This window comes from Ornithorhynchus anatinus, chromosome 5, assembly GCF_004115215.2.
Source record: "Ornithorhynchus anatinus isolate Pmale09 chromosome 5, mOrnAna1.pri.v4, whole genome shotgun sequence".
In the NCBI taxonomy this organism is placed as follows: domain Eukaryota; kingdom Metazoa; phylum Chordata; class Mammalia; order Monotremata; family Ornithorhynchidae; genus Ornithorhynchus; species Ornithorhynchus anatinus.
In genome coordinates, this window is record NC_041732.1 from 100500691 (window position 1) to 100709545 (window position 208855).

At 47.9% G+C, this 208855-nt stretch overlaps 2 protein-coding genes across 4 annotated transcripts; one reads left to right on the forward strand and one right to left on the reverse strand.

Annotated features, from left to right (window-relative positions):
- Nucleotides 1-6245: 6245 nt before the first annotated feature.
- Nucleotides 6246-117389, forward strand: LPIN2 (lipin 2). 3 transcript variants are annotated; one of them, XM_007667152.4, is made up of 20 exons: nucleotides 6246-6338; nucleotides 52223-52423; nucleotides 56739-56834; nucleotides 67098-67402; nucleotides 84752-84853; nucleotides 85226-85349; nucleotides 89063-89411; nucleotides 90604-90703; nucleotides 95487-95674; nucleotides 97907-98000; nucleotides 98359-98428; nucleotides 100208-100297; nucleotides 101196-101278; nucleotides 102687-102834; nucleotides 104882-105030; nucleotides 108092-108178; nucleotides 109603-109755; nucleotides 114382-114496; nucleotides 115136-115239; nucleotides 116461-117389. In XM_007667152.4, exons 1-20 carry the CDS (start codon nucleotides 6321-6323, stop codon nucleotides 116603-116605), a joined length of 2721 nt encoding a protein of 906 aa, XP_007665342.1. In that variant the 5' UTR covers nucleotides 6246-6320; the 3' UTR covers nucleotides 116606-117389. The 3 variants fall into 3 exon arrangements, with proteins under 3 accessions (XP_007665342.1, XP_028920747.1, XP_007665340.1); XM_029064914.2 differs by lacking the exon at nucleotides 6246-6338 and adding an exon at nucleotides 13458-13477; XM_007667150.4 differs by lacking the exon at nucleotides 6246-6338 and adding an exon at nucleotides 25226-25561.
- A 15476-nt stretch (nucleotides 117390-132865) lies between these two features.
- Nucleotides 132866-189935, reverse strand: EMILIN2 (elastin microfibril interfacer 2). Its single transcript, XM_029065989.1, has 8 exons — nucleotides 189826-189935; nucleotides 188757-188882; nucleotides 154803-154975; nucleotides 149104-151026; nucleotides 139507-139890; nucleotides 138702-138737; nucleotides 136309-136437; nucleotides 132866-133762 (listed from the first exon to the last, which is right to left on the reverse strand). Exons 1-8 carry the CDS (start codon nucleotides 189933-189935, stop codon nucleotides 133422-133424), a joined length of 3222 nt encoding a protein of 1073 aa, XP_028921822.1. The 3' UTR covers nucleotides 132866-133421.
- Nucleotides 189936-208855: the final 18920 nt, after the last annotated feature.

Below are 208855 nucleotides of genomic sequence, written 5' to 3' on the forward strand. Positions count from 1 at the left end.
GAGAGCAGTCGGTGAGCTGGCGGGGGCGGCAAAGGGAAGGGGACACTGTTGGAGGGAAAGGGAGGAGGGACGACGGTCACGTGGCGCCGCCGGCGGCAACCAGCCCGAGCGGGAGCCCGAGCTCCCGCCGAAGCCCGAGTCCGAGCCGAAGCCCCCCTCGGAGCCCGAGCCGGAGCCCGAATCGCAGCCCGAGCGGGAGCCGAAGTCCCAGTCGGAGCCCGAGCCGGAGCCCGAGCGGGAGCCGAAGCCCCAGTCGGAGCCCGAGCCGGAGCCCGAGCGGGAGCCGAAGCCCCAGTCGGAGCCCGAATCGGAGCCGAAGCCCCAATCGGAACCCGAGCGGGAGCCGAAGCCCGACTCGGAGCCCGACTCGGAGCCCGAATCGGAGCCGAAGCCCGAATCGGAGCCCGAGCCGGAGCCGAAGCCCCAGTCGGAGTCCGAGGCGGAGCCGAAGTTGGAGGAGGCGGGGCTCCGGAGGGCGGTGAGCGGGTGGGTGCGGGTCTGGCGCGGGGCAGGCGGCGGGTTGCCGTTGGTTTGGTGTCGCCGCCCGGCGCTGCTCCCGCCCGGCCCCGACCCCGGCCCCGACCCCGACCCCGACCCCGACCCCGACCCCGGCCCCGGCGCTAGCGGAGGTAAGCGGGTTTGGCGGGGCGCCGGGGGGCTCCTTTCCGGGGGCTCCTTTGCGGGGGCTCCTTTGCGGGGGCTCCTTTGCGGGGGCTGCGGGGGCGGGAGGAAGGAGACAGAAAGAAAGCCCCCCCCTCCCCAAACACGCGCGCACACACACACACACACACACACACTCATACAGGCGCTGCCGCCGCCGTTGTCTTGGGGGCCAGGAGACTTTTCCCCCGCAACCTTCCCCCCGCAGCCAGACCTGTCGCAGACTCCAGAGCCCCTCGCAATCCTCTCCCAGCCCTCCAGTCCTCTCCCAGTCCCCCACCATCTCCTCCCAGTCATCTCCTCCCAGCCCCTCCAATCCTCTCCCAGCCCCTCCAATCCTCTCCCAACACCCCCAACCCTTTCCCAGCCCCTCAAGCCTCTTCCAGCGCCCCCCATCCTCTCCCAGCCCCCCCATCCTCTCCCAGCCCCCCCAATCCTCTCCCAGCCCCCTCAATCCTCTCCCAGCCCCCCATCCTCTCCCAGCCCCCCCAATTCTCTCCCAGCCCCCCAATTCTCTCCCAGCCCCCCAATTCTCTCCCAGCCCCCCAATTCTCTCCCAGCCCCCCATTCTCTCCCAGCCCCTCCAATGCTCTCCCAGCCCCCCCAATGCTCTCCCAGCCCCCCAATGCTCTCCCAGCCCCCCCAATGCTCTCCCAGCCCCCCCAATGCTCTCCCAGCCCCCCCAATCCTCTCCCAGCTCCCCCAATCCTCTCCCAGCTCCCCCAATCCTCTCCCAGTCTCCCCAACCCTATCCCACCACCCCCAATCCTCTTCCAGCCCCCCCAATCCTCTTACAGTCGCCCAATCCTCTTACACCCCCCCAAGCCTCTCCCAGCTCCCCCATCCCTCTCCCAGCTCCCCCATCCTTCTCCCAGCCCCCTCCATCCTCTCCCATTCCCCCCATCCTCTCCCATCCCCCCCACAATCCTCTCCCAGGCACCTATCTTCTCCCAGCCCCCAATCCTCTCCCAGCCCCCCAACAGTCCTCAGCCCCCCCACGACCCTCTCCCAGTCCTCTCCCAGTCCCCCCAGTCCCCCCAATCCTCTCCCAGCCCTCCCAGCACTCCTCCCCCCCAGCTCCCGCCATTCCGCTCAGCCCCCACAGTCCTCTCACAGCCCCCGCAGTCCTCTCACAATAATAATACTAATAATAATCACAGTGGTATTTGGTAAGAGCTTACTATGTGCCTGGCACTGTTCTAAGCACTAGAGTAGATCCAAGGTCATCAGGTTGTCCCACATGGGGCGCACAGTCTTCATCCCCATTTTACAGATGAGGTCACTGAGTCCCAGAGAAGTGAAGTGGTTTTGCCCAGGGTCACCCAGCAGACAAGTGGCGGGGCCGGGAGTCTTCTGACTCCTAAGCCCCGTGCTCTTTCCAATAAGCCACGCTGCTTCTCTGTTTCACAACCCCCAGAGCCTCCTACAATCCCCCCACAGCCCTCTCCCAGCCCCCCAGTCCTCTCCCAGCCTCTCACAACCCCCTCCCAGTCCCCCAAAATCATCTCCCAGCCCCCCGCAACCCTCTCCCAGCCCCCCACAATCCTCTCCCAGCCTCTCACAATCCTCCTAGCCCCTCACAATCCTCTCCCAGCCCCTCAATCCTCTCCCAGTCCCCTACAATCCTCTTCCAGCCCCCCAACAATCCTCCCAGCCCCCCCCAATCCTCTCCCAGACCTGTCCTCTCCCAGCCCCCCAAAATATCCTCAGCCCCCCCCCCACCATCCTCTCCCAGCGCCCCCCAATCCTCTCCCAGGCACGGGGGAGGGCGTGTGGGTCCAGGGGGGCGGGAGCACATGCGGGGTGACCCCGGAACCTGCTGGCAGATCTGGTTGATGCCTGCATGGATCCCCCTCACCCCAGAAAACTGCCCTCCCGCCCTCAGCTTCCAAACCGCTCCCTGCTCACCGACGACGGCCGCAGCGGCAGCATTGCCCCCGACCCCAAACAGGGTGGGACGGGGGACACCCCCCGACCCGGCCCTCTTCTCCTCCTCCCGTCCTCCTCTCCCCCTCCCTGGCCGCTTCCCCTTGCTTCTTCGGCCGGCCCCTCTCCCTACCTCGTGCTTGGCAGAAGGGGAAGGGAGGGAAAGAAGGGTGCGATGATACATAGGAGTCGAAGCGGTTGTCCGAAAAGTCGTTGCCTTCCGGTCGGTAGTTCTCCCGGGGGGCTCAGTGACCGCAAGCCCCCTCGCCCGGGACAGGAGAGAAGAAGGCTGCATCGTTCTCTCCGACCGAGAGAACTGAACTCACCAATGCTCAACTGCCGGGAGCCCTAAAAAAGCTGCTTTGGAGCTATCTTAGCCCCCCCTCTTTTCTTGCCTCCCCTTTGCAGTAGGACCGTGACTTCAGAGCTGGCCCACCCTAGCTTGGAGCAGCGTGGCCTAGTGGCTAGCGTCCGGGCCCGGGCGTCAGAAGGTCACGGGTTCTAATCCCGGCTCCTCCACCTGCCTGCCGCGTGACCTGGGGCGTGTCACTCTGGGCCTCGGTTCCCTCATCTGGAAAATGGGGATGAAGAGCGTGAGCCCTCTGTGGGACAGGGACCGTGTCCAACCCGATTTACCGGTATCTACCCCAACACTTGGGACGGTGCCCGGCACCTAGTAAACGCCTAACAGATACCGTCGTTACTGTTGTTCTTATTTTAGTGAAATGTAATCAAGGATAGCGGTTGAAGGAGTAGCGATGAAACCCAAGACCAAAACGATCAACTTCCTTTGTTGTTGGAAATCTGAACGCTAGCCACCTCTGGAGGATAAGCCAATAATAATAATGAGTAATTATGGTATCTGTTAAGCGCTTAATCTGCCAGGCACTAAGCACTGGAGTGGATACAAGCAAATTGAGTTGGACACGGTCTCTGTCCCGCAGAGGGCTCCCAGTCTCGATCCCCATTTTACAGAGGGGGTAACTGAGGCACAGAGAAGTGAAGCGACTTGCCCAAGGCCACACAGCAGACAAGTGGAGGAGCCGGGATGCGAACCTATGACCTTCTGACTCCCAGGCCCCTGCTCTATCCACTGAGCCGTGCTGTTTCTTTTAGGGCCAGTGCGTAATTTGTTTTCAGTGCCATAATAGTAGAAACCGTCCAGGAGTAGCGCTTCCCGAAGCACACTACTGATGGGAAGATGGAAAGGTTTTTTTTGTTTGGTTTGGTTTTTTTTATTATTTTAAATGGTATTTGTTAAATGCTTACTATGTGCCAGGCACCGTACTAAGCCCTGGGATAGATATAAGCTAATCAGGTTGGACGCAGTCCCAGTCCCACAAGGGGCTCACAATCCTCATCCCCATTTTACAGATGAGGTTCCCGAGGCCCAGAGAAGTGAAGCGACTTGCCCAAGGTCACCCAGCAGACAAGTGGCGGAGCCGGGATTAGAACCCAGTTTCTTCTGAGACTCAGGCCTGTGCTGTATCCACTGGGCCACACTGCCTCTCCACGATGCAAGCTTTACAGCTAAAATAGGAATAGCAACCTATTTGACTATTCCTCTATCACTGGAAATATTTGTTTTAAAATAACTGTAATTATGTGGAAAGCTTGAATTTTAGATTGTCTTCCCGTGATTTTGTGATGACCTGGATTTCTCCCAAAGGTTACCAAAGCAGACCCCCAAAGTGTAAAGCACATAAGAGAAGGTACAAGCCTTTGCCCACATCATCACCCAAAGTTAATGACATTAGATTTGAACATTTTTTCTTCTCTCATTTGTATTTTGATTGGAAAGTTTTAGTCTTTTACACATCCCCCGTCCCACTCACTGTTTTGCTTCCCACTTTATGCCAAAGGGTTCAGCGTGGCTCAGTGGCAAGAACCCGGGCTGGGGAGTCAGAGGTCATGAGTTCTAATCCCTGCTCTGCCACTTGTCAGCTGTGTGACTTTGGGCAAGTCACCTAACTTCTCTGAGCCTCAGTTATCTCATCTGTAAAATGGGGATTAAGACCGTGAGCTCCACATGGGACAACCTGATCCCCTTGTATCCCCCCCCCAGTGCTTAGAACAGTGCTTGGCACATAGTAAGCGCTTAACAAATGCCATCATTATTATTATTATTCTACAGTGGAATGAGTAGGAAAACTTCCATAATCAATAGTATTTATTGAGCTCTTACTGTTTGCACACACTGTACTAAGCGTTTGGGAGAGTTGGTAAATATGTTCGCTACCCACATCAAGCTTACAGTATGAGCGGGATAGAGACATTAATATAAATAAATTATGGGTATCTATGTAAATTATGTGTGTCTGAGGGGTGAATAAAAGGTGCAAATCCAAGACAAGTGTGACGCAGAGCAGAGTGAGAGAAGAGGGAAGGATGGTTTAGTCAGGGAAGGCCTATTGGAGGAGATGCGCTTTTAATAAGCAGCATGGCCTAGTGGCAAGAACACGGGCCTGAGTCTCAGAAGGACCTGGGTTCTAATCCCGGCTCTGCCACTTGTCTGCTGTGTGACCTTGGGCAAGTCACTTCACTTCTCTGGGCCTGAGTTACCTCCTTTGTAAAATGGGGATTAAGACTGTGAGCCCCATGTGGGGCAGAGACTGTCCAACCAGCTTATCTTGTATCTACCCTAGCACTTGGAACAGTGTTTGGCACAAAGTACTTAACAAATGCCATAATTACTATTATTATTAATAAGGTTTTGAAGGCAGGGAGAGCAAATGTCTCAGATATGAAGAGGGAGGACACTCGTGTGAATCGTCCACATAGAGTTGTTAGTTGAAGCCATGTTAGTTGAAGCCTTGGGAGCGAACGAGTTCTCCAAGGGAGTGCAGGTGGAGAATAGAAGGGGACCCGGAAATTAACTCTGAGGGACCCCCCCCCAATTAGGGGGTGGGAGGCAGAGGAGCTGCCAGTGAAAGAGACTGAGAATGAGGGGCCAGAGAGATAGAAGGAGAACCAGGAGAGGACAATTGTCAGTGAAGCCAAGGTTGGATAATGTTTCCAGGAGAGGGGGTGGGCCACAGTTTCGAGGGCACCTGAGAGGGTGAGGAGGATTAGGGTGGAGTAGAGGCCGTTGGATTTGGCGAGAAGGAGATCAATCGGCGACCTCTGAAAAGGGTGGTTTGGGTGGAGTTCGGGGGGGGGGGGTGGGAGCCAGATTGGAGGGGGTCGAGGAGAGAATTGGAGGGGAGAAAGTGGAAATGGTGAACGAAGGCCACTCGCTCAGAGATTTTGGAGAGGAAAGGTAGGAGGTGAGGCTGTAGCTGGAGGGAGCTGGAGGGTCAAGGGAGGGTTTTTTCAGGATAGAGGAAGCCGGAGCACGTTTGAAAGCAGTGGGAGGAAAAGCCCTAAGAAGGTGTGTTTTCGAATCCAGATACGCAGGTGTGTCCAATAAGTGTGCCACCTTATTAGCGATTGTTTTCTCACCTGGGGTTTTCTGGGACCCAACAAGTTATTCGTCACCTAAGATGATTAAGCCGATAAATATACAGCGCCTCAAGGATGTTTCGAAGGCCCGGGAACCTGCCGGGGCCGACGTTCCGGAACCAAACCCTCGCCCGGCTTCCCTGGCAGCGTCAGGGAGAAGGCGTTGTGCTCTCACAATGGCACCGGCCCTCTGGTCAGCCGTCGGGGTCGAAGAAGCGGGGACGGCCCGGGGTTGTCGTTTAGCCGAGACTAATGCCGTGCATCACGCCTTGACTCCGGGCTCCCCCAATCGCATGGATTTAAGTCTTTATGTAGGTACTCTACCGATTAATCGAAACGATGGGCCAAATTGGCGGGGGGAGAAAATATTCTCCTCACTTGCAAAAGATAGGCTAGCCCGACTTCTAGGCCTCGCCGGTTAGTTAAGCAGTCATTTAAGCGTTTAAAGGAGTTATTTAAGCTGTGGGAAGAGGAAGGGAGGAGGAGGTAGAACAACAGGAACTTCTATTAGGGAACCATGATTTAATGTTTTTCAGTAATGGCAAAGGTTCGTGGATGTGAAGTCATTTAAGACTATGCAGCGTGAAACTTCAGCCTGTGGCCACGTATGACTTGTGACCGAGAAAGCCAGTCTGCCGTGGACCTTTTCAGCCTCACCTGGAAATCTGGATGAAGTCAGGGATGTGCGTGCATGCTCTTTCTCTGCCATTTATTTATTTCTACATATAGAATTATTCACAGGCACACCATTCCTTGCGGGAAGACAGACATTCCCTTGCCTTCTGCGCCTTAAAGGATGATCTCAAAAGACAAACGATATCTGTCCTCCCACCCGTTTCTAAATCACCCTTTCAGTTAGCGGTCAAATGAAGAAGTGTCGGTCAAAAATACTTAGTTCGGCAAGTTATGATGAGGATCTGCAACTGAAAGTGTCAGGAAGGGAAATTTGCGGGCCCTAAGAGGCTTAGAAGTCTGAAATTCTTTGGAGCTACTGGTTTAAAATGCCCGACTCAATCCATCAATCAATACTAAATACTGAGTGCTTAGTGTGGGCAGAGCACTGTACTAAACGCTTGGGAGAGTTCATTACAGTAGCGTTGGTAGGCATGGTCCCAGCCCTCAAGGAGCTTACCGTTTAATCGGAGACACCCGTTAAAGTAAATTATAGATAGGGGAAAAAGGCAGAGTATAAGGATAAGTAGATAAGTTCGGTGGGGCCGGAGGTGGGCTGAATATCATAGTGAGTGAGAAGCGGCGTTGGCTTAGTGGAGAGAGCACAGGCCTGGAAGTCAGAGGACGTGGTTCTAATCCCAGCTCCGCCACTTGTCTGCTGTGTGGCCTCGGGCAAGCCACTTCACTTCTCTGGGCCTCAGTTCCCTCATCTGGAAAATGGAGATTAAGACTGTGAGCCCCACGTGGGACAACCTGATACCTTATATCTATAACAGTGCTCGGCAAATAATAAGCACTTAACAAATACCGTAGTTATTATTGTTATGTGGGAATGACTTTTATGACGTAGTGGATAGGGCACGGGTCTGGGAGTCCGAAGGTTATGGTTTCTAATCCTGGCTCTGCCACTTGCCTGCAGAGTGGCCGTGGGCAAGTCATTTTACTTCTCTGGGCCTCTGTAAAATGAGGATTGAGACCGTGAGCCCCACATGGGACAGGGACTGTGTCCAACCCGATTTCCTTGTATCTACCCCAGCGCCTAGTGCAGTGCCCAGGACATAGTAAGTGCTTAACAAATGCCATAATTATTATTATTATTATTACTACCCTCCTCCCGGTGCACACAGAACTGGCCAGAACCCACCATGTAGGTTAGGAAGGCAGCGGTTACCAAGGTGGTTTCATAACTGCGGTGGAAGAGCCCCAGAGCGGTGAAGATAGAGGTTACTTTTTAAAAAGGAATTACTGTAATTGACAAAGTTTCTTTTTTGAGGAGTGCACACCCTTTGAGGAGTGCACACCCTTCCTTTTCAGCCTTGCCTAACCATGTCCCTTCCCTCTTCCAAAAGACTGGTAAAAATCAATTCCATAAAGCAGTTAGTGTGGATATAATTGTGGTGTTTATTAAGCGCTGGGGTAGAATACACCTTTGGGTGTTATTTCATTCTTTTATTCATTTATCTCACTGTATCTATCTTTTCCTCTCTAACTGGGGTATGTATGTCAAGGCAGGGATTGTCTCTATCTGTTGCCGAATTGTAAATTCCAAGGACTTAGTACAGTGCTCTGCACGTAGTAAGTGCTCAAAAAATACGATTGAATGAATGAATGAATTTTCCGTCACCCATCGTCCCTATAAAGGATAAGGCGTTTGAGGGCCAGAGTCTGAATTTCTTTTTCAGACCATCCCTCCAGTATGATGATGATGATGGCATTTGTTAAGCACTGACTATGTGCCAAGCACTGTTCTAAGCTCTGGCATCTGTTGCAGGACCTCTCGAAGAGCCGAAAACCCACCGGAGCCAGGAGGTGCGGAAATAATAATAATAATAATAATGTTGGTATTTGTTAAGCACTTACTATGTGCAGAGAACTGTTCTAAGCGCTGGGGTAGATAGAGGGTAATCAGGTTGTCCCACGTGAGGCTCACAGTCTTCATCCCCATTTTACAGATGAGGTAACTGAGGCCCAGAGAAGTGAAGTGACTCGCCCACAGTCACACAGCTGACAATGGCAGAGCCTGGATTCGAACCCATGACCTCCGACTCCCAAGCCCGGGCTCTTTCCACTGAGCCACACTGCTTCCCGATGGAAATGAAAACGGCCAGTGGGCGTTCCGGGAGGGAGGCGGAGAGCAGGCCTTCCTGGGGGCAGGGAGAGTGGCCGGAGCTGGTGGCCCAGGATACCAAAGCTCGCCGTGGGCGGGAAATGCCTCTATTATATTGTCACAGCGTTCTCTCCCAACCGCTCAGTACAGTGCTCTGCACACCGTAAGCGCTCAATAAATACGATTGCCTGACTGCATGTGAGAGTTGCCTGCCAGGTGGAGAAAAGTCCCGCGTCGGGCTCCCTGACCCATTTGGCTTCTCCGCAGTCTGGCCTTGATATTATCCTGCTGGTACCAGCTAACATGGAAAGGATCACCCTTCCCTTTGGAAGGTCCTGGATATCAGCAGCATGGCTTAGTGGATGGAGCCCGCGCCTGGGAGTCAGAAGGTGGTGGGTTCTAATCCAGGCCCCATCACTTGTCTGCTGTATGACCTTGAGTAAGTCACTTCACTTCTCTCTCCCACAATTATCTCATCTGTGAAATGGAGACTGAGACTGTGAGCCCCACATGGGCACAGGGACTGTGCCCAACCCGATTTGCTTATATCCACCCCAGTGCTTAGTGTAGTGCCTGGCACATAGTAAGCACTTAACAAATACCATTATTATTATTATTATTAAAGTTCTATTCTGAACAATCAGTCCACATTGCTACTTTTTGAGCGCTTACTCTGTTGAGCTCTGTACAGTAAGGGCCTGAGAATAATAATAATGATTGTGGCATTATTCATTTATTCAGTAGTATTTATTGAGTGCTTACTATGTGCAGAGCACTGTACTAAGCGCTTGGAACGTACAATTCGGCAACAGATAGAGACAATCCCTGCCCAGTGGCAGGCTCACAGTGTAAACGGGGGAGACAGACAGCAAAACAAAACAAAACAACATCATCAAGATAATAGAATCATAGAGATATACACATCATTAACAAAATAAATAGGGTAATAAATAATATATACAAATATGCACAGTGCTGAGGGGAGGGGAAGGGGGAAGAGCAGAGGGAGGGAGGGGGAAATGGGGAGGGGAGGAGGAGCAGAGGGAAAGGGGGGCTCAGTCTGGGAAGGCCTCCTGGAGGAGGTGAGCTCTCAGTAGGGCTTTGAAGAGGGGAAGAGAGTAAGTTTGGCGGAGGTGAGCACTTACTAAGTCCCAAGCACTGTTCTAAGTGCTTGGGTAGATACAAATTAATCAGTCCTTGACCCACTTGGAGCTCACTGTCTTGATCCCCGTTTTACAGGTGAGGTAACCGAGGTATGGAGAAGTGAAGTCCTAAGCGTTTAGTACAGTGCTTTGAACACAGTAAGCACTCAATAAATGCGATTGTATGAATGAATGAAGTGACTCGCCCAAGGTCACAGCAGACATGTAGGCAGAGCCGGGATTAGAACCCACATCCTCTGACTCCCAGACCCGGGCTCTGTCAGTGAAGCCACGCTGGAGTTGGGAGGCATTATCCCTGCTCACAAGGAATTTCCAGTCTAGTGGGGTGAAACAGAAGACATAAAATCAGCTCACCGTGGGCAGGGAATGTGTCTGTTTATTGTTATATTGTACTCTCCCAACCACTTAGTACAGTGCTCTGCATACAGTAAGTGCTCAATAAGAATGAATGGAATAAATGAATGAATGGAAGCAGCAGAGTATGGAGATATTATGGTGTTGAGATTACTATTTGCCAAGCACTGTGCTAAGCGCTGGAGTAGATACAAGGTTGGACACAGTCTCAATCCCCATTTGACAGATGAGGTAACTGAGGCACAAAGAAGTGAATCAACTCGCCCAAGGTCACCCAGCAGACAAGTGGCGGAGCAGGGATTAGAACATGACCTTCTGACCCCCTGGCCCGGGCTCTAGCCACTATACCATGTGTAAATAATTGCTCTAGGGGTGGGGTGAGTATTAAAATGCTTAGAGTGAATGGACTCCAGTGCATAGGCGTTGCAGAAAGGAGGGAGAATAGAATGGTGAAGCGAGAGGTTAGGTAGGGAAGGCCTCCTGGAGGAGATGAGCTTTTGGTCGGGCTTTGCAGATGGGGATACCTGAAAGCTGTGGAAATTTGGGGTTTCATTAAAAAAAAATACATATATATATACATATATATATATACACACACATTTAACAATCATAGCCAGACTGCCATGAGCGTTCTGTTTGGTTTATTACTAAATGTTTACTGTTTTATCGTTCATGGCCAATCAGCCAGGCTCGTATCATCATTCGGCTACCTCTTGTCATGTGTTTCCTGTAATAGAGCTGCATAAATTAATACTCCAGACTTAATAAATTCCTTCTGAGTAGCATAACCCCAGAAGTCACAGAACAGTACATCCCTCGCCTTCCAGGGTGTCAATCTAAATCATTGAAGCCTGTTAAAATTCTAGGGAAGCAAATTCCAGAATCACCATCACTAAATCCTCCTACTCTTTTGCAAAACAAGAAGCCCATCTTTATAGTTCACCTAAATTCTTCCTGCTGCAGATTCAACCGATTTGTTATTTACCAGTTGTCAGTGGAATTAAGAGACTCAATCCATCAGTGGTTATTTATTGGACCTGGGTTCTAATCCTGGTTCTGCCGCTTGTCTGCCATGTGATCTTGGACAGGTCACTTCGCTTCTCTGTGCCTGTTAACTCATCTGTAAAGTGGGGATTATGACTCTGAGCCCCTTGTGGGACAGAGACTGTGTCCAACCTGATTATCTTGCATCTACTCTAGCGCTTAGTACGGTGCCTGGCAAAATGCTTAACAAATTCCATAAAAAAAAAGAGAGTCTCTGGTGGGGAAGGGGATCCTGACGAGTGAGCAAAGTCACTAGTGGATAGAGCAGGGGTCTGGGAGTCAGAAGGACCTGGGTTCTAATGCCGGTTCCTCCCCTTGGCCTGCTGTGGGACCTTGGGCAAGGCACTTCACTTCTCTGGGCCTCACTTCCCTCATCTGTACAATGGGGATTAAGACGGTGAGCCCCACGTGGGACAGGGACTACGTCCAACCTGCTTATCTTGTATCTACTCCAGCGCTTAGTACAGTGCTTGGCGCATTGTAAGCACTTAATAAGTACCATAATTATTATTTTTAAGAGTGGTGGTCGGGGGGCTGAGGAGCTGAGGGGAGATCCTCCTACTTCATCCCCTTCCCAAGCTCCCTCAGCCTGGTTCTCTCCGGTCGTCACCTAGCCACCACATGCTCTGCACACCGTGAGCGCTCGATAAATACAATTGAATAAATCCACTCCTCCTGCCGGCACTCCAGCTCCTGAAGTACCCACCCCGGCTTTAGCCCCCTGTTCCCAGACGACTCCTAACCCTCTCACGCAAGATCCAGTTGAGACGAGAGAGGTGGAAGGAAGTGGCTGTTTTCTTCCTTTAATTGGATTCCCTGCCCAGAACGGGGATTCCGCCCAAACGTTTGATGGGCACGCGGGGAGCGTCGAAGCTCGTTTATTTTCAAACGGCCGCCGAAAGGGGAGGGGGATGGAAGGAGAAAGTCCAGAGCTCCCGAACGGAAAGAACTCGAGCAGCTGCCTTGGCAAGGCAGTTACATCATCAGTGCTTTTTTCTTGGCTTTATTTTTAGATACGGTACAGTCTGAAAGCTTTGGAACCGCACATAAATTATTAAAGCTATAAGAGGCGATCTTCTAAGGTGCTGGGTTCTAGAACGTGTAGGGCTGCATTGGCATAAAGGGGCACATATATGTCTTTAGTGCCTGAAAACTGTCTCCCTTGGAATTCATAGCATTATGGAAAATACCTTTTGGTGTTTTTTCTAGCAGGGTGTTCCCTTGGGTGCAGACAGCTGAGGAAGCTAAGTATTTCAAACTGCTCCGGGCCTTTAGCGTGTGTCCTGGTTCTCCTTCTCTCCGTCTCCGTGCCCTCCATTTGGAACTGCTCTCCTAATTGTCCCCTTTTTCAGATTTGCCTTGCTCTTTCATGCGCACTTGAGAAGCAGCACCGCGTACGGGATAGAGCACGGGGCTGGGAATCAGAAGGTCATGGGTTCTAATCCCAGCTCGGCCACTTGTCCGTTCTTTGACCTTGAACAAGTCACTTCACTTCTCTGGGCCTCAGTTCCCTCATCTATAAAATGGGGATTGAGACTGTGAGCCCTACACAGGACAGGGACGTGTCCAACCCAACTAGCTAATGTCTACCCCAGTCTTTAGTACGGTGCGTGGCTCATAGTAAGTGCTTAATAAATACCATGATCATTATTGTCAATATTATTATTATAGGGCCAGTGGTTGGGGAGGAGGAGCTTTAGGTTCGGATGGAGAGTCTGATGGATGAGAAGTAGCTGGGGGGACGGTGAGTGTGTAGCAAATCTGTTCTGATTAGCATTTTAATCATGGCTTCACCACTTATCTGCTGTTTGGCCCTGGGCAAGTCACTTCTTGACTTCTCTGTGCCTCAGTTACCTCATCCGTAAAATGGGAATCGAGACTGAGCCCTACATGGGACAGGGGACTGTGTCCAACCCGATGTGCTTGCGTCCACCCCAGTGCTTAGTACAGTGCCTGGCACACAGTAAGTGCTTAACAAATACTACAGTTATCATTATTATTATTACTTCCACCTCAGAGTTCCAGCCGGTGATGGATTGGGAGATTCCAGGAGGCGTGTGACATATGAAGGGGGATGGAGAACTCCTGCTGTGCTCCGCTTGCATGACGGGTAGCCCAGTCCACCCCGATCCCATCAATCAGTCAGTTGGGGGTGGGTGTGGTTCAGTGGACAGAGTACGGGCTTGGGAGTCAGAGGTCATGAGTTCGAATCCTGGCTCTGCCACTTGTCAGCTGTGTGACTGTGGGCAAGTCATTTAACTTGTCTGTGCCTGTTACCTCATCTGTAAAATGGGGATTAACTGTGAGCCTCACGTGGGACAACCTGATTACCCTTTATCTACCCCAGCGCTTAAAACAGTACTCGGCACATAGTAAGCGCTTAACAAATACCAACATTATTATTATTACCGAGCACTTATCGTGTACCGAAGCCCTGAGAAGTGAAGTGAGTTGCCCAAGGTCACACAGCAGACGAGCAGAGGAGCCGGGATTAGAACCCACATCCTCCGAGTCCCAGGTCTGTGCTCTCGCCACTAGGCCATGCTGCTTCCCATGTCCACTGGGACTGGTCTTTTTATCCATGAAGATATTTGGGGTGTGACCCCATCTCTCTTTTCTTTACATTGTGTTCCCTCTTCTGTCCATCTGCTCACTTGTGCTGCAAACCCGCACAACCTGTAGGTATGTCGGCTTAATTCTGTAGAAAGCACGAGGTAACAAACCGGAGAGTAGCTCCCTTTGCAAATGCCAGCGAATAAACAAAAACAGGAATAGGAGAGGTGAGGGTGATCCTTATCTCTGCAATCTCCTGTGACATTTCTCGCTCCTGGCAAGATAAAAATTTTCCACTTGTTACCAGACACTTGCTTTTTCCTCACGGCAAGAGGTCTTCTGTTAACTTGAGGAGACAGCACTGGTGCACAAATGCAGAATCTATTAAGTCTGCTTTAAAATTAGATTTACCACCGTGCTTTTAGACCGTGTGCCTAAAGTGGAAAAAAAAAATTGATCGCTCGCATAGCAGAACACCACTTAAGTGGGTTGCTGTGTGAGCCGTTATTAAATTTTCAGACAGTGTAATATGTAGACATCACCACCTCGGCTTTACAGCCCAGAGAGCGTGATGGGTTTCAGGGCGTCGTCATTTATAGGCTAGGATAATAATAATAAATGTGGTATTTATTAAGCACTTACTATGTGCTAAGCACTGTTCTAAGTTCTGGGGTGGATACAAGGCAATCAGATTATCCGACGAGGGGCTCACAGTCTTAATCCCCATTTTACAGATGAGGTAACTGAGGCACAAAGAAGTTAAGTGACTTTCCCAAGGTCACGTCACAGACAAGTGGAGGTGCTGGGATTAGAATCCAGGTCCTTCCGACTCCCGGGCCCGGGCTCTATCCACTAGGCCATGCTGCTTCTCAGCCATCCGTTGACCACAAAGGGCTTTTTCAACTTTCCCGTCTTTGCCTGCGTCCCATTTTCACGACTTCACATGGAATGAATTAGGAATTTCTTCTCTCCGGGCGAGCCTCCCAAACTGCTTAGGCTTGCTTTGCGGGGAGAGGGGAGAGGGGACTGTATCTGCATTTCCAGAGATACAGTCTCTGGATCAGCATGGAGACTGAAGGGAAAACAGTCGACCCATCGTATTTATTGGGCTCTTACTGGGTGCAGGGCACTGTACTAAACATTTGGGAGAGTACGGTATAAGTCATTCATTCAATCGTATTTATTGAGTGCTTCCTGTGGGCAGAACATTGTTGTAAGCGCTTGGGAGAGTGCAGTAGAATTGGTCATCCAAGCATTTACCATAGACCACCTTGACTACTGCATCGCAGGGTGGATCAATGGAAAGACCTCGGGTTTGGGAGTCAGAGGTCTTGGGTTCTAATCCCGGCTCTGCCACTTGTCAGCAGTGTGACTTTGGGCAAGTCAATTAACTTCTCTGTGCCTCAGTCCCCTCGTCTGTAAAATGGGGATAAAGACTGTGAGCCCCACGTGGGATAACCTGATTACCTTGTATCCCCCTCAGTGCTTAGAACAGTGCTTGGCACATAGCCCTTAACAAATACCTTCATTATTATTATTATTAGCAGCAGCCTTCTCGCTGACCTCCCTGCACCCAATCAACCATTAGTTGTATTTACTGAGCTGTGAGCAGAGACTGTACTAAGCGCTTGGGATAGGACATAGCAGAGGTGGTTCTCTCCAGTTCCTGTTTCCCGCTTATCTTCACGGGATAATTAGAGCAGGAGTGGTTAGCACGCCCGTGTTTGTGTGTGTGTAGGTCTGTATGCATCCTGTAATGTTTATTATGCATCAGAAAGTTTAATTCATTCAGTAGTATTTATTGAGCGCTTAACTATGTGCAGAGCACTGTACTAAGCGCTTGGAATGTACAATTCGGCAACAGAAAGAGACAATCCCTGCCCAGTGACTGGCTCACAGTCTAAACTGGGGAGACAGACAGCAAAGCACAACAGAACAAAAAACAAGACAACATCATCAAGATAAATAGAATCAAGGAGTTATACACCGCATTAACAAAAGAAATAGGGTAATAAATAATATATACAAATGAATGTAGGTCTTTACCATTTTTCCATTGCATAAAGGTGTGCATTATTGAACACAACATACTTGGGTGTTTTAGTGCTGTCCTATATTTGATACAATGGTTCACTCCTCTCTTCTTCCCCCTTTAGTTCATTACTTAATATAACCATCTAATGTGCTGATCGAGGTCACTCTTCTCGCTTCCAATTACATGTAAGAAAACTTTTAACCAGCTGCTCCGTAGAAAAAACCTCCCAAGAGGAATTAGAAATTTAGTGCGGCTGATGAGATTAGTGTAGCAAGAGGGGGTGATATTTGCTACCCATGAGGTTAATTAATAAACATTCCAATATCCTAGGGCTGGAAGAAAAAATTCTCCACTCTATTTCCCAGAGGCAACCCATGAGCCGTCTTTAAGCTATTAATAAGATGACAAGTGCAATATTTTTATCCTTAATAGAAACTCTGTTGACCCCCAAAGTCAATGATATCAAATTCTTGCAGGCTAATAATGCAAACAAATGGGTACAGAAAAAATATCTGGTGCTTAATTTGTATTTCTAAAGGAGTTAGTGTGGACAACTCGGACTGTTTATATTCTCCATTTGAGAGAAGTGATCATGTATGGAGCAGTTGTTGGATATTAATTCCCTTGGTTTATTTGGTATTAAAATAAATTTGGAATTATAAAGGGGCCTGCTCCAGTTTTTTATTGATTTTTTTTGATGGTGGATCTATTTGTTCTACACGGCTTGCATTATGTAATGTTTAATACTCCGCCACTGGTCAGCTGTGTTACTTTGGGCAGGTCACAACTTCTCTGTGCCTCAGTGACCTCATCTGTAAAATGGGCATGAAGACTGTGAGCCCTACCTGGGACATCCTGATGACCTTGTATCTACCCCAGCACTTAGAACAGTGCTTGGCACAGAGTAAACGTTTAACAAATGCCATCATTATTATTATTATTATACTTAGGTGCTTTAAATGCAGCTTCACTCTTTGTAACTATGACAAAAATTTCATGAGGGAATTTGTCAGGGAAGCAAATAGAGTACGTACATTTTAGCAAATAAGACACAGGGATTTCAGAAACTCTAGAAACCATCAATTTGGAGTCGATTTCCGGCGACAGTTGCGTGTGGTGCCCCTCTGTCTAAGATTTTTGGTGTCCATGAATTAATTGATCGTATTTATGGAACCCTTACCGTGCTCTGCACATAATAAATGCTCAGTAAATACAATTGGTGAGTATACTGTGTACAGAGCACTGTTCTAAGTGCTTGGATGAGAAGCAACAAGGTCTAGCGGATAGAGCACGGGCCTGGAAGTCCAAAGGATCTGGGTCCTGATCCTGACTGCACCACTTGTCTGCTGTGTGACCTTGGACAAGTCAAGTCTCTTCTCTGTGCCTGTTAACTCATCTGTAAAATGAGGATTAAGACTGAGTCCCATGTGGGACAGGGACTGTGTCCAACTTTATTAGTTTGTATCTACCCCAGAGCTTAGTACAATGTTCGGCAGGTTGTTGTATTGTATTCTCCCAAGTGCTTAGTACAGTGCTTTTGACACAGTAAGTGCTTACTAAATGCAATTGAATGAATGAGTAGTAAGCGCTTAACAAATACCATAAAATTTATGTGTGTGTGTGTACATGTGCATATATACATATACATATATATATATATATACACACACACATAAAAGAGGGAAAGAGCGTGGCCTAGGAATCAGCAGACCTGGGTTCCAGTGCTGGCTCTGCCACTTTTCTGCTGTGTGACCTTAGGCAAGTCACTTGACTTCCTCTGTGCCTCAGTTCCCTCATCTGTAAAACGGGGATTAAGACTGTGAGCCCCATACGGGACAGAGACTGTGTCCAATCTCCGATGAGCTCATATCCGCCTCAGCACATGCACACGTAGTAAGCGCTTAACCAATACCATAAAAACCCAAACCAAAAGGAAACAGGCTCGGAAGACACTTTCCCGGCCCCCGAGGGGGCTTACGGTCTAGAGGGGGAGACGGACATTGAAACGAATGACGAACCGGTACAGAAGTGCTCGGTGGCCATGGGCGTGAGCATCAAGCACCAAAAAAAGATTTGGTTGGCGGTCTTGACAGTGGGAAAATCGTATCGCCACAACCACACCCAGAATTGGTCTGGTCTGCTTCCTGCCCAACGTCAGGGACTTGGGGGTGGAGGGGGATGCGTGTAAAAGAAAAGAAAGAAGAGAGCGATAGAGTTCTGGAGTTAGTTTGTATGTGTTGGAGGGTGGGAGGAGGTGTTCTGGTATTCAGTCATATTTATGGAGCGATTACACTGTGCAAAGCACTGTACTAAGCACCTGGGAGAGGACAGTACAACATCGGACATATTCCCCGCCCACAAGGAGCTCACCGTCTAGGGCAACGCTTGTGGTGGGGTCTCCGTCGTTCCAGAGCCATTCTGGGCCTGACCTGGACCCAGATCCCATGTGGGACAGGGACTGTGTCCACCCTGATGAGTTTGTATCTACCCCTGTGCTTAGAGAAGCAGCATAGTTTAGTGGAAAGAGCTCGGGCTTGGGAGTCAGAGGTCCTGGGTTCTAATCCCAGCCCTGCCACTTGTCTGCTGTCACCTTGGGCAAGTCACTTAACTTCTCTATGCCGCAGTTACCTCATCTGTAAAATGGGGATGAAGACTGTGAGCCCCATGTGGGACAACCTGATTTCCTTGTATCTCCCCCAGCGCTTAGAACAGTGCTTGACACATAGTAAGCGCTTAACAAATACCAACATTATTATTATTATTATTACAATACCTGCCACATAGCGCCTGACAGATACCATTAAAAAAATGCCAGATGAAGATGGAAAGGATTGTTGTATTTAAGCACTTTCTATGTGTTGTACTAAGGACTGAAGTGTATATACAAGATAATCAGGGCCTACGGGATAAGAGCACGGACCTGGGAGTCAGAGGGACCTGGGTTCTAATTCCGGCTCTGCCACGTGTCTGTTGTGTGACCTTGGGCAAGTCACTTCACTTTCTTGGGGCCTCCGATCCCTCATCTGCAAAATGGGGATTAAACCTGTGAGTCCCATGTGAGACAGGGACTGTGTCCAACCTCATTTGCTTATATCCACCTCAGTGCTTAGAATAGTGTCTAGCACATAGTAAGCGCTTAAATGCTATTTATTATCATTATTATTATTACATTGGGCTCCCAGTCTATAAGGATGAGGGAGAGCAGGGATGGAATTGCCATTTGGCAGAAATGCACAGCGAACATGTCTACCAACTCTATTCTATTGCACTCTTCCAAGTGCTTAGTACAGTGCTCTGCACATGTCTGCGCTCAGTAAATACAGCAAATTGATTGAGGGAACTGAGGTGCAGAGAAGTGACTTGTCCTAGGTCGTACAGCAGGTATGTGGCAGAGCCAGGATTAGAACCCAGGTGCTATCCAATCAGTCAATCGATGAAATGGATTTATAGAGTGCTTACTCTGTGCAGAGGACTGTACTAAGTGCTGGGGAGAGTACAACACGATACAAGAGACACATTCCCAGCCCATAACCAGCTGACAGTCTAGAGGACTAGGCCATTAAGGCATGGTGCTTCTCAGTGTGTTGTGCACAAAATTGTCTGGGACTGGATAATTCAAAAACTGTATCATCAGCCTCTGGGGAAAAGACTCGGTTGTATTGTTTTCCCTCTGAGGAGTTTTACTCTTTCTGTTTTTTTAGTAACCTAAAGAGGTGGATGGGAGAACTAGAAAGAAGAGGCTCGAGGCAGACAGCATCCTTACTGAATTCATAATTTAATATTGTGAATAATATTGCTTTTTCCCGAAATTGGGAGAAAGATGCTTCACCAATTTCTCTCGTTCTATAAATGGAAATTTTTTGCTAGCTTATTTGAAAAAGAATACATATTTGAAAATAAGCAAATGCATTCTGCCTGAATTCATTTGATTTGAGCCCAGGAGAACTTTTATTTATTTTATTTTCTTCTGGTGAGCCCGTCCAAAAGTAAAGTGAAATGCAGCTCTAGCCTTCTGTCGAAGAGTTGTTAATGTGAGGTAATGAAAACCTAATGAAAACCAGGCTGGTGGAAAAAGTTCATTCGTCTCTTCTTAACTTAGATGTAGGGCTCAGAAATGTCACCGTAGATGAGCTGTTAAAAAACAAAGTTGTATTTGTATTTTTAGCTTGTACATTTCTTCAGGTTTTAGGTTTCACTAACATTATTGTAAGTTTCCATTATAATCCAGGTGACCAACTTTTGCCACACAGATTTGAGTCAGTTTTAGCCCAGTTATACGATAGCAGGTTGAATATCTGCAAACATCTAACATTGTTTTTATTCGGCTTAACAAATGTAAATTTGAACATCAGCTACAGAGAGAGGACCACATTTTTCCAAGCTGAAGTCTGCTTTTGCCCAAGGAACTGGGGTTTAGAAAGAGTGGAGTCTGAGAGGCTTATTGAGAGGCCTTGTCTTTTCATTTGCTAATGTTATGTCTCTTAGGCAATAGAAACATTTCTCCAAGTATTTCAAAGGGCTATTTCTTCTTTGAGGATGAAAATTCTGACTAGCTCAAAATTAGACACAAGAACAATTTGATCTCTGAAAAAGAAACAAACAAAAAAACTTTGCTATTTCCCCTTTTGTCTGAAAAGGAAAAACAACTTGACTATTTTCCCCCGGTCCTAAATTAACAAAAGGCCTTTTATTTAAAGAGGAAATTTGAAGGGGCTTCTCTTCTGACACCCAAATGCAACCTTTGAATATCGAAATCACCTACGTCCTCATTTATTACATAATCTCTTTGCTTCCTTTTTAATGTTTTACTCTGGAAAAAGATGACTTAGAAGTTAGTGTCAGAGGCAGTAATTTTCCCAAAAAAGAATCATGTAAGCTCTACAGAAATAAAATCTAGTGGTTTCGTTTCTAGTGGCAGACAAGGAGAAAGCATCTAAGTCCTCTGACCTTTACTCATTGTAAACTCTGATGCTTTTTTGGGTAATTAAACTCAGCTGTGTTTAGGCTGTAAGCTTGTCGCGGGCAAGGAATGTGTCTACTAACTCTGTTGCATTGTACTCTCCCAAGCTGTGCATACAGTAAGAGCTCAACAGTTACCAATGCTGAAATGTAATTGTGTACAAGACGTGGGAAATACTGACAGTCCCAAAGGAAGACTTCACGGCAGTTTTATAAACATTATAAATATTGATGGGAAAAAATGGATTGTCATCTATTTAAGAATCCTATTAATAATGACGATGATATTTGTTGAGGGCTTGAGATAGATTCAAGATAATCACATCTGGCACAGTACATATCCCACACAGCCTGGTGGAGAAAGACCAAGTTTATCATCCCTATTATACAGGTGCGGCAACTGAGGTGCAGAGAAGTTTAGGGACTTACCCAAGGTCACACAGTTGGCAAGAGGCAGAGCTTAGAGTAGCACTCAGATCTCCCGACTCCCAGGCCCGTTCCCTTCCCACTAGGCCGTGCGTGCTACCGAACAGACTTATCTAAGCGCCCTTCCCATCCCGGGATACGCCACGGAAACAAAAGTTTCCGAAAGAAGATGTGGAAAGAGGCAGGAAAATAAGTTGCTCTGAAAAACTCATTCAATCAGCAGCATTTATCGAGCACCGTACTAAGCGTGAGGGAGAGAATAATGCAAAAGAGTTGGAAGGCACGTTCTCTGCCCACCGTGAGCTTACAGTCTGCAGTGGGAGACAGACATTACTATTTATTAAAATAAATTCCGGCTATGTACGTAAGTGCTGTGGGTCAGATATCAGAGGATGAAAGGGTACAGATCCAAGTGCACGGGTGGCTCAGAAGGGAGACCGAGAAGCAGCGTGGCTTAGTGGAAAGAGCCTGGGCTTGGGAGTCAGAGGTCGTGGGTTCTAATCCCGGCTCCGCCACCTATCAGCTGTGTGACTCCGGGCAAGTCACTTCACTTCTCTGTGCCTCAGTTACCTCATCTGTAAAACGGAGATTAAGCCATTGAGTCCCACATGGGACAAGCTGATTACCTTCTATTTACCCCATTGTTTAGAACAGTGCTTGGCACATAGTAAGCGCTTAACAAATGCCAACATCATCATCAAAAAGGAAAGAGGGAAGTCCTGCTCTGTGAGAAGAGCAGAGGGGGAAACTTGTCCCTAACTCTTGCCTCAGAGAGAGCAGTGAAGTGGAAGCCTTTGCCCCACACAAGCTCTTTGAAGCCGCATTCCTTTCTGCTGTCCTAACGGTGAACTTCTAATGCAGGCACAGCTAAAACCAGGAGGCCCTTTTCCTTTTCCTGCGGAAGGTGGAGTTTTCTGAGCACTCTGTGAAAGACAAGAGAGCTCTTGAGGGAAGTGCTAATCCAGAGTTTATTTGGGTTTGAGAAACTACGAAGTTTTCGCCCCGAGTCTGTTTGGGGGTGGAGCCACGAAACCTATTTTTGGAAGAAAAGGAACCTCATATTTGAAATGGCTTTAGAGATCTTCTTGGATTTGTTTGGTCCTTTTTTGACCGACTCCTTTCTACAGTCCTCGTTGCCGAGGCTCGTTCCCTCCTCCTCCCTGATTGCGTTCGTGAACTGAGGAACAGATTCATCAGTCCCCTACAAGTGGCCCAAAACACCTATTCACAGGGTGGTCTGGTGACAAGACCACAGGTCTGGGTGGAGGAGAACCAGGTTCTAATCTCGGCTCTGCCACTGGCCTGCTGTGTATAATAATAATAATGATGGCATTTGTTAAGTGCTTACTGTGTGCCAAGCACTGTTCCAATCGCTGGGGTAGATACAAGGTGATCAGGTTGTCCCACGTGAGGCTCACAGTCTTCATCCCCATTTTAAAGATGAGGTAACTGAAGCACAGAGAAATTTAGTGGCTTGCTCAAAGTCACGCAGCCGACTAGTGGTGGAGCCGGGGTTGGAACCCATGTCCTGTGACTCCCAAGCCCGCGCTCTTTCCACTAAGCCATAAAATAACATTATTATTATCATTATTATTCATTTCCTCACCTGGCAATTAGGGACAAGATACCTAGGCTTCCTCCCACTTAGATTGTAACACTGTATGGATCGGAGACTGTCCTGATTACCTTGTAATCTGCCCCAGTGTTTAGCCCACAGTAAGTGCTTAATAAATGCCACTGTTAAGCAAGTGGAAGAGATATCATCTCGAAAAAGAAGGATATGCGGTCTCTAAATGTGGCACTCTTCTAGAAAGGGTGGCGTCCTCTTCCTCTTCTGGGTGGCTCGGCAAATATCTGGTCAACCAACTGTTCTTTCTTGAATATTTGCTGCCTGTAGACTGTAAGCTTCCTGTAACCAAGTCCCCTTATCCTGTGCTGCATCGTGTCTTCGAATTGTGTTGTACTTTTCCAAGCATTTCCCTTATCTTGTGCTGCATCGTGTCTTCAAATTGTGTTGTACTTTTCCAAGCGTTTAGCGTTATGCTCTGCACACGGTAAGCGCTCACTAAATGTCGTTGATTAATTCATGGAACGGCTCATTGCTGTGAAATAGCCACTGCGGACATAAGATCACTATTCCAGCTTGCTTTATGTTTTTAGGAAACTAATCAGATTGAAACAACAGAGTTGGTGGCTTCAAATTCTTAACTAGATTCGGAGCAACACTTCGGATAATCTTAGAGCCCTTGTCGAACGATGGGGAAGCAGCAGGCTCTAAGAGAGAGAGGTTCAGTATTTTTCTATTGTCAATCATGAAAGGATTTAAAAAAACCCAGATTCTAGCAATCGGGCTAAGAGCTACAGTAACAAGACTGGAATGATGAAGTGAAGTGGCAAGTTAGCCGCAGAGTTTCTCTTTTGATAACCTACTTGTATTTAGGTAATAAAAGACTCCACCTGCAGAACCCTGGAGAGAGCAGGGACCTGGGAGCCGTCAGAAGGTCCGGGGTTCTAATCCCGCCTCTGCCATGTGTGACCTTGGGCAAGTCACTTCACTCTTCTGGACCTCAGTGACCTCATCTGTACAATGGGGATCGAGACTGTGAGCCCCTCGTGGGACAGGGACCATGTCCATCCCGATTTGCTTGTATCCACCCGGGGCTAGGTACACTGCCTGCCTGGCACATAGTAAGAGCTTAACAAATACCAATATAATTAATATTATTATTATGGGACCAGTGTTTGGGGAGGAGGAGCTCTAGGTGTAGACGGGAAATCTACTGGGCTAGAAGTAACTTGGTGGGTGGGTTTGTGTGTGCCTGCAGCAAATCTGTTCTGATTAGCATTTTAAAGTGTACTTTGGATCATCTAGCAGTGGACTGAATGAGGGATTCCCCACATCCGTCCTGTCATAATATCATCAGTAAAGGATCGGGTTCCAGCGTGGGAATTTGAAGCACACAGCCCAACGGACCCGGGCAGGGCCTTTGAGCAACTTCCGAGAAGACCGCTGAGGGTGTCACAAGCCCTGGCTCTCCCCGGCCCTAGAGTTTCTCATCATCAGTGGTATTTCTTGAGCACTTACTGTGTGCCGAGCACTGTACTAAGCTCTCGGGAGGATCCAGTACATAAGAGTTGGTAGGCAGGTCCTCAGTGAACTTCCAATCTCATTTACGTTCCCCCGAGCCATCACTCCCAAGCCCCCAGCGGCCCCCAGGCCCTTGCAAACTCTGGCCCTCAGGGTGGGTTTATCACCCTTTTCCTCCTCTTAATAAAAATTATGGTATTTGTTAAGCGCTTACTATGTACCAGGCATTGTACTAAGCGCTGGGGTAGAGTCAAGCTAGGCGGGTTGGACACAGCTCCTGTCTCACGAGGGGCTCACAGTCTCAATCCCCATTTTACGGATGCGGGAACTGAGGCACAGAGAGGTAAAGTGACTTACCCAAGGTCACTCGGCAGACAAGTGGCGGAGCTGGGATTAGAACCCATGAATTTCTGACTCCCAGGCCCGGGCTTTAGCCACTACACCGTGCTGCTTCCTCTTTTCCTTGTCGCCCATGCCTCTGCTGCCTGCCATGTGATAGACTCTTTCACCCCACATATTATAATGGCTTCAGGTAATTATTGCGGCCAGGAGTCTTCGGTAATCCCAGACCCTCTCGGAAAAGGGCCGCCGGTAGTCTTTTTCGCTTGTTAAATTTTGAGGCATTTCTTTTTTTCTTTTAAGGGTTAGGTGATAAAATTCAAAGAATCATTAACTCAATCCCTGTTATTTTCGTGGCAGGACCAGTGAATGTCATGTGATTGCGTCGGGCAGAAGCTAAGGCCCTATCAGTACAAACATATGGCAAAGTCTATCCCTGCCACAGTTTATCTCCCGCACAGGGAGAAGGGGGTTGAGTCAGTTCAAGCAAATCTTATTGGTGAAGAAGTGTCGTGTATTTGACTACTTTCTTTTTTTAAAGAACCATTTCCTTTGCGTTCAACTCACATCACTGTGCCTTCAAGGCGACTGAGTGTCAAGGACAAAACTGCAGGTTTCTGTTTGACTGTTGAGGAGAAGTGGGCCTTCCACCACAGAGGACATGTTTGAACACTCGGCTTTTCATCCAATATAAAATGCTTTCCTTGGGGGAGGAGGAGGAGCAGAAAATCGATGGAGGTCCGTTGACCCAGGGCGTAGGGGTTTCTCAAGAGAAGAGCCCTTCTGGTATCCTGGTGAGTTTCTTTCCTTACTCCTTCTGAAAAAGATGATCTCATTAGGCGGTATGCAAAGGCAGGTATGGCTCTCTCTCGGGATTTTGAAGATTTAAGAGTCTTGAAGTGGAGGCTTCCTTTTGTTTTCCGGGTCATGATCGCCCCAGTCTGGTGAACCTATTTTATTTGGCTGTAAAGGGCTTATTTTAGATTGAAGCTTAAGGAATTTGTGTGGTTTGAGGGATTGTTTTGCTTGAAGTGCGACAATTACCATGGTACTGTTTGCCTGCAGGTTGGGTCTTTTACTACCTAAATCAAGTAGGTTCTCAAAAGAGAAACTCTGTGGCTAACTTGCCACTTCACTTCATCATTCCAGTCTTGTTACTGTAGCTCTTAGCCCGATTGCTAGAATCTGGATTTTTTTTTTTAGTCCTTTCATGATTGACAATAGAAAAATACTGACACTTAAATTAAGAGGGTAGGATTACAAAATCAGTGTCTGAATCGTTTTCTCTAGGTCTTCTTTTCTAAAACTTCAGAGGACAGCAGTCCTTCAGGCCATTGTTTAATTGGCAATTTGTTTTTAATGCTAGTGTTAATAATAATAATGGTAATAATAATAATTATGGTATTTGTTAAGTGCTTACTCTGTGCCAGGCACTGTACTAAGCGCTGGGGTGGATACAAGCAAATTGTGTGGGACACAATCCCTGTCCCTCATGGGGCTCACGGTCTCCATCCCCATTTTACAGATGAGGGAAGTGAGGCCCGGAGAAGTGAAGTGACTTGCCCAAGGTCACAAAGACAAGTGGCAGAGCCAGAATTAGAACCCAGGTCCTCCTGACTATTGCCTATTAAATATTTAATTACCATTATGAAAGTATCACCACAAGGATAGCTATGATTAGAGAAGCAGCGTGGCTCAGTGGAAAGAGCACGGGCTTTGGAGTCAGAGGTCATGTGTTCAAATCCCTGCTCCGCCACTTGTCAGCTGTGTGACTGTGGACAAGTCACTTCACTTCTCTGTGCCTCATTTACCTCATCTGTAAAATGGGGATTAAGACTGTGAGCCCCACCTGGGACAACCTGATTTCCTTGTGTCTACCCCAGCGCTTAGAACAGTGCTGTGCACATACTAAGCGCTTAACAAATACCAACATTATTATTATTATTATGATCTGATACCGTCTTCTGACCCTTTGGCAACCAAAGGTGTAATTACATATATATATATATATATATATAATGTATATATATTAAATGCTGCATTTGCTGATACCCACTCTTGGAGCGTTAAGCCTGGAGGAATTGAAGAGAAGGGTTTAGATACCAGAATTTCTCCTTGACAGTGAAAACAAACATGATGTGTTGGGAGAATGAAATTCGAAGAAGTTGGTTAAATGGAATTCACCATAATTATCCAGATTGACTCTCCTCCTTCATAGACAACAATCCCATCCCCCGCCTCCAAAAAATTAGACATACACACGTACACACACACACACATATACACGGTCCAAGGGAAGCTGATCTTCCTCTTCCTGTGGGTTTCAAGGTGATCAGGTGATCTGTGATCAGGCTCCACTGAACCAAAATTTCTCAGAGACAGAAAATGGTATTTTTGCCCTCCGAGTGCTTGCTATTTGCAATGCAGATGTTGTTTTTGCTTGCTGATCCGTCTTGTTGGGAGCCCTTCTTGTTGTCTATGGATGGAAAAGTTGGAAGGGGCTTCTTGGACCATCTTGACTTTCACCCATCCTCTGTCACTCAAGGCTGCTAGTATTAGGGGCTGAAATCTCCCTGTCACAGTACACTTGGTTACACTCGGTTAGAGAAGCAGCGTGGCTCGGTGGAAAGAGCCTGGGCTTGGGAGTCAGAAGCCATGAGTTCGAATCCCAGCAAGTCACTTCACTCCTCTGTGCCTCAGTTCCCTCATCTGTAAAAGGGGGATGAAGACTCTGAGCCTCATGTGGGACAACCTGATTACCCCATACCTATCCCAGCGCTTAGAACAGTGCTCTGCACATAGTAAGCGCTTAACAAATACCAACATTATTATGCCACCCCCGGAGACTGACCGGGGGGACCGCATTTTGGCCGCCTCTTGGAGGACGGGTCTGAGGAGGTTGACCCATAAGTGAATCATAGTTTCAGTTAGCCAGCCAACTTCTTTTTTGCATGACGCAGTGGCAGGAGAACCTAAACTGGGAAGACATCCTATAGAGTTCTTGTTAAAAGAGGTTTGCGGTTGCTCAAATGTAAAGAAAATGGTGGGTAGCGATTTGTCTTTTGAAAATATGCAGGATAAACAAATCAGTCCTGGCTCTCTCACCTCTGAAACTGAGCTCAAGCTAATTACAGTGCCCTGCACATAGTAAGCACTCAATAAATCCGATTGAATGAATGAATGAATGAACTGGCCTCAGGGCGAGTAATTTTGTAGTATGTATTTACTGGAAGTCCTAAATTGCTTTGTGTCCTGGACCTTCTTGGACCTTGGGTTTTTTGAAAATATTTTTCTCTTGAAGAAAGATCTGTGGAACTTTCCAACCACTTTTGTCCCCACCAAAAAATTCCACACTTAGCAGCAGCATCTCCAGATCTGAATGAAAGCAATTATTCCTTTGCACATTTGGTGTTATTTGTCACTGTCAGGACGAGTTTAGCCTCCCTGCTAGAAGAACTTTTGAGGGAACGGTTTTAAGACATGGAATCGGAGGAGAAGGTAACTATTTCTCATGAGAACATTGACTTCATTTTTGTTCTGTTGGCTTTTTTTTTTAGAGGCTAAATTGATTCTTTTCCCTTTTTGTAACATCCAAAAAGTTGGCAAAATTTCCTTGGAAATACTTGTAATTTTATGGTTCCTATTTTCTGGAATCGTAAGTCTCTTTGTCCCCACTTCATAAATTCCACAGCGTTTCATTTTTCATTTGATACATCCTGTGATTCTAACAACCAGTCCTATTTATTAAGCGCTTACTTTGTGCAGTCTGTAGGCTGTAAACTCGTTTCTAGACCGTAAGCTCGTCGAGGGCAGGAATGCGTCCTCTAACTCTGTCGTTCCATACACTCCCAAGTGCTTAGTACACTGTCCTACACATAGTAAACGCTCTCTAAATACCAGGGGTTGCAGAACACTGTACTAAGTGGGGGACTCCAATAATATAGATTTGATGGACATGTTCCCCGCCTATAGAGAAATATGGGATCTACTGGACGAAAAATCAGAAACACACAAATATCTGAGATAAGAAAGTACCTTCCTCTTTCTCAAAATGAGAAAAGGTACTTTCATTTTCTATCTTGTAGTCAGCTCACTTGCAGAGTGTAATAGGCTATCCCTAATGAATGCATTTTCTTCTTCATTTGAATAGTAATAACAATTGCAGCTTTTGTTAAGCATTTACTATGTTCCAGGCACTGTACTAAGCGCCGGGGTGGACACAGTCCCTGTCCCACATGGGGCTCATCGTCTCAAACCCCGTGTTACAGATGAAGTAGGTGAGGCCCAGAAAAGTGAAGTGATTCTTCCCAGGGTCATACGGCAGACAAGTGACGGATCCGGGATTAGAACCCAGGTCTTTCCGACTCCCAGGCCCGTGCTGTATCCTCTATGCCATGCTGCTTCTCTGAAAAGAATACTGAAAATGCAGCAAAGTCCTGACATCTCCAATATACAGCCTTCTGCCCGGAACACCAACTTTGGTGAAAAGTTGAAAATAATCAGGGCCTCCACTGTCCTTTTAAATATGTATGAAGAATTTATGACGTTAAAGTGTTTTTTCCTGTGTAGAGGTCAAATCTGGAGACTTGTGATGTGCCAAACCAATGTTTTAGCGTACGTCTAAAGGGAGAGCGTTCCAAACAACCAATCATTCAATCATTGATATTTACTGAGTGTTCATAATAATGTTGGTATTTGTTAAGCGCTTACTATGTGCAGAGCACTGTTCTAAGCGCTGGGGTAGATACAGGGTCATCAGGTTGTCCCACGTGAGACTCACAGTTGATCCCCATTTTACAGAGGAGGGAACTGAGGCACAGAGAAGTGAAGTGACTTGCCCACAGTCACACAGCTGACAAGTGGCAGAGCCGGGATTCGAACCATGAACTCTGACTCCCAAGCCCGGGCTCTTTCCACCGAGCCACACTGTTTCTCTTTGCTTATGGCATGCAGAGCACTGTACTAGGCTGTTGGGAGAGTAAAGGGTAGCAGAGCCGATATGTGCATCGTGGTTGTCAAGTGCTGACTCTGTGCCAGGCACTGTACTGGACGCTCGCGTAGATATAAGATAATGAGACCGCGAGCTCCTTGTGAGTCGGCAATGTGTCTCTTGTACTGTTAATGTAATAATAATAATAATGTTGGTATCTGTTAAGCGCTTACTATGTGCCGAGCACTGTTCTAAGCGCTGGGGTAGACATAGGGGAATCAGGTTGTCCCACGTGGGGCTCACAGTCTTAATCCCCATTTTACAGATGAGGGAACTGAGGCACAGAGAAGTGAAGTGACTTGCCCACAGTCACACAGCCGACAAGTGGCAGAGCTGGGATTCGAACTCATGAGCCCTGACTCCAAAGCCCGTGCTCTTTCCACTGAGCCACGCTGCTTCTTAATGTACTAATGTACTCTCCCAAGTGCTTAGTACAGCGCTCTGCGCAAAGTGAGCGCTGAATAAATACGATTGGTTGAAGTCCCCCCTTCTAGACTGTGAGCCCATTGTGGGCAGGGGTTAATAATAAATAATGTTGGTATTTGTTAAGCGCTTACTATGTGCAGAGCACTGTTTTAAGTGCTGGGGTAGATACAGGGTAATCAGATTGTCCCACCTGAGGCTCACAGTCTTAATCCCCATTTTCCAGAGGAGGTAACCGAGGCCCAGAGAAGCGAAGTGACTCGCCCACAGTCACACAGCTGACAAGTGGCAGAGCTGGGATACGAACCCATGACCTCCGACTCCCAAGTCCATGCTCTTTCCACTGAGCCCCGGCTGCTTCTCTAAGAGAGGGTTGTCTCTCTTTGTGGCCGAGTTGTACTTTCCAAGCGCCCAGTACAGTGCTCTGCACACAGTAAGTGCTCACTAAAGACGATGGAATGAGTGAATGAATTTATGACTGGTTCCCTGCCCACCACGAGCTTGCAGCCCAGAGTCCCCCAGCCAGCGGATGAACTTGGTAGTCGCTCTGTCCAGTGGTTCAGCCACGCAGTGCCCGGGCTGTTATCAAGTCGTGGGATTCCCTCGCTGAACTCTGACCCCCAGATAGAGGTAGCCTATCTTGGGGAGAGGGACGGGGGAGAGGTCAGAGAGGCCATTGATCTTTTGTTATTCCTGCTGATTCTGACTCTGAAGTACCTTTCAATCATTGTTGACGTGGAAGGCTAAATTGGGCCAGGCCAAACGGCAGCCGAAGGCGCCACCCTGGAAGGCCATTCTTCCTGGCCCCGGGACCCCACCCTAGGCTCGCCTCTCGCCCTTTACAGGCTCGCGGTCTGACCTGGGCCAAGTCACTTCACTCCTCGTATGCAAAACAGCGATTCATTAGTTGTATTTATCGAGCTCTTGCTGTGTGCAGAGCACTGTACTGAGCGCTTGGGAGAATACAACACGACAACAGACACATTCCCTGCCTGCAGCGAGCTTCCAGGCTAGTGAGGGATTCGATCCCCGTTCTCCCTCCGACTCAGACTGGGATGCTCACGTGGGGCCTGGTGATCTTCTCTGTCCCCCAGGACTCAGTACAGCGCTTGACACACAGTAAGCTTTTAGCAGGTACCATAATAACAATAAGAATGGTAATCGTCGTCGTCGTTATTGTTGTTGTTATTACACCTCCAGCCAGAAGCACGTTCCTGAAAAGTTCATTCACTCACTCAGTCATATTTACTGAGGGCTTACTGTGTGCAGAACACTCTACTAAGTGCTTGGAAAGTACAGTTCGGCAACAGATAGGAAGCAGTATGGCTCAGTGGAAAGAGCACGGGCTTGGGAGTCAGAGGACATGGGTTCAAATCCCAGTTCAGCCGCTTGTCAGCGGTGTGGCTTTGGGCAAGTCACTTAACCTCTCTGTGCCTCAGTCACCTCATCCGTAAAATGGGGATGAAGACTGTGAGCCTCACGTGGGACAACCTGATCACCTTGTATTCTCCCCAGTGCTTAGAACGGTGCTTTGCACATAGTAAGCGCTTAACAAATGCCATCGTTATTATTATTAGATAGAGACCATCCCTACCCAACAGCGGGCTCACAGTCTAGAAGGGGGGAGACACACAACAGAACAAGTAGACAGGCATCAGTAGCATCAAAATAAATAAATAGAATTATAGATATATATCCACATCACTAACAAAATAAATAGAATAATAAATATGTACCTAAATACACAAGTGCAGTGGGGCAGGGAGGGGGATAGAGCAGAGGGAGGGAGTCGGGGTGATGAGGAAGAGAGGAGGAGCAGAGGAAAAAGGGGGCTCATTCTGAGAAGGCCTGGAGGAGGTGAGCTCTCAGTTTGGCGGAGGTGAGGAGGGAGGGCGTTCCAGGACCGCGGGAGGATGTGGGCCGGGGGTCGACGGCGGGATAGGCGAGAACGGGGGACGGCGAGGAGGTGGGCGGCAGAGGAGCGGAACGGACGGGGTGGGCGGTAGAAAGAGAGAAGGGAGGAGAGGTAGGAGGGGCCAAGGAAAAGTGGCAGGTGGTCTTGGGATGCAACACCACCAAATCCAGGAAGATAATGGAGATAATGGAGATTGGAGATAATGGTATTTGTTAAGCGCTTATTATGTGCCAGGCACCGTACTAGTCACTGGGGTGGATCCCAGCAAATCGGGTAGGACACAGTCCCTGTTCCCCATGAGGCTCACAGTCTCGGTCTCCATTTGACAGATGAGGTAAATGAGGCCCAGAGAAGTGAAGCGACTTGCCCAAGGTCACCCAGCAGATCAGTGGAGGAGTCGGGATTAGAACCGAGCATGTTCTGACTCCCGGGCCCGGCCTCTCTCCACCAATCCAGGCCGCTTCTCCAGCACCTTGCTCTATCTCATCCTTTCAGCCAGTTTCAGCACTTGGGCCTCGATCCGTTCCCTCCTTGGCCATCTATTTTGACTAATCTGGCCAGAGCAGAGTAGGAAGTAGTTTTGTCTCTCTTCCCTTCAGGAGGGTAAGCACCTGGAAGGCAAGGAATGAGTCACTTGGTTATTCTGAACTGCTCCATCACCTAGTACAGTGGACCTTGTCAATCAGTCAATGGTCTTTATTGAGCATGTGCTGTGTGCAGAGCACTGTACTAAGTGCTCGGGAGAGGACAGTGCAACAGAGCCGGCGGACACGCTCCCTGATGAAAGGAGACAGGGAGGCCGAGGGGGAGACGGACAGACGATGACGGACGTGATCGTAAGTGCTGTGGGTTGAGGTTGGGGGTGAGTGAAGGGTACAGATCCAGGAGCAAGGGTGATGGTTCGTTCGTTCGTTCATTCAGTCGTATTTATTGAGCACTTAATGATGCAGAAGGGGAAATGAAGGATTAGTCAGGGAAGGCCTCTTGGAGGAGGTGGGCTTTTCATAAGGTTTTGGAAGAGGGGGAGGCGTGATCACGTGTACATTCCAGGCGCGTAGTACAGTGCTCTGTACATAGTAAGCGCTCAATAAATACTTCTGAATGAGTGTCGGATTTGAAGAGGGAGTTCCAGGGCAGAGGCGGGACACGGGCAAGGGGTCGGCGGTGAGATAGACGAGATGGAGGTACGTTGAGTAGGTTGATGTTAGAGGAGCAGAGTAAGTATGCTGGGCTTTAGTAGATCAGCGAGGTAAGACGGGAGGGGGCGAGCTGATTGTGGACTTGAAATTCATCCATTCATTCAGTGGTATTTATTGAGCGCTTACTGTGTGCAGATCACTATACTAAGTGCTTGGAACGTTCAATTCGGCAACAAATAGAGACAATCCCTGCCCACCAGGGGCTCACAGTCTAGAAGGGGGGCGACAGACATCAAAACAAGGAGATAGCCCTCAATAGCATCAATATAAGTAAATAGAATTATAGATATATGCACAACATTACTAAAAATAGAATTATTCAGTCATTCATTGTCGTATTTATTGAGCGCTTACTGTGTGTAGAGCACTGTACGAAGCAGTTGGAAAGTAAAATTTGGCAACAGAGAGACAGAAACTTCAATGGGATCACAGTTGATGTAAGAGGAGCAAAGTAAGTATGCTGGGCTTTAGTAGATCAGCGAGGTAAGACAGGAGGGGGCGAGCTGCTTGTGGACTTGAAATTCATCCGTTCATTCGGTGGTATTTATTGAGCGCTTACTGTGTGCAGATCACTATACTAAGTGCTTGGAAAGTTCAGTTCGGCAACAGAGACAATCCCTGCCCACCGGGGCTCACAGTCTAGAAGGGGGGAGGCAGACATCGAAACAAGTAAACAGGCATCAATAGCATCAATATAAATAAATAGAATTATATATACATCATTAATAAAAATAAATGTGATCATTCATTCAATCATATTTATTGAACCCTTACTGTGTGCAGAGCACTGCACTAAGCACTTAGAAAGTACAATTCAGCAACAAGGAGAGACAGTCGTTACCCAACAACGGGCTCACAGCTTAGAAGGGGGAAGGCAGACATCAAAACAAGTAAACGGGCATCAATAGCATCAATGTGAGTCAATATTATTATAGATATAGGCACATCATTAATAAAATAAATAGATGATAAATATGTACATATATACACAAGTGATATGGGGCGGGGAGGGGTGGGGTAGAGCAGAGGGAGCGAGTCGGGGCGATGGGGAAGGGAGGGTAGGACGGTAAGGAGTTCCCGTTCGACGCGGCGGTGGATGGGCAACCCCTGGAGGGTCTTGAGGACGGGAGAAGCGGACAACGTATTTTTCAGAAAGATAATCCGGGCGGCAGAGTGAAGCGTGGACTGGAGCGGGGAGAGTCGGGAGGCAGGGAGGTCGACGAGGAGGCCGATGCAGTAGACAGGGCGGGAGAGGAGAAGTGATTGGATCGGTGTGGTGGCAGTTCGGATGGAGAGGAAAGGGTGGACTCCAGCGATGTCGTGAAGGGAGAACCGAGGGCATTTGGTGACATATTGACTAAGTGGGTGGAACGCGAGAGATGAGTCAAGGATAACGCCAAGGTTACGAGCTGGTCAGACAGGGAGGATGGCGGCTGCTCTTTGTTTTCTTCGGTTTGTTTTTACCCTCACTCTGCCCTTCTCAAGAGGAACAAGGTGCCGAGCGGGGAACGGGAAAGATTGGAAGAGGATGGCCGGGGGAAAGCTGGGAGAATCAAGTCAGGGACCGCCCGGGTACCCATTCTAGCAATAATAATAATGTTGGTATTTATTAAGTGCTTACTATGTGCAGAGCACTGTTCTAAGCGCTGGGGGAGATACAGGGTCATCAGGTTGTCCCGCGTGAGGCTCACAGTTAATCCCCATTTTACAGATGAGGTAACTGAGGCCCAGAGAAGTGAAGTGACTTTCCCACAGTCACACAGCTGACAAGTGGCAGAGCTGGGAGTCGAACCCGTGACCTCTGACTCCGAAGCCCGGGCTCTTTCCACTGAGCCACGCTGAAAGAAGCCCCCTCCTTTCAGCCCACCTCCCCTTGCCTTTTCGTTAGTTTTAGCGGCGGAAGGCTGGGAGAGCACATCCCAATCGAAGGCACTACCTTGAAAATCAGATTAGTGGCCACATTGTTTGACCCAGAAAAGACAGACAGATGCGGCAGATAATAATTCCCGTCTCTGTTAACCGCTTACTGTGGGTCAGGCACTTTTCAAAGCGCCCAGGTGGATACAGGCAGATCGGGTTGGACACAGTCCCTGTCCCGCGTGGGGCTCATGGTCTCGGTCCCCATTTTACAGCCGAGGATACTGAGGCCCAGAGGAGTGAAGTGACTGGCCCAAGGTCACACAGCAGACAAATGGGATCAGAACCCACGACCTTTTGACTCTCAGGCCCGGTCTCTAGCCACTACACCAACGTCACTTTGTTCGTTCCTAGTTGAAGAGGGAGCAGACAGCATTAGAGAAGCAGCGTGGCTCAGTGGAAAGAGCGCGGGCTGGGGAGTCAGAGGTCATGGGTTCAAATCCCGGCTCTGCCGCTTGTCAGCTGTGTGACTTTGGGGAAGTCACTTAACCTCTCTGGGCCTCAGTTACCTCATCTGGAAAATGGGGATTAAGACTGTGAGCCCCACGTGGGACAACCTCGTTATCTTGTATCTACCCCAGTGCTTAGAACAGTGTTTGGTACATAGTAAGTGCTTAACAAATACCATCATCATCATTATTATTACTACCATGACGACAAATCCCTCTCCAATTTTAGGTCGGCCACCAACCCCATAATCCTGGCCGGAGCCCGGGCTTGGGAGTCAGAGGTCATGGGTTCTAATGCCTGCTACCCCACTTGTCAGCTGTGTGACTTTGGGCAAGTCACTTCACTTCTCTGTGCCTCAGTTACCTCATCTGGAAAATGGGGATGAGATCTGTGAGCCCCACCTGGAACAACCTGATAGCCTTGTATCTTGCCCAGCACTTAGAACAGGGCTTGGCATGTAGTAAGTGCTTAACAGATTACAGTGCCCCACGTGGGACAACCTGATCACCTTGTATCCCCCAGCGCTTAGAACAGTTCTTTGCACAAAGTAAGCACTTAATAAATACCATTATTATTATTATTATAGTAACCGACGTGGGGTGAATTTATACTTCCAAATGCTGTCGCGCGCTAATTTGGAAAGAGCTTTTTCTTCCAGCCCGCCTGTTTCCACCAGGGGAGACAGAGGAAAGGGACGGAGAAGGATGGAACGGGAAGAAAAGAAATTGTGGAAGGGAGAAGGGAAAGGGCTTTGGAGATGGAGATTCCTACGGATGTCAATCTCCCCCTTTAGATTGTAAGCTTGTTGTGCGCAGGGAACGGGTCTGCCAACTCTGTTGTATTAAGTGATTCATTCAGTCGTATTTATTGAGCGCTTACTGTGTGCAGAGCACTGTATTAAGCATTTGGAAAGTACAGTTTGGCAACAGAGACAATCCCTACCCCATGGGCTCACAGTCTCTAAGGAGGGAGACAATTGTACTCTCCCAAGTGCTTAGTACAGTGCTGTGCACACAGTAAGCACTCAATAAATTGACTGACTGAACCCTGAACTGAATGGTCTCTCGGCAGGATTGACGTACCTTCTGTATTTTTAGAAGTTGGTTATTTTAGTGTGGTGTGGCCACTAGACCCCACATTTTAGAGTTGTCGCAGCGTGGCTTAGTGGAAAGAGCATGGGGTTGGGAGTCAGAGGATGTGGGTTTTAATCCTGGCTCCGTCACTTGACTGCTGTGACCTTGGGCAAGCCACTTCTCTGTGCCTCAGTTACCTCATCTTTAAAATGAGGATGAAGACAGTGAGCCCAACGTGGGGCAACCCGATTACCTTGTATCTACCCCAGCAGTTAGAACAGTGCGTGGCACATAGTAAGCGCTTAAATACCATTATTATTATTAACAAGATCAAATGAACTCTGCTCTATGCACCCACTTGGGGGTTGAACCCTCCGGATTTTTCCCTTGCAGCAACCCCGTGGAAAACGCTTGGGATTCTTTTTTAATAGTGGTCTGCCTGTGCCTTTCCAGAAGGTTCCACAGACCACTCTCCGTGGCTCCCTTCCACACTCGCTTCAGCTCGATTTCCCAGCGTGGTCCGAGGCCAGTTTTTCAGCTGAAACGAGCCCACTCACTTCTTGTAGCTCTCCTCGAGACTGTAGCTTGTACCAGCGCTTAGTACAGTGCCTGGCACCTAATAGGCGCTTAATAAATACCACAATTATTTGTATTGGTATTACTGAAACTCATGGACAGAGAACAGATGTGATATTGTTATACCATCTTCTCCCGAGTGCCCTGCACATAGTAAGTGCTCAATAGATGTGATTGGTAAGCGGAAAGGAAGCTGATTAGAACTTTATTATTTAGACTCCCTGCCCCCGTCTTCCTGTCAGGCACTGAACACGCATGTGGAAATGTTTGTTTATTTGAGCCCGCGTGATGGCTAGTAAATATTGGTCCTTAAATTTCATAATCTCCCAATGTTATTGTGGCCTTTGAACTATTTTGTTGAGCTCTGAAAGAGGCGTTCTACCATCCTTTGCTCGTGTGGTTTTCTTTTTAAAACATTCAGGTGCTAAAGCTGCAGCCAGTTTTTTGTGTGTTTTTTTTTCCGCTTCATAAGCTGCCCTGCAACTTGAAGCGCTGAGAATGACAGGACTTTGAGTTCAGGAGTGGGGTCGATCGATCAGTGGTATGTAGTGAGCACTTACTACGTGCAGAACACCGTACTAAGCTCTTCAGAGAGTATAATCCAACAGAATCAGCAGACTCGTTCCTGCCCATAATGAGCTTGAAGTCTAATGGGGGAGACAGAAGTTAATAGAAATAAATGAAATGACAGCTAAGTTCATAGTGTTGAGGGCTGGGAGGGGGGAAGAGCAAAGGGGGCGAGTCAGGAGGACACGGAAGGGAGTGGGAGATGAGGAAAAATAGGGCTTTCATTCATTGTCATATTTATTGAGCACTTACTGTGTGCAGAGCACTCTACTAAGCGCTTGGAAAGTACAATTTGGCAACAGATAGAGACAATCCCTACCCAACAATGGGCTCACAGTGTAGAAGGGGGAGACAGACAGCAAAACAAAACAAGGAGACAGACATCCCTACCATCAAAATAGATAAATAGAACCATAGATAAATGCATATCATTAATAAAATAAATAGAGCAATAAGTATGTACAAATATATTCAAGTGCTGTGGGGAGGGGAAGGGGGAAGAGCAGAAGGGGAGGGGAGGAGGAGCAGAGGGAAAGGGAGGGCCCAGTCTGGGAAGGCCTCCTGGAGGAGGTGAGCTCTCAGTAGGGCTTTGAAGAGGAGAAGAGCGCATAGACGGCGCACCAGGGAAAGCGAGCCGGGAAAAGAGGCCTCAGTCGGAAAAGGCCTCTTGGAGGAGACGTGCCCTTAATAATGCTTTGAAGGTGGCGAGAGTGGTAATCCGGCAGATGCGGAACAGGGAGGGAATTCCAGGCTAAGGGGAGGACATGGGAAAGGGGTCGGCGGCGAGTAGACGAGTTCGGGGCACGGTGAGTAAGCCGGGTACGGGTAAAGGCAGCTGATAACCAGTTTTCTAAGAAAGAAGAGAAAAAGGAAGAACAGTCCACGATCCTCTAGCCCAACGGGGCCTGCGAGAAGGGTTTAGTCATTGAATCGTATTTATTCAGCGCTTACTGTGTGCAGAGCATTGTACTAACCGCTCGGGAGAGTACGATCCAACAAAATGACAGACACATTCCCTGCCCACAACGAGCTTCCAGTCTAAGGGGTTAGTGGAAAGAGCCCGAGCCTGGGAATCAGGGGACCTGTGTTCTAATCCCAACTCAAGTTGGTTGCTGGTTCACCTTGGGTAAGTCGCTTAACCTCCCCTTACCTCCGTTTCCTCAGCTGGAAAATGAGGATTCGGTACCTGTTCTCCCTTTTCCTTTGAATGTGAGCCCTAGGTGGGACTCGGTCCGAACTGTCTTTTATCTGTCCCAGTGCTTAGTACAGTGCGTTTAATATGCACTTAAATACCACTCCTTATTCTTATGATCATTATTAGTATTATGAGCCTACTGTGTAGCTTATGAACAAAAGCCCTTGTGTTACCCTATCGCAACTAAGGGTACGTATAGAATCCCAGCTTAAACTTCACTTCCATATGAAGGGATTTATTTGTATTTACACTAATATCTGCCTCCCCCTCTAGACGGTGAACTCATAGGCAGCGACTGTGTCTGTTGTTCTTTTGTCCTCTCTCAAGCACTTAGGCCAGTGCTTTGCACAAGGTAAGCACTCTATAAATACGACTGAGTGAATGAAAAGCGAATGCTTGTATTGGCATAAAAAGGTAACTAGTGTGTGTTTCTCTGTCTCCAAAGCCTTCAGGGCTGCCCCTTGCGGAAAATCGCTACTTCCGTAATCTCACCCCACTTTTCTGGCTTGCTCTTTCTTGTGCAGGAGAGCCATTAAATGGTCGTTTGTACAAATTAAATTCTGCCCAGCCATTGGGAGTGAAAACCTCCATCAGGCAGTGTGGGCGAAAGGAACTTGCCACGTAATAGTCATCACCAACTATTGTTAGCCTTCGAGGTCACCAAGTGCCCTGTCAGTATTATGAACCACCCGTTTATGAGAGGGTGCTACTTTATGATCCTTTTCTCTGTGTGTTTCAGTCGTTCACAGTTTCCAGTGCCCAAGATTAGTTAGTATTCCATGTGTGCTAGGAACTGGCAAACAAAATGTGTTACTTTTTTTTTTTTTTGAGCTATTTGCCTGTTTGGTCCTCTGTTTTTGTTGTCTTGTTCAATCTATGAGCATTCATTTGCACATTTTTCTCCTTCAAAGCAGTTCGCATACACGGGCCTAACTCTTCTTGTCCTCCGGTACGAATACCGACATGAGGAATCTGTCGGTAGCTGAATAATCAGGGGCCCAGGAGAGCATATGACATTGGGGAAAGACTTCTCTGCCATTTGTAATCAAGTTATTGCTTACGATAATGGCATTTAGCTGCAGAAATATATGTGTGGTCTAATTTGCAGGCTTTGAAAATTAGACATTTTTTTGTTTTTGAAAAATGTATTGACGACACATACTTAATCTTCTTTGGACAGAAAGATAACCCTTCATTTTATTCCACAGTATTTGTTTAGTTTCCCCTCTATTCAGAACACCACACCGAGAGCTGAGGAGAATTAGAAAAGCAAAATCCATTTTCTTCATTCTTGAGTATCTTATCGACTAAAGAGGCAACAGCCACTCATTTTTGATCGTATTTATTGAGCACTTACTGTGTGCAGAGCACTGAACTAAATGCTTGGAAAGTACAATTCAGTAACAGAGAGAGGCAGTCCCTGCCCACAACGGACTCACAGTCTAGAAGGCAGGGGACAGATTTCAAAACAAGTCAACAGGCATCAGTAGCATCAATATAAATAAAGAGAAATATAGATATGTACACATCATTAATGTAAATAAATAGAATTATAGATATGTACATGTATACACAAGGGTTGTGGGGCGGGGTTGGGGGGCTAGAGCAAAGGGAGCAAGTCAGGGCGTTGGGAAGGGGGAGGGTTGCTGAGGAAAAGGGGGGCTCAGTCTGGGAAGTCTATTACGATTCTTCCTAATAATAACTGCGATGTAGGAGATTGAGGAGAAGCAGCGGGGCCTAGTGGATAGGGCACGGGCCTGGGAGTCAGAAGGACCTGGCTCCGCCACTTGACTGCTGTGTGACCATGGACAAGTCACTTTACTTCTCCGGGCCTCCGCTAACTCGTCTGTAAAATGGGAATTAAGAGTGTGAGCCCCATATGGGACAGGGACTGTGGCCTACCTGGTTAAACTTGTATCTATCTCAGCACTTGGAATGGTGTTTGGCACATAGAAAGTACGGCCCGTACTCTATCCACTAGGCCAAAGTGCCGTGGGGCTGAGGGGGTGATGAAAAGAAGGGAGCAAATCCAAGTGGAAGATCCCTCCCCCTTTTCTCTTACCCTCCTCCCGCAACTGAGGAACCAAATCAAGCTTCCAGCTTAAGTGTAGAGGTTTGCCTTCTCAGTTGTGATTCTCCATTTCCATTCAGATTCTCATTTCATTCAGGCTTAGTGGAAAGACCTCATCCTTGGGAGTCAGAAGACATAGGATCTAATCCCAGCTCCCCCACTTGTCTGCTGTGTGACCTTGGGCAAGTCACTTCACTTCTCTGCGCCTCAGTTCCCTCATCTGTAAAATGGGGATTAAGACTGTGAGCACCACATGGGACAACCTGATGACCTTGTATCTACCCCAGTGCTTAGTACATAGGAGGAACTTATCAAATGCCATTATTATTATTATTGTGCCCGACTCGTCTGTTAAGGAGCCCCTCTTTCATCGCAGCCTTGCCAGCCCCTGCTTGCTCAGAAAGGTTGAAATTACCACCCAGTTACCCAATGCCCATATCCCAAGTGAGATTCCCAAGAATATGTTACTTCAAAGCTCGGTGGGACGACGTGTCATTACCCCTTTAAATCAACCTTGAGATGGCATTTCAAAGCAGTGAATTAAAAACAAAACTTGACCCACGTGTACCTCCCTCATCCGCCTACACCTGGGACTTGGGGCCAGGGTCGAGCGGATGGGAGTACTTGGAAATATACCGGTCGTCGTCGTCGTCATCAACATCACAATAGCAATATTTGTGGTGTTTGTTAAGCTCTTGCTACGTGCCAGGCACTGTACTAAGCTCTGGTACAAGGTAATTGGGTTGGACACAGTCCCTGTCCCACACAGGGCTCACACTCCTAGTCCCCATTTTCGATATGAGGTAATTGAGGCCCAGAGAACTGAAGTGACAGCAGGCAAGTGACAGAGCCGGGGTTAGGATCCAGGATCTTCTGACTCTCAGGCCAGGGCTCTACCCACTACACCACGCCTCATGTCCTGACTCGCAAAAAACTAATCTGTCCCTAAGGAATGATGTTCTAACTGACACTCATCCACACACACAACAGCACACAACACTCACAACACTTGGGTACAGTAATCACACAGAGTTGGCTTAGCAGTGGAAAACAGCACCTCTGGACAAAGGCCCATCCACTTCGGTCATGTCACACCATTAACCGCCCCCTCAACAAATTTGGTTTTTTCCTTCTCTTTATTGGTTTGCTCTTTGCCTGTAGACCTCTCCAGTGAGTTCTCTGCGGACACAGGTCTTTTGTCTCCTACTGTATGCTCCCAAGTGCCTGCACCCTGCAACGACGATGACGAGATGGTATTTGTTAAGCACTTACTATGTGCCAAGCACTATTCTAAGCGCTGGAGTAGATACGAGGTCATCAGGGTCCCACGTGGGGCTCACGGTCTTAATCCCATTTTCCAGGTGAGTAACTGAGGTACAGAGCAGTGAAGTGACTTGCCCAAAGTCACGCAGCTGACAATGGCTCTGCATAGAAAAGGCGCTCAAGAAATACTGATGAGGTTGATGATGATGAGCAGCCAGTGCGCTTAGTATGGTCGGAAGACCCGGGCTCAATCCCGGCTTTGGAACGTGTCCCAGATCGTAACTCCTCTGGGCCTCGGTTACTGCATCTGGAAACTGGGATCAAGCCCGTGAGCCCTGTGTGGGACCGGGACTGTGTCCAACCCGATTTTATTGCTTAGTGCGCCCCAGCAGCACTTAATACAGTGCCTGGCGTATAGTAAGAGCTTAACAAATACCACAATTATTATTATTGCTAATTGAGGGCTTGTTTTCCTAAACACCTGAAGCGCAGAGCTATGGAAGATATTAAGGAGTTCAAAAGTGCGTCCGCAAGGAGATCCGATGAGGTACACACACAGTTCATCCTGTAATGTGGATTGTCACTGCCTCCCACCCTGTAACTGGTGGGGTCGGGGGAGTCCCCTCTAGGCTCAGATTCTGGTCCCTTTCTCTTCTCCACTTACACTCACTCCCTTGGAGAATGCATATGGACCCATATGGTTTCAACTTCCACCTCTGTGCGGATGATTCCCAAATCTCCAGTCTCCAGCCGTGACCTCTCTCCACCTCCGCAGTCTGGCACTTGCTCCTGCTTTCGGGACATCTCTCCCTGGGTGTCCCACCGACGCCTCAGACTCAACCCGTCCAAAACAGAACCTCTCATCTTCCCGCCCCAAATCTAGCCTCGCCTGTCTTTCCCAACACTGTAAACATCACTGTCGTCCCTGTTACCCAAGCCGGTAACCTGGGGAAATATCCTCAAATCTAACCCTTTCGGTTAACCCACATATTCGGTCCGTCACCGGATCCCGTCGGCTCTGCCTTCACAGCGTGACTAAAAGCCACCCTTTCCTCTCCTTCCCAACAGCTCTCCCGTCAATCCAAGCACTTCTCCTATCCGGCCTTGGCTACCCCATCAGCCTCCTCACCGACCTCCCTAACCCACCGCCTCTCCCTTCCCGAATCCGTACTTCCCTCTGCCGCCCGGACCGTTTTTCTTCAAAAACATTCATGGCTTCCAGCGGTTTCCCCTCCACCCCCGCATCAAGCAGAAACTCCTCACCACCGGCTTTAAACCGCTCAATCAGCTCATCCCCTCTCCTATCTTCGCTTGCTGATCTCCTACTGCAGCTCAGCCCACACGCTCGGCTCCTCTACGCCACCCTCCTTTCTACCTCGAGCTCATCTATCCCGTCACCCCTTCCTTGCCCACATCCTCCCTCGGGCCTGGAACTCCTGCCCACTTTTAGACTGTGAGCCCGTTGTTGGGTAGGGATTGTCTCTATCTGTTGCCGAATTGTCCTCCCCAAGCGCTTAGTACAGTGCTCTGTACACAGTAAGTGCTCAGTAAATATGACTGAATGAACGGATCTGATGGTCCACCACACTCCCCTGAAATCACAACTCCAAGGGGTCTCCCGTGACCAAACCCTCACTTGCCCTACCCACCCTCCCCTCGGATCTGCTTAGAGAAGCAGCGTGGCTCAGTGGAAAGAGCACGGGCTTTGGAGTCAGAGGTCATGGGTTCGAATCTCTGCTCCGCCACTTGTCAGCTGTGTGACTGTGGGCAAGTCACTTCGCTTCTCTGTGCCTCAGTTACTTCATCTGTAAAATGGGGATTAAGACTGTGAGCCCCATTTGGGGCAACCTGATTACCTTGTATCTCCTCCAGTGCTTAGAACAGTGCCTGGCACATAACAAATGCCATCATCATTATTATTATTACTAGGCCATGCTGCTTCTCTTCGATTCTTCCCAGCCTCAAGCCCATGGTATTTATGGACATAAACTTAAGCTTTGCCGTTTCCCCTGTTTGTAATTCATTTGAATGATTGTCTTCCCCTCTAGACTGTAAGGGGGATCCGGGATCGGGTCTCCCAATTCTACTGTATTATAAATTAAGTTGTATTTATTGAGCTCTTACAATGGACAGAGCACTGTAAGGAGCACTTGGGAGAGCACAATACAAAATGCATTCGCAGACACAAGGGAGCTTACAGTCTAGGAGGGGAGACAAGCTTAAAAAGAAACTACAGCTATTAACATAAATGCTGTGGGGCTGAGGATGGGGTGATTGAGCCCGGGCCTGGCAGTCAGAAGGTCCTGGGGTCTAATCCCAGCTCTGCCACTTGTCTGCTCTGTGATCTTGGGCAAGTCACCACACTTCTCTGGGCCTCAGTTCCCTCATATGTAAAATGGGGGTTGAGACTGTGAGCTCCATGTGGGACAGGGACTGTGTCCAATCCGATCTGCTTGTATCCACCCCAGCACTTAGTACAGTGCCTGGCAGATATTAAGTGCTTAACAAATATCACCATTTTTATTATTATTATAAATACTAATATCAAATGCTTCAAGGGTACAGATCCATGTGAATAGGTGACAGAAGGGAGAGCAAGTAAGGGAAGGCCTTTGCAGGAGATGTAATTGTAATGGGGCTTTGGGGAGAGTCACTGTCTTCCCATTTAATAAGAATGTTGGTATTTGTTAAGCGCTTACTATGTGCAGAGCACTGTTCTAAGCGCTGGGGTAGATACAGGGGAATCAGATTGTCCCACGTGAGGCTCACAGTCTTAATCCCCATTTTACAGATGAGGTAACTGAGGCACAGAGAAGTTAAATGACTTACCACACAGCTGACAAGTGGCAGAGTCCCTGCACTCAGTATTATCTATCTACCCCAGAGCTCCATACTTCAAATCAATCATATTTTTTGAGTACTTATTGTGCGCAAAGCAGTGTAATAAGCCTCCATTTTCCTCTGCTCCCACTCCCCTTTCCATTGCCCCAACCTGCTCCCTACTCTACCCTCCCTCCCCTCCCCACAGCACTTGTGTATATATGTACATATTCATAATTGTAATTCCATTTATTTTTGTTAATGATGTGCATATATCTATAATTCTATTTATTTATAATGATGCTACTAATGCCAGTTTACTTGTTTTGCTGTCTCTCTCCCCCTCTTTTAGACTGTGAGGCCACTGTGGGCAGAGATTATCTCTATTTGTTGCTGAATTGTACTTCCCAAGCACTTAGTATTGAGCACACAGTGAGTGCTCAATAAATACGATTGGATGAATGAATGAAGCTCTTGGGAGAGTAAAATATAACAATAAACGGACACGTTCCCTGTTCATAACGAGCAATGCTTAGCACATTGTAACTCAGAAGAGGCCACAATTATTGTTTTAGGGTAACTCAAAGTAAGAATCCCAGCAGCAACCAATACAACTTTTAGAGCAAATTGTGGTGCACATATTAAATATCTTCCACCATAAGAGCATCAGCCCACAAAAATGTCATCTATTTCCCCTTGACTCTATTTATTGCCATTGTTCTTGTCTGTCCGTCTCCCCCGATTAGACTCTAAGCCCGTCAAACGGCAGGGACTGTCTCTTTACCTGTTGCCGACTTGTTATTCCAAGCGCTTAGTACAGTGCTCTGCACATAGTAAGCGCTCAATAAATACTATTGAATGAACGAATGAATAATCACTCAATAAATGCCATGATAAGATATTAGGGAACATTCTTTCAGCAGTGTCGATCTCTCTGGATAGACTGTGATGCAGTTTGGGGGAGAAAAAAGAATTTATGTGCAGGCGGATAATAAGAGTACTGAACTTCCAGATTTGAGGAAAACTTGGGTTAGGAGCAATAATAATAATGATAATGTTGGTATTTGTTAAGCGCTTACTATGTGCCGAGCACTGTTCTAAGCGCTGGGGTAGACATAGGGGAATCAGGTTGTCCCACGTGGGGCTCACAGTCTTAATCCCCATTTTACAGATGAGGGAACTGAGGCACAGAGAAGTTAAGTGACTTGCCCACAGTCACACAGCCGACAAGTGGCAGAGCTGGGATTCGAACTCATGAGCCCTGACTCCAAAGCCTGTGCTCTTTCCACTGAGCCACGCTGCTTCTCCTAACTTGCCCATGGTATAGGCAGGCCCAGCCTTGAAAGCAGTAATGACTTGTTTTTGGTTGAGTTGTTGCAAATAAAAAGCAGGTGATTTTCATGCAACTCCCTCCGTAAGAGGAAGCTTTTGAATATTTCCTGCCTTACCCAAGGCGATTAAGCTTTCGCTTCAAAACATGTCCCTGTTAAAGTGTGTATTAGACTCTATCTAGTATAATATCAGTCAATCGATATTTACTGAGCACTCGACTATTCATTCATTCATTCAATAGTATTTATTGAGCGCTTACTATGTGCAGTGCACTGTACTAAGCGCTTGGAATGAACAAGTCGGCAACAGATAGAGACGGTCCCTGCCGTTTGACGGGCTTACGGTCTGATCGGGGGAGACGGCAATAAATTTATTTATGGCAATAAATAGAGTCGAGGGGAAGAACATCTCGTAAAAACAATGGCGACTAAATAGAATCGAGGCGATGTACATCTCATTAACAAAATAAATAGGGTCATGAAAATACATACTGTTGAGCGGACGAGTACGGTGCCGAGGGGAGGGGAAGGGAGAGGGGGAGGAGCAGAGGGAAAGGGGGGGAAAAGAGGGTTTAGCTGCGGAGAGGTGAAGGGGGGGCGGTAGAGGGAGTAGAGGGAGAAGGGGAGCTCAGTGTGGGAAGGCCTCTTGGAGGAGGTGAGTTTTAAGTAGGGTTTTGAAGAGGGGAAGAGAATGAGTCTGGCGGAGGCGAGGAGGGAGGGCGTTCCGGGACCGCGGGAGGACGCGGCCCGGGGGTCGACGGCGGGACGGGCGAGACCGAGGACGCGAGGAGGTGGCGGCGGGAGGAGCGGAGCTGTCTGGGTGGGTGTGGAAAGAGAGAAGGGAGGAGAGGTAGGAAGGGGCAAGGTGACGGAGAGCCTCGAAGCCTAGAGTGAGGAGTTTTGTTTGGGAGCGGAGTCGATAGCAGCCACTGGAGGGCTTAAGAAGGGAGTGACATGCCCCAGATCGTTTCTGCAGGAAATTAGGAGAGATTACGGTTCCTCTCCCTTAGCCAGGGGGTGGGGGGAGGGTGCTCCCAATCCCGAAAATAGGCGAGTATGGGGTAAGTGGAGACTAAAGCCCCCCAAGATTCATAGACCGACTTGTGCAGTGTGACCCCGGACTTCCAAAGATAGCTGATGTTTCCTCCTCCGGAAGAGGGGCTCCTAAATCCAACGCGGTCTGCTGGGCTGGGGAAAAGGGGGTCCCGAAAAGGGGGTCCCTTTGCCCCGACATAGTTCTGCTCGGCAGGGAGCATTTTAACGAATCCTGGGGTCTGACCCTTGGATCGCCCCAGATTCAGCCCGGAGCGGAGAGGGCGGAACGACGACGCCGTGACCGCTGTCTTATTTGGTCTCCTTCTTCTTCAGGGCCTTTGATGGCGAAGGATTATACATCAGCTCCTCTCTCGGGCAGAAAGCAGTTGTGAGCCCTCCCCTCCCAAAAAAATGTTTAATAACTGTTAATTTTCTCTCACTTCAACCCTGTGATGCAAAATACACCCTGAGTGGCTTGTCACTGAGGCTGAGGCCGTTATTTCCATAAATAAAAATAGAACAGTAGTGCAAGTCACCCTCAACCGTGAATTCGAAGTAAGAAATGGTAAAAACTAAGGTGGGTGCCGTCCTATGACCTCGGCAAGTCACTTCCCTTCTCTGTGCCTCAGTTGAAGAAGCAGCGAGGCTCACTTGGAAGGAGCTCGGGCTTCGAGTCAGAGGACGTGGGCAGCGTGGCTCAATGGAAAGCGCACGGCTTTGGAGTCAGAGGTCATGGGTTCGAATCCGGCTCCGCCACTTGTCAGCGGTATGACTGTGGGCAAGTCGCTTAACTTCTCTGCCTCAGTTACCTCATCTGTAAAATGGGGATTAAGACTGTGAGCCCCACGTGGGACAACCTGATGACCCCGTATCTACCCCAGCGCTTAGAACAGTGCTCTGCACTTAGTAAACGCTTAACAAATACCAACATTATTATTCTAATCCCGGCTCCACCACTTGTCTGATGTGTGACCTTGGGCAGGCCATTTAACTCCTCTGTGCTCAGTTACCTCATCTGTAAAATGGAGATTAACCTGTGAGCCTCACATGGGACAACCTGATCACCTTGTATCTACCCCAGTGCTTTGAACAGCGCTTGGCACATAGTAAGTGCTTAACAAATACCATAGTTATTATTATTATTATCTGTAAAATGGGGGTTGAGACTGCGAGCCCCACGTGGGACAGGGACTGTGTCCAACCCATTTTCTTGTATTCATTCATTCGTTCAATAGTATTTATTGAGCACTTACTATGTGCAGAGCACTGTACTAAGCGCTTGGAATGTACAAATCGGTACATTCCACCCCAGCACTTAGTACAGTGGATGGCACAAAGTAAGCACTTAACAAGGACCTCTGTTATTATTATTGTGGAATCTGCCTCTGGACTGACCGACATGCCTCCGTTTGGAGACTTCAGGCCCGCTGGCAAGTTGCCGAACTGTCCTTTCCAAGCGCTCAGTACGGTGCTCTGCACACAGTAAGCGCTCAATACGTAGGATTGAACGAAGGTGCAGAGCGGTCGATTTCAGAACCAGCGGCTGGTTCCGTTCCTCCCACCTCTCCGCTGCCCGGTCCCGTCCCCGCAAGAAATGCGTTGAGCAAGTAGGCAGTCGGACACGCGGCACAAGGAGGCAGAGTTTCGGAAGGGGGTCTTTGGCGTCAGACCCCGTTTTACAGCTGCTCCGATTCCTTTCCGCCACAATCTCCGTCCCACACTGGCCTCATAGTCTAAGGGAGAGGTAGAGGGAGAAGCAGCGTGGCTTAGTGGAAAGACCCCGGGCTTGGGAGTCAAAGGTCGTGGGTTCTAATCCCTCGTCCGCCACTTGTCTGCTGGGTGACTTTGGGCAAGTCACCTCACTTCTCTGGGCCTCAGTTATCTCATTTGGAAAATGGGAATGAAGACTGTGAGCCCCACGTGGGACAACCTGATGACCTTTTATCTCCCCCAGCACTTAGAACAGTGCTTGGCTCCCAGTAAGCCCTTAACCAATGCCATCATTAGTATTAACGGGTATCAAATCCCCATTTTACAGACGAGGAAATGAACTGACTTGACGTAGGCGACACAGCAGGCAAGGGGCCGAGCCGAGATTAGAACCCAGTTCTCCTGGCCTCCGAGCGCCGTGCTCTTTCCGCTTGGCCGTGCCGTCCCCCTCAACGACTGATGTAGCTTAGTTTCCACTTCTTCTAGCCGTGATATTTACTTTCAAACTTCTGAAGAGCCTGGGCTAATCAACTGGCATCGTGTTATTCATCAGGTATTTCCTCCGTGCGTGCAGAGTTGTCTGAAAGGAAGGCAGCTTTTCTGGACTCTTTTTGCATCATAGATGTTATCTGCGGTGCATAATCACATTCGTTTTCTTTATTTTGATGGATTTTCATCTACTTGAGGTCCTCGAACATAATCATTTGGGGGTTACGTCCATCAAGGTATTAATGAGAAGCAGCGTGGCTTAGTGGAAAGGGCCCGGGCTTGGGAGTCAGAGGATATGGGTTCTAATCCCGGCTCTGCCACTCGTCTGCGGTGTGACCTTGGGCAAGCCATTTCAGTTCTCTGTGCTTCCGTCACCTCATCTGTAAAATGGGGATTAAGACTGTGAGCCCATGTGGGACAACCTGATTACCTTGTCTCTACCCCAGCTCTATCTACCCTAAGCACTGATATAATAACAATATATAATTATATAATAATATTATTATTGTAAGATCATTTTGGGCAGGGAACGTGGCCACTAATCCTGTTATATTATCCTCGCCCGAGCACTTAGAACAGTCCTCTGCACATAATAAGTGCTCGGTAAATATCACTGGTTGAATGATTGCTCAGGTTTTTAACTTCTTGACTCAATCCTTGCCCGGAGGTAATCTTGAGATTTCTGGACAAAACCACTGTAGTGAAAATGTTCAGGCTGGTTTCTGCCAACGACATGTGTTTTCACTCTGCGTTTTGGCCGGAGTTTGACGACAGCATTACGGAATGTTCTCCCGACACTACGGCACGACACGATGTTGGAAGAAATTATCGTGTGTGTGCGCGTGTGGTTTCGGGCACGATGAACACTGAAACGTGAGTTCGCCTGAACGCGGTGTTCTCCGGGAAGGCAGGCCCCTGCTCTGGAAATGGGTGTGAATTTGCCTCTCGAGTTGGTTGACAGAAAATGAGTATAAATCTGATGGTGAAAATGTAATCACTTGATGTGACACCCTTGAGATCCGTGTGTGGCGCGGCGTGGCTCAGTGGAAAGAGCCTGGGCTTGGGAGTCAGAGGTCATGGGTTTGAATCCCGGCTCTGCCGCTTGTCAGCTGTGTGACTGTGGGCAAGTCACTTCACTTCTCTGTGCCTCAGTTATCACATCTGTCAAATGGGGATTAAGACTGTGAGCCTCATGTGGGACAACCTCATTACCCGGTATACCCCAGCACTTAGAACAGTGCTCTGCACATAGTAAGCGCTTAACAAATACCAACAATATTATTATTATCATTATATGTTCGAATCCCGGCTCAGCCACTTGTCATCTGTGAGCCTGTGGGCAAGTCTTTTAACTTCTCTGGGCCTCAGTGACCTCATCTGTAAAATGGGGATGAAGACTGGGAGCCTCACGTGGGACAACCTGATGACCCTGTATCTACCCCAGCACTTAGAACAGTGCTCCGCACATAGTAAACGCTTAACAAATACCAACATTATTATTACAGAAAGGTTGTGTTAGCCTCTAGACTGTAAGCTCGTTGTGGGTAGGGAATGGGTCTGTTTATTGTTGTATTGTACTCTCCCAAGCACTTGCATGGCTTAGTGGAAAGAGCACACGCCTGGGAGTCAGAAGGTCATGGATTCTAATCCTGGCTCTGCCACTTGTCTGCTGCGTGGCCTTGGGCAAGTCACTTCACTCCTCTGGGCCTCCGTTACCTCGTCTGTAAAATGGGGATTCAGACTGAGAACCCCCTGCGGGACAGAGACTGTGTCCAACCCAATCTGCTTATATCCATCCCAGTCCTTAGTACAGAACCTGGCATATAGTAAGCACTTAACAGATACCACAATTATTATTACTATTATTAACACAGCGCTCCTCATACAGTAAGCGTTCAATAAATAGGACTGAATGAAGGAATGATTGGCCAATATGTCATTAAGGGGATCGCAGAGAAGCTAATAATAATTATGGGCCTTTTAGAACGTTTATTACGTATCAAGCCCTGATGTAAACGTTGGGGTGGAAGGAAGCAAATCGGGATGGACACAGTCCCCGTCCCACGTGGGGCTCGTGATCTCGACCTCCATTTTCCAGATGAGAGAACTGAGGCCCAGAGAGGAGAAGTGACCGGCCCAAGGTCACACAGCAGATAAGCGGCAGAGCCGGGATTGTGAGCTCGTTGTGGGCGGGGATTGTCACTCTTTACTGTCGTATCGTACTTTCCCAAGCGCTTAGTACAGCGCCCTGCATGCAGTAAGCGCTCAGTAAACGCGACTGACCGAATGAACGGACCCAGGTCCTTCTGACTCCCAGGCCCCTGCCCTACCCACCGAGCCTCGCTGTCCCTCTCGGTTGTGTTTAGTGGAAGGGGCCGAAGAGACCGTCGACTAACGCGGTCTGTTGTGTTCTGTCTGTTGCCCTTTGCAGTCCCAAACCATGAATTACGTGGGGCAGCTGGCCGGGCAGGTCATCGTCACCGTCAAGGAGCTGTACAAGGGCATCAACCAGGCCACGCTGTCCGGGTGCATCGACGTCATCGTGGTCCGCCAGCCGGACGGCACCTACCAGTGCTCCCCCTTCCACGTCCGCTTCGGCAAGCTGGGCGTCCTGCGCTCCAAGGAGAAAGTGGTGAGTGTCAGCGGGGCAGCCGGCCGGCGCTTCCCGCCCGCACGGCGTCGGACGACTAGCGTGGCTCAATGGAAAGAGCCCGGGCTTGGGAGTCAGAGGTCGTAGGTCCTCATCCCCACTCGGCTACTTATCAGTGTGAGTTCGGGCAAGTCACTTCACTTCTCTCGTGGCTCAGTGGAAAGAGCCCGGGCTTAGGAGTCAGAATCCAGGGGTTCGAATCCCGGCTCGGCAACTTGTCGGCTGTGTGACCGTGGGCAAGTCACTTCACCTCTCTGTGCCTCGGTTACCTCGTTTGTAAAATGGGGATTAACTGTGAGCCTCACGTGGGACAACTTGATGACCCTCTATCTACCCCAGTGCTTAGAACAGTGCCCTGCACCTAGTAAGCACTTAACAAATACCAACATTATTATTATTCTCTGGGCCTCAGTTACCTCATCTCTAAAATGGGGGGTGAAGACTGTGAGCCCCAAGTGGGACAACCTCATTACCTTGTATCCTCCCCAGTGCTTAGAACAGCCCTTGGCACATAGTAAGCGCTTAACAAATACCAATATTATAACCGTACCAAGCTCTGGGGAATTAGCTCGCTCGCTTAGCATGCGAGAGGTAGTGGGATCGATGCCCGCGTTCTCCAGTTTCCGTTTAGACTGGGAGCCCGTTATTGGGCAGGGATTGTCTCTATCTGTTGCCGAATTGTACATTCCAAGCGCTTAGTACAGTGCCCTGCATATAGTAAGCATTCACTAAATACTATTGAATGATTGAGCGCTTGGGGGAGGACGACTTAACGGCAAACGGACACGCAGTGAGCTTCCGGTCTAGTCGGGGGAGACGGACATCCTTTCGTTCGGTCGTATCTATTGATGCCCGTTGACTTGTTTTGATGTGTATTGATCTATAATTGTATTTGTTTATATTGATGCTGTTGATTCCCGTCTACTTGTTTTGATGTCTGTCTCCCCCCTTCTAGACTGTGAACCTGTTGTGGGCAGGGATTGTCTCTCTTTACTCCTTAATTGTACTTTCCAAGCACTCAGTACAGTGCTCTGCACAGAGTAAGCGCTCAAATATGATTGAAAGAAAAAGAATCTATTAAGGACTTGCTTGGGAAAGGACGATAGCGCAACAGAGAGACACCTTCCTGCCCACAGTATTTGTTGAGCGCTTACCGTGTACCAAGTGCAGTACTGAGCGCTCGGGAGAGGACGATAGAGCGACAGAGAGACACGTTCCTGCCCACAGTATTTATTGAGCGCTTACCGTGTACCACGTGCTGTACTGAGCGCTCGGAAGAGGACGATAGAGCGACAGAGGGGCACCTTCCCACCCACAGTGAGCTCACAGTCTAAAGGGGGAGGCGGGCATTAATATAAATAGGGAAATAAATAAAATCACAGATGTATACATATGTGCTGTGGGGATGGGAGAGAGGATGAATGAAGGAGCAAGACAGAGTGGGCAGAAGGGAGTGGGAGAAGAGGAGAGGAGGGCTTAAGGGAAGCTTCGATCGTATTTATTGAGCACTTACTGTGTGCAGAGCACTGTACTAAGCACTTGGAAAGTACAGTTCGGCAACAGAGACAATCCCTACCCAACAACAGGCTCACAGTCTAGAAGGGGGGAGACAGACAACAAAACGAAACCAAACAAGTAGACGGGCATCAATAGCATCGATACAAATGGAATTAGAGATATACACACATCATTAATAAAAAATAAATCGAATTATAAGTATAAATAGGTTCATATATACCCAAGTGTTGTGGGGCTGGGGGGCGGTGGGGGTAGAGAGAGGGAGGCAGGGCGATGGGGAGGGGAGGAGGAGCAGAGGAAACGGGGGCGCTCAGTCTGGGAAGCGCTGGAGGAGGTGAGCTTTCAGCTTTTTTGTTGTACTGTACTCTCCCAAGCACTTAGTACGGTGCTCTGCACAAAGTAAGCTCTCAATAAATACGATCGAATGAACTGAATGAATGAATCCCAAGAAGGGTGATCGGAATTCCTGGAGTGAACCCAGCTGACATTATACGTGACATTAAGACAAAAGCAAAAACGTCTTTTGCGACTAAGAGCATAAGGCGTAGTAAGGCATAATGACATGATTTTGCCTGCCATTATGGAAAACCGTCACTCTGGCGTTAACCAATAAAATGAATGTTTTTTAATGACATCGGTGAAGCACTTACTAAGTGCCAGGCACTGTACTAAGCACTGGGGTAGATACCAGGGAACAGGTCGGACGCAGTCCCTGTCCCACTTGGGGCTTCCAGTCTAAATCCCCAAGGTCCAGTTGAGGGACCTGAGGCACAGAACAGTCAAGTGATTTGTCCAAGGTCACACAGCAGACAAGTGGCAGAGCCAGGTTTAGAATCCAGGGCCTTCTGGCTCCCAGGCCCGGACTCTGTCCACCAGATTATCATCTGACCAAGAGTTGTTTAAGATTTTAGGGAGTAAATGTTCCACTGAGAATGTAACCTGGCTGAATTTCCACTGAAGACCACAGCCAAGTCATCACACCCTGTATGAAGGCAGTGTACTGTACTAGCCTCCCCTCTGAGCCATCCCGAATCGACGCCGTTCAGAAAGCGCCTCTGTATAGCCACTCTAGAAATGCTTGTAACTGCAACATTCGAAAGACTGCCTGGAATTTTGATCACTGCTTCTTATGAATGGAATAGAGTTAGGAAACGGCTAGAGCCCAGACCCGGCAGTCAGAAAGACCTGGGTTCTAATTCCGGCTCTGCCATTTTTCTGCTGTGTGGCTTTGGGTGAGTCCCTTTACTTGCCTGTGCCCCTGTTCCCTCATCTGGAAAATGGGGATTAAGACTGTGAGCCCCATGTGTAATTGATGTCTATATCTCTAATGCATTTACTTCTATTAATGTCTGTCTCCCGCTTGAAACTGTGAGCTTGTCGTGGGCAGGGAATGGATGTTCACTGTCAAACTGCACTCTCCCAAGCGCTTAGTACAGGGCTCCACACACGGCAAGCGTTCAATTCAGTAGTATTTATTCAGTAGTATTTATTGAGCCCTTACTATGTGCAGAGCACTGTACTAAGCACTTGGAATGTACAATTCGGCGGCAGATAGAGACAATCCCTGCCCAGTGACGGGCTCACAGTCTAATCGGGGGAGACAGACGGACAGAAACAAGACAACGTAATCACAATAAATAGAATCAATAACTACGACCGATGGAATGACCGTGAACGGTGTCCGACCTGATTAGCTAGTATCTACCCCAGTGCTCAGTACAGTGCCTGACTCCCGGTAAGCCCTTAACCAGTACCATTTAGTAAAATACAACCCAAACCAAGGACAACTTTACAGCAGGCTTCCCTCCCCATTGCCCTCACTGCTGTCCAGAGGGGGTGTCCTCTTCTCGTACTCCCCTCCCCTCTATTTACTCATTCCTCTTCACGTCCACATCCCACCTCTGGCCTGCAACACCCTGTCTCTTCCAATCAGACAGATAATTGCTCTCCCTGGGGTTCTAATCCCGGCTCCTCCTCTTCTCTGCTGTGTGACCTCGGGGAAGTCACTTCACTTCTCTCTGCCTGTTACCTCATCTGGAAAATGGGGATGGAGACATTGAGCCCTGTGCGGAACAGGGACCGTGTCCAACCTGATTTGCTCGTATCCACCCCAGCGCTTAGTACAGTGCCTGGCACCTAGTGAGCGCTTAACAAATCATTATTGTTAAAACCTTATCGAAGGCCCATCTCCTCCAAGAGGACTTCCCTGATTGAGCCCTCGTTTCCTTCTCTCCCTCTCCCTTCTGAGTCACCCTCGCACTGGGATTTTTACCCTTCATTCACCCCTCCCTCAATCCCAGAGCACTTATGTATATCTCTGTAATTTTTTAATTCCTAGTAATGTGTGTGTCCCCCTCTAGAATGGAAGCTCACTGTGGGCAGGAAACGTGTCTACCAACTCTGTTATATCGAATTCTCCCGAGTGTTTAGTACAGTAAGAATTCGATTGATTGTGGGTTTTTTTTTTTGCATGAGAGAGCCTATCACCCAGCTGTGTGGGTTTGACTTTCCATTTTTTAATTTTTTTCTGACTTAATGGTGATGGTCAAATGCTTACTCCTTGCCAGCCACCGTACTAAGCACTTGGAGTAGTTATAAGATAATCAGGTTGGACACAGTCCCCGTCCCACGTGGGGCACACAGTCGTAATGCCCACCGAGGCACAGAGAAGGCAAGCGACGTACCCAGGGTCACTCGGCAGACTTTGCATTCGTTTTGAACACCGAATCCGGCCGGTACGCGCCACCCCTTAAAGCTGTGGCTTTTCTTCCTCCTTCAGATCGACATAGAAATCAACGGCGATGCGGTGGATCTTCACATGAAGCTGGGCGATAATGGAGAAGCTTTCTTTGTGCAGGAGACGGAAGAGGAAGATGTAAGTCCTCGGATGCTGTGGCGATGCCGGCGTCTCTCAGAGTAGCATTCGTGTCGTTCAGCTTACTGCCTTGTGCTCGAGTCAGCCGTTCATTTACGGAAATGAAAAGGCAAATCCCCAACAATTTTCACATCTGGTTAGGAGACTGCTTGTTACCGTTCTAGTCATTGGGGCAGGTCAGTCGGTCAATTTATTGAGCACTTCTGTGTGCAGAGCGCTGTCCTAAGAGCTTGGGAGAGTACAACGTAACAGGTACATTCCTCGCCCATAAGTGCTTGGCGCATAGTAAGCGCTTAATAAATACCATAATAGTAATTGTGGAGTTTGTGAAGCGCTTACTAAGTGCCAGGTACTGTACTAAGAGCTCTTCTAGACTGTGAGCCTGTTGTTGGGTAGGGATTGTCTGTATTTGTTGTCTAATTGTACTTTCCAAGGGCGGCTTAGTACAGTGCTCTGCACACAGTAAGTGCTCATTAAATATGAAAGAATGAATGGGGTGGATGCAAGCAAATCAGGCTGGACACAGTCCCTGTCCCACGTGGAGCTCGTGATCTCAACCCCCATGTTCCAAATGAGGTCACTGAGGCACAGAGAAGTGAAGTGACTTGTCCAAGGCCTCACAGCAGACAAGTGGTGGAAAGGGGAGTGGAACCCACGACCTTCTGACTCCCAGGCCCAAGCTTTTTCCAGTGTGCCATTTTAGTGTAGAGGGGGAGACAGTAATATAGAAAAAAGTTTGTAGGCCATTGTGCCCACCTCCGCTGCCTAGAGGCTTCTCGGTTAGCAGCAGAGGCCACTTGGAAGCTCATTGTGGGCAGGGGAAAGTGTTTATTGTTGTATCGTCCTCTCCCAAGCGCTTAATTCAGTGCTTTGCACACAATAAGCGCTCAATAAATGCGATTGAATAAATGAAAGAAGTACCAGTCATCCCTTATCCTGTCAGGGGAGGCTTTCGGCCCTCCTTTTCTGAATTTCAGTCAGTCAATGGAGTTTATTGAGCGCTTACCGCGCACAGAGCACAGTACTAAGCGTCGGGGAGAGTCCGATATAACGATATAGGAGACATAGTCCCCTCCCACAACAAGTTTACAGTCTAGGAGGGGTTGTCCTTGTTTAGGGGAAATCCCACGTGCACTTGACTGGATCCCACCCCCTTCCCCTCCAACTGTTAGGCCATATCGCCTAGCCGGGTGTTGACCTCTGGACTCGGAAAACATGTTTACCGTTCGGGTTAGGAACGTCAGCTCCTTAACTTTGACCCGACTCAAAGGCTAATTGCTCTCCAACCCAGCCAGCGATGTCAACAGGGTGACGTAGCTGCTCCGCGGACCAGCCTGGGTGGTCGACGGCGACGTCGCCTCGAGATGCCGCTGTGTTCAGCGTGACCTCTGCCTCCTCAGCCCTTGCTGGTCTTTCTTGACAGGTCGCTGAGGGGACCCAACCCCTTCCTCCCTCTTAGAGACAGCTTTTTCATCCCTCCAAGAGGGCCGAGATCGTAGGCGGCAAAGACGGCGGGGTTTCGAAATCGAGGTCCCCAGGTTTTAGCCGTGGGGTTGTGGTTTTGCTTTGCCCGGAGCTAAATAGTTTCAGCCCTACCCACTGAACCGCAGGCAAGTGACAGTTTGGTCGAATTGGTGCAGAGAAAGAGGCTTTATCTCTGCGGAAAAGAAACAGCAGGACGAGGGTGGGAGGGAATGAGGCTGCATTTCTGCCTTCCTGGTGGAGGGGAGCCAGCCCAGTTGGCCCTGATAGCAAAAACAGTTTCAAAAACCAGGACGATTTATGAAAGAACCACCCCGGCCAGGGAGACTCTGAGCATCTTATCCGGTCGTTCGCACTCCGGAACTCCATTTGCTGTTTTACTTGAATTAAATATCACTCCCTGCCCCGCCACCGCTGCTTAGAGGGGACAGGCAGACAAGCACGGGCAAAGATTCAGCCGTCACGACGACGAATCATTCTGGGGATTATCTTTTTTTGAAAACCGTTCACTCATCCCGGGAACGAATTCAGCAGTAGCCTGGCTGAACTTAAGACGGCGGACCTCATCTCAGGAAATCTCAGGATTTCGTTGGATACGTTTGAGTAGAACAGAACTCCTGGCTTGTTCTGTTGCCCTCCGCCCCTCATCTGATTTCGTTCCGCTGTTGAACAGCGCAGGCTCCTCTGAGGAGGAAACGGAACTAGCTTTTAAAATACGGAGACAAGCAGGCATCCCAAAGATGTGGTTTTTAAGGGAGAGTCGAAAGAGCATGGCTCTGTGTCTGTCGTACTGTTCTATTGCACTCTCCCCAGCACTTAGTACAGTGCTCTGCGCACATTAAGCGCTCAATACAATTGACTGATTAAATACTACGATTGACTCCATTAGAAACCAAACTTGCAAGTGATGTTGGTACGTGCATGTCCGTTTTATTTCATTTTCCCTGTTACACCTTAACAGTTCTATAATTATGCCCCACCATCTCCACTTTGCACTGGATTTTTTTGTTTCACTAAGTGTAATCAGGTGTTTCAGTTAGGGTTTTTATGCTTATTTATAATAATAATTATTATTATGGTATTGGTTAAGTGCTTACTTTGTGCTGGGCACCGTATTAAGTTCTGGGGCGGATACTGGCAAATCAGGTTGGACACAGTTCCTGTCTCACGTGGGCTCACGGTCTCAATCCCCATTTTACAGATATGGTAACCGAGACCCAGAGAAGTGAAGTGACTTGCCCCGGGTCACCCAGCGGACAAATGGCTGAGCCGGTGCCAGGCACTCTACTAAGCTCTGGGGTAGATAAAAGCTAATCAGGTTGGACCCAGTCCCCGTCCAACATGGGGCTCACAGTCTTAATCTCCATTTGACAGGTGGGGGAACTGAGGCCCAGAGAAGGGCAGTGACTGGCCCAAGGTCACAAAGCAGACATATGGCCAGAGCTGGGATTAGAGCCCAAGTCTTTCTGACTCTCGGGGCTGTGATCTGCTTGACTGGGCAAACTGCTTTTCTGTAACACGTCCCCTACACAAATGGGTTTTGGTTCTAATGTGAATCCTTCTTCCCAGGCCTCAAGTATTGGCTAAAAAGAGTTCATCTGAGTAGATAAAACTGTCATCCCGCATACACTATGACAGGATATTACTAACTCAGTTCTTAAAAGAATGAAGATATTCTGCTAGGGCCTACATTTACAAAGCACTTTCTGCTACTTTTTAGAAAGGTATTTCCCCCTCCCAAAGAAGAATGTGCTCTAATCTGAGAGGCATTTAATCAGTGAGTCAAATAATTCCCATTCACTTCCAACTGAAAAAATAATGGCTTTGTGAGAAACTCCAGTGGTTTTGCTACATATCTTTCAGAATGAGCCCATGACAGTTGTCTTCCTCATCTGAAACGTCCAATCAAATGGAAGATTTGATTAAAAGCTCAGTTTGTTAAAAGCTCAGTGTTCTGTTGATAATGCTTTTTTCCCCATCAAATGCACTGTAAGCAAACTGCTTCCCAGTCAGGTTTCATCTTCATTTCTAATCTTCAAGCATAAATGACTAGAGTCCTCTAGACCGTAAGCTCCCTCTGGACATGGTATGTGCCTACCCATTCTGCCGCACTGTACTCTCCCAAGCGTCTAAAGCAGTGCCCTGCACACGCTCAGTAAATTCCATCGATTGATTGTAATCCAAGGAACTGGTCGTCGTTCCCCTGAGAAAGGATGCAAGCACCTCTACATTTCCGGAACATTTATTTAAATAAACCCAGCCAGTGGAGTAGGGTTAAATGCTGCAGAGTTTCCACCCTGGCATGGGCTATGGTGAGAATCAGTCGTCGGTGTTTATTGAGCACTTGGGAGAGTGCAGTGTAATGGAGTTGGTAGACACGCTCCCTGCCCACAAGGAATTTAGAGTCTAGAGGGGGAGGCAGACATTAATAAAAATAAATAATTTATAGATTTGAACGAAAATGCCGTGGGGCTGAGGGAGGGGTGAATACCAAATGCCCAAAGAAAATACAGAAGCAACAGAATCCAAGATAGAAATATTGCTGAAAACAGAACCGGTCTGCTGAGTGACTGTGGGCAAGTCACTGAACTTCTCTGTGCCTGATACCTCATCTGGAAAATGGGGGTTAAGATTGTGAACCCCATGTGAGATGATTAGCTTATATCATAGCTCATTACAGTGTCTGCTACGTAGTACGTGCTTCACAAATACCATTAACAACAACAACGAAGAAGGCCCGGCCTCGAGTACAGGTGGAGTTTATCTAGATTAAAGTCTGTTCTAGAGGAGACAGATGATTTTCTCCTTTCTACAAAGTTCCCGGGGACCTTTATACTTACGCCCTTTGTGTTTGAAGATGCTGTTGCTAATGGCGAGATTGCCATCCATGTGAGTGTGTGTCACGGAGAGAAGATCTCTTACACACACCAAACCCATAAAACGGTAATCGGACAGCTTTTCATAGTGATGATATTGGTAAAATGCTTACTCGGTGCCAAGCCCTGTACTTAGCACTGGGGTAAGTACAACATCATCCAGTCGGACGCAGTCCCCGCCTCACCCGGGGCTCACAGCCTAAGTAGGAGGGTGGTTGGATGTTTTCTCTCTACACATGAGGAAACCGAGGCTCGGCGAACTCAAGCGTCTTGCCCCAGGGCATACGGCCGACGAAGCCGGGTACCCAGGCCCGGGTTCTTTCCATCGGGCCACGCTGCTTGGACCTCCGGGGTTGAGACTGCGGATGGATCAGAAGGAAGAGGCTCCAGGTTGTTACCGTTGTCTCATACGCTTCCAAGCGCCTAGTACAATGCTCTGTACACAGTAAGCGCTTAACAAATGCAATTACCGACCCAGGTGAAACACATGAGACCAGATCTTGTGTTTCTGTTGCTCCTCCCCTCTGCTCCCTCTTGTTTTTAGATTGTGAGTTCCCTGAGGGGTAGGGACCTTGTCTAATGATATAGGCAAATATTTTATATATATATGTACATGTATATATTGTATGCCTGTGTGTGCTGCCCAAGGCAGTCTAGAGTTTGCCCACTCTGACTCCCCTCTGGTCTTCCCAAGAAATGCGCGGCTGTGAGAGCTAAACCCTCCGGCCTGTGGACCAGATAACCGCTCAAAAGTCGGAGATGATAATAATAATGTTGGTATCAGTTGAGCGCTTACTATGTGCAGAGCACTGTTCTAAGCGCTGGGGTAGATACAGGGTAATCAGGTTGTCCCAAGTGAGGGTCACAGTTAATCCCCAATTTACAGATGAGGTAACTGAGGCACAGAGAAGTTAAGTGACTTACCCACAGTCACACAGCTGACAAGTGGCAGGGCCGAGAGTCGAACCCATGACCTCTGCCTCCGAAGCCCAGGCTCTTTCCGCTGAGCCACGCTGCTTCATGCTAGGTCCATGCAGACCCAGTGCCCTCCGAGGGCCAAACCTGCCTCCCTTCCCGGACCGATGGTATTTAGGGAGCGCTTACTTTTGCAGAGCACCGTCCTAAGCCCTTGGGAGGGAACAAGAAAGTAGACTTGGTAGACACGTTCCCTGCCCACAGCTAGCTTCCAGCTCCTACATACCAGTTCCTCTTCTCGCTCTAGAACCTTATCCCGCTTGGCCGGCTTTTAGCCCTGGACAGCGATCCGTGTGGGGATAGCAGGGAAATGGACGGGTAGGTGGGTAGGTGGTTGCTATCTGAACTCTCAGGAGACCCTATTTTTATATTAATGTCTGTCTCCCCCTCTAATAATAATAGTAATCATGGTATCTGTTAATACCTTACTACGTGCCAGCACTGGGGTGGATACAAGGTAATCGGGTGGGACGCAGTCCCTGTCCCACACAGGGCTCACGGTCTTGATCCCCATTTCACAGATGAGGGAACTGAGGCCCAGAAAAGTGAAGTGACTTGCCGTGGTCGCGCAGCAGACAAGTGGCGGAGTAGAACCCACGACCTTCTGACTCCCAGGCACGTGCTCCGTCCACTAGGCCTCGGTCTTGAAGCTTGTCGTGGGCAGGGAATGTGTCCGTTTTGTGTTGTGCTCTCCCTGGTGCTTAGTGTGGTGCTCTGCACACAGTAAGTGCTCAATAAATACGATTGACTCGATCTGCTAGATCCTGGGCAGCGGCCAGAGTTTTCACCCCACTGTTAGAGTAGGCCCCGCCTGCCGCGACCGTAATCTTTAATCGGTTCGGAGCAAAGCTTTGAGCTAAGAGTAGCGGAAGCCCCCCTTCCCTACTTGCCCCAGGTACAGTGTGGCAGGGAGAACAGCTGACCATGCGTACAGTTATTTTTCCAGTCTTAATTGGTTCCTTCTGGATCAGACGTGTGATTTCAAACCCAAGTAAATTCTCAGGTTTTCCACCCACTTCCTTTCCGTTGGCAACTGTGACGTTTTAAGAACTCATCCCGGTGATATTTTTGACCCTTCTTTTCCAGAACCCTCATTGATCACACAAATGCTCACTGTGGGCGGGGATCCCATCTACCAACTCTGTTTTATCGTCCCCCCCCCCCCCCCGAAGCGCTCCGTAAATACCATCGATGACGATAGATGCGCTGTAATCTCCGTTTGTTATCCGGGATTTATCCTCCTCAGATTGCTTTCCTTGAATCTCGTAGGGAACTTCATCTGAGACTTTTGATCCTGTTTATTGCGGGGAGCCACCAAGGCCTGGTAGCTCAAGGTTGAAGGTCGTGGCACACCCCTTTGGCTTTTTTCCTAGAGTATTACTTGGCCACATTTGTGTGAGAAGTGGACCTTGGAAGGGAAAAATTGGTGGTGGCCACATGGACGGGCTAAATTGCTATAAAACCTGAGAGTCACAGACAAACCCAGACCAACAACTTTGACCAACAGAAGATATAGCTTGGCTCAGTGGGAAGAGCACGGGCTTTGGAGTCAGAGGTCATGGGTTCGGATCCCGGCTCCGCCGCTTGTCAGCTGTGTGACTGTGGGCAAGTCACTTCACTTCTCTGGGCCTCAGTTACCTCATCTGTAAAATGGGGATGAAGACCGTGAGCCCCACGTGAGACAACATGATTCCCCTGTGTCTACCCCAGCGCTTAGAACAGTGCTCGGCACATAGTAAGCGCTTAACAAATACCAACATTATTATTATTGTTATATAGAGCCCGGGCCTGGGAGTCAGAAGGACCTGTGTTCTAATTCCCTCTCCGCCAAACGTCTGCTGTGTAACCTTGAGCAAGTCACTTCACTTCTCTGGACCTCAGTTACCTCATCTGTAAAATGGGGATAATAATAATAATAATGTTGGTATTTGTTAAGCGCTTACTATGTGTCGAGCACTGTTCTAAGCGCTGGGGTAGACATAGGGGAATCAGGTGGTCCCACCTGGGGCTCACAGTCTTAATCCCCATTTTACAGATGAGGGAACTGAGGCACAGAGAAGTGAAGTGACTTGCCCACGGTCACACAGCCGACAAGTGGCAGAGCTGGGATTCGAACTCATGAGCCCCGACTCCAAAGCCCGTGCTCTTTCCACTGAGCCACGCTGCTTCTCTGCCCATGCTCTTTCCACTGAGCCACGCTGCTTCTCGGGATTAAGACTGTGAGCCCCATGTGGGTCAAGGACTGCGTCCAATTTGATCTACCCCAGCGCTTAGAACAGTGCCTGGCACATTCATTCATTCAAGTGTATTTATTGAGTACTTCCTGTGTGCAGAGCACTGTACTAAGCGCTTGGAAAGTACAATTCAGCAACAGAGAGAGACAGTACCAAACAAAAGAGAGAAGCAGCGTGGCTCAGTGGAAAGAGCACGGGCTTTGGAGTCAGAGGTCATGGGTTTGAATCCCGGCTCGGCCACTTGTCAGCTGTGTGACTTTGGGCAAGTCACTTAACTTCTCGGTGCCTCAGTTCCCTCATCTGTAAAATGGGGATTAAGCCTGGGAGCCCCACGTGGGACCACCCGATTCCCCCGTGTCTACCCCAGCGCTTAGAACAGTGCTCGGCACATAGTAAGCGCTTAACAAATACCAACATTAAAAAAAGTTGTCACTGTTTACTCCCCAGATTATCTCAGTTCAGCTGCCCCTTGGCGTTCGTTTCCTTGTGGAGATCTTAAACCCAGACGGCGGATATCCTGTGGTCTCCAACCCTTGACCTTGTGTCTTTTTTTCTTCTTATGGTATTTGTTAAGCGCTTACTATGTGCCGGGCACTGTTCTGAGCACTAGGGCAGATACAAGAAAATCGAGTCAAACACGGTCCCCGACCCACACGGGGCTCACGGTCTTAATCCCCATTGTCTAGATGAGATGACCGCGGCACAGAGAAGTGAGGTGACTTGCCCAAAGTCACACAGCCAAGTGGCGGAGCTAGGATTAGAACCCAGGTCCTGACTCCCAGGCCCCTGCTGTACCCGCTAGGCCACGCTGCCTCCCTGTCTTAGCTAGTCTCTTGGATGGAACTTGTTCTGTCTCTCTGAGACACGTGTCCTTGTCTTGTCTTATGCCGTCGAATCATCTCCGACCCACAGCGACACCACGGACGCATCTCTCCCAGAACGCCCCGCCTCCATCTACAGTCCTTCCCGTAGTGGGTCCATAAAACAGAATATGTGCGTCGTTATGAGAGGAGCATCTTGGCTTTTTTCCTGCCTTCAACAGCAGGGCAGGTTTGCACCTGAGACTCCGGCTAGGCCTCTGCCGTTTTGGAGTTGACAATTTTCATGCTCACCTTTTTGATTTTTCCTCCTCTTCCCCCCATATGGACTCAATTTATGAATCCTTTCAGATTCAAGCAAAATCTGAACTTCAGAACTCTCCATCCCCTTGCCCCCTTCTTACCTCACCTCCCTTCTCTTCTCCTCCATTCCACCCCTTACACTCTGCTCCTCTGGTGCCGCTCACCTCCTCGCTGGGCCTCGTTCTCGCCTGTCCCCCCCCGTTGACCCCCGGCCCACGTCCTACCTCTGTCCTGGACGCCCTCCCTCCTCACATCCGCCCCCTACACACTTGCCCACACTTGCCCACACTTGCCCACATTTGCCCACACTTGCCCCCTACAAAGCCCTCCTGAGAGTTCACCTCCTCCAGGAGGCCTTTCCAGACCGAGCCCCCCTTTTCCTCTTCTCCTCCGCACCCCCCCATCGCCCCGACTCCCTCGCTCTGCTTTACCGCCCCCCACCCCGCAGCACTTGTGTGTATATATATATATATACACATAATTATTATTCTATTTATTTTATTAATGATGTACATATATCTATAATTCTATTTATATTGCTGCTATCGATACCTGTCTGTTTTGTTTCGATTAGTCTGTTAGTCTCCCTATTAGTCTGTGAGCCCGTTGTTGGGTAGGGATTGTCTCTCTCTGTTGCCTAATTGTGCTTTCCAAGCACTCAGAACAGTGCTCTGCACACGGTAAGCGCTCAGTAAATACGATCGAATGAACGAATGAATTTGATTTATGGGACGTTGCATAGGAGTCAGTCCTAGAGCAAGTATGAGAAGCAGCGTGGCTCAGTGGAAAGAGCCCGGGCTTTGGAGTCGGGGCTCATGAGTTCGAATCCCAGCTCTGCCACTTGGCTGTGTGACTGCGGGCAAGTCACTCAACTTCTCTGTGCCTCAGTTCCCTCATCTGTAAAATGGGGATTAAGACTGTGAGCCCCACGTGGGACAACCTGATTCCCCTATGTCTACCCCAGCGCTTAGAACGGTGCTCGGCACATAGTAAGCGCTTAACAAATACCAACATTATTATTCCTTACTGTTTTGTTGTGGCTTGGTGGAACCGAGCTCGGTCTGGGATCGGGAGGATAATCCGATTCCAATCCCAGTTCTGCCATTTCTCTGCTGGGTAAGCAGGTCGCTTCACTTCTCTGGGCCTGAGTTTCGTCGTCCGGAAAATGGGGATAAAACATTTGTCCTCCCTGCTGTGAGACTGTGAATCCTATGTGGGAAATCAGCAGTTACAATGGCCCCTGGCACGTAGCAACACTTTAGAGATTGAATTATTATTATTATTATTATTACTATTGCCCAAATTATTATCACAATCATCATTATTACTGTTATTGTTAATGATGATGATGATAATTTAGCCAAGGCAAGGATTTGTGGATGTACCACCTGAAATTAACGGTAGTGGATAGGAGATGAATTTGGATTTATAGGGAAATATTTGGGGAGAAAATAGTCCCACCTGCATGTTGTCAAACCATCGCAGAAACTCTTCTTTCTCTGCCTCGATGGTGGCTCATTATTGTGATCCTACAGGAACTTTAATTTTTCTCCTCTCTCTCTCGGTCCACCTCAGGAAAGAGTTCCGCCCTATCTGGCCACCTCCCCAATACCCACGGATGATCAAGTCTTCAAATTAAACATCGAAACGCACCTGATGAAGTCAGCGGGCAGTGAGAGGTCCTGCCAGAGTTCAGATAACTCTCACATCATAGAGCCGGAGATCGGGTTCACCCCGGGCTCGGTGAAGAAGAAGAAACGAAGACGAAGGAAGAACAAATCGGATATCAAGAAAGAAGATCAACCCCCTGCTCCGGGCATGGAGGAGATATTTGCGATGGATATGAGCTCCGACGACGATAAAAGATCTCAGCCACTCAGGTGAGTGGATTTGGTTTCTTTTTTCTTCTTTTTTTTTTAAAGTGGGCGTGAAGGGCTTCCGTGTGGTACCGTGGAGCAATTGAATTAAAGTCTCCGTGGCACCTGACTGCAGTCAAGTGGCCCATCTTCTTCCTCTCATTGTTGAAATTTCCGTTGGTCGACGGAGATTTGCTCGTATCCACCTCAGCGCTTCGTACAGTGCCTGGCACATAGTAAGCGCTTAACAGATACCAGCGCTATTATTATTATTATTATTCTCCGTTCTTCGGTAACCTCCTCTGTAAAATGGGGATTAAGACCGTGAGCCCCATGTGGGACGGAGACCGAGTCCATCCGGATTTGCTCGGATTTATCCATTCATCCTCTCGTATTTTTGAACACTTGCCGGGTGCAGAACGCTGTGCTAAGCGCTTGGAAAGTACAGTTCGGCGACACACGGTTTCAGTCCTTACCCAACAATGGGCTCGCAGTCTCGGATCCACCCCAGCGCTTAGTACAGTGCCTGGCATAGTAAGCGCTTAACAGACATCATCATCATCATTCTCTCGTCGTTTCTTTCAGATTTCATGGGTTGAATCCAGGGGAGTCCCATAGTAAGCACAGATTTGTATTTTTGTCGTTGCCGTTAATGGTACTCTAATGGGGAACGTAGCGTGGCTCAGTGGAAAGAGCCCGGACTTCGGAGTCAGAGGTCATGGGTTCGACTCCCGGCTCTGTCACTTGTCAGCTGTGTGACTGTGGGCGAGTCGCTTCACTTCTCTGTGCCTCAGTGACCTCATCTGTAAAATGGGGATTAACTGTGAGCCTCACATGGGACAACTTGATGACCCTGTATCTCCCCCAGCGCTTAGAACGGTGCTCTGCACATAGTAAGCGCTTAACAAATACCAACATTATTATTATTATTATTACTCTAGACTGTGAGCTCGTTGTGGGCAGAGAATGTGAATTTTTACTGAACAGTGCATGGCGTAAGTAAGCATTTAACAAATAGTATAATTATTATTATTATATTTTACTTTCCCAAGTGCTTAGCACAGCGCTCTGCACACAGTAAGCGCTCCATAAATGTGATTAAATGATCGAACGAATGGTATATGTTTAGTGCTTACTATGTGAGGGGCACTGTTTTAAGCGCTGGGGGTGATGCAGAGTAATCAGGTAAGCCCCAGTCCCTGTTCCACATGAGGCTCACAGTCTTAATCCCCATTTTACAGATGTGGTAATTGAGGCCCATAGATGTGAAGTGACTTGCCCCAGGTCACACACGGCAGACAAGTGGAGGAGCCGGGATTAGAACCCAGGGCCTCCCGAGACCCAGTCCTTTGTTTTACCCACAGGGCTACGCTCTTCTCCCTTCAGTGGCTCAGTGGAACGAGCCCGGGCTTGGGAGTCAGAGGTCGTGGGTTCTAATCCCGGCTCCCCCACTTGCAGCTGTGTGACTTTGGGCAAGTCACTTCACTTCTCTGTGCCTCATCTGTAACATGGGGATTAAGACTTTAAGCCCCACATGGGACAACCTGATTACCTTGTAGCCCCCCCAGCGCTTAGAACAGTGCTTGGCGTATAGTAAGCGCTTAAATAAAATCATTGTTATTATGATCATTATTATTATTCGGTTTTGCAGAATAGACCATCCATTTCATCTAGGTAGTTCTGGTCAGGAAACACGGGTCCCTGCTTCATTTCGCATTTTCCCGAAGTCAAAATAGACATCGAAGACTCCGCCGCCATTCCCGTGGTTCCCAAGGAAGTATGGAAATCATGGTCCCTGGGTTCGCAAGCCAAGGGGGCAAGGGTTCGGCTGCTCTTTAATTCATTCAGTCGTATTCATTGAGCTCCTACTGTGTGCAAAGCACTGTACTAGGCACTTGGGAGAGGTCAATGTAATAATCAACAGATTCCCCGCCCACAACGAGCTTATAAATTAACTTCTCTGTGCCTCAGTGACCTTATCTGTAAAGTGGGGATTAAGAGTGTGAGCCCACATGGGTCAACCTGATTACCTTGTAGCTACCCCAGTGCTTAGAGCAGGGCTTGGCACATAGTAAGCGCCGAACAAATGCCATCGTTATTATTATTAAGGCTAGGTCGTTCTGTTCCAACCTCCCTAGGGCAGCGGAATCGGAAACTTGGTGGTATTTTGAACACCCGGGACGATGCTAAGATTGTCACCGTACACGCGAGGAAAAGCAATTGCAGAGTTTCACTGGCCATCCAGATTGCAGTGTTCCAAACATAGCTATCTCTGCCTTGCCCGGTGACGAAGGCAGTGCGAAAATATTAAAAACTGCCAAGCGCTTCCAGAATATCGCAATGCGATGACACGGTTATAGCGTCGTGTTCTAGCCTTGATCGGGGCAGCGATATAATGGTGATTTCTGTGGCCTATAATGAGGTACCAGGTAGGAAGACAAAAGATGCAGGAATTCAGAAGTGCCCGCTTTTCACTGTGAATGAGGAGAAAGAAGGGACCGTGAGCCCGTTGTTGTGTAGGGATTGTCTCTATTTGTTGCCGAATTGTACTTTCCAAGCGCTTAGTACAGTGCGCTGCACACAGTAAGCGCTCAATAAATATGAATGAATGAAGGGCCTCGGACTCCAGGGGAGACCGGGCTGACAAGATGGGGCTCTAAGAGAAGCAGGGAGGTGGCGAAGAATGAAAAGACAATCAGACCCGATCACGCAATCTTATTTATTGAGCGCTTACTGTGTGCAGAGCACTGTACTAAACACGTTCGGTCCATAACAAGAGAAGCAGTGTGGCTCAGTGGAAAGAGCACGGGCTTGGGAGTCAGAGGTCATGAGTTTGAATCCCAGCTCTGCCACTTGTCAGCTGTGTGACTGTGGGCAATTCACTTCACTTCTCTGTGCCTCAGTTACCTCATCTGTCAAATGGGGATTAACTGTGAACCTCACGTGGGACAACCTGATTGCCCTGTATCTACCCCAGCAGCGTGGCTCAGTGGAAAGAGCACGGGCTTGGGAGTCCGAGGTCATGAGTTCGAATCCCGGCTCTGCCACTTGTCAGCTGTGTGACCGTGGGCAAGTCACTTAACTTCTCTGTGCCTCAGTTACCTCCTCTGTAAAATGGGGATTAAGACTGTGAGCCCCACGCGGGACGACCCGATTCCCTTGTGTCTACCCCAGCGCTTAGAACAGTGCTCGGCACATAGTAAGTGCTTAACAAATACCAACATTATTATTATTATTAGAACAGTGGTCTGCACATAGTAAGCGCTTAACAAATACCAAAAAAAAATTTAAAAAAAATAAGCTTCGAGTCTAGAGGAGGTAAGGTCTGGCCCAGGCCTCGTTAGAGTCCTGGAATAATCAATCAGTGGTATTTATTGAACGCTCACTGCGTGCAGAGCACTGTACTAAGCATGGCCTGCCCATAACAAGCTTCGAGTCTAGAGGAGGTAAGGTCTGTCCCAGGCCTCGTTAGAGTCCTGGAATAGTTAAGCGATCGGTGGTATTTATTGAGCGCTCACTGCGTGCAGAGCACTGTGCTTAGCGTGCCCTGCCCACAGCGAGATTCCGGTCTAGAGGGGGAATAAGGAGGGTGGAAGTCCGGGCCAGAAAGCTGTAGAAACCAGCTGGAAAGGCAAGGGAACAGCGGCCTCCACCGTCGTGGGCCTGACTTTGCTCAGTGGGAATTCTCGGCCTAATACTACTTGTTAAACCATCTGCTGTGTGCCCAGAACTGTGCTAAGCACTGGGACGGATACAAGTTAATCAGGTTGGACACACTCCCTATCGCACGTGGGGCTCACCGACTCAATCCCCATTTTCCAGCTGAGGGAACTGAGGCCCAGAGAAGAGAAGCGACTTGCCCAAGGTCACACAGCGAAGTGGCAGAGCCAGGATTAGAACCCAGGTCCTTCTGACTCCTAGGCCCGGGCTCTATCCACTAAGCTACTAGGCGGGGTGGAGGCTGTGCACCGTGGATTGGAACCCCGATATATATTTCTACCCTACTGCTGACAAATTCATTTGCGGGGGGTGGCTTTTTAAAAATGGAATTAAGGCCATTGTTCTATCATCATATGGAATAGGAGAAAATATTCGTCCAGGTGTAGAAGCCAATATGATTTCCAGATATTACCGTAATCAGTGGTATTTATTAAGTGCTTACTAAGTGCAGAACACTGTAATAATTATTATTATTATTATGGTAATGAAATAAGAGAAAATATTCGTCTAGGTGTAGAAGCCAATATGATTTCCAGATATTACCGTAATCAGTGGTGTTTATTAAGCGCTTACTAAATGTAGAACACTGTAATAATTAATATTATTATTATGGTACTTCTTAAGCGCTTACTATGTGCCAAGCACTGAGTAGATACAGGTTAGTCAAGTTGGACACAGTCCCTGTCCCACATGGGGCTCACACTCTTATCCCCATTTTAGAGATGAGGCAACGGAGGCGAATTGATGTGACTCGCCCAAGGTCACACAGCAGGAATGTGGCCACGGTGGGATTAGAACCCAGGCCCCTCTGACTCCCAGACCCGGGCTCTGTCCACTCAGTCACGCTGCTTCTCTTAAGCGGTTGGGTGAGTATAACATAATCGGGTTGGTAGACACGGTCCCGCGATGACCGTATGGTCTAGAGGGGCAGAGAGACATTAATCTAAATTATGAATTTATTTCTAAACAATTTTGCCCAAATCTGCCAGAATTTTAACCTGCCAATCTAATGCCTTGCCTGGAAGGAAAGGAATGACCGCGTCTAATAAACACCACACATGTCACCCCTTGGGGAAGCAGCTCGGCCTAGTGGGTAGAGTACGGGCTCGGGAGTTAGAGGACCTGGGTTCTAGTCCCAGCTCTGGCCTTTGCCTGCTGTGTGACCTTGGATAAGTCACTTCTCTGTGCCTCAGTTTCCTCATCTGTAAAATGGGGATTTATTGTATGTTCTCTTGCCTCCTTAGCCTGTGAGTTCTGTGTGAGACAGGGACCGTATCCAACTTCATTATCTGGAATCGACCCCGGCATATAATGCAGTGTGTAGCACAGAGTAAAGACTTAACAAATACCACTGTTATTGTTGCCATTAATTACCAAACTGGTCTAGGGAAATTGAAATGAGATTTGCAACCGGGATTTTAATACACCAGACAGCCAGGAGTCCTGGGATCTAATCACCTTAAATGGCGATGGCATTTCCCAGCAGAGATCCGGGTCGGACCCCCGTCCGGTCACAAAGATTCTGGGACTGAGATCCGGCACGAAGACATGGATTGAGTGCTAGTGATTTAGTCGTCACCTCCCACACCCTAATCCCCATCAGTCATGTTGATGCTGGCACATAGCGTGCATGTGTCCATTCATTCATTCAATAGTATTTATTGAGCGCTTATTATGTGCAGAGCACCGTACTAAGCGCTTGGACTGTACAAATCGGCAACAGATAGAGACAGTCCATGCCCTTTGACGGGCTTCCAGTCTAATCCTGTGGTAGTCTGCCAGGTGCTTACGACAGTGCTCTGCACACGATAGCAGCTTGGCTCCTTGGAAAAAGCACGGGCTTAGGAATCAGAGGTCACGGGTTCTAATGCCGGCTCTGCCAGCTGCGTGACTTTGGGCAAGTCACTTAATTTCTCGGTGCCTCAGTTCCCTCGTCTGTAAAATGGGGATTAAGACCGTGAGCCTCACATGGGACAACCTGATTACTCTGTATCTACCCCAGCGCTTAGAACAGTGCTCAGCACATAGTAAGCTCTTCGCAAATACCAACATTATTATTGCCACTGATAAAGAGTGAGCAGGCAGGTAGGACGGGCATTCAGCGCGTCGTGAGGTGGGTGAAAGACTCTTACTTTCAAAGCCCGTCTGTTGCCCGAGGGATGGCAGTATGAAACGGCGTGGCCGAGTGGATAGAGTCTGGGCCTGGGAGTCAGAAGGACCTGGGTTCTAATCCTGGCTCCGCCACTTGTGGCTCTGCCACTGTGTGACCTTGGGCAAGTCGCTTCACTTCTCTGCATTTTAGTTTCTTCGTCTGTAAAATGGGGATTAAGACTGAGCCCCGTGAGGGACAGGGACCGTGCCCAACCCGTTCTGCTTGTATCGACCCCAGCGCTTAGGACGGTGCCTGGCACACAGTAAGTGCTTTACAAATGCCACAGTCGTTATTAATATTATTATAGTTCTGGTGCTGTGCCAATGCAGTGTCAACTGGTCATGTTTGCCAGCTCTTTTCAGGCTTCCTGCTGGGCCTGCCCACCAAGGGAAATGCCATGGATAGTTCTGTGGTCAGAAGTCAGTGGCACTGAAGTCATAGCCCAGCCAGTTTTCCCCTCCTGCTGGTTATTTCACTCCCACCGCCCCCCAAAATACCAAAAAGGCACGATGAGATACAGGTTAAGCCCATTGCATGATCCTCAGAAGGTAACATACTGCTCCGGGTCATTCATTCATTCATTCAATAGTATTTATTGAGCGCTTACTATGTGCAGAGCACTGTACTAAGCACTTGGAATGTACAAATCGGTAATAGAGACAGTCCCTGGCCTTTGACGGGCTTACGGTCTGATCGGGGGAGACGGACAGACAAGAACATTCTCTTCCCCATCTTTCATTTGAGTTGGGCTCCGTATCTCCTTGCCTTTAAAAATATATATTTGTGATAGCTGTTAAATGCTTACTATATGCCAGACACTATCATAATCACCAATCCCAAACCTTCCCCAAAACACCCTTTATGTAATCTGCGAAATAAGAGCAATTTAAAAATACAAATTCTTTCCTTAGTCTTGGGTAGCTAACTAGATGGCTGGGAACAAATCCGATGATATTAATGAAAAGGACAGTATTGATGGAGTGGGAAAGGCTGGCCCAGAATTCTGCTTCCGAATCCCCCTTGAAATTCAGTCTGACCTCATGTCGGTTTGGGAGGCAGCATGGCCTAGTGGAAAAAGCCCGGGCCTGGGAGTCAGAGGCCTTGGGTTCTAACCCGGATCTGCCACTTGTCTGCTGTGTGACTTTGGGGCAGTCACTTCACTTCTCTGGGCCTCAGTTTCCTCAACCATAAAGTGGGGATTCCCTCCTATTTTGATTGCGTACTCCACATGGGACAGAGACTGTGTCTGACCTGTTCATTGTGTATCTACTCCAGAGTGTAAAACAGTGCTAGATGCATAGAAAGAACTTAACGTAGCTGTAATTCCATTCATTTCTCTTAATGACGTGTATATCTCTAGAATTATATTTATTTATATTGACGCAATTGATACCTGTTTACTTGTTTTGATGTCTGTCTCCCCTCTTCTAGACTGTGAGCCCGTGAAGGGCAGGGATTGTCTCTATTTGATGCTGAATTGTACCTTCCAAGCACTTAGTACAGCGCTCTGCACACAGTAAGCCCTCAATACATACGATCAAATGAATGAGCAAATCCCATAAAAAAGCAACTCTGGAAATTAACATTATCATGAACAAATCAATCTCTTCCAGGAGTTGTAAAACATTGACTCGGAAGAAGCTTAATGCTAAGAGTTTCCAACTTCACACTTTTCAAAACATTGATTCCAAAGAGTTTAATGATCAACTTGTCCAACTCTGTACTTCTCCCTAAACCCGGGAGAATCCCGAGTTAATAGGAAATGAAAAACTCCCGGACTTCCCAGCCTTTTGCTTTCTCTTATCTGGTCTTGCGGTTTCTGCTCAGGGTATTCCCGTTTGGTGGCAGGAGATGTTCATTCATTCAATAGTATTTATTGAGCGCTTCCTATGTTAGAGCACTGTACTAAGCGCTTGGAATGAACAAGTTGGCAACAGATACAGTCCCTGCCATTTGACGGGCTTACAGTCTAATCGGGGGAGACACACAGACAAGAACAGTGGCGATAGATGGATAGATAGATAGATAGATAGATAGATAGATAGATAGATAGATAGATAGATAGATAGATAGATCGATCAATAAATCAATACATAAATAAATACATAAAATAAAATTAAATAAATAGAGTCAAGGGGAAGAACATCTCGTAAAAACAATGGCAACTAAATAGAATCAAGACTAAGCAGAATCAAGATAGAATCTATTTAGAATCTAAATGGAATAGATGTGTGAACGGATGCCTGGTTGCCTCTGGGTTCTTTGGGTGACCTCTTCGAAGAGACGGCCGCGGCGCTGTCTCCATTTCACAGATGCAGAAGCCGAGAAAGAAAGAGGTTCATCCGTGGGGTTCCATGCCGCTGTGTGACCTTGGACAAGTCACTTCTCTTCTCTGGGCTTCAGTTACCTCATCTGTAAGCTCGTCGTGGGGAGGAAATGTTTCTCATAGATTGTTCTGTTGTTCTCTCCCAATCCCTTAGTATGGTGCACTGCACACAGCACTCAGTAAATACCACTGGTTGATGGATTGATGGGGAGTAAGACTGTAGGCCCTATGTGGGATAGGGACTGGGTTCAACCTGTTTAGCTTGTATCTACCCCAGCGCTTAGTACAGTGCCCAGCACTTAGTGAATGCTTAGCAAATACCATTGAAAAAAAAAACTGAGAAAGAAGCCCCAGAAGCTTGGCTCAGGCCATTTGCCAGGATCAATTTTCAATTTCTTTTAAGGCCATGGTGTTTGGTTTGTTTTGGTTTCAGTAAGTTATTTGTTTGATAAACTGAAAGCAAAGGGTTGAAAGTTTAGAGTAGCAGAAAAGCCCATAATGAATTCTCAGACAGGGTTGGAAAAGAGTAAATGAGGTCTCACTCCGAGGGGGTGAAAAAAAACAAAAAACAAACGGGGCGGAGGGGAAGAGAGCTCGAAAGATTTCCATCTCTGCCCTCTTAAAAACCTCGCGGTGCCTGTGTCTTGTCTTTTAGCACTGAGCTCCTTTCTTCAAATCCCCTAATCCCTGATCTCCGACCACAGTGGAAATTTTGCTTTTAAAAATGGGTGGGAGGAGAGAAAACAACCGTAGCTTTCAAAAGACCTCCTTCTCCTACCACCCCCCTCCCTAAAAGACATAAAACTCAAACCGATCCGTTTACCTCCTCGCTAGCAGCAATGGTGAAAGTTTTGGTGCTTGGAATGTTTGGCTAAAGTGACATTTGGGAATTTGAGGATTTTTGTATTCCTTGACTTCTGTTCCCCTAGATAATCAAGAGTTGATGAATGGTTTCTGTAGAAAACACCAGAAGTCACACTCTTTTTAAAATGTACTGGTTAAGCAACTGCTATGTGCCAGGCCCTGTTCCAAGTGCTGGGGTAGAATCAAGATCGGTTCCTAATGAGGTGCTTACTCCAAGTAGGAGGAAGAACAGAGAGAAGCAGCGTGGCTCAGTGGAAAGAGCACGGGCTTTGGAGTCAGAGATCGTGGGTTCGAATCCCGGCTCTGCCCCTTGTCAGCTGTGTGACTGTGGGCAAGTCACTTCACTTCTCTGTGCCTCAGTTACCTCATCTGTAAAATGGGGATTAAGACCGTGAGCCCCACGTGGGACAACCTGATTCCCCTGTGTCTACCCCAGCGCTTAGAACAGTGCTCTGCACATAGTAAGCGCTCAACAAATACCACCACTAACAGGTACTGAATACTCCTTCTGAGGAAACTTCTGGGAAACTGAGGCACAAAGAAGTGAGGTGACTTACCCAAGGTCACACAGCAGACAAGTGGCGGAGCTGCAGTAAGAACCCAGGTCCCCTGACGCCCAGCCCCGTGCTCTTTCCTTAGACTGATCACAGTCCCTGTCCCAGATGGGGCTCGCTATCTAAATTAGAAAGAAGATGATTTAATCTTCATTTTGCAGTGAAGGTAACTGGGTCACAGAGAAGGTAAGTGACTTGTCCGAGGTCACACAGGAGATAAGCGGCAGATCGGGAATGAAAACCCAGCTCTTCTGACTCCAAGGCCCGAGCTCTTTCCATAGACTGGACACAATCCGTGTCCCACGTGGAGCTCACTGTTTAAATTGGAGGGAAGATCGTTTAATCCTCATTTTACAGATGTGATAACTTGGGCACCGAAAAGGTAAGAGACTCGCCTGAGGTCACTCGGCAGAAAAGTGGCAGAGCAGAGATGATTATCTTTTAATTCTGCTAAGCCACGTGCCTTCCCCTTTGGAAAAGCTTCCCTGACCCCCAAGAAATAGAGTTCCGGATAACCAAAATCCTTAGGGTGCTGCAGGTAAGGAAAGAGAACCTGAGTCATAGCAAATAGAATAATAATAATAGTGATAATGATTAGAGAATTGTTAAACACTTACTATGTGCCAGGCAGTATACTAAGTGCTGGGGTGGACGCAAGGAAATCGATTGGACACAGAACCTGTCCCGCAAGGGGCTCACAGTCTTAATCCCCATTTTACAGATGAGGTAACTGAGGCACAGGGAAGTGAAGAAACTTGCCCAAGGCCACAAGGCAGACAAGTGATGGAGCTGGGATTAGAACCCATGACCTACTTACTCCCAGGCCCAGGCTCTAGCCACTCGACAAGCAGCGTGGCTCAGTGGGAAGAGCACGGGCTTGGGAATCAGAGGTCGTGGGTTCTAATCCCGCCTCTGCCATCTGTCAGCTGCATGACTTTGAGCAAGTCACTGAACTTCTCTGTGCCTCAGTTACCTCATCTGTAAAATGGGGATTAAGACTGTGAGCCCCGTGGGGGGGGACAACCTGATCACCTTGTATATCCCCCCAGTGCTTAGAACAGTGCTTGGCACATAGCGAGTGCTTAACAAATACCATCGTTATTGTTATTACTATTAGGCCATTCTGCTTTCCGGCAGAATGTTGCTAGGGAACTGTGGTAAAGGTCTTTGTGGAACTCTTAGCTCCTTAAAGAGCGGGTGACTTCCTGGAAACGGCACTGAAGATTACCGTAATCTTTTTAGATGGTGGTCATGTTGGTGCAGCCCAGCGGGTCTGGAGTAAGTCTTTTCCTCCTTCCTAAAGATGGCTGTGGACCGTTCCCCAGCATGCAGCCCAGCAGTTCTCTATCGATGTTTGGTTTCCCCACCTAACGAGTGCTTTTGGCTTGAAAAAAATGCATGGAAAGGCTCCGTCTGCCTCCCCGCTCCCTCCCGGGGGACGATGTCGAACGGCTAACGTCTCCGTCGGTTAGCGAGTCGAAAGGAGTGACTGCTCGAACAGAGGTTTCAAGACGGGGATTGTGACCGGGGAAGGCAAGGAGCAAAGGGTAGAACTCAGCAAGGGACTATCAGTCACACGTCGGTCTTATCAGCCCCACTCGCGCAGACCGAGAAAATCTCAGTTGGGTCACCTGGGGGTCCCGAAGGCCGGCTTTAGGGAATCGTATTCGAAACACTCTTAAATGGCGTTCTTTGCTTAAAGAGCGACTGGGACAGGTACCGAGAAGGAAACCGTTCATGAAAAGATAGAAAATCCTCAATAACATCGGCTATAGCACCAAAAGCAGTCCTACTTTATGGTCCCGTCAATCAGTCAGTTACCCGAGGCCACACGGCAGCCAAGTGGTGGAGCCGGGATTAGAACCCGGGTCCTTCTGACTCCCGGACTTGTGCTCTATCCACTAGGCCACACTGCTTCTGAGGAGGAACGACGTCACGGCAGGTTTTGCAGAAAGCCCGTTCCCTTCCCACTTGCTCTTTCCTGTTTCTAATCCCATTAGATCGATCAGCGTGGTTTAACCGTTTGCCTGGCTACAGTCGATGAATCAAGCCATCAATCAGTGGTATTTTTTGCACGCTTACTGCGTGCAGAGCACTGAACTAAGTGCTCGGGTGAGTATGGCGGAGTCGGTAGATGTGTTCGCTGTCCACAGGGAGTTTACGGTCTAGACGGGGAGTCGATTTGGTAGTGAGGGAAGCAGGTTTGGGGGTGGAGTCCGGATGGAAACTTCCCATCCAAACCCTCACCTCCCGCCCTCCCGTCACCTCAGACACCTCCGTCGTCCTCCTCCCCTCACCGGCCCGTAACCTCGTCGTGATCCGCGCTACCTCATCTCTCTCATTCAACCCACGTAGTCAGACGGCCACCGAATTCTCTTTGCTTCCTTGCCATCACCCTTTCTGAAAGCGGGGGAAATACAAGACTGCAGAGAAGAAGAGAGGTCATGGCTGAAGTTGGAGAGTCGGGCTTCATCTGCGTAGAGATGGTAGTTGGAGCCATGGAGGCGAATGTGTTCTCCAAGGGAGTGGGTGTAGATGGAGAATAGAAGGAGCCCTGAAACCGAGCCTTGGGTAGAGGCAGGGAGTATCAAGAGGAGCCTGAGAAAGAGCGGCCAGAGAGATAGGAGGAGAACGCGGAGGGGGCCGAGCCGGTGAAACCGAGGTTAGTTGATGTTTCCGGGAGAAGGGAAACATCTCCCGGAAATCATCCGCTTCGTCGGAGGGCTGAGTGGTCGAGGTGGATTAGGCTGGGATAGAGGCCTTTGGATTTGGCAAGAAGGAGGTCACTGTGGACCTTAGAGAGGACGTTCTCCTTAGAGTGAAGGGGCCAGAAGCCAGATTGGAGGGGGTCAAGGAGAAAATGAGAAGACGGGAAGAGGAGGCAGAGGGTGGAGACGAGTGTTCATTCATCGGGTCAGGTGGGGTTCTTCGGAAACAGATCCCTAAATGAAGACATCTTGATTCCAAAAGTCATTCCTCGATTTAGCATTCGCTAAATTAGGAATGTGTTCCTGCGTGGCGGGCTGCCTTTGGATAAGCTCACCACTTAGATGGTTGGAACAGATGGGCATTTTATTAGTTCAGCCTGAGGCCCACTGGTAGGAGCCACAGAGCGAATAGGCAAGTTTTCCTATTTTCTCCAAATGCCACCTCAGGAAAGTCGGGCCTCGCTGCCTATTTTGCCCAATAATTTCTTATCCAAGAATAATTTAAACTTAAAAAAAAAAGAAACCCGACATCGATACCGAATGAGGTTAAAAAAGATCACTCTATATACGGAGACATTTTCCGCTAATATTTTGGCACTTGTCTTTGGAAGACTGAAACAACCTGAAAAGAATTTGGAAAAAACACTGTGATAATTATAGACTCCGAAGGCTCGTAGGGAATTTCAGCTGATACCTCGTATCGTAAATTGTCCTCCTTGAAAGGGAGCATGCCACGCTTCTAAGGGTCTGCAGACTGACAAGGTGGTATTCATTCATTCATTCAGTCATATTTATTGAGCACTTACTGTGGGCAGAGCACTGTACTATGTGCTTGGAAAGTACAATTTGGCAACAAATAGAGACAGACCCTACCCAAAAACAGGCTCACAGTCTAGAAGGGGGAGACAGACAACAAAACAAGTAGACAGGCATTAAAAGCATCAAAATAGATAAATGGAATTATAGATATACACACATCATTAGTGAAATATTAATTCATTCAATAGTATTTATTGAGCGCTTACTATGTGCAGAGCACTGTACTAAGCGCTTGGAATGTACAAATCGGCAACAGATACAGTCCCTGCCCATTGACGGGCTTACAGTCTAATCGGGGGAGACGGACAAAAACAATAGCAATAAATAGAATCAAGGTGATGTACATCTCATTAACAAAATAAATAGGGTAATAAAAAATATATACAAATGAGCGGACGAGCACAGTGCTGAGGGAGGGAAAAGGAGGGGGAGGAGCAGAGGGAAAAGGGGGGAAAAGAGGGCTTAGCTGAGGGGAGGTGAAGTGGGGGGGGGCGGGTAGAGGGGCAGAAGAGGGAAAAGGGGAAATAGAATAATAAATATGTACAAATATACACACGTGCTTTGGGGCAGGGAAGGGGGTAGAGCAGAGGGAAGGAGTCGGGGCGATGGGGAGGGGAGAAGGAGCAGAGGAAAAGGGGGCCTCAGTCTAGGAAGGCCTCTTGGAGGAGGTGAGCTCTCAGTAGGGCTTTGAAGGGAGGAAGAGAGCTAGTTTGGTGGATTTGAGGAAGGAAGGCATTCCAGGCCAGAGGTAGGACGTGGGCCGGGGTCGATGGCGGGACAAGCAAGAACGAGGCCCAGTGAGGAGGTGAGCGGCGGCGGAGGAGCGGAGTGTGCGGGCTGGGCTGGAGAAGGAGAGAAGGTAGGAGGAGACCAGGAGATGGAGAGTTTTAAGCCAATAGTTGCCCATTCTGTTCTCCCGTAATGCCGTTCTCCCATAATGCCGTTTCCAGTATGTGTTTTGGCTAGAGCCCTGTCGGCAGCACGGCTGGTTGTCGCGTGACAAAGTGCCGCAAGATAGCCCGGCGGGACGTTTGACACAGTGAAAACTACTAAGTGGGTGTGTCGGTGTGAATTTGGCAAAGAACGGAGCCGCTGTGTCAGAGGAGACCTATGGGTATCCGACGCCCCCCACCGTGGATTCCAGACTCTCCAAATTTTTGCAGTCCAGAAGTTTATCCTGATGTCTAATCAAAATCGTTTCCATTTTCATAGATTTCTTTTTATGGTACTTATTTTCATTCAAACGTATTTATTGAGCACTTACTGCGTGCAGAGCGCTTACTATGTGCCAGTCATTGTCTTAAGCGCTAGGGTAGATACAAAATGATTAGGTTGGTAACGGTCCCCATCTAAATCAGAGGGAGGGGGATTTAATCCCCACTGCACAAATGAGGTAACTGTTTTTTGGATTTTTGAACCCCCAAAAGGATATTGAGATATTTGTGAAATCTCCAGGATAATAACCAAGCAATCCGACTGTGACCAGACTCACATCTTTATGACAGAATGGGGTCACTTGAAGGCAGAAACTGTTTTCTTTTGTTTAGGGGGACTGTGTTGGGAATACTGAGCAGATAGCTAACCTAGCTCCTCTGAATTTTTGACGACGCTGTAGATAATAATAATGATGTTGGTATTTGTTAAACGCTTACTATGTGCAAAGCACTGTTCTAAGCGCTGGGGGACTACAAGGTAATCAAGTGTCCCACTTGGGGCTCACAGTCTTAATCCCCATTTTACAGATGAGGTAACTGAGGCACAGAGAAGTGAAGTGACTTGCCCAAAGTCACACAGCTGGCAAGCGGCGGAGCTGGGATTAGAACCCATGACCTCTGACTCCCAAGCCCGGGCTCTTTCCACTGAGCCACGCTGCCACGATGATGATGGTATTTAAGCGCCTAGTATGTGCCAAGCACTGTTCTAAGCACTGGGGAATGCAAGGTAATCAGGTGTCCCACTTGGGGCTCACAGTCTTAATCCCCATTTTACAGATGAGGCAACTGAGGCACAGAGCAGTTAAGTGGCTCGCCCAAGTTCACACAGCAGACAAGTGGCGGAGCTGGGATTAGAACCCACGTCTTCTGACTCCCAAGCACGAGCTCTTTCCACTAAGCCAAGCTGCTTCTCAATCCCCGCGAAGCTCCGTCCGAGAAACGCTGGATCGTAGACCGTAAGCTTCCCGAGAGGAGGGACTGTGTCTACCGCTTCTGTCGTACCCTTCTACGCGCTTAGTACAGTCCCCTGCACAAAGGAAGTGCTCAGTAAATACCCTGAGTGATTACTTGATCCCAAACTGGTCCCAGATACAGAAGCACTTAAAAAATAACCCAGTTTGGGATCCAGGCCTTGGAAGCTGGGCATCGGAAGCTACACAGGCTCCCAGCGACTGTTCTCTAGTTCAGGGACAACTTGGACTTCTACCAGCGTCATCCCTCCCTCACCCACCCCTTCCTGTAAATGGTATTTGTTAAGCGCTTACTTTGTACGAGGCACTATATTAAGCGCTGGAGTAGATACAAGCTAATCAGGTTGGACGCCATCCCTGTCCCGTAAGGGCCCCCCCGCCCCCGGTCTTCGCCCCCATTTTACAGATGAGGGAACTGAGCCACATTTACGACCCTGGACAAAGGGTTTTTCTTCAAAATCCTTTCCTGAGGCCTCTGTGAAACGTGTTTCTCGATTCTACGTCTTCATTTCACAAAAGACTTTGTGCTAAATCCTTCACACAAATGTCATATGGCGATGTGTTAGCCAGAACACCAAAATTCTGTGCTCTTGGACACTTCCCTAACCCAATCCCTAGGATCTTCCTTCTGAGGAAGAATGACATCCTTTAATGTGTATTCTAAAATAATGAAGAATCTCTGAATTCAAATTTTCACTGATTGCAAGTCATAATTGGGTTCTTTGTCGTCTGTGATCCAAGTCATCTTAGTGACAGTGTGTTCAGAACTCTGAGCAAAAAGGGGAAAAGAGCATAGGTGAATGAAACCTAAAGAAAATCTAAAACTGTGAATTTGAAGACATTAGCCAAAGAGCTTAAATTTCTTCCTCCCAAACTTTTCTAACGCACAACTTGTTTCTGAAGCTCAAGTCTCTTCCTTCCTATGTCCGTGAGTTTAACAGAGGTAATAACAAATGTGAAATGGCCCATTTCTCTATATTGCAAGCTCCTCGTGGTCAAGGAATGTATCTGCCGACTCTGTTGTGTTCTCCCACGCGCTTAGTACGGTGTTCTGCATCCAGTAAGCGCTCAATAAATACGATGGATTGATTATCCAAGCAGTAAAACGGAGGAAGAGAGAACAAAAGGTTATCGAAAATTACCCCCCGGAAAATCAACTTCCGAACACTTGACAGCTGTCAATTAAAAATAGTAATAATATTATTATGGTATTTGTAAAACGCTTACTATGTGCCAGACACTGTACTAAGCGCTGGAGTGAATGCAATCCAGGCTCTAATCCTGGCTCTGCCACCTGTCTGCTGTGTGACCTTGGGCAAGTCACTTCACTTCTCTGGGTCTCAGTTACCTCATCTGTAAAACGAGGATAAAGAATGTGAGCCCCATGTGGGACCGGGACTGTATCCAACCCGATCACCTCATATCTTCGCCAGCGCTTAAAACAGTGCCTGACACATAGTAAGCGCTTCACAAATGCCATCATTATTCTTATTACTTTACAAGCAGATTGGGTTGGACACTGTCCCTGTCCCATGTGGGGCTCACAGCCTCAAACTCATTTTACAGATGAGGTAACTGTGGCCCAGAGAAGTGAAGTGATTTTCCCCAGGTCTCACAGCAGACAAGCGGCGGAGCGGGAATTAGAACCCATGACCTTCTGACTCCCAGGCCCGTGCTCTATCCACTACGCCGCGCTGCTTCTCGGTTGATTGTAATCCGTGTCTTTTGAGTTGCTCTTCTTGGCATGTGCAGATATTTGCATTATTACCTTAAAACTCCTAAAGGAAAAAATTAACTTTTAGATCGGTTTGCTTTTTCTTCAAGTACCTGGCCGCCTGAGAAATGTAGGATGTCCTTAGTCGATAAAACTTCCCCATCCGAGTGTTACCTTAGGAATGCCTGGCTACAGACAGCTCTCTTCCCTGGCATCGTCCTTTGGATCCTGCGGTTTGCTCGAGCTGGTGTGGAGAGAGATGTCATGATGAGTCTCTCATTGTTCTCACTTTTTAATTTTAATTGCAATTTTTTTGCTTGGCCTCCTGCAGGGCAGCAGCGTCAGTAAAGGATGAAGACTTTAAGGAGCCTCTGATCTTCCACGCCAGCGATCACTACCCATTGTCCGACGGAGACTGGTCGCCCTTGGAGAAGTAAATCACTTTGGAACCTGTTCTGTTTTTAGTAGAGGGGTGACTATAGCGAATCATCCTGCCGTCTCTAGATGTTCAGAAGCCTCAAGTCACATCTGTAGGGAGGGGGTCATGGGGAAAGCAACTTGGAACACCTTCCTCTCCTTCCCCCCTCAATCCTTTTCCCTCTTTAGTTCCCCACCCCGCCCAAACGGGAATCCAAGCGTGATATACATTGCTCCTGAAGAGAGTGAACCAAGCCTGAGAAAGTCAGTTACGATGGCGGGCGAGTCAGGACGGTTGAGAGGCGGTTTGGAGTTGATCCTTCAATCCTGCACACCCGCCTTCCCGGGGTTTTCAGATCCTGTGATCTCTGTTGTTTTGTGTCATCAGTGCTTTCTCCCAGACGGCCTGTCCGAAGAGCGACTCGGAACTGGAAGTGAAGCCTGCCGAGAGCTTGCTGAGATCAGAGTCTCATATGGAGTGGACTTGGGGAGGATTTCCGGAGTCCACCAAGGTAAAGAAAGGACCAGAAGCTGACACACGAACTGAGGAAAATAAATGATTTGATTTTGCCATGAAATGAGAAAGTACTCGTTGAGCCTTAGCACCCATTTGAGGAAAAGGATGCTGTTTCACGCTTAGGAGTAAAGGAGGATTTGGGTTCAGTGCCGGCTCCACCACATGTCTGATGAGGGTGATGATTGCAGTATTTGTTAAGCGTTTACTATGTGCCAGGCACTGTACTGAGTGCTGGGGTGGACAAATCTGGTTGGATACAGTTCCTGTCCCATAAGGGGCTCCCATTCTAAGTCCCCATTTTCCAGATGAGAGAACTGAGGCCCGGAGAAGAGAAGTGACTTGCCCCAAGGTCACACAGCAGACAAGTGGCAGAGCCGGGATTTGAACTCAGGTCCTTCTGACTCCCAGGCCCGGGCTCTATCCATAGCAAGCTGCTTCCAGTGCTTCTGCTGTGTGACCTTGGATACGTCACTTCACTTCTCTGAGCCTCAGTTCCCTCATCTGTCCAATGAAGATTAATGATAATATTAATGATGGTGTTTGTTAAGCGCTTACTGTGTGCCAAGCACTGTTCTAAGCTCTGGGGTAGATACAGGGTAATCAGGTGGTCCCACGGGGGGCTCACAGTTTGAATCCCCATTTTACAAATGAGGTCACTGAGGCCCAGAGAAGTTAAGTGGCTTGCCCAGGGTCACTCAGCAGGCAAGTGGCAGGGCCGGGATTAGAACCCGTGTCCTCTGACTCCTGAGCCCTTACTCTTTCCACTAAGCCACGTGAGCTTGTACAGAACAGGGACTGTATCCAACCTGATTAGCTTCTATCAACCGCAGCGCCTATTAAAGGGCTTCTCCCCCTCTAGACTGTAAGCCAGTTATAGGCAGGGAATATGTCTGTTTATTGCTATATCGTACTTTCCCAAGCGCTTGGTACAGTGCTCTGCACGCAGTAAGCTCTAATATGAGCAGCAGCGTGGCCTAGTGGAAAGAGCATGGGCTTGGGAGTCAGAGGACATGGGTTCGAATCCCTGCTCCGCCACCTGTCTGCCGAGTGAGCCTGGGCAAGCCACTTAACTTCTCTGTGCCTCAGTTACCTCATCTGTAAAATGCGGATTCAAAGCGTGAGTCCCACGTGGGACAACCTGATGACCCTGTATCTACCCCAGCGCTTAGAACAGTGCTTGGCACATAGTAAGGGCTTAACAAGTATAATTATTATTATTATGATTGTCTTTCACATAGTAACTAGTTAATAAATACCATTAAAAAATGCTTGCACCGCCATCCTGTGGCTGTTTTAAGTAGAAAACAGATGGCGTCTAAGACTTTGCCTCCATGGGGTTTCAGTCCGAGGAAACCGAGGCAGATCCTGAAGACAATCTTTCGCTCGTTGTCATCTTCCACTTGGCTTTAAGCGTGGATCCATTTTGGGAAAGATACTTGTAGGGGAAGAACATAAATTTTAAAAGCTAGCATTCTTAAAAGGGGAAACTGGAAGTGTTCTTCCCTATATGTAATGAGAAAATTGGCACAGTAGGTAAAAACAAGTTCTGGAAAGGTGAATTATGACATGAAGGCTTATTTCTGCTTTTCCGAATTATGCTCCTTTCCTTCATTGATTCAGGCGTATTTATTGAGCGCTTGCTGTTTGCAGAGCACTGTGCTAAGCACTTGGAAAGTACAGTTTGACAACAGGCAGAGACAATCCCTACCCAACGACGGGCTCGCGGTCTAGGAGGAGGAGACCGTCAACAAAGCAAAACAAGTGGAAAGGCATAAATAGCATCAAAATAGATAAATAGAATTATACATATATACACATTAAGCCTATCTGTGCTGGTACCCTAGCAGACTCCGTCGTAAGCTCGTTGTTGGCAGGGAATGTGTCTGTTAATTCTGTGATATTGTCCTTTCCTAAGCGCTTAGTACAGTGCTCTGCACACCGCTAGCTGTCACTAGATCGGATTGATCGATTAAGAGTTAAACGTTTGGATAGAGCACCGGCCTGGGAGTCAGAAGGATCTGGGTTCTAATTCTGGCTCTGGCACTTGTCTGCTCTGTGACCACGGGCAAGTCACATCACTTCTCTGGGCCTCAGTTTCCTCACTGGTAAAAATGGGGATTAAGATTGTGAGCCCTATGTGGGACGGGGACTGTGTCCAACCTGACACAGTCAGGTTGCTATTGTTCTCGTCCGTCCGTCTCCCCCGATCAGACCGTAAGCCCGTCAAAGGGCAGGGACTGTCTCTATCTGTTACCGATTTGTACATTCCAAGCGCTTAGTACAGTGCTCTGCACATAGTAAGCGCTCAATAAATACTATTGAATGAATGAATGAATGCTTAGTACAGTGCCTGACACATAGTAACTGCCTAACAAATACTGTATTTAAAAAAAGCCTTAGAAAAGAGGGTTTGGGGAAAGGTGGCAAGAATCAATCAATCAGTCGTATTTATTGAGTGCTTACTGTGTGCTAAGCACTTTTTGCAATACAAATAATGTTGGGAGATACGATCCCTGCTTATAGGACCTTATTTTGTCTTATTTTGTCTTAGAGAAGCAGTGCGGCTCAGTGGAAAGAGCCTGGGCTTTGGAGTCAGAGGTCATGGGTTTGAATCCCGGCTCTGCCACTTGTCAGTTGTGTGACTGTGGACAAGTCACTTCACTTCTCTGTGCCTCAGTTCCCGCATCTGTAAAAGGGGGATGAAGACTGTGAGCCCCATGTGGGACAGCCTGATTCCCCTGTATCTCCCCCAGCGCTTAGAACAGTGCTCTGCACATAGTAAGCGCTTAACAAATACCAACATTATTATTATTATGCCGTTGAGTTGTCTCCGCCCCATAGCGACACCATGGACACATCTCTCCCAGAACGCCCTGATCTCCATCTGCAGTCATGCTGGTAGTGGATCCAGAGAGTTTTCTCGATAAAAATCCGAGAGTGGTTGACCATTGCCGCCTTCCGCGCAGTAAACTTTAGTCTCCACTCTCAACTCTCTCCCGTGCCGCTGCTGCCCAGCACAGGGGAATTTTGACCTGTAGCAGATGGCCTGTTACTCGAGAGCCACTGGCCAAGCTAGGAACGGAATGGACAGGCCTCTGTTTGACTCTCCCTCCCATACTTTTGGAGTCAGAGGTCATGGGTTTGAACCCCGGCTCTGCCATTTGCCAGCTGTGTGACTTTGGGCAAGTCACTTAACTTCTCAGTGCCTCAGTTACCTCCTCTGCAAAATGGGGATTAAGACTGTGAGCCCCACGTGGGACAACCTGATTCCCCTGTGTCTACCCCAGCGCTTAGAACAGTGCTTGGCACATAGTAAGCGCTTAACAAATACCAACATTATTATTATTATTATTATTATTAGTTGAGACTGGTAGAGAACTGGAAACTCTCCAGGTGCGACCCCGAGAGGGAATAGGAGTTTATAGTATAGACGTATTATCATTATTCTAGTCTAAAGGGGGAGACGAACCAGTTTGCTTTGTTAGGTTTCATTTTTTTTTGAATTTTTTACAATTAGTCTCCGCGCTAAGTAAAGACCGCTTCTAAATACGCTCGGACCCTCTCCTGAAGAGTGTCTTCCGCTCTCCATCTCCCACTTCATTTGGGCGCCCAAGTTCCCTCACGGACCGTTCCCCCTTAAACGTCGCAAAGTTGAATCCCAGCCCACCCGCTCCCTCCTCTAACCGATCGCTGCCGTTCCCCTCTCAGATCAGCAAAAAGGACAGATCCGACCACCCTCGAACGGCAACCATCACCCCGTCCGAGAAGACCCATTTCCGCGTCATCCCCAGCGAGGACAGCCTCGCGAGCCAGGCGGAGAAGGGCTCTTCGCTCGACAGGCCCGTCTGCGCCATCGTCAAACCAAAGCCGAGAGCTCTGTGCATGCCCGTGAGCGACGCGTCTTGTCCCGCCGCCGCCGCCGCCGCAGTGCTGGAGCCATCCTTCGAGAGCCCCGAGAGTTCCCCCGTGTTCGATCCCGACCCCCTGCCTAACTCCTCGGACGGCTCCTCGGACACAAAACCGGTGGCTAAAGTGGACTCTCCGTCCAAGAAAAAAGGTAGGCCGTTTGTTGGCTGGTTGGTTTTTATGGCCCTTGCCGTGGGTTCGAATCCCGGCTCTGTCGCTTGTCGGCTGTGTGACTGTGGGCGAGTCACTTCACTTCTCTGTGCCTCAGTGACCTCAACTGTAAAATGGGGATTAACCGTGAGCCTCACGTGGGACAACCTGATTACCCTGGATCTACCCCAGCGCTTAGAACGGTGCTCTGCACATAGTAAGCGCTTAACAAATGCTAACGTTATTATTAAGGACTTACTATGTGCCAGGCACTATACTCCGTACTGGGGTAGATATAAGATAATCAGATTGGACACGGTCCCCCGTCTCACATGGGGCTCGCACTCTGTATCCCCATTTTAGAGCCTGAGGAACTGAGGAACAGAGAAGGTAGGTGACGTGCCCAAGATCACACGGCAGACAGGTGGCGGAGCCGGGATTAGAACCCAAGTCCTTCTAACCATTAGGGTACGCTGCTTCTCCATTGTTGCCTCTCCACCACCCTGAGAAGCAGCAAGGCCTAGTGGCTAGAGCCCGGGCCTGGGAGTCGGAAGGTCATGGGTTCTCATTCTGGCCCCACCCCTTAATTAATTAATTATGGTATTTGTTAAGTGCTTTCTATGTGCCAAGCACTCTTCTAAGCACTGGGGTAGATGACCTTGGGCCAGTCACTTCACTGGACCTCAATTTACCTCATCTGGAAAATGGGGGATGGAGACCGTGAGCCGCGCGTGGGACAGGGACTTATCCATTAAGTGCATTATCCTTTGGGCCACACTGTTTCTCGGTATTAATAGCTTGTGGCATCTCTCAAGCGTTCACTAGGTGCCAGACACTGTGCTAAGCGATGACATAGATGCAAGGTAATTGCACTGGGCTCAGTCCCTGGCCCACATGGGGCTCCCAATCTAAGTCAGAAGGAGAGCAGGAGAACTGAGGCACAGAGAAGTGAAGCAACTTGCTCAAGGTCACACGGCAAGCAGTTGGCAGATCCGGGATTAGAGCCCAGGTCCCCCCGGGCCCATGCCCTCTCCACTAGGCCACACTGCTTCTTCCGATGCCCGTGCCCCGACCTCCATTGGCTCGGATAATGGAGCCCAGCGCCCTGCTTTCCACTCGTCAACTGGCACTCGGAGAACAACTCGTCTTGATTTCTGACCGCAATAATGCCTCGGCTCTGCTTCCGCTGACAGGGGTCCACAAGAGGAGCCAGCACCAGGGACCCGACGATATTTACTTAGACGATCTGAAGGCCTTGGAACCCGAAGTTGCGGCGCTCTATTTCCCCAAAAGGTATTTATTTATCATTAATGATTTTTACCGTTATTATTAGTATTGTTACCTGTTAAACACGGGGGATGGTATGAGAGAATCGGATTAGACGCATAAAGGTTCTCAGTAGAGGAGAGGAGAACGGATATCTTCTCTCTGTGTTGCAGATGAGGAAACTGAGGCACGGAAGTTAAGGGACTGGCCCAAAGACTGGCAGCAGGCCAGTGGCAGAGCTTCCTTTTTTGAAAAATGGTATTCGTTAAACGCTTATTCTGTGCCAGGTACCGTACTAAGCGCTGGAGTGGCTAGAAGCAAATGGGGTTGGACGTCGTCCCCGTCCCACGTGGAGCTCACATTCAATCCCCATTTTACAAATGAGGTACCCGAGGCCCAGAGAAGTGAAGTGATTTGCCCAAGGGCACTCAGCAGACAAGTGACAGAGTTGGGAGTAGAACCCAGGTCCTTCTGCCTCCCACACATGGGCTCTTGCTCATCTCAGAGAATCCGATTCGACATTTCCGGTCTGTTCATTTGTATTGTTCTGTTTCAGGCTCCCTTTGCTCTCCCCTTTTGACACCCCCACAGTCCCATTCATGTTTTTCATAGTTTTCTGACACTATATAGGGAAACTGTGGTTTTCTTCCCCTCAGCTCCCTCACCCCTTCACTTGTTCCTTGGCAATTCCATTTGAGACCCAAAGATCGCTAATTTAAAACATAAGGCGTTTGCTTTTTCTTGGGCGACTGCCGTTCACTTGTCATTAGGGAACTGACTCGCCCCCAGGGGGGAACGTTAAATTCCACAAAAATGCAACTCATTATTAAAGAGGAGTTTTTGTACACACTCCAAGGCCGGGCCTTCGGTGTAGGCTCCGTTTGTGTTGTTAAAATTGTGCTTCGGGCTTGAAATTTTTTGTTTGTAAATCTAATCTGCAAAGGATGTATGGATTATTTTTCTTTTGTCTGACTCACCAAAACAGACAGTTTTAGAGAGTCTTAGACAGTCTTAGGGATTGGAAATTATGTCAGAAACTCGGATGGCAAATTTTGGTTCCATCCCTCTTGAAAGAAGAGGATGAGGGTAGGGTCTGTGTTGGAGAAATAATCAGATCCACTTTCCACAGCTCCCTTTAGATAGCGTAGCAATATTGTTTGGAATCTTCTTTTTTTTATGGCATTTGTTAAGCACTTTTGTGACAAACACCGTATTAAGCAGAGTGGCTTAGCGGAGAGAGCACGGGCCTGGGAGTCGGAAAGACCCGGGTTCTAATCCCGGCTCTGCCACTTGTCTGCTGTGTGACCTTGGGTGAGTCACTTCACTTCTCTGGACCTCAGTTACCTCATCTGTCAAATGGGGATTAAGACAGTGAGCCCCATGTGAGGCAGGGACTGTGTCCAGCTGGTTAACTTGTATCACCCGCAGCGCTTAGAACACTGCTTGACATATGGTATGTGCCTAACAAGTACCATAATGATGTTGATGACGATTAATATTACTATTAAGCTCTGGGGTAATAATAATAATAATTGTGGTATTGGTTAAAATTCTGAGTGCCAGGCACCGAATTAAGCTTTGAGATAGATACAGTTAATCAGGTTAGACACGTTCCGTGGCCCACATGGGACTCACCGTCTTGATCCCATTTTACAGAAGAGGTAACTGAGGCACAGAGAGGTTGCCAAAGTCACCCCACGGACAAGTGGCGGTGAGCCAGGATTAGAAGCCAGGTCCTTCTGACTCCCAGGCCCTCCATCTATCCAGAAAATCTGTTCTAAAGCACTTGTATTCTGATTCCTTTCCCTCATTCCCAAACATTCTCTTTGTCTTTGTATCTCCCTTTCTCCTCTCTTTAACATCTGGTACTGCTATCCTGAAGGTATTTTCCTATTATTACCATGAACAGCGTGTGCCCTAGGCCGTTTTTATTTGCATGGGTGTCTTACATTATCAATCAGTCAACAGGCTTTACTGACTGTCTCCTTGGCTTGTCAATCTCCGCACGAAACAAAAACTTCTCACTCTTGGCTTCAAAGCTCTCCATCCCCTTGTCCCCTCGTATCTCTCCTCCCTTCTCTCTTTCTACTGCCCACCCCGTACGCTCCGCTCCTCTGCCACCCCTCACCTCCTCACCGTCCTCCGTTCATACCTGTCCCGCCGTCGACCCCCGGCCCACGTCCTACCGCTGTCCCGGAATTCCCTCCCTCCTCACCTCCGCCAAACTAACTCTCTCCCCCTCTTCAAAGCCCTACTGAGAGCTCACCTCCTCCAGGAGACCTTCCCAGACTGAGCCCCCCTTTCCCTCGGCTCCTTCTCCTCCCCTCCCCCGCCCTCTGCTCTTCCCCCTTCCCCTCCCCTCAGCACTGTGCTCATTTGTATATATTATTTATTACCCTATTTATTTTGTTAATGAGGTGTACATCCCACTTGATTCTATTTATCTTGATGATGTTGCCTTGTTTTTGATTTGTTCTGTTTTGCTTTGCTGTCTGTCTCCCCCATTTAGACTGTGAGACCGTCACTGGGCAGGGATTGTCTCTATCTGTAGCCGAATTGTACCTTCCAAGTGCTTAGTACAGTGCTCTGCACATAGTAAGCGCTCAACAAATACTATTGGATGAATGAATGGAGAATATCACCAAGCGTTTGGGAATACCGTGTAGGGTTAGAAGCTCATTTCTTTTGAAGAAACTTGCCCCTAACTTACCTAAATCTCAGCTTTTCCTCAGAAATCAAACTTAATTGTAAAATTCCATTGTTTAAAGCAACCACTGGAATAGAAGACAGGACTCTCTTGCTAGGTTTTTGTTTTGGGGTGGTTTTTTTTTAATGGGAAGTGTATTAGAACGCCAGGTTGGTTTCCTCCTGGGAGCCTTCCCGAGTCATCTTTCATGGGCTTCAACTGCCACCTGCTGTTCAGAATAAAGAATTTATCTCATTCGTCACAGTAGAGAGCAGGTCATGAGTTCTAATCCTGCCTCTGCCACTTGTCTGTTGTGTAAACCTGGGCAAGTCACTTCACTTCTCTGTGCCTCAGTTAACCTCACCTGTAAAATGGGAATTAAGACGGCGAACCCGCTGTGAGAAAAGGACTGTGTCCAATCTGATTTGCTTGTATTCCCCCCACAGTGCTTGGCACAGAGTAAGTGCTCAACAAATACCATTATTATTACTATCATCACTTATGGTGTTCTGCCAAACTTTTCTAGATGTGGTAAATGGCACCTTAACTATCTCATGCATTGATTTATTGACAAACATTAAGTAGACTTGGCATTGGAAGTAAAAATAATCTTCAGAATATTAGAACAGTGGCTTAAGCGAGGCACATACTATACTTAAAAATGTCCCAAAAGGTAAATTAGTAAGGGGTTGTCTATTTGAGTTTCAGTTGTCATTAATTCATTCATTCCATCTTATTTATTGCGGGTTACCTGTGTACAGAACACTGTACTAAGCGCTTGGGAGAGTACATTATAACTATAAAGAGGCACAGTCCCTGCCCACAATGAGTTTAGAGTCTAGAGATGAGCTTACAAGTTAGCTGTCTGGTAGGACTGAAAGGAGAAATATTTACAATTTGAGCAGTAATTTTCCAATTTTAAGGAAATCAAACCAGCATATCATTTTTTTCTTGAAAAAATCTGCTCGTTTCTAACAATTTTGCCGTAAATATTTCTGTTTTTATATTTTTATAAGAAGCGTAAGACTTCTTAACAGTTTTTGTTACTGTCTTCTTTTCCTTCCCATCTTTGTATCATGGGGAATTTTCTCTATCTATGATCTTTCCCGATTGAGGCAGCGATAGCATTTCACTTGGAGTTTTCAAATAATCCAATGCAGTTTTCTTAAGGATGTGTAGTATTCTGCCATTTCTAGGAAAGTAGCATCAGAACTTTTTAAATTTTGTTTGTTTAAAAAAAATAAGGCCTTGTCATTTTCATCGTGGAAAGCGAAATAAATGCTTCACTTGTTCTGTACCTCTTTCATTAAAAACATAAAAATTTTCCATTTGGTGACAATTTTGTATCACCGTGAATGGCTGCCATGTATCTAGACATTTCAGTAATATTTATATGTGTGCACTCTAAAAAAGGCAGTGTAATTATGCCTCTATGCCAGGTATATGTAATAGAATCGTGTATCGTATGATTTTAAAATACATCTTTTGAATATATATTTTGTAAACTAAAATAACTTATTTAGAGGATGATGCATTTTCTGTTTTTGTTCCTTTTTGGGACAGGCCAGCCTAACACTAAGCACATGACCAATAGACATATGCCCTGCCCACAGCAAGCTTACAGTCTAGAGGGGGAGATGGTCATTAATATAAATAAATGTTACAGCTATGTACACAAGTTCTGTGGGGCTGAGGGAGGGGTGAAATAAATGGAGCAAATTGAAGTGCAAGGGTGACACAGATGAGTGGGAAAAGAGGAAAGGAGGGCATAATCAGGGAAGGCCTTTTGGAGAAGATGCGCCCTCAATAAGGTTTCGATCTGAGGGAGAGTAATTGTCTGTGGGATATGAGGAGGGAGGGCGATCCAGGCCGGAGGTGGGAGGTGGGCGGAAAGTCAGCAGCGAGATAGATGAGATAAAAATAATAATAATGATGATATTTGTTTAGTACTTTCACTGTTGTAAGCTCTGATGGAGGTACGGTGAGGAGCGAAGTGCGCGGGCTGGGTTGGAGTGGGAGAGCAGCGAGGTGAGGTCGTTGCGGGCAAGGGGATCCGAACACGTTAAAGCTGCCGGTAAGCGAAACATAGGGTGTGGTGAACGTGGTTTTCAAATTCCCGTCCAGTGACTCAGATCCAGGGTCCAGGCAGTGGACGGAGACGGATACGTTATCTGGATCTCAGTCCCCTCAGTCGGTGGGGAGCGCGGCAGCCGACAGCGGGACGGAATGCCTCTACGATTCGGCCATAGACCTGCCCGACGTCACCCTGTCCTTATGCGGAGGCCTCAGCGAAAACGGAGAGATCTCGAAAGGTGGGTGGCGGCAAGAGGGCGGGCGTCCGCCCCAAGGAAACACCCTACTTGCTGAGGGAACAAGTCGCCGACCGATTTCGTACGACTCCAAATCTGTTTTTAAAAGAGCTTTTTTTAATGGAATTTGTTAAGCGCTTCCTGTGGGCCACACACTGTTCTGATTGCTGGGGGAGATACAAAGTAATCAGGTTGGACACAGTCTCTGTCCCGCATGGGGCGTATAGTCTTAATCCCCATTTTCTAGATGAAATGACTGAGGTACAGAGAAGTGAATAATAATAATAATTGTGGAATTTAAGTGCTTACTATATGCCAGGAACTGTACTAAGCACTGGGGTAGATACAAGGTAATTGGATTGGACACAGTCCCTGTCCCACATAGGGCTCACAGTCTTCATCCCCATTTTCTAGATGGGATGACTGAGGTACAGAGACCATAAGCCCATTGTGGGCAAGGATTGTCTCTCTTTATTGCTGAAATGTACTTTCCAAACGCTTAGTACAATGCTCTGCACACAGTAAGCATTCAATAAATGCGATTGAATGAATGATTGAATGAACTCACCAGCAGGGGCCTCAGGCTCAGAAATGATTCTTCAGCGTCGTGCTCTTCCTCGATCTTTTGGAAACTTATAACTGGGAACGTGATGGGTTTATTTCTCCATTTTCAGTTTTGCTCACTAGTCTACGTTAGCTGGTATTCTGTTCAGCGAGTGGTTCCAAACCAGGGGAAGCAGCATGGCCTAGTGGCTAGAGCCCGGGCTTGGGAGTCAGGAGGACCCGGGTTCTCATTCCAGGTCCGCCACTCATCTGCTGGGTGACCTTGGGCAAGTCACGGCACTTCTCTGGGCCTCAGTGACCTCGTGTGTAAAATGAGGATTAAGACTGTGACCCCCTTGTGGGGCAGCTGTGTCCAACCTGATCAGCTGTATCTACCCCAGCATTCAGTACAGTGCCTGACACGTAGTAAGCACTGAACAAATACCATAAAAAGGGCGGTCGGGTTGGATCAGAGGGTGAAATTTTCCTTTAATCCTTTCATTCTTTCATTCAGTCATACTTATTGATGTATCCTTATTTACCCTTTCCTGTCCTGTGTTGACTTTGAGCACCTAACTGCCTGATCTCACCACAGTTTGCAGTAAATTGAACTGAGAGGTCGACCTGTAATTTACAGTTTGTTATATTTTAAGCATTTCTAGCTTTCCCTCTCATTTATACATAATAAATTGGGCTTGATCCAGATCCTTTGGAAGGGGGGAAAAGGACTGACCATTATTTATTTAAAAAAAAAAATAAGAATTTCTTCAACTAGAGGGAGAACAAATGTGTTTGGGAAAACGTTTCATTACTGAAATCATTTGTCTTGCTTGTTTACTGCTATCTTTTTTCCTTTTGAATGCTGAAGTCAAAAATGGAGTGTTCTACTCCAATTTGACCCAAGACCCATTCTGTCAAAGCTGAGCAAAATCCATTTTAAGGTGGACTGGCCTGGGCAAACCAGCCAAACAATCTCTGGTTAGACCTAGGAGGAGGGAAGCCTAGGGGAGAGAAGGTATTGGTTGTTTGCGATTACTGGATAGGCCCGCTTTAGCACACTTTGACCTCTGTGCTCCAGAACTAAGCCGGTCTTAGTTTGTGTTTTAACCCTGAAATGCTCTTGCGTCTTTGATTCCCCAGGTGTATGATTTTCTGTTTGGGTTTCACTTCTCCCCACACCGCAAACTGTACTCTGGCAAGCACTAATTATTCTCCCATGTTTGCCTATGTGTTTTATTCCTTTCTGAAGCCACATCTGTGGCTGATTTTCATGAGAATCTTGTTATCTCCTGTGTTATCTGCGCTCTCTCTCTCATTCATTGTTGAATTTATTGAGCACTTACTGTATGCAGAGCACTGTACTAAGCGCTTGAGAGAGTACAAGACACTTACTCCTTCTCTCTCTGTCTCTCTTCTCTCCCTATCTCTGTCTCTCTGTCTCTGTCCATCTCTCTCTCTTTCCTTTACTTATGTTGAGTGTGAGAACAGCTGTTCTCTCTTGGGCCAAAGAAATACATCTAGTTTCTTTTATGTGGTATTTGAAGAAGGGGTGGCCTCTGACAGTATATATACTTTGTTGGATGCAAAATTAAAAGGCTGTAATTGTCCTAAAACCTTAAAAATAGAGAGAGCAAGTCCTCATGAGAAGTCCTCATCTTTGTAATCAAACGGATCAAAATTTTTCTTTTGCAGAAAAATTTAAGGAGCATATCATCACATACCATGAATTTGCAGAAAACCCGGGGCTTATAGACAATCCTAATCTAGTAATAAGGATTTACAACAGGTAAGGTATCCTAGTTAAATTCCCTTGCAACATTTTAAATAACACATTTAACCATATTGCTGTTCTTGTTTTTCATTGCCTCTTCTAACTTGGGAGATCTACTGGGAGAATGACTTTGAACAACAAATTAGTCAGCACTGCCTTAATTTGACAACGAGGAGTTGAAACGGCGTGTTCTTTGAACGCCGCCTTTCCGAAGTAGTTCGGCTTAAAGCAAAAATCGCTCGTGTGGGAAAATTATCCCCTCATCTCTTTTCCAGTAAAACGGGCTGTTTAGCACATGTTCGATGCGTTTCATCAAACTCATTTTTATGGGGTTTTGCCATGATTTCTCACCAACGATTTATATTTACGATAGGTATTACAACTGGGCCTTGGCTGCTCCCATGATCCTTAGCTTACAAGTGTTCCAGAAAAGCTTGCCCAAGGTAAACTGACCATCAGCGTGTTGTCCTGTAATATGAAAGCAAAATTCCTCTGTCCTCAAATTCATTCAATCGTATTTATTGAGCGCTTACTGTGTGCAGAGCACTGTACTAAACGCTTGGGAATTACTCAAATGATCATGCTGCAAATTTGGGAGTTGAGTCAAATCAAGTACAATGCTCTGTACCCAGGAATAAGTACCATTGTTGATGATGATGATGATAATCGTGTTGTCTCTTTAGTGCTTACTGCGTGCCTGGCACTGTTCTAAGCAATGGGGTAGATTTAAGCAAAGCGGGTTGGACACAGTCCCTGTCCCATGTGGGGCTCACAATCCTCATCCCCATTTTATAGATGAGGGAACTGAGGCCCAGAGAAGTGAAGCGACCTGCCCGAGGTCACACAGCAGACAAGTGGAGGAGCCGGGATTAGATCCCAGGTCCTTCCTACTCTCGGGCCCGTGCTCTAGCCACTAGGCCACGCTGCTTCTCAAGTGTGATGATGATGATGGAGTTGCCTGGCATGTTTCGAAAGGCTCACAATCTACCAAACTGTAGTTTCATAGAGACACGTGAAGTCACTCGACTGATATTGTTAATGAAGTTAACTGTTGGGTGAACTTACCTTTATTCAGTAATCATAATAATTGTGGAATTTAAGTGCTTACTATATGCCAAGCACTGTAGTAGATGCGATACAATCAGGTCCCACATGGGGCTCACAGTCCAAGTAGGAAAGAGAACAGCAATTGAATCCCCATTTTGCTGATGACAGAACTGAGGCCCAGAGAAGTGAAGTGACTTCCCCAAGGTCACACAGCAGACAAACGGGCGAAGCCGGGATTAGAACCCTGGTCCTCTGACTCCCGGGCCCCTGCTGTTTCCATTAGGCCGCGCTGCTTCTCTGGCTTTAGTTTAGCACTTGGATTTCCTCAAATGACGTGGGTGGGTGGGACCCGTGTAAATTCTGTGGGTCTAAACACGTTTGTGAATCTAACTTCAATATTGATTTAACTAACTCAATTCTCCCCTGTTGAACTGCCCTTAGAGAAGAATAGTACAGTGCCTGGCACTTAGTATTAACAAATACCATAAAATAAAAAAGTGCACAGCGTGGAAACCTTCCTTTTTTTTTTATGGTGTTTGCTAAGCACTTACTCTGTGACAGGCACTGTACTAAGCACTGGGGTAGATACACAAAGTAATCAGGTTGGACACAGTCTCTGTCCCACATGGGGCTCCCAGTCCCATTTTCCAGATGAGGTCACTGAGGCCCAGAGAAGTGAAGTGACCACCCAAAGTCACACAGCAGACAAGTAGCGGAGCTGGGATTGGAACCCGGATCCTCTGTCTGTCGGGCCCGGGCTCTTTCCACTAGGATACACAGCTTCTCTGGGTACAGGGCTACCCGTACCGCTTCCCCCTCCCATCCTTTCACTCCCACGGTGCACCAAGGCAGCGGGCAACTCCGTTCCCTTTGCTCTGCCAGGCCCCCACGGTCCCCAGAAGGGGGCAAGGCCCTGGATGGAATCGAGGGTCTTCGGACCCATCGCCCTGAAGAGAAACCTCAACCCGCTACAAGTTCCGTTCTTAAATCAGGACCGAGCTTGGCTGGAGGATCAGATGCGGAAGGGGTGGGGCTCGGGTGAGGACACGTTAGGACTCCTGGGTTTCTTTTGGAAAACTCACCTCGGGGCCCCCACCCCAGGAAGCGAAGGGGAGAACCGAGCCGATTGTGCGAAATTTAAGAGGGCCCGGCTAACCCAGATCAAATGTTTTCAGGCTACTGTTGAGTCCTGGGTCAAGGATAAGATGCCAAAGAAATCTGGGCGATGGTGGTTCTGGCGGAAGAGAGAGAGCATGGCCAAACAGGTAATACATTACAAACTTTTTTTCATTTAAACTAAGCAGTCAATTTAGATAGCCTAAGGGAGGGGGGAAAAAGGGTTTCTGAACAGGAATCGTTACTCCAAACTTTTAATAGAATCAGGCAGTTGTTTATTTCACCAAACAAGTATTTTACAGGTCCAAAACATGTTGTAATATTTCCTGGAGCAAACTCCCCTACTATGTATGGCCACTGAGCTATTATCTTCAAAGATGGCTGTGGAGAGAAGTTGCTGAGAAATTAAGGAGTGGGTCTAGAATGAATAAAAAATGGTATTTGTTAAGCGCTATGTGCCAAGCACTATTTTAAGCGCTGAGGTAGATAATAATAATGATGACAGTATTTGTTAAGCGCTATTATGTGCCAGGCACTGTACTAAGTGCTGGGGTAGATACAAGCAAATCGAGTTGGACACAGTCCCTGGCCCACATGGGGCTCACAGTCTCAATCCCCATTTTACAGATGAGGGAACTAAGGTCCAGAGAAGTGATTTACCCAAGGTCACACAGCAGAGAAGTGGCAGAGCCGGGATTAGAAACCAGGTCCTTCTGACTTCCAGGCCCCGGTTCTATCCACTAGGCCACAGACTTCCATCCTGGGTGCCTAGGACAACCTCTCCTCCAAACTAGTTTTGGGATCATCCAGAGCCCTTAATCCCGGCTGAGGTGTTGGCACATCACCGTCTTAACCATCTCAGTTGTAAGAATTCAACCTGCGGTGGGTGCCATAAGAGGCCTCGGAACTGAGAATTTTCCTAAGCGTTGCGTAGGGCGTGTCGACCCAGTTGCCCATACCTTTCCCAGAAAGAGCAGCCCGTGGGATTCTATTTGCCCGTACAAAATGGAAAGCCTTGCAGTGACCTTGATCGTCCAACTCTTTTAGCCGTCGGAGACCAAGGAAGGTAAATTGGAACTACCCCAGTCGAGTGAGCTGACCATGAATACAAAAGAGCAGGCGAACATCAGGTGAGTGTTCACCCAGGTATTTCTCTGTCGACTTTACAGAGGTCAAACGGCAAAATGTTTCTCTGACAAAAATAAGGAAAAGCAGAATATTCAGGACACCCAGATATTTAGCGGGCTTTGTGGCCCAGCAGTTATTAAAGCTCATTTTAATTGTGGAAGAAAGACATTGAGTTAAGCACTGTCCTACGTGCTTGGGAGACTACAGTAAAACAGAGTCGGTCAACAAGAGTGCAAATGCAAGGACAACTCTGACCTTCTCACTTCATTCCTTATATTGTTTCTGCCCTTGGTTTCATTTTTCCCTCCTCCAACTCTTCCCTTCCTCTTTCTTGGGGTAAACTCTTGGTAATCTTAAGTTTCTTCGTTGCACTTCCCTCCTACTCTTTTAAGTTGGTGGGAAAATTTTCGATGCTGCCTTTTGAAACAATCGAAGCTGTCGGCACCCCGTTAAAGCCCATTCTGAGAGAGTCCTAGACTTAACATAGTTCAAGATAACGAGAGATCACAGGCAAGATTATAATCCTATTGAGATGGAGGTTGGAAAGATAAAGTCTGTAAAGATTTAAGACTTCCAGCTGGTCTTCACTTTAATAATAAGCCATGCTTCTGCTTCTTAGGGAGAAGCATAAATTTTCTCCAGTTTTTGGAGCTGGATTTTGCTTCAAGCGCAAAAAGCCAAGTCTGGTTGTTACCCTGTGATTACTCCATCATAACTGAAATTGGGAGATTTGTCAGGTGTTCGATCCTTAATTGCCCTTGGTTATTATTCTGGTAGATCCTGGAGCTAGGAGAAAAACGATAGTACTGAGTTAGTTCATGGTGTTATCAGGCACCTACTTTGTGCCAAGCACTATATTAAGCGTTTGGGTAGATACAAGATAATGAGAAGGGTGATGGTAATCAAATCAATCAGTGGTATTTATGGGGCGCTTACTGTGTGCAGAGCCCTGGACTGAGCGCTTTGGAGAGTACAGTACCACAGAGTTGGTCAGATCCATTCCCTCCCCACGACAAGCTTAGGGTCTAGCGGGGAAGACCGACTTCAAGAAGAACAGAAGAAGCCTGGCCTAGTGGATAGAGCCCGGACCTGGGAGTCTGGGGTTCTCAATCCCGCTCCGTCACTCGTCTGCCACGTGACCTCGGACAAGCCGCTTCGCTTCTCTGGGTCTCGGTTCCCTCATCTGGGAAAATGGGGATTAAGACTCTGAGCCCCATGTGGGCCCTGGCCGCACCCAACTTGATTAGCTTGTATCTACCCCAGCACTTAGTTCAATGCCCGGCACATAACTAGCGCCTAACAAATGCGATTTTAAAAAATGACTGAATAAATTACGGCTAGGTACAGGGTAGCGGGCAGTAGAGCATTTCGGAGTGGTTTTCCTCACCGAGCGCGGTTGCTGTCGCCTAGGCCAGCGGAAGATGATTCTTCCAGTGATGAGGGCTCACAGGAGGTGAAGGAGTCGCTCCATATAGACCCCGGCCCGGCGGATCTTCCGGCCCACACAAGCAGCACTACCTCGTACAAGAAGTCTCTTAGACTCTCCTCGGACCAAATAGTAAGTGGTTCGGTTACAGTCGGTTCGATACGGTCACCGTTTTTATCTCAACCCCCTTCCCTCTTCTCTCTACCCCTGCACACAGTTAGCGCTTCATAAATGCGATTGAATGAATGAATCCCCACCCCCAGGGCATCCTCTCTAGCAACAGTATCTCTGTGGCATGTTTCACATATCTTTTGTCATCATCATAGTAATAGTGCTGATGTAGTGGGGAGAACCATAATAATAATAATGATGGTATTTGTTAAGCGCTTATCGTGTCAAGCACTGTTCTAAGCACTGGGGTAGATGCAGCGTGATCAGGTTGTCCCACGTGGGGCTCCCGGTCTTAATGTCCATTTTAAAGATGAGGTAGCTGAAGCGCAGAGGAGTTAAGTGACTTTCCCGAGGTCACACAGCGGACAAGTGGAGGAGCCAGGATTAGAATCCTCGTCCTCTGACTCCTAAGCCCGGGCTCTTTCCACTAAGCCGTACTGCTTTGTGCCGTAGTGGAAAGAGCCTGGGCCTGGAAGTCAGAGGACCTGGGTTCTCATCCCAAATCTATCTATTATGGTTTTTGTTAAGCGCTTACTATGTGCCGGGCACTGTACTAAGAGCTGGGGTGGATACAAGCAAATCGGGTTGGATACAGTCCCTGTCCCACGTGGGGCTCGCTGTCTCAATCCCTATTTTAAGGATGAGGGAATTGAGACACAGGGAAGTGAAGTGACTTGCCCAAGGTCACAGCAGACAAGTGGCGAAGCAGGGATGAGAACCCAAGACTTTCTGAATCCTAGGCCTGGGCTCCGTCCACTACATCATGCCACTTCTGTATGAAGCAGCGTGGCTCAGTGGAAAAAAGCCCGGGCTTGGGAGTCAGAGGTCGTGGGTTCAAATCCCGGCTCTGCCGCTTGCCAACTGTGTGACTTTGGGCAAGTCACTTGACTTCTGTGTGCCTCAGTTACCTCATCTGTAAAATGGGGATTAAAACTGTGAGCCCCACGTGGGACAACCTGACCACCTTGTATCCCCCCAGGGCTTAGAACAGTGCTTTGCACATAGCGCTTAACAAATACCAACATGATTATTATTATTCTGTAGACAGTATCTCAATAATCAATAGTATTTATTGAATTCTTATTGTGTGCATAACAGTGTACTAAGAGTTTGGAAGAGTACAATACAACAGAGTTAGCAGACAGTCCCTGCCCACCGTGATAAATATGTAATATTTAGCTAATCCCATAATGTTCTTGATTCGCTGGAAGTATTTCAAATAGTACTTCTGTTTTATCTCCTCCTTGTGTGTGCAAATGTTCTTTAGTTTATATTGGTTAACTCATTCACCGCATAACTTCCTGAACACGGTCAATACGTGGTTCTGTGTACTGTATAGTGATTAATACTTTCATTCACCCAATTGTATTCATTGGGTGCTTACAGTGTGCAAAGCACTGTACTAAGCATTTGGGAGAGTATAATATGACAAAAGGACACATTCACTGCCCATAATGAGTTTACAGTCTAGAGGGAGAGAAAGATATTAATGGATTTTTTTTGTCCTTTGCAAATGTTGGTTGTTAATTAATCCCCAGATGAATGCTGTTAATTGTAGAAAAATACGGTGTCAGCAATAATGCCATTCCATCAAAAACTTTCCTCTTTTGAAATCCCCGTTTATTTAGTGTTCCTAATTTATAAATAAAAATAATGATGATATTTGTTATTAAGCACTTACGATGTGCCAAGTACTGTTCTAAGCGCTGGGGTAGATGCAAGGTAATCAGACTGTCTCATGTGGGGCTCACAGTCTCAATCCCCATTTTACAGATGAGGTGACTGAGGCACAGAGAAGTTAAGTGCCTGGCCCAGAGTCACACAGCTGATAAGTGGGGGAGCCGGGATTAGAACCCACGTCCTCTGACTCCCAAGCCCGGGCTCTTGCCGCTAAGCCACGCGGCTTCTCCGCCGCTTCTGCTTTCAACACCAAAAGAATTCAAAACCTTCTCTTCGCGTCGTGTTGACGGGGCGTGGGGCTCTGGTTAACTCTGCTGTCCCTTCGTAGGCCAAGCTGAAACTGGAGGATGGTCCAAACGACATGGTGTTCAGCATCACCACTCAGTATCAAGGCACCTGCCGGTGCGCGGGGACCATTTACCTGTGGAACTGGGACGACAAGGTCGTCATCTCCGATATCGACGGGACGATCACCAAGTAAGAGGTCGCGGGGGGCCGGAGGTCCCCCGCGTTGTCAGGGCCCTGTTTGGGGCGGGATGACCTTTGGGGGATTACGAGGAATTGACCCCAGGACTGTCCGGGCCTCGGGGAAGGGGACAGGTGGGGAAGCAGCCATGTTGTTTTTAGGGCAGAATCTTCCATCGCTGGGAAGAGAATCGGATCCACCGGGGCCTAGCCAAACTCTACCATGCCACCAGTCAATCAGTCGTCTTTATTGAGCGCTTCCTGTGTGCAGAGCACTGTACTAATCACTTGGGAGAGTACAATAATCAGACACATTCCCTGCCCACAACTAAGCGCTCGGGGGAGTATAATAGAACAAATATCAGGTACATTCCCTGCCCTCAACGAGCTTCCCCTCTAGAGGAGGAGAGGGCCATTAATAGTAAGCGTGTTGTGGGTGGGGAATGTGTCTTTATTGTTGCGTTGTACTCTCTCAAGCGCTTAGTACAGTGTCCTGCACACAGTAAGCCCTCAATAAAGATGATTGAATGAATGAATGAACACATTGCTGTGGGGCTGGGAGGGGATGTTGAATAAAGGGAGCACCGTGAGGAAGGAATTAAGCTCTCTTTGGTTTAGAAATTGAGTATTCGAATAGGCTTGTGGGAGTCCTTGGTTTCAGTTCCCTCAATGTTTAAAATGGAAACGCCTCACCTCTCTCCTGTGACCTCAGGGGGCTCAATTCCCAGGCCTGCTCTCGCCACTGGACCGCACAGCTCGTTGCGACCAGGGAATGTGTCCGTTTCTTCGTCTAATGGACTCTCCCAAGCACTTAGAATAGTGTTCTGCACACGGTAACGGCGTTTAGTACTACTGTGCCTGGCACATAGTAAGGGCTTAACAAATACCGTAATTATGAGTAAGCTCTCGATGAACACGATCGAATGAACGGGGAACGTCTCTGTTCATTGTTGTATTGTCCTCTCCCAGGTGTTTAGTAAAGTGTCGTGCGCTCAGTGGGCGCTCAGTAAATACGACTGAATGAATGAATGATTTCTCATCCCCCACGCCCTCTCCACTCGGACATTCTGCCTCTACGTATGAGATGGTGCGATGTTCATGGTTACTATTCAGATCGAACATCTGTTTTTCCGGAGGTCGGTGGGGCTGTGCATTAAAAATGACCTCCTCCGAGTCGCACAGTGAATCGACAGTTCGACCTGGCTTAGCTCTCGGGCCCCGGCTCTAACCGATCTGTCCACACTTCCCTTCCCTCCTCAGTCCATCAGTTCCCTCATCTGTAAAATGGGGATGAAGACTGTGAGCCTCACGTGGGACAACCCGATGACCCTGTATCTCCCCCAGCGCTTAGAACAGTGCTCTGCACAGAGTAGGCGCTTAACAAATACTCACATTATGGTTATTATCAGTGCTATTTACTGAGCGCTTACCGTGTGCAGAGAGCCATACCAAGCACTTGGGAGAGTATCAATCAATCAGTGGTATGTACTGAGCGCTAACTGGGTACGGAGCACTGTAGTAAGCCCTTGGGAGAGTACAATACAACGCAATAGACTTGTTCCCTGCACACAAGGAACTTACAGTCTAGGGGAGGAGACAGACATTAATATAAAATATAGTATGTATGTGAACAAAAGTGCTGTGGGACTGAGGATGGGGTGACTATCCAGTCACTTAGAGGGGACAGAATCCAAGTGCGAAGGCGGTGCAGAAGGGACAGGAAAAGTGTCAATCTGGGAAGGCCTCTTGGAGGAGATGCGACCGCAGCGTGGCCTAGTGGATAGAGCATGGGCCTGGGAGTCAGAAGGTCATGGGTTCTAATCTTGACTCCTCCATGTGTCTGCTGGATGACATTGAGTCACCTCGCTTCTCTGGGCCTCAGTTACCTCATCTGTAAAATGAGGATTGAGACTGTGAGCCCCACGCAGGACAGGACTATGTCTAACTCAGTTTGCATGTATCGACCCCAGTAGTACAGAAGCGGCATGACGGCGTGGATAGAACCCAGGCCTGGGAGTCAGGTCGTGAGTTCTAATCCCAGCTCCACCACTTGTCTGCGCAGGTCACTTCACTTCTCTATGCCTCAGTTACCTTATCCGTAAAATGGGGATTGAGACTGTGAGCCCCACGTGGGACAACCTGATTACCGTGTATCCACCCTGGCACTTAGAGCAGATGGAGAGTCATGGTCTGCATATATGGAGGGGGAGAGAGGTCGTGGGTAAGGCCAGAGAGAGGTCGTGGGTAAGGGTCGGTGCTGAGATTGAGATCGGGTCACGGTGAGCAAACTGGCGCTAGAGGAGCAAAATGTGCGAGCTGGGCCTCTGTAGGAGATCCATCACGGAGGTAAGATAGGAGGCGGGTGAGCTTGATTGAGTGCTTTTAAGCTGATGATAAGGAGATCCCCTTCTCTGTCTCTCACACTCTCCGTCTCTCTCGAATAGTAATAATAATAATAATAATAACCAATAAGTATTTGTTGAGCACTTACTGTGTGCCAGGCACTGTACTAAGCACTGGGGTGGATACAAGCAGATCAGTTTGGACACGGTCCCTGTCCTGCGTGGAGCTCACGGTGTCCGCCCCTGTTATACAGATGAGGGAACTGAGGCCCAGAGAAGTGAAGCGACTTGCCCAGGATCACACAGCAGACAAGTGGCGGAGCCGAGATCGGAACCCGTGACATGACTCCCAGGCCTGGGCTATCTCCACTACACCATGCTCCTTCTCCTAGTAGCAGTAATAATAATAATGTTGGTATTTGTTAAGCACTTACTATGGGCAGAGCACTGTTCTAAGCGCTGAGGTAACTACAGGGTAATCAGGTTGTCCCGCTTGGGGCTCACAGTCTTAATCCCCATTTTACAGATGAGGTCACTGAGGCCCAGAGAAGTGAAGTGACTTGCCCTCGGTCACACAGCTGCCAAGTGGCAGATCCGGGATTCGAACCCATTACTTCTGACTCCCAAGCCCAGGCTCTTTCCACTGAGCCACGCTAATGAGGTCACTGAGCCCAAGTGGGGAAATTCTCAACCCTATAATACAGTTTTTGATGGTGTTTTGTTGTTTTTAGGTCGGATGCTTTAGGGCAGATCCTTCCACAGCTGGGAAAAGATTGGACCCACCAAGGCATAGCTAAACTCTACCATTCCATCAATGAGTACGTATCTAATCCGGGGAGGGAATTAAACTTTCTTTGGTTCAGAAATTGAGTTTTGGAATAGGCTAGTGGGAATCATTGATTAAACGCCTCTGCTGCCTTAGAAGGGTAGGTACCCTGATTCTTCAGGCCCCTCGTCCTGAGAAGAAAGAGAATTGTGGAATTTGTTAGCGGTTGCTAGGTGCCAAGTATCTACTAAGTATGGGGTAATCGGTCAGTTCAGTTGTATTTATTGAGCACGTACTGTGTGCAGAGCACTGTACTACTACTACTAATAATGTTGGTATTAAGCGCTTACTCTGTGCAGAGCACTGTTCTAAGCGCTGGGGGAGATACAGGGTCATCAGGTTGTCCCACGTGAGGCTCACGGTTAATCCCCATTTTACAGATGAGGTAACTGAGGCACAGAGAAGTGAAGTGACTTGCCCACAGTCACACAGCTGACAAGTAGCAGAGCCAGGATTCGAACCCATGACCTCTGACTCCCAAGCCCGGGCTCTTTCCACTGAGCCACGCTGCTTCTCTAAGCGCTTGGGAGAGTACCGTAGAACAATAAACAGGCACATTCTCTGCCCACCTCGAGCTTACAGGCTAGAGGGGGAGACAGACAGATATGAGATGATCGCATCGGGCACAGGCACCGGCCCCTAGGCAGACGGGAGGCCGGGTCTCGAAGGCCCGTTTTACAGGAGTGGAAACTGAGGCCCAGCGACGTTAAGCTTCCCTGAGCGGCCATACACCACCCTCTCCTCCCTTCCCTTGACTGCCCCAGGCCTTTTTCTCCGAAGGCGAAATCTTTTGTGTCAGCAGCGTCAAAAAGCCTCGCTACTTACCGTACCTTGACCTTAACTGAGAGGAAGTTGGTTTCCCCACGGCCCTCACTCTGTCTTTTTGGGGCTCCGCAAATTCTGAGAGTCAGGGAGCTTTTCGGGGAGCGGGGTGGGGGAGGGGATAGCAGCAGCAGCCGCTCTAGGGGTGCCCAGTCCATATGAGTCGAAGTGAAAAGTTGAGGATTCTAGAGTGTCGGCGCAGGGCACGAAACTGCGGAAAAAAGAATTCTCAGCAGTCCCTTTGGGGTGGGGGCCTGTTCAGATTTCAATCCGTAGCTCAGGTAGAGCCACTGGGGTCTTCTGAAAGCAGGCCCTCTTTAATAATAAGAATAATAATAATAATATCGATGGTATTTGTTAAGTGCTTACTATGTGCCAAGCACTGTTCTAAGCTCTGGGAGGGGATTCAAGGTAATTTTTAGAAGAGGGCTCCTACGTGGCCCTTGAAGAGAGCAGAGAGGCTAAGTTTCCATCCGCTCTGACCTGTAGGTAGATGTCAAAAAGCCACCACTCCTTTCTTTTCCTTTCGCCTCGTCGGGCGGTCGGGATCTCTCCGGGTCGGGAAGACGTTAAGCGGCGTGCGTTTTCCAACAGGAACGGCTACAAGTTTCTGTACTGCTCAGCTCGGGCCATCGGGATGGCGGACATGACGAGGGGGTACCTGCACTGGGTCAACGACAAAGGAACCATCCTCCCCAGGGGACCGCTGATGCTGTCTCCCAGCAGCCTGTTCTCCGCCTTCCACAGGTACCGCCACCGGCTCGGGAGCTCAGCGGTTAGCGCCCTGGTCTCGTAAACCGGGTGGGGGGGGGGGCGTGAGTTTGAATCTCCCCCGGGGCTTTTAGGTCCTTCAGAAAGTTCCTTCATTCCGTCTAGACCGTAGGCTCGTCGCGGGCAGGGCATGTGTCGTCCAACTCGGCCAGCGGGTGCTCTGTAAATATGATTGAATGGAATTTGTTGGAATAAGCGCTCAATAAATAGCAGTGATTGATCGGTCGAGTGAAAGTCTTAGAGAGAAAAATAAAAGGCAAGGTTTTTGCCACTCTAGAACGGCTTGTCACTGCCACACGTGGAAGGTTGCATGGATTTTTGGTCACTACATCTAATGAATGAAATGGAGGTGGGAAGCAGTGTGATTTAATGGCTAGAGCCTAGGCCTGGGAGTCAGAAGGACCTGGATTCTAATCTCACCTCTGCCACTTGTCTGACTTGTCTGCTGTGTGACCTTGGCGAGTCACTTCAATTCTCCGTGCCTCCGTTTCCTCATCTGCAAAATGGGATTGAGATTGTGAGCCCCACGAGGGACAAGGATCGTGTCCAGCCTGATTAGCTTGCATCCACCCCGGCGCTTAGTACAGCCTGGCATATAATAAGCACTTAACAAATGCCAGAATTGTTATTATTACTTCACTTTTCTGGGCTTCAGTGACCTCATTGTAAAATGGGGGTGAATATGGTGAGCCCCATGTGGGACTTGGACTGTGTCCAACCGGATTAGCTTGTATCTACCCCGGTGCTTAGTACAGTGCACTTAACAAATGCAGTGTATGTGTGTGTGTGTATATGCTAGGCAGCAGCGGCATGGGAGAGAGTCAAGAGCGGAGACTCAGGTTTACTGTGTGGAAGAGGGCAATGGTAAACCGCTTCCCGATTTTTACCAAGAAAACTCCGTGGATCCACTACCAGAACGATTGGTTCTGGGAAAGATGTGTCCAGGGCGTTGCTATGGGTCGGACACAACTCGACAGCATAAGACAACAACAAATATAGAGAGAGAGAGAGAGAGAAGCAGCGCGGCTCAGTGGAAAGAGAACGGGTTTTGGAGTCAGAGGTCATGGGTTCGAATCCCAGCTCTGCCACTTGTCAGCTGGGTGACTCTGGGCAAGTCACTTAACTTCTCTGGGCCTCAGTTACCTCATCTGTAAAATGGGGATGAAGACTGTGAGCCCCACGTGGGACAACCTGATTCCCCTGTGTCTACCCCAGCGCTTAGAACAGTGCTCTGCACATAGTAAGCGCTTAACAAATACCAACATTATTATCATTATTATATATATATACACACACATACACACACATATACTAGCTTTCATAGTAGATCCTGCTTTCCTGCTTAGTATATGTGTGTGTATGTGTACATATATATACAGTATATGTGTGTGTATGTGTGTACACTCAACAAATATATATATATATATTTATATATGTACACACATACACACATATATATTCCATATAGAGAGAGAGAGATAGTATATGTGTATGTGTGTACATATAAAAAGTAGGAAGGGCAAATAAAATGAATCGAGGGTGGAGCAGCTTCCAAAAGAGGGGCTGAAAAGATCATCCATCAGTAGTGTTTATTGAGCACCAGCAGTTTGCAGAGAACTTGACTAAGTGCTCGGGACAGCACCGTCAAAATAAAGTGGTCTTCAGGGAATTGAGAATCTAATGGGGGGGAGCAAGAGGGGACAAGAGTGAAGTCTCGAAAACCATGACAGATATGGACAGGGCGAACTTAAAAGTGTTGTTCTCCAAACTCCGCAACACCAGGAAGAGGAGACTTCCCCCAACCCCCACTAAAACAGAAGGCTGGCAGATTCAAGATTTAAGAAAAGGAAAACCTCCGAATACAAAAGGGAGGAAAAAACTTGCAATTTATTTATTTGGGAAGCGGTCCAGGCGGGAAATGTGTCATTAGAGGTAAGGATAAAGTAGAAGGAAAGGTTAGTGATGTTTGAAGATTCGCGCCTGGCAGCGAGGGCTATGCAATACACTGTTCCTCTGAGTAGTCTTTTGAATGACCTTTGGTGCCACTGTAGTAAAGACACTTCTCATCCTTCTTGTTTGCTCTTGGGCTTGTGTGTGGAGGGTGGGTGGGTGTGTGGTTGTGTCAGGAGAAGATGGGCAGTTGTGTCGCCTGAGGGAGGGAGTTCGTGAGCCTGTTGTTGGGTAGGGATTGTCTCTATCTGTTGCCGAATTGTAACTTCCAAGCGCTTAGTACAGTGCTCTGCACACAGCGCTCAGTAAATACGATTGAATGAATGAGTAGAACCTCCACTTCGGCGTGGTTAATTAAATGTGATCGCAGGTAACCTGCTTCACAGTTGATGCAGAATGCTTCAAGACTCCGTGCTAGGTCAGCCGGAGAAGCAAATTCCATAGCATTGTTCCTCCTTTCCGGGATCTCGGCATCTCCAGGAAGAGAAACGTTTTAGTATCTTTGTAGTTGTGGTAGCAATAATAATAATAATGGCACTTGTTAAGTGCTTACTATGTGCCAAGCACTGGGGTAGATGCAAGTTAATCAGGTTGGTCACAGTCCCTGTCCCACATGGGGCTCAAATTCTTAATCCCCATTTTACAGGTGAGGTAATGGAGACCCAGAGAAGTGAATTGACTTGCTCGAGGTCACATAGCAGACTTACGGCAAAGCCGGGATTAGAACCCAGGTCCTTTTGACTCCCAGGCCCATGCTCTATCCGTTAAGCCATGCCTCTTCTTTGTCTAATCAACTGTCATACAGTTGGGTTTAATGGACTGATAAGTAAAGCTAGAATAAATCAATCAGTGGTATTTATTGAGCACTTACTCTGTGCAGAACACTGTACTAAGCTCTTGGGAGAATTAGTAGACATGTTCCCTGCCCATAACAAACTTACAGTCTAGTCATTCATTCATTCATTGTCATATTTATTGAGCGCTCGCTATGCAAGAGCACTGTATTCAGCGCTTGAAATCTAGAAATAATAATAATAATAATGTTGGTATTTGTGAAGCGCTTACTATGTACAGAGCACTGTTCTAAGCGCTGGGGTAGACACAGGGGAATCAGGTTGCCCCACGTGGGGCTCACGGTCTTAATCCCCATTTTACAGATGAGGGAACCGAGGCACAGAGAAGTGAAGTGACTTGCCCACAGTCACCCAGCTGACAAGTGGCAGAGCTGGGATTCAAACCCATGACCTCTGACTCCAAAGCCCGTGCTCTTTCCACTGAGCCACGGAAATCCAGAAAACATGGAATCCTCCCTCGCTTCCTCTCTCCACCCAATTTCTAGTTTGCTCATCACCAGAGTGTGAGTTCAAGGGGGAATCAGTCCATTTATTAAAGAAAATAATAGTGGTATTGGTGAAGCGCTTACTGTGCCCCAGGGTAGATACAAGATCATCAGGCCAGACATAGTCCCTATCTTATATACCAGAATAATCAGTCAGTCGATGGTATTTATTGAGAGCTTACTAGGTGCAGAGCACTGGGCTAAGCGCTTGGGAGAGGACAATATAACAGATCGGAAGACACGTTCCCCGCGCACAACGAGCTTAGAGGGTGGAGGGGGAGACCGACGTTAGCGTAAATGAATAAATTGCGGATATAGACATAAGTGCTTTGGGGTTGAGGGTAGGGTGAATAAAAGGTGCAAATCCAAGTAGAGGGGTGACATAGAAGGGGAGAAGAAGAAATGAAGGCTTAATTGGGAAAGACCTCTTGGAGGAGATGTGTTTTTAATAAGGCTTAATAGGAAGCCCATTTGAGGATCAGGGAGCTTCAGAGCCCATCAGAATATGCCAGAAACTGATTCCTACTTAATAGCTGATTCTACAGCAATAGAAGGAAGAAAGATAATGAATGATAGCCTTTTTGGGCTATAAAAGAGTAGAGATTCATTGTAAAATTCAAAAAATTACTTCACCCAAGAAGGTTTTCATAGTAGCTCCTGCTTTTGCTGTCAAATTTTTTTTAAAAAAAGCACCTGCCCAGTCAGGGTTTTCTCTCCTCTCTAGTCCTAAAAAGAAGTTTCCCAGATAAGCAGAGGGAGTAATAACAATAATAATAATTTCGGTATTCGTTAAGCGCTTACTATGTGCCAGCACTGTACTAAGCGCTGAGGTGGATACAAGCAAATCAGGATGGACACAGTCCCCGCCCCACGTAGGGCTCTCAGTGTTCATCCCCATTTTACCGATGAGATAGCTAAGGCCCAGAGAAGTTAAGTAACTTGTCCACGGTCACACAGCAGACAAGAGGTGGATCCGGGATTATTCGTTCAATAGTATTTATTGAGCGCTTACTATGTGCAGAGCACTGTACTAAGCGCTTGGAATGTACAGATCGGTAACAGATAGAGACAGTCCCTGCCCTTTGACGGGCTCACAGTCTGATCGGGGGAGACGGACAGACAAGAACGATGGCAATAAATAGAATCAAGGGGATATAAATAGAATCAAGGGGATGGGGGGGCGGAGGGTGGGTGTTTCCGACTCCCAAGCCCAGGGTCCAGCCACTAGACCACACCGCTTCTCCAAAGACCGCGCGGAGCCGGCCAGCGATCGTCACGGAAGGGCTCAGTCTCGTGTTCATGTTCCATTCCAGGGAAGTGATAGAAAAGAAACCGGAAAAGTTCAAAATCGAATGCCTGAATGATATCAGGAACCTGTTTCCTTCACAAAAACAGCCTTTCTATGCTGCTTTTGGGAACCGGCCAAATGTAAGTCTGCCCCTCTCCAGCCAATCAGTTCAGAACCATCTTGTCGGGAGTGGAGCGTGAGCTGACGTGACTTCCTTAGTCAATTTGTTTCAGTTCTCCTAACAAGGCAGGGCTTGGAGGCCTGGGGGGCGGTGGGTCTCCTAATTACATACATTAAAAGTGCCTTGGAATTGGAGTAGCTTGGGAGATAGAGAAAATGTTTTTCTAGTTCCCACTACTTTTCCTGTTGTTCTAGCTCCAGTGAAACAGTTTCTTGAGTTATAAATGAATGAACGGGCTTTTAGGAAGTCTAGGCCACACATTGAATTCTTCCGTCCATCCTCCTCCCTCTCGCTTCCTTCCCCATCCCCGCCCTCAGAGCCCGGCCCCGATTTGCAGCGATTAATAGACGTTCCCAGGCCACAGGTATGCCGGAACTGGAACAAGAAGCTTGCTTCTTAGCCCACGGCTTCCCTGAGGCTCTGCGACCCGCTCTCTTTTCCGGCCATTTAGTTTCTGGGGCATCTGAGGGGGGTCCCCTGAGATACTCCTCATCGTTCGGCCTGGTCGTTCACGGGGCTCGGGGAAATACCGGAATCTTCCTTGCCCCACGTGTTTTCCAAAGGCTGCCGATGACTTCCCCGTTGATTTTTCCTGCAGGACGTGTTTGCCTATACCCAAGTTGGAGTCCCAGACTGTAGGATATTCACGGTGAACCCCAAGGGCGAATTAATTCAGGAGCGGACCAAAGGGAACAAGTCATCGTAAGAACCTTTCCAGTTCTCATTTCTTCCCCAACATTGAGGGGAGGGGGATAAACACATGAACTGTAAAGTTGAGAGGTGCAGTTTGTGAGTGTCTGTTTCCTGGAGACCTGGGTATGGATGCTCCTTCCCCGCCTTCCCATCTGCCCCCCATTGAGAAGCAGGATGGCGTTCTGGCTAGAGCACGGGCCCAGAAGGCAGGAGGTCATGGGTTCTAATCCTGGCTCCGCCACTTAATAATTATGGCATTTGTTAAGCGTTTACTACGTGCCAAACGCTGTACTGGGTAGATACAATCAAGTCAGATTGGACACAGTCTCTGTCCCATGTGGGGCTCACAGTCTCAATCCCCATTTTACAGATGAAGTAACTGGCACGGAGACGTAAAATGACTCGCCCAAGTTCACACAGCAGGCAAGCGGCAGAGCTGGGATTAGAAACCATGTCCTTCTGACTCCCAGGCCCGTGATCTATCCACTGTGTCATGCTGGGTGACCTTGGACAAGTCGCTTCATTTCTCTGGGCCTCCGTTCCCTCATCTGGAAAATGGGGATTGACCCTGGGAGCCCCATATGGGACTGTGTCTAACCCGATTTGCTGTATCCACCCCAGTGCTTAGTACAGTACCTGGTACATAGTAAATGCTTAACAAATACCATAATTAATTAATTTTTAAATACTACAACCCACCACGCACATTATCCAAGGAGACAAACAGGGAAATGAAGAGGAAAGCAATGGGCAGTGAATCTATCTGTTTGTTGTTGTACTCTCCTAAGCTCTTAGTACAGTGCTCTGCACCCAGTAAGCACTCAATAAGTATGATTCAATGATATCTTGTATCTAGCGCTAAGTACAGTATCTAGCACTTGGTTAGCTCTTCATAAACACCACAATATTATTATTATTATTACCTGGGGGAGGTGGCGACTACGTTTCTCCCTCCGGTCAGTGGTGCTTGTCGAACGGTCATTGTACGCAGAGCGCTGTACTAAGCGCATGGGAGAGTCCGGGTTTGCGGGGGATGGTTTTGGGCCACTCTTTGGCCCTGCAGATGGTTCATTCATTCACTGTCGTATTTATCGAGCGCTCGCTGCGGGCAGAGCACTGTACTAAGCGCTTGGGAGTGTACGCTACACAGATACATTCCCCGCCCACACGAGATGAACCGAGCAAACGCCAAGCGGTGTGTTTCCGTCCTCTCCCCCGCCCCCCGCGCAGGTACCACAGACTGAGCGAGCTGGTGGAGCACGTCTTCCCCCTTCTCCACAAAGAGCAGAATTCCGCCTTCCCCGACCCGGAGTACAGCTCGTTCTGCTTCTGGCGAGACCCCATCCCCAAGTTGAACCTGGACGACCTGGCCTGAAGGGGAGCGAGCGGGATCTCTCCGCTGTCTCTCGGCTCCCGGGCGGAGCCAAGGACTTGCCGGAAGGAGACGGAGAGGCGACGGTCTCACCTTAGAACCCGGCGCGTCCCCCCATCCCTCCCCACCCCGTCACCCTTCCATCCCCTTCCCCTCTCGCCCCCGGCTGGGGTTAGGGAAAAGCGCTTGGTGACAGAGCGGTCGGAACGGGAGAAGGCTGAGCTCCGGGGGTTTTAAGCCACCGTTCCTCTTTTCGTCACCTTCCCGGTCGGGCTCGGGGACTGGTGATCCCCGAGCCTTAATCCAGCCGACTCCCAGTGGTCCAGGAGAGCGGGGAGGAGGAAGCTCCGGCCTTGAGTTTGCGGCCTGCGCTTGCATCCTGACAGACCTGCTCTTAAACCCAGGGTTTCGAGCCGAGCGCCGCCTGGGGATCTTCTCGATCGTTTCGAAGGGGGAAAGGAAATCCAAAAAAAAAAAAAGTCAGCATCCAAAAGAATGTCGAGATAGACATAATGGTTCAAACTCCCGTGACCAGGTTGCGGGTGGGGGCTGTCTGAACGCGGCTAATTTTCAGTTGGTGAGAAACAAAGTCCGCATATGTTTATTCCCAAAAGACCTCACCCACCTGAAAATGCAAAAGCGGGCATCGCCCCATGCTCGGTGAGCTAAATGCCTGTGCCACAGGCCCGGCCGGGGGCTTCAAGAGAGAAAGAAGACGCTCGGTTCTTCGCGGGGTTGCCCGACCTAGTAGAGGCGTGAGGTTGACAGGAAAGAAAACTCAAAAGTTTTTCTTCCCCGAGACGAGCCTTTATTCCATCGGCCCCGGTGGCAGCGAGGGAGAGAGAGCACGGGAGGGGCGAGGGTCACGTGCCGTCAAGATTGCGATAGCGGGAAGGTGGCATTCCCTCTCGTAGGCTCTCGTAGACCGGGGGAGGCGGCAAGAAGCCCGAACGGAGGGTGTTCTCTCAGCCCTAGAAAAATGATTCCCTTTTAATGCTGTGAGAGGTGAGCTGGAAATCACCTGGTGGTAGGGGTGGGGGGGCGGGGGGGGGGGGGGCGAAGGGGGAGGGGCGAGGTCCCCAAGGATGAGTTTTGTCTCATCCCTCCAGTTGGTGCTCAGCTGGGCTGAGTCCACACACCCCGGCGGCTAGGCCGGGTTCTCAGGAAAACAGCAACAAGCGCGGGATCGTGCGACCTCCCCGCCGGCGTGTCCGGCTTTGGGAGGGTCCGGAGGGTTTGCGTCGGAGAGCGGGAGGCTGGGCTTAGCCAAGGGCAGGGGCCGCTGGCCGGCTTCTCGGGAAGAATCGGAACCGCAGTCCGTCGTTACCTCCCAGAGCGGGAAAGTTCTCGCTGTGGGGTATTTAGTGTTCCGGAGAAGATTCGGAAAGTGTCTGTGGGGAGCGTCACACTGTCGATCGACCGGTGGTGTTTGTTGAGCGCTCACTGAGGACAGAGCACCGTACTAAGCGCTCGGGAGGCTACAGCGCAGTAGAGTTGGTGGGCCCGTTCCCCGCCCACACGGAGCTAAGAAGGGCGAGAGGCCCCCGGAAACCCACGGCGTTTCAGAGCGGCCTGGCTTCGCGCTTGTCGTCGTCCCGAACGTCAGCCTCGCCGCGGGTCTCCCGCCTGACTGGGGCAGGCGGCCTCTGACCTTGGGTGGTCACAGAGGGGAAACGTCTGAATCGCCCCGGGACATCTTCGGGTCTGCAAGCTCCGTTCTGAGGTTTCTCAGTGACAACCGTCTCTCTGGCCCCAAGTGTTCGAGAATAACGGACCCAGGGGAAGGAAGAAAATGACCGTCCACACTAGATCGGGTAGCTAGGTCAAACCAACAAGGGAACGGAAACTGTAGCCCAATAAAATAGTTCTGATTTCACAAATGCCACAGCCGTGTCACCTTGCATTGCCTGGCCCCCTAATGGTTTCCTCGTAAGCGGTGAGCTTAGAGGGCCTGATCCCTGAGGCTCCTTGGCAGAAATGAGGTACGAAGGATTGCCGATTAAATCCAACCCTTCTTTCTTCTGCCCCTGATTTTTCGCTTTAGAAAAATTTATCCCTGTAAACAGTTTAGCTGGGTGAGGATTTTGTTGTGCTTTTTTATTATTATTGTTTTCTTTTTCTAATAAATGATCGCTTCTTCGGACCCGAGGGCAGTCAGTCGGTCCGGACCCAATCCGGAAAGTGCCCCTGCCCTACCCCATCCTCAACGGTCCTTTGGGTCCAGAGCGGATCGACCTCAGCCCTGTCCAGCAGTCTCGGATGCCAGCCGATCGGGCGGTCCACATGCTGATTAACTTTTCATTTTTCTCTCCCCCTCCCCGCCCCGGATTTGAAGATGTCTCTCTTACCGAAATAGGTGATTAGCTATTGCTGTTAGTGGTTCGAGAAGTATTAAGTTTTGTGCTAGAAGTCCCCAGCCACTTGGCATGAATGACTTGTTCTTTCTGTGAAAGAGAGGCGAGCTTACGCGTATTTCTCTACAGACCTCTAAGGTGGTGTATTAATGAAGATATATTATCCTCTCGTTTGGAGTCGCGCGAAAAAACGTGTGTTTCCGCAGTAGTGGGAGATGTTCATGACGATCGCCCGCATTTTCTGAGCTAACCCACGCCGTCCAGATCTGCAGCTGTCAAATAGCTGACGTCCAGAGAGAGCAGACTCTCGATTTAATCAAACTCCTGCCTTCGCTTTTACATCAGTGTGCTTCATCTGGAACCTTCTGAAAAAACGTAGGACTCTCTATCTGTAGTCAGATTTCTAAGTGCAGGGAATGGTCCTGGCCCACACACAGACTCAGTTAGCTCTAGCCATCTGTCTTGGAAGTTCTCTATACGGTTTTCAACTGGAAAAACAGTTTCCAACACTGAAATTTTGTGAAATGGAAGAGCTTTTCTGTTTTAGGGGTGGGATGATGGCTTGGTTCATCGGCGTGTCCCGTGCCGGCCCAAAGCCACGCAGCGTACGTAAATTGGCAAGTGGGAAGGAGGCAGAAGCCGCTACGGGTTTCTTTTCTGTTTTAAGTAGCGAGACGCACGGCCTCCGGACTCTTTGTTAACGAAGATTCAGGCGAGAGCTTTTTTCTAAAGAGACACCGAGCAAGAGCACGTTTTCAAACTGAAAGATAATACCGAAAGCTCGATTCCTCGAGCATTTTAGCCGCCTTTGAAGTGTCACTTGGCTCCAGGAAGCTTGGGGTTTCCCACGTTAAAGCCTGCTGAGTTGAATGAGATTCAGACTGACGATTGAGTTTTTTGTTTGCAAGGTTGATTCTTTCCAGGTGAACAGCCCGTTTGGGGTTCGGAGGCATAGAAGGAGGGCGGCTTTTCAGCGCTTTCAGTTGAATCCATTGAGGTGATGATAAAAGAGTTGGATTATTTGAACGGAAAAGTTAACTATTTTTCATTGTCAGAAATAATCTGTGAACGCTCGGTATAATTTTATTTTTGATCAAGACTGGATCGTCTATGGTTAAATGGCCCATATCCTGGTGCAATGTTTGATGTTCAAAACAAACTTATGACAATAAACAAATGGACACTCAACTCATGGATGCTTCTCTGTATTCTTTCCGAGGAGTCGAACCGTTCTGCACGGTTCCTCGTTCTTACCAGGGAAGTAAGCCGATTCATCCTTTCCATAAATCCATAAATTCCTACTCTGTTGCCCTTTAGGGAAGTTTTTGTTTCTGCAGGTTGTGGTGAAAAGCTGATTCCAAGTGTTTGAATGCAACAGCAGGAATTGACCCTCAACTTTTGGAGAATCCGCCAAGGGATGAGTCATCCGTACGTATGCGATTCCTGTTGTAATCCTACCCAAGTTTGTGAAATTTCCCGCACCACCTCTTCCCATCCCGACAACGCTTCCCTGCACATATTGTTCAGAACAGTCGGTATCGAACAACACGGGCTTTGACGTATTTGCGAACCTGAGTGAGATCTGGCCAAGCCCGTTGAGGACGAGAGTACTTTCTGAGGAGATCGCACTGAAAATGTTTCAGTTCTGAGCCGGCGACCTCTCGTAACGTGTCCTGCCTCAAGCTTGCAATGCCCTCTTTCCTCATGTCCCACAGACAGTGGACCCCCACCCCCTTCAAAGTCTTTTGAAGGCCCATCTCCTCCAAGAGGTCCTCCCTGACTAAGCCCTCTTCTCCTCTTTTCCCACTCTCTTCTGTGTCGCCCTGACTTGCTCCCTTTATTCATTCCCCCTTCCCTGCCCCACAGCACTTAAGTATATCTCCGTAATTTATTTATTTCGGTTAATGTCCGCCTCCCCCTCTAGACTGTAAGCTTGTTGTGGGTAGAGAATGTGTCAGTTCTGTCGTTACACCGTACTCTCCCAAGCGCTCAGTAAATAACGATCGGCACAGGGAATTCTAGCCCGTGGCACCAACAGACACCTGCCGATGCGGGAGGTTGTGGCTCAGGCAGGGGTAGGGTTTTCTAAGAGAAGCAGCATTGGTAGAAGCAGCGTGGCTTAGTGGGGAAGCAGCGTGGCTTAGTGGAAAGAGCTTGGGCTTCGGAGTCAGAGTTCATGGGTTCGACTCCCGGCTCTGCCATTTGTCAGCTGTGTGACTGGGCAAGTCACAACTTCTCTGTGCCTCAATTACCTCATCTGTAAAATGGGGATTAACTGTGAGCCTCACGTGGGACGACCTGATTCCCCTGTATCTACCCGAGTGCTTAGAGCAGTGCTCGGCACATAGTAAGCGCTTAACAAATACCAACATTATTATTATCATTATTAGATAGCGCCCTGGTCTGGGAATCAGAAGGACCTGCGTTCCAATCCTGGTTCTGCCATTTGCCGATCCCTTAACTTCTCTCCTCCTCAGTGGATAGTGCTCGGGCTCAGGATTCAGAAGGTCAAGCGTAATAATCCCAGCTTTGCCACGTGACTGCTGTATGACCTTGGACAAGTCACTTCACTTATCTGGGCCTCAGTTACCTCATCTGAAAGATGGAGAGTGAGACTAAGCCCCAAGGACAGACGGTGTCCGACCCAATTTGCGTATTTCCACCCCAGTGCTTAGTACAGTGCCTGGCATATAGTAAATGCTTAGCAAATACCACAATTATTGCTATTACTGTTATTATTATCTGTAAAATGGGAATTAAGACTATGAGCCCAATGTGGGATGGGGAATATGTCCAACCCAATTTGCTTGTATCCACTCCAGCGCTCAGTACAGTGCCTGGCACGTAGTAAGTGTTCAACACATACCACAGTTACTACCATCATTATTATTATTATTCATTCATTCATTCAATAGTATTTATTGAGCGCTTACTATGTGCAGAGCACTGTACTAAGCACTTGGGATGAACAAGTCGGCAACAGATAGAGACAGTCCCTGCCGTTTGACGGGCTTACAGTCTAATCGGGGGAGACGGACAGACAAGAACAATGGCACTAAACAGCGTCAAGGGGAAGAACATCTCGTAAAAACAATGGCAACTAAATAGAATCAAGGCGATGTACAATTCATTAACAAAATAAATAGGGTAACGAAAATATATACAGTTGAGTTCTTTATTGAGTCCCAGGCAGCTGATGTGATGCCAGGGTCTGCCAGAGGAGCCCTAGAGTCAGCACTTCTATCTGAGAAAATGGCATTAGGCTCTTAATAATAATGTTGGTATTTGTTAAGCACTTACTATGTGCCGAGCACTGTTCTAAGCACTGGGGTAGATACAGGGGAATCAGGTTGTCCCACGTGAGGCTCACAGTTAATCCCCATTTTACAGATGAGATAACTGAGGCACAGAGAAGTTCGGTGACTTGCCCACAGTCACACAGCTGACAAGTGGCAGAGGTCGGCTTCAAACTCATGACCTCTGACTCCCAAGCCTGTGCTCTTTCCACTGAGCCACGCTGCTTCTCTTATTTCATTCATTCATTCAAACGTGTTTATTGAGCGCTTACTGTGTGCAGAGCACTGAACTAAGCACTTGGGAAAGTACAATGCAGCAATAGAGAGACAATCCCTGCCCACAACCAGCTCCCAGTCAGGTGGGGGTGGGGAGACAGACATCAATACAAGTAAACAGGTATCAATATAAATTCATAAAATTACAGCTTATATAATGTCTGCCTCCCCTTCTAGACTGTAAGCTCGCTGTGGGCAGAAAATATATTTTGGGGTTTTTTTTGTATTCAAACGCTTAGTTCAGTGCCCTGCATAAAGTGAGCACTCAGTAAATGCAAATGAATGAATTCCCAGCCCTAAGTCCTCCACCCTCCGGGCCCCCCAGAGTTAGAGGAGTCACCAGTCGTGGATTCCGGGCCCCAACGGCTCAGGTGACAAGAGCAGCCCCTTCGGGTCGCAGCCGAAGCATCTCCAAAGGAGCCGGCGGCCCCGGGCTACAAGAGCCAGGTGCGTTTTCCCTACAGCTTCCTCCCTCTGGGACCACCACCCCTTAATGCGGGAGCACTCGGCAACTAGTGGCACCGGCTCCTTTCAGGAAAACGCCACAGACCACCCAGTTGATCAGGCCCCATCTCAGGTCCCGTCCCCAAGAAGCCTTTGAGGGGGCAGGAACGGTGCCGTTTGGGCGGGCGGCGGCCTGCCGGCCCGGAGGACTTGAGCGCCTGGAAAAAAAGCCATGCTGGAGTGGGGCCTCCTAAGCGAAAGGGGGAGATTCGAGTTGCTCTTTAACCTTTGGGCCGAGAGGTTGAGTTGAAGAAACGCTTTCCTCCTGGCCCAGTTTAGGGCTCAACTTGCCGTCCGGTTTCTGCTGGGAGTGTACAGATGTGACCCCTCTGTTCTGAAAACAGGAGGTGGGTGGGGCGGAGGGGGAAGGTTTACACCCACAAAAGAACAGCCTGTCACAGAAGAGCAAAATCCGCATGAGTAACTTGGATTTCTAAGGTAAAGGTCTTCCCCTTCCTGTTTCCTAAGGGTGGGGGCGTCTGGCAGAGCTTCCCTAAACTTCCCCTTCAGCTCAATCTTTCTCTCTCCATCTCTCTCTCTCTCTCTCCCCCCAGCTCTCTCTTTCTCTTGCATCCCACACTCATCTTTTTCCAGGTGGCCGACTTCCGGCTGCCTCTGGTCCGATGTTCGCCGTGGGTTTCAGCGCGTACCAAGGTCCCGACTGCCGAAGAGTTGGAGGAGCTTAGGCAATTAGCATCTCTGGCCAGGACCTCTCCAAAACCCACTTAGCTTTGGGAGCTGCACCCCCTTCCCCCACACACTCCTTTCCAGTGTGGCAACCCCCCCCCCCCCCAAGAGCAGACTGCTGGTTCTACCCCTCTAAATAATAATAATAATGTTGGTATTCGTTAAGCACTTACTATGTGCAGAGCACCGTTCTAAGCGCTGGGGTAGATCCAGGGTAATCAGGTTGTCCCACGTGAGGCTCACAGTTTATCCTCATTTTACAGATGAGGTAACAGGCACAGAGAAGTGACTTGCCCACAGTCAACAGCTGACAAGTGGCAGAGCTAGGATTTGAACCCATGACCTCTGAGTCCCAAGCCCGGGTTCTTTCCACTGAGCCACGCTGCTTCTCATAGCCACGCTGCTTCTCATAGTATGCTCGTGTAAGAACTTTTGCAGTACCTCCCTTTGGTCCAATCTCTGCCGGACAATTTTGAGTTCATCATAACCATAATAATAACTGTGGCATTGGTTAAACTTTACTATGTGCCAGGGGACGGACTAAGCGCTGGGGTGGATACAAGCTAATCGGGTCTCAGTCTCTCTCCCACGTGGGGCTCCCGGTCTTAATCCCCATTTTCCAGATGAGGAAACTGAAGCCCAGAGAAGCGAAGTGACTTGCCCAAGGTTAAACAGCAGACTATGTGGCAATACCCCAGCGTGGCTTAGTGGAAAGAGCACAGGTTTGGGAGTCAGAGGACGGGGGTTCTAATCCCCGCTCCGCTGTGTACTGTGCTGTGTGATCTTGGGTAAGCCATTTAACTTCTCTGTGCCTCGGTTACCTCATCTGTAAAATAGGGGTTAATAATGTTGGTATTTGTTAAGCGCTTACTATGTGCAGAGCACTGTTCTAAGCGCTGGGGTAGATACAGGGGAATGAGGTTGTCCCACGTGAGGCTCACAGTCTTCATCCCCATTTTACAGATGAGGGAACTGAGGCCCAGAGAAGTGAAGTGACTTGCCCACAGTCACACATCTGACGCGTGGCAGAGGAGGGATTCGAACCCATGACCTCTGACTCCCAAGCCCGGGCTCTTCCCACTGAGCCACGCTGCTTCTCATAGCAGACTGTGAGCCCCACGTGGGACAACACGATGACCTTGTATCTACCCCAGTGCTTAGAACAGTGCTTGGCACATAGTAAGCACTTAAAAAATACTATCATCATTGGTATCATTATTATCCCCTGCCTGTCACCATAATGGACTCTGAGCAATGACAGGATCGTGTCTGCAAGATAAGGAGACGGTGGCTTTCTTCATGCTAGCCACCACTTTGGTTAGGGATGAATCCCTCCCTTTTCCCTAACGATCCATCGTGGGCCGCTCATTATAATTCTCATGGAAGTCTTCGTGAGGCTTCTAACCTCCCACCTTTATCCTTTCGCTGGGGCCTGTAGCTCTTGAATACATCCGATCTCTCCGGAGTCCTACTGATGATTTTTCTGCCTACCCAACTTCCTGTGGTAACCAAATCCACATGCTTCCCTCTTGCTGTGTGCTGAAGTGTTTCCTTCTGCTCCCCTGGAGCCTAAAAGCTTTTAAAATTGAGTGGATGCTTTCTAGTTCTAGTCTCGTGGGATTTGGGAAGCAGCAGTTGTTTGCCCGTCGAAGCCCTCTGCGGTTTAGCCTGCAGGAAGCCCCCGCTGGAGATTTGCTTTTCCAGACGGGATTCGAATTCCAGTAGGAATTAGAATTGTAGCATAGAATATCTCTCCTCACCTCTGGCCCCTCCTCTGCATTCCTTTTTTTTTTTTTTAATGGCATTTGTGAGGCACTTACTATGTGCCGGGGATTGTGCTAGGCACTGGGATGGAAACAAGCTAATAAGGTTGGACATAGTTCCAGTCCCACATGGGGTTCACACTCTTTATCCCTATTTTACAGCTGAGGTAAATGAGGCACAGAGAAGTGAAATGACTTGCCCGAGGTCACGCAGCGGACAGGTAGTGGAGCCGGGACTAGAACCCAGGTCCTTCTGACTCCCAGGCCCATGCTTTAGCTACTGCTTTTCCTTCAGTTTACCTTTCTTCTTCTCCTCTAGACCGTAAACTCATTATGAGCAGGGAGCGGGTCAGCTAATTCGGTTAGATTGCATCAGTCAATGGTATTTATTGAACGATGACTGTGTGCCAGAGCACTGTTAGAGCTCTCGGAAGAGTACAAGAGAAGCGATTAGTACAGTGCTCTGTAACCTTGATTCTATTTTTTCTTGATTCTATTTATTCTTGATTCTATTTATTGCTATTGTTTTTGTCTGTCTCCCCCGATTAGACGGTAAGCCCATCAAAGGGCAGGGACTGTCTCTATCTGTTACTGATTTGTACATCCCAAGCGCTTAGTACAGTGCTCTGCACATAGTAAGCGCTCAATAAATACTATTGAATGAATGAATAATAATGTTGGTATCTGTTAAGCGCTTACTATGTTCAGGGCACTGTTCTAAGCGCTGGCGTAGATGCAGGGTAATCAGGTTGTCCCACGTGAGGCTCACAGTCTTAATCCCCATTTGACAGATGAGGTCACTGAGGCACAGAGAAGTTCAGTGACTTGCCCAGAGTCACACAGCTGACAAGTGGCAGAACTAGGATTCGAACCCATGACCTCTGACTCCCAAGCCCAGGCTCTTTCCACTGAGCCACGCTGTACATAGCCCTCAGTAAATACCACTGATCGATTGACAGCTTTGGATCGATTGACAGCTTTGGCACAGACTGGTTTGTCCTGAAAGACGCTTAGGGTGAGCAGAGAAATCAAGAGCTGCCCTGGAAAACCCTCTCATCACTCACTTTGACCCAGGCTTGTCCCAGCTCTCCCACTGAAGCTGAAATTCCTTGAGGGTGAGGAGGGATAATAATAATGATGGTATTTGTTAAGCGCTTACTATGTGCCAAGCACTGTTTTAAGCACTGAGCACTGTGGACTGGGGTTTTGCTTCCCCTTCGCTCCCCTCCACCGCTTGCCAGCTGTGTGCCTTTGGGCAAGTCGCTTCACTTCTCTGTGCCTCAGTGACCTCATCTGTCAAATGGGGATTAAAACTGGGAGCCCCACGTGGGACAACCTGATCACCTTGTTTCCCCCAGCGCTTAAAACAGTGCTTTTGCACACAGTAAGCGCTTAACAAATACCGCCGTTTATTTTCTGCGCTATGGGAGGCAGCATGACTTAGTGGATAGAACCCGGGCCTGGGAGCCAGAAGGTCATGGGCTCTAATCCCGGCTCTGCCACTTGTCTGCTGTGTGACCTTAGGCAAGTCACTTCACTTCTCCGTGCTTCAAGTTACCTCATCTGTAAAACAGAGATTACGACTGTGAGCCCCACATGAGACAGGGTCTTTTTCCAACTTGATTTGCTTGTATCCACCCCGGCGCTTAGTACAGTGGCTGGCGCGTAGTAAGCGCTGAGCAATACCATTATTATTATCACACAGGTGGGGTTCGAAGCCATCGATTAATCAATGGTGTTTATTGGGCTCTTACTGTGTGCAGAGCCGTGTACTAACTCACAGGGTCAGGGGAAAATGGGGATTAAGACTGTGAGCCCCATGTAGGACAGCTTGATGACCTTGTATCTACAGTGCTTAGAACAGTGCTTGGCACATAGTAAGCGCTGTTATTATTGCTATCCCCTGCCCGCCACCACAGTGAACGCTGCGCGATGACAGGATCGTGTCCGCAAGACAACGGGACGGTAGCCTTCTTTATGCGACGTCATTCATAATAATGTTGATATTTTGTTAAACGCTTACTACGTGCTAAGTACCGTTCTAAGCACTGGGGTAGATGCAAGGTAATCAGGTCATAATGTTGGTATTTGTTAAGTGCTTACTATGTGCAGAGCGCTGTTGTAAGCGCTGGTGTGGATACAGAGTAATCAGGTTGTCCCACGTGAGGCTCAGTTAATCCCCATTTTCCAGATGAGGTAACTTAGGCCCAGAGAAGTTAAGTGACTTGCCCACAGTCACACAGCTGACAAGTGGCCGAGCCGGGATTCGAACCAATGACCTCTGACTCCCAAGCCCGGGCTCTTTCTACTGAGCCACGCTGCTTCTCCAGGGTATTCCCTCCAACGTCATCCCATGTAGGGCTCACAGTCTTCATCCTCATTTTCCAGATGAGGTAACTGAGGCACAGAGAAGTGAAGTGACTTGCCCAAGGTCACACAGCTGACAAGTGGAGGAGCTGGGATTAGAACCCGTGACCTCTGAGTCCCGAGCCTGTGCTCTTTCCATTAAGCCACGCTGCTTCTCTACATCGTCGTATGCCATTCATGTAGATGTCGTCTCCCCACCCTCGCCGGGTAGTGAGCTTGCCTACCGCCTCGGTTTTCCTGACTGTCGTTCACGTTGTTGTTTCCCTCTGCCTCCCGACCAAGGCAGCCAGTGATATAATAATAATAATTATGGTGTCTGTTAAGCGCTGGCTATGTGCGAGGCACTGTACTAAGCACCGGTGGGGAATACAAGCGAATCGGGTTGGACGCAGTCCCTGCACCTGGGGCTCACGGTCTCAATCCCCATTTTACAGATGAGGTAACTGAGGTCCGGAGAAGTGCAGTGACTTGCCCAAGGTCACACAGCAGACAAGTGGCGGGGCCGGGATTAGAACCCATGGAGCCTCTGACTCCCAAGCCGGGGGTCTAGCCACTGTGCCATGCTGCTTCTCCAGCACCTCTCCTCCCCGGATGTCACCCTTCATTCAATAGTATTTATTGAGCACTTACTAGGTGCAGAGCACTGGACTAAGCGCTTGGAATGTACAAATCGGCAACAGATAGAGACAGTCCCTGCCCTTTGACGGGTGCACAGTCTAAGCAGCGTGGCTCAGTGGAAAGAGCCCGGGCTTCGGAATCAGAGGTCATGAGTTCGACTCCCGGCTCTGCCACTTGTCAGCTGTGTGACTGTGGGCGAGTCACTTCACTTCTCTGTGCCTCAGTTACATCATCTGTAAAAATGGGGATTAACCGTGAGCCTCACGTGGGGCAACCTGATTCCCCTGTATCTACCCCAGCGCTTAGAACAGTGCTCTGCACATAGTAAGCGCTTAACAAATACCAACATTTTTAATGGGGGGAGACAGGCAGACAAGAACAATTGGCAATAGAGTCAATAGAGTCACTACTCTATCTCCATCTTGTCTATCTCGCCCACCTCCCGCCTCTGGCTGGAAACCCCCTTCCTCTGCATATCCGACAGATAATAATAATAATGATGATATTTGTTAAGTGCTTACTGTGTGCAAAGCACTGTTCTGAGCGCTGAGCACTCGCCCCACCTTCAAAGCCTTCTTAAAAGCCCATCTCCTCCAGGAGGTCTTCCCCGACCAAGCCTTCACTTCCTCTTCTCCCACTCCCTCCCGGCACTTGGATTTGTACCTTTTACTCCCCCCTTTTCTCAGCCCCAAAGCACTTCATGTACATTTCTGTAATTTATTCATTTACATTATTGTCTGTCTCCCCCCCAGAGGGAAAACTCACCTTGGGCAAGGACTCACCTACTCTGTTACATCGTTCTCTCCCAGATGCTTAGTACAGTGCACTGCACACAGTAAGCGCTCAGTATCTTCAAATAATAATAATGTTGGTATTTGTTAAGCGCTTACTATGTGCAGAGCACTGTTCTAAGCGCTGGGGTGGACACAGGGGAATCAGGTTGTCCCACGTGGGGCTCACAGTCTTAATCCCCATTTGACAGATGAGGTAACTGAGGCACAGTGAAGTGACTTGCCCAAAGTCACACAGCTGACAAGTGGCAGAGCTGGGATTCGAACCCATGATCTCTGACTCCAAAGCCCGTGCTCTTTCCACATGCCGCTTCTCTAGGACGTCACCGTTCCCGAATCAACTGATCTGCTCCCCAAGTCTTCAGGTTGGAGTAGAGGGAAAGCAAGAGAGAAAGGAACTTTATAAAAATTGAGGTGTTTGGGAAGCGCTTACTATGTGCCGAGTGCTGTAATAAGCTCCGGGATGGATAGAGGATAATCAGGTTGGATAGAGTCCACGTTCCACACGTGGCCTAATGGAAAGAGTACAGACCTGAGAGTCAGAAGATCTGGGTTCTAATTTCGGCTCTGCCCCTTACCTGCTGTGTGACCTTAGTCATGGTACTTCATTTCTCTGCGCCTCTGCGAAATAGGGAGTCAGTGACCTGTACTCCTACAGAAGCAGCGTGGCTCAGTGGAAAGAGCCCGGGCTTGGGAGTCAGAGGTCATGGGTTCGAATTCCGGCTCTGCCCCTTGTCAGCTGTGTGACTGTGGGCAAGTCACTTCGCTTCTCGGTGCCTCGGTTACCTCATCTGTAAAATGGGGATTGAGACTGTGAGCCTCACACGGGACAATCTGATTACCCAGTATCCACCCCAGTGCTTAGAACAGTGCTCTGCACATAGTAAGCGCTTAACAAATACCAACATTATTTTTATTATTATTACTTGAAAATGTGAGCTCCATGTGGGACCTGATTATCTTGTTTCTACCTCAGTGTTTATTTCAGTGTTGGGCACACAGAAAGTACTTAAATACCATTACAAATATCATCATAAAAATAATCAAGCACTTAGCTCTGCACACAGTAAGCCCTGATAGATACAATTGAATGCATATTATTGCCTTCTCCTCCCTCTTCGTGACTTTCCAGAAGCTAAGCCAAAGTCCTGGGTTCCTGCCCAATGAAAGCAAATTGGAAAGCTAGATCATTATTCCCCTTTCAGGCACTGAGACCTCCCTCTACTCCATCACAGCAAGAATTATTTGCTCTGTTAAAGGAGTTAGAAGCCAGGCCGGGGATGAGTTTTCTGGCTTATTCCCACCCGGAGGGCGTCACGGTCTTATCCTCACTGAGGCCTCAGTAACCAATTCTTTCATCCCTTGATCCATCTCAACAGAATCCCGAGACGGTTTATGGAGGGAGAGTTCGGAGGGGCTAATCCTAGCTGGAGTCTGTGTCCCCGGGTGTGGAGCCGAGGGGGTTTTCCAATAACAGCGGTGCCTTTAAGCGCTTGCTATGGGCCAAGCACTGGATTAAGTGCTGGGATCGACACAAGGTAATCAGGATGGACACCATCCGTGTCCCTCACGGGACTCCCAGTTTAAGGGAGAGGGAGACTAGATATTGATCTAGTTGATTGTGGTTTGCCCTACATGATCAATCAGTATTGACCGCTATGTGTAGAGCATCATATTAAGTGTTTAACACTGTACTTAAAACTTAAATGATCTGAGCTATAAGTTTTCTGTTGGGTATCGTTTCTAAGCAATGAGAGGGGACGCCCATTTCCCAGCCGGGTAATGAAGGAATCACCTGATTGTTCAAGCTGTTGCCTTTTTTTTTAAAAAAAAAAAAAAAATCAATTTTTCATGGTATTTGTTAAGGGTTTACTACGTTCCAGGCACTGTACCAACCGAGCGCTGGGGCAGATCCAAGCTAATCAGATTGGACGCAGTCCTTGCCCCACATGGCGCTCCCGGTCTTAATCCCCATTTTACAGATGAGGAACTGAGGCCCAGAGAAGTGAAGGGACTTGACCGAGGTCATACAGCAGGCAAGTGGCAGAGCCGGGATTAGAACCCAGGTCCTTCTGTCTCCGTGGCCAGGGCTCTATCCACAAGGCCACGCTGTTTGAAGTTTCCCATGCCCCACGGAGGAGCACTTCCCTTCCGCTGCGGGCACCGCCCGGGATCGGAGACACGTGCTCGCATCTGGTTTGCATTTGAGGACGCCAAATCAAGGATCCGGCTTCGCCGCTCAAGGAGAAAACCAAACCATTTACAGCGGTCAAAATCAAGCCCCTATTTTTCGTCTCCGCTTGCGGCCATGTCGGATCACGCACGATGCCGCCGACGGAGATGCGTACCGTTCCAGGTTTTGCATCCAAAAGGCACCCCGGGTTCTCGGTGGAGATATGTCCCTCGCACACTTCTCACACACTTCGTGGGAGGAGCCCAAAACCCCAGCCAAACACACGTTCATTAGCTGAGCTGGTGGAGGCCCCGGCAGGGGGTTCGTCGTGGGCGGGGAATGTGTCTGTTTATTGCTGTTTTGGACTCTCCCAAATGCTTAGGACAGAGCCCCGCACACGGTAAACGCTCAATAAATACGATTGAATGAGTGGGTTCGGCGGCCTCGCCCGGAGGCCGGTGATCTACGGATCTTCCTCTACGATCTGGCTCTGTTCCTCCTGCCCAACCCTTTCTCGGTAGCAGAAAGAGCTTGTTCACTGTCCCAACTCTTTCTCTTGAGCAGTACCGTCGAGGCAAGGCCCCCCACAGCTCCCGGCCAGAGGATGGGACTCGTACCCTAACCATCAGTAAGTGGGAATGCGGAAGTGCGGACTGGGGGGGGGGCGGGGCATCCCAAAGGCCACTTAATAAGGAGAATAGTGGTATTTGTTAAGCGCTTACTGTGTGCCAGGCACTGTACTAAGCACTGGGCTGGAATCAAGCAGCTCGGATTGGACACGGTCCTTGCCCCACACGGGGCTCCCGGTCTCGATCCCCATTTTAGAGACGAGGTGACGGGCCCGGACTTGCCCAAGGTCACGGAGCAGACAAGTGGTGGAGTGGGATTAGAACCCACGACCTTCCGACTCCCAAGGCCGTGCTCTATCTTCCAGGCCCCCCTGCTTACAGCGGTACGGCTTGCTGGAAGGGAATAGGACAGCAGGACGGCAATGACGACGCTGGTATTTGTTAAGCGCTTACTATATGCCAAGCACCGTTCTAGGCACTGGGGAAGATACAAGGTAAGGAGGTTGTCCCACATGAGGCTCACAGTCTTAATCCCCATTTAAGAGATGAGCTAACTGAGGCTCAGAGAAGTTCAGCGACTCGCCCAAAGTCACACAGCAGACAAGTGGCGGAGCCGGGATTAGAACCGATGGCCTCTGACTCCCAAGCCCGAGTTCTTTCCGCTAAGCCACGCTGCTTCTCCAGGGATCTACCCGAAACTGGTCGCGGAAAGGAGGTTTCGAAGGAAGGGAAGAGTCTCTGAAGCGACGGCGGCTTTTTCCCCAGCGGGAGAAAATAGCTGTTTTCTCCCACCTCCACCATTCCCCGGGGGGGTTGGAAGCCGTAAGCTCGTCGTGGGCAGGAAATGTGTCTGTTTATTGTTACACTGTGCTCTCCCAACCGCTTAGTACTCTGCACACAGGAAATGCTCAATAAATACAATCGAATGAATGAACGTTTGAGCCCGTTAGAAGACCCCTGGCTGGGGGGGAGGAAGAGGGGCAGGGGGACGGGGAGCTAGCGAGGCCAGGCCAAGAAGCAACTGGGTCTTCCCAACGCTCCCAAGATTGGGAAAGGGTGGTGGAGGACCGCCTGGGGGAGAAGCTCTGGGAGAAAAAGGCACTTTGGAGTTAAAAAACCACAGGGGACTGAGGCCGAGGCAGGGAATGCTCTGGACGAATTCGGATTGCTCGGCTGGGGTCACCAGACACCGGTGGGAGATGGGAGGGAAGCAGTCGATCGGTCCCGGGGGGGGAGGTGGTTGCCCCTTCTCTTCCTCCTCCTCCTCCTCCTCCTCCTCCGCCCTTCGACTCTGAGACGGCCGGCCGGAAGATCCAGGGCCCCGTCAGCCCAACGGCTCCGGAGAGTCGACGGGATATATATTCGAGGTCCAAAAGTCCCCCCCGCCCCCGGCCGCCGTCGTGGCCGTCTTCAGAGCCCAGTTAGACCGGGGGCGGACGGGTGGGGTAGAGGAAGACGCCGCTGAACGTGGAGAAGATCTCGTCCGCGTCCGTGTGGGCCAGTTTCCCCCCGGTCACGACGACGTTGACCTGGTCGCCCTCTTTCAAGGAGACGACGAGGTGGAAGGTCCCGCTGCCCCCACAGAGAACCTCGGCGCCGGGGGGCCGGTGGTATTCCAGCAGTTCCCGCCGGTAGCCGGCCGTGTGCAGCTGAGCCACGTTGACGTTGGACACGGACAGGACGGCTTCTACGTACTCGCCTCTCTCCGGGGTCAGGATGGCGGACAGCAGGTAGCGGCCTGCGTACGGAGCGGTGAAGATCCCTGGCGAGGAGAGACAGAAGGAGGTGGGCCGTTAATTTTTTTTTTCTTATGGTGCTGTGTTCTCCGTGTGCCAGGCACCGCTCTGAGCACTGGGGTAGGTAACAATAACAATAACAACACTAATTCCGGTATTTGTTAAGCGCTTACTGAACTAAGCGCTGGGGTGGATGTAAGCAAATCGAGTTGGACACGGTCCCTGCCCCCGTGGGGCCGACAGTCTCAATCCCCACTTTACAGATGAGGTCACTGAGGCCCAGAGAAGTGAAGTGATTTGCCCAAGGTCACACAGCAGACTCAAGACGCCAGGCACTGTCCTAAGCACTGGGGTAGATACAAGATAATTTTACCGTTTTACAAATGGTGTAACTGAGGCCCAGAGAATAATAATAATGTTGGTATTTGTTAAGCGCTTACTATGTGCAGAGCACTGTTCTAAGCGCTGCGGGAGATATAGGGTAATCAGGTTGTCCCACGTGGGGCTCACAGTCTTCGTCCCCATTTTACAGGTGAGGTAACTGAGGCCCAGAGAAGTGAAGTGACTTGCCCACACTCACACAGCTGACAAGTGGCAGAGCCTGGATTAGAACCCATGACCTCTGACTCCCCAGCCCGGGCTCTTTCCACTGAGCCACGCTGTTTCTCTAATAATAATAATAAGGGTAATAATAATGGTATTTGGTAAGCACTTACTATGTGCCAGGCCCTGTTCTAAGCGCTGGGGTAGATATTTATTGCCATTGTTCTTGTCTGTCCGTCTCCCCCGATCAGACCGTAAGCCCGTCAAACGGCGGGGACCGTCTCTATCTGTTGCCGACTTGTTCATTCCAAGCGCTTAGTACGGTGCTCTGCACATAGTAAGCGCTCAATAAATACTATTGAATGAAAGACACTTGGGTTGGACACAGTCCCTGTCCCACACAGGGCTCACAGACTTAATCCCCATTTTCCAGATGAGGGAAGTGAGGCCCAGAGAAGTGAAGTGACTTGCCCAAGATCACACAAAAGACACGTGGCAGAGCCGGGATTAGAACCCCAGATCCTTCTGACTCCCGGGCCCCGGTGCTCCAGCCATTACACCACGAGGATGGGGATCGGGAGGCAGGCCGGCCTGGGTCCCGGCCCAGATGGAGTCGGGCCGAGTCCGGCGGGATAGAGGCCCCGGGGCCGGCCAGAGAGCGAGCCCCTGCCCACCCCGCCCCTCGCTTCTCCTCTGGCTTCGGCCCCTCCTTCCCAGTCTGCCCGATCCCCACGGAAGGACAGACGGACGGAAGGCAGGATTGCCTAATGGCTAGAGCCCGGGCCTGGGAGTCAGAAGGTCATAGGTTCTAATCCCGGCTCCACCGCTCGTCTGCTGTGTGACCTCGGGCAAATCACTTCTCTTCCCTGGGCTTCAGTTCCCTCATCTGGAAAACGGAGAATGAGCCAGGGAGCCCCTCGTGAGACGGGGACTACGTCCAGCTCGATCTGCTTGCATCCACCCCAGCGCTCGCTACACTGCCAACGCTTAATAAATACCACGATTAACGCTCCGGGCCCGTCTGTGGAGAAGCTGGCTCTCTGACTCTCTTTCCTTCCCGCCCCCCGGGCCCCGTTAAAAAGGAAACAGATAAGGGAGGGTGTCTTTCCCGCGTCCCGTTCGGTGTCCGGCCCCCGCCGCCGTGTCCGTTGGCTGCGTGTCCGGGAACGAGGGAATTCTCCCGGGAATGTCGCGGGGCGGGGAGGCCGGGGGAGGCCTGGAAACAAACGTGGCTGAGCCCCAACGATGAGACAGCAGGCTCACTCTGCTGCTGATCTCACGACCAGAAAATGCTCCCGCTTCTGGCTTCCCAGTCTGGGATCGGGGGCAGGATCGCCGTTTTCGAACGGCAGAGTCCCGGCCCGCACGAGGGGCGCCATTCTACTCTTTCAGACCCTCCCCGGCCCCTCCTTCGGGGTCCCCCAAATCCTTCTCCTCCCGGAGGTTCAGCCTCCCACCCTGAACGTGGTTTCAAGTGCTCAGTACTGCCTGCTGCTGCGGGGTCGGTGCTTAATGACGGTCAAGGGTTCTAACCCCGGCTCCTCCACTTGTCTGCCGTGTGACCTTGGGCAAGTCACTTTACTTCTCTGGGCCTCAGTTATCTCATCTGGAAAATGGGGATTCAGACTGTGAGCCCTCTGTGGGACAGGGACTGTATCCAACCACATTACCTCATATCTACCTCAGTGCTTAGAACTGTGCCTGGGACGCAGTAAGTCCTTAACAAATACAACTGTTATTATTATCACGTAACTCCTCTGGGCCTCAGTTCCTTCATCTGTAAAATGGGGATTGAGAGTGTGAGCCCCACGTGGGACAGGGACTGTGTCCAACCCCAGCGCTCAGTACAGTGCCTGGCACATAGTAAGCCCTTAACAAATACCATAATAGTAATAATGATCCCAGGGTGGCCCGGACGGCCAGGGCACTTGGGGATTCGGGAAGGGGGTCGGGAGGGAGAGCGGGATGAGCGAGTGAACGTCACTTAGTGAGGGAGGGGCCCTGTGTCCCCGGTCCCGTGGCCCTTTACCTGTTCTGGGGTTGTAGAAGTCTCCGTCGTTTACGAGCACTTTGTTGAAGAGGACCACCCCCGCTTCACTGGGGAACGGTTTCTGGGTCAGACCGGCCGAGAAGGACACCAGAGATGAGGCCAGAGGGTCTGAAACAGAGAATGGGGGCGGCGGGAGGAGACGGGGGATGGGGAAGGAGAGTCCGCTGAGGAAGTGAAACTCGTGGGCACTGACGTCCTGGGTGAGGCTGGACCTCCTCCCTGCCCCTAAACCGCTGCGATGTGGTCGGGGGGGGGGGCGGGGGGGGAAGGAAACCGCGGTGGGAAATATTGGGAAATACCCGCCCGGCGGGGAAACGGGGGGAACCGTCTGGAGTCCTTGGCCCAGCCCCATTTTGGTTTTCTGGGGTGCCCGGGCCTGACCCGGCGCCCCCAGCCGGCTTTCGGGCTGGTCTGGGTCCCGAGATGCTGCCGTTTTACCTTCGACCGATGGCCAGAGGAAGGATGGCGACACACTACCTGCTGCTCCCCGCTAGACTGGACGTATATTGTCCTCTCCCATGCGCTTAGTACAGTGCTCTGCACACAGTCGGTACTCAATAAATACGACTGAATGAACGATTGAATGAACCATTGATCGATTGACATCTGTCTCCCCCTCTAGACTGGAAGCTCATTTTGGCCAAAACACGTATGTATCTACCAATTCCATTTTATTGTAATCTCCCACGCGCTTAGACAGAGCTCTGCACACAGTAAGTGCTCAATAAATATCGCCAATTGATTTTATTTATCTGTTGAGTGCTGGGCGCAGAGCACTGTACTAAGCGCTTGGGAGAGTACAACACACCAACAAAACACATTCCCTGCCCACCACGAGCTTACAGTCTAGACGATGGAAGCGGTGTGAGCCGGGCGGTCTCCGCTTCCAGAATTTTCCTCTCCGAGGAAGTCACTCACAAAGGGAAGACGGGCCAGAGCGACCGCCGGGGAATTCGGCCCGAAGTCGGAAAAGAGGATCCCCACACAGCCACAGCCCTTTATGTCCGTAGCTCTCATTTATTCATTTCTATTAATGTCTCTCTCCCCCTCTAGACTGTAAGCCCGTTGAGGGCAGGGAATGGGTCAGTGTGGGTATTGTACTCTCCCAAGTAGTATAGTGTTCTGCTCTTTTTGCAGAGAAAGCGCTCGATAAATACCGTCGACTGACTGACCGATACTACGCTCTGCCACTTTTCAGCTGTGTGACTTTGGGCAATTCACTTCACTTCTCTGTGCCTCAGTTCCCTCATCTAGTGCTCTGCACATAGTAAGCGCTCGATAAATACGATCGAATGAATGTAAAATGGGGGCTGAGACTGCGAACCCCATGTGGGACAACCCGATGACCTCGTATCCACCCCAGTGCTTAGAACAGTGCAAGGCACATCGTAAGCCCTTCACAAATACCATTATTATTAGTATTATTATTATTACTAAGCACTTGGGAGAGTACAATAGAATGATAAGCAGGCGTGTTTCCTGTCCTCAACGAGCTTACAGTCTAGAAGGGGAAGCAGACGGTAATAGAAATCGATAAATGATAGATATGGATATTTAAGTGCTGAGGGGCAGGGAGGGGGGATGAATCAGAGGTCCTGGGTTCGACTCCCACCTCTCCCACTTGTCAGCTGTGTGACTGTAGGCAAGTCACTTAACTTCTCTGTGCCTCAGTTACCTCATCTGTAAAATGGGGATTAACTGTGAGCCTCACGTGGGACGACCTGATTACCCTTTATCTTCCCCAGCGCTTAGAACAGTGCTCTGCACACAGTAAGCGCTTAACAAATACCAAAATTATTATCAAGGGAGTAAGTCAGGACGATGCAGAAGAGAGCGGGAGAAGAGAGAGACGGGCCGGAGCTACCACAGGGGAATTCGGCTCCAAGTCGGAAACGAGGACACCCCAGAGGAGCAGGGGAGCGGCCTAGGGCCGGGGCCGTCATTCAGTCAATCCATCGCATTTATTGAGCGCTGACTGTGTGCGGAGCACTGGACTTCGTGCTTGGAAGAGTCCATTGTAACAATACAACAGACACATTCCCTGCCCACAACGAGCTTCCGCTCTAGAAGGAGGCCTGGAGGAGGAGGAGGAGGATTGCTGGACTCACCCAAAGACTTTCAAAGTCCGTCGGTCAGCCAGGCAGTCAGTCGGGTTTATTGAGCGCTTACTACGTGCAGGGCACTGAACTGAACACTTGGGAGAGTACAATAGAACAATAAACAGATGGAAAATTCCCTAGGTCTGGGATGAGTCCTCCTCCCCTGGCCGGGACTCCTGGGTCCCTCAGGGTGAGGCAGGAAACTGGACGCACCTGGCAGGGTCCCCGTCCTAAACTCAACCACCCCCAGACCTCGGGGATCGAGGTGATTACCTGCTGGATCGTCCCGAGCAGATGGTTTGGGGTAGCCTATAGAGGGGAAAAAAAAGCATACGTCAAACTCATATGTCTTTCCCCCCGCCTAAATCCCCACCCCGCCCCCGGGGGTAGCTGCCACCCCGGGAACGGCCAATCCGGTGCCACCTGCCTAAGCCTGCTGGAGCCGCCGGTACCAGTGTGGGGACCTGGGTTCTAATCCTGACTCAGCCTCTTGCCTGCTGTGTGACTTCAGACAAGTCACTTAATGTCTCTGTGCTTCAGTTTCCCCACCTGTAAAATGGGGATTCAGTGTTAAGAAAAAGTGCAGATTTATCCCCAAAACGGGCAGCTCTAGGTTCTAATCCCAACTTCTGCCATTTTGCGGCATGACCTTAGGAAGTCACTTTATTTCTCTATGCCTCAGTTACCTCATCTGTAAAATGGGGATTAGGCCTGTAGGGGTCCATGAGGGGCATGGACTGTGTCCAACCTGATTAGCTTGTATCCACCCCAGCGTTTAGTACATTTCCTAGCATAGAGCACAGGCCTAGAAGGCAGAAGGATCTGGTTCGAATCCCAGCTCTGCCACTTGTCTGCTGGGTGGCCTTGGACAAGTCACTTAACTTCCCTGTGTCTCAGTTCCCTCATCTGTAAAATGGGGATTAAGAAAGTTATCCCCCTGTGGGACAGGGACTGTGTCCAACTCGATTTCCTCGTATCCATCCCAGTGCTTAGTCCGGGGTCTACCACAGAGCCCTTCCCGCTTCACTGAGCTCTCCTGGGCCGGACAAGGGCGACGCGGCCGTCGGCCCCGGCTCACCTGGGGGTCCGGCGTAGCCTTCGGAGCTGGGGACGGGCCTCTGGCCCTGCTGGCCATCCACGCTGTCGGGCAGGCCTCTTCCCCGCACCAGCATCCTGCCGGGTGGCCCGGCTTCCCCAGTTTCTAGAATCCAGGCCCCGGAGCCGGGTGGGCCGGGCCGGGCGGGCAGTCCCGGGGAGGCTGGGCGGGCGGGCCGGCGCTCACCCGGGGGCAGAGGCCGGGCCTCCCCGGGCGCGGAGGGCGGCGGCGGAGTCCCCGGTTGGGCCGGCCGCCCGGCAGGCTCCGGGGCCAAGGGGTCTCGGGGCTGGCCGGACCGCGCAGGGTGGGCTGGACGAGGAGGGCTCCCGGGCCGGGGCGGCTGCGGGGGTCCCGGGGCTCTTTCCTCTGGTGTGCCGAGAGGGAGAGAGGGAGACAGAGAGAAACAGATTTACAACACATCTGGCTGGACCCCGTTTCGCTGGCCCTTCCCACCCCCAACCCAGCGTGGCCCAGCGGAAAGAGCCTGGGAGCCCGAAGGACCTGAGTTCTAATCCCGGCACCGCCACTTGTCAGCTGCGTGATCGTGGGCAAGTCGCCCCACTTCTCTGGGCCTCAGTACCTCGTTTGGAAAACAGGGATGAAGACTGTGAGTCCCGTGTGAGACAGGGTCTGTATCAAACCCAATTTGCTTGCATTCCCCCCCCAGCATTCAGTATAATGTCTGGCAGGTAGTAAGCGCTCAACACATACCGCAGTTATCACTGTCATTATTACTATTATTATCGAGCAATCTATCGATTGACTTGGAAAGAAAGCAGTAGATAAGGTCCATTACAAATCAGCATCCAACTGAGCAGCGCTCCTGCTCTGAGGAAACCGACTCACACGGCCATTTGCTTGGCCCCGGTCCATTTTTCATCACCCAGGCTCCAGCCCGCCGGGGCAACGGCACGGAGGCCAACTGCAGCTTGGCTCTGGCTAATGCCGCGGCATGGCCTAATTCATTACAAACCCGTTCCTACTTCAAGAAACAGAGTTCCTCGAAACAGAGTTCAGAGCCGGTGAAACCTGAAGGAAAGTATCCGCCAAAATGAAGGTTCTCTTCTCTAAAGGGGCGGTCTGGACCGGGGTCCCCCAGATCGTGGGAGGGTCAGAGTGGAAATGAAGCAGCGGGGCCTGGGAATCAGAGGATCTGGGGTCTAATCCCGGTCTGCCACGTGTCTGCTGTGTAACCTTGGGCAAGTCATTTCCCTTCTCTGGGCCTCAGTTAACCTCATCTGGACAATGGGGATTTTTCCATTTTCCCCACAGTACTTACATACAAATCTGTAATTTATAATAATAATAATAATGATGGCATGTGTTAAGTGCTTACTATGTGCCCAGCACTGTTCTAAACACTGGGGGAGATACAAGGTAATCAGGTTGTCCCACTTGGGGCTCACAGTCTTAATCCCCATTTTACAGATGAGGTAGCTGAAGCACAGAGAAGTAAATGACTTGCCCAAAGTCACACAGCTGACAAGTGGCAGAGCTGGGATTAGAACCCATGACCTCTGACTCCCAAGCCTGTGCTCTTTTCACTGAAGCACACTGCTTCTCTATGGGTAGGGAATGTCACCGTTTATTGTTGAATTGTTCTTTCCCCAGCACTTAGTATAGTGGTCTGCACACAGCAAGCACTTAATAAATACGATTGAATGAATGAATTAATTTATTGATAAATTATAATAACAATAATGGTATTTGGTAAGCGCTTACTATGTGCGAAGCACTATTCTAAGCATATGGGTTGATACAAGGTAATCAGGTTGTCCCACGTGGGGCTCACCTTCTTAATCCTCATTTTACAGATAAGGGAACTGAGGCACAGAGAAGTTAAATGACTTGCCCAAAGTCACACAGGTGACAAGTGGCAGAGCTGGGATTAGAACCCACAACCTATGACTCTCTTTCCCCCTCTAAACCGTAAGCTCAATGTGGGCAGGGAATGTGTCTGTTTATTGTTATACTGTATTCTCCCAAGTGCTTAGGACAGTGCTTTGCACACGGTAAATGCTCAATAAATACAACTAAACGAGTGGAAGGAATTAAGACAGAGCCCCACAAAGGACATAGACTGTGTCCAATCTTGTTATCTTGTATCTACCACAGCGCTTAGTACCGTTCCTGGCACATAGTAAGTGCTTAACAGATACCATAAAAGAAAATAGGGGGGCAGAATGTCCACAGTGAGGTAAATTCAGTCCAGAAGGGTCACAGACAAAGTATCTTAAAGACCTGGCATGCTGGTTTGGCAAAAATTTCTTCAGGACTGATCAGGCCTACAGGTCATCAGAACTCTCCTCCTGACATTTCAGTAGGAAAAAAAAAGGATTAAATGGTTCTAGTGAATCAGAAGGCAAATTAATCCCTAACAGGGATTTCTGGCAAGAAAGAGGAAAAAGCTCTTTAAAATAGAACACTTTTTGGCTTCCCAATAGTTGGTGTGTCACAGTGGGCTAGGAAAAGGGCCAGGGTCTGCCAGTCAGAGGAATAAAACTGGAAGTTCCTTGTAGGCAAGGAAAGTATCTCTCAACTACATTATATTGGACTCTCTCAAGTGCTTAGAACAGTGTTCTGCACACAGTGAGTGCTCGATAAATGCCACTGATTCATTTGATTGATTGATTGATCGATTGATAGGGGTCCTGGATACCTAATCCCAACTCGGCCATATGCTTACTTTATGATCTTGAGCAAGTCACTTCATTCACTCATTCGTTCAGTCATATTTATTGAGCGCTTACTGTGTGCAGAGCACTGGACTGAGCACTTAACTTCTCTGTGCTTGTCTCCTCATCTGTAAAATAAGTCACTGTTTATTGTTATATTGCACTTCCCCAAGAGACTAGTACAGTGCTCTGCACTCGGTACGCGCTCAATAGAGACGACTGAACGAATGAACGAAAATACCTGTTCTACGTCCCTCTTAAACTGTGAGCCTTGTGTGGGCCAGGGACTGTGCTTGACTTTATTATACCATACCTACCCCAGTGTTTAGCACAGTGCTTAACAAATACTATTATCCTTATTATTATGGTTACTCTTTTTTTTCCATAGGGGTTCAGAGAGGTTGAATCTGGCCTTCCATGGTTGCAGCAGATAATACAGACACAGGTTGGGACAAGTACGGGGTCTGAACTGCTTCGATTTATCAACCACAGCACTTATGACAGTGCTTGGCACATAGTAAGTACTTAACAAATACCATATTTATAATTATTATTTCTTTCATAGGGATTTAGAGAGATTGAATCTGGCCTCATTCGGATGCAGCAGGTAATACAGACACACAAATGTGGAACATGGATAGCGTCTGAACCATCCTTTCCCGTCTCACAGGCCCACAACCTTGGTGTCATCCTTGCCTCCGCTCTCTCATTCACCCCACACATCCAACCCGGCACCAAAACCTGCCAGTCTCCCCTTCCCGACATCGCCAAGATCCGCCCTTTCCTCTCCATCCAAATGGCTACCTTGTTGGTACAATCACTCATCCTATCCCAACTGGATGACTGCATCAGCCTCCTTTCTGATCTCCCAACCTCCTGTCTCTCCCCACTTCAGTCCGTACGTCACTCTGCTGCCCAGATTATCTTTCTACAGAAACGTTCCGGACACGTCACCCCCTTTTCAAAAATCTCCAGGGGTTGTCTGTCAACCTTCGTATCAAACAAAAACTCCTCACTCTTGGCTTCAAAGCTTTCCGTCCCCTTGCCCCCTCCTACCTCACCGCCCTTCTCTCCTTCTACAATCAAACCCGCATACTCCGCTACGCTGCCGTCGCTAACTTCCTCACTGTGCCTCGTTCTCTCCTGTCCCGCCGTCGTCCCCGGCCCACATCCTACCTCTGGCCTGGAACGCCCTCCCTCCTCAAATCCGCCAAACAATCACACTTCCCCCCCTTCAAAGCCCTACAGAAGGCTCATCTCCTCCAGGAGGCCTTCCCAGACTAAGCCCCCCTTTTTCCTCAGCTCCCCCTCTCCCCACACCTCGCCCCAACTCGCTCCCTTTGCTCTACCTCCCCTCCCCGCCCCACAGCACTTGTGTATATTTGTACATATCTATAATTCTATTTATTTATATTAATGCCTGTTTTACTTGTTCTGATGTGTATAAATCTATAATTCTATTTATTTATATGGATACTATTAATGCCTGTTTACTCGTTTTGATGTCTGTCTCCCCCTCCTACACCGTGAGCCCGCTGTGGGCAGGGATTGTCCCTCTTTATTGTTGAATTGTACTTTCCAAGTGCTTAGTAAAGCGCGCTGCACACAGTAAGCGCTCAGTAAATAAGATTGAATAAATGAATGAATGAAGCGCTTCAATTATATCAACTGCAGCACTTAGAACAGTACTTGGCACATATTAGTGCTCATTATTATTATTATTATTATCATCAAATGCCACAATTATCATTATCTGCATCACCCTGACTTGCTACCTTTTTATTCATCTCCCCTCCCAGCTCCACAGCATTCACTTCCCTACCTGTCATTTCTTTCTATTAATGTCTGCCTCCTCTACACTGCAAGCTCGCTGTGGGCAGTAGGAATGTGTCTGTTATACTGTTCTATTGTGCTTTCCCAAGCGCTCAGTATAGCGCTCTGCACACAGTAAGCGCCAGTAAATAGGACTGACTGACAAATGTGCCACCAGAGGCCATCACAGCCCCAAAACTTCACAGGAGGAACGTTAGAGAACAGGAAAGTCTGACTCCTGCTGATTTTCGTAGCATCCATAGCCAGTCACTCAGTTGTCCAAAGAGAAGCAGCGTGGCCTAGCGGAAAGACCCAGGCCTGGGAGTCAGGATACCTGGGTTCTAATCCCGGCTCCGCTGCTTGCCCTCTGTATGTCCTTGGGGAAGTCACTTCACTTCTCTGTACTCTCAGTTTCCTCATCTGTAAAATGGGGCCTAAATACCTGTTCTCCCTCCCCCTTAAAGTGCGAGGTCCTGGTGGGACAGTGTCTGTCTGACCTGATTGCATAGCATCTACTACAATGCTTAATAAAGTACTTGCCTGAACAAATACTGTTATTATTACTTTATTATTATTATTATTATTAAAAGGGCTGTCTAGCCCTGTGTTCGCTGCTCAGTGAGAATAACCTTCTGGTTGGTCTCACGCAAAGTCATCTCTAGGAAGATGTGGACATGGAAACTTCCATGCCATCAGAGCATCATTTGCTGTGGTTTTCTATGATTCTATTTATCTATTTTGATGGTACTGATGCCTGTCTACTTCTTTTGTTTTGGTGTCTTTCTCCTCCTTTTAGACTGAGCCCATTTGTTGGGCAGGGATTGTCTCTTTCTGTTGCCGAATTGTACATTCCAAGTGTTTAGTACAGTGCTCTGCACAGAGTAAGTGCTCAATAAATACGATTGAATGAATGAATGGTTTTCTAGGGACCTGCAAGAGGTAAAGCAGCTCTCCCGCGTAGGAGATTTCTCTCCAGACACAGAGGAGCAATGCGATCTAGTGGAAAGAGCCCGGGCCTGGGAGTCAGAAGCACCTGGGTTCCACCTGCTTATTTTGTGACCTTGGGCAAATCACTTGACTTCTTTGTGCCTCAGTTCCTCCTCATCTGTAAAATGGGGATTAATAATAATAATAATAATGTTGGTATTTGTTAAGCACTTACTATGTGCAGAGCACTGTTCTAAGCGCTGGGGTAGATACAGGGTAATCAGGTTGACCCACGTGGGGCTCACAGTCTTAATTCCCATTTTACAGATGAGGTAACTGAGGCACAGAGACGTTAAGTGACTTGCCCACAGTCACAAAGCTGACAAGTGGCAGAGCTGGGATCCGAACTCATGACCCCCGTCTCCAAAGCCCGTGCTCTTTCCACTGAGCCACGCTGCTTTTAGTATTAAAGACCACTGAGGCTGAGAAGTGTTCCCCTTCCCGCCTCTACTGTGATCACTCTTTCCCACCCTGAGAGATCAGAAATCTCCAGTTTACTGTCTCTCAGTTTCTTTCCTCTCAATCAGTCGATCTGTTGATTGAATTTATTGAGTGATTACTTTGCGCAGAGCTCTGTACTAAGAGCTTGCGAGTGTATAATACACCGAATTAGCAGAATGTTCCCTGTCCATAATGAGCATGGCCTACTGGACAGGGGGCAGGCCTGGGAGTCAGAAGGTCATGGGTTCTAATCCCGGTTCTGCCACTTGTTTGCTGTGGGACCGTGGGCAAATCACTTCGCTTCTCTGTGCCTCAGTTCCCTCATTTGGAAAATGGGGATTAAGAGCCCTATGTGGGACAGGGATTGTATCCCACCAAATTATCTTGCAACTAGCCAAGCGCTTAGCACAGTGCCTGGCACATAGTAAGCGCTTAACAAATACCATTATTATTATAATTATTATGTCCTGACAGGAGAGAGGGGGATGAGAATACAGTAATAACTATGATACTTATTAAGTGCTTATTATGTACTAAGCACTGGGATAGCTACCCAGTTGGAGAAGCAGCGTGGCTCAGTGGAAAGAACCCGGGCTTGGGAGTCAGAGGACATGGGTTTGAATCCAGGTTCTGCCACTTGTCAGCTGTGTGACTGTGGGCAAGTCACTTCACTTCTCTGCGCCTCAGTGACCTCATCTGTAAAATGGGGATTAAAACTGTGAGTCTCACCTGATTACCCTTTATCTCCCCCAGCACTTAGAACGGTGGTCTGCACATAGCGCTTAACAAATACCAACATTATTACTATTACCAATTTATGAGATGGGAGGCAGTCTTCCTACCACAGGCGGCTCACGATCTAAATAGTTACACCACCTCCCCAGAGCACCTTAATGAAGGCCCATCCCCTCCAAGAGGGCTTCCCTGACTACGCCTCTCTTTTCTCTTCTCCCTCTCCCTTCTGCGTCGCCCTGACTCGATCCCTTTATTTATCTCCTCTCCCAGCCTCATAGCACTTATGTCCATATCTGTCATTTATTTATTTCTATTCACATCTGTCTCCCCATCTAGGTGGGAAGCTCATCGTGGGCAGGGAATTTGTCTGTTATATGATTGTGCTGTACTCTCCCAAGTGCTCAGTACAGTGCTCTGCACACAGAAAACACTCAATATATACAAGTGACTATTTCACACCCATTTTGCAGAAGGGGAAACTGAGGCCCAGAGCGATCGCATGTCTTGCCCGGAGTCATGCCGTAGGCCAGCTGGGGGAACTGGGTCCTCCAACCGGGGTCTCCTGACTCCTATTCCCATACTCTTGGAACACAGCTCCCTCCACCCCAACAAGTGTCCAAACCGAACTCTAAATAATAATAATGTTGGTATTTGTTAAGCGCTTACTATGTGCAGAGCACCGTTCTAAGCGCTGGGGGAGATACAGGGTAATCAGGTTGTCCCACGTGAGGCTCGCAGTCTTAATCCCCATTTTGCAGATGAGGAAACTGAGGCACAGAGAAGTGAAGTGACTTGCCCACAGTCACACAGCTGACAGGTGGCAGAGCTGGGATTCGAACCCATGACCTCTGACTCCCAAGCCCATGCTCTTTCCACAGAACGAGGAAGCCAGAGCCAAGGAGGAGAGTCGGAGCAGCCGACGATCGATCGACTGATCTATCGGGGAGCGGGGACCCCGCGGCGAGCCCCCAGGGGAACTGGACTCCAGAATCATTTCCTCTCTTTCTCTGGGGCTTCTCCCCCGGGCCCTGAGAGGGGCCGGCTGCTAAGATTTGCAGCCTGCAGATGCAAGGCAGAGATGCGGGCTCACCCCTTCGACCGGCGCAGGGCCGCCTGTGAAAAGAGGCCCACCTCACCACCCCACGTACGACATTTCAGTTCTGCATTTAGCAAAACTACCCCCTGCTCCATAAGTGGACTATGGTGTAGTGGATAGAGCGCGGCCCTGGGAGTCACGAGGACATAGGTTCTATTCCCGGCTCTGGCATTTGTCTGCTGGGTGATCTTGGGCAAGTCACGTCACTACTCTGGGCCTCAGTTAGCTCCTCTGTAAAATGGGGATTGAGACTGTGAGCCCCAGATAGACCAGGGACTGTGTCCAACTCGATTTGCTTGTATCCACCCCAGCGCTCAGTACAGCGTCTAGCGCATAGTAAGCGCTTAACAAACACCATCATTATTATTATTATCATTAAGTTCCAGAAAATGAGTCGTCATACTTCAAACACCTGCCAAAGACCAGAAGCTCCATGTGGGACAGGGACTGTTTCCGATCTGATTAGCTTCGGATCTACCAGCAATTAGGACAGTGCCTGACATATAATAAGTGCTTAACAAATACCATGACTACTATTTTGATTATTATCGATGCCATAGTTATTATTAAATAATAATAATTAATAATTGTGGTATTTGTTAAGCACTTACTATGTGCCATCCACTGTTTTAAGCGCTGGGGTAGATCCAAGATAATCGGGTTGAACACAGTCCCTGTCCCAAAGAGGGCTCAGAGTCTTAATCTCCATTTTACAGATGAGTGAAGTGAGGCCCAGAGAAGTGAAGTGACTTGCCCAAGGTCACACAGCAGACAAGCGGCAGAGCCGGGACTAGAACCCAGGTTCTTCTGACTCTCAGGCCAGTGGACTATCCACTCAGTCATGCTGCTTCTCTGCTAGACCATAGACTCCTTATGGGCAGGGAATGCGTCTCTTTTGTATCGTACTCTCCCAAGCGCTCAGTACAGTGCTCTGCACACAGTAAGCACTCAATAAATACCTGTGATTAAGTCTCTAGGGTGACCAAGATCCAGAGGAGTGCCTTCAGAGGCCGCTATGCTGTTTGCAATGCATACAAAAACAAAAACTCTTCACCACTGGCTTTAAAGCAGTCCACCACCTTGTCCCCTCCTATCTCACCTTGCTCCTCTCCTTCTAACGACCCAACCCACAAACTCCGCTCCTCTGGTGCTGTTAACCTTCTCACTGGGCCTCGGTCTCCCCGTCTCACCGCCAATACCTGGTCCATGTCTTACTCTGGCCTGGAACGCCGTCCCTCCTCAAATCTGACAGATAATTACTCTGCCAGCCTTTCAAAGCCCTACTGAAGGCACATCTCCTCCAAGAAGCCTTCCCAGATTAGGCCCTCCTTTCCTCTTCTCCCATTCCTTTCTGCATCACCTTGACTTGTTCTCTTTTTTCTTAATAATAATAATGTTGGTATTTGTTAAGCGCTTACTATGTGCAGAGCACCGTTCTAAGCGCTAGGGTAGACACAGGGAATCAAGTTGTCCCACGTGGGGCTCACAGTCTTAATCCCCATTTTACAGATGAGGTAACTGAGGCACAGAGAAGTTAAGTGACTCGCCCACAGTCACACAGCTGACAAGTGGCAGAGCCGGGATTCGAATCCATGACCTCTGACTCCAAAGCCCATGCTCTTTCCACTGAGCCTTCCAAGTGCTTAGTACAGTTAAAGTTAGTGCCTTAGTGCTTAGAACAGGGCTTGGCACGTCGTAACCACTTAACGGGTATTATCATCATCATTATTACTATCATCATTATTAATTGCCTCCCAGGCCCGTGATCTTTCCACTGGGCCACACTGCTTCTCAATAATCCTAATCATCACCACGATGCTCAGGTCCACTTACGTTCCCCGGACAGAACTCCCGTCAGCTCCCAAATCTCCGTGGATATTTCGGACACTCGGCCATGGAGGTGCCGGACGGAATTCTGGAGGCCAGAAATCTCTCCGGACTGAGACGCGATTGTCCCGTTCATCCGGTTTACAGAGTCCCACAGGCTGCTGACGTGTCTGTTCAGCCCGTCTTTAATCCCATGCAGGCTCCCCGAGATCGCGTCCAGTTTCCCGCAGACCTTTTCAACGTGGGCGACCCTCCTGTCCACCATCGAGACCTCCTTCTGGATCCCCTCGGCGTGTTCCCGACAGGTGTTCAGATCGGAAAAGACCTGTCCGTAGAGTCCCCTGAGCCTCTCCTCCATATGGCTGCAGCAGCTGTCGGCCGGGCCTTCGCGGGCGGTGTTATTTCCCGCTGCCCTTTCTATCTCGTCCACCTTTGTGACGCTATCCAGCTCTGCGGCCCTCCGGGTCGAAACGACGTCTTTAAGTTGCTCTTTACAACTGTCCAGTCCGGCCCGGAGAGATTCGACATCACGGTCTGTGCCGTTCAGACGCGAATAAATCAGCCTCAGGTCCTGTCGCACTCTCCGGTCGGTAGCCTCCTGTTCCCTGAACTTCTGGTTCACGGCGTCGTTTAGCGATCTCCAGAGGGAGGGTGTGTCTCGGCCCTCTTTGTCGAGTTGCGGTGGTGAGAAGACTTCTCCTTGCCCGTGGGTCCTGGCCTGACAGTTCTGCCGACAAAGACTCTCCACGGTTTGGATTTTATTCCTGAGGAAGCTCAGTTCGGTGGCGACGTGTTCGTCGGCGGGGCCGGGGAGAATGTGGAGGTCCGACCCCACTCGGCCGTCGTTGGCGTCGGAGCCGTTAGTGATCTCCGAAAGAGCCCGGCCCAGGCGGTCCTCCAGGGCTTGCACTTTCTGGCCCAGAAGTCGCTTCAGGTTCTCCACCTCGTCCTCGATGGCACCCCGGAGCGTTTCCTCGACGTAGAAGCAGTGCTCTTCGGCGTTCTTCTCCGTCACGTTGAGCCTGGCGTCCATCTCCTCCCACCTCGCCTCGAAGGTGTCGTCCGGTTCCGGACTGGCCAGGCGATCCAGTTCGTTATCTAACCGGCCGTTTAGCATCCTGGTGGCCTCCGCGACCCTCTCGATCTTCCGATCCAAATCCTGAATCCGCAGGCCTTGGTCATCACCCGTTCTGGGCTTCCCCGGCGGAGTCTCGCCCTGCTTCCGAAGGGCGTCCATTTCCTTCCTCATCTTCGATTCCTTCTCCTCTATCAACTCAATCAGACCCAGGTAGCTGGTGCCGTAGTCATCGCACTGCTGCTGGAGACCAGTCAGCTTGTACTCGCAAGAATTCTTCAGGTCCGCCATTTTCCTGTCGACGCCCTCCAGCATCTCCTCCCTGAGGGCGGCCATCTTCTCGTCGACAACGGTCTGGAGCAGCTGCTCGACCGGGAGGGCGGCCGTGGGGCCTTGGGTGGCTTCCCTCAGCTGCCTCAGCTGCCCTTCGTAGCCCTTGACTTTCCCGTCGAGCTCTTCCAGCTTGTCGCTCTTGGTCTTGAGCGCATCTTTGACTTCCGCCAGCTCCGACTTGATGCCCCTCATGCCGGAGTCTTCGTGGCCAAAGACTTCGGGCAGCGGGACGGTTTCCTTCTGGCCCCCCAGTGCGCTGTCCGGCCCCCGGGGGCCGGGAAGGCCGCTGAGCCACGAGGCCAGCACCTTACTGGCATTGTCCTGGACCATGTTCTTCAGGAAGGCGTTCACCTCGGCGACGGAGGATTGGAGGTCTTTGACCGCCCGGGTGAGCCAGAGAACCTGGTCTTCGAGGGTCTGGATCCTCTTGGTTTGCGGGTCCTGAGCGTCCGGCTTGGGCTCCGTATTCTGGTTCTGTTCCGGCACTCTCTTTGGCTCTGGGGATGGTTTAGGGTCTGCATCTGGTGAGAAAAGAAAGAGTGTTCATTGCAAACAAAAATAATGCTCCTCTGGGTGATAATTATGGTTCTTGTTAAGCGCTTACTCTGTGCCAGTCACTGTTCTAAGTGCTGGGGCAGATACAAATTAATCAGGTTGGACGCAGTTCCTGTCCCACACTGGGCTCACAATCTTAATCTCCACTTTTTACAGATGAGATACCTGAGGCCCAGAGAAGTGCAGTGACTTGCTCAAGGTCACATAGCAGACAAGTGGTGGAGCCAGGGTTAGAACCCATGTCTTTCTGACTCCCAGGACCGTGCTCTATCCACCAGGCCACGCTGCGATGTGTGACCTCCTCCTCCTCCTCCCGCCCAAGAACGTAAATTCCTTGGAAGAGGGAACGTGTCACTTGTTTGTTTTATTCTTCCCAGCTGGTCCTGAGCTGTACTCATCCGCTCAACTGTATATATCCTCATCACCCTATTTATGAGTGTATATCACTCATTTAATGAGATGATTTAATGATCTCATTTAATGAGATGAGATTTAATGAGATGTATATCACCCTGATTCTATTTATTTGCCATTGTTTTCATGACATGCTCTTCCCCTTGTCTCTATTTACTGCCACTGTTCTTGTCTGTCCGTCTCCCCCGATTAGACTGCGCGCCCGTCAAAGGGTAGGGACTGTCTCTATCTGTTGCCGATTTGTACATTGCAAGTGCTTAGTACAGTGCTCTGCACATAGTAAGAGCTCAATAAATACTATTGAATGAATGAATGGTTCTCCCCAGTAGGCACTTAATAAATATTATTATTACTACTTTGCTATCTTCTAATTGGCAGTGTGGGAAGTAGTGCAGTCTAGTGGGTAGCGCACAGGCTGGGAGTCAGAGGACCTGAGTTCTAATCACAGGCTCCACCATGAGTCTGCCGTGTGACCTTGGGCAAGTCACTTTACTTATCTGTGCCTCAGTTACCTCATCTGTAAAATGGGGATTCAGACTGGGAACCCAATGGAGGATAGGGACTGTGTCCAACCCAACTACCCTGGCACACATTAAGCACTTAACAGATACCATAGTTTTTTGGTTTTCCGAGGGAGCGAGGGAGAGGTGAGAAATCAATATCATGAAGGCGGAGAAGGGAGGGGAAGAAGAAAGATTGAGCAGAAAACAGGGGAGATTGGGCAAGACGATTAAGTCGCAATTATAGATATTATATTTTGGATGGCTGAAGTGGACCGGTGCCTTCATTTGTTTAGGCTATTCTTATCCTATGCATCATAATAATGATAACTGTGGTACTTGTTAAGTGCTTACTATGTGTCATTCATTCAATCATATTTATTGAGCGCTTACTCTGTGCAGAGCACTGTACTAAACGCTTGAAGCACTGTACTAAGTGCTGGGGGTGGATACAAGCAAATCGGGTTAGACAAAGCCAAGTACTGTTCTAAGCACTGGGTTAAATACAAGCTCATCAGGTTTGACCCGATCCCTGTCCCACATGGGGCTCACAGTCTTAATCCCCATTTTACTGTGGAGGTAACTGAGGTCCGGAGAAGTTAAACGACTTGCCCAAGGTCACACAGTAGACAACTGGCAGAGCCGGGAACAAGTCCAAATGTGTGGCCAATTTGGATTCATTTTAAAATAGCTCTCTTTTAGACTGTAAGCTTGTTATGGGCAGGGAACATGTCCACTAGCTCTGTTATACTGTACTCTCCCAAGCGCTTAGTACAGTTCTCTGCACACAGTAAGTGCTCAATAAATACAAATAAATAAATCTGCAGGATTAACAACCATATTGGCCATTGTCTGGTCAAAGCAGGGAAGCCCTTTGGTGGGAAAGGGTTGATTCCCTCCAGCCAACAGAGGTGTCATTGGAGTGGGAGTTGATCCCACCTTCAGAGCCTTATCCTGGCTTCTAATCTCCGCTCTGCCCTGTCTGCTGTGTGACCTTGGGCAAGTCACTTTACTTCTCTGGGCCTCAGTTCTCTCATCTGGAAAATGGGGATGAAGAGCGTGAGACCCATGTGGGACAGGGATTGGGTCGAACCTGATAAGCTTGTATTTACCCCAGTGCTTAGAACAATGCTAGGCTCATAGGAAGGGCTTAACAAGTACTATAATTATTATTATTATTACTATTATCCCATCCAAAGTAAAATCATTTGTGTTTGTGCAGATAAACTGAACTTTCCCATATATCTGTAGGTAACTGGAGTTTTATGAGGTAAAGGGGACATAAACTAAAACATTGTAGATTTTTGTGCTCACCACAAGCCTGACCTCTACTATCTCAGAGTTCAGTTAGCATTCTCTTTCAATATATGGGCAAGTCAAGCTCATTATTTATCAGAAAATTCTCTAGATCCTTTGGCCACAGGGCTGAGTTTAGAGAGAAATGTGTAATCCACAACAGAAGGCTGGAGAACTGGATTCATCTTCCCCGTCATTCTGCCGGAATGACTGAGTTTATTGAAAATATATGATTAAAGCACCAATCATCTTAGCACTGGTATTTCCCGGCCCCTTAATAAATAAATCAGTTTGATGAGGTCATCTCTTCTAGGAGGACATCATAAGAATCATCTTCCAGGAAGCTCCCTACATTTTGATTGGTCTTGATGCAAACTCCTGGTGGGTAAGGATCGCGTCAACCGACTCCATTAGATCATACTTTCCCAAGCACTTAGTGCATGGCGCACAATTAGAGCTCAGTAAGTAACTTTCATTGATTTAATAGAGAAATTTGAAATTTTCAAGTCAAATTCCCTACAGTGAAGATGAAACTCTCTCCCTCCAACCTCTCTCCCTCTTCCCGCCCCCAAGACACCGCCCATGATTAAGCCCTCTTTTCTTTCAGCTCACTCTCCTGTCAGCATCACCTAAACACTTCAATCTGTGACCTATGGGCATTCCTTCATTCAGTCATATTTATTGAGTGCTTACTGTGTGCAGAGCACCGTACTCAATGTTGGGGAAAGTACAATACAGCAATAGAGACAATCCCTGACCACAGTGAGCTCACAGTGTAGAGGACATTGGATAGTCACCCCACTCCCAATCCCAGAGCACTTATGTACATATCTTTAAATTACGGATTACTCATTTATCCATATGAATGTCTGTCTCCCCCTCTGGACCGTAAACTCGATATGGGCAGGGAACGTGACTGCTAATCCCGTTGCAATGTACTCTCTCCAGCACCTAGTACGGTGCTCTGCATATTCATTCATTTATTCATTCAATCATATTTATTGAGCATTTACTGAGTGCAGAGCACTGTAATAATAATAATTAATAATTCGGTATTTGTTAAACGCTTACTATGTGCTAGGCACCGTACTAAGCGCTGAGGTGAATACAAGCAAATGGGGTTGGACACCGTCCCTTGTCCCATGTGGGGCTTAGGGTATCAATCCCCATTTTACAGATGAGGTAATAATAATACTGTTGTGCCAAGCACTGTTCTAAGCCCTGGTGTAGATACAGGTAATGAGGTTGTCCCACGTGGGGCTCACAGTCTTAATCCCCAGTTTATAGATGAGGTCACTGAGGCCCAGAGAAGTGAGGTGACTTGCCCAAGGTCCCACAGCAGACCAGTGGCAGAGCCGGGATTAGAACCTTTGACCTTCTGACTCCCAGGCCTGCGCTCTATCCACTAAGCCATGCGCTAAGCGCTTGGGAGCGTAGTAAGGGCTCGATAAATCCGATCGACTGATGGATTGACTGAAAAGCAAGTGGTCAGAAAACACTTATTTCTGCTCCTGATCCCAGGGCGACATTACCTGCAGGTTTCTTCAAACTGCGCCGAGGTAACGTAGACGGCCGAAGCGTTTTCCCTGGTTCCCTGGGCCCTTCTTGGCAGTTATGACCTCTGTATCCCGGACAGCATCTCCACTCCAACTGGGTGACTGTCTTGTACTTAATGACATATCTGGGTCGAAAATTCACTCGGTATCTGCCAGAGAGAGAGAGAGAGGAATTCACTCTCCTAGTCTGCTATCCTAAAATAAAACCGCAAAGTGAAGTAACCCGCACAATAGTCATTCATTCTTTCATTCAATCATTCATTCATTCAACTGTATTTATTGAGCGCTTCATGGGTGCAGACCAATGTACTAGGCGCTTGGGAGAGTACAACACAATACAATCCTATTTATTGAGCCTTTACTAGAAGCAGCGTGGCTCAGTGGAAAGAGCATGGGCTTGGGAGGCAGAGGTCATGGGTTCGACTCCCCGCTCTGCCACTTGTCAGCTGTGTGACTGTGGGCAAGTCACTTCACTTGTCTGAGCCTGTTACCTCATCTGTAAAATGGGGATTAAGACTGTGAGCCTCACGTGGGACAACCTGATTACCCTGTATCTCCCCCAGCGCTTAGAGCAGTGCTCTGCACATAGTAAGCGCTTAACAAATACCAACATCATTATTATTATTATTGTATGGAAAGCACTTGGGAGAGTGCCATTCAACAATAAACAGACACATTCAGCACTGAATAACCAAAATCATCAATAATAATAATAATGGTACTTGTTAAGCGCTTATTAGGTGCCAAGCACTATTCTAAAATCTGGGGTAGGTACAAGTTAATCAGACACAGTTCCTGTCCCACTTGAGGGTCACAGTCTTAAGCTCCATTTTACAGATGAGGTGAAGTAACTTGCCCAAGGTCACTTACTGGGAGCAGGGCACTGTACTAAGCATTTGGGAGAGTGCAGTATAATAGAGATAATAATGATAATGTTGGTATTTGTTAAGCACTTACTACGTGCAGAGCACTGTTCTAAGCGCCGGGGTAGATACAGGGGAATGAGGTTGTCCCACGTGAGGCTCACAGTCTTCATCCCCATTTTACAGATGAGGGAACTGAGGCACAGAGAAGTTAAGTGACTTGCCCACAGTGACACAGCTGACAAGGGGTAGGCACATTCCCTGCCCAGTTTTACAGTCTAGAGGGGGAGGCAGACAGCATGGTAAATTCATAAATTATGGATATGTACATGGATATGTATGCAAATCCAAGTGTGAATGCGATACAGAAAGGACGAAATGGGAGAAGAGGAAATGAGGGCTTAGTCGGGAAGACCTCTTGAAGGAGATGTGCTTTTAATAAGGCTTTGAAAGTCTGGAGAGTGATCTTCTTTCAGATATGAAGAGGGAGAATTTTCCAAGCCAGTGGCAGGCTAGAGGGAAGGGCATAGATTATTTGGCTTTTTTTGTTTTGTTTTGTTGTATGTTTATGGTATTTGTTAAGCTCTTACTATGTACCAGGTACTGTACTAAGCACTGGGGCAGATAGAAGGTAATCAGGTTGAGCACGTCCCTGTCCTACATGGTGCTCACAGTCTTAAACCCCATTTCATTGATGAGGTAACCGAGGCACAGAAAAGTGAAGTAAATTGCCCAGGTTCTCACAGCAGACAAGGGACAGAGCCAGGATTAGAACCCAGGCCTCTGACTCCCTGGCCCGTGCTCTGTCCACTAGGCCATGCTGCTTGACTGTAGGCAGGGAACGTGTCCACCAACTCTGTTATACTGTATTCTCCCAAGCCCCGTTTTGCCCCTTCATTCCCCACTGCCTCGGCCCCATCACACATCCATATCTGTAATTTCCTTTACATTAACGTCCGTCTCCCCCTCTAGACTGTAAGCATGTTGCGGGCAGGGAATGTGCCTGTTATATTTTTATATCGTACTCTTTCCAAAAGCTTAGCGCACCAAGACCTGCCGGTTTCACCTTTACAATATCGCCAAGATCCGCCCTTTCCTCTCCACCCAAACGGCTACCTTACTGCTACGGGCTCTCGTTATATCCCGGCTAGACTACTGTGTCGGCCTTCTCTCCGACCTCCCTTCCTCCTCTCTCGCCCCGCTCCGGTCTATTCTTCACTCCGCTGCCCGGCTCATCTTCCTGCAGAAACGATCTGGGCATGTCACTCCCCTTCTTAAACAACTCCAGTGGTTGCCTATCGACCTCCGCTCCAAACAAAAACTCCTCACTCTAGGCTTCAAGGCTCTCCATCACCTTGCCCCTTCCTACCTCTCCTCCCTTCTCTCTTTCTACCGCCCACCCCGCACGCTCCGCTCCTCTGCCGCCCACCTCCTCGCCGTTCCTCGGTCTCGCCTATCCCGCCATCCACCCCCAGGCCACGTCCTCCCGCGGTCCCGGAACGCCCTCCCTCCTCACCTCCGCCAAACTGATTCTCTTCCCCTCTTCAAAACCCTACTTAAAACTCACCTCCTCCAAGAGGCCTTCCCAGACTGAGCTCCTCTTCTCCCTCTACTCCCTCTGCCACCCCCCCTCACCTCTCCGCAGCTAAACCCTCTTTTCCCCCTTTCCCTCTGCTCCTCCACCTCTCCCTTCCCATCCCCACAGCACTGTACTCGTCCGCTCAACTGTATATATTTCCATTACCCTATTTATTTTGTTAATGAATTGTACATCGCCTCGATTCTATTTAGTCGCCATTGTTTTTACGAGATGTTCTTCCCCTTGACTCTATTGATCGCCACTGTTCTCGTCCGTCCGTCTCCCCCGATCAGACCATAAGCCCGTCAAACGGCAGGGACTGTCTCTATCTGTTGCCGAGTTGTTCATTCCAAGCGCTTAGTACAGTGCTCTGCACATAGTAAGCACTCAGTAAATACTATTGAATGAATGAATGAATGAATGAACACTCTGCACCAAATAAACCTCGACAGACACGATCGAGTGTGTCTGTGAACTCTGACAACTACTGCCAAAGTGGATCAAGCCAAAATTGGCCTTCCTCAGATTCCTCCTCACTTAACACACTCAAACACTTTGTGTGACCAAGTTCAGGAGTTTGTTTGTTCATTTTGTCAGCCTGCAAAAACCGTGTCGGCTGCCGGGTTAAGGATACTTGCTCAGAGCTGGGCCAGGAAACTGACAGAGGGTAAGGAGCACACTGCTCTTCTGCTTCTGGAGAATGGTGGCAGCATTCAGCGCTTAGAACGGTGCTTGGCGCATAGTGAGCGCTTAACAAATACTATTACTATTGGTTATTATTATTATTAGACTTTGCAGCCCTTTCTTTGCATTTATCCCTTTGCTCTTCCCTCCTCCCAGCCCCAAAGTACCAAAGTACGTATCTGGCATTTTATTTATTTGTATTGATGTCCGTCTCCCCCACTCTTGACTGTGAGCTTGTTGTGGGCAGGGAATGTCACTGTTTTATCATAACAATAACAATAATAATAACGGTATTTGTTAAGCGCTTACTATGTGCAAGGTACTGTACTAAGAGCTGGGGTAGATACAAGCAAATTGGGTTGGACACAGTTCCTGTCCCACGTGGGGCTCACAGTCTCAATCCCCATTTTACATGAGGTAACTGAGGCCCAGAGAGGTAAAGTGACTTGCCCAAGGTCACACAACAGATAGGCAGATTAGACTGTAAGCCCGTCAAAGGGCAGGGACTGTCTCTGTTACCGATTTGTACATTCCAAGCGCTTAGTACAGCGCCCTGCAGATAGTAAGCGCTCAATAAATACTATTGATTGAAAGATAAGTGGCAGAACAGAGATTAGAACCCATCAAACTCCCAGGCCTGTGCTCTATCCACTATTCCAGGCTGTTGTACTTTCCCAAGCGCTTAGTATAGTGTTCTGCACTCGGTAAGTGTTCAATGAATACGACTGAATAAATGAATGAATCCCAATCTTCGGCCAAGTCTGAACCCTCCCAAGTTGATCCAGCGGGATCACAACGTTAGAATTTCACAGTTGCTTTTCACAGTAGGGAAGCAGTGAGGATTAGTGGATAGAGCATGAGCCTGGGCGCCAGAAGGATCTGGGTTCTAATCCCGGCTCCTTCACAAGTCTGCTGTGTGACCTTGGGCAAGTAACGTCACTTCTCTGGGCCTCAGTTACCTCATCTGGAAAATGGGGTTTAAGAGTGTGAGCCCCAGGTGGGAGAGGGACTGTGTCCAACCAGATTAATTTATATCTACCCCAGAACTTAGAATAGGGCTTGGTACATAGTAAAAGTTTAACAAGTACCACTATAATAATAATAGTAATTATTATTAGTATTATTTTTATTTTGTAGTTTTTTTCCCTGAAAAATATTTATGGGTTGATCTGACTGACAAACAATCTGAAATCAATGCTGAGTCCACAGGTTTCTTCAACAGCCTCGTTTGACAGTTCCTGGCTTCGGGGTTGGGGATGATGAAATTTGTAGGGTTCTTTCATGCTCACATATGGAGGGGGCTTTCTTGGAACACAGAGACACAACTGAAAATTAACTTGCAGGCACCACACTGCCAAGGAAAACGTTTCACCAGTCCTGCTTAGACTGCAAGCTTCATGCAAGACATGACCCGTCTCCAACCTAATTAAATTGTATCTACCCCAGCGCTTAGAACACTGTTTGACACATAGTAAGTGCTTAACAAATCCCATTTAAAAAAATTAAGTAAAACCTCATTAACTTGATATACAAGGAACCAGTGGAGGGGAATGGGGGGACAAAAAAAGAAAAGGAATTTGAATTCACCAGGCTTAGGTTAGCTGATAGTTTTGTAAGACAAATAATAATTATGGTATTTATTAAGCACTTACTAGGTGCCAGTCACTGTACTAAGCACTGGTGTGGATAGAAGATAATCGGGTTGGACACAGTCTCTGTCCCACATGGGGCTCACAATCTCAATCCCCATTTTACAGATGAAGTAACTGAGGCACAGAGAAGTATCGTGACTCGCCCAAGATTAATTAATTAATGTTGGTATTTGTTAAGCGCTTACTGTGTGCAGAGCACTGTTCTAAGCACTGGGGTAGATACAGGGTAATCAGGTTGTCCCACGGGAGGCTCACAGTTAATCCCCATTTTACAGATGAGGTAACTGAGGCACAGAGAAGTTAAGTGACTTGCCCACAGTCACACAGCTGATAAGTGGCAGAGCCGGGAATCGAATCCATGACCTCTGACTCCGAAGCCCAGGCTCTTTCCACTGAGCCACGACAGCAGACAACTGGCTGAGTCAAGATTAGGACCCATGACTTTCTGACTGTAAGGGCTATGCTCTGTCCACTGCCAATAGACAGTTAGTTGGCCAAGGAAAGCAACTGTTTCAAATTCGGCACTGTTTTGAGAATCTATAAACTTCATTCTTTGAGAAAATCAGCTTGGCCTAGTGGAAATAATTCAGGTCTTGGGGTCAGAGGACCTGGGTTCTAATGGTGCTTCCACGACTTGCCTGAAGTGTGACCTTGGGTAAGTCACTTTACTGAGCTTCGCTTGCCTCATCTGTAAAATGGGGATTAAGACTGTGAGCTCCGTGTGGAACATGGATTGTGTCCTACCCGACTGACGTGTTCCCAGGAGTAAGTACGGTGCCTGACACATACTAAGCACTTAACAAATACCATTCAAAAAAGAAAATGGGTCAGCTCCAAGCGCTGTCCAGGGATGAACTGGGATAGAACACTGGGCCTACTGTAGACTACCCTGATTCCATTCCCTTCCCGACCCCTGCCTTCCTGAGAGATGGACAACTATCAACTGACTATTCTTCCACTAGCTTATGCTTTTTCTCTCCCATTCCCCCTGTAAAACAAAATGAAAGCCAGCGCTCGCTCTCTCTGCAAAATACCACTGACACAAATCTCTGCCACACATCTGTTGCACTGAGTGTCAAAGTACTTATTTTTTCCTCCATTCTGAGGTCAGCTCGGCAGGACATGATTGTAGCCCTCTAAAAATTCTGTTCAATGTAAGAATGCGGCAAATTCCCAGAACCTCTTGGGTGTGTGCGATTCAGCTGGATTCTTCTCTTAGTACATTCCTATTCCACTTTTCTCCGGGTCAGGATAGATCCACGATGAGAAAGAGAATTCTTGCCAGAGTCTAGTAATCTGTTTCTGGCCCCTCTGGGTGTGAAATATAATAGGAAATTGGGAAAGAGTGGGAAAGTGCAAGATAAAAGGGATTTTAACATACAGTGGGTTTTCTCTGGCTCAGCAGATCTAACTGATATAATAATAATAATTGTGTCCAGTGAATCGACGTTGTATTGTGACAGGAGAGTTTGAGTACACTGATGAAGTTTAGAGCTATGCCATATAGGATTTCCCATTATGGAAAAGTCTAAGCTGAAGCATCAGACAAAGTCGATTCGACTGTGCTGGTCAGCAGTGGCGTGGGAGAGAATCAAAGGCGGATGATCGAGTGATCAAAACGTTGATCAAAGAGAACAGCAGAGACTTTTTACAGCGCGGAAGAAGGCAAGAGTAAACCCCTTCTGTACCTTCACCAAGAAAACTCTATGGATGCACATACCAGAATGGCTTTATGACAGAACATGGTACCTTCCGAAGAGGGTGTGTCCGTGGAGTCACTAGGGGTCGGAAACGACTCGACGGCATTTGAAGAAGATTTGTTAAGTGCTTACTATGTGCCAGGCATGGTACTAAGCACTGCGCTTAGAACAGTGCTCGGCACATAGTAAGCGCTTAACAAATACCAACATTATTATTATTATCACTGGGGTAGATACAAGACAATTGGTTGGACACAGTCCTTGTCCCACATAGGGCTCACAGCCTTAATCCCCATTTTACAGATGAGGCAACCGAGTCACAGCAAAGTGAAATGACTCACCCAAGCTCACACAGTAGACAAGTGCTGAAGCGGAGATTAGAACCCAGGTCCTCTGAGTCCCAAGCATGTTTTATTTCCACTAGGCCACACTACCTAGAATCAGATGCACTGTATTTCCAACAAGATCAAGTGATTAGAACAAGACAAACAGCATGGTCTAGTGGGAAGAGCTTTGTCCTGGGAGTCAATCACTCAATCAATCGCATTTATTGAGCGCTTCCACTGCGCACAGCACTGTACTAAGCCCCGGAACAGTACAGTACAATAGAGTTGGTATTCATTCATTCAATAGTATTTATTGAGCGCTTACTATGTGCAGAGCACTGTACTAAGCGCTTGGGATGAACAAGTCGGCAACAGATAGAGACAGTCCCTGCCGTTTGACGGGCTTACAGTCTAATCGGGGGAGACGGACAGACAAGAACAATGGCACTAAACAGCGTCAAGGGGAAGAACATCTCGTAAAAACAATGGCAACTAAATAGAATCAAGGCGATGTACAATTCATTAACAAAATAAATAGGGTAACGAAAATATATACAGTGAGCGGACGGGTACAGTGCTGTGGGGATGGGAAGGGAGAGGTGGAGGAGCAGAGGGAAAAGGGGAAAATGAGGCTTTAGCTGCGGAGAGGTAAAGGGGGGATGGCAGAGGGAGTAGAGGGGGAAGAGGAGCTCAGTCTGGGAAGGCCTCTTGGAGGAGGTGATTTTTAAGTAAGGTTTTGAAGAGGGAAAGAGAATCAGTTTGGCGGAGGTGAGGAGGGAGGGCGTTCCAGGACCGCGGGAGGACGTGACCCAGGGGTCGACGGCGGGATAGGCGAGACCGAGGGACGGCGAGGAGGTGGGCGGCAGAGGAGCGGAGCGTGCGGGGTGGGCGGTAGAAAGAGAGAAGGGAGGAGAGGTAGGAAGGGGCGAGGTGATGGAGAGCCTTGAAGCCTAGAGTGAGGAGTTTTTGTTTGGAGCGGAGGTCGATAGGCAACCACTGGAGTTGTTTAAGAAGGGGAGTGACATGCCCAGATCGTTTCTGCAGGAAGATGAGCCGGGCAGCGGAGTGAAGAATAGACCGGAGCGGGGCGAGAGAGGAGGAAGGGAGGTCAGAGAGAAGGCTGACACAGTAGTCTAGCCGGGATATAACGAGAGCCCGTAATAGTAAGGTAGCCGTTTGGGTGGAGAGGAAAGGGCGGATCTTGGCGATATTGTAGAGGTGAAACCGGCAGGTCTTGGTAACGGATAGGATGTGTGGGGTGAACGAGAGGGACGAGTCAAGGATGACACCGAGATTGCGGGCCTGCGGGACGGGAAGGATGGTCGTGCCATCCACGGTGATGGAGAAGTCTGGGAGCGGACCGGGCTTGGGAGGGAAGATGAGGAGTTGGTAGACATGTTCCCTGCCCACAACGAGTTTACAGTCTATAGTTTAGAGAAGCAGCATGACTTAGTGGAAAGAGCATGGCCATCTGGGTCGTGGGTTCTAATCCCAGATCCGCCATTTGTCAGCTCTGTGTTTTTGGATGTCACTTCACTTCTCTGGGCCTCAGTTACCTCATCTGGAAAAAGGAGATTGAGACTTGGAACCCCACATGGGACAACCTGATTACCTTGTATCTTCCCCAGTGCTTAGAACCATGCTTGGCACATAGGAAGTGCTTAACAAACGATTAGACTGTAAGCCCGTCATTGGGCAGGGATTGTCTCTATCTGTTGCCAAATTGTACATTCCAAGCGCTTAGTACAGTGCTCTGCACAAAGTAAGCACTCAATAAATACTACTGAATGAATGAACAAATACCATTATTATTATTGTTATAGGTGGAGTTAGACATCAATCAATCACACTTATTGAGCGTTTATTGTGTACTAAGTGCTTGAGAGAGTACAACACAACAGAATTGGTATACACATTCCCTGCCCACAAAGAGCTTTCATCTCGAGGCAAGCTTACTTACGCATATACCTACACCTCCTCTTGTGAAAAGAAAAATCAAATTGAGAACTTCATCTTTGGCTCTGGCTCGACGCCACAGCTCAACATTCACAAACAGGGCATTTTCTTTATCATCATCAGTAGTCTTCACTGAGCACATACTGTACACTGTATTAAGCACTTGGGAAAGTGCAATCAATCCATGGTATTTATTGAACCCCTTCTGTGAGCAGAGCACTGTACTAAGCCCTTGGGAGAGTATAGTACAACAATAGAACGGGGTTGGTAGAAACATTCCCTGACTAAGATGAGCTTAAAGGCAACTGAGTAGCCGGTGCCGATAGCATTTAGAGGATTCGGTTGTAAATGGATGAAGAAGAGTCAACTAACCTCAGCCTACGTTTTAAAAAGTTAGAAACATCTCCATGCTTGGCTAAATGAACTTCATTCATTCATTCATTCATTCATTCATTCATTCAATCGTATTTATTGAGCACTTACCGTGTGCAGAGCACTGTACTAAGTGCTTGGAATGTACAATTTGGCAACAGATAGAGACAATCCCTGCCCAATAATGGGCTCACAGTGTAAAAATTTCAAAAAAACGTTAAGGAAATCTAAAACAAAACCAGAATCTTTCCATCCTGACTAGTCTTCAAAGCCGGGCATTTTCAAATGAGTAGCTTAGAAGTGGGTAAACTCCTTTCTGGAAATACTCTTAAATAAAACACTGGGTTCCAAACCTGCATTTGCTGCCCTGCAATGGAAGGATTTTTTACCTAAAAAAAAAAAATCACAACTAATTAACCCTGTTATTTTCTGATTTTCTCTTGGATAAATTCCATTGCACTTCTTGAATACCAAGGTTGAATTTTAACAGTTGGTGTCCTTATTATCTCCCGAGGGTTCTGCCCACCCATAGAGTGGAAAGAGGACAGATCTTTCCAGGCTACTCCCCGAAAATTTCTTCACTCTATCACTGAGGGACCAACAGTGATTCATTTAGAAAAAACGGAAACAGTGTGGTCTAGTGGAAAGAGCCTGAGCCTGGGAGTCAGAGGACCTGTGTTCTAATCCCAGCTCTGCTACGTGTCTTCTGAGTGACCTTGGGGAAGTCACTTTACTTTTCTGTGCCTCAGTTATCTCATCTTTAAATGGGGAGACCTCTTGTGGGATATGGACTGTGTCCAACCTGATTACCTTGTATCTATTGCAGCACTGAGAACAGTGCTTGACACAGTAACACTTAAATATCATTATTATTATTGTTAGGTTACACTGCTTCTCAGAAGGTGGGAGCCAAGATGTAGTGGGTGGAGAGGATCATTAACTTGGTGGAGGTTTATTTTTAGATCCTGAGGCTTTTTCGCCCTTTTAAATGGGTGACATTCACCCCACAGTTCCATAGACTTTCGATCCATAACATGTTTGATTGGCCCCTCACCTTCTGCGGCAAAGAAATCTGTGAGGCCTGTCCTTAAGTATGACTGATGAGCCTGATTCATAAATCAACCAACCAATCAATAATATTTATTGAACAATGGCTTCATGCAGAACACTTTACTAAGCGCTCGGGAGAGTGCATAAACACTCATACTCCTGGTGGTCTATAAATGTAAGTTTTATTATTGCAATGTCTTTTCTACAGAATTATTTTCGAGGATCTTTCCCCAAAGGAATCATATATTACTTATTACTTCATTCTTCTAGTTCTGGGATTTGAGTCCTAATGTACAATGGTCTTTGGTCATCCCTAATGAGCTCACTTTCCATGTTACCAAAACACAGCCTCCATGACAGTGTTTTCTCGCCTCGCCCATTAACATGATTCTTGCAACAAATATTCCTCAATAACTGACCAACTTTTTCTCACAGAATGCACATGACTTGGCCCTTGGCTTATTTCGCTCTTATCTGTAGCCTTCTCTTTTCCTTTCTTCTACTCAGTTATGCAAGGAGATCAGAGAAATTCTCCCCCACTTATCCCTCTCTAAAGTCCTCAATCATTTCCTTCTTCCCTTCTCTGCTTTTTTCATATTCTTCCTCCCAGCCTCTTTTTTTATGGTACTTGTTAAACATCTGCTATGTGCCAGGCACTGTACTAAGCACTGGGTTGTATACAAGCTTATAATAATAACAATTATGGTATTTGTTAAGGGCTTACTATGTGCCAAGCACTGATATCAGGTGGGACATAGTCCCTGTCCCACATGGGGCCCAGTCTTCATCCCCATTTGACAGGTGCTACTGTGCTACTACTTTGTGGAGATAGGCTAGAGGTGAGGTGAAGAAAATAGGAATAATTAGATCTCACTGTATTCTGGGGTGGAAATGCTGTTGCATAAGCAAACGTTTTTGGGCGTGCCCTGCACAATGACCCAGCTGTTCTCATTTTTTTTTTCTTTAAATAAAGGAAAAGATTAGAAAACTCACTGGAATATCAGTCGTTGTAACGTCAGCCTTCTAGGGAGGAGGATTTTATTGCATGCTGCCAGATCGCAAAAACAAATCCAAATCTGTGAAATGTGAAAATCAACCCCCACCTCCCGCCCCCACCCCATCCCTTCCTGACACACACACTCTGTTCTTTAATTGGAATGGAATGTTAATTGTTGGGGAATATCTGACTTTTCAAACATGTGATAAAAGCTGTAATTATGATGCAGAAACTTGTGCTAAAGGCACAGATAAAGCTAAAACTAACAACTTGAGTGTGGGATTATTTATACTCTATCAGTAGTTATGTATATGTAGTTAGGGGGTTTCTGGCCTGCCTCTTCTCCACACTATGACCAGTTCTCAAAGTCCACCCCAAAAAAAGACGGGACTATAAAAATATTACAATTGGGGATTTCCGTAATAGAGATATTTTATTTTTCTGGTGCTTTTTTATAAGAAATATGAACCTCAGATTTCCTAATCCAACTAAGACGGAGTAGAGTGTTTTTTAAAAACAAAGACGAGTTGAAAAGGCAGCAGGTCTGAGGTCTTGTGAGGTCTCGGATGACGCCTCTTTTTGGATTTGCTTCCCAATTGCTCGTGTTTTGGCATTCTGTCTGGAATTGCCTCTTTGCTCTCCGGGAACTTATTTATCCCTTTCCTGCCTTCGAGCCTTCTACCAAGCTATTGTGAATGCCTGGAGCAACCTTTCTGCTCCTAGTCAGACAGTCTGAGCGCTCATTTTATGCAGAACACTGTCCTAAGCGCCGGGGAGAATACAGTAGAACAATAAGTTGAACAAAGTAGAACAGGAGTTGACTGCCCCTGCTTCAGAGAAAGAAAGAGAGTGCATCAGGCTGGAAATAGCCAGGAGCTGAGGATTCCAGCGACTGTGAAGATGCAAAAGGCAATTGATCAATCATCCAATCCCATTTATTGAGCACTCACTCGGTACAGAGCACTAAGCAGCATGGCATATGCAGATGACACCCAAATCTACATCTCCTCCCCTGTTCTCTCCTCCTCCCTTCAGGCTCTTGCCTCCAAGACATCTCCACCTGGACGTTTGCCCTCATCTCCACCTGGACGTCTGCCCACCATCTAAAACTCAACATGTCCAAAACTGAGCTCCTTATCTTCCCTCCCAAACCCTATCCTCTCCCTGACTTCCCCGTCACTGTGGACGGCACTTCCGTTTTTCCCGTCTCAGGCCAGCAACCTTGGTGTCATCCTTGACTCGGCTCTCTCATTCACCCCACACATCCAATCCGTCACCAACGCCTGCCGGTCTCACCTTTACAATATCGCCAAGATCCACCCTTTCCTCTCCATCCAAATGGCTATCATGCTGGTCCAAGCTCTCATAATATCCCGACTGGATTATTATGTCAGCCTTCTCTCTGATCTCCCTTCCTCCTGTCTCTCCCCGCTCCAGTCTATTCTTCATTCCGCTGCCCAGATCATCTTCTTACAGAAACACTCTGGGCCTGTCACTCCCCTTCTTAAAAACCTCCAGTGGTTGCCTATCAACTTCCACACGAAACAAAAACTCCTCACTCTTGGCTTCAAGGCTCTCCATCACCTTGCCCCCTCCTACCTCACCTCCCTTCTCTCTTCCTACGGCCCACCCTGCACGCTCCGCTCCTTTGCCGCTCACCTCCTCACTGTCCCCCGTTCACGCCTATCCTGCCATTGGCCCCTGGCGCACATCCTACTGCTCTCCTAGAATGCCCTCCCTCCTCACGTCCTCCAAACCAATTCTTTTCCCCTCTTCAAAGCCCTACTGAGAGCTCACCTCCTCCAAGAGGCCTTCCCAGATTGAGCTCCCTCCCTTTTCCCTCTGCTCTCCCTCCACCCTCTGCTCCTCCCTCTTCCCCGTTCACCTCCCCTCAGCTGAGCCCCCTTCCCCTCTTCTCCTCCTCCCCTCCCCATCTGCTCCTCACCCCCCAGCACTGTCCTCATTTGTATATATTATTTATTACCCTATTTATTCTGTTAATGAGATGTACATCCCCTTGATTCTATTTATCATGATAATGTTGTCTTGTTTTTGTTTCGTTCTGTTTTGCTTTGCTGTCTGTCTCCCCCGATTAGACTGTGAGCCCGTCATTGGGCAGGGATTGTCTCTATCTGTCGCCGAATTGTACATTCCAAGCACTTAGTACAGTGCTCTGCACATAGTAAGGGCTCGATAAATACTATTGAATGAATGAATGGCATAGTGACTAGAGCCCAGGTCTGGGAGTCAGAAGGATCTGGGATCTAATCCCAGCCCCTTCACTTGACTGCTGTGTGACCTTGGAAAAGTCACATCACTTCACTGGGCCTCAGTTCCCTCATCTATAAAATGGGGATTAAGACTGTGAGCCCCATGTGGAACAGGGACTGTGTCCAACCTGATTAGTTCTTATCTACCCCAGGGCTTAGAACAGTGCTTGACACATAGTAAGCGCTTAATAAATACCACTATCATTTTTGTTTTACAATATAACAGGCAAGTTCCCTGCCCACGACGAGCTTAGAGTCTACAAGCGGTGGGAGAAGGGATAGGGCCTGACGAGGAAACTGAGCCTCGGTTCGAGAAAAGCTGGGGTGAGTGGAGCGTTTGGCAGAGGGCAAATGCAGGAAAGCTAGAGCAGGGATCTATCCGACAGACGGGAGTCTCGAGAAGTCCAGAGCAAAGCAGAGAGCAGCTGTCTGGGGTGACGAGGGAGAGGAAGGAGCAGAAGGAAGGTCCCTCTCTTCCTCATTCTGTTCCTTCTCCTCCTCCACCCCATTTGCACAGCTGTTTCCTGCTCTCCTCTCTATTTCTCCTCCTAGGTGCTTAGCACAGTGCTCTTCACAGAGTAAACACTCTGCCACTTGCCTGCTGGGTGACCTTGGGAGGTCACTTAACTGTTCTGTGCTTCAGTTGCCTCAACTGTAAATTAGGGATTCAATACTTAGCCTCCCTCTTATGCTGGAGAATCAGCATGACCTAATGGTTAAAGCCCAGACCTGGGAGTCAGAAGGACCTGGGTTCTAATCCCAGCTCCGACATTTGTCTGCTATGTGATCTTAGACAAATCACTTCATTTCTCTGGGCCTCATCTGGAAAATGGGGATGAAGACTGTGCGCCCAGTGTAGGACAGGGACTATGTACAACCAGATTAGTCTATATCTACCCCAGTGCCCCACACATAGTAAGCGCTTAACAAATGCAACTACTTAGACTGTGAGCCCCATGCCAGGCATGGGCTGTGTCCAACCCAAGTTGTTTCTTCCCCAACAGCTAGAACAGCGCTGGACACAAAGTAAGTGCTATGCAGCTGGACAAATACCTAAATAAGTGAATACTTAAATACCTGACTAATACCTAAATAGGATCGACTGACTCAATAAATAAGTAAAATACGATCGCCATGTGGCTTCAAGGCCCGTTTCTCCCCTCAGCAGTGTCCCCTAGCTAGGTCTGGGCCCCCTGATTAGTAGGAGACACCATTAAGGGTGGGCCCGAGACCAGAAGATCTGAGTGTGGACGACGAGGGTGGGCCGGGAGTCCTGACTAAGTCCTTCTTTCCACTTCTCCCATTCCCTTCTGCGTCATCCTTGCACTAAGATTTACCCTTCCCTCAGCTCCGTGACACTTACACCCACATCTGTAACTTATTTATTTATATTGTCTGTCTCCCCCTTTAGACTGTAAGTTCCTTGTTGGCAGGGACCCCGTCTACCGACTTCGCTCTACTGTACTCTCCCATGTGCTTGGTATAATGCTCTGCACATGTTAAGTGCTCAATAAATACCACTGATTGATTGATTTATGATTGAGTCAGCTGGGAAAGAGCTTAGTACAGAGTTCTGTACACAGCAGGCATTCAATAAATACCACTGATTGATGATTGAGTCAGCTGTAAAAGAGCTTAGTAATAATAATTAGTAATAATTATGGTACTTGTTAAGCACTCACTATGTGCCAGGCACTGTACTAAGTGCTGGGATAGATACAAGCAAATCTGGTTGGATACGATCCCTGTCCTACGTGGGGATTGCAGTCTCAATCCCCATTTTACAGAGATGAAGTAACAGAGGCACAGAGAAGTAAAACGACTTGCCCGAGGTCACACAACCGACAGGTGGAGGAGTCAGAATTAGAACCCATGACCTTCTGACTTCCAGGCCTGTGCTCTATCTATTACACCACATGGCTTCTCTAACTGCATACAGTAAGTGCTCAGTAAATACCACTGATTGATTGAGTCAGCTGGGACAGAGATTAGTACAGCTCTCTGTACACAGAAGGATTTAGTAAATACAAATGATTGCTTGATTTGGCTGTGAAAGAGCTTAGCCCAGTGTTCTGCATCCAGTAAGTTCTCAATAAATACCACTGATCGATTGAATCGGCTGGAAAAGAGCTTAGCCCAGAGTTCTGCACCCAGTAAGTGCTCAATAAACACCACTGATTGATTGATTGATGGAGTCTGATGGGAACAGGGCCCCCTCCTGACTTTGTCCATCAACCATCCCATCCCACTGCTCACACTGGGATTTCAGTCCCGGCTCAGCCAGCCGGTCTTGCACCTGGAGGCAAAGACCCTCAGCAGTCAGCGATGACTGCTCTGATCTGCTACTGCATCGCTTAGGGCTTGCCGTCATCCCCTCTGAGTCCTCGAAGAATAATTCATTCAGGCATATTTATTGAGCGCTTACTGTGTGCAGAACACTGTACTATGTGATTGGAAACTATAATACAGCAAATAAAGAGACAATCCCTGCCCACAATGGACTAACAGTCTAGAAGATGTGACCCTTGTCCAAGTGTTTATATGAGAAGCAGCAAGGAGCAGTGGCTAGAGCCCAGGCCTGGGAGTCAGAAGGGAGTGGGTTCTAATTCTGCCTCTGCCACCTGTCTGCTGTGTGACTTTGGATAAGTCACTTCACTTCTCTGGCCCTCAGTTCCCTCATCTGTAAAATGGGATAGGGACAGGGACTGTGTCCAACCTGATTTGCATATATCCACCCTAGCGCTTAGTAGAAAGCCTAGTATCTAGTAAGTGCTTAATACCAGAATTAACAGGAGAGCAAAGGGGAAAGTCTGAGAATGGAAAGGTTTAAGGAAGATTAGAGAATAAAGAAGTTTTCCCTGAAGAATCAAGTAGCAGACGGCATCGTCAGCTCCCGTCCCACCTTCCCAGATCAACAAATCAATCAGTGGTATCTATTGATAGCCTACTATGCGCAGAGCACTGTACTGACACTTGGGACAGTACGATATAACAGAGTTGGTAAACATGATCCCTACCCACAGGAAGCTTACAGCCTAGAGGAATTCCACAGCATGGCTCAGTGGAAAGAGCACAGGTTTAGGAGTCAGAGGTTGTGGGATCTAATCCCTGCTCTCCCACTTATCAGCTGTGTGACTTTGGGCAAGGCACTTCACTTTCTATGCCTCAATTACCTCATCTGGAAAATTGGGATTAAGACTGTGAGCCCCACGTGGGACAACCTGATGACCTGGTACCTATTTATTTTGTTAATGAAATGTACATCGCCTTGATTCTATTTAGTTGCCATTGTTTTTACGAGATGTTCTTCCCCTTGACTCTATTTATTGCCATTGTTCTTGTCTAGAGAAGCAGCGTGGCTCAGTGGAAAGAGCACGGGCTTTGGAGTCAGAGCTCATGAGTTCGAATCCCAGCTCTGCCACTTGTCAGCTGTGTGACTGTGGGCAAGTCACTTGACTTCTCTGTGCCTCAGTTCCCTCATCTGTAAAATGGGGATTAAGACTGTGAGCCCCACGTGGGACAACCTGATTCCCCTGTGTCTACCCCAGCGCTTAGAACAGTGCTCGGCACATAGTAAGCGCTTAACAAATACCAACATTATTATTATTATTATTATTATTGTCTGTCCGTCTCCCCCGATTAGACCGTAAGCCCGTCAAATGGCAGGGACTGTCTCTATCTGTTGCCGACTTGTTCATTCCAAGCGCATAGTACAGTGCTCTGCACATAGTAAGCGCTCAATAAATACTATTGAATGAATGAATGAATCTACCCAGCACTTAGAACAGTGCTTGGCACACAGTAAGTGCTTAACAAATTTCACAGTTATTATTATTATTACTTGTTAAGCACCTACCTTGTGCCAGGAACTGTACTAAGTGCTAGTGTAGATAGCATCTAATCAGGTTGGACACAGGTTTTGTCCCACAGGGGATTCACAGTTTTAATCCCTATTTGACAGAAGAGGTAACTGAGGCCCATAGAAGTGAAGCAACTTGCCCAAGGTCACAGAGCAGTCCAGGGGCAGAGCTGGGATTAGAACCCAAGTCCTTCTGACTACCAGGCCTGTGTTCTATCTACTAGACCATGCTGCCTCCCAACTTTTAGTATCTAATACTGTCAGCTTTCGGTAAAATCAAGGCAGTGCCAGGCACTGTGGATACCAAGAACAATGAAACCATAGGTCTTTGCTTGATTTTCATACTTTCTCTCATTCCCTAGAGGAAGTTGTTGCTACAAACCATCCCATTTCTTCAGTCTCTTAACCACGCGCCCTATCTCTAAGGGCAATAAATTGGGAACTAGAAAATGCGTCAACTGCTGTGGTTAAGAATCTCGCCCTAAAGCACAGCATTAAGATAGTAAATCTTTCTTGAAGGTATCCGAGAAGGAAACCCCTGCTTCCTTTTATTATACCCATAGATGGGCTAGAGATAGTTTTCTAATTTGTGATCTGCTTGGCTATTTTCATCATTGAAATACTCCAAATTCGGTATGAAGAATTAATGACAGACAACTGACAATAATTCTTGTGGTACCTGTTAAGGGCTTACTATGTACCAAGCACTGTAATAAGAAATAAGGTAGATAAAGTACATTCAAGTGGACACAGTCCCGGTCCCACATGGGACTCCCAGTCTACATAGGAAGAACAAATATCAAATCCTCCATTTTACAGATGAGGAAACGGAGGCACAGAGAAGTGTCCAAGATCACACAATGGGTGAGTGGCAGAGCTTGGATTAAAACCCAGACTTCTGGCTCCTAGGCTAGTGCTCTTTCCGCTAGACCACACTGCTTCTGTTCCTTTCTCTGACATGAGGAAGAGGTCTTAACAGCCAACATGTGGCAAGCAGTAACTGCGAAAACCTGGCATATTCTGATACCGTGCAGGTGTGAGGTCTCAGTGTGCAAATACAGTAGACCAGCTGTTGATCCCTTGAATCCACCCCAGCACTTAGTACAGTTCCTGGCACACAGCATTTAACAAATACCATTTAAAAAAGCACACAGTAAGCTCTCAATAAACATAACTGATTATCTGGATTATTTATCCAGGCCAGTACCAAGCGGTTTGCTGGGCTACTCACAAAATCACCCTAATTTGATATTTTCTGGTTTAAGTCTTATATTTCCTCTTTCACACCAACCATATGAAAATATTTAGGGAGCAGTGGAAGAGGATTTTGCCCTGAAGCTCAGAGGAAGAGAGAAAGCTGGGGGGGGGGGGAGTCATATGCATTCTCTGAGCTTGTTTCCTGGCACAGTTGCATACCTAGAGCCATTGGATGATTTATTAGGCTCATTGCTTTAGTCCAAACTGCTCTCCAGTAAATACTTTCTTCCTGAGTGAAGGTTGACTTCCCTCAGAAGAACAACAGGGCTAAAGTTGTTCTGACACTCAGCAATTTCAAACAACACCTGCCCCAACTGTCTTTCATCTATCTTATCTCCTGCAAAGAGGCCCCAGGGCCTGATTCTAGTTTCTAATCTCTCTTTGACTTTTTCCATTGTCTAGAATTTGGGCTAGTCTATAGTATTCCAAATTCCTAACAGTAGGAATTTCAACAATCCTTACACCCTGGTAGGGGAAGAGTGAAAAATAAAAACAGACCACTGGAATTGGCGGGATCATGAAGGGAAAACCACACACAGAGCTGGGTCTTAAAATGAATATTCCAAAAATACTTCTAATGAGCAGAAAGAGAAAGCTTGGAAATCCGTAACACACAACAATGCACCCTCTTCAAAAACAATGAAAAATAGCCATTGCAATTAGTGGTAACCAACGCAAGCGGAGGAGGAAGATAATGTGATGATCTGGAATTGTTGCAAAAATGCATGTACGATGTATGAAAGGAAACTATGTCTATTCCAAAGAACGGAGAAGAAAGGCTCCGTTGTTTCTTGGGTTCTTTAAAACAAGATACAATAAAGTATTTATTTATAGGGGCTGCCCGGAACTTCAACATTCAACGTTTTTTAAAGGGAATCCCAAAAGCCACAAGAATAAAATATTTTTTGCTTCATAAAAGATTGGCTTTTTATTTATTCATTCAATAGTATTTATTGAGCGCTTACTATGTGCAGAGCACTGTACTAAGCGCTTGGGATGAATTTATTATGGCAGCATATAAATAAGATGTGGTTGGCTACATCTTGTCAATTCAGAGAGATTTCCCCAAAATAAAAAAACCCACTCTTAAAACCCAGTTTCAGTGGAAAATTATAAAGTACTGCCTTCTCTAATCCCCATCCCATGTCGAACCCTCATTTATATTAATATCTGTCTCCCCCCTCTATAGACTATAACTTTGTTGTGTGTAAGGAATGTGTCTGTTTATTGGTATACTGTACTCTCTCAAGCACTTAGTACAGTGCTCTGCACACAGTAAGTGCTCAATAAATACCAGTGAATAAATATGATTGAATCTCTTTCCTTGAGTCCCCCAAAAAGAGGTGTGGAATCCGAGATCCTTGCCCCACCTACTGAATTAAAGTAAGCTTTATAAATAAATTGTTTTTAAAGACACTTAACCAAATAAAGTTCCCCTCCAAAGCCCTTATCTGGCTCCCTGTTGCTAGGTGAACATTTATTTTCCCATAACAAAGCTGCTTTCAGTGCAGCTCAAGGTAAGAGACCACTAAAATCCACCCTGAGTATTAGAGGAAGCAATATCAGATTACAGCAGCTTGAAGTTTTGGTGGGAAGAAAGGCTTGGTATGTGTTCTGCTCGTTCTGCTCCCTAAAGACCCGGAAGGGACAGGAAAGAATTACTTAAAATGTACAGTATTATATCCACCTGCAGGGCTAAATTCATGGGAGTCGGTCCATAAAATTGATGCATTGGGTATTTTTTATTTGAATGCCTTTGACTTGTCAAATGCAGTAAGAAAGCTCTTTAATTCTGAATTAACTGGGCTTTATGCAGAGATACTTAAGGACATTTCTAAAATGGGAGCCCTGGTGGCTGAAATCTTTTTCTCCAAAAAATGAGGTTACCTTTTGGTCGGTTTAGTCCATTGAAAGTAAGGTCAGAATGCATTTGAGGTGGAATGACAAGGCCTACGTGAGGTAGAGCCATTAAGTAACTCCTAAGAGAATCACTAAGAGTAGCAGCAAGGCATAGTGGCTAGATCCCGGGCTTTGGAGTCAGAAGGAGCTGGGTTCTAATCCCAGCTCTGCCACTTGTCGGCTGTGTGACGATGGCCAAGTCACTTCACATCTCTATGCCTCAGTGACCTCTGTTAAATAGGAATTGAGACTGTGAGCCCCTCGTGGAATAGGGACTATGTCTAACCCGATTTGCTGGTATGTATCCACTCCAGTGCTTAGTACAGTTCCTGGCACAGAGTAAGCACTTAACAAATACCATTATAATAATAATTATTATTATTACTGGCATTAGAGAAGGACTGGTGGACAGTTTTGTTTTTTTTTTAATGGAGAAAAAGTAGTGGAAGATATGAATACTGATTAGATGAAAGCCATTACCTTACAAATAGCTGCAGATATCACAAAATCAGATACCTACTTTAACTGCCAATAGCAGTAAGCCCAGCTATAAGGAAATGAAAACAGAGATTATTGGCTCTAAGGAATAGCCTGCCCATAAATGATATTTCTGTTCAATCGAGCAATGGTATTTATTAATTCATTCACTCATACAACTGTATTTATCGAGTGCTTACTGTGTGCAGAGCACTGTACTAAGCACTTAGGAGAGGACATTACAATAGTCACATTCCCTGCCCACAATGAGCTTACAGTCTAGAGGGGGCGACAGACATCAATACAAATAAATACTATTACAGATATGTATATAAATGCTGTGAGGTTGGGAGGGGAAAAGAGCAAAGAGAACAAGTCAAGGGCAACCCTGAAGGAGGTGGGAGATGTGTAAAAGTGGGGTTTAGCCTGGGAAGGCCTCTTGGAGGAGGTGTGCCTTCAATAAGGCTCCAAAGGAGAGGAGACACTATCTTTTGGATAATAATAATAATAATAATAATGTTGGTATTTGTTAAGCACTTACTATGTGCAGAGCACTGTTCTAAGCGCTGGGGTAGATATAGGGTAATCAGATTGTCCCACGTGAGACTCACAGTCTTAATCCCCATTTTACAGATGAGGTAACTGAGGCCCAGAGAAGTTAAGTGACTTGCCCACAGTCACACAGCTGACAAGTGGCAGAGCCGGGATTTGGGATTTGAATCCATGACCTCTGACTCCCAAGCCCGGGTTGGATTTGCGGAGGGAGGGAGTTCCAGGACAGAGGCAGGATGGGGGGGCAGGCAGGGTAGGGGTCAGCTCCATCCTAATCCTCCTCAATACCTCTCAGCTGTCTTTGACACTGTCGACCACCCCCTTCTCCTGGAAACATTACCCAACCTTGGCTTCTACTGACTCTATCTTCTCCTGGTTCTCCTTTTATCTCTCGTTCATTCTCAGTTCCTTCACAGGCTCCTCCTTTCTCTCCCACTCCTTAACTGTGGGAGTCCTTCAAGACTCAGTTCTGGGTCTTCTTCTATTCTCCATCTACACCCACTCCCTTGAAAAACTTATTCGCTTTCATGGCTTCAACTACCACCTCTGTTTGAATGCTACCCAAATCTCCATCTCCAGCCCTGATCTCCCTCTCTCCAATCTCGCATCTCCTCCTGCCTTCAAGACACCTCTACGTGGATGTCCTCCTGTCACCTCCAACTTAACATGTCCAAAACAGAGCTCCTTCTCTTCCCAACAAACCCTGTCCTCCCTCTGACTTTCCCATCACTGTAGACGGCACCACCATCCTTCCTGCCTCACAAGCCCATAACCTCGGCAATATCCTTGACTCCTCTGTTTCTCATTCAACCCACATATTCAATCCATCACTAAATCCGGTCGGTCCCACCTTCACAATATTGCTAAAAATCTGCCCTTTCCTCTCCATCCAAACTACAACCACGTTAATACGACCACTCACGCTATCCCTCCTGGATTACTGCATCAGCCTCCTTGCTGACCTCCCAGCTTCCCATCTCTTTCCACTTCAGGCCATACTTCACTCTGCTTCCTGGATCATTTTTCTATAAAAACGTTCAGGACATGTCGTCCCGCTCCTCAAACAACTCCAATGGCTCCCCATCCACCTCCACATCAAACAAAAGCTCCTCACCATCATCTTTAAAGCCCTCCGTCAGCTCGCCCACTCTGACCTCACCACACTACTCTCCTTCTACAACTCAGTCCGCGACTTGGCTGCTCTCGTGCCGCTAACCTTCTCACTGTACCTCAGTCTCACCTATCTTGCCACCGACCCTTACTCCACGTCCCACCTCTGGCCTGGAATGCCCTCCCTCCTCAAATCTGACAATCACTCTTTTATTGAAAGCTTATAGTGTGCAGAGCAGTGTACTAGGCACTTGGGAGAGTACAATATAACTTGTCAAGTTTTTTCTACTTCATCTTTTTTTATAGTATTTATTCAGCACTTACTATGTGCCATAAAGTGCTGGGATAGAGACAAGCTAGTCAGGTGGGACACAATTCATGTCCCAAATGGGGCTCACAATCTTAATCCCCATTCTGAGGCACAGAAAACTGAAGTAACTTGCCCAAGGTCCCACAGCAGACAAGTGGCGGAGCCAGATTTAGAACTCATGTACTCTTGACATCTTAATAATAACTGTGGCATTTGTTAAGCACTTACTGAATGCCAAACACTGTACTAAGGGTTGGGGTAGAATCCGATCTGACAGAGTCCCCATTACCACAAGGGACTCACAGTCTATGTAGGAGGGAGAACAGGTATCAACCTCTATTTTATAAGGTGAAGAAATTGAGGCAAAGTTAAGTGACTTAACTAAAGTCATGCACAGCAAGCAAGTGGTACCTGAGTCTCCACTTTATGAAATGAAAATTAAAAGAATACACTACTGTGTTCACTGACACACCCAAGACATTAAATTATCTGCACAGCTTTTATCTGAAATGTTTTCTTTAAGTCTAGTTGGAGAAAGCAAGGTGAATCACCACATACAGATCATCTTTTCAGTATCCTGTAAAGTACTAAGCAATAAGCACTCTCAACAATAAATACTCCGCTTACTGATAATGACATCTTTTGTAGACAAAAATGCAGTCTGGCCTCTGCTTCCTGTAGAGACACACACTGTTATCATTCTAGAGGGTGCAAACACGGAGGAAATCCAGCCAAATGTCAGGATCCTGTCAATACAGTGCTTACTTCTTTTTAAGAAGTGAAACTGTACACTGATTCTATTGTATTGTTCTTTCCCAAGTGCTTAGTATAGTGCTCTGCACATAGTAAATGCTCTAGCAGGGCAAACTTTATTTGTTGCTTTAATATGTTTACTTTTTAAAAAAAATATGGTATTTGTTAAGTGCTTATTATGTGGCAGGCTCTGTACTAAGCTCTGGATAGATACAAGGTAATTAGATTGGACAGTCCCTGTCCCACATGGGGCTCACAGTCTTAAACCCCATTTTACAGATGGGGTGACTGAAGCACAGACCAGTTAGGTGACTTTTTCAAGGTCACATAGCAGATAAGTGGAGGAGCTGGGGTTAGAACCCAGGTCCTTCTGACTCCCAGGCCCCTGGTCTTGCCACTAATCCATGCTGCTTCTCTTGACTAGGTGTCGATGAGTTAACTGCATCTCATTTGGAAGAACTGCTGTCCAATTAAGTTCTCATCAAACTTGAACAGTCTACTGCATCATGACAATAGGAGAGAACAGTTGAAGAAGCTATGGCTTTTTCAATACATGACAAAAATTTGAGATTAAAATTGGATACAGATTATGAAAGAATGGATTAATTTATAAATATGGTTGAAGAAGACCTTAATGGAGAGAGTATAAAGGTGGGCAGAGATATTAGAGAAGCAGCATGGCTCAGTAGAAAGAGCCCGGGTTTGGGAGTCAGGGGTCATAGGTTCATATCCCAGCTCCGCTGCTTGCCAGCTGTGTGACTTTGGGCAAGTCACTTAATTTCTCTGTGCCTCAGTTCCCTCATCTGTAAAATGGGGATGAAGACTGTGAGCCCCACGTGGGACAACCTGATCACCTTGTCCCCCCAGCGCTTAGAACATTTGCACATAGTAAGCGCTAAACAAATACTAACATTATTATTATTATTATTATTCAGAATGAGCTTGCCTGCTGCAAGAATGCAGATTAACCTAGATTGGGCAAATTCTTACACAATAATAAAAATAGTAATAATAATAAGTAGTAGTATTTATTCTGTGTCAAGCACTGTATTAAGCACTGGAGAAGGTACAAGATAATCAATTTAGACACAGTCCCTGTCTCACATGAAGCTCACAGTCTAAATTGGAGGGAGTAGGAATTAATCCCCATTTTACAGATGAGGAAATTGAGGTATGGAGAGATCAAGTGATTAGTCTGAGGATATATAGCAGACAAGGGGCAGAGCTGGGATTAGGACCCAGTTCCTCTGACTCCCAGGCCTGGGCTCTTCCCACCAGGCCGCACTGCCTCATCAGTTGATAAAGTTGATAACACCCTCTCAAAGACAACAGAACAAGCTTTTCCAGTCAACCCCTACAAAAACCTTATAATCATTTAACAACTCAGGCATTTAAAATAAGCACATTATGTTTTGAATTACTTTAAGGTTAAACAAAAGCTTAGTGACCTCTCTCAGTATTAATAATGATACTAATGACACTTGTTAAGCACTTATTATTGTCAGGCACTGTACCAAGCACTGGGGTGGATACAGGCAAATCAAGTTGGACATGGTCTCTGTCCCATGTGGGGCTCACAGTCTCCATCCTCATTTTACAGATGAGGGAACTGAGGTCCAGAGAAGTGAAGTGACTTGCCCAAGATCACACAGCAGACAAGTGGCAGAGCCAAAATTAGAACCCATGTCCTTCTGACTCCCAGGCCCGTGTCCTATCCACTAGGCCAGGCTACTGAACATAGCTGTTTCCACCACTTTGGATTGGATTCAGGGCCACACTGCTGTATAACATCTAGCTGAAGCTAAAGTTTGCTCCAAGCTGCCCTAAATTCACCATCAGCCGAGACGGCTACGGAATTATCGACTCCCACCAGTAACGAACGCAAAGGGTGAGAGAGGCCCCTGCCGCCATGATATAGACCGCTTTCAAAGCTGGCAAGATTACACTCAAGATTTAATGAATAACATTAAAGATAGCGACACAGACTACAGAAGGAGAGGTTTACCCAGTCATCTTTGGCAGATCCCGAAGATTTGAGACCAAAGGCCAACCTAGAGGTCAGTCTGCTGACCAGTCAGTCAATCAATGAATGGCATTTACTGAGTGCTTGCTGCTTGCAGAGCACTGTATTAAGTGCTAGGGTTAGCGGAGGCAGAGGAGATGTTCCTTGGCCACAACAAGATCTCAGTCTAGAGACCAGACCAGGCTGTTGTATAGTGAGTTTTTTTTTTAAATGGTATTTGTTAAGCACTTACAATGTGCCAGGCATCGTACAAAGAGCTGGGGTAAATACAGGAAAATCAGGTTGGACAGAGTCCTGGTCCCAATCAGGGCTCACAGTCTTAATATCCATTTTACTGAGGTAAGTGAGGCACAAAGAAGTTGTGTGACTTGTCTAAGGTCATACAGCAGACAAATGGCCGAGCTAGGATTAGAACCCAGGTCTTCTGACTCCTAGTCCCGTGCTCTTTCCACTAGGTCTCACTGCTTCTCTGCTGGGTGTGCCTGGGAAACTCTGAGAAATTGGGTCTAGGGTTAAACCAGCTACTAATTATCCTCATAGCCACACTAGCCTTTCTTTTTATCCTAGATGTAGCTTGGACTGTGTCTACTAACTCTATTGCATTGTACTCTTCCCAGTGCTTATTACAGTGCTCTGCACACTGTAAGGACTCAATAAATACCATTGGGAGGGTAAGAGAGAGAGAGGGAGAAAGGTAGTGAGGGAGAGAGAAATACATCACCAAGGCAGATGGTTCTGGCTGGATCTCAGGCATGGGGCGAGTCAATCAATCAATCATATTTATTGGGCATTTACTGTGTACACAGCACTGTACTAAGTGCTTTTTCTCATCTTATGCTGTCAAGCCTTTTCCGACCCATAGCGATGCCATGAACACAATTCTCACAGAACATGCCACTCTCCATCTGCAATCATTCTGGTAGTGTACCCACAGAGTTTTCTTGGTCAACATCCGGAAGCGGTTGACCACTGCCTTCTTCGTGCAATCACCTTAAGTCTCCACCCTCGACTCTCCCCCGTGCCGCTGCTGCCCAGCACTGGGGAGTTTTGACTTGTAGCAGATGGCGTCCCACTCGCCAGCCACTGACCCAGTTAGGAATGGAACGGACAGGTCTCTGCTTGACTCTCCCTCCCAGAGCCGAGACTGGTGGAGGACTGGAAACTCTCCAGGAGCCATCCCGAGAGGGGCACTAAGCGCTTGGGAGAGGCCAATATAACAGTCGGTAGACACATTCCCTGGTTCCAGCCCCATTCCCAGCATTTTCAGCAAATTCCAAACTCACAGCCACCCTCGCTCATCTCCACTTCCATAGATGAAACTTTTCACTGTGTTGCCCAAAAGCCAGTCATTCATTCAATCATTTTTACTAAGTGCTTACCGTGTGCAAATCACTGTAATAAGCGCTTGGGAGCATAGGCTGTAACAACAAAGAGATACATTCCTGCCCACATTCACAATTCCCTCCCAGAATATCCACACTTCCACCTCAGATTGTGAGCCCCTTGTGAGACATGATCTGTGTCCAATCTTTTAGCTTCTATCTACCCCAGTGTTCAGCACAGTGCTTGGCACCTAGTATGTGTTCAGGGATTACCAAAGTCATTATCTCTATTACTTGCCCAGAGTGGATTCTAATTTACAAGACATACGTCTCTGGGGAAACATATACTAGCCCCATTCACAGCACAATCATGTTTGAAGACCAAAACCTGGTTATATCATAGGTTAGGTTTGTCACTGCATTCCTGGTCAAGGATTATGTTTATTCACTCATTCCATCATATTTATTGAGCGCTTACTGTGTGCAGAGCACTGTACTGAGCACTTGGAATTGGCAGAATTTATGAATCATTGAGTCGATGAGAAAGAGGGGAGTTACCCACACGAGGTTTTAGATGTCTGCTCCCTCTTTTCCACAATTTCCTTAGACCAACTCCTTAGGGTGTGACAGGCCCTGACTCAATCAATAGATTCATCATTGGTATTTATTGAGCGTTTCCTGTGTGCAGAGCACTGTACTGGCGTAGTCGGTAGAACACGGACCTGGGAGCCAGAAGGTCATGTGTTCTAATCTCGGCTCTGCCACTTGTCTGCTGGGTGACCTTGGAAAGGTCACTTCACCTTTCTGGGTCTCAGTTACCTCATCTGCAAAATGGGGATTGAGATTGTGAGCCCCATGTGGGACAGGGACTGTGTCTAACCCAAATTGCTTGATTCCACCCCAGAGGTAGTACAGTGCCTGGCATATAGTAAGCACTTAACTAATACCATCATTAGTATTATTATTAATAATGATTGCATTTGTTAAGCACTTACCAAGTGCCAAGCACTGCTCTTAGCCCTGGGGTAAATACAAGGTATTCAGGTGGTCCCATGTGGGGCTTGCAATTTTAATCCCCATTTTTACCAGTGAGGTAACTGAGGCATAGAGAAGTAAAGCAGCTTGTCCAAAGTCACACAGCTGACAAGTGACGGAGTCAGGATTAGAACCTACAACCTTTGGCTCCCACGCCCATGATCTTTCTACTAAGTCTCACTGCTTCTCTAATGGCATATTCATTTATTATTCATTCAATCATATTTACTAAGTGCTTACCATGTGCAAATCACTGTAATAAGCGCTTGGTAAATGAATGGTAAAATAATGGTATTTTTTAAGCACTTACTATGTGCTCCCTTGACCAGCAGATTGGTATTGGACCCTTGGTGGAGTAGAGTGAATGAGGGAGTGTGTATGTGTCACTCCCTTGCACGTTGGTAAAATTAAGTAAAAAACTTTCCCCGGTAACCTTGGCGATTAACGGTGTGGTTTGATTTTACTACATGTCACCGAGGCTCTCCTGGTCCAGGAAGTTCCTGGTTGGTACGAACCAGGGGCTCGTGATTGACTGATTTACTGAGGGGCCTGAGAGGCAGGGTGGAGAAATAGTTGGGTCCTCGTGATTGACTGATTTATTGAGGGGCCTGAGAGGCAGGGTGGAGAAATAGTTGGGTCACCTCCAAAGACAAAACCCTAGGCGGGTCAGTGGAGTCTCATTTTCTGCCTCTTCCTTCGGGACCCGAGGCAACTATTTTGCTACCGCTAGTCGTACCAGGGAATTTGAAGAATATTAAGCAAGAGGGCTTGTCTTGTCTTTACTGAGCATTCAGAGTCCATAGCCTTAAATGCTGTTTACACATAACAAAGCAAAGAATACAGTTAGTCATATTTATTTAGCGCTTACTGTGTGCAGAATGCAGAGCACTGAACTAAGCGCTTGGGAGAATACACTGTAATGATAGACACCTTCCCTGACCACAGTAAACTTACAGTCTAGACCTTTCCTGGCAAAGTGGCTAGCTCTATTTCTAGTGCTGTTAGGAGAATTTTGACTTCATCGTGTTTTACTTCAACTTTTTTCAATGGACCATGTGGAGACATGAGTGCTATAGAGAAAAAAATCATGCTTTCAGAGCCACTTAAAATCTGTTGATTTTTAAAATGTAACATCAGAGAAAAAAGGATAATAATCCAAATACTTACTGTAAATCTGCAAAACTCTCCCCCAGTTTTCAGAAGCAAACGGAGTAATAATAATGATAATGATGGTATTTGTTAAGCGCTTATTATGTGCCACGCACTGTTCTAAGCATTGGTGTAGAAACAAGGTAATCAGGTAGTCCCACGTGGGACTCACAGTCTTAATCCCCCTTTTACAGATGTGGTAATTGAGGCACAGAGAAGTTAAGTGACTTGCCCACAGTCACACAGCTGACAAGTTGGGGAGCCGGGATTAGAACCCACGACTTCTGACTCCCAAGCCCTTGCTCTTTTCCACTAAGCCAAGCTGTAGTATCTGTCTGTCTGCCACACCTATATCTCTGCCAACCACGTAAATCCGGCCTGTAAATTTCTAGACACCCCGACTGCTCAAATTGCCTTAGAAAGACATTTAAATATCTACTTGCCCTCTACTTTGTCATCGGGAAAATGGGGCTATTAATAGGTGCACAACTCATTTTATGATACTGTGAGGACTAATAATAATGATGGTATTTGTTTAGCGTTTAGTATGTGTCAAGTACCGTTCTAGGCAGCGGGGTAGATAGAAGCAGCGTGGCTCAGTGGAAAGAGCAAGGGCTTGGGAGTCAGAGGTCATGGGTTCAAATCCCGGCTCTGCCACTTAGCTGTGTGACTGTGGGCAAGTCACTTCACTTCTCTGTGCCTTAATTACTTCATCTGTAAAATGGGGATTAAGACCGTGAGCCTCAGGTGGGACAACCTGATTACCCAGCGCTTAGAACAGTGCTCTGCACAGAGTAAGCGCTTAACAAATACCAACATTATTATTAAGCTAATCAGGTTGTACACAGTCCCTGTCCCCGATGGGGCTCACCATCTTAATCCCTATTTTACAGATGAGGTAACTGAGTCATAGAGAAGTTAAGTGATTTGCCTAAGGTCACACAGCAGACAAGTGGAAGAGGTGGAATTAGAACCCAGGTCCCTTCTGACACCCAGGCCCGTGTTCTATCCACTAAGCCACACTGCATCTCAGTCTAAAGATGTCTCAGGCTAAAGGGCCTGTAATTATTTAGAGAAATGTGTGACATTAGTATAAGCGGTAATAATAATAATATAGTAATACCGAGGTAGATATAAGACAATCAGGTCAGACACAGTCCCCTGTCCCATATGGGGCTCATGGGCTACGTAGGAGAAAGAACAGAAATTTAATGCCCATTTTGCAGATGGTGAAACTGAGGCACAGAGAAGTCAAGTAACATCCAAAATCACTCAGCAGGCAAGGAGTAGAGCAAGAATGAGTATCCAGGTCCTCTGACTTGGAGATCCTCTAATTTCCAGACCTAATTTCCTCTTCCTGGTAGACCATGCTGCTTCTCATGTTAACATTCTTCAGTCGGACTGTGAAAATCACATTTTCTCTCTTGTTCCCTCTCCTTGCCTGTTTTTCTTTTCTTTTCCAGTCATTCTTTTAGATTCTCATTTTTTCTTTCTTTCTCTCTCTCTCTCTCTCTCTCTCCACCATGCTGTCCAATAAGCTGATCTGTTTCCTCCTGTCCCAGCCTACCACCAATTCCCCCCCTCCTTGCCCCTCTCTTGCCCCTCTCCTCTCTTCCTCTGACCTTTCTATTGAAACATTTGCCTCACGATTCTCCTTTCCATTTTTTGGCCAGACAGAAATGGCACACAACATTCCTGGATCCTATATCAACAGGCTGATCATTTTCATACCGTATTAAAGAATTGTTTTTGAAAGCTGAGTCTACCCCCCAACCCCCCTACAGCTGTTTACTTATTTTAGTTTTCCAAAATGATTACTGTACTTAATGTGCATTTTAGATTTCTCTTTCCCTCTATCAAGTCTATCCTAGGCTTCTTCCTTAGTCTTTACCTGGGACTATTCTGATTTCCAGGCTAAACTGCTATGTCTTTGTCTTTTATCTTTTCTTTCTATTTTTAAATCACATTACCACGGTAAGAGCTTAACAATCAGGGGTACTTATTGAGAGTTTTATGTGTGCAAAGCACTGTACTAAGTGATCGGGAACGTACAATAGGGCTATAGGCATGATCCCTGCCCACAAGTTTCTTACAGAGGGAGACAGACGTTAGAATAAATTACACATAAGGGAAATGGTAGAATATGAGGACACGAACATAATGGCTATGAGGCAGAGACAAGTATCAACACGCTTAAGGTGTACTCCCTGAAGGTAGGATTGGAAGAGAGTAGATTACCAACTGGCTGATGATTCTGCCAGATTTATGGGTAGGTAAGAAGTTTGTTCACTTAGTAAAACTAATCCCGGTTCTAATCCCACTCTGACACTTGCTTGCTGAATGACCTTGGACAAGTCACTTAAATTTCTCTGTGTCTCAGTTTCCTCATCTATGAAATGGGAATTAGAGCCCAGTTCCTCTTACTCCGTTCCTCTTACTCCCAGATCCATGCTCTTTTCACGAGTCCAGACTACTTCCCTGGATCACCAGGGAATAGAACTAAATAGAACTAAAAGCTTTAGGCACAAAGAGTCATTTCTCCCAAATGATACAGCTTCAAAGATCAGCACTAACCATACATCTATACTTACTGAGGCAGAGGCAATTTTCTTTTTTGTTATTTTTTATTTTAAATGGTATTTGTTAAACGCTTACTACGTGCCAGGCACTATACTAAACCTGGGGTAGATACAAGCTAATCAGGTTGGACAAAATTCATGCCCCACATGGGGGCTCACAGTCTTAATCCCCATTTTACAGATGAGGGAACTGAAGCACAGAAAAGTTAAGGAACATGCCCAAGATCACACGGCAGACAAGTGGAGGAGCTGGGATTAGAACCCAGGTCCTTCTGACTCCCAGAACCTGTGCTCTATCTGCTAGGCCTAGCAATATTCCCTACTAACGGGAATTATTCAACAGGGGAAAGGGAAGAAGTCACCGATGACTTTCTAGATTTTGAGCCATGAGAGACAGGGACCATGTTTAATTCTCACCACTGTATCCCAGTGCTTAGTACAATGCTCTCTACACAGTAAGTACTTAATAAATACTTTACTACAACTACTTTTTCACAACTAACTAGAGCCACGGTGAGAGTTCAATATTGTTATATTGTACTTTCCCAAGAGCTTAGTACAGTGCTTCGCACACACTAAGTACTCAATAAATATGACTGAATGAATGAATGAAGCCAATCGAATCCCATGACTCAGTCTTCTCTAAACTCCGTCTTGTCTTTTTAGAAAAAAAAGCTCGACTAGCTATTTGATGTGAGTCTTAATTCCCTTAATGATCATCTTACTCTGACAACTTGCTTTTTCTTCAAACCACCTGCAAAACAGCAAAGTCCCAAACTTTGTCATTTGGTCAAATTGGCTCCTGAATATTTTTAGAGCCAATAAGAAAAGGCAAGTGCAAACCTATCTTGCTCAATAAATAGTCTAGAAGTCCTGAATGCAAACGAAAAAACAGTCCTGTTTAATATGGATGAGAAAACCCCGATACTTCTTTTTTCATTTCACTTTAAAAAGTTAAAGTATTTACCAAACACAAAGATGACGTAGCTCTCCCTCCGGTTACATGTTTTACTCCCCTGACCGTACTTTAGGTTCAGTCTCAACAACATTATAAAACTTATTAGGGATGTCTTCAGGATGATGTACTTGGGAAACAGATGTTTTGGCGATGTTTTACTGTTCTAAAATATCAGCAAGACCCTGATGATCATTCTATTCTACGTCTCGACTGGTTTATACAAACTGAGGGGGGTCGGTCTTTCCCCTAAGTTTTGAGCGACCTAATAGAGTGCCAGTCCTTGCCTCAGAAAACCCGGTATGGCTCCAATTAGCTTCAGCTGCCTTATGTTATCGATGAAAGAGGGAAAACTTTCTTCCATTCATTTATTCATTCAATCGTATTTATGGAGCGTTGTGTGCAGAGCACTGTACTAAGCGCTTGGAGAGTACAATTCGGCAATAGATAGAGACAACCCTTACCCAACAACAGGTTCACATCATCTACTAATGATGGGTACACATCATGGCCCACTAATAAACCTAGCATGGCTTAATGGAAACAGCCCGGGCTTGGGAGCCAGAGACGTGGGTTCTAACACAGATCTGCCACTTAGCTGCATGACCTTGGGCAAGTCATTTAACTTCTCTGTGCTTCAGTTCCCTCATCTGTAAAATGGGGATTAAGACTGCGAGCCCCACGTGGGACAACCAAAGAAAACTTGTAACTCCCCCAGCACTTAGAACAGTGCTAGGCACACGGTAAGCACTTAACAAATACCATCATTATTATTATTGGTAGTAAGCACTTACTCTGTGCCAAGCACTGTACTAAGCACTGGGGTGGATGCAAGTAAATCGGGTTGGACACAGTCCCTGTCCCAGGTGGGGCTCCCATCTTTGATCCCCATTTTACAGATGAGGTAACTGAGGTCCAGAGAAGCAAAGAAGTGATTTGCCCAGGGCCACGCAGCAGACAAGTGGTGGAGCCAGGATTAATCAGAGACTTCAAAATGACCCACGTCCTGCGATGCCCACCTGAAGATATGCCAACTTTTAGACGACGTTAGCCCGGAATTGTAGCCCGGATCCCTGGCGCAGACTAGACTCTCTTCCGCTGGGGGATTTTCCAAAGATCTGGCAATGATTTCCTGATGGCGAGCGGGCCAAATACTCTCCTGGCCCAGCAAGACCCTCCCTCTCTGCCTCCCATTACTTACGCCAATGTTGATGGGCAGGGAATGTGGTTCCAGGCACATCTGTACGGTTGAGCTTGAATATAACTCTCAGTTCCCTCCTGCACAGAGCAGCTCACATTCTTGTTGACGATGTGGGCGCACCAGTTCCTGCGGGAAGAGAGGGAGAAGGATCGAGCTGCAGGAACAATGAGGATCGGGAAGCGGAGGAAGAGTGGATGGGATGCAGGAGGGATGGATGGGGGGCAGGGAGAGGAGGGGTGAGGCCTTGCACTCAGGGCGTTAATCGATTAATAAGATTGATTGCGTGCTTACTCTGTGCGGGGCACTGTGCTGAGCATCTGGAGGAGTGCAATAGGTAGGCAGTCTCCCAGCCCTCAAGGGGTGGAGTTGGAGGGACGGACACACACACACACACACACACACACAAACACACACACTGTAGGAATAAAGCTGGAAATGAGTTGCGTGGGGCAAGTAAGTTGGAGCAAAGTTTAAGGTCTTGAAGGCGTGGCACCCACTCCCCCAGCCTCCAGCCCCTGCTTCATGCTGCACTCTCCTGAGGGGGTCGGGCAGACCCTACTCCCTGCTCCCTTGGGGGGTCGTGGAGACCCTCCCCAACAACCTACTCCCCTGGGGGTCGTGCAGACCCTCCCCTTCTCCCTGCTCCCCTGGGATCACGAAGACCCTCCTTCTCTCCCCACTCTGCACGACCCCCTCCCCTGCTCCCTTGAGGGCCTTGAAGACCCTCCTCCCACTCCCTGCTCCCTCGGGGGATCGTGCAGACCCTCCCCCTCTACCCACTCTCCTGGGGGGGTCGTGCAGGCCCTCCTCCACTCCCTGCTCCCCTGGGGGTCGTTCAGACCTTCCCCTACTCCCCACTCTGCTGGGGGATCGTGGACACCCTCCCCCACTCCCTGCTCCCCTGGGGGTCCTGAAGCCCCTCTCCCACTCCCTGCTCCCCTGGGGGGTCGTGGGGACCCTTCCCCACTCCCCACTCTGCTGGAGAGTCTTGGAGACCCTTCCTCCCTCCTGGGGGGTCTGCAGACCGTCCCCCTCTGCCAGTCCCCCTTGGGGTTTGGGGGTGACTTACTTGTTCCTTTGCGTTGGGGGTGCGGGGTGTCCGTGCCCGCCCAGGGCCCAGAGCGCCAGGACCAGCAGCGCCCGCCCGCACCCCGCACCCGGGGCCAGACCCCCACCCATACCCCCGGGGAAACCCAAAAACACCCCAAAAACCCCCAAAACCCGGGGGGACCGGGGCGGGGAGGAGGCGGCTCTTCTCTCCCCCTTGTCTCTCTCTCTCTCCTGTCTGTCTGTCCTGTGTGTCTGCGAGGCTGCCTTCTTACTGAGCGGATCCTCGCCTCTCCTCTCTTCTCCCCCACTTCTGTCCCCTCCTCCTCTTCCCCCTCCTCCCCTTTCCTCTGTCTTCTCTCTGCTCTGCGAGGCTGGCTTCCTACTGAGCGGTTCCTCTCTTCTCCTCAAACTCTGCCTCCTCTTCTCCCCCACTTCTGTCTCCTTCTCCTCCCCTTTCCTCTGTCTTCTTTCTCTCTCTCTCTCTCTCTGCTCTGCGAGACTGAATCCCTACTGAACGGCTCCTCTCCTCTTCTCCCAACTTCTGTCCCCTCCTCCTCTCTCTTTCCTTTGCGAGGCTGAATTCCTACTGAACGGTTCCTCTCCTCTCTCCTCCTTGGCTCCTCTTGGCCCCCACTTCTGTCCTCACCTCCTCCTCCTCCTCCTCTTTTTCCTCCTCCTCCTCCTCCTCCTCTCCTTTCCTCTGTCTTCTCTTTTTCACTCTCTCTGCTCTGCGAGGCTGTATTCCTACTGAAGGGTTCCTCTCCTCTTCTCCCCAACTTCTGTCCCCTCCTCCTCCTCTCTCTCTCTGCGAGGCTGAATTCCTACTGAACGGTTCCTCTCCTCTTCTCCCCAACTTCTGTCCCCTCCTCCCCTCTCTTTTCTTTGCGAGGCTGAATTCCTACTGAACGGTTCCTCTCCTCTCTCCTCCTTGGCTCCTCTTGGCCCCCACTTCTGTCCCCACCTCCTCCTCCTCCTCTCCTTTCCTCTGTCTTTTCTCTCTTTCTCTCTCTCTGCTCTACGAGGCTGAATTCCTACTGAACGGTTCCTCTCCTCTTCTCCCCAACTTCTGTTCCCTCCTCCTCTCTCTTTCTTTTGCGAGGCTGAATTTCAATTGAACGGTTTCTCTCCTCTTTCCTCCTTGGCTCTTCTTCTCCCCCACTTCTGTCCCCTCCTCCTCCTCCTCTCTCCCCCTCTCTCCTGTCTCTCTGCGAGGCTGACCGCCTACTGAGCGGATCCTCTCCTCTTCTCCTCCACTTGTCTCCTCCTTTCCCCTCTGCCCCCTCTGCTGTCCTTCCCTCCCTCCGTGGCTGGCCGGGCCTGGCCTCCTCTCCCTGGCTGGATTTTTCTCTCACACTTCTCTCTCTGTCTGTGTGTGTGTGTGTGTGTGTGTGTCTGCGTCTCAGTCTCCCCCCACCCCATCCCACCCCATCCTTTCCCTCCCGGACCCCTGGGTGACCCCCAGGTTTCCCCTCCCCTAAAACGGCTCTTCTTCTTCCAATCCCCTCCTCTCCCTCCCCTTCCCTCCTCTTTTCCTCTCCCTCTTCCCCTTCCACCCCACCCCCTCAGGGGTCCCCGGGCTCTTCCCGCTCTTGGCCGGGGCGGGGGGGTGTGACAGGGAAGGGAGGGGAAGGGCTGAATGACTGCAGATTACTCATTTCCTTGGTCTCCTCCCAAAAAGAGAAGACACCCTGCTCCCTGGCCCACCCATCCATCCATCCATCCCCCTCCTCTCCCGGCTGGCCCAAATTGTGCAATCTGGAGTGGCCCCATGCCCTCAATCAGCTTTCTGGGGGCTGGGCCCTTTTCCAAAGGCAGGGAGACCTTTCCCGGCCTCCCACCCTTAGTCCGCCTCCCTTTGGATGCGACAATCAATCAGTCCCATCGATTGACAAACACACAAGGAGGAGGCGTTACCTTGGGTTTTCTCATACCCACTGTCCCATCTCCCCCTCCCACCCCTGTGACCCCAAGCTTTCTCCTGGACGGCACTCAACACCCCCAATCTGGGGGGGAGGGACAACAAGCCTGCCCCACACCATCAACTCTCCACCCCCTGCACTGAAGTCACTCCTTCATTCATTCACTGGTATTTATCGAGCACTGACTGTGTACTGTACTCAGCACTTGCGACACTACACTGCAACAAGAAACAGACACATTCAGGAAGAAGAGACTTCCCTGGAGAGCACAAACAGCAGTCCATCTAACCAAAGTAGCAGGGGTGACATGGCTTCCCTCAGGAAGGACAATCAATCGATCCTGTTTATTGAGTGCTTGGTGTGTGCAGAGCACTATACTAAGCGCTTGGGAGAGTACGATATAACAGGTTAGACCGTAGACTCTGGACTGTAAGTTCACCGTGGGCAGAGAATGTGTCTATTATGGTATTTTGCTCTCCCTGGCACTTAATACAGTGCTCTTCACACAGTAAGCGCTCAGTAAATGCGACTGACCACCACAACGAGCAGAGTCGGGAGACACATTCCCTGTCCACAATGAACTCCCAGCCCAGAGGGCAGGATGGGATAATAGGGGAAGCAGCGTGGCTCAGTGGAAAGAGCCTGGGCTTCGGAGTCAGAGGTCATGGGTTCGATTCCCGGCTCTGCCACTTGTCAGTTGTGTGACTGTGGACGAGTCACTTCACTTCTCTGTGCCTCAGTTACCCCATCTGTAAAATGGGGATTAACTGTGAGCCTCATGTGGGACAACCTGATTACCCTCTATCCCCCCCAGCACTTAGAACAGTGCTCTGCACATAGTAAGCGCTTAACAGATACCAACATTATTATAATAGCATAAGAGTTCCCCCACAAATGGCAGTCGATGTAACTGAACTAGTAGAGGTGACATGGCTTCCCAATCCAAGACCTCCCCCAGCTGCTCCAGGCTGAGAAGCGGCATGGTGTAGCGGCAAGAGCCCGGGCCTGGGAGTCAGAAGGTCATGGGTTCTAATCCGGGCTCTGCCACTTGTCTATTGTCTATTGTGTGACCTTGGACAAGTCACTTTCCTTCTCTGTGCCTCAGTTATCTCATTTGTAAAATGAGGATTAAGACTGTGAGCGCCATGGGACAGTGACTGTGTCCAACCTGATCACTTTGTATCTACCCCAGTGCTTGGCACATAGTAACCTCCTAGCAAATACCATTATTATTGTTATTATTATTACTATTAGAACAGGGCTTGGTACATAGTAAGCGCTTAACAAATACCATCATTATTATTAAACATCTGGGTCAGTCATGGCCTAAACCCATTTCTGAAGGTAGAAGTGGACAGATACCTTACCACTTCCTCCCTACATTCACTGCAGGGTCACACAGCTGATTCTTCCTAGGTAGGAGAAGCAGGGGAAGCCTAATGGAAAGAGCAGGGGTCTGGGAGTCAGAGGATCTGAGTTCTAATCCCAGCTCCTCGGCTTTCCTGTTTGACCCAGGGCAAGTCACTTCCCTTCCTGAGCCTCAGTATCCTCATCGGTGAAATCAATCAATCATATTTATTGAGGGCTTATTGTGTGCAGATACGGTACTAAGAGCTTGGGAGAGTACAGTAAAGCAGACTTGGTAAACCTGTTCCCCATGGCCAGTGGGCTTAAAATCTAGAGGGGAGATAGACAATATTAATGAGTACATTATGGATATGGATATGACTTCTTTGGGACTGAGGCGGGGAGTGGATTAAGGGAGCAAAACCCAATGCAAAGAAGATGCAGAAGGGTGTGGGAGAAGAGCATGGCGGAGTGGATAGAGCATGGGCCGGTCTGGGAGACAGGGGGTCATGAGTTCTAATCTCAGCTCCGTCACTTATCCGTCTGCGACCCTGGGCAAGTTGCTTCTCTTCTCGGGACCTCAGTTCCCTCATCTGTCCAATAGGGATTAAACCTGGGAGGTCTATGTGGGACAGGGACCGTGTCCAAACTGAATAACTTGGATCTACCCCAACTCTAGAACATTGTTTGGCATATAGTAACGGCTTAACAAATACCATGATTATTGCTACTATCTGTAATTTACATATTTATATTAATGTGTATCCCTCCCTCTAGATAGTAAGCTCAATGTGGGCACGAATATGACTGCTTATTGCTATCTTGTCCTCTCCCAAGCGGTTAGTACAGTGCTCTGCATACAGTAAGCGCTCAATAAATATGACTGGATGAATGACAAATTCCTGGGGCCGATCTAGCCTCACTGCCTCTTCCTACTAGAGCGGGACATGACGGAAGCCCCATTGTGCTGCAGAAGAAGGGGTGGGCACGACCAGAGCCCCCCAAAGCTGAGCCAGTCTCCAGCTCCATCGTCCTGCAGTAGGCTTCAGAACCGTTGGCATGCTGGTGAGGTTGCCGGAATAATGAGTATTGTCTAAGTCTTGTGGTATGTGCCAACCCCTGTTCTAAGCAGCGGGATAGACCCGATACAATCATTTCAGACCCAGTTCCTGTCCCACACAGGGGCCACAGTCTAAGAAAGAGAATGGATCCCCATTTTATCCCCTCTACATAGTTGACAGTGGCTCTCCCCACCTTCCAAGCCTTAATTGAAAGTACATCTCCTCCAAGAGGGATGCCCTAAGCCCTCACTTAATAATGAGGCATTTTTAAGCGCTTACTATGTGCCAGGCACTGTCCTAAATGCTGGGGTGGATTGGACACAGTCCCTGTCCCACCTGGGGCTCATAGTCTCACTCCCCAGAGAAGTTAAGTAATAATGTTGGTATTTGTTAAGCGCTTACTATGTGCCAAGCACTGTTCTAAGCGCTGGGGTAGACACAGAGGAATCAGGTTGTCCCACTTGGGGCTCACAGTCTTAATCCCCATTTTCCAGATGAGGTAACTGAGGCACCGAGAAGTTAAGTGACTTGCCCAAAGTCACACAGCTGACAAGTGGCCGAGCCAGGATTCAAACCCATGACCTCTGACTCCAAAGTCCGTGCTCTTTCCATTGAGCCACGCTGCTTCTCTGACTTGCCTAAGGTTATACAGCACACAGATAAGGACATAAATGGTGTGGGGCTAGGCTGGGAGATGAAGAAAGGGAGCAAGTCAGGGCAAGGCAGAAGGGAGTGGGAGAAGAGGAAAGGATCATCCTTATCATCATCATCATTACTGTCATCTCCTGGAAACATCTAACCTTGGCTTCCTGACATTGTCCTCTCCTGGTTCTCCTCATTTATTTATGGCATTTGTTAAGCACTTACTATGAACCAGGCACTGTACCAAGCACTTGGGTAGGTACAAACCTATAATAATAATAATGGTATTTGTTAAGTGCTTACTATGTGCCAAGCACTATTCTAAGTGCTGGGGTAAATACAAGGTATTCAGGTTGTCCCACGTGGGGCTCACAGTCTTAATCCCCATTTTACAGATGAGGCAACTGAGGCACAGAGATGTTAAGTGACTTGACCAAACTCACACAGCAGAGAAGTGGCAGAGCCGGGATCGGGTTGGACACAGTTCCTGACCCACACAGGGCTCACAGTCTTAATTCCCATTTTACGGATGGGGTAACTGAGACCCAGAGACGATAAGTGACTTGCTCATGGTCACACCGCAGACAAGTGGCAGAGCTTGGATCAAAACCCAGATCCTTGAGTCCTAGGCCCTGTGCTCCATCTACTAGGCCACACTGCTTCTCCAATCAATCAGTGGAATTTATTGAGAAGCAAAATGGCCTAGTGGATCGAGGATGGGTCTGGGAGTCAGAAGGTCATGGGTTCTAATCCCGGCTCCACCAAACTGCCGAATGTCACTGTTTATTGTTGTATTGTACTTTCCTGAGCACTTAGTACAATGAGGTAAATATGGTAAGCACTCAATAGATTGAATTAATTAATACAAGCACTTATCTTACCTCACCTTGATCATCCTATCAGCCTCCTCGCTGACCTCCCTGCTTCCTCTCTCTCCCCACTCCAGGCCTTACTACCTGCTACCTAGATCATTTTTCTACAAAAATGTTCAGCTCCACATTTCCCCACTCCTCAAGAACCGTTAGTGGTTTTCCATGGAACCTCCCCACAGACAGAAGCTCCTTACCACTGGCTTTAAAGTACTCAATCAGCTTGCCCCCTCCTACTTCAACTCCCTGATTTCCTGCTGCAACCCAGCCTGCACACTTCACTCCTCTAATGCCAATCTTCTCGTTGTAACTCGATCTCATCTCTCTCACCACGGACCCCCTCGCCCGCTTCCACCTCTGGCCTGGAATAGCCTCCCTCTTCATATTTGACAGACGATCACTCTTCCCACCTTCAAAGCCTTATTAAAACCACATCTCCTCCTATAGGCCTTCCCCAACTAGGCCCACATTTCCTCCTCTCTCTCCCCGTCCCTTCTGTGTAGCCTTTCCACTCTTTATTCAGCCCCTTCTTTAGCCCCACAACACTAAAGTACATTTCTGTAATTTACTTATATTAATGTCTACCTCCTCCTTTAGACTGCAACCTCCCTGTGGCCAGGGAATATGTCTACCAACTCTTAAATTGTACTCTCCCAAGCTCTTAGTACAGTGCTCTGTACACAATAAGTGCTCCGTAAATAGGATTGGTAGATTAATTGAACTAAGATGGTAATTAAAATGGGTCCTTATCTCACATATCATGGCCTATAACAGATCTGAAGCAGCGTAGCCAGGTGGATAGAGCCCGGGCCCGGGAGTCAGAAGGACCTCAGTTCTAATCCCGGCTTCATCATTTGTCTGCTGTGTGACCTTGGGCAGGTAAAGTCCCTTCTCTGGCCTCAGTTACCTCATCTTTAAAGTGGGAATTAAGACTGTGAGCTCCGTGTGGGACACTGACTGTGTCCAACCCGATTTGCTTGCATCCACCGCAGCACTTATACAGTGCTTGACCCATAGTAAGCATTTAACATATTCTATATTATTACTGTGTGCAGACTGGGTTGGAGAAGGAGAGAAGCGAGGTGAAGTTGGAGGTATAAAGGCTGAAGTCCAGAATACACCCCAGAAACCTCTGTAAATGCTGTAATTCTATATTCTATATTATTATTATAGAATTATTATAAGAGTTGGTAGACAAGTTTCTTGTCCATTAACGAGCTTCGAGGTCCTGACTTCTCTCTTCTCTGCCTAGAAATCCTTTCTGTTGAGGACTGACCTAAGGACTGTTCCCAACATGATACCTCCCTTGGCTTCTGACGAAAAAAGAAAAGTGTTTTAGGAATTTCAATTTTCACTCCCTTCTTCCTTCTGTAAACTCTATTGTCCACTCCCAAGCACCTGTACAGAGTAAGAGCTCAATAAACATGACTGATTGGTTGATTCCTTGATTTGCTCCTCCTGCTTTTCCCCTTCATATTTTTTTTCTATTTTGTCTTGTAACTTTTTTCTTTTCTTGTCTTCGCCATCTTCAAGGAGCAAAAAATAATCTAGCACTTCTCCTTGCTTCAGTTACCACATCTGTAAAATGGGGTTAAATCCTCCTTCCTCTGACGTAGACTGTGAGTCCCAAGGGGAACAGTGACTATGTCCAACCTGATTATCTTGTATCTTTCCCAGCACTTAGTAAGTACATAATAAATGCGGTAAAAAAAATTTAAAGAAATAAAAAGGAGCTCACAATCTATTTTGCCATTCTCCTTGTTCATAGTAAGCCTTTTACAAATATCACTATCATTATTATCACGATTATTATTACTCTCCCAAGTACTTAGTACAGTGCTCTGACACAGTACTCTCTCAATACTACTGATGGGGATGATGGGGACAATGATGTCTGATTTGCATCCATAGTAAGATTTTGGAATGTATTCAAAAGAGGGAATTGATGCAATTCACAAAAGACCCTTAATTGCTGCCTGGACTTTCAGCTTTCTTTTCCTCCAAGGAAGGAAATTCACCCAACTACAAATTTCCCAAAATATTAACAGCATTTGCTGCCATATAAAGTCATATCCTGTATCATACACTCTAAAAAGGGAAGATCACTTAAGTAACGTAGTATTGAGATCATTCGGATTCCAAAAATTGATGGCAGAGTGGAAAAAAATACCAGTTGGATGATTTCGTGGAGATGACTGGAAAGTACACCGCAAAATGGTTTCTCCTAAACTGTACTTTCAGCTAGATGAATGCTTAGTACAGTGCTTTGTACACAGTAAGCATATGACTGAATGAATTGTATAAATGAACACCTCTAGCCCATCTCTGATTCAGGGTTCATTTATATAGCAATATGAACACTAATCATAATTGTAATAATAATAATAACCAAAGGGGTATTTGTTAAGCTCTTAGCTTTTGATAAGTATTGGGGTTGATTCAACAGAATCGGTTAGGACGTGGACCCTGTCCCATATGGTGTTCACAGTGTAAGTAGGAGGGAGAACAAATATTGAATTATCATTTTGCAGATGGGGGAACTGAGGCACAGAGAAGTGAAGTGACTTGCCCAAGGTCACACAACAAGTAGGTGGTAGAGCCAGGATTAGAGAAGAAATGTGGCCTCGTGGATAGAGCACAGGCCTGGGGGGTCATAAGGACCTGGGTTCTAATCCAGACTCCTGCACTTTGCTGTGTGATCATGGGCAAATCATTTCACTTCAACTGTCCCTCAGTTATCTTCTCTGTAAAATGGGGGTTAAGACTGTGAGCCTTATGTGGGTCAGGGATTGTGTCCAACCTGATTAACTCGTATCTACCCCAGCAAGTACTACAGTTCCTGGAACATAGTAAGCACTTAACAGAGACCATGGAAAAAAAATAATAATAATGGTATTTGTTGAGCACTTACTATACACTAAGCACTGTTCTAAGCACTGGGGTAGATACAAGGTAATCAGGTTGTCCCACCTGGGTCTCACAGTCTTAATCCCCCTTTTACAGATGAGGTAACTGAGGCACAGAGAAGTTAAGTGACTTGCCCAAAGTCACACGGCTGATAAGTGGCAGATCCAGGATTAGAACCCATGACCTCTGACTCCCAAGCCCCTGCTCTTAATAGCCATGCTGCTTCACTCTTGTAGGCCCTAGCTCTTTCCACTAGGATATGGTGCTTCAAAGATCACAGAGTAGAATGAAGTAGGGAGCTAGGGAAAAAAGGACAGGACAGAAAAAGAAACAATCCCCTCGAGATCACAATTCTAATTCCTTTCTCCAATGTTGGTATTTGTTAAGCACTTACTTATGTGCAGAGCACTGTTCTAAGTGCTGGGTTAGATACAGGGTAATCAGGTTGTCCCACGTGAGGCTCACAGTTAATCCCCATTTTACACTTGAGGTAACTGAGGCACAGAGAAGTGAAGTGACTTGCCCAGAGTCACCCAGCTGACAAGTGGCAGATCTGGGATTCGAACCCATGACCTCTGACTCCCAAGCCCGTGCTCTTTCCACTGAGCCACGATGCTTCCCCAATGTAGGTTAGCTCCCACCTTCCCCATCCATTTGTGCTCGAATTTACTCTTGACGTATCTGCCTATACAAGCTGATCATCTGGTTCGTCGGATAAGAATAATGATAAGGATGGTATTTGTTAAGTGCTTACTATGTGCCGGGTACTATACTAAGGGCCGGGGAGGATACGAGCAAATCGAGTTGGACACCGTCCCTGTCCCAATCCCCATTTTACAGAGGAGGTAACTGAGGCACAGATAAGAAAAGTGACTTGCCCAAGGTCACACTGTAGACAAGTGGCAGAGCCGGGATTAGAACCCGTGACCTTCTGACTCTCAGGCCTGGGCTCTAGCCACTAGGTCATGCTGCTTCTCTGGTCAAGTAGACCATAAACCAGAGCCAAGGGTGGACCCCTGTCTCTAAACATTCACTCATTCTCTTTATCATTATGATAAATGGTGAGTCAGAATAAAGTTCTGGATGCCCCAGGTTACAGAATTGAATTCATCTGGTCAATAAGATGAGCTTGAAGCTCAATCTTCCTTTCGCTCTTCTTCTAACTCAAGGGGGCTAAGTTTGAAAGTGGATTTGGGAGACTTAGGAGAGGAAGGAAGGAGGTGGCCCTCTTGCTCAGAGTTGATAATGTACAAGAAGGAAACGTACCCTTCCTCTTCCTCCACCAACACTGTCATCTGGAACGTGTTTCACTGCAAAATCAGTCACTCACTGACAGGATTTCTGAGTGTAACGAAGGGAGGGGTAAGAAATATGAACAGGTTTTGTCTCCACTCATCCCAGTTTACAACAGTAGATCTCATGCCTGGCTTTGGCTTTTCAGTTCTTTCTTTGCTCTGCCTCTCACCGTTTCGGGATATTCTTCTCCGTCTCATTTTGATTTTCAAAAATTCAGTTTAATCATTTCCGGCCATGTCTCCGGATCTCTTTTTATTCTCACTAAACATTCTGCGGAGTGGATTTTTCTTATCGAGAGGTTTTACCAGACTAAACCAATAAAGACTAAACTACTCGCTAAATGTACAAAACAAAAAGCCAAGTCCTATCTTGCCATCCCCTCAGCGCTGTACTCGTCTGCTCAACTGTATATATTTATTACCCTATTTATTTTGTTAATGAAATGTACATCGCCTTGATTCTATTTAGTTGCCATTGTTTTTACGAGATGTTCTTCCCCTCGACTCTATTTATTGCCATCGTTCTCGTCCGTCCGTCTCCCCCCGATCAGACCGTAAGCCCGTCAAACGGCAGGGACTGTCTCTATCTGTTGCCGACTTGTTCATTCCAAGCGCTTAGTACAGTGCTCTGCACATAGTAAGCGCTCAATAAATACTATTGAATGAATGAATGAACAACTAATCAGTTTATTTAAATATTTCCAAGGTAAGGATGTTATTCTAGAAAATACTCTGACCAAACAAATGTCACCTGCAGAGCAATTTTCTAACAGCACCTTTGGGCTTTTGAAATACGGTTTGGGTAAGGAAGGCAGAAGCAAGACTTGGGAAATATGGAAGAATAATTTGACGTGGTATATTTTACATAACTTAGAGTCAAATGATAGCTTAGAAAAGCAAGGCAAGCCAGCTAGTAACTTCTCCATCAGGGCAAGCGGCTGTCCTCGGGGAAAGGCAAGCCCCTCAAACAAAATGAGGGCCCTATTCATTTTTACTTTTACATTACAGCTAAAATTCAGGCAAATGGGAATTTACCAATCCATATTACAAAGCGTAGCATAATTTTTTTTTAGCTGGTTCATAGCATTACCAGAAGTATTTAGTCCCTAGTCTTTAAAATTTAGGAAAGCAGCATGGCTTAGTGGATAGAGCACGGGCCTAGGAATCAGAAGGACCTGAGTTTTAATGCCGACACAGCCACTTGTCTGCTGTGGGACCTTGGGCAAGTCATTTACTTCTCCGTGTCTCAGTTATCTCATCTGTAAAATGGGGATGAAGCCTGTGAGCTCCATGTGGGACATGGAATTTGTCCAACCTGATTAACTTGTATCTACCCCAGTGCCTAGAACAGAGCTTGACATTTAGTAAGTGCTTAACAAGTACCATTATTATCAATAATTATTGCAATAATACAACAATAATAATAATTGTAATAATTACAATGTATAGTTAATAATAATTTAAAATGGCAAAAATAAATTACACTGTGCCCAAGTACTGATTTGACAGATGCTGGTAAAAGACAGCTAGATTTCCTTGAGAGGATGGAAAGGCACCTCTGGTTCCCCAGGTGATCTACAGACTTCACGATATAACAATAATGGTATTTGTTAAGTGATTAATTTGTTAAGTGATTACTCCGTACCAAGCATTGTAATAGATACAACTTAATCAGATCAGCCACAATCCCTGTTCCTCCCAGTCAAAGGGGAAAGGAGAACAGGTTTTTAATTCTTATTTTATAAATTAGTCAGTCTGTTCTAAGTCAGTCAGTTCCTCATGAGTAAAATGGGGATTCAATACTTATTCTTCCTCCTACTTCGACTATGAGCCCCATGCGTGGGACAGGGACTTCTGCCTGAACTAATTATCTAGGATTTACGTATTTACTTAGCACTTACTGTGAGCAGAGCACACAGTGGATAGAGCAGGGGCTTGGGAGTCAGAAGGGCATGAGTTCTAATCCCGGCTCTGCCACTTGTCTGCTGTGTGACCTTGGGCAAGTCACTTCACTTCTCTGGGCCTCAGTCACCTCATCTGGACAATGGGGATTGAGACCGTGAGCCCCACATGGGACAACCTACCTTGTATCTTCCCCAGCACTTAGAACAGTGCTTGGCACATAGTAAGCACTTAATAAATAGAGAAGAATCCCAGCTCTGCCACTTGTCAGCTGTGTGACGGTGGGCAAGTCACTTCACTGTGCCTCAATTACCTCATCTGTAAAATGGGGATTAACTGTGAGCCTCACGTGGGACAACCTGACTACCCTGTATCTACCCCAGCGCTTAGAACAGTGCTCTGCACATAGTAAGTGCTTAACAAATACCAACATTATTATTATTAAATACCATAATAATACTAAGTGCTTGGGAGAGTCCAATATAACAATATAAGAGACTCTGTCCATGCCCACAATGAGTTTGGAGCTTAGAGTCTAGAGGAAGAGTTTCCAATGCTCTGGCCATACAGGCTTATTCTCTCGACGGTCCGATCAAATAGAATTTCACCCAGGAGGCAAGTGGCAGATTCAGGAGTCGAACCCTGATCGCCTGATGTTGCTTCTATATCTGATTGTCATTAGATCCTCCCCCTTTTAGAGATGGCAGAGAGAGGTAATTCTGCTCCCTTTTTAGCCAACGTAGCTAATGGTTTGGGGCAAGGGCAGCAACTATTGACTAAAATTAAGTTTTTTGATCTTCTGAAAGTGGTATGATTCACCGACTAACCCAGTCTCCATTTGCATAAGTAACTGGAGGCTTGATTAATAATAATTGTGGATTTGTTAAATGCTTACTACGTGCCAGGTATTATACTAAGCAATGGGATGGATAGAGAAGCGGCGTGGCTCAGTGGAAAAAGTCTGGGCTTGGGAGTCAGAGGACATGGGTTCGAATCCCAGCTCTGCCACTTGTCAGCTGGGTGACTGTGGGCAAGTCACTTCACTTCTCTATGCCTCAGTTACCTCATCTGTAAAATGGGGATTAACTGTGAGCCTCACATGGGACAACCTAATTACCCTGTATCTACCCCAGCGCTTAGAACAGTGCTCTGCACATAGTAAGCGCTTAACAAATACCAACATTATTATTATGGATACAAACAAATCGGGTTGGACAAAGACCCTGTCCCACATGGGGCTCACAGTCTTAATCCCCGTTTTGCAGATGAGGTAACTGAGAAAAGTGAAGTGACTTGCCCAAGATCTCCCGGCAGAGCCAGGATAAGAACCCAGGTCCTTCTGACTCCCAAGCCCATGATCTATCCACTACGCTATGCCATTTCTCTGGTCATTCAGTGAAATCGCATTTTCACGGCTAATTTATATATCTAGGTAAAAAACAAATAGAATTGTTCTGGCATTCTTAGATAATTGAAAACTGGAGGCCTGAAATCTGTATCCAGCAGTAAGAGCTCACCTCAACTGGAAGTTCCTATTTGACTTTCCTTCCCTCCATCAGGAATAGCCAAAGTTACCCTAGAACAATCCCACCATCAAAAGAAACTCAAAATAAAAGACCAGGAGCTCCAGTGGGGGACAGGGACTGTGTCCAACTGAATCATCTTGTATCTACCCCAGCACTTAGTAATAATAATAATAATAATGATAATGATGGTATTTGTTAAGCGTTTACTATGTGCCAACCACTGTTCTAAGCGCTGGGGGAGATACAAGATAATCAGGTTGTCCCACAAGGGGCTCACAGTCTTAATCCCCATTTTCCAGATGAGGTAAAACTGAGGCACAGAGAAGTGAAACAACTTGCCCAAAGTCACACAGCTGACAAGTCGCGGAGTCGGGATCAGAACCCATGACCTCTGATTCCCAAGCCCATGCTCTTTCCATTAAGACATGCTGCTTCTCTTAGTACAGAGCCTGGCCCGTAACAAGTGCTTAACAAATACTGTTATTATTATATACAACTATTTTCATTATTATTGTTACTGCCAGATCTTGGTATTTCAGTGAGAGTTGATCATTAACTCAACTTTTTGGAGTGCTTTGTTGGAATCAGGGATTAAGCAGTAGATGTAGTGTTGCTTAGTGGATAGAGCACTGGTTTGGCAGTCAGAGGGACCTGGATTCTAATTCCCGTTTGGGCCTGGAAAACAAACTCGCTGGGATAACATCAAGGGAGAGGCACCTCAAAGATTTTTTCTTCAGTAGTGAACTCTGAATCCGTTTGTCCTCACAATCAATCAATTCAGCAATCTTGATTATTGAGGATTACTAAATGCTTGGGAGAGTGCACTAGATACAGGAAAAGTGATTCCCTGCCCACAAAAAGGGACAGGGAATTTGTCCTTTGCTGCTCACCTGATTCTACGAGGAAAGGAAAGTCCTCTAAACTGTAAGCTCCTTGTGGGCAGGGAAAATGTCCACCAATTCTGCTATAACATACTCCCCCAAGCACTCAGTATAGCACTCTGAATGCAGAAAGCATTCAATGAGCATAATTGATCGATTAAAAGATGCAGATTTTTTTTCCAGCAAAAGTTCCATAAGGAACCTGAGACAAGGAGGCAAAACAGCCCCAGCCACTGCAAACATTATTTGATAAATACTACAATTATTATTACTATTATTAAATATCATTAATAACATTATCTTCATTTAATTGTTTTGGGCTGGGAAGCCCAAGAATTATTATGAACATCCTGAGTTAAATTAAGGGGAAATTCATGTTAAAGACCCCTTGTTCAATCTGTTTCCCAACTGTCCGTCTAAAAGAAAACCCCCAAGTTTAGCTTCCTGTGTACATTTTCTGGGGTTGTGGAGTAAGCAGGGGATTTTAGTACTTCTTATAAATTAGCTCTGATTCAGCCCAGTCGGTTTCCTCTTCTCCACCTGAGACCCAGTTTGGTAACTTGATGCCATTTCCCTTCATTCTTTTAGAATCTTCTTGTTCTTAAGAACATTTCCTGCAGCTGACCAGTTTTCCCATTAGGAAGTATCCGTAATCACATTTACGATGCCTTATTTTATTCTTCACGGGCAATGTCCGGGGCCAAAAATAGGGTGTTGGAGTTGTTGGTGTTTCCTTGGGGAATGGTAATGCTGAGAAATTCCTTTTTTTAAAATATCTAAACCCTATCCAGACTAGATCGATTGAGTTACAGATGATCTCTTTCATTAAGCTAGAAAGGCGGAGAGACGGAATCTACAATTAAATCTATTGGAAGACGTGAACATAAGCAGTGATGGAATGGTAGAGAAGCAGCGTGGCTTACCGGAAAGAGCACAGGCTTGGGAGTCAGAGGATGTGGGTTCCAATCCTGGCTCCGCCACTTGTCAGCTGTGTGACTTGGGGCAAATCACTTAAGTTCTCTGAGCCTTAGTTACCTCATCTGTGAAATGGGGATTAAGACTGTGAGTCCCTTCTGGGACAACCTGATAAACTTGTATCTCCCCCAGCACTTGGAACAGTGCTTGGCACATAGTAAACACTTAACAAATACCATCATCATTATTATTATTGTGTTGAAAGATTACTGATAGATTATTATCTCCCTAAAATCGCCCCTGCTCCTCTTCAGTCTCACCCTCATCCTGCCCCTTCTTTAAGTCTCCCATCTTTCCCAGCAATAACTCAAGAGAAGATCTCCCATCTCCTCTCAAAATCCACCTCCTCTATCTCCTCCACTTCCTCCCAGCTCCTTGCATCTTATCCAAACACTGGTTCCCATTCTTCTTTTCCCTCCCTGTCTGCCATCTTCAACTGCGCAGTGACCGGTGGTTCTTAACTCTACCTTAAAAATCCTCCCTTGGCCCCAAATGACCCTCCAGGTATTGCTCCACCCCCCCTCCTACCACTGCTTTCCAAACTCCTCAAGCAATTAGTTTACATCTCATACCTCCATTTCCTCTGCTCCGATTCTCTCCTTGACCCCGCTGCCATCTGTCTTCCTCCCTCTCCTTTCCATGGAAACCACCCTCTGTAGATCACCAATGATCTCCTTCTTGCCAAATCCAACAGCCTCTATTCCATCCTAATCCTCCTCGACCTCTCAGCTGCCTTCAACACCGTGGCCACCCTCTTCTCCTGGAAATGTTACCAACCTCGGCTTCACTGACGCTGTCCACTCCTGGTTCTCCTCCTAGCTCTCTGGTTGCTCATTCTCAGTCTCTTTTGTGGGCTCCTCCTCAGCCACCCACCCCCAAACTGTGGCAGTCAGTCAGTCGCATTTATTGAGCACTTACAGTGTGCTGAGCACTGTACTAAGCATTTGAGAAAGTACAATATTACAAAATATCAGACACATTCCTTGCCCACAGTAAGCTTACAATCTAGAGGGGAAGACAGACATTCATAGAAATAAATTATATTGCAGTACCTGTAGTTCAGTTCTGCGTCCCCTCCTACTCTCCATCTCAACCCGCTACCTTAGAGAACTCACTTGCTCTCCTGGTTTCACCTACCAGGTCTTCGCAAACGATTCCCAAATCCACCACTCCAACCCTGACCTCTCATCTTCTCTTGCAGTCTCATATTTCCTCACGCCTTCAGGACGTGTCTACTTAGATGTCCTACTGGCACCTCAAACTTTTTTAATGGTATTTGTTAAGCGCTTACTATGTGCCAGGTACTGTTCTAAGTTCTAAGCTATGTTCCACGTACTGTTCTGTTCTCTACTGTTGTAGAGAAGCAGCGTGGCTCAGTGGAAAGAGCCCGGGCTTGGGAGTCAGCCGTCATGGGTTCTAATCCCGGCTCCGCCGCTTGCCAGCTGTGTGACTTTGGGCAAGTCACTTCAATTCTCCATGCTTCAGTTCCCTCATCTGTAAAATGGGGATGAAGACTGTGAGCCCCATGTGGGACAACCTGATGACCTTGTATCCCCCCCAGCGCTTAGAACAGTGCTTTGTACATTAGTCTAGAGGCTAGTTGAGGAGATATTATTAAAAGTCAAAATTATTTGGTGGCATCCATACTTACCTTCCAATATGGATTGTTAAATTAAGTAATCAGTATATCATAATTAGGGAATAATGCATTTTGAAAAAAAAAAAGGTCTATTCTAATGCTGTCACAAATTTCAAAACACTTGCATCCTGATTTATGAATCTTATGCATCAATACGGTAAGCAGCAACAGCCTGAATGACGTGAACATATTTCAAAATCCTAACAAAGTTGGCCAATTCTAGAAAACTAAAAAATGAGAAAGATTTTAACAGGAGTGTGGCAAATCAAGATTGTATTTGTAGTAGTTTTTTTTCCTTATCATTTTTTTGTGGTATTTCATTCATTCATTCAATAGTATTTATTGAGCGCTTACTATGTGCAGAGGACTGTACTAAGCGCTTGGAATGTACAAATCGGTAACAGATAGAGACAGTCCCTGCCCTTTGACGGGCTTACGGTCTAATCGGGGGAGACGGGCAGACGAGAACAATGGCAATAAATAGAATCGAGGGGAAGAACATCTCATTAAAACAATAGCAAATAAATAGAATCAAGGTGATATACATTTCATTAACAAAATAAATAGGGTGATGAAAATATATACAGTTGAGTGGACGAGTACGGTGCTGAGGGGATGGGACGGGAGAGGGGAAGGAGCAGAGGGAGAGGGGAGAGAAGAGGGTTTAGCTGCGGAGAGGTGAAGGGGAGGTAGAGGGGGAGCAGAGGGAGCAGAGGGAAAAGGGGAGTTCAGTGTGGGAAGGCCTCTTGGAGGAGGTGAGTTTTAAGTAGGGTTTTGAAGAGGGGAAGAGAATGAGTTTGGCGCAGGTGAGGAGAGAGGGCGTTCCAGGACAGCGGGAGGACGTGGCCCAGGGGTCGACGGCGGGATAGGCGAGAACCCGTACTACGTACTAGGCTCTGAGGTAGATACAAGCTAATCATGGGGCTCCCAGTCTTCACCCCCATTTTACAGATGAGGGAACTGAGAGACAGAGAAGGGAAGTGACTTAACCAACATCACACAGCTGACAAGTGGCTGAGCTGGAATTAGAACGCCGGTCCTTCTGATTCCCAGGCCCATGCTCTATCCACTGGGCCATGTTGCTTTCTTCTGTGGCATATGGGGTTATTGCTTTCATAATGAAAATGGTGAAAATGTAGCAGGGGGTAATACTGGAATTTCTTTGAAGCCTGCTTCCTTAATTTGAGGCCAAACCTGTTGGTAAATGAAAAAAACTGGGTCTCATTTCCAAAGGGTGTGGCTCTATCCACTAGGTCATGCTGTTTCTGTTATGCTTCTGTTCTGATACGAGTACGGTAGTTTATTTTAGGCTCATTTCTGTAATTTACATGTGACTATTAAGAAATCAATCAGTTAGTGAAAGCATTCTTTTTTTTCCAATAAGCATAGCTTATTATTTGATTTATATAACAGAGAAGCAGCCTGTCCCAATGGATAGAGATTGAGCCTGGGAGTCAGAAGGTCAGGGCTTCTAAACCCGGCTCTGCCACTTGTTTCTGTGTCATCTTGGGCAAGTCACTTCATTTCTCTGTGTCTCAGTGACCCCATCTGTAAAATGGAGATTGAGATTGTGAGCCAGACCTGGGACAGGGATGTGTCCAACCCGATTTGCTTGTATTATTTCATTTAATCATATTTATTGAGTACTTACTGTGTGCTGAGCACTGGAAAGTACAGTTTGGCAATAGATAGAAACAATTCCTAACCAACAACGGGCTCATGGTCTAGAAGGGGGGAGACAGACAACAAAACAAAACAAGTAGACGTGGTTCGACAGCATCAAAATAAATAGAATTATAGATATATACACATCATTAATAAAATAACTAGAATAATAGGTACTTATATACACAAGTACTGTGGGGCAAGGAAGGGGGTAGAGCAGAGAGGGAGTCGGGGCGATGGGGAGGGGAGGAGGAGTAGAGGAAAAGGGGGGCTCAGTCTGGGAAGACTGTGAGCCTGTCATTGGGCAGGGATCGTCTCCATCTGTTCATTCATTCATTCAATAGTACTTACTGAGCGCTTACTATGTGCAGAGCATGGACTAAGTGCTTGGAATGTACAAGTCGGTAAAAGATAAAGACAG

Coding starts and splice junctions, on each gene's coding strand:
- LPIN2 (XM_007667150.4), top strand. CDS start 25,463: ATGCTTTCCTTGGGGGAGGAGGAGGAGCAGAAAATCGATGGAGGTCCG. Junction 25,562..52,222: donor AGAGCCCTTCTGGTATCCTG/GTGAGTTTCTTT, acceptor TGCCCTTTGCAG/TCCCAAACCATGAATTACGT. Junction 115,240..116,460: donor ACCAAAGGGAACAAGTCATC/GTAAGAACCTTT, acceptor CCCCCCGCGCAG/GTACCACAGACTGAGCGAGC.
- EMILIN2 (XM_029065989.1), bottom strand. CDS start 189,935: ATGGGTGGGGGTCTGGCCCCGGGTGCGGGGTGCGGGCGGGCGCTGCTG. Junction 188,883..189,825: donor CCCCCAACGCAAAGGAACAA/GTAAGTCACCCC, acceptor CTCTTCCCGCAG/GAACTGGTGCGCCCACATCG. Junction 139,891..149,103: donor GGGAGTTCTGTCCGGGGAAC/GTAAGTGGACCT, acceptor TCGGCACACCAG/AGGAAAGAGCCCCGGGACCC.